Source organism: Drosophila melanogaster, chromosome 3R, assembly GCF_000001215.4.
Source record: "Drosophila melanogaster chromosome 3R".
Lineage (NCBI taxonomy): Eukaryota > Metazoa > Arthropoda > Insecta > Diptera > Drosophilidae > Drosophila > Drosophila melanogaster.
In genome coordinates, this window is record NT_033777.3 from 4,368,047 (window position 1) to 4,641,058 (window position 273,012).

Here is a 273,012-nt window from a genome sequence, read left to right on the forward strand (position 1 = left end):
TAACTCTACCCAGTAACTTTTAGAGTCGACTACTGTTTTATAGATGCAGTTCGCCGCTTTATCTGGCTTTAGAGGCTGAATCTCACATGCATTATCATTCGCTGAATTCCAGGGCCAACTTCCTTTGCATATTCTCTTATTTAGTTGCCATTTCTGACATTGATTTAATGTGGCTTCCGTCATTATGTGATAGGAATCTATCTCAAAATTATAAATTAAATATTCGGACGTTGTATGCACCATTATTATCCGATCTTCATTTCGAATTGGCACCGGAATAAGCCTGAACAATTTGGATGGATGCCTGCTAAACAGAGGCACTTTTGCACTAATGATCAATTTATCGTCGATGAATAAACCCCTGGCTGTTAACAGTGTATACACCTCCTTAAGTTCCGTACCTGACCGTTTTCCTGGAATTACTAGGTTCTCCGAAAGACTCTGCTGAATTTTGGCAATTTCTTTTTTAAGCTGATTTGGCCTGAGAATATTTGTATTTAGCCTACCGTGATTAATATCAATCAACAGGCTTATAATGCCTGCTTGAATTTTTTCGCCTTCTTCAATCAATGAGTGTAGCTGTTTCGTAATCATAAAGAATTTTATTGATTCCTTATAAACATAATAATTTTCTTTAAGAACTTCTGTCATGTTCTCAATTCTTATTTGCATACTTCTAAAATTGGAGTTAACATCTTCTGTTGTTCTCTTAATTTCCTTTTTCCATTTATTCCTTTGCTGGAGCGTATGCAAATATTCACTTTTCCACTTAACCCAGAAATCTTTCTTCATTTTTTGGATAAGTCTCCACCTATCCAAATTTCCGATTTTTTCATCTTCCATTGGTTCGACTATTTCTAAAGGTGGTCTTCCAATTAAAAAATGACCTGGTGTTAAAACTTCTTGTTGGTCCTTCTCACTAACTATAGTGTATAATGGCCTTGAATTTAAGCATGCTTCTATTTGACATAAAAGAGTTGACATTTCTTCGTAAGTCAAAATAGTGTCGCCGATTATACGCTTTAAATGGTATTTCATTGACTTAACTCCAGCTTCCCAAATACCTCCGAAGTGAGGTCCTGCCGGGGGAATAAAATGCCAATCAATCCTGTCCTTTTCAAGCTGCGCTGCAATCGTTATATTTTCTTGTATTGCATTAAATAACTCTTGATCTAATTTTCTTGCAGCTCCTACAAAATTTGTTCCGTTGTCTGAATAGATATTGGAACATTTTCCCCGTCTAGCAATAAATCTTCTGAGTGCTGCTAAAAATGCGTCTGAAGTTAGATCGCTTACCATTTCTAAGTGTATGGCTTTGGTGGCCATGCAAACGAATACAGCAACGTATCCTTTAAATGTTTTTTGGCCACGATTTTTTGAACATTTAACATAATAAGGACCTGCGTAATCTATTCCAGTATTAAGAAACGGGAATGTCATCGTCACTCTATATTTTGGCAAGTTACCCATTATTTGCTGAGCTGTATTTTGTTTATACCTTGCACACGTTACACATTCTCTTAAATACTTTTTCAACGAATTTTTCAACCCGAAAATCCAATACTTTCTTTGGATATAGTTTCGCATTAGGTTTATCCCTCCATGCAATGTTTCCTTATGAGCATTTTTTATTAATAAGCTTGTTAGGTGGCATTTTTCTAAAATGATTGGATGTTTAACATTAAATTCTGCATTGGAATTTTGCAATCTTCCTCCAACTCTTAGAACCCCATCCTTGTCCAAAAATGGATTCAATGACAATATTTTATTATTTGTCTTGATTTCCTTTTTGATTTTAAGGCACTTTATCTCTTGCCTAAACTGGTATTCTTGTTGTTTCTTAATAACAACTGTTTCCGCTATTCTTATCTCCTTTACTGAAATAATTGATGAATAGGCTTTATTTCTTGTTTTCATCTGCACGAATCTATTTATGTATGCTATTATACGTATAAGTTTTTCTATACTGGAATACCTTTCTATTAATTCGTAAATAGGATCATCTATTTTGTCATTTAATACCGTATTTATTAAGACAGGTTCTTCTACAGACTGCTGCCGAGGCCAAAGTTCTTTTGGGTCTGCTAGCCATTTCGGACCTTTCCACCAAAAATCACAGTTGATCAACTGGTTAGAATCCACTCCCCTGGATGCTAAATCTGCTGGATTATCCTCTGACTTAACATGATTCCATTCAGTATTTTTTAATTTCCGAATGTCATCCGTTCTTCTTTTTATAAATTTGATCTTACTTTGACCACTGTTAATCCATGCTAAGGTAATCGTGGCATCACTCCAAGCATAGATCTCCATTATATTGTCAATTGATCCTTTTAGTCTTTGGATTAATTCACTAAGCAGGTGAGCTGCACACAGCTCGAGTTTGGGAATTGTCTTCCTATTTTTTATAGGGTTGACTCTACTTTTGCTAGCTATTATATTAACATGAGGTCCTACTTTAGCATAGACTACTGCAGCATATGCTTTTTCGGAGGCGTCCGCAAATCCGTGAATCTGAATGACTGAAGAACTGTTTGAATTAATCCACCTTGGGATTCGAATATTCTCTAACAATAATAAATTTTCTTTATATTTTTCCCAATAATTTTTATCTTCTATGGATAATTCCTGATCCCATTCACTTTTATTTATCCAAAGTTTTTGAATAAAAAGTTTTCCTGAAACCGTGACTGGTGCCAACCATCCTAACGGATCAAATATTTTTGCTAGCGTTGATAACACAACGCGCTTATTTATATTTTTTGATTCATCATTACAATTTACGCTGAACTTAAATAAATCCTTTTGAGGTTCCCATTTTAGTCCTAAAGTTTTAACACATTCATTTTCGATAATATTGAGAACCTTATTGTCCCCTGTGTCCTCCACAGTGGTTAATATTTTGGAATTGTTGGAAATCCATTTCCTTAAGTTGAATCCAACTTTCTGCAATTCATGGGGAATTAATGTTATTAATTTATTAGCTTCTTCTACCGAATCAGCTCCAGTCATTAGGTCATCCATATAGAAATCATTCCTAATTATTGCACTAATAACTTGGTTTTTACATTTATCTGCAATATCTACCAGAACCCTGGTAGCCAAATATGGTGCAGATGCAGTTCCGTAAGTGACTGTGGTTAATTTATATGTTTTAATTTTTTCTTTTGGAGAATTTCTCCATAAAATATATTGATATTTTTGATCATTATTATCTATTTTAATTTGTCGGTACATCTTTTCAATGTCTGCCGAAACAACAAATTCCCATTTTCTCCATTTAATAATAATGTCAAAAATATCTTTTTGAACTCGTGGCCCAACCCACATTATGTCGTTCAAACTTTTGTTATTCGTAGTTTTTGCTGAAGCATCAAAAACTACTCTCAATTTGGTCGTAAGGCTTGAATCTCTAATCACTGCCTGGTGCGGTAAAAAATATTTGCCTTCATCACTCACTTCAATCATGTGTCCTAAATCCATGTATTCATTCATGAATTTAGTGTAGTCAACCTTAAGTTTTTCATTTCTTTTTAGTTTTTTCTCCAGATTCATGTAACGAGCTATCGCTTGTTTCTTTGAATCTCCTAAGGTGACATCCTCCTTGAATGGAATTGACACAATGTATCGCCCATCTGAATCTTTTTTTGTCGTTTTGATAAATTTATTTTCACAGATTTCAGACTCGATATCATCTTTTTCTTCTTCTTCCACTTCCCAGTAGCGATCTAACTCTTTTATTTCTATTGTTGTGGCTACAATGGTTTCTTTTCCTTTGGATTTTTTACATCCAGAAACTATCCACCCGAAATCAGTTTTTTGCCCAAGGAGACCGTCTATTTTTATAACTCCATTTTGCAGAATGTGAGTATATACGTCTGCTCCAATGATTAAATCAATGCGACCCGGTTTATTAAAATCGGGGTCGGCTAATTTAAAGTTCTTCCATTTTTTCTGATCAACATTAATCGTGTTGACTGGAAGTGCCTTCATAAGTTTTGGGAGAATAATTGCTTCAATTTCTAAATTTTTCGGAGAATTTCTTATCGAAATAACCGCTTTGTGCTTGGAGATGCACGTTCCTGTGGAAGATACTCCACTTATTTCAGTATGAGACCGAAATTTTTTCAATTTTAGAATCTGTGCAGACTCTTCTGAAATAATTGTGCTTTGAGAGCCACTATCAATCAATGCTCTTAATTGTTCAAAGCCTCCATACCTCGACTTTACTTGAATCAAGGCCGTGGCCAACAAGGCTTGACCTGTTGTTCTACACGTATTCACTTTTTCTGGATTATGACCTGCAAAGTGAAGTAACGTGTGGTGAGGTTTACGACAAGTCGAACAAAGCTGCTCGCTTATACATTTTTTACCAAACGGATGCCTCAGACATCTTAGGCAAATCCCATTTTTTCTTACCCAGTCAGACCGTTCTGCTGGATTCATTATTTTAAATTTATGGCATTGAATTAAATAATGCCCTGGTAGTTTGCAATATGCACAATTGTCACTATAATTTTTATTCTTGTTATTATTAATCATTTTCTTTACAGGTTTTACTTCCTGTGAGAATGATGATATAGAATTGAGCCTTTGCTCTAAAAAGTCCATGACATCAGAAAGTGCCTGTATTTCTTTTGTCTTTTTAACATGGCTTTCATATAAATTGAGTGATTCTTTATTGAATTTCCGAAGAATTATGTGAGCGAAAATTGCATCCACATCTTCTGGTAATTGTGCCTTTAATTTTATAATATAAATTGACTCGTTAATCGTGTCAATAAATGTCTTTATTTGCTTATTGGATTCTAAATTTAAATTTGGCATATCCATAAGCCTATTCATATGATCTGAGAATATGTTTCTTTTATTCTCATATCGCTTGGTCAAAAACTCCCAAGTGGCTTCATAATTTTCTCCAGAGCCGAGCAGTAAATGAGTAACCACATTTCTGGCTTCTCCTTTTAATGCTGACTTTAGATAATTAAATTTGAGAGAAGGACTGAGATCCTCTCTCACATGTATGAGCTCTGTAAAGAGTTCATTAAAAAGATCCCATTCTTTGGAATCACCAAAGAAGGTGGGAATCTGTATTTTAGGCAGGGTTGGTAACTCCTCCGCCTTAACAACCGTCGACATTTCAGCTTTATTTATTGTGCCACTGAGTCGACTATTAATGGCTGTAAGAATATTTTGTTTGTCAAATTCAAGTTCGCTAATTTCTTCTTCGAATAGCGAACTCTCAAAATGACTATTCACCTGTTCAATCAGGTTATCTATTTTATGCCATAAAAATTCAATTTTATTTTTCCTTATTTTAAGGAAATCTGGACTACTGTCTATTAGTTTAGACGTATCTTCTAGATATACTCGAAATTGGCCAACATTATTACGAAATGCCTGCTCTACTTTTAAAGCGTTGTTTTGTGCTATACCCTCTTTTTCAGGGTGACCACGCATTTCAAGGTTTAATGTAGGGGGAGGGTTTGATTTAGGGACAGTGTTTGATTTAGGGAAAGTGTTTTCTACCGACTCGCCCTTAATTTTTTCATTTTTATTTTTAATTTTTTCTAACACCATCATTATTAAATCATACTGCTTCGCGTTAAAATATTCATGATCGACAACGCCGATCTTTAACAAATTGCTATGATTAGCAATGAAACATTTTTGAAGCTCATTTAATTTTAGAATTTCTACATCTGTTAATGTTGGTTTTACTTCCAACTTTCTAATTTCCAAAATAATTTCGGACTGCTTCTTAAGGAATTGAATAGTCTTTTCTGACATCATTTTGAAAATTTTTTGTAATTTCTTAATATATATAGTACGTGTATATGTATTTTATATGTATTTATATATATATGTGTGTTTGGATAAACAGAAAATTCTTGTTTTGACTTAGCTGATGTCGTTGTTGTTGCTGCTGCTGTTGCTGCTGTTGTTGCTGCTGTTGCTACTGCTGTTGCTGCTTCTGCTGCTGCTGTTGTTGCTGCTTCTTCTGCTGGTAGAGGCTCCTTTGAATTTGACTTCCTTCTCTTCTTTAAGGCTCCGTCGATGTTTAAAGATGATTTTTTTTTTTTTTTTTTTTTTTTTTTTGGCACGTTTTATTATTTTTGTAGTCCAGTCAGATTTTTTGTTTTTTAGCCATTTATTTCGGCATTTATGCTCTTTCGGCATATACACTGCACTCTATTTATGATCTGATTTAATGCTATTAGAGCATTTATAAGGCACTGTTTTCAGGCACTTTTTATTTAATTTATGCTCCTTTGGCATATACACTGCACTCTCTTTATGAGCTGATTTAATGCTATTAGAGCATTTATAAGGCACTTTTGTTATGCACTTTTTAATTTCACAATTGCTGATGTATGGCCTCAAGCACGCCTTACCACAATTTATGATGGTACACAAAGCAACCTTTAGCTATAGACTATAAGGTGCTTGTTTTAAAACATAAAAGATTCTTTTGTATCTTTTTGCTTTTTATATTTATACTCTGTTCCTTACCTTTGGTAGGGGGAAACAAGAGTCACTTATTTTTGCTACCTTTAGCTGCAAGATTAGCTTAGCAATGCTTAAAGGAGCTGGCCTTTCTCTGAGTCCCTTACCTTTGGTAGGGGGAAACTGCAGAGTCGATTAAAGGCTCGATTGACCAAATGTAAAATCCCAAATAAGAAGACTTTACTCGTTGAGTTTTTGTAAGAAACTGATTTTATTTGGAAATATCTTCGGTTTAAATAGGTGACATGAGAATCGCATCTTAAAGTAAATGGCCTACGCAGAGGCCTAAGTAAATAGTCCCCGCCTTATCGAGGTCCCACGCTCGGGCACATCTGCCTATCTTGAGCGGCGAGGACCTTATCTGTGGTCTCCCACTAAGGGACTATTTTAGGAGGCGGGGAACGATCTCAAGTGACTGACTCATGTAGTGTGCACTTAAATTACATGTTTTTGAGCAATGCACCCATGTCGCCTTAGATAACAAAATCCTAAATATAATTTATCGCTCTCGATTCATTTACATAAGATATGAACGGAGCCCAAAATTGTAAGTCTTTAAATATATTCGTGTTCATGTGTGAACACTTATAATATACCTTAGTCGTGTTATGTTTATCTATATACTTTTGAATCACATCGCTTTCCTATACGTTGATTACTTGTAGACCCTAATTTTCGAAATCTGGAAATTACTCTCCAGCTAGTTTTAAACCAAGAGACGAACATTTGGAAACAGACCATATATGCAGAGCTTAGCGCTGTGGAAAAAGAACAACGAATTTTATTTACATTTTGATTACGATATATGTATGTTACATGTTCTTCAAAGAACTGCAAGCAAATGTTAATTTTTATTTAATTTGCAAACGACCATTTAACGAAACCACATAAAACGTCATAGCTTTTCGATATATAAATTAGCAGTAAAGTGCAAAGACATTAATTACTACGGCAATTATTCGTGTCAATTTATTATTGTAAATAATAACCACATATAAATAATTATTAAACAATGGAACACAAATTAAACAGTTCAGGTCACTTGTTCATTCCATACATTCCATGTTCAAAACCAGCCCCTTTCACAGTTCAGTGTATGTGTTTTTCAAAGGATTCGAAATTTTAATTTTGGAGGTTTCACATACTTATTCTGGGTAATGCCATTGAGAGCACCATCAGTAGCACATTTTACCAGTTCTTATTGGCTGATCACGGGAAAGTTGGAATGTCAACTGAATGTTGGTAATAAGACGTATTCTGAGATTACAATAAATAGCTGAGTTAATCTATATGAAATTATTATTCCGCCAATTCATGGTCCTTGAAGTCTAGTGTAAGGCTAAGCAAGTTTGTTGTTTCAAAAGTTTAATGTGAAGTATCATAGGCATTAAACAGTACGACTTTTTAGGTCACACACCAAGAGTATTTTTTAAGTATGTGTTATTTGTCTATTATAAGACAAGCCAATGCACGCGTTGTATGATGTTAGCCGTTTGGCAATATGTAATTACTTCTTGGCCAACCCAGCTCCTGAATTTGGTCCGACTCCTGCTGCTCATCCTCACATTCATTCTCACAAGATATCATGATCATGATCGTTTAGCTAAAAGCAATGTCAATAAAGTATGTATCCAGTATATGCACCCAGTTATCCACATACAGCAACCGATACTACTCATGCAGTTGGCGCTGGTATGTGGACGAGCTCAAATCATAGTTAAGTAATACATATATAAATACATATTAATTCTACATATTTATACACAGCGAGGACATACATACAGTTACATATACAAATACAAATGGAGGTTAAAGGATAATAATGCTTAAAGGCTTTAGTTCGTGTAAACAATCTTCCAAAACCGATTTAATTCCCAGCTGATCACAGTGAGCTGTGTTCAAAAAAATAATATTCTAACCTTCTTCATTTAACCAATTGTTCCCTAGACCCAGCAGCCATGATAGGGTATCAAAGTTACCTTGCAAGTTTTAAAATGCAGTTGGAATTCAGCGCAAAATTTTCTTGTTCGTTTTCCACTTTTATGTTGATAATGGTAACGTACTCAATTATTGCAAAAAAACCAAAGGATGTTCCACAAGTATATATTTCAGTGTGTCATACTCAAAACAATCGAAATAACTATTCTTCTCTGTGCCACAATTAAAATTCAAGTTTTCCTTGCTTAATATGTAATAGAGTAAAAAAAAATAAATTAAAATATTCTTTAAAATTCTTGTTTTAGGCTATTCAGGAATTGATGAAAATGACTATGTTCTATGTTTAATAATTAAAAATGTTATATTCTGCTATTCAAAAGTGTGTCAGCAAGTCGGATAACCGCACGAGCCTTAATGGTTAAAGGAAATAGACTACGTAGTCATTTTGATCACATGCTCACACACAAAAATCAACGTTACACAAGAAATCGTATGAACAATCCGCAAATTAGATTTTTCCGTTCTTTATTACCTAAAATCGATTGCTTTTCTTGGCCCAAAGCAAGTAATAGTTCTTCCTTCTCTAAAAACACGTCGATCCAAAATCTTGAAGCTGCCATTATCGCTTGTTTTGAATACAGAAGTTTAGTTAAGCAAATTCGATTGAAATTATTTCAATGTGAGAATTATACAAAATATAATAGTTCGTGTTATCTTTAACTGAATCTTATGCAAAAGTGCACCTGTGGAGGAAGCATATAAAAATGTGCAATGTACTTTATTTATTGGCGAGGATCCAGGCTATCTAAGGATTCTGGGCAAAAGTAGACACTCAACCTTAAAAATTCTTTCCTCTAAAAACTTATACAATGTACAATAATTGTTACATAAACTTATACATACTTACAACTATAACATGCTATACCGAAATTACAATAAATGTTTACGTCTGACACTTGTGTTACTTAGTTGTAATTGTTTGCAAGAACAATAACCTTCGAGGAGACAACTTATACCTATTGGTGGGGCTTAACTTGAAACACGAAACTATTACTAATATACAAAACTGTTGTTATGTTTAGTCCAAAAATAAATTCCGAAAATAAATGCATAACTAGAAACAAATGTGCAATTAAATATTCTTCTTGTCCTTTATTCGTGGAGTAAAGTGCTATACTATTTTCGTTACATCGAATGTTTCAATGAAAAGAAAGTATTTGGATTTATGATCTAGCAGAGTCGATCGCTAACTTTTGGCCACGCCTACAGACCGCTCAAAACTGTTACGCCCACGCATTTTAAAAATTTATTTTATATTTAATGTTATTATTTCAAAAGGAACGCCTTTGCCTGGCTTTCAGTCCTATATTTTTATTACTCTACCAGCAACATATATTCGAATATTTTGGGGCTCTAATGAATAAATGATAATTGAATGAAATGAAATCTTTTTAAGAAATCAAGCTCCATCAAGTTTTTAAGTTTAAACATCTGGGACAGCCTAAATAACTGCGTTCGAATAGGACTTTTAAGTTATTAATTATGAATAAATTTGACTTATTAAGAATATGACTCTATTTTTTTGCAAACTCAAAATTTCATCATTCTTCCGGAATATCAATAGATATTGGGAAATAAAATAAGAACAAATTTTAAAATTATTCAAAAGTGTGGGCCTGACAGGTTTGGCGGCTTTAGAACGTTAGAGTGGGCATGGCAAAAAGTTTTTGGCAAATCAATAAAAATTCACAAAAATATGAAAAAATATCAAAACCTTTTGCAAAAGTGTGAGCGAGGCAGTTTTGGGCGACTTGTGGGCGTGGTGACATGGATCTTGCGTCTATGTCGCTAGAATCTGCATGCTTAATCTCATCTTTCTAAATTTTATAGTTCCTGCGATCTAGACGTTCATACGGACGGGCAGACAGACAGGGTCAGATCGACTTGAGTATTGATCCTGGTCAACAATATGTATACCTTATATGGTCGGAAACGCTTTCTTCGACCTGCCACATAGTTTAAAAAAAATCTAGTACACACTTTTACTCTACGAGTAACGAGTATAAAAATTAATTTTAAAAAATTGGTTGATATAAATCACCATTAGTAGGCCGTGTTTCCTTAAAGGTGGCAAAAAAGTAAAAAAAAAATATTTCTGAATCCAAATTTGCAGTTACATATGGGATAAAAAGGCGAAAGCAAAAAGGAGCCGACAAAAGTTATTTAATATTTTAAAGGGTAGTTTCCAAGTCTATACCCGAATCTTCAAATGCTGAACCATCACTAAAGCCCAGCTGTTGAATACCGCGCACGCACCAAAGCTCTCTCCCACTCTCTCGCCCTTTCCAGCCCTCGCATTCCAGCTTTTCCCGCCCCAACAACCGGCTGAAGAGGGGGAAAGCTTTCTAGAGCTCCAACCTGTGTCGGTGTCTTCCGCTCAGTCGTCGGTTGACTTCCAAATTGGTAGCAACGTGTGGGTGAAAGTGCTCCCGCTGGAAAATCCCTTCAAAACCAAACGGTGCGTCGGTGTCTGCTACCTGTTCTTTTGTGTGTGCGCTTCTTACGCAGTCTTCGATAAGACCTACAGATTTGTTAGCCCCTTATCATAATCATTGACGAATTATATAACTTTCGGAACTCTTGAATACATAATGGAACGGGAACGGCTATCGACCACTGCCAATTAAAAATCCTCTCTATATACTTAGTATCGGGCGTGTGTGTACATACATTTAAACCGAGAGTTTTCTTGTGCCTACATATATGCGCAAGAAGCGTTGTCGGGAGAAACTTGTTTACCAGCGATAAGGGGACTCAGTTAGGTTCAAAGCATCGGACTGATAAGAGCTGCTTTCATGGGCGGGACGGAAAACATAGTTTACGAAACGTTTAATTCCGCTTTGAGAACGATTTCTTTTCGCAGATACATATTTTACTGATTACGTACGTTCCTTGCAGGCAATCATGAGCCCTCTCCCACGAGTCAACATCGACGAGCCGAAATATGATCAGAACTCCTACTTGGGCAGAGCCAAGCACTTCTTCCTGCTGACCAACCCGCTTAATGTGCTGGCCTCCGCCTCGAAGTTGGAGGAGGCCCGCCAGATTGTGATAAAGTACCGGGCTGGTAAGAAAGAAGAGTAGGTAACCAAATTAGATCACTAATCTTATTCGCACTTCAAGGCAAGGATGTTCCCGAGTGCAAGACCATCGACGACGTGTGGCGCGCTAAGTACCTGTACGATTCGGCGTTCCATCCAGAGACCGGGGAGAAGCAGATAGTCATCGGGCGCATGGCTGCGCAGATGCCCATGAACACAATCATCACCGGCGGTGCGTATTAGCGACTTTTTCGGTGCTCAATTGACGTCAAATAAACTATGTGCTTCCGCACTGCTGATTAATCGACTACAATAATAGCTAAATCACATTCCAGGCATGATGGCCTTCTACAAAAGCACTCCCGCCGTCGTCTTCTGGCAGTGGTTCAATCAGACATTCAACGCCATTGTTAACTACACGAACCGTTCGGGAACCTCGCCCATCAGCCAGCAGTAGGTACCTCCTTCCAGCCGCAGTCCCCGACACTAACTTCACCGATTTCGTCCCCTGTTCAGGCAACTAGTTACCTCGTACTGTTTGGCCACTAGCGGAGCCCTGGTCACGGCCCTTTCCCTGAACCACGCAGTGAAGAACATGAATCCGCTCTTGGGTCGCCTTGTCCCCCTAGTGGCAGTTGGAGCTGCCAACTGCATCAACATCCCCTGCATGCGAATGCAGTAAGTTAAATTTGTATTAAAGAAGCTCTTTCCTCTATACATTTTGTTTTTAGTAAAATTATGAAATAGGCCTGATTCGATTAGAGCAGCTCTGCTACAATTTTAGAGAGATAATTTTACCAGCATTTTATTAATTTATTCATATTTTATTAAAGCTGTTTACCGAATTTACGCTACTTCGGCCGTTCGTAAAACAGTGAATTAATTATGTATATAATATTCCTCTTTTACAGAGAGCTGCGCAACGGAGTGACGCTTTTCGATGAACACAGCAACGAAATGGGCATCTCAAAGAAGGCGGCCGTTGTTGGGATCTCAACCGTAATCCTAAGTCGAATCGCCATGGCCATACCGGGAATGAGTACGTCTCCTGGACATCCTTGCGCACAAAAGTGTAACAACTTACGATACTTACGCTATTCTCAATTTCAGCACTGACACCGGTGTTGATGAATGTCCTCGAAAAGAGGGGATTCCTGGCTAAATACCCGCGATCCAACGCTCCCATCCAAACGCTCTTCTGCGGCTTCGTGCTGATTTTCGCCACGCCCCTTGGCTGCGCCTTCTTCAAGCAGCGAGCGGACATCAAAGTGGATAGCCTGGAGTCGGAGGTCCGCGACAGCATTAGGAAGAAGCGTCCGGAATTGGAAACTGTCTGGTTCAACAAGGGACTGTGAGGCCCTATGCCATTTACGAGCTTAACGGAGACAATACTGCTCGATTGAGCAACTATTTATTTCCCTTCTTGCATTTATTGGCATTTTGCCTGTTGACTTCTGTTCGAAATACTCCTGATATTAGCCTGACCGCATATGCTTACCGTTCACAGCAAGCGACACGTCAGTGAATCAAATTTACAGTGTATATTATAGTGATTGTGTAAAAGTGAAAATGTATGAAACAAAAATATATCTGTTAACTGTTATCTGAACTCAGTTTCAAATGGCCCGCGCACACTATTTATTCGAATGGCGATTACAGCGGGATATCGACTATGCATATCGATGCCTCTATCGCACCATCGATGGCAGCGTAGCCCACAGTCGTGGCTTGCGCATATCTAATTGCTGGTCGACTCAGCTTCTGGACTGTTTTGTTTTTATTTAATTAAACTATAATTTAAAAAGCTGTAAATTGCCTCTGATACTTATTTTGTCCGGATCCGCACAACTCGTGGTTTTTTTTTTTGTCAGCAGGAACACCTCGCAGTGGTAGCGTTTTCAACCGTTCGTGTGCTGCGTCCTGGAGTCGTAATTAAGGTGTGGTTAAGTGTTTGCCTATGCGACCAATTAGTTTTGCCAGCACGGGCTACTTGGATTGAGCCCCCTTCTTTAGTCAGTTAAAACTGTCCTTGTTCAATAGGAAACACAACTAAAGTGTGCTTGAATAATCTAAAAAGTCAGTTGATCGAAGATCAATCGCGGCTTACGACCACGCCTAATCACATATACACACACACATACACATATGTACATTTGTATATACGCGTGCTGACACATCGTATCACAAATTTGAATGACCTGCGATCGACAAATCTGTTTACATTCAATTTGTTTATGCCATAAGAGGGGCAAAATAAACAAGAACATTCTTTCGTTCTGCTTTCAGAAACTATCGAATTCCAGAGCAAAATGTGCCTTTAGTCTGCTGCGAGACATCTAAACCAGAACCCACGCTATTAAAGCTAAGGACCAACTATGCTAGCAAAAATCGGCCTTCTGGCGAGTATTCTTGTGCTCAACTTAGTTGGCCAGATCACGCCCCAATTTTCCGAAAACCTGCCGGATCCGGATCCGCAGTCGGGACAGCAGCCTCAGAACTATCAGCCTAGCTACAACAAGGATTACTCTCCGCGATACAACCCCCTGTATACTGGACAGCAAAGCGCTGACCCCAACCAGTTCGACAATACGCTGGTCGACGGACAGAGCCCTAATACCTACAAGGGGTACTATGATGGCAGGGCAGGAGGTGGGGGCCTTGGCGGCAATGTAGTCGGGCCTGGAAACAACCTCGGCGGACTCGGCCCACAGTACGACCCCTTTAATCGGAACAGCATAGGTTCAGCAGGTGTCAGCTACCGGGACGCCTATACGGATGAAGATAACTTTTGCCCGGAGCACTGGGTCTCGTTCAGACAGACGTGCTATCGCTTCATCCGCTCGCCCAAGCGCAACTGGGCAGAGGCTAAAAAGATCTGCAAGGCACACAATGCCGACCTGATAAACGTGGATAATGTAGAGAAGCACTCGTTTATACTCAAGAATCTCATCCTGCAGAATCAACGGCAGAACCGATTCTTCATCTCCGCCCGGCAAACGGGCCCGTTGAATTGGGTCAACGATGACAACACCCAGTTAGTCCAGATCGAAGACTCCTTTTCCATGGACGAGCAAGTGCCCTTGGAAAACGAAGATCTGCACGACAATAGATTCCTTGTGCAAAACGACCTCAACAACCAAAATATCAATAATCCAAATCAGTTTTACAACTCTCTTCCGGGGACTGTTAATCAGCGCAATCAAAATAACCTTCGCGGCTTTATAGGCAAGTTTCACTATTTAAAATTGTCGATTTGCTAAACATCGTTTCCTTACAGGTCCCAACCAGCCGTATGGAGACAACCGATATGTGCGCGATCGCGTTGTGTACGCCTTCTCAAAGAAAAGGGATCGGTGGATGTTCATGCCAGCCTATGAAATTGAACTAAATCTCTTTATATGCGAGTCAAAAGTACTATACAGCTCAGACAATGTCAACATAAAGTTAGACGACAAGCGTCCCTACCATTATGGACTCGATATAAACGACATGGAACGGATTCCACGGGGTCCTTATTTCGTAAAGCAGCCAAACGACACGACTTTCGATGTGAACAAGAATCGCCTGATTAATGATGTTACTCTTAGCTGTTTGGCCAACGGGTATCCAACACCTTCATACACATGGTACCGAGAGGTATACGTAGACGACAGACTCGAGTACCAAAAGATTGATCCCCTGGCGCAGGATCGATACACCATATCAGGAGGCAACCTGATTATCTACGAGCCGAAGCAAGCGCTGGACCAGGGCGCGTATCATTGTGTGGCAGAAAACAAATTTGGGCGAATTCGATCCGAAAGCGCGCATTTAAACTTCGGTTTCATTATGGAATTCAATCTAAAACGGTCTGCGGAGACAAGCGAGATGAATTGGGGCAAATCCATATTCTGTGACCCCCCGCAGCACTATCCCGACGTACGCTATTACTGGGCTCGAGACTATTTTCCTAACTTCGTGGAGGAAGATCAACGCGTATTCGTCTCCCGCGATGGTGCCCTATACTTCTCCTTCATAGAAACTGTGGACAGAGCCAACTACTCGTGCACCGTACAGACCCTTGTGTCGGACACCGGTCGCAACGGACCCTTCTTTCCGTTGCGCGTTACCCCCAACAGCAACTATCAAGCACTGATATTTGCCAACACCTTCCCTAAAGTCTTTCCGGAGGCGCCAGTGGCAGGTGACGAGATTCGGCTGGAGTGCATGGCCTTCGGTTACCCCATTCCGTCATACAATTGGACCCGCCAAGGCCTACCTCTCCAACGCAACGCCTACACGATCAACTATGGGCGTGTCTTAATAATCCAAAATGCGACAACGAACGACAACGGCGAGTACTCCTGCACGATTACCAATCCCCGGAAGACACTTATGAAGAGCATATACATCAATATTCAAATGCGCCCACAATTTACCATACCTCTTAAAGACATGATAAAAGACTACAACAGTGACGTGACTTTCATTTGCGAGGCATTTGCAATTCCGGACGCGAATTACACGTGGTACAAAAATGCCGAACGACTCGACCCAGCGAATATTAATCGCGACCGATACATTATCCAAGACAATGTGTTAACCATTAAATTTCTAGAAAAGGATAAAGACGACGCAATGTACCAATGTGGTGCCCAAAACCAACTGAAGACCTCCTTCTCTTCGGCGCAGCTCCGAGTGCTGTCTATGAAACCGTCCTTTAAAAAGCATCCCCTTGAATCTGAAGTCTATGCTGTTTACAACGGCAATACGACAATTGTGTGCGACCCGGAAGCCGCTCCACGCCCTAAGTTTCAATGGAAGAAGGATGGACAGGTGATTGGCTCGGGAGGCCACCGGCGCATTCTGCCCAGTGGTACCCTGACAATATCACCCACGTCGCGGGACGATGAGGGCATTTACACATGTATTGCATCAAACCAAGCCGGCACCGACGAATCGCACGCGCGTGTTATTGTATTGCGTAAGTAGAAAATGTCATTCATATGCAATATACATTTTTTTTAAAAAGTAATTTTATTTTGTCAAAAAACCTACTTGTGTTTCCTCAATTGGATGCAAAATGATTTTATTTAAAAAAGTTAATTTATATATAGTTTATAAATAATATATATTTACTTTGATAAAACGCATTGTTTAGAGAACTTTTTTAAAATTGTTTTTAATGCACCTATCTTTGTTATTGTCTGAGTAGCATAGTAAGAGTAAAATGACTAATACATAATAAACTAATTTAGTATTTAAATACTTGAAATTTTATCAAGACTTATGTAAACCTATTTATTCAAATATTTACAGAGGAAATTCGTTTCATTGAAACGCCTCCACAACGAATCGTTTCTAAGGAACACGACTTAATCTTCTTGCATTGCGAGGCCGCCTTTGATGAACTCCTCGACATTGCTTATGTTTGGAAACACAACGGCGAAGTCCTAAAAAACAATCACGACGGCACCGGACGCATTGTAAGTTAATGTTCTGAAATCTGCACTAAACCTGTCCTTATATTAACCTTTTTGTTATTGCAGATTGTAGATTGGAACAGATTGACAGTGCATAACACGAGCATGCGCGATGCCGGGGACTACGAATGCGTTGTCAAGTCGGCGGTAAACGAAATTAGCAGCAAGACCAGTGTTTCTATTGAGGGAGCTCCTGGCGCTCCTGGTGGTGTTCAAGTCATACAGATAAGTAAAACGAAGGCCATCATTGAGTGGGTGGACGGATCGCACAACGGTCGTGCGATCCGCTACTACAACATCCTAGGCCGTACAAACTGGAATCGCACCTGGGTTAATGTGTCGACCCATGTGCAGGCGCGAGAAGTAGATCGATACACCTCTCGCCAGCAAGCCGAGGTTGTCAATCTGACGCCGTGGTCGGCTTACGAATTTAGTGTTACTGCTGTAAACGATCTGGGAATCGGAACGCCCTCGGCCCCCTCGCCAATTTACAGCACCTATGAGGACAAACCATACATAGCCCCGAGGAACGTGGGTGGTGGAGGTGGAAAGATTGGCGACCTAACTATCACCTGGGATCCGCTTCTACCGCAAGAGCAGCATAGCCACGGCATACACTATAAAGTGTTTTGGAAGCTCAAGGGAGCCATTGAATGGGCATCTGACGAAATAAAAAAACAGGATCACATGGGCGTGGCTGTGGTTAATATTCCTCTTAATAACTACTATACGGAGTACGAAGTCAAAGTCCAAGCCATTAACAGTGTTGGCAAGGGACCGGAGAGTGAAATAGCTGTCATACACTCCGCTGAGGACATGCCACAGGTGGCTCCTCAAAAGCCCATTGCGCTCGCCTACAACTCCACATGCTTTAATGTCACTTGGCAACCTATAGACATGTCCCGTGAAAACATTCGTGGCAAACTCATTGGCCACAGGGTATGGTTACTGCACTTAATTCCATTGCATTGTCAAAAACCCTTATCTTTCACCAGTTGAAGTATTGGAAAACGACGCACCAGGAAGAAGACTCGGTATACTACCTGTCACGTACTACAAGGAATTGGGCGCTTATCGTAGGTCTACAACCAGATACTTACTACTTTGTTAAAGTCATGGCTTACAATGCTGCAGGTGAAGGACCTGAAAGCGAACGCTTTGAAGGTGTGTAACGAACAGTTTAAAAAACCATTTAAAGAAAATGCTTAAACACCATGCTTTTTAGAACGAACATATAGAAAGGCCCCGCAAAAGCCGCCATCTTCGGTTCACGTGTATGGAATAAACCCGTCTACCGTGCGGGTTGTTTGGAGATATGTTTCACCTTCGCAAGACGAGGAACCAGTAGAGGGTTATAAGGTACAACTCCCGGCACCGTGACCAAGAAAATCGATTACAGTTTGAAACTTTCTAGGTTCGCATTTGGGAATCGGACCAGAACATGATTACGGCCAACAATACCATAGTGCCAATCGGACAGAAACTGGAGTCGTACATCAACAATCTGACGCCAGGGAAGAGTTACAACATGCGAGTCCTCGCATACAGCAATGGAGGAGACGGTCGCATGTCCAGTCCAACTTTACACTTCCAGATGGGCAAGACCACGCGCAACGGCGCAAATACCCGACATGGCCACAATATCAATACGGCTCTTATCTTAAGCACATTGCTACTCATTAGCACCTTTCTTTACACAAGCCAATGAATGCAGCACAAATTAAGATCCATAACTTTAGGCAGTAAGAACATACATATACTAAGAAGTGACCTTATATTTGAGTAAGTGAAGTTATAAAAAGAACTACATTCCATCCGTGCTCTCTTGCAAGCCCCTTAATTGATACAAATGCAATTCCGTCCATTTTATAGACTTTTATCAAAAAATAATTTCTAAAATTTTATCAACAAAATAAATATGAATACCATTATATGGTCCAGTATGTTGCTGAACTAAAAATAACAATATCCCTATTTTTTTACTTGGAATAATGAATTATGAATTAATTATGAACGTGTGCCCCGGTTGGCCATATTTATGTCCCTTTTTGTTCACCTGGTAATACTACTCCTGCATTTTATACCCGATACTCGTGAAGTAAAAGGGTATACCAGACTAGTTAAAAAATATGTAGCAGGTAGAAGAGGTCTTGATCAGGATCGATCTGGCCATGTCCGTCCCTATGGACGTCGAGATCTCAGAAACTATCACAAATCAAAATTAATTATTGTCCAAAAATATCAAAAAGAACTAAGAACTAAGTGTTTATTTTTGGTTTTTCGATTATTTATTTTGCTGCTATTTCATCGCCCGCGTAAAACGGGCGGACATGGCTATATCGACTTGTCTGTTTTTACTGATTAAGAATATTTAATACTTATATATATGTATACGTAAATGTCTATTCGAATTTCCTTTCTACCAGGTACCCGGTATTCTTCTACAATTACAAACGAAAGCCATCTATCGGTGGGGTTACATTTATTGCTCACAACGCCGGAATATGTCATTAATGAAAAAAAAAGTTTGGTTTTTTCTTACTTTGCGTTAAAAATTAGTGCAGTATTGCAAATGGCTAGCTATTTTCCGCATACGGAAATACCACACAATACCAATCGGCTTCGGGAATCCCCCTAATATTACATGACGAATCTAATATGGTGCTGCGGTCCTCCTCGGTCACACTGAAATACTGCGAGCAGCGAGCAGTAGCTGTGGGCATTGGCAAAAACATAGAGAGAGAAGATAGATGCAAACATGGTTTTATAGCGGAAATCTCATACAATCGCACTGGACATCTGGGAACTTGAACCATCGACCTGCCACAGGCAAAGGCTTTCCCGTAAGGTTATCCTGGGTAGCTAAGGGAACACCATGGCGTATGGCTGGAACGGATGCGGAATGGGCGTGCAGGTGAACGGAAGCAACGGCGCCATAGGTTTATCCTCGAAGTATTCTCGCAACACGGAGCTGCGACGCGTTGAGGACAATGACATTTACCGGCTTGCCAAAATACTAGATGAGAACTCATGCTGGCGCAAATTGATGTCGATCATACCCAAGGGCATGGATGTGCAGGCCTGCAGCGGAGCCGGATGCTTGAATTTTCCGGCGGAAATCAAAAAGGGATTTAAGTACACTGCGCAGGACGTGTTCCAGATTGACGAGGCTGCAAACCGACTACCGCCGGACCAAAGCAAGTCGCAGATGATGATCGACGAGTGGAAGACCTCTGGCAAGCTCAACGAGCGGCCCACGGTTGGGGTATTGCTCCAACTTCTGGTGCAGGCAGAGCTCTTCAGTGCGGCAGACTTTGTGGCACTAGACTTCCTAAATGGCAAGTATGACTATGTTTGCCTTAAACTGACAAAACTAAAAAAAGTGTATCCACTGACTTCTCTAGAGTCCACCCCTGCCCGGCCTGTTGACGGTCCCGGTGCGCTCATAAGCCTTGAGCTGCTGGAAGAGGAAATGGAAGTGGACAACGAGGGGCTGAGCCTCAAATACCAGTCAAGCACTGCCACTCTTGGGGCAGACGCTCAAGGTAGCGTTGGCCTGAACCTGGACAACTTTGAAAAAGACATTGTGAGGCGGGACAAGAGTGTGCCCCAGCCGTCAGGAAACACCCCTCCCATAGCGCCACCTCGACGACAGCAAAGGAGTACTACTAACTCCAACTTTGCAACATTGACAGGCACCGGAACTACGTCGACGACCATCCCGAATGTGCCCAATCTGACAATTCTCAATCCCAGCGAACAAATTCAGGAGCCAGTGCTGCAGCCACGACCGATGAACATCCCCGATCTGTCTATACTCATTTCGAACTCTGGTGATTTGCGGGCAACTGTGTCGGACAACCCAAGCAACAGAACTAGCTCAACGGATCCGCCTAACATTCCGCGAATCACTCTTTTAATTGATAATTCTGGAGATGTAAACTCTCGACCAAATCACGCTCCAGCGAAAGCTTCAACGGCTACCACATCAACGGCGAGCTCAAACAACTTGCCAATGATAAGCGCCTTGAATATAAGTAAAGGCAGCAGGGAGACCTTGCGTCCTGAGAGCAGAAGCAGCTCCAGCAGCTTGAGCAAAGATGATGACGATGATAACGATGGTGAGGAGGATGGAGAGGAAGAGTACCCAGATGCCTTCTTGCCAAATCTGAGTAACTCAGAGCAGCAGAGCTCAAACAATGACTCCAGCCTGACAACGGTTACTGGCACCAGTGGTGATAACAGCTTTGAGCTAACCAACGACTCCAGCTCCACCTCAAACGACGATTACGCTTGCAACATTCCAGACTTGAGTGAGCTGCAGCAATAGATAAAAGCACCGACCATCGGCGGAGATGACATTCCGTTCGATAACTTATGCAACCCAGATGTATTCATTTGGCAGCTGGGTGTGGACCTTCTTATGTTATGCATGAGGTCCAACTAGAATCTAAGATTCAGTGCACGATTTGTTCATATCACGTCTGTAATCGTGACAGTACATGACAAGTACGGCAATATCAAATATTTCCGTTTCAAGAAAGCCATAACCCAATACCAAAATTTAACAAATTTTGTATACTTACGAAATACTCCTTCATTTTCTAGTATAAATTTCCTTAAACGCATAATGGGTTTCTGTGACAGTTTTGTCTTGGGACAAACTGCGATCTTATGACATTTTTCGTTATTAATTGATTGTTGCCTAAAATATTTCACAAGTACGATATAATGGCTAAATACAAATAAAATATTTTTGAAAACATTGTCTGTTTTTCTCGACGTTCATACTGATAATATACCACATGACCGCTTAAGTCAAAGCCTTTTTCAGGGCTGTAAGTTCAAGAGTTTAAGGCGACTGTTTTTTCTCGGTGAAAAAACTTTAGGTTTTTCAAATGAACGAATGCATTTTGTATGTAATTTTTGTACTATTTTATTTATGTGCACAGGTTAGTTTCGTTTAGTTACTAAATTAATACACTGTTGTCCGTTCCAAAATGTACACTTACCTTTCTCCTCGGATGACATGTCCATTGCCTTTTCCGTATAACTGCAAATTTTTGATTTTAATTGTTTTATTTTTGTTGTTCGAAACAGCAAACAGTATTACTCCACATTTGCTCTAATGCCCCGTGCCCGTGGCACGCAGAATAGTCGATCTTCAAACTGCTGACAATTAAAAATGTCTCGCACCTTGTTTTTATTTAAATTCTCATTTGCTATGGCGGGCGCGGTACGATATTGGTCCCGTGCTATCGCGTACCATTCATAATATCGATATCTTAAGAACAATAATCGGGAATTTGTTGGACACCTCTAGTGTTCGACGAAACCACTGAGCCAAACAAAATCCGAAATTATTCGCAACATGGACGAGTCGGAGCTGCTATTCAATCTGTTTTATATTCTGTTGTGCATGGTGATCATCTACCCGCCAGAGGAGTTCCAACGCCTGGGATTCACCATTGAACAGTTGTTCGCTCGGTTCCTGGGAGAAGAGTACCTGGACTTTGTAGGCTACCACCAGCGCCGTACTTCGCTGAATCTCTTCGTGCACTCCTGTCTGCCCTTCTCCTACTTTCTTATTCATAGGCTCAAGTTCTCCGTCTTCGCCACGCAGGAGCCCTTGGAGGACTTCGACCTGGACCCGGATTTCCCCATGCCCCAGGAAGCGGTAGCGTTTAAAACGCTTACGTGGAAAACCGCCCAGCGGTTCAGTGTGTTGGCCGTTCTGGCGATGCCCGCTCTGATCTTCAACTGGCACCAGGAAAACTGGCGTCGGCACCCGATCAGCAAGGCGCTCTCCAAGTACTCCATCACGCCGGGCAGCTACAGTGCCGTGGCTAGCGAAATTGGTATAGAGTTCCGGCAACCGGAAATATACAAGAAGAAGCTAAATTCCATTAGCTCGGTGATTGCCACGCAGAACTGGATAATAAAAACCACCATGTACAATGTTCACTTCGCCCATCAGAGCAACACGTCGCTTAGCGTAGCTAAGGTCAGTGGTACACGATTCCTTTGTATGTGCGACCCTAATATTTTGTCCGCAGGCAGAAACTTACAACATATCGCATCAAGACCAAAACGACACCTTGCAGATGATAAGCATTATTGTACGGCCAATGAGGCAGGGTGTGAGCGACTTCCACATACGAATTAATGCCCTGGAGTTTAGGAATCTAGAGAACCGAGTCCGACGACCAATCGCAATTCCCTCCAACATTCAGTTACACCGCAATGTTATAGACCGTTTTGTGGACGTCTTCAAGGCGCAAGTCGCCCAAAATCCCATTTTTCCAGATGATGCTACTACGGAAAAGTGTTTTGCCTGCATGCTAAACGAACCAAACACCAAGATCCACAAGCAGTGTGCCGACTTTGATCGCAATGGCGCTCCCTTGGCGAACGGGGCGTGCTGCTCAAACTGCTACTGCCGGCCCATGTGGTGTGTAGAGTGCCTAGCGCGCTGGTTTGCCGCTCGCCAAAGTGACGTGGATCGTGAGGTGTGGCTGGAGCAGAAGTGCACATGCCCAATGTGCCGAGCCAAGTTTTGTGTGCTTGATGTCAGCTACATCACAACCACAGTCGATGCAACTAACAGTACTCAGAGTCAAGGCACCGAAGAAGATACTAATGACACCACGTGATTTATGACTGTTAGAGATTAAAGGACTCTTAAATCGAACCTGGTTCTTTATTGGTCTTATTTAAGTGTAATCATTTTCAATACAGTAAGACGTACAATTATATAGCTATAAACTTATAAATATGCATAGTAATTAGTGCACTTATCACTTTTTAATACTTTAACAATCTAAGCAATCCTAATATTTTTATTTTACTTAAGTACAATTGATCTAAGCATAGACAGAAAGAGTGTTCATATGAGAAATATGCCTTAATATGCTCTGCATAGGAAACCTGTAGTGCAATAAGTCCACTATCTAAATGCGTTTTATTTTCTTTGTCCTCTCAATCTGATAAAAAAGGCGTCATGCTAATTTATATACATGTGCATGATAAGTAATGGAAATACATATTAAAGATCTATAAATTCGTTTCGTAAACACTTTTATAGCTCTCAACCTGGTCACGTTGGCTTCTTGTCTGATTAGCTGCAGGCGTCATCGGTCCTGTCGCAGGGTCGAGGCACTTGGATATTGTGCTTTTCGAAGTGCAATTTGAGACCTTAAATAAAATAGTCATTAGTTAGTCTTTTACAAGAAACTGTTGTGTTTCTATTTCAAGCTTTATAGTAGCTTTCATTTCAAATTTTAATATTTTAATATTGGCGGAAAAATGTGGCATTTGATTTCTTAACGAAGAATAAGATATATTTTAATAGCGCATTTTCAAACCCATTGAAGGTAAATATTTGTATACCTTCTTATAAAACACCAAAGTAAAATTGCATCGCTTTGGAATAAATAAGGTAAAATAAATAACATTTCTAAATATTATGGACATTTTACGATTTGAGATGTGTTTGAGTAAAAAATGGCAAGACAAAAAATATTTATTAAAGTGCCGGCATGACTGTTTTGGTCAGTACATATGCACACTCAACTTTCAAGCATTTGTATTTCCCCTGATGACTAGACACCCATAGGGATAGGGACATGGCCATATCGACTCAGCTTTATTGGGTCGGAAACTTTTCCTTCTACCTGTAACATACTTTTAAACTAATTTGGTATTCCATTCGGATCTGCGAGTATTTGTAATATATATTTTTGTTATTTCACTTGCCAATTTAAAAATGGAAATCAATGTTGAAGGACGTGAACCAAAGGTGATGTAAAATAAAATCCTATACTTTAGTACTCCAAATTCGCCCCCAATGCATTCCAAAACTCCACATTTGAGTTTTAGACAAAGGTGTATTGGAATTGTTGTTGGCATAGACCGCTGTGCTTTCCGTGGATTTCCGAAAGTAGTAGACCTAAAGTTTCCTATATCCAAACAAATGATTGACTCAAACTGGACTGACACCCCGAAAATAAATTTTATGCTATTACACCGCTTTTTTCCTAAACCGTTAATATTTTTTAAACATTAGGAATTCGATACTTCTGATGTTATTTTTTCCTATACACAGTTAACATAGCAGTGCTGTAACATTCCGCTAAGTGTTTTTGATGTGAAAATCTGGATTTCCGTAAATTATTTTAAGTCGAAAAAAACAAATTTCCTTAACAATCTAATCTTATCGTCACTTACTTTTTCTTTACATATAAATCTTTGCAAATTTTCACACCCAGGGGTAAAGTACAAAAATACTAGATTATTGGTTAAAATGTCATGTTAACTCTGCAAAAAGTTTGGGAACATAATTCGTGCGTAAAAAAATCAATATGATTTAAGCTCGACATCTTCAAGCTTGGACCTATACAGGTTTTATCACTACAGGATCGATCTACAAAATCGCTTTCGTATCTCAGATCGAATCGCTTCTCCATCAGCAAATGACTTCAAGGTCCCGAGATTGTTCCTTGCCCCAGAATGGCCGCTTCCGAAGGTTATACGAGCATTTCCGATGAACCACTTAGAAATCCAACTTAACACAGTATTCCTAACTTTGTTGCGACCAATACTAACGAACTGGAAGCGGTGCAGATTGTCAATCGCAGATACACAACTCACACCCGCAAATCACGAACGCCATTGGCAAAACGGGCTGCTCACTAAGTGATTGTTAGATATGGGCTCTATAAGGTGAGTTGTTATGGTTTATAGGTACAATAATGAAATGCGCAAAAGGGCACACCTTCTCGAAGTCCTGCAGAGATCCTGATCCAGATCCTCCGTCAAAGAACTTTCCGTCGACCGCATCCCGCTTCTTGTTCTTCGAACGAAAGCGTCCGGATCGGGAGATGGAGAAGTTGCGCCACTGGTGGCCATAGGCGCACCGCTTCTCCTCATCGCTCAGCACGCTGTCCAGGTAGTGGATCGTCGGCTCGTGGGCGGTTGACTTGGCTTTGCTCATGGTGCCCGGAAGAGGACCAACTGCAAATCAAATTAGTTCGGATTCTTTTTTTTTTTTTTTTGCGATCGGTGGTTCCGATATTGACACTCCAGCTGATAGGACCGAACACTGGGCTACAGTCGAACTCGCACTTCCACCGGTTCGGATGTCTTTTGTTTTGGTGCGTTCGTGTCGGCCAAAGTTGGTCCGAATCCAATGCCGTCGCGCGTGGTTCCCGTGGAGCTTGTGCTCTGCGACTGCCGCTTCTGCCTTCAAAAAAGCCAAATGACAACCACCCGATGGAGTAATGAAGTCGAAGAGAGCAGTCACCAGAAACTCTTTCCACCGCAGCTCCAGAGCATGTGAGTTTGCTCCTGAAGGCCTAAACAGGTGAGCCAGGCCACACAACCGCAACACACACGTACACACACACAATATATGTGAATTTGAATTGTGCCAACAGTGCTGAACGAATCCACCTATTGATATATGTAAGCATTCACCGATGCAATGATTTGTCTTTATGCGATTTTCAGGCTAACAGAATATTTTTTATAATATACATTTTTTTCTATTTTGAAACGTAAATTCACTAACTACTAATATGTACACGAGGTATAGAAAATATGCAGTGGTTGTCCAATCCAAACGGATAATATACAAATAAAATTGTAACTTTTGTGCCGAATAATAATTTGTGCATTTGACTTTAAAGATGCACTACATAAAATTTACTTTTCGGCATTCTTTAATACCAAATTTTGTAGTGGACAAGTAAATATTTACCTGGCGGTGGGTAAATGCATTTTATAAAGTGTATTTATAAAAGTCCTGAAAACAGGTGTTTTGTATATTGAGAGTGTGATTGCCACTTTATTTGGACCCCGTCAGTAAAGGTTTTTCTTTGATTTCCCACATTTAAGAAAGAAAAAATATTCTTAACAGAATAGAACATACATAAAAATAAAAAAAAGCAGGAACAGCCAATTTTACAGTTTTTAAAAATGTTATACCTTTTAGCTAATAAGAGGTAAGTTGGTAAACAAAAATATCGGAATACCATCTGGTTGTAATGAGCTTTATAAAGTCATAGTCTAAAGCTAAACCGGCATCTCAGGTCACCGGTATTATATTTTTGTATGTGTATGACAAAAGTAAGCGATATGTATTGGCTTATGACAAAGTTTTCTAGTAAGCCTTTTCTACACCCTGAGCAAGATCTTCAACTGGCTAAAGAGTAAGACATTTGTCATATAAATCTCGACGGCTTATTCAAACTTTTTCGCTTGGTTGTCAAAATGGAATTTCGGAACATATCCGTATTGGTTAATTCACAAATGCATTCAATTGGTAAATACATGGAAGGGTATCTGACAGTCTTTGTCGCGGAATCGTGATCACTCATCGCACTTCAGCGTATCTACCAAATGCACACACGTATCTTACTTGTGCTCCCGGTGATAAGCGCAAATAGACAAAACAAACAAAAACTTGCTAACAATTATAAATGATTATATCGCTTTTTGGAGCGTTCACTTCGGACAGTTCTTTAACAGTATATATTGTCTTCGCTTTAGCTACTAAACGCATAAGCCAAACTGAACGCTTTTTCCCATATTGATTCGCTCGATCGTTCGAACTTCGCAGCCAAGTTAAAGGAAGGGTACATGTGTTGTATATGATTCAGACAAACTTGACCAGATGTAAGAAATCACATCTTCTACGTATGTAAAAACAAGCTTTGTCAGCCGGGCGGTTACTGTGCGGATTCATTGTCAAGAATCTTAGTGACTCAGCAGCGGCGAGGGCCTAAGGGATTTAGTAAACGCATTAACACATTCATTTGTTCCACCTTCGTAACTAGCACCTGCAATCAAAACTGACACCACCAATTTGGATAGCAATGAATGATCACTACAGCTTTTCTGTACAATATACTAAATAGTTAAACTTCACCCACAGCCGAGGGTATTATTTATTTACAGAGGCAACTTTTTAATTTATAAAAAAGGTAACGTATAAATTCAAAGGTGTGGAAGCATATACATATATAAATCCTTTATCTTCTATATCAATGTTATATCTACGCAAGGACATGGCGGATTTTTCACAAATTATTTTCCAGGGCTAGTCAGCGTCAGCGTTTTAATGTACATTTATTTTCCGGCCATTAAACAGTGTACTTTAACAATAAATTTAGCTTTGTTATCTGCAGACAATTAAAAATTTTTGTCCACCTAAATTAGGTGGTGATGTGAGCGTCTTGAAAGTGCAAGAGGTAAAACAATTAACTTAAAACAAACCATAACTCGTAGAAAATAAGTGGCCCTACAGTTGAATCCAATTACTTCTAGACAACGCTACCACCACTATCGCCGCGTTGACGTGTGATTACAGCGTCCCTTCGCTCCGCTGGTGGCACTGGCCTCTGCTCGGGCAGCCTTTCCTGCCGCGCCGCTGCTGCCGAGTTATTGTTGCGGTGCATGAAGTTCCGAATATTTTCCTCAGTGTAGTCCACAATTCGGCGCTTCTTGCGGCGGCCGTACTGTTTCTGCTTCAAATAAATTTTCAGAATTCCCTTGACCGTTATAAAGGTCAGACCTCCAAGCAGAGTACGATGCAATGTGTTATCAACCGTGTCAAAGAGAATACGTCCCACGATCGACGATATGGTGGGCAGCAAGAGAGCGCCGCAGAAGACCCTCGTGGCTGAGACAGGGTCAGAGAGAGCCGGTGTGGCCGGATTGCTGATGCTTTGCTGTTCCTCTTCCTGGCTGCTGCTTAAATGTAAAGTAATAAAAGTCTGCTAACCCTGACATTGTTGATGCACTTACAGGTTCGGATAAATAAGGCTTACAAAAGGAAACTTCCGCACCACCGTCCCGCGGTTTCGAATAAGACGCAACAATGCATCCTCCCAGCGAATCAATCGACCAAGCACAAGCCCCACTGGAATAGCCGGCAACCCAATAAGGAGAACGAGCGGATCTCCAGACTCCATTATGGACATGCCGTGCTCATGTCCGACAATCTACAGACAATTAATTCTCTTAGCATGACAACTGATTAAAAATGATAGGTTGTACCTGTAAAAATGTGACTGCTCCGTAAGTTACTGCTGTCCAGTAGAGGGAGCCCACGAAGAAACCAGCCGCCAGGAAGGGGCTCAGGCGCTTGATGAGGTTATCTATTGCCTCTAAAGCACCTCCAAGCTTGCCCATCTGCGGGAACACTATGATGTACTCCGTTTGGCACTGCGGACACGATACAGTGCGTAGAGCGTTACCCTTCTGGGTTTTTTCATCGATCCAGCGGTAGAGGCAGCTCTGGTGCACCCACTTGGTGGTGCCGCGGCACTGACAGGGCTTCACCCACGCCGCCAGACGGTTGTCCTCATCGGTGGCGAAGCAGATCCAGCAGCAGCGTTCCGGCTCCCCCCCATCGACGGCCACTTGGACGGCAGTGGAAGTGGAAGCGTCCGTGGCTTTGTTCGCTGAAGCAGGTGGAACGGTCAGCGTGGTGTGATCCTCCACGGCTGGTATTGCAGGCGTCGCACAGTCCACAGATGGCGCCGCACAGTCCACAGAGGGCGCTGCAGCTTTGTCGGCCATTTCGCTGAAAGTATAACACAATGTCCTATGTTTATCGATGCACAGAGGCCCAACCTTAAGGTCCTGCTTACTTTGCTCTCACTCGGCTTTGTTGTGCGGTGATTGGCCTTTTCGGTTAAAGGTTGTGGCTTTAATTCTGAGCGTTTCTCAACTTTACTCTTATTTTGGGTGGTTCAACGAAAATAAAACTAACTAAATAAACCCAATCTGATTTATTCTACCAGGGCACTTTCAATGATTTTTCGGACGGACCAGATCTCAGATTGTATTTTCCAGGTCGACGCTAACTTACCCTTGTGCTGGTCACACTTATATCGCAACATAAATATTTTTTTGGGATTTCGTCGTATTATTTTTAAGCCGTCGATTCCAGAAGGACAAGTTAGATACATTGTATAATTTTTAAAAACGATTGACCTACTTACGAAATATTCACACGTATTCGAATTCTACTACCTAGTCCACTACTGACTTAAAATATACATAATTTAAATTTGGAAAAACAACTTTTCTGAATTCTTCCGCCAATACAGAATAACACAAAAACGGAGGGAAATGAGAACAAATTATACTACACCTAAATAAGGGATTCTGCTTTTATGTTACAAGCCGGGTTGATCCCGCATATTCAATGTCGACTTTCGATGCTGGTTATTTATTTTTGGAAATACAAATGTTATAAAATTATAAAACTTTTCAAATATTTCAATTAATTAATTTTTCTTTACAATTTTTTCCCATTTTAATTGCATCCTCGAAATGTCGACTATGGGATGTATCGCGATGTATTTTCACGTTGTGACGAAGCGCACCCGGATATTGTGCGTAGGAGGCAAGCACTACAAAAGCACAAAAATCCAATTACCAGTTCAAAAGATATTCCCAAAACAAGATTTTTGAGAACTTGTCATAGTGATTTTTGTTTGAATAACTATTTTTTTATAATTTGCATAATCAAGACCATACGCTTATTTAAAATTATTTAGCATACAGCAATTTAAAGTTATAACAAAATAGCCCGATGATTTTGTGGCAAAGAACTTCATTGACTTTGAGCAACCAAAAAGACCAGCAACAAAGGATCCCTCTTCGGTATGCTTCATTAATGCATACATGCTATTCCAGTTCGTTATTCTCGTTTTGCCGCCTCAGGGTCGTGTCATGATCGTCCGCATCATCTTCCTCAAAGCCCGCCATAAGGCGATTGAATATGTCACCAAACATTCCGCCCAACCCGGGCGGGCCAGAATGAGCAGCCTCCGGATGCTCGTCGAAATACAGCACCCCAATCTTGGCTACGTACTTTAGAAAAGACGTGTCGCGCTTTAGGGATGGATCGTAAAGCTTGCGTAAGGCCCGAAACCCAGCCACACGCTTCGCGTCAATAAGACGGAATAGGAAGTACAAGAAGTTGACCAGCGGTTCCTTATAGGGGAACTCATGCTTAAGCAGCTTGGCGTGGTAGCGTGTGTACTCAGTGAACGTGTCCTCTGCAGTTTTCCGATCCTTAAGGGATAGCTGCTGCAGCACAGCTTGTACCAGAAACAAGTCCATCTCGCCCTGGAAGCCCCTGCTCTGGCTGATTTCAATTAGCACTCGCCCACATAGGCTGCCATCCTGGCAGAGTAGATAGTGGTGACGAGCCGACTCAATGTTGCCCTCGGTCCAAAACACGTGCGCAATTAACTTATGGAGCACTGGGTGGCCATACTGGCCATGCAAGGCCGTGCTCCACTTAATGGTCCGTTGCTAAAGGAAAAAAAATTTCATTGCCGGTATAAGTCGCGTTTAATAATGTCAAAGACTCACAATAAGGGTTTCGCGCTCTACAGTCGCGGAGTTAAGGCCGCGGATCAAAGCCCCTAGGCGTGGAACCCACAGGAAGTTGTCGGTATCTTCCGCCTGTGGTCCTCGCTTCTCTAACGTGTCCACCAGAAGGAGACATAGGTCCGCGGCGCTGCTTTCCTGTTCCTTGGCAATAAGCTGCTGTGCTCCATCAAAGAGCAGTTCCAGGCAGTCCTGATAGCGTTTCTGCGCCGTATACCTAAGGAATCGAATTTCTTATTGGATTGCATTTCCTTGCACGGATTATACAAATAGTCTACCGAAAATACAGCGTCCTATACATCATGTGCGCTTCATAGAATTCTCCTCCTGCCAGAGACTGGGACAACTTGGCAAGTACTCGGCTGACACCGCGCTGTCCAGTGGACACCGCACTGCCGCTGGCTATTGGACCTGTCTCGGCGGCAGACATTTGGTTATTTGCGGGGTTTATTCGTACGCTTTCAGCGACCTTCTCAATTATGTGGAAGCCAATTTTTATAATTTATTTTGTATTTACATATACCAGCTTCCCGATGACAAACTATCGGTGTCGATTGCCAACTATAACACTCTTTGCACAGGCGCCCAATGTCAAAACAAAAATTGAGGGTTTACACTTCTAACCAATCAATTGGTAATTTAAAATGCATTCGTAAAACACCTTTTATGGTTTTAATAGTTTTCTGCTTGCAATGTCCAATGTCCACAAATATTTTTATTTTCACATCTGAAAATTGGTTCTTCATAATTCAATTCGCTTGTTATTTTATACCATCTTATATGAATATTAAATCATCGTTATATGAATATTAAATTTCAAATAATAATATGTTTTGTAGCTAATGGACAGTAATAAGATAAGACATATCCAGTTTTCTGATAATTGTTTATTTGAGCTATTTCTTCTCTTCGTTAAATTATTAATTTAAATTATTAGCTAAATTCACCAATATCTCATAATTCACACAACTATTAAATGTAACGCTGCTGCTGTTGCGGCCTCGTGTGAACAGCCCTAATCGACGACTTTAATGGAATGACGGGGGAAGAACGGGAAGATAAAGCAGCTGAGAATTGCCAGGCATTGTGGAAATTTTTTAAACTTCCCAATCAAATGAATAGTGATCTGAAGGAGAGTGGTTCCGGAGCCAGAAAAGACGACGCCGCACCGGCAGCCGGCGATTTCGTCGCCGCTAGCGGATTCGCTCCCAATCGTTGGGTCAAACTGAACGTGGGTGGACAAATCTACGCCACTACCATCGACACTCTGGTGGGCAGAGAACCGGATTCAATGCTTGCTAGGATGTTCCTGCAAAATGGCAGCATGAAGCCCAGCGAGCGTGACGAGCAGGGAGCATACCTGATTGATCGAAGTCCTCGATATTTCGAGCCGATCATCAACTACCTCCGCCACGGACAATTCGTATGCGATTCGAACATCAGTGTGTTGGGTGTTTTGGAGGAGGCGCGGTTCTTCGGAATCTTTTCGCTTGTCACCCATTTGGAGGAACGCCTGGGACAGCAGGAGACGCCGCTGGGGGACAGACCATTGACGCGCAACGACGTCATCAAGGCCATCATTCAGACCTCCGTGATAACGGAGCTGCGCTTTCAAGGCGTTAATCTGTCTGGGGCCGATCTACGAAAGCTAGATTTTCGCAACATTAACTTCAAGGTGTGCGCAAACGAATTTCATTTCAATGCATACATTGTGTAATACAACATTTTAAGTCTTTCCAACGCCGTAACACGACTGCATTTTAATATTATTGTAGTTTGCTACGCAGTAAAGGAGATATTTTCGTCCGGAAAAAAATGGAAAATTATTGGTGGAGATCTATCAAGTTGAAGACAATAATTATACTAAAGACTATCCCTTTTCCTTCACAGTATGCCAACATGTCTCACTGCAATTTGTCCCACACCAATCTTAACTACTGCTGTCTTGAACGGGCGGATCTTCAGTACGCAAACTTGGAATGTGCCCAACTAGTGTCAGTGCGGGGACTTTGCGCCAATATGGTAAGCACAGGTTTAACAGAAAACGCTATTAAATAATCACATCATTTGTGAAACTAGTTGTAACAGATTTACGCCATCCAATTAGCTAAGAAAACTAATCTGCCTAATCTTTCAGGAAGGTGCAAACTTGCGTGGGTGTAATTTTGAAGACCCAACAGGAGTTCGAACTAATCTAGAGGGTGTTAACCTCAAAGGAGCATGTTTGGAAAGCAGCAACATGGCCGGTGTTAACTTACGTGTGGCAAATTTGAAGAACGCCAATATGAAGAACTGTAATTTGCGAGCTGCGGTGTTAGCAGGTGCCGACTTGGAAAAATGCAATCTTTCTGGCAGCGACTTGCAGGAGGCAAATTTGCGTGGGGCAAATTTAAAGGACGCGGAGCTTACCCTAATGGTGACCCCATTGCACATGTCACAGGCCATACGATGATATCTTGGTTGGCACCTATCACTAATATTACTGTTATTGACTGTACATACTTAAAAGTTTAATAGTAGGTTATAAAATAAACAGTATTAGGATTGAATTTCTAAAGTCGTGTGTATTATTCTTATTCCTTACTCGTAGAGTAAAAAAGTATACTAGATTCGTACTAGAAAAGTATGTAACAGGCAGATAGCAGCGTTTCCGACTATATAAGGGATATATATTATATATAATCCGGATCAATAGCCGAGTCTATCCGTCTGTCCGTATAAACGTCGTGATCTCAGGAACTATAAAATCTAGAGGTTGGGATTAAGCATACAGATTTTAGAGACGCGGCTCACGTTTGTTGACCCATGCTGCCATGCCCATTCTAATGCCCACAAACCGCACAAAACTGTGACGCCCACACTTTTAAAAAATGTGTTGATATTGTTTCATAATTTAATTAGTCTTGAAATTTTCTATCGATTTGCCAAGAAACTTTTTACCACACCCATTCTAACGCCCTAAAAACGCATTCCCACTGGCTGAGTAACGGGTATCTGATAGTCGGGGAACTTGACTATAGCGTTCCCTCTTGTTTTTTTTAATGAAATTTCGCGTTCGCATTCACACTAGCTGAGTAACGGGTATCTGATAGTCGGGGATTTCGACTATAGCATTCCATCTTGTTTTTTTTGTTTATTACATAGTCTTAGTCGCATCACTAAAGATTCTTTTATATTTTTATATAAAACATTCCTTAGGGACCTTGCAGAAGAGTTACATTTAGAAAATCCTAAGCCGGGGCAGGAGCCTGTGTTAATTATAGTTTATCCTTCGATTCCTTTATCTACAAGAAACATAAATAAAGAAAATAATATAAAATTTATCTATTTTTAGTTTTTAATACCTTATTCGCAGTGATCACAGCTTACAATTTTACCGAACTATCTGGGTGGTACTCGATGTTTATTAAAATAATATATAACAATTGAAGCGAAAAAAGATGATGGACTTGCATGTAGATCTAATGTATATTGTCGGTGGCGTGTATAAGCTCAGATGTATAACTTTTATTATATTTTTAGCTAGAACCATCGCAAGCAACTCTATACGAAATGTATCGATGTATCGCATCGGCGATGTTTTTTTACGTCACCAGAGAAACGTCAATTTTCAAACGTGGTTTGTTGGAAGCCAGCGGAGAACGGTAGACGTTGCTTGTGAACTGTGAACTGTGTAGCCGTAGCCTGAGCCGGTAAAAAATTGTGAGCAGAACTAAAACACAATTGGCGAGCGATTCGATGGAGGACCAAAGCAACGCAGCCCCCGCTGTCGCCGCGGAGAACGGCGGAAACACCGCGCAGGAGGTGTCTTCGACAAGTAAGTGGCCTGCCCTACTACCCCGCCCGCTCGCCGACGAAAATTGCGTGTAATTCTCGCGAGTGCTGGTGATTCCATAAATGTTTTGCGCCGCGCCGCGCCTTGCTCGCTGGGCATCCAAAGTGAATACCCATGTTCCAGAGGGGCAGGTGCCCGATTCAGCCATTTTCTAGGTGCCAGTGTAGAAGCGGAAGATTGTCGAATTCCGCCATATTTATTTCTAGGAGACCCTAGCTGTAAATAAGAGTTGCCGAAACGCCGAAGTTGCTTGTTGTTGACACTAATTACGTCATCTTTGCGCGCATTCTTCCCACAATTACAAAAAGTGAAATGAATCATTTTCGGTGCTCTTGGCCGATTTCGATTTCGAGATTCTGTGCTCGCAGTGTCAATTCACCCGCTCGCTTGCGCCCCGCGCTGCCCGACACCACTACACGCTCGCGGCACTGCTCATACGAATACATATTAATTGAGAAATTCGCGAGTCGATGCGCTCATCGCCCAGAAATGTGTGCGTGCGAGTGTGTGCGTGTCGAAGCGTTGCCAACTTATTGGTCATGCGTTAATATCGGGATATGGGTTCTTAATTTGTATTTCTCATTGAACCCGCCAAGAAAGACGGCCGAAATAGTTTTAGCGGCCAATTCATACTTCAGTTTCAATTCAACAAGCGCACACACATGCATGTTGACGTGTGTTCTTTAACCAGCACAGGTGGCAACCCTGCCGTCCCGATTTTGCATGCAGATTTTTGTTTTCAATGATACGGGCCGGCGTTTGCTGGTGTATGTTTGGGTCACTTTCACATCTGATTACTGGGCGTGGAAACCGGTATATCAGCCGCGGTATCACTTTTAGTCCAGCGCCAACTAGCGTGATAACACGCGTTCATTACAGACGATAAGGGCAGCGGCTGTGTTGCTATTCAGCACATTTGATTCGCACTTTTACAGTCAACCTCCCCTAACAAAAACTAACATGTCCGAGAAGTTGGGGAATCGCTTGGGTCCGCACGTTATCATACCTACAGATCAGCTCTGGAATGGAATGTGGCTTGATTTAATGAAGGCTAGCTATCACTAACACAAATACAAATGAGCTCACCGCTGCAATAAACTAAAATATGTTTCTTTTAGTCATCTGTTTATGTTATTGGAGCATATTATTGTAACAAACATGTCGTTACAGCTCAGCCCATAGAGCCCACAAAGCGCTCGCTGCGCGTGCAGACCTGGAAAAAGATCCAAGAGGGCAAGGTTGGCATTGGATTCAACAACATATTTAACCGAATTCCTTCGTTCGTGGGTGCCGATAAGGCTGCTGCCTTGTTTGCCAATGAAGAGGAGTTCAAGAAAGCACGTAAGGGAGTACCACAGCCCCGTTTTCAGTGCACCAATTATCACTCTTTCCCGTATTGCAGAGCACATCAAGGTGAACATCGATCGCGTCTTGCATGAGTTTAAGGAACTGGCATTGCTGGCCGACAAGTCCGTATACTTGCCCAGCACCCGCGAATCTTCTGCACTGTGCCTAAAGGTAGATGTGCTGGCCGATGCCACCGAGGAGCAGAAAAAGGAGGCTCTGCGCGTTCAAGATATTCAAAAGTTTCGCTCGGAAATTGGATTGGACAGCGGTCTGAAGCTGGACATCGTGGTTATTGGCTCTGTTGTAGTGTCACGCGAGGGTTACCGCATTGGACGCGGAAATGGTTTCGCTGATCTGGACATCGGCCTCCTTATTGAACTGGGAGCCATTACACCGAAGACAATTATTGTCACAATCGTGCACGACATGCAGGTGGTGGACTCACTGCCCCCGAATCTATTCCAGAAGTACGATACGCCAGTTGATATCATTGCAACACCCACAGAAATAATCAGGGTGCCAAAGCGCTTGTCTTTCCCCAATGGCGTTTACTGGGAGCTGCTGTCCGAGCGCCGTCTAAAAATATTGCCCGTGCTGCAGCAGCTTAAGGAAAGGGAGGAGAAGGCGGGAAAATCCATATCCCTCAAGGAGGAAGACACCGATGTGGAGCAACATCAAAACAACAGACGCCGCCGTGGGCCTGTGCGCCGGCGCATCCAACGAGGAAACCCAGGTCGCACCACTTCGCAGACTGACAACGAACAGCCGCAGGGCGTAAGTCGAATCCACCACACTGTCGGCACTATTGAGTAACTTTTAACTCTGCATTTTTAGGAGACTGCTCAGAAACGCACTCCGCGGCGCAAAGGTCGTTTCGTCAATCGCCGCAGACGTACAACTAAGGTAAGTAGCTTAAATATGACAGCCGAAGCCAGCCTAATCAACGTAATTTTAGTCTGAGGGCGATCAGTCTGGTGTGGAAGCAGGTGCTAAAACTGATGATCGTAAGTTACCAGAGGCTGGCACTGATGAGCGTCGTTCAAAGAAGAACAAGAACAGTGATTTTTGCATTAAGTTGACAAATCTGTCTCGTGATATTCGCGTCAAGGACTTAAAGTCGGAGCTCCGCAAACGCGAATGCACTCCGATGTCAATTTCTTGGAAGGGTATGTCACTTATATTTGGTTTAAAAGCTCTACGCTAACTATACCTTCTCTTTAGGACACTTCGGAAAGTGTTTCCTGCACTTTGGAAACCGCAAGGGGGTTCCCAGTACCCAGGACGACATGGACAAGGTGTTGAAGTCTCTCAACGATCTCTCGCTCACCATTACCACTGGTGGCGAGACAGCCCCAGCTGCCGCCGCAGGGGAGGGCGGTGAGAAAGCAGAGTCAGCTGAGACTGCAACGCCTGTGCAGACCAAGACTATTCTCGTCAACGTAGAACTGATCCAATTTGGCGAGAAGAAAAGTGCTAGCTCCACTGGTGCCAATGCCGGTGCAGGCGAGGATGGAAAAGCAGACGCGCAAAACGGAGGGGAGGCCGTAACTGTGGCAGGAGGCGACGTGGGTGGTGCACGCATCGAAGCTGTCGACACCACCACAGTATAGTATGACTTTGCGCTTGGCGCAGCCAATGAACGGTCGCGGCGGACTTCCGCCGACAGCGCAATGTTTGGAGTTCAACGAAAAAAAGTAACATTTTGTTTAGAAAAAATCGGGAAATACCAAACAAAAAACAAATAGAAAGCGAACTCCGAACAAACACAAAGTACACTCAAAATACACACTCACTAAATACACGCTGGCAATTACACTTGTGCATACACTGAATATCATGTTTTGCAGCTTGTAGTTTCTTCTTCTCCGTCATTATTCTAACCAACAAGAAAATCAAACGCAACTCTTTCTAACGAGAACACAAATCATTGACGCTTTTTCTAAACAATTGCATTTGTTTTTTGCCTAAGAAAATTAAAACGATTGCAGAAATACTCGTTCCACAAATGCAAAGTGGAACACCATTTCTTCTAAATAATCCTTTTACTAACTTCTTGTGACTTGTTACAATTCTGAATTAGAACTTCTGAATATTTGTTAATTTGATTTCACACCTCAGCAATAAGATCGTTTTGCTGTATCTCTGTTAAGCAGTTGAGCTGCTAGTAATAGGGCTTGAAGTTGAGTGCGTTGAAGTTGAAGTAATGTTCTAAAATGTAATACTAATAGGAATGCCCTATAAATGAGAAATACCGCGAGTAAGAAAAAATGAATTAACAAAATATTTACATGTTGCATTTGGTTAGTCTTTTCCAACTTTCACCGCAAACATCAATAAATTTAATAATATTTTTAACAGAAGAACAAGAAATGTGTGAAAGCAAGAATTATACAATGCAGAACATAATTATACAAGGCAGAACATAATTATTTACCCTTTTTTTATACACAAAAGGCATTACAAAAAAAAAATATGAAACATGAATGAAATATAACTTGAAATAAAAATTAAAAAAATCGTAAAAATAAACTTGACCGAAAATTACCCGTTTATTTTGCTTTTAGACTTAAATCTAATATGTACAAAGGTAGCTTAGACCTATTTTATTTAAAAGTTATAAAATGTCATAGTTCTGTATATAATATGCGCATGTACACAAAATGAAGTTTACAGGAGTTCGAAAAATAGGTTCTGGTCTTTATGGATGGATGGCTGACAAGTCATCGTTGCGCAAGTGGGTCTGGTTCTTGTGCAGTTTGAAACCTGTTGCTTATCAACCGCGTCCTAGGTTTTATTTTTGAAACGGACTCTGCGGCATGTCAAGTCTGCTGCCAGCCGATTCTTTAATCTGCGGTGAAGGAGTGCGATCAATGAACTCAATACTCTCGCCCTTTAACTGGGCGACTGCGGATGATGCGGTCGCACAGTCGCCGTCGTGCACAACGCAGGCGGCGGGTTTCTCTTGGATGGGGGCCAAGCTGTTCACGATGGAGTTGGCCATGGCCAGTTCCAGTTCGCGCTGCCAGTCGTTTTCCTTTTGTTCCATGGCTTTGCGCTTCAACTCCTTGTAGCGGTTGTAAACGATGAACTCTTTGACCAGTGCAGTCTCTGGATCGCTGTCGCGTTGTGCTGACCTCTGCTTGGCCAGGCGCTTCTTCTTTTTATGCAAGGGCCGCGATTCTACAATCATTTCCTCCAGTTCTAGGCAAGGATCACAGTTGAGGTGGTCTTCGGGAGGTTTATAGATGGGTTTGATCTTCTTCTCGAGCACCCTCTGGAAGTCAATGTTGCGCAACATGGGCGTTTGATGCAGCTCCTGCCTTGTACTGATCCTAGCACCCGGATAGGTGGAAAGTAACTACAATAGTCATAAAGTGTGTGTTAGTGTGTTAAAACAGTGCGATCCAACCCACCCTCTGCAGCAGATCGACGAAGTTGCTGCTCCAGTAGCGCGGATAGTGCACGGGGGTGTTCAATATATTCTTGATCTCCGCTAGTGGGGTGTTCGAGTGCACAACGAAGGGTCGGATGTTTCCCCGCATTTCGTAGGCGACGACTCCAAGTGACCACCAGTCCACCGGATAGCTATAGCCAGCTGAAATTATATGGAGACAAAAGAGTACTCTATAAGCGATGATAGCCTTGGAATTTGGCCAGGCGATGGTCACTGATGTTGTCTTATTGATGGTAATGAGCAAGAAGTACGATAAAAAGACCAACTCGAAAAGTATTTCTGATCAAAATATATAGAATCAAAATAATAGCATCTTCTCCAATCATCCATCCCAGTCAGCCCATCCGAGCAAAAGACCTTTTTTTATTAATTAATTTAATTAATTTATTTGTGCTTTATCCCTTATATATATATGTACATTTCATTAAAGCTAATGGTATAATTAGGTATTTACAGTGTTTAGCTAAGGCTTTCATCTGAAATATTTATTAATTATGTCTAGTTGACCTGTTTTTAGTTTTTTGTGTAACAATATTTATTATTTATTAAGGAAAACAAGGGAGAAGAAAAACCTTAATTGACTTACAACTAACTTAAAAACTAAGACTTGAAACAAAAGATTGTTAATATTGTATTTTTTGTTGAACTTTTTGTACACCTGCTTTTATATGTAGGTACTTAGTGTTTGTGTAATAAGGTAAGTTCATTATTAATTTTAACAGCTTGTTTTGGCATATTTGAAGTTTTTTGATATGAGTTTGAGCACATCTACCCCAAACAGGTGACCCATACATTAATATTGGATTAAAAATTGTTTTAAAAATTATGATCTTATTGGATATTGATAATTTAGATTTACGATTTATTAGAGGGTACAGTGTGCAAATAATTTTATTAACTTTCATAATTGTGTTGTTGATGTGGTATTTAAATGTTAGTTTTTTATCAAAAATTATACCCAAATATCGAATGTTGTCAACCCATTGTATTGGAGAGTCTAGTATTCGCAACTGTCTATCAGGAAGATAACGAGGTTTCCTTCTTTTTGTAAAAAATATAGCATTCGTTTTATTAGGGTTAATTTTAATTTTCCATTTTTTGTAATATATGTCTAATTCATTTAAGTAACTCTGCATGGATTGATTTATCTCGCTGTACGAGAAACCAGCACTGTAGACAGCGGCGTCGTCAGCAAACAGTGAAAGTACACAGTTTGTAGCTTGTGGAATATCGTGTGTAAAAATATTAAACAATGTAGGCCCTAAGACAGAACCCTGTGGCACACCTGCATTTAAAATTCGTCTAGCAGATTGACTACTGTTCAAATTAACGCTAAAGTATCGATGTGTCAAAAAATTTTGAACTATTTTAATGAGGTATATGGGAGTTCCAATCATCTTTAGTTTGTGCAGCAGTCCGTCATGCCATACAGTATCAAATGCAGCCTCAATATCAAGTGTAACCAGCCCTACAGATTGTTTGGATTGGATACTTTCTTTAATATAATTTCTTAGTTTTAAGGTCGGCAGTATGGTATTTAGACCATTTCTAAAACCATACTGTACCGTTGGTAGTGTGTTGTGTATGTCCAAAAATTTCACCAATCTCAATTTAATTAATTTTTCCAGAATCTTGGACAATCCGCTTAATAGGCTTATTGGTCGGTAGCTTTCAGGGTTATCAGGAGGTTTTCCTGGTTTGAGAATTGGAACTATTTTTGCTATCTTCCAATCCCGTGGGAAATAGCCTGCCTGAAGACAGTGATTGGCAATGTTAACAATATGATTAATGGCGCTTGTAGGAAGGTTTTTCAAGGATATATTAGGTATTCCATCAATTCCAGGAGATTTTCTAGTATGGAGAGCTTTTACAATTGAAAAAACCTCTGGATAAGTGACTCTACAAATTTCTGCGATGTTGTTTGGGGTTTCAGCTATAGATTGTAAAGATATTTTGACTTGGTCAATTGTATTTTGGTTTGAATATGAATGTGTCAGATTATGCTTCAGTTGAAAGACATCAGCAAGAATATTCGCTTTTTCTTTTCCAGAAGCGTATATTTCATCAGCTTTACTTAGACACGGAACAATTTGTTTTCTTTTTTTAATTGCTTTGGTTATATTCCAAAAGGGTTTGCTGCATTTATCCAGCTTTTGAAGTTTATTGTTCCATTTTGCATTATTATATATGAAAAGCTCTTTTCGTATGATGTAATTTAAATGATCACATCTTGATTTTAATAATGGATGACGTGACCTAAACCATTGTCTTTGGATAATATTTCTTGTTTTAAATAATTCAGTTATATGTACAGGGAGTGTAAGCTTGGAGTGATGTATAGGTTTATGAGGGACTGCTTTAAGAAAGGCATAATTGATTACTCTAGTGAAAGAGCCGATTAAATTATCAATATCCAAAGTCGATATCTGTGAGCAGTTGACAACCACCTCTTCAACCATCAGCCTTTCATTTATAATTCTCTTAAAAAGCGCCCAATTTGCCCTTCCCAAAATCGGATATGTTTTTACATTGCGCATAAAATTTGTAGAGTATTTAATAACCACTGGTAGGTGATCAGAGGAAAGCTCTTGCATTACTGCTGGATTAGCCAGCTGGTTAGGGATATTAGTGAGGCATAGGTCCAATGTTGATGCTTTTGCTTTATGGTTATGCGGAATATATGTGGGTTGCGTAGGGTACAAAATACTGAATTTTCCCAGATCTGAAAGTTCATTGAGAATTTTGCCCCAACCATTGGCTCGGGTACACTTCCATGCTCTGTGGCGCGAGTTGAAGTCCCCGCAAATTAGAAAATTTCCATTTATTTGTGAGATCTTAAGGAGATCAGATCTATACAAACTTTTTAAATGATTATGGTCCCAAGATAAATCACATGAACTAGGAATACATTTTGAAGTATTTCCAGCAAAGTAAATAGAGTAAATTTTTAGACTGGAATTAGAGTCAGTGTTGATTTGTATACCTACATTTTCAATAACATGACTTTTAATGCAGGGTATTTGTTCATGTATCAATGTGTTACTAACTGCAATGGCAACGCCGCCTCCCCTACTTTCCTTCCTGTCATTTCTGTATATAGTGTATTCGGGTATATTAAAACGGTCACTATGAGTCAGCCACGTTTCATTTATAAGTGCTATGTGAATGTGATTATTTTCTAAGAACTTGATCAGTTCTATACGTTTGTTTCTAACGGCACGAGCATTCCATGCCATAATATTCAAATTATCAATAAAATTATTTGTTTGTGTAAACATACTTAATCGCTAACTGAGAAATTACTTGAAATTGCTCTCCCTTATTGGAGCATTCATTAAGTCTTGTTATTAATTCAGACAAAAGAGAATTTATCTCTTCACATGAAAAGAGATTAGTTTCATTTGTGATATTTGCTTTGGGATTAGGCAAAGTATGAATATTGGTGAGTGCATTACTATAGCTACCAAAGTTGAGTTGTTGCACTCTCTTAGTTTGAGTAGGCAATGAGATCTGGGGTTGATTTCCAAAGAGAGCAGATGGAGCGATGTGTTGCTTAGAATTCCTCATTCCATGAGCTTCCAAGTTATTTCTTCCAATGCGTTGTGATGAGCGTTTGGAAAGTAAATTGAGATAAGAAATTCGGCATGGGCATGTCAGTTCTGTCGATGGATGGTCGCCTTTACAGTTAGCGCATTTTTTGTTGTTTACGTCCATACATACGGCAGTCTGGTGTGATCCAGCACAATGGGCACATGATGTTTTAACTGAACAATTATTTGATCCATGTCCAAATAGTTGGCAATTGTAGCATTGAGTAATTTTATTCTGCAATTTCACTTTATACTCCCAGCGTACTTTAGTGTGGTTGACATACATAAAGTTTTTGCGCAGTTCCTTTACTGTGATACTTTTGTTTACGAAATAAACAATGTACAGTAATAATTCATGATCAGACTTAGTTTTCTTTTCCACAATTTTGACTTCGGTGCATTGTAATCCTAGGTTTTGTAGCATGGATTTGACAGTTTCAATTGGTAGTTTATCCAGCCCGGATAAAATGGCTTTGTATGGCTTGTTTGATCTAGTATCGTACGTGTAGAACTCACAGTTATGTTCCTTGAGTTGGTTACAAGCTGCATTGAAACAGTCCATATTTGGTAAAAATATTTTAATTCCAATTGAGATGGTTTTAATAAAGTAATCATCAGTTTTAATTTTAGCCATTAGCTCGTGTACAAATTTTGTATTTTGTTTAATTAATGTTATAGGAGGTGGTTTGATTATTATTTCATCAAGTGTGTCCGTTTCAATAGGTTTATCATCATTATCATCGTCTAAAGTTTGTAGTGGACGAAAATAATTTGTAAATTGCTTGGAGCCCCGTTCGTTCTGGCGCTCCACTAGTGGTTTATTCCTTTTAGTACGCATTTTTTCAACGGCAGATGCTTCAGCATCGCCAATTGCATCACTTGAACGTTTGATTGTAGTTTTTTGCGAATATCACAATTAAAGAAGAAAACAGAAAATATTTAATGTACACCAAAATGTTCTCAGAGAGAATAGAAGATTTTACATCCGCGTTCGACAAGAGCTAGTCGAAGACTGACCTTTTTTTTATTATGAATAAGCCGAAATACACAATTATGCCAAAAGGTGTCATACTATGATTGTGCAAAAGTGTAACTATGATGTTCTTTTTTAAAAATGTTCATTGCATTGATACATGTACAATACTCGTCGATCTTATATATGTAATATATAGTAATAGATCAATTTCTCACCCACTTCGTCCAGGGCACACAGAAACACCTCGGGAGCCATGTAGGGCTTGGTCCCCGACATACTGCAGGCCAAGGCATTTTTTTGCAAACGCGTTGCAATATTAAAATCAGTCAAATGAGCATGTCCTATAAATGATGTACATATTAATGTATCTCGGTCGAAAGAGTTTTGTACATTTAAAACTAATATTTGGAAAGGGATTAAGTAGCCATGACAGAATGATCTAATTAATTTCCAAAGGTTACAAATTATTCCGAAAGTAGTTTGTAAATACTAAAATTTGCCCACTTTTCAGGCATCATATCATCTGCTCCAGCGCTTCCAGTTGCCTGGTTTTTGTCCACTCTGCACAGACTTACCCGCATCGTCCAATAAAATGTTGTCGGGCTTGATGTCCCTGTGAACTACTCGATTCGCCTGCAGGTACTCCAATGCACTGCCGAGCTCGCACACTAATAAGGCCACACTTTGCTCGGAGAATTCCACCTAGGAATGGAATGGGGAGTACGTACACAAGGATGTAGAGGTGGGGGAGTTGTCATGGGGAAACTCACTCGGTTCTGTAAATGATATCTTAAGTCCCCTCCAGTCAACAGGTCGCAGACCATAAACAAATCCTCCTCATCTGTAAGAAGCAGGAGGATTGGGGGGTATGAGTGCTCTGTGGCCGGGCTTCAAAAGAAATGCTGTAAGTTAATTTGCATTTTGATTGATTGACAATCAGTAAAAGACAGATAGCAGAATCAGGCGAGAGCGGTGCTTTAAATAAAAGCTAGGAGCCGCTAAGCTGGAGCAGCCTTGGCGAAGGTAGCACCATCTACCTACTTTCATAAATTTGTTCTTGACTTGAATATGGAAATATGTACGTTGGGGGCACGATGTAGAACACAGCTGGCTCCCTAAAGAACAATTATTTTGTTATTTCCTCCTTGGGGTTTCAAAGGAACACAACAATGTTGGCGTTTCTATACCCGTTACACAGAGTATAACGGTTTATTTTCGTTTACAGGTGAAACATTACTGTTTTGAGCGCATACGCTTCGCTATAATCTGAAGCTCTTACAATTCCAATAAATATGTCAATAAGAAATTTTCAAGAATCTATAGTGTAAGAAAACAAGAGAGAATGCTATAGTCGAGTTCCCCGACTATCAGATACCCGTTACTCAGTTCGAAGTGTGAACGAGAAATTTCAATATTTTTTGCAATATATGGGGTAGTTTTGGGCGGTTGATGGCAAATCGATGGAAGTGCACAATACTAATACAAAAATAAAAAAATTTCAAAACATTTTTGAAGAGTGGGCTCGGCAGTTTTGGGCGGTTTGCGATGCGTTTATGTAAGATCTAGGATCTACATATATGCTTAATCTCAATCTTCTGGCTTATATAGTTCCTGGGATCTCGACGTACATACGGACGGACGGGGCCAGGCCGACTCGGCCATTGATTCTGATCAAGAATATATATACTTTATATAGCCGGAAACTCTTTCTTTTGCCTGTTACTTATTTTTCAACGAATCTAGTATACCCTTTTACTCTACGAGTAACTACATCCAACAATGTTGGAATCCTCGCATTCCTTTGGAACGCTTGGATGGATACTCGATCGTGTTCATATGCTCGAGAATTGTGCCTGTGAAGACTTACCCTGAAAAGAGAACCACAAATTGACGAGAAACGGGTGCTCCAACGACGATAGCAGTTCCACCTCCTTGATGACGCCACCAAGAGCTCCGCGCATTTCGCAGGCGGACCGACTTACATATTTCATCGCGTACAGGATGCCGGTATCCCGCTTTTGGACAATGCACACCTGCAAAAATATCTTGTGAAGGCGAGGTTTTTTCTTTAAAATTACCAAAAACTGCTCCTACCTTTCCGAAACTGCCCTTGCCTATGGCGCGGAGTATTTGGAAATGGTCAAAATTGACTGGAACGTAAGATAGGGAAAGTGTATATGAGTATTAAGGCAATAGTGTGTGTTGCCTATTCGTCCACAGTGCATAAATATTCGTAACAAATATATATATGAACTTTTATTTGCACACACCCGATGGCTTCTAACTCGGAATTAGGCTTTGGCATTTTACGCACAGCATGTGGCCCATTGCGAGCGAGTGGTCCTCGGGATGGAATTTCGGGATAATCTGAATCAACTGAAGTCTTTGCCGTGGGCACAGGAAAAACGGGGGTAGAACATCGACTTGCAAAAGCCACAAATTGGGAAAACAATGCATGATGAGCGCCTGGAAGTGCTCCCTGCCTAAGAAGCTGATCCTCAGCTCATGCAGCTGCTGGCAGGCGCTAGCCAAGAGGAACCTGAAGTCATCGCCGAGAAGGGGTATCTCGAGCAGGTTTAGAGAGATCCTGGTCAGTCGGTGACGCCATATACTTCCCAGCAGAGGACGACAGCGCTCGTAGCTCTGCATCATAGCAATCTGATCGGGCAGTTCCAGGAGTCCTAATATCCTCGCCAGGCACAGATCGTCTACAAACTCCATTGCCTCCGGTTCGCCCCGGGTGTATGTGCTCCCCAAACTTAGCGTTAGATGTTTAAGCCCTAAGCCCACTGCGTTTTTCGATCCCATTGTGAAAAACTATTGGACGATTTTAGCGCACATTCTCAGAAAATTTACTTAATTTGTGGGCAATTTTATTTTGACAGCACTTGTTTAAACTATTCAGTTTGAATAAAAATAAATAAAAAATAAAAGTTATGTTGCTCGGCGCGTAGTAGGCATTGTAAAAAATATTATATTTATTGTCAAGGGTCAATAGACCTCCTTTCTGTACTTACCATCGTCATCGGCGAGCAGACTCGCGTCGGATCTGCTCGATGTATTGGCGCCCATGGTGCTACATTAATGTATTCAATTGAAGTCGATTATGGGTTCCAGCCAGCCTCCCTAAGCTCGCTCTTGCTTAAATGGGATCAAGTGGGTTTCTGATGTTGTTGCCGTGTAGGTCCTCCAGTTATTTACTTTGGAGTCGGATTCGAAGACTAGATGAGAGGAAGGAAGGTTAGAAAACACTTGATACTAAATTCAATATCTATGTTTAGATTTCATTGGTAATCAGATTCAAAGCAATAAAAAAACGAAGGATGTAATGTGTAATAAGGTGTAAGAGCGAAAGAAGTAGGCTACATGCCTCAGTTGTCTAGCTCTCATCGTTTCCAAGATCTCTGCGCTCATGCGGACAGATAGACGAACGGACAGATCGGCAGCTAGTGAAGATTTAGTGTGCAACATATCACAAATCTAATATATGCTTAGTGACACAAAATTACTTTTTAAATACACTCCATCACTCGCATGCAGACCAAACCGGTCACGCTATCACTTTTAAGAAATATTTTAATATTTATATAGTTTGGCTATTAACCATTGCCAAAAACATTTTAGACACGCCCACCTACCATATTTCAAGAAAAGACATACGGACATGGTCACATCATCTTAGAGTGCCGTCCACTGATCAACTTTTTGTATTCAAAAGCGAATGTGACATTTCACACAGAATATATTAAATTCTGACTAGCTGTCGACGTATACAAATACTCCCGGTGCGAATGTCATTTTTATTTTATACAAGTCTTACTGTAGAAAACACTCTTGGCTCTGGAGCTATTTACATATCGCCCACAGCGCTAAAGGATGAGCACCAAAGAGTCCATAGACATCTGCGCGAAGGGTAGCGGTCGCGTTGAAACCGTCACCCTGCGCCAGAACGAACTGATCCGGAATCTGCGCGTCCTGGTGGCAGTGCGCTTTGAGCAGGCTATTTCTCGGATCATCCTGGTCTTCGCGGGCCAGGTGCTGAGTGACGAGGGGACCATCGACAGTAGGGGAATCGTCTCCGGCGTCACTGTGCACGTGGTTTGCCGGGCGGAAGCAGCAAACTCTCCATCGCCGACGCCGATCGCGGCTACAAAGCGTTCCAAGCCGAGCGAGCGCCTCATGAGATCGTGGCAGTCGGCCCACATAGCCTTTCTGCAACAAGAGCCCGATGTGCTGAGAAGCCTTCTACAGGCCGATCCGCGAATCCGGAGTCTGCTCGATGAGAATGCGGCCATGCGCCACTACTTGAACAGCGACCAAAACCTACGGGAGATGCTTTCGTTGGCTTTCAGCCCGGCTAAGCAAGAGCTGGGACGCCGCCGCGACCTCCACATATCACGCATGGAGTTTGTGCCTGGCGGGTACAAGGTCTTGAGCCGACTGAACTACTGCATGCTACAGGCCTACGAAGACAACGTGGCCATGGCCTTTCAGCAGGCGTCACAAGGCGCTAAAACGTCCTCGAACCCCCAGCGCGGTCTCGAGGTGAAGGACCCGCTCCCAAACCCATGGCTTCGCATGCCGCGCATCCGAAATCCGAGGACATGCGCTCTGCCAAGACGTGTAAATAAAGGACGATCTTCTGTTAAGCAGAGCGACCCTAATGCCGATTGCAGGCAGAAAAGCTCATCGAAGGTGATGACTTCTACTGCAACACAGACCAAGTGCAAGGACCGTCGATCCGGTGGTGACGGACACTGCCAGCACTGTTACCAGAGCCAGGTGGAGCAGTTGACTCAGATGGGCTACAGCAACCGCAGTCGCAACAAACGCGCTCTGCTCATATCTCTGGGCAATGTTGATTGCGCTGTAAGACTACTGGACCACTGGAATCGGTTTTTGGAGGACTGAACTCCATTTGTACTGCTTTTGATTTGTTTCGTTTTTGGTCGAGGTTATCTGACGCCTATTGATATGCACAATAAATATGAAAAAAAATGATGTAAACTTTTTCATATCCGTTATTCGAGTAGCTGAAGGATACACTGGATTCGACCTGCTCACGTCTGTCCGTATGCACGGGAACTATAAAAGCTAGAATGTTGAGATTAAGCACGCAGCTTCTAAAAACGTAATGTTGCCACAAGACACCCAAAACAGATATTTCGAAAATATGACAATTTCGAAAAAATGGTTTGATGTCTTTTCCCACACGATTAAAAAATATTCTGATCTTTTACTTATGTTTATTAGTCTTGTAAATTTCTATCGATTTGATGAAATAACTTTTAGATATGCCAGAAAAAATATGAAATTCCCGTTGGCGTTTGCACTAGCTGAGAAACAACGAGTATCTGATAGTCGGGGAACTCGACTTAAGCATTCTCTCTTGTTAATATGCAAGTTAAATAAGTTTAATAAAGTAAATATTATTAAAATAAGTTACCATAAGGTATTTATTATTAGGGTTAGTTCGGGAACTTAAACAATTAATGCAAATTTTGTGGCACAAGAAGGAACACGACTATTAGCCGTCCATTACAGATTAATATTTATTGATAACTAGCGCTTTGAAGAAAGTTAAGCTTATTTGAGTTTAAAAAGTTTATTTACGATGCGGATTTCCCCTGGATACGTTGGTACTAACATTTTTTAGCAATTCCTGTTCACGGCATTGAAGTGGTAAATATGCGTGTGCGTGTGCGATTTTTAAAAAGCACGCTGCGTCAATAATGAATTCCTTTTACAAAAAAAAACGTTTTTATCAACATCAATCAAAGAAATCGAACAAAATCAAACCATGCGGAACATGAAAATAATTTCAGTTTTATTATTGGACTATATCCTAGCAAATAGCAGCGCTCCTTTTGATTACATTTTAGAAAGAAACATCCTCCTACCGTTACAGGTTTATGTCATGCATTGCAGACATGAGATTGCAAGCTCCTTGTTTTCAACATTTTCCCGTTTCTCCGCCCAATCAGTTTCTAAAAAAAAACGGATGACATCATATTACGCCCTGACGTGGAGAAAAAATCTATAAGTTGAAGCGACTTGATGGAGCCGCGATTCATATTGCCATGGTGTGTGCGGAACCATCGAATTTGTGTATATCCAGAGATTGTAAGTAAAGGCCGGGTGACGTCTTAATATGCCCAACTGCTTTGCATATTCCAAATCGAAATGTCAGTTGGTGTCGCATTAGCATAGATAACTCATTGTTGAAGTAGCTAGTAGCTTGTAACCGCAAACAGGACGGCAGAAGACACCGCAAAACCCTTGGAAATCAAATTGACGGCCAATCCAATGCGACAAGAATGAAATGGGCATCTAGGGTTCATTGACATTCCCAGTCCGTTCTTTCACTCCAGCTGCTCGATGGGGCAGCAAAATAATAGTGAACAGAAATATATATATCTACATACAAATGCATGTACATACCTACACACCACGACAGAGTAGCCCCGAAATACCTGCTTCTCTGTTGGGAGAACCCTCGCAACGCTTATCTGGAGGACACCAGAGGTTACCACTTCGCTTCCTTTGAATTTATCGATTGGCTTGGCTCGCAGTCGAGATGTTGGTTTTGCTCATACCTGCATGCACGGCTCATTTGAATTGGACTCGCTTTCAGTGGTCCAAAGTGCTGGCACAAACATGCCCCACTCGCCCCACCAAGGCGAAGGCGACTTACTCCGCACAGGTATGTGTGCCTGTTATGAGCCTGTGTTGGTGTAGTGAGATGTTGCTGTTGCTCCTTTGATTCCTGGCAGAATGTACGCACACGTACATGGACAAGGACATTGTCACAACACCCACACAGCGAAATGCAATGCCACTGTAGTCAATTATTCACGTTTTCGGCCCAGCGAGTCCTTCTTATACTGCTTGGCCGTCGAGCCACCGCGTTCAGCCACCGCGTAGTTGGGACTGAAACTGTTTTGTTTATAAAGCGGCGCTCTGCTCTGTCATGCAACAAACATCTCTCTTCCTTTCTCTCCCTCACTTTCCGGAGATCCTGCGCAGGTGCGAGTCGTGCGGAGAGCGATGGAGGCACAGGACGAAAGAAAAATCGGCGAGCCTTATGAATGAACACCAATTAGCCAATTTGGCTGTGTGCACTACCTATATTAATGTGCTTACTTTTGCTCCGATTATGACTATTTACAAAGCCCTCGTTTCGAGGCGTCAAAAGGCGCATCACTTGAGCGTAAAATGATTGCGCACATGTTTCACAATTACCGTGTCCATCCATCTGACTGATAGATGAGCCGACATCCGGTCGTGTGTCCGGATCAGACTGGCAGTATGACGACTTCCCATTCCCTTAAAGGCTCCACTTTGATCCCCTTCGCCTCAAGGGCCCCGAAATGATGTGGATGAAGTGGATTAATTCTTTCAAAATCTCATTGCCCGTCCAATGAGTCCGCCGTATACAGCAAATGTCTTATTAATAATATAAAAATAAATACGAACCATGTAGTTTAAACTAATCACAAAGAAATTAAAATGAAAAAGAAAAGTTGGAAAAAATGATTAATTTGGCAATAAGAAATTGATTATTTCATTTGACGGGACGTTAAGTAAAGAATTATAAATTTTTTGTCAAATTTAACTTTATACCATAAATTTGCACAACTGATGAGATATAACGATCAACTAGTAAATGAAAGTTAAAACAAGAGGAAATCCTATAGTGGAGTTTCCTTTACCCGTTATTTAGCAAATGAAAGTGAATTTTGAGTTTAAAAAACTATTAAGCTAAACTAAACTATAGCGTATTAAGCACAGCTACACGAATATTAATAAGAGAAGAATTTGAACTGCACTGAATCTCAGAAGCAGAACAAAAACATCTTCCTAGAGTCACAATAATTGGGAATATTGTGCCTGGTACGAGGTGCCAAAGCGTATCATAACTTAAACTTAATAATAATCCACCGCCATTTGGGCACGGCATTAAGATTTATAATAAAGCCGAAATTTGATATGTGTTGTTTTGGCGCCTTGTTTCGCTTGGTTTCCTTCAAACGTTTATTGTTTTTCCCAGTTTCATTGCCAGTATATCTACATAAAAACACTTATGCATAGGCATGTTGACTCACTTTCCTTTTGAGAGAGGAGGATTGGCCATTCTTGTGGATTAGGTCACAGGCCTTCCAAGGAGTCGTTTAAGGTGAACTAATGAATGTAGCAACCAAAATAAGTGGGACGAATAGATTATAGACACTTGATTTTCCTTTTGTATTAGAAATTGTGAATTAATTCACAGAAATACACCGATCTAGTACAGTTAATGATAAAAAACTGGCGTACACCGGATTACAAAACTTTGATTTGCCAATGCTGACTCCCTTTCATGTCTTCCATTTCTTCTGCGATATCCTATGGAATAGGAATAGTCCAGCTCGGAGTTGCATACTATCTGCAATGAAATGTTGAGTTTTGGGAAAGTTTCATGCAGATAGCGCTAAAACTGAGAGACTGGATTGCGTAGATATACAGAGAGACATGGCTATTTCGACTTGGCTGTGCAGACTAATCAAAAATATATACTTTGTGTATAGTATATACTTTGTGTCTAAATATGTGTTTAGACATGATAAGTAGGCAAACTATAAATATGTTCTAATTATGGGCTGCAATAAACATGTCACTGGACAGCATAAGTGGCAACAACAGATAAGTACGATTGCAGCGGCCTATTGCCGAAGTGTCAAGAGATATTACATTACCTCGCGGGAGGTGATTAGCGCGGTCATAGTCCTCAAACATAGATTTAAGAATAAAACTCAGCTGCATTTATCAACGCAGACTGCGGCGTCTTACAAGCGCTGCATTATATAATTAGATGATAAGAACCTATTTAAGAATGAATAAAAGGCGAAGCCCTCCCAGCAGCGAGTCGGTTAGATTCAAACACCCGAATTGAACAAAACAACGGTCACGAATCATTACACTAGAACGAGCACAGACTTTGACAAAACACGCTTGGTTCAAGGTACAAGCTCGTTTATCAGTCTATTATTATTATTATTTTTGTATCACTATGTGGTAGTCCACGTAGTGACGAAGCGCTCTTGGATGCTAACACAACAACTAAGATGGTTTAGGAGAAAGAAAGTTAAAGTAAAAGTATTAAATAATTCTTGATAAAAATGCGGATTGATTGCCACCTCAGACTTTTCAAATTGCATATTTTTTCGGTTTGTTCGCCTTATTGTATCTCTGCAGCAAAATTATATTTTACAGTACTGAAATAAATTTGTTAAACAGCTCATTATAGGACTTTGTTTTCACCACTTTTGGCAAAACCTGCTAGTTCAGCAGAGAACAGCTCTAGTTTACACAGTCATAGTCTAACCTGACATGGCTTACTTAAAAAAAATGCGTTTTTGAATTTATTCAATTGGGCATGGGATTTAAGCAATGATTCCCGGATTTTTTATGCCTTTTTCCTAAGCTGCTTAGATATAATCAATGATTTAATATCCACCCAATTTTAAGGACGCTTTTAAAAATTTTAATTTAAATTAAGTACAGAATTTCAAAACACAGAAATAACACAATGAAATGGTCAAAACGATAGCCGTGAAATATGAAAATACCTGGTATTAACAGGCAAACAGGCCAGAGTTATAACTCAAATGGCAAATCTTTTTATTTTAAAAAGGCAGGACACATTTTGAAAAATACCGTTTGGATTAAAATGTATCTGATCGATAGTCTGGAGAATTTCGTATACTCTTGTCTTGCCAGCGTACTTACATTACATCATCTTACTAAATCATTCAATTAATAAAAAATGTTTGATTTTATTTCGGTTTGTTTTCGAACTAAAAATGATTTATTAAATTATCCAAAAGTACAAAAGAATATAAAAAACAAGAGATGGCTGTTCCTAAAAACACAACGTTTCGGCCATAGTTTTTAAACTATTCATTTTCAAAATCTTGTTTGGCAAATTGTTTTCAAAAACTAATTATATTATTTTAAATTTATAATTTTAGCTTAGTCCAAATAAATCGTAACAGTGATACACAGGCTTGTCAGTCAGTGCTTGTTAGAAATTACGGAATAAAATTTGAAAAGAGAAAGAAGCCTAACTAATAATTTCAAAACTATATTTTGATGTATTTATAATAGCTTTAGTGGAGCTTCTGTATTTGATGTAATTGCTATTCAAAAATTACGGAGTAAATTAAAAGTACGTACAAAATATGCTCTTTACAAACTAATATCAAAGTTTAGTTATCAACAGTTTAATTCGTGGCCGACGCATGCTGCATGCGCGTTCCTTGCTCTCTCTCAAAATACAACGTTCTTATACACATTTTATAGTTTTAATGAATTTGAGTTGTTATTATTGTTGTGGCGGCTGGTTGTTTTAAGTCCCATTGGTTTGGTTGTTACATAAATAGATTATTACAAAGCTTTTATGAGTGTGTTTATTTCTATTGATCTTCTTTTAACTTACGTGCTTTAAATGACTTTGTATGCATTACGCGGTTATCACAATTTCATTTTCTTTTCAATTCTTGTTGTTAGGTTTCCTTCACGGTAATTACAATTATCCTAATGTACATTGCAATGTTTTTATTGCTTGCATTGTATAGCTCTGTCAACTATTTTAAGATAAATTAAGAATTGTAATCAGGCTTCTCAGGTTTATAGATAGAGACTTCGGAAATTGGTCTACACTTGTGCAAGGATAGTGGTAGAATGCTTGTAACATACTTCAAATTCTCAAAAAAATTAAAAATTAAAAATACGAAATTAAGCCGGTTTCTGCCAAAATGTCACATCTGACTGTGGCCCTGAAGTACAGTACCGGAAGCTGATGGTGCCTCCAGCGTAGATGAACCTACCGGTGACTTGCCCGCGTTTAACTTTGCTTTTACCTGAAGCAACAAAGCTTCGAAAGAGTCCTCGACTACATTCGGTGCTGGTGCTTCCTTGGGAAACACATACGAGTTGTAATTATTAATGCCAGCATTATCTATAAAAGACAAATTAGATAAAATCGTACATAAAATTATGTAAAAAGTAAAAAAAAACTCACCCAAGTCAGCGTAAGATGAACGACAGAAGGCACGTCTTCCTCCAAAACTTATGTCATACATGCTTATTTGCGAGTCTCTATGACTCGTGTCAATGGCCGTGAATGCGTCCTGCGCTCTTTCGTACGTAACGAACCCATACTTCATTCTAAAATAAAATGCGTTAAATGTCTTTTTTAAATAGTTTTGCGGCCTTTCTTTTCCTACCCATTTTCCTTGTAGTGTATTGTTATTTGTTTAATGCTTCCATAGGGCAGAAATTTACGACGCAGAATTTCCTTGGTGGTTTCTTGCTCAATGCGACCGACGTAGACGATTCGCCGCTCTTCAACGGCCGGTTGCGACACGTTACGATCAAAAAATCCTCGCCGATTGTTGTTATTGGAGGAGGAGTTGTTGTTAGGGTAGCGTGTATCAGATTTTGAGCGCGACCGGGACCGCGAGTGGCGCAATTTTCTGTGTGGGCTGCGGCTACGTTCGCGATCGCTTTTTTCGGAGCCCGAGCATGACGAGGAAGTACTGCCCCGCTTTTGGTTTCTAGATCTACGCTTGTTGTAACTCGTGCGGCGCTGCCTGCGCCTGTACTGTCCATTCTCTGAGTAAGATGAAGAACTCACCGAGCTGCGATGGCGTTGAGTGCTACGAGAAGAATAACCGCCGTTTCCAATACTGCCCCCACACGTGGCTGCTACATCTAAGTTACGCAGCTGATCAATCGAATCGTATTGTGAGCGAGATCTGTGTGACACCAAGCTGCTGCAGTCGGAGGAAAAGTCACTCGAAGAAGTGGACATATTTGAGCCCGAGCCTTGTGTCCGTCGCCTGCGATAATTTCGACGCGTACGCTCTCGAGACTGTCGCTTTGGGGGCAGCGTCAATAGGGGAAATTCGGGTTGCAGATCAGTTTGGGTTGCAATGCTCACAAGAGTTTTTCGCACCCGATCCTTGGGTAAGTGCATGATGACCATGTCCTCGCCATGCTGACAATTCTTATCAGCGGAAGACATAACTTTTGTTGCGTTGGACTGTATCGTCGAGAGAGTAGTGTTACTCGTTTGCCTGGCGACCTCGCTTTGGATGCTGGCTATTAGGGAGTTGCTCATGTTCTTATTGGCATCCTGGCCGTTTGAGATGTTGTACAGCAAAACTGATGACTTTAAGAGAGAGCGAGGGGAGGCCTTGCTTAATTGATTGGGAGGTATTGTTATGTCTGTATTGCAACTAGCTGAAACTATTATAATCTCCTCATAGTCCGGGTGGAGTTTGTTGCTGAGTGGCGCTATCTCTGTGCCAGGATCCTCAGTTTCCATGCAGTAGGTGTCCTTTACAATATCCTTAAGTGGCGGCAGCTTGGTTACGCGTGGCACCTTGGCTGATACGCGGGAATCGATTATTTTTAGCTGTTGGGCACGTTTCATCTCTAGCATACGCAGCACCTTGTTCTTGGCCATGGTAATGGGATCCATGGGCAAAGAAGATTGTTCTGTGCGAGGACATTTAAGGCTGTTTACAATATTGACTATTTCCGCTTTTTTTGGTGAAGGTGTTGGTTTTGAAACCGGGGTAGGAGCAATGCGTTTGGCGGCAACCTCTATTTTCGCCTGCTTGGGCGGAGTTGGTTTAGGATACACAGCCCCCACACCGCCACAACGACGCTGTTTATATTCCTCTAGATTTAGCTTTCGCTTTGCTGGCGGTGTCAAAGTCGGGGTTGTTGTCGAAAGGGTTGGAGGTGCTATAGGTTTTGCAGCACACACCGATAATGCGGCGTCCCTCTCCTGCTTCAGAAGCGAAAGGTTTTTTCCACCCAATCCGAGACCCGTGCATTGAGTATTTTTTACTGACGGCTGCTTGTTGCTCATAGACTCAGTCGCTTTTTTTGTTGTCGCCTTAGTTAGCTTGGACAAGGAGGGACTACCAACCTTACGTTTAAGAAAATCGCACTGTTTTTTATTAGGCACCAGGCAAATATTCTTATGCTTCGGTTTGTTTGATGCTGGGACCGCGAGCTGATGGTTCCCCAGTTGTTCCGGCTTATTCTGTTTTGAGTATGACAGTTACTGTTATAAAGAATTTCTTAACTAGTATGTCGTCATAGGACTTACCTCTTTGATAGTAGGTGTGGTCTTTTTTGCGGATCTCGGACTCCAAGAGGGATCGGCCTTTACATTGTCCACATAGCGTAATTCATCGGGAGTTTGGCCCATTTTTGCCGGCTTATCTATTGACCAGATATTGGCCATATTCATATCGAGTACATCGACAGTTTCAACGTCGATAATCGAGTCAGAGTCATAATCAGAATCGCCAGGTTTAGAGGATGGGACCCCGGGTTTTGCCACAATTGTGGCAACCGGTGGATTAAGAAGTATGGGAACATCTGCTAAAGTATTAGATTTAATTTGCGCCTGTGCTTGCAGAGATTCCTTTTTGCGACAGGCGTTTAAATTCTCAGCAAAATCGTCTTTGGTAATAAAATCAGCTAGGTCAAAGTTATTAACATCAATACTTAGCCCCAATGCGTCTACTTCGGAGATAATAGTGTTAGTACTGAGCGTCCGTCCCTTGCGCTCACAGGAGCTCTGCAAGTTGCCGATATTGTTATGGACAACCTGCAGCCTTGGACTTTTTTCTTCGTTGACAATGTCAAATTCATCATCATAGTCGCTAGAGTGCGATTCATAGTCACCAATCGAAGAGCTGTCTGTGCGGGTGCGAAATGTGGACTGGCTTTGTATGTCCTCCTCCTCCGTAAGGCCGTCGATTTTAATATCTTCTTTGTCGTACTCCACAATGGCGCTGATCTGGCGCTGCTGCTCATAGGCAATCTCGCCCCCGCTGTCGGCGATGGACCGATAGACCTGGGCATTTAGCTCATTGGCATCATGGTTGCTGAGCTCCTGTTTCAGAAAGTCGTTGTAAATCAGCTATTTAAAGAGTTAATCGAATTAATACTGAAATGTGATTCGCTCGTATGCCCCTCGAGCCAAAACCTACCAGATTCTTTCTGTTTTGCAGATCTTCCTCCCGGTTATGGTTGAGCAGTGATTCGTCTGTGGGCGCGATGGGTAGGATGCCGCTCAGTGTATCTGTCAGTTGCAGTCTGAAAGGGTTTGCATTAGTTTTTAGTACATTTTTCTGATGACAATCACTCACTCATCATTAGATGACCAGAATATCGGCTCAGACTCGTATTTGGTATAATTTGCCTCAAAGGTATCTCCTTGGAACACATTTAGCATTCGTGAATCCATTTTGCGTCAAAAGTTAAGTAACTGTAAACAAATAAACTCGGATTAAATAGGGAACTCCTAAAAACGAAACCAATCATAGTTGCCTTTTCGATATCAATCCACAATCGTCATATGATTGTAACATATTGAAAAATCAAGTTTACAAAATCACTTCCCGTTAACCAAATAATAATAAAAAAAAAAAACGAAATGCCAAAAAAAGTGATCACAAGGCGTCAACGCAAAGCTGCAGAGTCCCGGCTAAGGGCCACAAAGGAAGCAAGTCAGAAGAATTGGCCCAGGATAATAGAAGTTATACCGATTCCCCCAATCTCTCGTTCGACTAATTCAACTAGCTCAAAGGAAACATACTCAAAGAAAAAAGATATAGGTATGTCCCAGACGACTTTAGATGGAAAGAATGAGAAGGAAAAAACTCCGTCTTTGGAACAGTCAATCCACGAATCCGAAAAGAAAATTCAGCTGTGTGATGCTCTGCAAAAAATTCGATTAACTAGTCACAAGAAAACCTTCTTGTCGGAAATAAAAAAGAAGGCTTTTGACGCGGAACAATTCCAAAATACCACTTCATCCGGATATGATAAGGACAATAAATTTATTGCACTGGTTCCAAGGAACACCAATAAAGGGGCCAATAAAACTCCAAACTCCAGCGTGCCATTGATGTCCAAATTTTGCGAACAAATTAAGTCGCACTTCCACTCTGTCCTGCCGACACGAAACCTACTCTGTTCAAAATCCCCAATTCCGATGGAAAAGGAACCTGATCACGGTGCAGATTTGCTGTTGCCACGACCAGTTTTCAATAACCTGGAGAATGAAGTTAAAGTCAAATGCTTCAAGCCTTCTGAGCTAGCTAGAAATCCCAAACCGCCTATTAGGATTTTTGGCATAACAGGCTTCTTTGTCCTAACTGGTACCAATGCTCAGTTGTCTTTTCACATCGGCCAACTTGCGATCAGAGGCGTTAGTGTCCAATCATGTATACATCTGCAAACCGAAATGATGGATAAGGTGGAGGAACAACTCGCTAAGCTGACTATGGACCGCAAAAGAATCCTCAACAAAATGCATAACAAGCATGCAACACTTGCACAACGTCGAGCTCCGCCAGAGACACATCATCAGGGTAAAAATTAAACATAGGCATTGACATTAAAATTAAATTACAATGTAAATAAATACCGAAACCGGAATAAAAATGTAGCTTTAGAAAGCCTTAACACGTGTCATAAATGACTTAACTTAATCATTTAAACAAGATTTCTCTAAAACTATGTCATGAATTGCACAATTTAACTTCATGTTTTGCATTACAAAGATTTTTTCTTTGGGCTGGGAAAGGTTGTCGATATATTCAAAATTATGTTTATATTTTCCTGATAGTTGTTGCTTAAAACTATTATAGTTTAGTTGAATAGTTTTAAATTTAAGTTCCATCTACAATATATTGATGTAAATACTGTGGCCGCAATATTGAAAGCCTGCACGAAAGGTGTTTTTTGACACTAGATACCAAGATTTCCTAAATGGTAAAATTAACATTTCGAAAATTGAAGCAGTCACATACCCTCTACTATACGATTGACGGGTGTAAATGATTTTAATCAATCTTCAGCGCCTCTGCATCACCTACACATGGACCTGGAACACAAAACACAATAGTTTTAGCCAACGACAACAATAACAAACATGCCCACACAACGACGATGGCGGAAAGAAGAAGCAGCAGTAGCAGCAACAGCACATGTTTGCCCCAACCACGTGTATGTGTATGTGAGCCACGATGGGCGCGTGTGCGTGTAAATGCCGCCACGCCATGTGCTTTTGATACTGCACTCCTTGGCGAAAAGCAATCGAGTTGAATGAATACGTTTCGCAGGTCTTGCCTATCACCTTGGCACTTTGGTTTCGAAAGCCTTTCTCCCCAAAGCTCAGCGGATTCGCTATCGCATTCGCGATGTCCAATCTGTGGCACGCGCCTAGCAATATTACCTTCTGAGCTTCCGTTGTGGTTCCGGATCACCTATTTCACTCGAAAAAGGGCTTCCCCAGCCGAACGCTTGTTCGTTCGGATTTTTGCCGCCGTCTGCTTTAACCTCACATGTTGAGCGCCGCGTCTGCAGCACTAACACAAGCACACAAGTCCGGTGCCCAAAAGGGCTTTTTCTTGCGGCAGTCAAACTGCGTCTTTCTGTTCCGCCCGAAGATCACGATCACCCGCGGTTTAAGATGGGCCAACGTCACTGCACTCCAAAGCAACCCGCAATCACTTTATCTCATGAGTACCGTATAGCACATTGTCCAAAATTTGTTCACGTGGACCGAGATTCGCGGCAGCGGCACAGACAGTGTGACCAGGGGCGCGCACCGCGGAGGATCCGCGAGGCCATGGCATTAGTGCCAAGTTCGCAAGAAAATACTAGTTGAGTGTGCGAAGAAGGCGCGGGCTCATATTATCGAGGCAAATTTTCAGAGGCAGAATATTTTTGTTTTGCTTGCTATAAAAGCTTTTCTAAATTTACTCGAATTTATTCCCAACGAATATGGTTTTACCTAAGAAAGATGTCACTTTTTTAAAATAAGTCAAGCGTATGTGATAATACAATTTACAATACTTTTGAATGCATTTTTTATTTATGGGCAATTAAAAAACCTAATGTTAAAAAGCCACGCTTCCAAGAACGAACTTTGTAAAACTATAGAAGAACCCGCATTTGTTTAGTTTGCAAACTACATTTTAATGTAGTTTTAGCTCTGTCGAAATATAAATTTAAAGGGACTGGTTTATAAATCACTGTACGTATAAGGGAAGCTTGGTTCATCCTGAAATCTGATAAATAAGAATTAGAATTTTTGAATTAAACCAATAATAACCACTTTTCATTTCTTTGATTCCCAAGGTTCTCATTCGACAATTTCACTTTTCAATTTTTTAGAACATAGTTATTTTATTCGAAAGTACTTTAATTAGTATCGGTCCTACAACCATCTCAATTTTAACTATCTGGCACAAGCTTTGGATAGATAGATATAATATACCGGCCGACTGAGCTCTACACCAATAAAGTACAAGTCGGATGAAATAAAAACTTATTAAGAATATTATGCTGGGTATATACGATGATGAAAATAAAAATTAACGACGCTTAACGCTGGTCCACTCGCCATCATCGCCAGCTTTGTTCTCTGAAAGATGTAACGCATTGATAAGAATGGAAATTAGGTTTGCTGCTGAGATTACTTACCCTTTTCCTGGGCTTGATCGCGCTTAGCTGCTGGTTTTTCCTCACGGGTCGCAGGAGCAGTACGCCAGTTTCCGCCTACTCCGCCACTGGCTGCCTCCTTAGGAGCAGAGCCGCGTTGATCGCCACGAGTCTCGCGCACATCTCGGTCGCGCCTCTCAGCTGGGCGACGGGTTTCCCGATCAGCGTGGCGTGGAGCGTCGCGCCAGTTCCCTCCAGTTTCCCGCTGAGGCTCGTCGGTACGACGCGCCCCGTCGGCGCGGCGGAATCCACCGCGCTCATCGTCACGATCCCGGCGAGGACCATCGTCACGGTCACGCCGAGGCCCATCATCCCTGTCGCGACGAGCCCCATCAATGCGGAAATCGCGGTCACGTTCTCCGCCACGCCGCCACTTGTCATCGCGCGATTGCGGAGCGCCACTGTCTTTGGGAGCAGCTGCACGCTGTGAATCTGGCTCTCGTCGCACACGCCAAGAGGAGTCCGCTCCCTCGTTGTCCTTGCGGTCACGGTCACCGCCTCGTTCAATGCGCTCTCCACCACGCTCGAGGCGTTCTCCACCGCGCTCGATCCGTTCTCCTCCGCGCTCGATACGCTCGCCACCACGGTCGTTGCGTTCACTGGCCGCAGGTGCAGCACGACGCCACTCGCTGGATCCGCCGTTAGATGCGCTTGGACGGTCACCGCCTCGAGGACGCCATGTGTCACGGTCCTTTTCAGTGCGTTCGCGCTCCGAGGCCAACTCCCTGGACAGGCGGTCTCGATCTTCCTTGATTTTACGCTCAGCTTCCTCCTCCTTGGCACGCTGCTTTTCGTATTGGGCACGACGCTTTTCGTCCTCAGCCTCACGCTCCAAACGGCGGGCTTCTGCTGCGGCGCGCTCTTCGGCAGCCTGTGCCAAGCGAATCTCTTCCTCCTTGCGAAGACGCTCCTCCTCTTTCTCGCGAAGGAAGGCCTGTCGGCGCTCCTCGCGGCGTCGAATAATGCGGTCGGCTAAGCGCTTTTTGCGCTCTGCCTCCAGAGCAGCCTCAAACTTTTTGAGCTTTTCGACGTAGAGGGAGGCACGTTCTTTTTTAAGGGCCTCAAGGAATTCATCCCGGTCCGGATACATGCGCTTGAGACGCTCCTGCTGGGCGACGGCATCCTTCCGTTCGGCAATGGCATTCTCGATGCGTGTCTTCTCGGTTGCTTCCCAGAACTCCTTGTCCTTAACCTGCTTTTCGGCCAAGTATTTTTCGAAAAGCGGTATCTCCTCCAGGCGCTTGGCGCGTTCGAAGTAGTCGATTTTCTTCTCTTGCGATTTGAGTTTCGACTGCAGTTCCTTGGCCTCGCGCTGAAGTTCCTCGCTTTCCCGCTTGGCGATCTGCTCGGCGTCCAACTTCTTAATGCCTTCCTCATCCAGCTTGGAAAGCATCTTCTTACCATGAGCCGTCTGCGAGATTTGCTGAACCTTCTCCTTGAGACTCTTCTCCCGGATGGCTTGGATTTCGTTCTGATGGCGCTTGCGCTCTCTTTCTTCTTGCTCCTGCTCGAGGCGCTTCTGTTCGGCCAGTTTGGCCTTCCGCGATTCCTCCTCCTGACGCCGCGCCTCTTCCTCTTCACGAGCATTATTCTGCTTCTCGATGTACTCCTTTCTGTCCTCGATGATCTTCTGTCGCTGAAGAATACGCTGGTGCTCGCGATCCTTGATCTCATGGTAATGGTTTACCATCTGGTTGCGGAGCTTGGCCCGCTGGTCACGTTCACGGTTCGGGTAGACGATTGAAACTGCCCGTGTCAGAACAGTAGACATATTAACCAACTGAGAGCGGATCTGTTCCGAGGGCATCGATTGCAAAGCGGGTCCGTCGGGGCGGTACTCGCGTTGACTCTCGGTCAGATCAGTGCCGAAATAGATACTGTTCTTCTGGTGGTCAATACGAATCTGCATGTCATTGTGACGCACGGACTCGACCAGCAGTTTTTCCAATTCAAAAATGTTGCAAAAACTGGCCAGCTGCAAGAGACGCTGGAACTTAATACTCTCATAAACCTGAGAGATCTGACGAATCAGACGCATTATAGTCACGTCCTTCAGCGATTGAATGTAAGGAGTGAGCAGAGCGTTTTCGGGCCCGTTCTCAATGAAGTCCACGATAGACTGAATGCGCTTGCACAGATTCAGTGGGTTGAAATCCACCTCCAACCAGTTGTATAGATTGCGAAAGTCCTCAGATACGAGTTGAGGAACATTCAAGCGCACCTGTGTTTATGAATTAGTCATAAGTCATTACTATATTGCGTGATACTTACCACTTCACGAATAAGGGAGACGCGAGTAGGTGGCTGGGGCAGGCCCAAAAGCACGGCCAACTTCTGCGCCTTCTCCAGGGGGCTCTTGTCCGCCTCAATAAACCTGTCGAACTCTGGATGGGCCGAAGGCAACGGAATAGAAAGAGTGGCCAGGAGAACGTGGGCAGCCATACGCTGCAAGTCGTCCTTCGTCAGGTTCTTCTTCAGCTCGCGCGTCAGCTGGAAGAGCTTCAGCAGCGCTGCAGCGTGGAACAACTGGTTGCCGGCCTTGCTAAAGACCATGGCTAATTTTTGGTAGTAGTTGGCCATGGTTTTGGGCACGGGTGTCTTCTTGGACAGAGCCATCAGGCCATGGATATCCTCGATTGCCTTGTAGGCCTCTTGCCACAGCTCCATCTGGATGGCCGAGTCAAGAAGGTACAACCTGGTGTCCAAGCAGAGCTGCTGCGTTTCCACCTTGTTGATCGAGACACCGGTGGTCTGGTTGCTGCTCTTGCAAATGTCCTCCAAGTGTTTGCGCAGCTTGTCGCACAAGCGGCGAAACTCGCTCTTGCGGTTGTACTTAAGGCAGAACTGGAAGGCCATGCGAGCGATATCGTGGTACAGCGCCTCGCAATGCGTGTTTACGCGCAGCAGCTCTAGACACTGGCAGTAGGACTCCCACAGGAACTTGACCCACGGGAGCAGAATAGTGCGGTCGGAGCGGTCCTGTGCGTCCTCGCCACACACTGCGCTCATTAGGATGCTCTCTGGCGTGGCAATGTTGTCCAGGTCATCCAGCTCCAGAACAGCAACGGCCGCCGAGGACTGGGCTTGGGCAGCCTCTGTGTGCTCTTCGGCCATTTTCAGGTAGCCGCGGATTACATTTTCCAGAGAGTTCACGTTCACCAGCTGGAACATGTTCCGGTACTGGAATAGTCCCTCCTTGGCGATGTGCGACTTCTTGAGTTCCACGCAGAGGTACAGGTACTTGAACATGAGCGGTTCGATGACCGTCTCCGAGTAGGCATAGTTCCATCGCTTGTTCCGGAAAACTTCCTGCAGCGTGTCCAGCGCCCTAAGCGGCTTTCCCACTTCAATGAACTCTGTGACGAAGAGAGCGGCGTCGAGTTAAGAGAGCACACGATTCGCGAAGACGAAAGTTTCTCTTCAGACACCGCATGGAAAATTTTCAGCACTCACCATTAGCCCTTTTTAGGGCGTTTTCCGGACGTTGCGTATAGCGGGCCATTTCCGATCGCTTTACTTACTTGCGGCGGCACTTCAAGTTGATTTTGATAGCAGGTCTGGAGCGTTTTGAGACCTGGGGCTGCTGAAAATTGTATAAATCTTCGGCTCGCCTACGTGTGGCTGCAATATTAATGCAAAATGGCCGAGTCGACGGCACGCAGGGCTACACCTGGCTGCGTTATCGATAGTTCAGGCCGATAGTTGCCGATGGTCAGCTAATCGCAGTGCAACTCCGCTAGCTCACAGCAATAACACGAGGAGTAATGAAGTCGCTCTAGAATATAAATAAACAATTCATTAATTAAAATAGCGACATGGTCAACTGGAGGAAGTTTATCTTGTGGTTCGCCCAGGAGCATGTCGACTTTCGCGTGCAGGAGTTTGATTCGCTGGTCAAAATGTTTGGACTTCAGGTCCGGCGGCTTACAGAACACACCAGGGTAAAGTGTTTTAGTACCAGAATTTTGAAAACGCAAGATTAACAAATTCCACCTCCCCTATAACTTTTAAAACCTGTGGTTTAATGTTATATCCAAACTTGGAATTTTATTAATATGTTTAATATTTTTAACGTAAAAAAATTTTATATGTATTTGTAAGAGGAAGAAAATAGTAAACTATATTTTCAAAAGTGTTTTCAACAGGTAGAAATTTAGCATTACTAGCTATAAATTATATACGATCGTTGAGATCTCAGGAACTACAAAACCTAAAAGGTTTCGAAAGGATACCTGATACCTGGTATACATACATTACGAATACGATCCGCGTACCTGTTAGATGTTTTTAGTGTAGGATACTTTGATTACATTATTTTTAGAGCTTGCGACACATATATAAATACTTCTGTAGTATAGAAGCATCAGCATATATAGTTATATTTATATTTTTTAATTTCGGTATTACAGAAACCATTTTGGTTGGTCGAATTTCGGGACACGGATACTGCGTTGCTATATGCATCCAGGTCCGTTTCGTTGCGCGCCATGTTCGAGCTCTACGCCCACTCCAACAAATTACCCGAGTTTCACCAGAGGCTACGGAATCATGTTACCGCGAACTGGCATTCGCTTGCGGAATACTTTCGGGTGGATGCCAGTTTTAAGATCGTTGTGGAGACCTACAACAAGCACTTCAGCCAGAGGGAAAAGGTTGAGAAAATCGAGTCCATGGATTACCTGCCAATAGAGGGAACGGTCAATCTGGAGAAACCCGTGGTGGAGTGGTGGTACATCGAGTTTTGGGGCTTGGATCCAACGGCTGTGCCACCTGAGCCGGAGGACATTCTGTTTGGTCGGCTGATGGCCCATGGTCAGCGGCATTTGATCAAGGAGCTTTCGCTGAAGCATCGTAAGTTTATCGGTAACACCAGCATGGACGCCCAGCTGAGCCTGCTAATGGCCAACCAAGCGATGGTACGCAATGGGGATCTGGTATTTGATCCGTTTGTGGGAACGGGCTCGCTTTTGGTAAGCGCCGCCAAGTGGGGCGGGTATGTCCTGGGAGCGGACATAGACTACATGATGGTGCACGCCCGCTGCCGGCCGAGCCGGATAACCCAAAAAGTGCGGGAGAAGGACGAGAGCATTCGGGCCAACTTGAAGCAGTACGGCTGCGCTGATCGCTACATGGATGTGGTGGTGGCCGATTTCTCCAACCCGGTGTGGCATTCCCGCATCTCGTTCGACTGCATAATAACAGATCGTAGGTTTATTCTTTTTTATACCAAACTTAAAATGTTCATTCTTTGGTAATTTAAGCTCCCTATGGAATAAGAGAGGCCACGGAAAAGGTGGAGAAAAAGGCTAGCGTAAAGGCCAACACTAGAAGTGACAGCATGGTGCATTACCCATCAACGTCGCACTATTCCTTGCAGAGTCTCTATGGGGATCTTCTCGAGTTCTCTGCGAGGCACCTAAAACTGGGAGGACGTCTTGTCTGCTGGATACCCTTTCACAGCGAGGACTACGACCCGAAGATGCTGCCACAGCATCAGCATCTGAGCCTGATAGCTAACTCTGAGCAGCAATTGACTGGGAATACAGCTAGGCGGCTACTCACCTATGAAAAGTGTTTCGAGTATAGTCCAACAGAACCCTTATTGTGCAGCATAAAACAGGTGCCAACGCCCTCGCAGGACTTCAGGGATCGGTACTTTAATAATGCTCTGGAGTCACGCAAAGAGCGTCGAATGCGGAAGGCAGAGCTGCGGGAACAGGCTCGTGTGGAGATGAATGCACGGGGAAAGATTCCTACGGATGGGCGCTCCAAAAAGTGTGACCTGAATAAAGCTCGATTTATGTGATCTCCATTGAAGTGTAATTTATAGTAAGATATAACTTCGATTCGGGCCAAATTTTTTGTTGGCTGTGTGTCGCTGAGTTTTCTTGTATGGCATACATTTCGAAGATTTTGATTCAGATTTGGACAAAAAAAAAAATAGATAAATACGATTGACAATGAGTCTATATATGTATATAGTTATAATGTTATTTTAATATTTTATGAAATACATAAATCTAGTTTACAAATTTCCATTTCGTAAAAGTTGAGATAACAGAAGGCCAGGAAATATGTATTGATGCATAATTTAAATTATAAATGTTGAAATAAACTTGGCGGTCCTTTATACATCATATGTATCCAAATAACCATATTATCCGATTTCAGCAGAACTTGCTGGTTTTTTGGCGTGTTCCTGAAGGCGGCATTCGAAAACTTTAGCGAAACTATTGAGGAGTGCGCCACTGGCCTCCTCGACAGGAAAATGTCTGTCCAGCTCTTTGCTGAGCGAGGTGACCCCCTTGCCTTCGATTCCGCAGGGCACAATGTGCTCAAACCACTGCAGATCCGTGCAGCAATTGAGGCCGATTCCATGCGTGGTGACGTAACGCGAGCCGTGGATACCGATGGCACAGATCTTGTTGTCACCCACCCAGATACCGGTGTCCTTGGTCGCCTTGGCACTGGAAATGCCCATCTGGTGGCAGGCCTCGACAACCATCCGCTCCAACGTCGCCACGTACCAGCGGATGCTCGGCACGAACTGACCCAGGTGCAGAATGGGATAGGCCACCAACTGGCCGGGGCCGTGAAATGTGATCAAGCCACCGCGATCTGTGCGATGGAAGTCTGCTCCTAGCCGGCGGAGTCGGTCTTCATCCTGCGCCGTATAGTCCTTTGTCCTTAGTCCGACTGTGTAGACCGGGTCGTGCTCCTGAAGCACCAGGTAGTTTCGGAACTCCGCTGGCGGATTCAGGATCTGGTTGGACCTTGCAAGACGTTGCTGTAGCTGTAATCCTGCTGAATAGCTATGCCGCCCGGCCCGCACCACGGTCACCAGCGGTCGGACAAAAGGCATTTTTTTAATTGTTTAAAAATCATTTGACTGCAACGTTTAAAACAACAAATATTAACCAGGGCTGCACGATCAGCGGGTTCATCAATATATGTATCTTCAAAAACGGCTGATTGGTGGCAATGGAAAAGTTGGCGAAATTTGTTTTTTTATTTGAGGAAACTTCGATTAATAATCCAACAGTTTAACAACAATTCGGAAAATACGTTGGAGGGAAATCTTTCGATAGGTTACTACCAGGGTTGGTCGAGGGCAGTTAGGAAAATGGAATTCCACCCATCTGGCAACACTACATTTGACGTTTGCAATAAAAAGATATAAAACTCTTACACACGGACGCTCTGCGAATTATTTAGAGTTTGGAGTGAAAAAGTGGGCTAGGGCCACAGAAAACCAACTACCTGTCACCTGCGATTGCAGCACATCCGTGACAGACTCGCTGCGGTGAATACATGGAGCACGCTTGAAATTCCAATAGGCGAGCGGAGCTGGTGCGCAAAAAGCATAGGCCCCATCGCAGGACATGGCGACTCGTCAGGACGACGAGATTGGAGGGGGCAGCACTGAGTCTGCACCCTTTCGCGTCCTGCCCCACACTGACGAAGTGGGCAACTACCTGGCCCACCAACAGCAGCAACAGCAACAGCAGCAGCATCAACATCAAACCCAAAACTATCTGATCCACCAGCAGCAGCATGGACAAGCACCTGTCCCGCTGATGTGGCCACCTCCACCACCGCACCTAGCCGGCCCCCCATTTGCGCCCCATCTTCAGCAGCAGCAGCCCCACATGTACAATGAGTATCTCTTCAATCTGTCCTACTCCGGTCAGCCAGGCCAGCCAGAGACCTACTCCGTGCTGCCTGTGGGACCCGGCAACTTTCTCAAAGTGTACCACTGCCCGGACAACCAGGTCAGCGAAGCCGGCACCCCACTCTTCACGCATATCAACATGGCCTCGATTAATCACCATCAGCTGCAGCACCAACACCAGGCCGCTCCGCCGACACCTTCGCAGCCGACTCCACTGTATGAACTGTTTGCCACAAATCCTTTGACTTTACCACATGCACAGCAGCAAGACGCCCAGCATCGACAGCCCCAACAGACGCAGACTCAGGCCCCAACAGTGTCCCAAGTCAATCACTCGTCGAGCAGTGCTAACCTTCTCATTAACAACCTTGTAAACAACTGGTCGCCCAATTTGACTGGTGGAAGCTACATTCAATTTGATGGCGAGGCCAACGAGATGGACGTCGTTCTCGAGACTTCGATAGCCCAACAGCCACAGGTTCCTAATCAGAACCTGCAGCAGCCTGAGCCACTGTCGCAATCCGTCAATACACTGCCAGCGGCTTCCAAGCCAGCCAAGTCTCTGAAAATGCCTTTGGCCACTGCCACCGTTTCACCAACTGCCATCAACAAGTCGAGCGTCGCCGTGCCTGGCCAACCCGAAGGCAAAAAGCGAATCGTGGCCGAGGTGAAGCCCATGCCCATGTCGTACTCCGATGTGCTCAGCAAAGGCACAAAACCGAGTGCTGCAGGGCGAGATATGCGCGCAGACAACGGTGGGGACTACAGTGTACAATCGCAGAGGCGTCCGGAAAAGGAGGATGCATATGGAAATCGCGAGATGCGGACGTCAAAACGTTCACCGCTGCACGATGCCAAGGAGACGGGTTCGTTTGTGCCCGGTGTTGGTCATGCGCATGCCAGCCGAGGCAAGAAGCGAAGTAAAGTCAGCCAGACCGCGCCGCTCAAGGTTCAACAGTCTCAGTCTCTAGCACAGCCAAATCTACAGCCGCAGATTAAATCAAACAAACTAAATAATCCGGAAAAGAAGCGGCCACTGCAACCGAAGAACGTAAATAGCAACGCCCCTAAGTTTTCGGAGCATAAGACCACTCCGGTGTCCGCCAACAGCAGCTTGCAGAACCACAGCAATGTTCTCAATTTTACTCCGGCAACGAATTCTAGCACTTCATCACGTAAATCAGGCAGTAACAAAATCAACTCCAACGCGAGTCACTCGAATCACACTGGCGCAAACACACATGCGGGAAGCAGCAGTAGCAGTAGCAGCGTAAATTACTCCAGCAATAACAATGTTAGTTCCTCTTCGGCCAAACGGTATTCCTCCTCGAATCTTAACCCGAACAACAGTTCTGGCTACTCCTACTCATCGAAGCGCAATCGAAGCAATGCCTATTCGTCGACAAACTCGCCCACCCATGCCAACAGCTTTTCCAGTAACCGCAACTACGAGTTGGCCAAACGTATTATCCACACCTGGTGGATTTACACCCTGAAACTTTTAACGTGGCTGTTTTATTTGGTGTACGATATCGTGGTTCTGGGCTTTAGCATGGGATACGAGCGGATAACGTTGGCCTATGTGGCTGCATTGGCTTATGCGCGGCAGCTGCAAAAGGAACTGAAGCAGAACTCTGGCAAGCCAAGCATATGGTGGCGAAGTTATTGGCGGCGATTCGACGCTCGCTTTGCTAAGAACTCGCGCCTGGCCGTATGGCGACTTTTCTACAAACGCAAACCGCCAGAAACCACTTCCGAGCAATTCAAAACTGGTCGTCTGCCACAAACGGGTGAAGAAGCAATGTACTCTCTGCTTAATTGCAAGGGAAAGGATGCATACAGGTGAGCTCTGCTCAACTATTAATGAACGTGTGCAACAGTTCTTACTTCTTGTTCTAGCATACTTGGTGTTCCCCCAGACAGCTCCCAGGAGCAGATCCGCAAGCACTACAAAAAGATTGCCGTGCTTGTACATCCCGACAAAAACAAACAAGCCGGTGCTGAGGAGGCTTTTAAGGTGCTGCAGCGCGCCTTTGAGTTAATCGGAGAACCGGTAATGCATTGTCACTTTAAATGATCGATGGCTATCTTAAAAGTTTCCTTTTGCAGGAGAATCGACTAATTTACGACCAAAGCATTGCCGAAACTCTGCACACCGAGAAGGCGTGGACGGAGTTGCACGACCTGCTTTCCCAACTTCAAACCAAAATGGCTGAGGCGGCCAATACCATAAGGTGCGTATGTACCAAACGCGTCTCTATAGATAGCAAATTACTAATCGTTCTGGTTACCGCTTAATACAGGTGCAGCACTTGTGCCCAGCGTCATCCTCGCAAGCTAACCGAACGCCCTCACTATGCGGCGCGTGAGTGTGCTTCCTGCAAAATACGGCACTCCGCCAAAGATGTAAGGGTGCAGAAATCCACAGTTGGATATACTCATACTTTGAAAAATGTGTTTTTGTTTTCGCAATAGGGTGACATTTGGGCCGAGACAAGCATGATGGGCTTGCGGTGGAAATACTTGGCGCTAATGGACGGCAAGGTCTATGACATAACCGAGTGGGCTAACTGCCAAAAAGGAGCTCTGTCACATTTGGAACCAAACTCGCACATGGTGCAGTACCGCATCGTGCGCGGTGCTCAGCAGCAGCAGCAACAACAACAGCAGCAGCAGCAGCAGCAACAACAACAACACCACCAGCACCCGCAGCAGCCACATCACGATCGGGGTGTACATCATCCTGGTGGGGGAGTGAGCGGCGTTAGGTAAGGGCGAACTTCTTCGAGCAATCTGCAAAACATAAAATAAAACAATCTCACTTTGCAGCGAGGCTACATTGCATGAGTTCTTGGACAACTTGTACAGCGGACAGCATCCGGGGGCGCACAACGCCTTTGCAGGAAATGCTCGTCGTCGAACGCGACGTAACTAAGCCTCACGGTCATAGTCTTAAGTGTTTTAAAATCTCTAACATACACTTATAATCTACCCAATGTGTCGCCGTCGGCTGATTGGCCTTAACTCACTTCCAAGCAAACCGCGACTGCAGCACCTGTCCATCCACATTTCCTACTCTAACCGTAAGGACCTACAGCGCCCGAAGTTGTATGTTTTTTAGTTCAAAGGCCATATCAACTCTTGGAGCTGGTTTGATTTCATTACGTGACGTTTTTTGACACATTGAATTGTAAAATTGCCTTCCACTACATCTATGTTTTAATATTTTGTTTTTGCTCCCTCTTCGACGGCCAGCTTGTCACACGTAGTTCTTAGCATAAGCTTTAGTTCTAAGTTCTAACTTTACTATTTTCATAAATTTTTAAGCAAATGCGACGGCACACGTTTATAATTTAACACATTCAAATTAAACCAACAATAATGTTAATAAAATTATAATTAACGCAACATATGACCCTTAATCTTGTGAATGGAAAATGCGATTTCTCCGAAATTGAAATGGTTGGCTGGCTAGATAAATTAAGGCTGTAGTAGTTAATTTTAGTGATTTTATTGAAAAAATGCTCCACTCCATTTCCACCTAATTTTCTACATATTTTTGTTTTTGTATTTGTATAATATTAATTACATAGGTAATGTTTGCACAAAAATGGCTATTACGCATACAAAACGTATTGCAATTGCATACCTAGAGTGTGGGACTTACAGTCTATTTTGTTTTTTGATTGCAACAATTTACTAATTTAATGCTCGCTTTGAAGTGGATCGATCTTATGGTTAGTCCCTTTTGTGTTTTTAATCTGTATTTGATGTTGCTGTGTGGTTGTTGGGCATACACCGTTTTCTAAGATCAAAAGATGCAAGTTCATTTCGCGTTTTCGGATTTATGTAGCTTAGCGGCATAATTTATTCGTAATAAATTAATGAAACTTTTTATGGGTAATTAGATAGGCTGTGATTTCTTAATAGTTTCGTACATTACTTTTTATTTTGTATACTGTTAGAAGTTTCACAATCGTAATTGTCGAATACTCGCGTTTGTGGTTCTCTGATTAACGTAAATAGTCGGCTATTTTGAATGACTTTTATTTTTAATAATTATTGTGTCTAATTTTAAATTACACTTGTTTTTGCTCTATACATTTACAAAACTTGCCGTAGGCTGCTGCTGCTGTTTTCAATTACTTCAATAATATATGTATGCAAATATACACATATAAATTAAATTCTAGGCTTAAATAGTTGAATGCTTTGCTCACACACAATCCAAGTGCGTTGGCATTAGTTTTATTTTTAAATTGATTTTGCTGGGCTTCCATTAGCGTTTTCGATTAGTTAAAATCTTGGTTTGCGATATTTGTTCTTGTATTATACAATCCGCTGGGATACTTATGATAAGTAAGCTTTGTACAACTAAAAAAGAAAAAGAAGCAACAAAACGTATTTAAAAAGTAGGCTAGAGAATGGGTGCATATGCATTCGCAATGCCTATACATTTGCATGTGCCTCAATGGGTGCGGTGCACCCATTGGGTATGCTAGCGACCATTCGCATATTTCTATGTTCAGGTGTATGGATTTGGGTCTGTGGGAGAAGCCGCCTCGCAATGCCCTCGGCAGTCAGGATTAACAATGTTTTCACGCGCTTACATAGCATATTTCCCCAGCTACCCATGGACGTCGGTCCCGGCTTGGAATTTCGAAAGTGGATGGTCTGCGATGTGAAGTAGTAGTAGTGAGTTAAATGAAGTTGTGTGTGCCTATGGAAATGACTTTTGGAGCTCCGCTCCTTTTCAGGAAGCTCCTGGCGCTACTGGCCCTCGCCGTGTTCTAAGCTCTGCGCTGGCGCCGCCCCTCCTTGCCCCGATATTATTTCGGCGTCTTCCGCTGTTTCAGCTCCTGGGAGGCGTCGTCCAGCAGCTTGGTGGCATACCCGTTGCTCAGTCCTCCGTTGGACCCCTTGTGCGCGCTGCCGTTGGCCACCTGCTTGTAGACGTTCTCCACCCCATTGGCATGTCCATTGCTCGGCGGGGTGCTGCTCCCGTTGGCCTTGGATGCGGGCGTCGCTGTCGCTGTCGCCTCCGTGGTCTGTGGCATGGCCAGATCGTCATGGGCGTTGATGCTCTTGCAGTAGCCATTGGGCTTGGCGTGTCCGTTGGCCAGGGCTCCGTTCTTTTTCTGGAAGGAGAACAAATAACGCACATCAATTCGATTTCTCATATATTGGTCAGTAAAATGGAGTTCTCGAAAGCCATTGACGCCTCAAAATCCTAATTTATTAATTATCTTCTAAAATAAAATGATGGTTGCACTCATTTTTAGTGTTTCTATAGATTTTGACAAATAACTACATCCTAAAAATTAGCAGACTACCTAAACACTGAACATTGCTTCCTTTGGCTGAGTCATGAGTATTTGATGGCCAAGGAGTTCGACAATTGCGTTCCCTATAGTTTTTATAGTTTTTTCAGAGATTTTCTTAGATTTTTATCGAGCCACAAGCTTGAAACCACTGCAATGATGCAACATTCGAAGTCGTAGGTCCGTAAGTCTGGCTTTGTCTCCCTTTCGGTGTCGCTGAATGCGAAGCTGTGGATGTGGCCTTTCCGCCAAACTTTCACTCGTGCGACGAGTCTCAGCGAATGCTGGGTGCCGAAACGAAGCCGGTTAACGATATGTACCACCGCCCAGTGCTGGAGTCGCTAGAGACCTACTTGACGAAATCTCGTTAATGAATTTGGACCACATCATCTTGCGCATTTGTAATTGGCAGGCCGCAAGGTGCAGTGCAGCCATGATGATATAATCACGTTTGCCTCACAGCTCCGAATCGCGTCGCGTCATTTCGGTTAGGTATTCGTTTTTCATTTTCATTAACACAGACCGAAATCTGGAAACCTCCGCGGCAACGTGGGAATATCAGATTGATAATACTCGAGCGGCCACATAGACGCTATTTGCTGATCTCGGCCAGCTATTTAAGGACTGGCTGTGGCTTAGAGAAGTACTAAGGGGCGAACTCACCATCATGCGGCTCCTGTAGGCTGCCTTGTAGAACTCGTTGAACAGGAAGAAGAACATGACGGCATGCATGCCAATCCACCAGACGAACGCCTTCGGGTAGTTGCAATCGATGAAGAGCAGCTGGAAGGCGTGCACCATGATCAAGATGAACTGGACCTGTGGGAGCAGAGGATTAGGCTAGAAACAGGGTTCACTTCACATGCAGCTTACCATCTGCAGAGTGGTCAGGTACTTCTTCCACCAGAGGTATTTCTGGTACTGCGGACCCATGGCGGAGAACATGTAGTAGGTGTACATCACGATGTGGACGAAGGTGTTGAGCAGGCCGAAGAAGGTGCTGTGACCACCTGTAGAGGTGTAGGGAGAATTCGGATGGTCAGAGGATGGGTTCGTCTCACATATACCCCCACAGCAACTCACCCGGTGTGAACTTGACGCCGAACCAGACCGACATGGGCATGCAGCCGTGATGGATGACGTGCAGTGTGGTAACTTGGCTCGACTTCTTGCGCAACACGAAGAAAATCTGTGGCAAGGCGCAACAGGTTGATAAATGAAACAATTACCGATCGCGGTCTCTTTGATCCGTTGATCTGCAACTCACCGTATCCATGAATTCTGTAAACTTCGAGAAGTAGTACCACCAGCAGGCATGAACCATCTGATTCAGGGAATAGGGAGAGGGAGGTGTTTATATTAGAACTATTATATGTACATATGTGGGACGTGTTTTTAACATCCCCTTGGACTTAGTGCTGCGCATCCCTATTCAATCCAGTGAATGAGCACTGCTAGGTGCAAGTTAAATGCAAGCCAGCAAGAATTTGGGTCTCGCAGTCATAACAGATGGAATAGGGAGTGCAGTCGTGTCGATTCAACCGGCAACAGGTCTCATCATTGACTCTTGCATGAGCACTATTGAAAAATAATAAATTTATTTAAACACATACGCACACGCATTCGAGATTCAGTTGGGTTAATATGGCTTTCCAAGAAGGGTCAATATTCAATTAAAAGTAAAGAAATTTAGATGGAATGCGAATAGATTGGATCGTTAGGGAACAGATAGGCCTCAATCACAGTTGGTACTGTGAATCTCGAGAGTTAAGTTTAGAGATAGTGGAAGAGAAGGCAGTTATGTACGGCTTACACATGCTAAATCTGTGATAGCATCCTATGGGCTTAGGTGCTAGGAGTAGTTTTGTTAAGGACGCAAGCAATGCTGCCCAACCCACAACACCGTAAATTATAGTTTGTGTCACAATGACCCATCTTCTTAGGTACTACCATGGGTATGTGTATATGAGTAAATGTGCGTGTATGATTATCTATAACAACTATTCGTGCACTCACACCAAAACGTAAATAAAACGTAACCAAAATGCTTATCGTTATTCGTTATCTTACTGCGTGTGGCGGTTAACACATACCCTTAACGTTCTAGGATTATTACTATAGTCGACTGGCTGACATCGGAAGCTATAATGTCCAGTTAGCCAACCGGAAATGCCTATCTGGAAATGTAGAGCACAAAAGGTAACTTATATATCTTCGCTTGGCTCTCGATTTCTTGGATGATTCGTGAGAGATATGCTGGTACTGGTGTTGGCATCGTCACCGGATACTGGCTGAAAGACGTCACTTTCAGGTCGCTTGCTCGCTCAGCTGTCAACTATTTGTAGATGTGCAAGTTTGGCGGTGTGGGGGTTAGTGTGAGTATAGAGCACTTAGATGGTATCAACTTAGGCTTAAACGCGATAATTCTATTAATAGAAGCAAATTATCCACCGGTCTTATCTGTAGCACTGGTGTTGGTTTGACTAGCATTTATATACAAAACAGAGCAGCTGGGGGTCAGAACAGGACAAGTGCGTCCTGCACATGAGGTGCGTTAGGGTACACTAGGTCGGTATTAGTCAAAGCCGGGCGCCCGAAGCTGGCGCAGGCATCTTTGGCAGTCGGGGTTTATTTGAGTACAATACGCAGTTAATACAATGAAACGACTACACGGCGAGGCGTGGCTGGTTAGCACTCCAAAAAGCGTTGGCTAGGTCAGTGGCCAGTGGATCAATAACAATATAGTAGGATTAGATTAAGCAGAAGCCGCGCTGGATTGCCTGAACTGCAGATATAGAATGGGGCGCGAATAACTACGGTATTAGCTATTTCTCTGAAGTGGTCGGGGTAAAATCGGTCAAATCGGATCGGATAAGCACACACTTATAGGTACTCTAGCGCAAGGCCGCTTTGCCAGGGACACTTACTCTCCGGGATGTGGGACTATCTGTGTAGTCCACCGGCTGGCACCGGAAGCTGTACGAGCCCCACCAGCCGCCCATCAAGCACTAGAACAGAGACATTAGCAGCAAAAATAGGTTAAATTCGATTGGAAAGCACGGTCCTCCACGGTCCGCAGAAGCGTGGACCTGTCCAGCGACGATGCCACGCGATGAAAAGCTGCTGGGATGATGGGGAAGTGGGGCGGGGTGGGATGGGATGGATGGGTGGTTCGGGAATACCTACCTCATAAAACAGCCATGCGCTAAATACAACCTGTATGGCATTGTACATGACTAGAGTGTTTTGCAGATTCAGAGGCTTTCGGTTCTCCATTAATCGGGGTCCCAGCACCTGTGGACGGCAGTTGGTATCAACATTAATTTTACCCCATTTTATTATCACGAAGTTGATAAGTTTGTTATGTGAAACAGTACAGTACAGTAGTCATAAACCTACCTACAATTGATTTAGTAAGACCACCTTCTTATCGTTTAACTACTAATAAGAAGCCCAAATTGGGCAGCCTGCAAATTGGAATTTTGTGCTCCGTACACTCACCTTGACCAGATAGACATATGTGAGGCAAACGGCCAGTGTGGGGAATGGGGACGACATCATGGGCCAGCCCTTTGTCCTCGAGTCTGTTCGAAGAGAAACCACATAATTATTGGAGTCGTTGTTGATTCGCGGTTGCATTTTACCACTATTACGAACTACGATATATTGTCAACATCGGAAGTTACAAGCATCTTTTAGATAAGCGAATGGCGTGTTCTTATCACCGCCGCACACTGCCATTGACCCTGATCTTGGCAAACATTTATATAGATATAGATAGCAACCACATGTCAGCATAGTCATCCCTGCACTGCACGTCAATTCGCATTTCCATCACAGATTGATTTCTCTATATGTACATTCCCATTTCGGAACAGGGAGCGCCCGTCATTATAATCTCAAATATATAAAATATATGTACCCATAATACCTGATAAAAAGTTATAATTACCAAATTCAAATTTTCAATGCAAATGGAAATGAATGCAAAACACAAATATGAGTAACTGCTTATAACTCTCTCTCGGATTTGGATATGGATAATTAGATTATATGTATCATATATCAATCATATGTATCAAACATATCATATGTTTTGCATTTGTAAAAAAAGTATGTTTCCAGCGGTGTATTAGGAAATAAACATAGTACAATAAATATATTTGCTCGCATATATGCGTTTGTATCCGGTCTCAGTATATAAATGGCAATTCTCGAGAGAAATTGAGGCTGAGAGCTTGGCGACTGGAAGAGCCATTTTTACCAGTTCTACCAACCGCTCTTGCCAATTAGAGAACTGGTGTCAAAATAATTGATCCCCCATGTTTCGGAGAGGAACGTGAGGAAGGGCAGCGACATTGAGTTGTTCCCCAGCGGTAGCTGGTTACACCAAAATCCACCCAAATCAAGGTTAGCCAAATTAGCGAATACTCCGGCAGCACCCGATAGGTCTGGTACTTACCACTATGTGAGTCCATGTATCTGCTTATGCTGTCGATGTATTTCATAATTAAGGCCATTGTGTTGTTGAGTAGTGGTTACTGTTTGTCGCCGACTGCGGAGTCCTACTATTCCTTTGGTTTGTAGTTCGTGTTCCTTGCTGATTTTTGATTGTACAATTGGTTGGTGGTTAAAGTCTTGGTTTTGCTTCTGATCTGGATAATTTTAGTGCTTGGGACTTAGTGCATTTGATGCGGTGCCAAGCGGGTTTTCGAACTGTAAGTATAAATGGTATAATTCGCTATTACACAACAATACTAGTACTAGTACCCACAAATCGCAAAAGTCAACCCACATCAGCCGGCCCTTATCAGACCCATCCAACACAACACCCTGCAGCTTCGTATTTGAGCCCATATGCCCACCCAATAAGAGCGGCCATCGAAATGAGGTCAATAAACTAAATCCAAAAGTAGCTCGGTCAGCACTTGATCGGCACATTTACATCTCGTTTATAATTGAACATTCTCGTTTTGAGCCGCGCCTTTTGTTCTATTTTTCATTTTCGTTTTATGCACATCGCGGAATTTGTACATACACCTTATCTGTATCTGTCACGACCAGTTATCGCAAGTCGATAAATTAAGCAAAGGCAGTGGCCAAAAACAGGGAGCATCAGCACTGGAGTACGTGGCGGGGTACAGTGCTCCTTTATTTATGCATATATGCATATATTTTTGGCCATCGGAAACTACTAAAGCTATATTTCGAGAAGTATGAACATTTCTCATAACCCGTTGACGAAAATTGCCCATATCTGTACCTCACATATTGAGTTCTCAAGGGTTAAGTGTTTAAACTGAAGATTTGCATCGCCTCGGTCTGCATTGTGGTCCTGAAACCGTATCTTTATATATACAATGTTACCCATATCGAGTGTTTAGCTCCATGGGCGCATTACTCATACGCTGCGTGGTACGTCACGCAAGAGTGTCGAAAATGTTTAATAATAATGCTTGTTGGAGTGCGATAACTGGGAATGCTAATAATTTTCTTTTCCATCTGGAAGCGACACCTTCATCAAGGTGGAGACCAATTAACTTCCTAACTCACTAGAAATTGAATTCCAATTAATTATTATATATCTTAGAACTTCGAACTTCGAACTGCAATTAGGGTGGGGTCATCCAAGCAACAAGCGATGCAAACAAAAACCTGTAGCAAAAAAAGGCACTAAAAAAGGCAACAAGAATGTAAATTAAGCCACTGCCACCGAATAGCCAAATTGATACTTATTCAAAGTCAAAACAAGGCAATGCAAAGAGCACACGTTTACGGGCGAAAAGTGCTGTCAGAACAGAAAACATAAGAAACTAAGGGCGGTGGGTGGTGGGTGGTAGTTGGTGTCCAAGGTCTTGCCTTCGCCTGATTTAAAAGGGTTGGAGTGGTCGCCCACCTCTGGAAACTTGCTGAAGAAGCGGCAACTGAAAAGCGATGCCAGCAGCGCAGCAGCAGCAGCAGTGCCGACTTAAAGCCATGCCAAATATTGCTATTTCATTGACCTGGTTTGGTTGCTTTCAGCTGCTTCTCTGCTGCTCATCACAAGCCCACACCAGAGCCGTTCCGGAAAGCATGGGCATGAAGCAATACTGCACACATGGGCATCCAAGGCGACACCCAATGCCCACTCCGCCCGCCGCAGCTGGCCCATTCAACAGCAACACGCCGCTAAACCGGCGTCAGCCAAGGCGCCACGTTGTTCCAATCTCATCACGTGATGCGACTAGGGTTTCTCTTTTCTCTGGCTTTGCCCTTCGCTCGTGCGCAGAGGCGCGCAGTGCCTCGCAGCGCGTTTCTTGAATGAAAAAGGGGCCACGAGAGCAGGCCACCTGATGCCAGGTGGGTGGTTAGAATGGTGCTTTGTGCATGGTGCCTGGTGTCGCGTGACTCACTCGACGCACCTCCGACTTCTCGGCCTGGCCAAGAAAGCCGCCTCTACGCTCGGCCACAAATAAGTCGCCGAGGAAAAGGCGCTTAATGCCTGCCAAACACGCCATGAGTGACGCCGAAAAGGCGCGTGGCGCTCGCTGCTTGCCACAGTTGTTGACACAATAATTGGCAGTCTTGGACGGTGAAAGGGTGGATAGGTGCCCCATCATATCTACCCGCTCGAGCTGCGAAGGTGTCGCGAGGCTCCGGACATCCTCTGGCCCACTCCCATATTCATTGACTATTGATTTTCGTGCTTTGCGCACAGCTCAGTCTCTTGACTTGGCTGAAGTGCTGCAAGACGGGCCCGATTGATTGGCCATTTGGCCAGGAGAGGGCTGGCACATAAGTAATTGATACCATCTGTTAAGTGATTTTGACCCCAGGCTGTTGCAGGAATAACAAGCTTTGACATTTGTTTATCGTTCTTCAGCAGGCACGAGAACTGCTCCTTGAAGTAGTCGCGTGTGATGCACTGCATCGATGCAGACGGTACTGGCAAGCCAACTTGAAGTACATGGCACATCGTCAAATCATCGAAAGACTCATTTGTATGCGCTTCAACAGCCGCCAAAAATTCCATTCCGTTAATCACATTAACGTAAACGAATCGAAACGCGTCGCATATGTGCATATAATTAAAAAGTTATAATTGATACTTATTTGTACACTTCGCCCGATTAGACGTACAGGAGTGGCCAAAGGATAAGGATACTCTGGCGTGGATTGGATGACGGTTAGTCAATCCATTCGAAATGGCGCCCAATCGACAGATCATTACGGTGAATCGATCCGAGAATTTACCTTTTTTTTTTGCTGAACGGCTTTGGGCCGTTCTACCAAAAAGCCAGGGCGTAAACTATAGGTGGTTACCGGGCGATAGTCCGGTAGTTCGGTTTCTATGTAGACCGCATAGGCTGGCGCTCAACAATTATTGCTCTAATTGTTGCAGACCCGCGCCCACTGCTACTCGACCTATTGGGCCTGGCATGCCGTGCTTGAATTAGTGTTTAAAAGGGAGTCCTTGGAAATGCGGCCGTACATCAGATTGGACTTGTTTTCGAGACTCAATACGCGAGACTTCGATATGCGGCGGGAGAGGCGGGAACGGGCGGCGAGCAACACAGAAAACAGCGAACCGTCGACATCGACTAGCGGAGCACGACTAACTGGCTGCCACACTGACTGACGAACTAAGGCCGCTGCAGCTCAGCCGCAGTCGCAGTCGAACCCTACGCCGCAGTCGCAGTCGCTGCCTCGGTTGGAGTTGTTGGAGTCTAAGACGTAGTCCAAGTCCAAGTCGCAGACACCACTCGGCGGCCGGAGCTTGCAAGCGGGCAGAGGCTTTGGCGTTGACGCTGGTGGGCCATAACGAATTAATTCACATTTCTTCGCATAGATTGCCTTTGTGAACGGAACATAGGGATGGCTCTTGCTTGATTGTGCTGTGTGCATATGCAAATGTTTGTACAGGCACGCTTAGATGCCGTCACTTTATGGGCTGCAGGTGAAATTCACAGTGCGTAGACCCAAAATCCGACTCCCAGTCGAACTGCACCCTCTTCCCTTGTAATTGGTTGTGGAATTGGGATGTGCAGTGGGATTGGGATTGGGATTGGGAAAGCCAGCAAGCCTTCCGATCGAAAAGCAGCCAACAGGTGCGCTGTCGCAAGAACGGAGCGGATTTGGATGAGGCAAGGGCCGCCGCTTGATCATGATCGATTTCAGTGGCAGGTGATGGCTTGAATACCAAATCAAAGCTCCGCACTCGTCGATCAATTAATTATTACGGCATTTCACACATACTCGCACCGGGACGGACTGGGTTTTTTATGGCTTTCGGGTTTTCATTTCACGTTTCGCTTTTTTTGTTGGCTCTTAGCTCTTAGCTCTTAGCTTTTGCCTTTTGGCTTTTGGTTTTTTGTTTTTGGGACTTTTGCGCTCAAAATCGAATTCATGGTCAAACTGTTTACGAATGTGTGTCGCCAAAAAGAAGCTACAGCAGCAAGCAGCGAGCAGCGCGGTAACGAAAGGCGGCGAACAACAACAGGTTGACCTGATGAAATGGAAATTGAAACGCGTTTTACGTCTTGACGCAATAATCTATTTCGGCCTTTGTTGCTTATTGGGTCACCCAACGGAGAAAAATGGCATTTTCGTAATCGAAGCCCTCTGCTTTCTAAGGGCGGCCCACACAGCCCGCGCAAATATTCAAACAGTCAGTGGGACCTCCATAACCGAATTTTCCTATTTTCCACCTCCAACAAGAGACGGTTGCCACAGTTAGCCAAGCTTCCAAACTAAATTCAGAAAAACACTCGCCTGAGCCAGATGAATGCAACCTATTATGACTAATTGGATTGATCCATCTCAATATAAGCAACTTGGGCAATAAAATGGCAAGACAAACAATACAAAATATAGCAAATGCAAAGCGGGGAAATATAAACAAATATAACTTGACATCGCACAAAACCATGGTACCTACATACATATGTATCCATGTACATATGATCATACAAAATATTTGTGTACTTTTCGCTATTTTTTTATTGCTAACGTGGTTCCAAAATTCCCTATCAAAACGCCCTTAAAACAAATTTCAAAACAATATGGCTCATCAATTCGAAATGCCTCGAATCCAGTGGGCGTTATGTTAGTTAGTTATGACGGTTCCAACATAGATCGCTTGCACTGCAGATGCTCGTGGGCCGCGCATTTCACGAGGGAGGTGGGAGGTGGGCGATGCTGGCAGTGGGCGGGACGAGTGTATCCGCTTAGCTAATGGATTCGAAGGCGGCCGGACGCCGCGGCGGTGACTTGTTGAGGGGTCACTTTCTCTGCTGCTCTCTCTCTCTCTCTGCACGTTTACAACCGCTCTCTTCCGATTCCTCTCCGAATAAGAAAGAGTGGGAGACAATGCTGTTGGATGCGAGTGCGAGCGGAACGTCTCGGAATTATGTCATATCTTTACACACATGTGTTACAACAACGTGACGAACTCGGCGGCTCGGACTTTCCGTATGTGGTATCTAATAGTTTCTGGTTTCGGTTCTGGCCGGGTGCTTCCTAATCTGGGATGGTCTCTTATCGCTCTTTATTAGTTGATTAGATGGCCGTGCCTGCGGAAAATGCAGACGGGTTCGCAGGTAAAGGTAACTGATAAATGGAAGAGGGGGCAACACGTTGGTATTTTTTTTTTATTTTTTAGTTGAGGCACTCGACACAGTTGGACCCATAGCATTTGAAAATCCGGTCGGCACACCTATTGGGAGCACGGAATACGGGGGGAAGGCTTTAACTGATTCCGCCTGATTCCAAGGCTGATTTATCAAGGCGGGCGGGAACAGGCACGGCCAGCTTTTCGGGGTGGAAGACGCTACTCGGCGACGTTACGTTGGTCCCACAGCGCGATACCGACACAAGGAACTGGGCGCACCAAAAAACACTTCACTAGAAAACCAAAGACAGGCACCCAAATCGAATCGATTCGAATCACAATCTATAACGGAATAACACTTTACTTTGAGTTCGTTTTGCAGTGGTAGTACTCGGCAGCAGACTAGGAATTTTGTGTGGAAATCGCTCTGGCCTGACCCAAAAAGCGAACCAGACGAGGAGGCACAACCCAAAGCGAAATGCGAACTGAGACCCGCTGCTGCTGCCCGCTGGCAAAGAGCGAGAGAACCCCGAAACGGCACGGCAGCCGTGCGAAGAGAGCCAAAGAGAGCGGCACTGAGCACTGAGCACTGAGCACTGAGCGCTGTGTATCTGTATCTGGAGGATGCGGTGTGGCTGGCAAGCGGCAAGAAGCAGACCGCCGGAGAATGGCAAGGCGGGCAAGAAGAAGCACCAGCTGTCGCAGGGGTACTCACGCTCGATGTTGCGTCACGCGCTGTTCGCCAGAAGCAAAAAGCACTGCTTTCCCGCAACCGCTCTCTTTTTTTTATGCGCAAGATACATTGTACTTAATTGCTTGGCGCAAAATACCGGCTGCTGTTGCCCCACACTTTTCTCTTAAACCTCTTCGGCTTCGGCTTCAGCCAGGCGGCCAGGGTTGCCACGGCTAGCTCACGCGAAAGCCAGCTGCCGCCAAATAAGTAAGTCTGCCGTGAATGAGCCACGGCTTGAAAAGAACAACACACAACAAACGTTGTGTACGTGTGTAGGTGACGGCATTATGTCATCGCGAGCGGGAGAGCTCAACTACCACCCCCCTCATCAAACACAACTTAGTTGTCATTGCCTCGGTCTCTCATTTTGTTTTAGTTTTTGGGCTTCACTCGGTCTCGATTTGTTTCGAGCCACCCCTTAACTACGCAACACATTCGCAGAGGACTACCAACACACCTACACAGCGTAGCGAAGGGAACGCGGGTCAAGGTGTTCAGTTCGGTTGGGTCCTTTTATGCAAGGAAATGAACCGGAAATTATGTTGCACACACCGTCGAACGAAAACAACAGTTTTTTGAACTTGGCTCATCGAGCGGCCGACAATCCAATCCATTCGAGGCGAGTTGGATAGGTGTGAATCGGTCTGCAAAATAATTTTTACTATTATTTATTTTTTTGCAGAACAAATGAAGATATTTTCTGTATTAAAAATAAACCAGAAAACCTATGTACACAATGGGCAAATGTTAAACTACATCAACTTATTATTTAACTCTAAGAAAATCATCTGACCAGAACTACAAAAATAGAATCACGTAACTATTTTTCGTTTTATCACACTGTTCGCTTATCTAAATCAGCAGGAAATAATTTATATACCTTTATAATCCTTGTTTAAGGACAGTTTTTATGTTTGTCTTTTGGAAATGGGTCTGCTGTTAACAGCGTTGTACATATGTTGCAAATTTTGTACTTTCACTTTTAAAGGTTTTGGGGAAAGTAAATTTTTTTTTGTTATGTAACAGCATTAGATTTTAATTTTTTGCATCCTAGAATATTTGGTTTTAAGCTGTTCAAGTCAAACGCATAGACATATTGGGAGAAATTAAACCCTTTTGGGTTGGTAATCATTGTTTTTTGGTCCTGATAGCAATGTATGCAATGTATGTATGCAAATACAAATTCCTCGTCCGTAATAAGTATTTATGTTTTTATTGTTTATTGTATAAATGTTTTCGAAACGAAGATTAAGGAATGCATCATTGGGCACTATTCAAATTGGTTAAAAATATTTATTGTTATCGAAATATGGTTTCTGTTTCTTTGCTTCTGGATTCCAATCGGGATGTCGTCAGGTGATAAATCCAGTTTTAGTGGGTTTAGTTATAGGGTATTAATATTTTTGTTACTCCAAAAACTTGTTGGCGCAATACACATCCTAGTATCGCTATTTCCATTTCTTATATCAAGAATGGCAAGGTTTTTGGATTTGCTTTTACGAGAGTTACTGTTTTCAATCCGCGTTGCATTGAACCCAAAAATCGAATAGTTGTTTAAATCATTAGCTAATTTAGGTAATGGGTTAATTGCGGGCCTTTACATATCAAAAGCATATCCCGAATTCTTGGTAAGGATGCAGATCCCTGTGGCAGTTCGAAGTTGTATGTTGTGGGCGTAGGCAAATCATAGCTGTCCGCCCAAAGAAGTCCAAAAAGCTTCTCTACGTGATGGGCCTGCTCAAAACGCACAATGGCCAGCGACGCCTGCGCCCTTGACTCACTTGTGCTGGCCTGGCCAAAACCATGAGCGGAATACATATGGCCATTGAGCAGTCGGTGGCCATTGGGGCTGCGCCATCGCCCACATATCTCTGGTTCAATTCGACATCTAACGGGTCATAAGATAGTTTTAATGGCCGTCTTTGTGCCCCGGATGATGGATATGATGATGATGGCGATGACGGTGATGACGATGCTGGAGCAACCGACGGAGTTGTACAGGCGGCAGCGCAATATCTGGCTGCGATTTCGCCGTCGTCGTTACTACAGTTGCTTTGCTGTGTCAACGCAGTAGCCACCGCTGGCATTTTATTTACGAAACTTATTAATCGATTTATATGCGCCGGCGTGCCAGTAGGCGAAGCGACCCAGGCCAGGCAACGCGAACGGATTGGAATTGGAATTGGGATGGGGATGGCGATTGGGATTCGGTGGTGGATGCGGGCGCCATGTGAGGTGTAGACTTGTCTTGTAGCTTAACTATCGGACTTGCCCTGGCGGTGTCACAAGTAGGGATCAAAATGTATGACACCACCTCAAAAATTCAAAAGGGTATTCAAATCAAGAGCGTACGTATGTGTATGCATGTTTGTATGTCCCAATTTGATCGGAGAATTACATCTGATATATAGGGTTCAGTTTGATTTTGAAAAGGGTAATTGACCCCACCTACAATTAAATTTATGAGAATTAGACTAAGGCGTCATTTCATTTCATTTACTTTGAAATTTAATCAGCTGTGTTGAAATACTAAGGAGATCTTCAATAGACCATAATGGTCCACGCAACCTGCAGGGCAGGGTTAGTTGTCATGAGCTTGACCCATTTACATTCGACATTGCCAAATAGAAGCCCAAAAAATCGTGGCCACTGGCCATTTAAACGTGGGCGTTATTGGAAAAGCTTTTGGGCATGAGAATTCGTAGATTCGGCGATCGGCGGCTTCTGCTGCCACTATTTTTGAAGCTTCAGTCAGTTATGGCCTCAGGTGCTGACTATTTGTTTATCTACTGGCTATTTTAGTAGCGCAAAAATGCAATAACATTTGGGGTTTATTTGGCTTGGTTTGCACTACATCTAGATTCACAGTGTGGAAGCTAATAAAACTGTTGTAACCTATCCGCTTGAAGGAATGATTAAGCCAAGTCAGTAATGTTTGTAAACTATACTTAATTTAATCTAATGAATTGCAGTTTAGATGTGTTCCACAAAAAGACTCTTATTAAATTTTCAAATTTGCTTGATTACGATGCACAAATCGAAGCAAGCATTCCGAGAAATGAGATATCCAATCTAAGCGCCAATATAAGGCAAGATTTTCATTAGCGTTTTTTAATGATAGTGGAATGTGCTTAATTATTAGCTGTAGTTGCACACTCAACGCTGTGTAGAGGTGCATCAATTTAAAAGTTCTAATGACTAAGTGCGCTAGCATTGACTTTATGTATAAAACATTAGAAATGGCTTATTGCAAGCGTTAGCCTTTTCAGATCTAACTGAAATTCACTCAACACTCGAGCCACTTAAATTTCGCATTTTAATAAGGTGTGCTCGAGTTCTCAGCCAAAAGCAATATCAAGCAGAATAGTTAATAAAGATGCAGAGATACCAAAATTACGAGCTGCGACAAACTCAAAGACAATGGTAGAGCCAGCCGGGGAAAAAAGAAATCTATTTAAATTGGACTTAAGTTCGGGCCGAATTTTTGGGGAATGTTGGCGAGGGAAACGATGGGCACTTTACCTTTTGCGCAATAGAAACGTCACCGCAACACTCAAAGCACAAAGCCACCTTTCAAATTGAAGGCTTAGTTAGCTAATGTGTGGTAATGATAATGATTATGGTTGGCAAATACCCCAAACGCCAAATATGAATCGTCAACGGCCTCGTGGCTTCACCATCGCCTCCGAAAGTGACAGTTGGAGACGGAGATGGCCCAAAGAAAACGCCCTTAGATGGCCCTTACAATGACTTTCTCGACGTTCCACGTCGGTAGCAGTTCCGCGGGCCATAAAATCTGCGGCTGCGGTAAACGGTAAGCAATTTTGGACCCTGAGAATGCCATGAAATCGGGCTAAAATCAAGTCAACTGATAATGGCCAGTTCATATAGCCTCCGCCGACATCCGCGAGCACGCCCACCAAGTTGGGGATCGGTGGTGCTGCTTGGCTAATGGCGGATGAGGCAGCTAGTATGATCTGGCTGGAAATAAAACACAGTCAGGCGTTACGCTTTCGCAATCGGCGTGCAAACACAAAAGGTGTATGGAAATCGTCGAAACAGTACTACCACAGTAATGCGAAGTGACAGCCATGTCGGAGGTGGCTTCTTTGCCCTTTTCTCAGGTCCATTGCTGCACACACCCAGGTGGGAGCTCGCACGGGAATCGTGTGTCTCGGCTTGGCTGACATGATCTTCTGCTATTTCCCCAGATCGGGAGCTGTACACCTGTGCTATCACAGCTTCCAAGCCCCATTATTTGCCGCAAACACACCCAGCAAAGCCAATAAGCCCCAACCAGCGTTTCGAGAGGGCTGTTGAGGGCATTCGCCGACTGATTGGGATGAAGTATTTATTTCTGGTTTTGGCCTCTAACTCTGAGAGTGTAAGAATGTAATCGAAAGTTGTTTTCGCCGGTGGCCGCGCTTGGCGCAATTTGTAGCTTGTTTACCTCTGGAAGCCCATAGCGAGCAAGCAAAGTTTACCTTGCTCCAAAGATCAACGGTCCACGTTGGGCCGGACCACTCGAGCCTTCCAAACAAAATATTGGATTAGCGTCCAACATCCGACTTCGAGCGCAAGCCTCCGTAAGTCAAATATTCGATGCTCAACTTGGGGGCGGAGCAAAGGGTCTGGCTGAAGTGCACTTTGGCCCCACTGCGACTGCGGAAGGAGGGCCGAACTGTGAATAATCAGCAGTTAAACATGGGGGCGGGGGCTTTAATTATTCGAGTAGCCGTAAAATGCAGTTTCATGATGGCACTCACCAGGCAATTACCCGATGATGGGCGTGAATTAGGAAGGAACCGCCTGACACCTGCACTCCGCAGGTATATCATCACCAATCGCCAACGGCGACTTTGTCGCCCACAGAGCCTGAGAATCTACTGCTTTATTGGCAATAAAACGGCTTAACATTCGCTACCTGAAGGCCTCCTCTTGGGATCGCATCTAACTTCGTAATTCCATAGTAGCATTCCGCAGCTAATTACCGAGTGCTATTATCGGCATTACTGGGCGGGAATCACCCCATGACACCTGTAAGACCAACCACCAATCGGCTGTCGAAAAGAACCTAATACCCTCTTCCGATGTCCCATAAAACGCGACTAAGCCGGCGCGAGCTCAAGGCCTCCTCTGGGGCACATTTCCCAGCTTGTCCACTCCAAGGTAACTCTGCTAATAGCCACTAATCTCTGTTGAAACTCACACTAGTTTCGGCCCATATAGCCACTTCCACACTTCCACATGTGCGTGTGCTCATCTCGCGGCGCATAAACCGCAAATGAGCGATTACAGGCTCTCGAGATTGGCCGGAATGGAGCTGGCCCTCGGCCAAGACAATGGTCGGAACTGGGAGTGGCGGTATGGGGAGGGGGCACCATTTCGGAGCTGCTCGACAGCTCAATCGGCGCCGCTTGGCGGGGTCTTCAACGCCATCGCCTTTGGCGTCGGCGTCTTCATCTTCAATGTCAAAATCCTCGAGTGAGAAGTCAGTGCTTTGTTGACAGATTTATTGCGAGTAAAGTAACCGCGCTGGCGCGAAAAATGTTCATTAAAACGAGCAGCGCAAATGCGTCGTATCCGAGTACAATTGCCTTTTGTTTTGGACATATTAGTCAGTAATTTGGGCAGGTCTGATCACTCATATTTTCGCCATGTCAAGGCAAAGCCCGATCTCAATGCTACTCGCTGGATCGGCCTTTTCCGCCCTATTGCCTGTTTGCTTCCGGGACAACTTGAATTTCGCCTAATTAATTCATTCCGAATTATTTGCATGCAACGCGACTGCAATTCCACGCGGAAATAATTACCATGTGAAAAGCTGTTGACTCTACTAAGGTAGCTACGGAAAGCCTGAAATCAATCGATTTCAATCAATTCTAGCATTAAGTTCCCAACCTGTTTGCTAAGTGTAACGAGGTGTAAGCACATTCTAAACATTTTCTATTGATCTTGCTTGAATTGCATTTACACGAAGTGTGTTAACTAACTTGTTTCTATTAAACCATATTGGCTGATATTTATTTCCCACAATTTGGCCAAACAAACAATGCTTTCAGCATTTTATAAAAACAAGAGTAATCACTTTCATCGAGTTCCTGACTATCAGATACCTATTACCCAGCTAAAGGAAGTCCAGATGAACTTGGCTAGTTCGACTGCCTAGTCTTTGTTCGAATACACATACATATGTACATATATACGGAGGATTGCGAAGGATACATTTTTAAATTGTCTTCGGCTACCTTAGAAATTATCAAAACATAATAGAATTCCGGAAACAAAAAGAAAATAAAGCGTCGAAGATATGCTTTCTATCAAATACATTTCAAGTTCAGGTCTACCCTACAAGTATTGTGTATAATAATTAATTAGGAATTTATAAGGAATGTACCCTAGTCTCGAAAACCATAAGGAATACTTAACCATGGTATTGGACTTATATTTCTGAAACGGAAGTTTCTTATAACGATCAATTTGTGGTGTTCTTCTAAATGTTAGTCTTATTGGGCATATTGCAGCTCCTTTTCGTTTTGCTGTTCGCGCTTCGGCTCACTAATTAAGTCAATTTACTGACAAGCTATTTAACTAATTTCCCGGGGTTTCAAAGACTGCTGTTGTAAACTCTAGTTAGAGTAGAGTAAGTCTAGTTACGCTAGTTACTCCAGTTTGTCGAATCAAATCGGGGAAGTTGAAACTCAAAGCAGAACTAAGGTAATGCAAACCGAAGTGCAAGCTAGGTGATGTCTCAACTTGTTTTAGTGTCATGAACAAGTTGTGAGTATCTTCTGTCTAAAGTGCGGAGATGTGGCTGATAGTGTTGTTGCTTCTGGAATATTTTTAATGCCGTACACGTCGCAGACATAGGCGGACGAAATTCTGTTAATTGTTTTCATTAGTCACTGCAAAACGCTGTCTTCCAATTGACATTATAAGTAGGTACGTGTGCTTATCCCAAGTAAAGTCCCCTAACATCGCTGTGGATGGCAGTTTACGTAGTGACGATGAGAACCGAGAGTCTGATCAGAGCCATTTATGTATATCGTGATCGAATAATCTTTTGATGATTTAAATCTCTTGTTGAATGATGATTAGCTAGGAAGAAGGGGGAGCAATTCTAGTTATAATTCTTGTATTTATAAAACAAGATTTGAATGACATTTTCCAAAATGTGTTTGTCTGCAAAATTTGTTAAAAAAAAGTTTAACTAATTGCCATTTTAGGACTTGAGAAGTGTCATCGTCACTTTAATCCCACATATTTGGAGGTGTTTTTTATAAAGTTTATATACAAAATGTTCGTATTGTACAAACTGGATTGCTACCAGATTAAGATACGAAATCTTGCTTTAATCCAGGAATTGTACGGGTATTGTTATTGGCGCTTAACTGTAATGTAGTAATTGTTTAAAATATTCGAAAACTGCCCAAGACATTTTGGTATTCAAGCGGCGGCCTATCTATCGGTTAGTGGCTTTTATGGTCGGTAGAAGTATATATATGCATATATATGCATATGCATATATATATATATATAATGGGAGTCAGACAAAAGTGTATGCCCTTCTATTTTGTATTTATCAATACATTTAAACCGTTTGTAATGCATTCAATAGCAAACATAATAGCAAACAATAGTATACATATAAAGGTATACTTTCACGTAAATGTAAACGTTTACGGCTCTTTTCCTAACACTTGGCTTCCGCAAATCGCAGTTGTTAGCACGCCCCATTGCGCTATTCGATGTGGAAGCGAGATCCTCTTCTAGACAAACAAACTTTTGTGTTTAAATTATTTATAAGTAGAGAGTAAGCGGTGTGAGCCAGAGCTGCGGCCACGCCGGCGAGCGTTGAGCGATTTAATGTTTGGGTAAGTTTTGGCTGAGGCTTCTTGAGGCTTCTTGAGAGTCGGGCCTCAGATCTCGGATCTGCGATCTCAGGGGATTGGCGTGTAGCCTGTAAATTCGCTGGAAACGCGGCTACGTGCGTGGCATTTGAAGAACGGTGAGCGCGAAAAAAACCCAAATGGTTTGCATATGTAAATACGGAAAGCGAAATCCCAGCTTACTGTTTGAAAGTATTTGCCACCTTAGTGGCATCCGCCGAGGAGCGCCTGAGTGGCTCCAGTCCGGGTAAGAACAATGAGCAAGCCCTTCTGGGCGGTTCAATTTATGATGTCCAATTACAGCCAACGCGGAAGCGATCGTCGATCTGGAGCCATTCACTACCATTATCCCATTATCGATCAGTAAGTCACAAGACCTCGAAAGTCGGTCCCAGAAGCGGTTTTCGTTCGACCACCTCGCCTGACTGGGAAACACTCAAGGAAACTTTTTGCCACGATCAGGATGCCCTGCGACAAGTCCAAGGCCAAAATCGGGTCATTGCAGATCCGGTTTTGTGCGAATCGTTTCCGCACTTGTTTCGAGTTGCCTTGGATTACCATTTTGTATATTTTTAGTGCAAGAAAAACTCTGGCAATTATTCGCGAAGGGCGCACTAATTGCGCTTCTGCTACTTTGGACCCAATGTCAACGGTGAAAAGCTTTACGATGCTGGCTAATTCTTATGCATTATCTCGAGGGGTCAGCAAAACAAAACCTATCGGTATATTGGGAGTCAACAGTCCAGAAACCAGAACAGCTGCTCAAACAGCATACAAATCCGCCCAGCTGTTCGTGGTCTGCCGCTGCGCTGCCAGTCAGGCCAGGGCTAAATCCCGCCGGAATCCCGCCTGCGACCACACGTCGAGGATTCTCCAGAGGTCCTCAGCATCGGATCCTCGCTGGGAATCAAATGCCCCACGCAAGCTGATTTTGTGCAACCGCCAAATGGCAGGGTTGCCACACCATTGGAAACACCGGATCGAACAGCCCGATTGGCCAGTCAAATCGATTAGCTCGGACGATCTGCGCCTTATAGCCGGGCAGATTGGCCAGAGCGGGGAGGTGTTTTGGCGTGGAGAGCGCCGTCCAAAATGCTTATTGTGAACGGACCAAGCGCCGCGCAGTTGCAAAAGAGCGAAAAACAAAAATCACATGTGCGAACAACTTACAGCTTACCACTTGCAAACAGCTCGAAATCCGCAACGGAAGGCGGCCAGCAGCAGCTCGGTTGGTAAATCGCTGGCAACCGAAATCTGAAAACTAAAAACTGCAAAAACCACAACACACAAATTGCGCGGCCCGAACTATTTCACAAAGTGTTGCCAAAGAACTTTGTAAAATGATTACTTTCGCAATAGCTTTTGGCTCTTGGCTTTCGGCTTTCGCACACGGGATCGGTGACTGCGTCTGCGATTAGCGCGCGCTTGACTTCTGAATGAAAACTGAGCCGCGATCGCGCCGCGCGGCTAATTAAACGCGGATCGCGCGACGCCGACGAAGCGGAGGCGCAGGCGCAACCGCGAGCGCCAGCGCAGGGAAGAACGCCACTGGCAGCGCAGCGGCTGCGGTGGAAACGTTACGGTCAGCGGCAAGCACCGACCGAGTGCAGTGCGAAAACTTTCCGCCGCCGAGCGTCAAGTGCAGTGCACGAAGATGGCAAATGGCCTGATTGGCTCTTGGCTATTCCCGGACACCGGGAATGATGCGACTCGATTCAGATCCGGAGATCCCGAACCCAAGACCCAAATCTGAACCCGAACCTTGTTTTTTTTTGTCTGATGTCAGCGGCGCAGGCAAGGTTCAAGTGTGGCTACCGTCGCAATAGCAATCGCACACTGCCAGCGAGTAAATATTACATGGAGTGAACTTCCGAACAGCCCCGATACCTGGCCTTTCACAGCGTTAAATCATCCATGTTAATTACGAGGCGTACGATTCCTGCCCGTGTAGGTGATCTGGCTTATAATCATGGATACGCACAGATATACGGCCTTATTCGAAACTTTGGGCCAACCGTATGACCAACAATTAAGAATTGCTTGGAACATGATGAAAGAGTTTTCGCAAAATATGGGGTGACTTAAGATTTATTGTCTAATTATCCTACAATTATATGTTCCAAATCGATAGTATTTAAGAAAATAGGGGTTTTATTTTTATAGCGGTCGTTACTCGCAGCTTTTGCCTGAATTAATAGTTTTTTTCCAACAGTTTTTTTAATTCTCCAAAGTTCATTCCTTGTAAACGAAATTCGGATACTTGGTAGTAATAATACAATTGATAATTGGTCAGGGTTCAGTGTTTGGTCACAACGCATCAAAGGGCGCGTGCCAAAGTGAGCTGGGAAATAGTTATTATTATCTAACGCTAACACTAGCCTGAAGTGCCGATAGTCTCCGTCGCAGCTCCAGCTCCAAATACGCCGGTGCATTATGATGCATTAAGTTATGTCAACTTGGCTAACATCGCGCCCTGTCCGGCTGATGCGGCAAGAGTCGAGAGCCGACAAGGTCAAGAGGGGCTTAAATATTAGCCTGTACAGCCCAGCTGTCGCCGCCTGTTAGCGGATTTGTTTGCCAAAAATTAGTACGCGTCTATTAAGTACTGGCCCATTTGTACATTAAGTCAGTGGCAATCTGTATTGTTATTTGATTTTTTCGATTGTTTGGTACGTTTCTGCACTTTTGCACAGCCGAGCGTTCAACGATCATCGTAAAAAAAAAAACAAGAGAGATCTTGACGTTTATACGGTCTATTGGTCCTGATGAAGTAATATGTTCTTTATCGAGTCAGAAAAGAACATAAACTGCCTACCTATAGTCTACCCTTTGACTCTACGGGTAATGGGTATTACATTTTAATCTGTTGTTTGAGACAAAACAATTGTGAAAAGCAAATAATCATTTGCAAACGCGTTTTTAATGACATGTAGCACAAATTATGGGCTTAGGTAAAGTATTTCAAAAAATGCTTTTTAAGGGACGAACAAGACGCCCAAAAGGTTCCAATTTAATTTTAACATATGTTTGGTAGTGGGGCTCAGCCAAATTTTTTTTTACTTTTCTCAAAGTCTTGGTATGTAATCGCTTGATCTTTTACGCTAAGATCGGACTACCATAACCGCTTTAAATTTCTTTCTTTTCAACGAATCTACATATATACCCTTTAATTCTGAAAATGACGTCATAGTACTGCAGACGCAAATAAGCTACAGGTGCAAGGCTAACTTCCTTTCTCGTTGCGGTTTAAGTTATAAACGTCGCAAGGAGTTCTTAAATTAAAGTTAAAACTTAGCAACGACGTAGTTCAAAGGACTTTTCTTGTGGAGGGAGACACTAAATATATCCTATAATATAGTGTTATTGGTTTAATAAATATAATATAGTTTTATTTGGAATATTCATGTAATTCATAAAATATTTATGATTTGGTTCACTACTTGGTCGTATAAAGTGGGAAATGTGAAATTTGATTCATGCTCAGCGTAATTCCTAATGCGATTATTTCAAGAGTTCTTTTTTATTAAAAGTTCAAAAGGCACATCAGGTGTTAGGCCTGGTGTATGCAATATTAATTCGGTAGAATTTGTAAATTAATATGTGACTTGTAAATAAAATATTACACTTGACCCATTCTCGGAAATTTTGTTAAGTAAGCAACAGGCATCTGATAGTAAAGGCATTATTTTAAAGCCTTTATTATTTCTAGATTTTCGTGGCTGGCAAGATGCCTTGTATTTCTCTGAAACAATGTCCAATCTCATTAGGGGATAGGCCACATGGGTCAATTGCCACACCCTCAGAGGCTCTAAAGCCTCTAATTATCAGTTATAAGTGGGAATACACTTAATGTGTTCGTTTATTAACAATTACACTGTACACTGGCCCCAGGGATTCAATCCCGTCATGAAAGTTATACACACGTACAAAATATGCGTTAATACAATTGAAATATTTTCTTGAACAGTTTTAATATAAATTAAAAAGCTTTATTTAGGTTTTCTATAGTTTTTGAACTTGTCAGCTTAAGCCACATAATCTAACAACGAAACCATACGCACGGATTAACAGACAGAATTACACTTACAAATAATTTGTCACCAATACTTCTCACTGCGCTGAAAAACCGTTTAACAACTTCAAACCAAAAATGGAAACAAGCGGATATTGAATAGGTAGTAATAAAGTAATATATATGAGCCACACCAAAAAGAGGTTCAATGCAATGCGAAAATAGTTGAAAACTTTTGTTAAGATTCATTTACATTGGTCGGCAACCAACTAATAAACTGATTGTCTTCGTCCTTAAGCCGGTTTGCACTTACAGTATAAAAGCTTTATCTCCATGATCTTTGTCACTCTTTCTTGTCTGACTATAGTGTGATCTTCGGTCCGGTCGTCCGTTTAGTTGTCACAATTGTCCAGGAAGGCCAAGGGGAGGTCTGGGTCGTGCTGCATTTTGCAATTGGCTAGCTAGCTACAATGTATAAATAAGTTTAACTATTAGACCTTTACAAAGTATTGCAACAAAATGCCGTTCTCTCTCAATATACAAAACAAGCTACAAATAGTATAACGTCTTCTTTGAGTTTAGAGCAGACTGAAGAGAGCATGTATAGCTTTCATATATCATAGGTTCGGCCGCCGTAACATCTCAATTTGTTATCAAAAATGTTCATACAAAATTTTACACCTAAAGTGAGTATGTATGTATGTATGTCTTTGTTGGTGTTTGTATGCGGTAAGCTACACTATAATTGGTATCTGTAGCTGGTTTAAACAGGCTTTATGGCTCTATAAATATCGTTCAAAAAATAACTTTTCTCTGCGCACCAGAGGCGTATTTGTGCTTCAAGCGGGACGTTCATACTGGTGCCGTAGGACATGTTTGTAAAAATGGTTTGATTATATCTTAGTTTGTGCTGCCGCTTCTCTTTCTACTTAGCTTTAGTTAATGACGGTTCGGGTGGGTGGGCATAGGTGGCGTTTGTTCGGTAAGTTTCGGCGCATCCGATTGACTTTTGCCATAACTGATTTTATGTATTGTACGTATTTAAAATATAAATTATCAAAAACAATCCATAAACCGAGCTCTATTAATTTTTCGCTGCTGTCGTGCCAATCGTCTTCTGCTACTTCTGCCAAGTTTCTTGCTCGTCTTGTTCTTCAATCTGGTTCAGTTACACGCTAATCACTTAACATAAACATAATGAATATCATCGTAGTACACCTAATCAGCAGTTATTTGACTTTGCGCTGGTGCAGACTAGAACTACTGCTGTCCGGGTTGAAGATGGCATCGTTGTTGGATAACACGCCCTCCTTGAAGAAGCCCTCCTTGTAGGCACCATTCGATTGCCCCTTGCTTTTGACGTACTCGTCCTCCATCACCGGCTGAAAAGAAAACACAGAGTGCTCAATGAGTTCAATGGGTTCAGACTCCACTGGACGATGGCACGTGTGCTGGCAGCGAACATGCCGCCCATGTGCTTTTCTAATGGGCGGCAGATTGGGCTGGGACTGGGCTTGGGCCTTCGCATCCGGCTTCACATGTGAGCGCTAATTGAAACGTCCCCCGCCTATGCTGAGAGTTCGCAAGTGCTGTTTGCCTAACTCAGCTAGTTAGAATTTTAAGTTGATCAACAAAATTATGATGATATAACAGCCCACGACGGCTCGCCCCTCCCGCACCAGACGCTCACCTTGGTGAGGTCGGGGCGTCAGGGCCTTGAGTATGTAAGGAAAATATGTGTGCTCAGTCTCCACTTTTATCACTCAGGGAATGAATGACCTTGTGTCCCCCAATTAGCCCCAGATTAGGTGTGCGGTGGCACTAAGACCTACCATGCAAGCCCCAGTATTGCAACCGTTTGCAATCAGGGCGTCACCCTCTCCAAGATGCTTGCTGTGCCCATTCGAAGCCGAGCCGTTGGCATAGCCATTGGCCTTGACCGCCTGCCGGCGACGTCGAGCTGCGTTGAGATATTTCGCTTTGTAAAAGTCGGAGAACAGGAACAGGAACATAACGCCGTGCAATCCGATCCAGACCATGAAGCCCTTGGGGTAATCACATTCGCGGAACAAAAGCTGGAACTGGTGGGTGAAAATGGCCACGAATTGAACCTGCAAGTCAGAGGAGATCCTTTAGAAATCTCGCCGACGAAGGCAACATTTTTTACTACCATTTGGAAGGTGGTCAGGTACTTCTTCCACCAGATGTACTTCTGGTACTTTGGACCCATGGCGGCGATCATGTAGTAGAAATACATTACAATGTGCACAAACGAGTTGAGAAGGGCAAAGAAAGTGCTATGACCGCCTGTGAACGAGAGAATTAACGAGCTGTAAATTTTCGATCCTTATAAACGCGATTACTATATGTATATGTATGTACCTGGCGCAAACTTCAGACCCATCCAGACGGAGAACGGCATGCAGCCGTGATGGATGACGTGTAGTGTGGAGACGTGCTCGTTCTTTTTTCGCAGAATGAAGAAGAGTGTGTCGAAGAACTCGGTGAACTTAGATATGTAGTACCACCAGCAAATGTTGACCATCTAGACGGTGGAATAGAGTTTTAGTTTACTTTCGCACGAGTAGCCTTGGGCCAATTTACCCGCATGGCCAAGCCAGTGGTGCTATAGTCAACGGGCTGACACTTTAAGCTGTAGTGGCCCCACCATCCGCTCATTAAGTACTGCAATGGAGGGAAATACGGATTAAGCTGATGGCCAGATAAAGTTGGTCGTTCAGGAGTCATTTACCTCATAAAAGATCCACGCGCTAAATATTGTTTGTATCGCGTTGTATACAACTAAAACAGATCGCAACTCCATCGGTTTCCGTTTGGCCATCAGCCTGGGCCCCAGGGATTTGCTGAAGTAGGCATAGAATATGCACATACAAAGTGTGGGCAGTGGCGAGGATAGCAGAAAGAAGTCGTTAACGCGAGGATCTGCAAATTAAAGACGCACTCAGGGAATGACCAACGAATAACTCCTTTTTCAGACATACCGCTTTTATTGTCCATTAGGTCCCGATACCACTTCTGGGCTTCTTGCAGTATGATTGCCATTTTGTTGTCGCTTCTGTTTGTGGTTTCTGTGTTGCAAGTAATGGGATCGGTCCTGTATTTGGTGTGTTAACCGAGCTGCAATGGAACGGAAAGGTGTTGTTGACTATAGTGTGTACATATTTTAATGGGAATGTAGGGAACTGCCAGACAGAGCTGTATTTAAATCAGAGCCAACTTATGACCCCGCCAGGGGGTTTGGAATTGATATTGACGTGAATTGCCAAACAGCAGACCTACGCATCAATTTTCATGTGCATGCTTATATCTTAGTACGCTTAGCACAGACACTGTAATTGACAATGCATTAGAGGCAAAACACATTTAAAAGCAAGATTCATGCAATTAACAATTCGCCCGTGTATCAACACTTTAGATCAGGAAATTATAGACAGTCCCAGTTGAAGCTGTAATGAGGGGCGTGACTTGGCCACTTGCACAATGCGAGCTGCTATTTTCTGGCCAGAGCAATTAAGATGCCGCTAACTGGACAAAGACTGCACTTTGTACCGGCCGAGCGGAATCCAGGTTCCACATTCCAGCACAGTGGGCTCAGGCCATTCCAATTCTGATCTGATCGCGGACTCAGAAAGTTCAAGCGATACAGCGACGCGGATAATACAGGTTCTCGCCACACCGTCTTATGAATATCAATTGATTGCCGGACGGGGCATCGAACGAAATCCAGCGAAAGCAGATACACTCGCGTCGTCTCGCTTTTTTCATTCAGAGTCAAGCTCATTAATGGGAAAGGATAAGGTTTGTCATTGAATACGTTATGTGCGAGCTTAGAAACGTGGTAGAAAAAGGTTAACACGAAATTCGTTGGTATTCACGAAGAAGGGTAAGCTCTAAAGTATCTTATACATTTTTAACTCCCAGAAAACCGGATGTAAATACAATGATTTTTATTGTGTATGAGTAAATGAGTATGATCGGTAAAAGAATTCACACTTTAGTTGGCTTTTGCTTTCTCTAAAGAATTTGCGCTTATAAAGAGCAAAGGAAGTTCGGGGCAATGTTGCACATTGCTAACCCATGAAGCATTGAAGAGTTCCCATCTATGTGACATGTATCGAATACATAAACAACTTTCAAGATACTTCCCAGCACTAACCAAAGCCATCTGAACAGGTGAGTTACGGCAGTTCAGGTTGCTTTTTGAATGTCATGGGCAATAAACTGGCCATGGCGATGGTGATGGTGATGGCGATGCCGATGGACACGTAAGACTTAGGCAACTGGCTCAATAGCCGTTGACAAAAATGTGCCGCTTTGTGGTCGCTGCCATTGCCTCAGCCAGCGTGAAATTCGGTGCTGTCGCAACCGGTGAGTGGTGCTCGTAGTTCGCTCTGTGTGTCAGTGGCACGCTTTCCGCGTTGGCCTCGCCCGGAGGCACAGCATCCACGAGGTGTGGCGGCCGCGGCCGGGCAGTTGACTTGCGATTTCGCTGTTTGATTTGCATAATATACAAAAAACGCTTGCGACGACGTTTCCGCAGAAGGATGGCCACCAGCCAACACCACCACCTAGCTCGGCATAGGAGACGGATCCCCACTTATGTAAGCGGCTCGACGGGGCAGAGTGCTCGGAAGTAGAGGCAAAATATGGGAAACACAAGCCGGCAAGCAAACGATGTGGCAACTTGTGCTAGAGCAGACGTCCTACCGGAGTGCCGACCAGGTTTGGTGCTGAGCCAACACCGTTGCTCTTGTTGCTCTTCCGGTACCCTGTCCTGCTCTGAAGGCCGTTCTATCAGATTGGGTTCATAATCGCCTCCGTAAGGGGTTCGTGGTGCCTGCACGCTATTGTTTACACGGCTGGGTCAGAACCCGCTGCAGAGCGGCTTGCATTTTTGAAATCAATTAGAGCGGCTACGCCCGCAAGTCAGGCACAAGCGTTCTAGCCAGAGCAGAACCGAATAGCAAAAACGGCGTAAATAGTTTGATGAGCTTGCTGATTTTATCGCACTCACCCCAGGGGCGGGTGTGTATGTAGATTACACGGCGGTGACCGGGTTTTCCGTGGCAATCGCTCGCTTAGAAAACCTAATTAAGTGGAAAATCGATGACAGCAGACCAAGAGCTCCGCGGCGGAAGCGCGCATGACGCATTCTTGGGTGATAAGCGTGTGCCCATGATGATCCAAATATTAAAAGCGACAAGTGAGTCACGGACTTGGGATTTAATCTCCAATGTGGGGCCAATTTTTTTTTTAAATAGGCCCCTTGCAATAGCCAGCAATCAGAGGTTGGTTGAGTTGGCCAGCTGTCTCCTTATTAGCGAATTGTATTCGATGATAAGTCGCCTATCCACCTGTGTCTTTAAACCGGTGGAAGTCCCGTCACGTTTCGGGGCGATTATACAATGCGGTTGGCCAAGAGCTCAGCGCGTTAGCTTGGACCACGCACCACCTGCCTACTTTATGTTTAATATTTAACCGTCTGCCAGCCACTCGTTTATTTACGTATTTTGGTTTTGGTTCGAGTTTCGCCTATGGGGCAGTACTTGCTGTTTGGGTTTCTAATTAGGAGGGTGTTTGCTATCTAATCACAGTCACTCGTCAAGGCCACGCACACACTCGGACACTCACTTGGTCAATCAGCACGGGTCTCGCCTTCTTGGCCCGTCGAATCACTCGAATCGGAATTGAAATCGAATTTGCAGTCGGCTAATCGGTCATTTGGCAACTGCGGCGGACGATCGGTTGTTCCGTTTACGCGATGCTCCACCTCGCACGCTTTTAAGCCAACTGACGACTGGTCGGATGTGCGTCTGAACCTTATCAGGCAGCGGCGGCGACAGCCGTCAACATCGAAACCTCAACCTCGGCGACTCGACGAAGTTGAATCGATCAGTGCGCTCACGAGTACAACGATTATACGGCTTGACTGTGAATCACGCCAAGTACCTACTGGGCGGCTATGGGTATTGGGTATTGGGTGTTGGGTATCGGGTATCCACCATTCACAGGGCTTATCACAGGTAAAAAGTCAAAAGCAGCGCGAGAGTGGTCGAGAGCCCAGAGGCAGACACAAGCCGCTAGTGAACCGTTTTCCAGCGAGCCAGAAATGCAACTGACGCGGCGCTCCACTCCGGCGATCAAAGATGGCCTGGTCCGTCTTCGTACGGCTCATGTTTGTGGCCGAACCGCGCTTACATTGCAAATTATGTATTTATGCACAGCGCCGGTGGAGAAACTAGCACCACGCTGCACCGACATTCAAAGGGAGATGATGTAGGAGCTCAACGGAGCAATAGGCGCAGTATGGCTCAACACAGTTATTGCGGAATATCTCGGAAGTCTTAAGCCCCTAACTATGGAAAATCCGAAAGTGGAGTAATCGAGAGTTCTCGTACCTTGTATAAGCTGAGGACAAAATTAATATATATGTATATAGAATGTTTTATTTTGACTTTAGATTTTATTAAAGGGTTAAATAATAAAAAACTATTTAAAGCCACGAAACGAACTGAAGTAGTACACTTTAGAGAATAAAATGCATATTAATCGGCATTGTCATGTCAAAATCTCGTTGCATGTGTGTAACAAAATATTTTAAATATAAAAAATTCAGCACGAATTGGGAATTATGGTGAGTTGAATAAAAATGAAAACCCCTTTACTTTTTCTTGCTTAAAATCTTAAAAGCCATGTTTTTTTTTGAGGAATGTCGTTACCATGACCTGATTAGGAACACGATAATTTCCTTTTTATACTAAATGGGAGGATCCTATTATTTTCATTTTAGTTAACTATAATATAACCTACATATAAAACCTATTTGGAATGCCATGGTTTCTTGGCCGCTGGTGTATCCCAGTGGAGCCAAGTGAGAAAAAACCACGCAGGGAGCTTAAAGCGGCGTTTTCTGTGTCTGCTCTTCTTCTCTCCGTGGCAAGTCGCCATTTTCTGCGGCACAGTTGGTTTTCTGATGTAACAGCGGTTGACGCGACAACTCGTTGACCAGTTGGCAATTTCCATTTCCATCCATGGCTACGATTTGGCTAGGTGGCTAGCTGGCCAGTTGGCTGTGGGCCACTAGAGCGTCGTCGAAACCACTTTCGCTTTCGGAGCCTCTCTATGCTAGCGGTTTCGTCGATGGCTTCGCTGGCCGTGATGGCCACCCTTGTTTACGGGGCGGACGATTAGCGGCGGCAGACACCTTACCGACCGACGGGTGCATTTGACGCTTGCGAAATGGGACCGCATGCAACAAGTGGAAAGCGGAAATCCCCGGCCAACCGAACGGAAACGAGAAAAACCCCGATCGGTGCAGAGATAGAGAGAGAGAGAGAGAAAGAACGGTAAACCGTTACCTGCATGCTCGAGGCCTAATTATGGACTGGTCAGTCAACCAGCCAGTCTGCCCAAAAACTTGGCCAACTGGAAATACGATTTTATGTTCTCCGCGCTCGCTACTTTCTTTTCGTTCGATTTCTGTTCTACACAGCCAAATGCAAATCTGACCCCTTGTCGGCCATCAGTGCCTCATCAGCTCCCTTTGGGGGCGTGGAGTGGGCGGGGCTGGGTGTTTGCTCTTTCCCGATACGCGGTTTTCGATGGGTTCAATGTCCGGCACGTGTCGGTCGAATGAATCTCTGTTTGAGCAGAGTAATTAGTAACAAAGTCCGTTACAAGGGCCAGGTTTGCTTCACAGTTTGACGCTGTCAAAAAAATTGAAAATTACATATCGAAGATATCAATTATACAATACAATATATTATTATATATACATAATATATTAATATATTATATATTATATATATTCATGTAAACTAAAGGGCACAATACTACAAGAAAGTAGCAGAGTGACAAAAAGGATAACCAGACGATGACATCTGTTTCGAGTTTGGATCAACTCGTTGTCACGCCTTATACATACGTGTTTTCAAAAATGGTAAGTACCTAAAAATATTCAATTCGTAATATAATTAACCCTTTAAAACTTAAAAATGCACATATATATATGGTAAGGAGTCAATTGCATACTGCATTCTAAATAATTAAATTGCTGCTTGAGCTGAGTGAGGTGTATCAAATAGTTGTTGACCTCTCACATCTTCAATTTCTATCATTGCGGTTTCTTTGTTTCAAATGCCTCATCGGACCATTACGAGCGATCGAAGTCTCTAGAATGCACAAACATGTAACTTAAACCTGAATATTTTGGCGCGAAACTGCGTATGCAAATATGCAAATAAAGAGCGGACCGAAAAGCAAACGTATTACCTACTAATCGGGTCAAAGTCAGATACTGGTATCGAGGGTTTTGAAGATTACTTGTATTTGTTACAGCAATCAACGTTCAAAAACAACGCAAATTAACCCGCTTACAAAACGGAAATAGCAACACGTAATCCGAAATGGAATTCATGGTCAAGTTGCGTAGTACCGAAGACCCATATCGTGGATAGATCGGCAGACGAAGTGCATCTCCACAGGTCCACAGGAAATTACAAATTAATTATTCAACGACTGTGGTACCTTTGACTTAATAGTAAGTGAATTATGATTGTATATCGCCACTTAAAACGGTATATTTTGGATATCTAAAATCACAAAGTACACAAGATGCTAAACGCACCAACAATTCGGACTACCAGAAGAAAAAAATAAAATTTTGTTGACTCTTTCACCATAATTTTGATGAAAGAACGGTGAATGTTTAAAGACAAATTTAATTAATTTGAACTGATTAATAAGCTGGGGAGGGCAATACTTCCCACAATAATATTTGGAAAGTTGTACTACATTTTTTTTACTACATTTTTGCCTCTCCGAAACAAAACGTATTTTTATGTGCTGAGCAAGCAGTTTCATGTAGAAACTTTAGTCATTCCACTTAGTAAAAATTAAAAATTTCAAAGGAACTAGATAGATAAATATCCTTCACATATAGCATTTCGAAATTCTATTTTTTCAATAGTTTTGGTCAAAAGATTTTTAATCAACAATACATTTTTTATACTTCTTTAAGACACGCATTGACTCGTTGCAAATTTTTCTACTGTAGCGCATATGGTTTCAAAATTGAAGTGTACTGATGCTCTACAAAAGGTATTGTATTTTTTAAAAATAATTAAATATATAAAATATATACAAATAAAATAACTGCTGACGTTCACACGCTGAACATAAAATCTGATTCTTCTGTGAAGATTTTACCAGTCGACATTATTTAATTAAACAAATAATCTTTAGAAAGGGTAAATTTTGTATAATATACTTTCATTGTCAAATGAAAAATCTTTTTTTTTTGACAATTACTTTCTGCGTAACATTCGTTTAGCAATTTTTCGTAGGTTAAGGGTGGACTATATTTGTATTTATATATTTAGAACGTCGAAGGGATTTCTTCGGTATGCCAAAAACTTTTCAAAACTGAATCATCAAGAATTTTGTGAATGTATTTGAAATCGTTTTATATTATCATTTGTCTTGCTTATTTCTATCTGATAGGCGATTAGCTCCCTTATTATTTTTTTCTGTTCTCGTTAAATTTACCAGCTATATATAAAACCTAATCAAAAATATGGGGTTAAAGGGAGAAATGAAGAAAATCGTAACTATAAGTTAGCTGCCTTATAAGCGGTTGGCTGGAGCCAGAAACAGTGCTATCGGCATTAATTAATTGGGGGTTAAAGTCCTTCCATATTGTGATATTGTGCGGAGATAGATTGCGATATCTGTTTCGTTTTGCGAATTTTATAAGTATTTTCTTAGATACCTTAGATACCTGGGTTTTGTTGTTTTGTTTTCTGTTTGTTTTGTATATCGTAATATTGTATTTGCGAAGGTGTTATTATCTTCCGTCCTCGTTGTTAAAAAATAAATATTAATTTATTTAAATGACGAAATTTCGAAAATCGCGGCGATGCTTTTTGAATTGTGTGAGTGCTCGTCTTGAAAATATCGAGTCAGGCCACACAAGACACTTGGGATTCCGATCTCCTCGCAAGCAAATAAAGGCGGCGGCCCTCGATCACTGGCTTGGATCGCCAGAAGCGTGGTCGGATATATTGAAACGAAAGCGCAAGTGAATCGCGCGGACCGCTCCCACCTGACGACCTCAGGTCGGCTGGCCGATTAATGTGTGTGCACTTGTAATTTGTTTGGCTGCTCGGGAAGGTCAGACCCCACGGAAAACCGACCGAGCTGCTGAAACACACGATGAAAGTTTCCATCGCAGGGCCGCACTGCATTAATGGCATTTAAATACATCGATGTGTAATTATGCACATGCATAGTTCCCAAAGCATAGGTTACGGGTGTCAGGAATGGAGGTTTTGTTTATTGTTTTATTGCGACTCTGCCTCGGGCATTCTAAATTGAGGAGAAGCCGCTGAGATCGAGGGGTCGACTTACATAACACTGGCGTGGTAAGTTTTCCAAAAATACGTAAAACCCGACAAAAACAATGAAAGAAAAAACAAAAAACAAAAAACGCACAAAGAAAGGCTGGGGAAAATGAGAGAGAGACAACAGCAAGCGACAGAGAAAAACTGTCCGAATCTTTGGGTAAATGAAATTAATGTGCGAAATGTATACGAGTAGGTCCCGTCAATGTCGAAAAAAGAAACGGGAAAGAAAGCCGGCTTCGACTAGCCGAAGTTTGTGTACCCTTGCAGACGGTCAATGGGTATCTATCGGTAATATTGTAATATTAATGATGTTATTTGCTGGAAAGGTGAGTACATGGTACTTATAGCTTTTTACTTCTTTTTAAATAACATATATAGTTACATTTACCAAAAGATATCAAAGTGCTCTTTTATTTCGAAAATTCGTATGCATTGCATCTCTTCTACAATATTTTGTTTAACCATGCAGGATAAAGGCGATTTACCATTTTGAGGTAAATTCTTAGAGCACCATTACTCGTAAAGTATAGCCTAGTAGATTCGTTGGGAAGTATGTATGTAACACTTCTATCGATATGCCAAAATAATATTAAAGATTCTCGCTTAAACATCTACTAGCTGACTAACAGGCAAGGAACTCGACCATACAGTTCTCATTTGGTATTTAAATATAATTCATAAGATATCATTATTAGGCAAAGGCTGTATAAACTAATAACTGTAAAAATAATACTTTTAAAATTAAATACTGGCTGCATTGCCAGACATCACAGTCGCTAGTCAACTTTTCCCTTTGGAATTATAATCCTTATATTGGCGTATTATGATCATTATATATTTCAAGATATAGGTTATATCGACCGCTATATCAAATCTTTTGTTACTTAAGGGCTCTGGAGCCTAAGTATGCCAAAAGCATTTAATAAACTTTTATCATAGACTTGCCTCCTAACCGAACGATAGCTGGATTCGCATTACCATCATGAATTGGATCTGTCCATCTCACCGCCGATAACGGCACATTTGTCTTTATAGCACCGCAACAGGTGGTGAGGCTAGTTCTCTTGACTCTGACGATGCTGTCACTGTCCATCGAATGATTATGCCCACGATGTGTTAACCCCGAATGGTACGAAGATCGTGGCCAAGCATCTCAGTCTCAGACGAGAGTCTCAGGGGCCAGAGAACCCGTACGATGTCATTGTTCTTTTCTTTCTCCATAGGACAAACCGGTTAAAAAACTTTCCTCATAATAGCAGAGCCCAAAAGTGCTTATTAAGCATGCGCTGCCAAAACACATATTAGCGAGCACCTATGTACATATAAACCAGAGGACTAATACATGCGATCTCTATAACCAAGATCTCATGGACTTTGGCCGAATTTTTATGTTGGCCCGAATAATTTCAGATTGCTTGTGGGTGTGACTGATACAGCCAGCCGATTGTATAGCTCCTCTCTTCTGAGAAAATCGAAGCCCGGCAATGAGACACAATCTTGAGATTTGCCGTGTAAACGCGAATGAATATTTGGATTTGATGTGTTTTCTGAGCAATCTAAGCAGATAATGTGTTTACTGAGTCTAAGCCAGTCGCGCCAGCCAAATAACTATACGCGAGGGCCAAGGTGCAAAGCGATCAATTAGCACTTTAGCACTGCATTGTTGCAATCTATTTGCGAAAGCCCTTGACTCTACGTAGCTCCAGGTTCGCTTTTCTGACCACCGGCCAGCGGTAATTGATGCCGCACCACATTCTCCAGGTGATACATACATATGCATACATACATACATACATACACACATACACACATACATAAATTTCTGATCGAAGTATTTAGCGCACTCGTTGGCTGACCCTAAAAACCTGAAAAAATGCGAATGCAACTACATTTCTCGACGTTTCCGCATTCGGCGGACAGGTGAAACTTTTTGATTGACTGACATAGGCGGCACACCACTGCACTCCTTACCCAACAAAGGTACACAGTAGACAATGAAGACAGCGAAATGCGTTCGGCTATTTAATACTATTTAAAGTCAGTTCTCAGGATAAGGAATTAGCTGCTATACCTAAGCTGCTGCTAAAATACTTCTCATACGGAAGAAGTTGTACCACTAAAAAGAAGAAATATTCTATGTATTCGAAGTAGCATAGAAGTACCTACTGCTAATACCCGCATTCCTCAAATAATGAATTTTTTTATCTCGATTGGGAAACAATGGTCAACAATATAATTTCCATTGTTATCAACAAAATTTACTTAATATAAAATTGTATTGAATAAGTGATTCATGAATTACAGTTGTAGACCGAAAGGGTCAATTGTTTTTTACACTTCATAGAACCAGATTAATCCAATAAACAATATTTAATTCATTAAAGTACGAATAGGTTACCAGAGAATCTATGAAAACAAGTCTGGGCAATCCTTTGGAATAATAATTCATCCCTCTCACGAAGGGCACCCACGCCCCTGTGCGCTCTCTCTTAGCCACCGACACGTGTGAGCTCTTTTGCTCTTTTAGTTGGCTGTTGCTTCACGGCGACTCTCTTCGGCATCGCCTACTGACGCTGCCGCTGCGAATGGGCGTGGCGGGAAGCAGAGCAAGAAACAGTGGACTACCGCCACTTTTTTAATTAAACCATGAACAAACAGGCAATGGCGGTGATGACTAATATCACCGAATCGCAAGGCGAGGGTGGGGAGCAGCTGGAAAATGCTTTCGCGGCTGTGGCGATACTCACCTGCGAGGTATGGTGTGGAAGGGGGGGGGGGGGGTCGAGCGGCGATTGGAATGGAAGAGGAATCCCGAGTGCACACACACAAATGCACTTGTGCACGGCCACAAATACACACTCGCGAAGGAGAACGAACGCAAGTGTAAAGGGCCCGCGCTTTTGGGAATTGAACAATCGACTAGTTTCAGCTTGGGCTGGCTGCCGATGCTTTTGATACTGAAACTTCGATACCGCGGGCTGCGATGCCGATGGCTATGGCGATGGCTACAAACAACAGCAACGCCAACAAAAGACACACACAAACACCGCGTTGGATCTCACCGCACATAAAATATATCCGACAACATATCGTAACGGACTTCACCATGCAGAAAATGCGATCTAGCCCAATAAAACTATATGCGCTTCCAAAAAAATATATTAATATCGAATTACTTCTTAGTCAACTAGCCATATCTTTCGGATTTCTTGGGAAACGACGACGCGAGTGAAATCGTTCAGCAACAAAGAGAGCGCGTTTTGCCAGTCGCTTAAATATATTTTTGTACAAAACGGTCTCGCAACTTCGAACATGTTAGATTGGGTTGGCAGCAACTAAGCAGAATGTTGGCACGAGTGTTGCCGTTTTAGCATTTTTAAAGCTCGACTTAGGTTATTTGAAGCCCGCAAGGACTGTGATAGGGATTACAGATTAAATAATATTGTGCGTAAAATCTTTGTGATTTGATAACCTGCATAGAAGGTACCAAGGAAACAGAAAAATAATATGGATCGTCGCGACTATACCCGTATACCCTCAGCCAAATGAAATGCAAAAGCATAAATTGACTGCGAGGGGAATACTTTTCACAGGCCGTTAATATTCTTTGAACTTGTAGTTAACTTTAAATAAAGGTTTCTGTGGCAGGATTGTAATTTTTGGCATGTTTAATTCTACACTAAATTAACTATTTGATTTATTTGATTTCTTTACCAAATAATTTGAGCTAGACATAATCTAGTTCTGGCTGTTCCGTTTCTAGATAATCTAGATCTGGCTATGGAAAATCTAAAAAGGCTGAACTGAGACGAGGCAAAATGATCTTTGTGGATTCCGTTCCGGAAAGAGTGACCGAATTTCGAGAATTCGGTACTTATCGATATTATCGGAACCCATTATTTAGCATTGTCATCATAAAAACGATATTTAGAGAATGTAGAATGTTAAATGTTTTTTAATATTTCTTGTAATCAAAACAAGATCGAGTTCCCCTACTTTAAAAGTCCTGTTACTCAAGTCGTATACTAAGTGCGAATGAGAAATTCCAACATTCTTTTAGCAGATCGAAGGAAATTTAAAAAACAAAATAAACTATTTAAAAAATTTTTCAAAAGCGTGGGAGTTTTGGGCGGTTTGTTGGTGTTATAAGGGACGAAAAACAGACAAAAGTCAGAGGGTTCCTCGACTTTGCGAGCGAGATGTTGCAAAATGGTATATCTATAGAAATTCGCATTACTGCGAGCGAGATGTTGCAAAATGGTATATCTATAGAAATTCGCATTACAATCAAATTACTTTGTAATTGTGACAGTGAAAGTCTCGTGAAGTCTTGCGTGTTAGCGTCGTAGTTTGGGGCGGCTTGTTGGCCTGTTCAAGAATATTATATTTTATAGAGTCGGAAATGCTTCTTTTTACCTTTATCGAATTTAGTAAAACCTTTTACGGCAAAAAAAATAATTCTCATAAAAGTGCGCTAAATAATAAAAAATGAATAAACAACAACGGAAGCTTGAAATTGAAATTAAAGATTGTTCAAAATTAAAAAAATGTAGTAAAAAATGTATACCAAATTAAACGACCAAATTTTACATTCGATTGTTCATATGGCTATTTCGACTCGGTTGTTCATACTGATCAAGAAAGTATAAAGTGAGCTTTATATGGTCGCAAATGCCTCATTCACTGCGATGCAAACACCTTACTGAAGTCAATGTATCCTTTTGGAAATAAAATAGTTTACATATAATTTAATAAAAATATTAAATATTGCTGAGACCGCCATATTCACATTAATTTTATAAAATCGAATTTTTTGGTTTAATTTGACTAAACAGCAGTAATTAATGCTCGGGCTTTGTAACAATCAACAAATACACTGCTTTGAAAGGAACGCCACTTTCTCATTTAAATCCACTTTAACAATATATTTCATATGGATCCGGAGAACTTAGAGGTGGGACAAAATTATGAAGGTTCCCAGGAATTCGATGAGAGCAGCACCAGCTCAATTAGCAACAAGGGCCCGGATGACAGTCAATTCAAGCGTGAGGCTGAGAAAGCTATTTGCATCATGCCGCCCCGACCGGGAACGACTATGATGAACTATCAGGAGCTATATATTCCGCGGAATCAGCTTACTGATGTATATTACCCCATTCAGGAGGCCCAACGATGGCTCACTCTGATGGACAAGATGGGCAAGGCACACCGTTTTCCGCTGCCCACGATCCTGCCGAAAGTGATCCAGACCCGCTACGTGCCAAAGCGGCATCTTCCAAAGGACGTCGAAGTGGATCGGAGGCGTCGTCAGTACCAGAAGATTAACTTGGTGAATGAGCTGGCCAAGGCGGGCCTCACTGACGACGTGCTGCAGCCCACCGAGGAGCAGTATAATGTAATGTCCGAGTTCGCCTTCCCACACAAGTTTCCCCTGAGCTACTTCGACGACAGCAACTTTGACATCAACTCTCCGGCGGCCTGGTTTGAGCTGGGAGTTGTCGGAGATGCGCACTACCCGCTTCCGGCGAAGGCGTACCTGCCTTACAACCAAAGCCTGCTGAACTGCCAGTGGGGCATGGCAGCTGTTACCGCGCACCACGAGGACTCCGACCTCTGGACGCTTCTATCGCTGGAGGACGGATGCACCTACACGGTACCCAAGCTTCAGTTCATGTTCATGGCTGAGGACCCGCACAAGTACATCAAGCGGCTGCAGGCCGCTGTTCACGAGCGGCACAAGGGGGAGCAGCTTATGTTGATGGAGCTGATCGTGGATTGTGTCCTGCACGAGGACATTGAGTCCACCGTGTTTTATAGCTTTAAGCCCATCGAATCGGTCCTGCAGGCGGCTAAGGTGTCTGAGCAGTGCAAAAGACGACTACGCTCCGAGGTGAACTTGGTGTTCGAGCGCCTAATGGCCCTATACGAGCTGGAGCAGTTTATCCTTAAGATGCCCAAGGAATTTCCCCAGTTTCGGAACATCAACCTCAAGGAATTTCTGCCCCGGTCTTTCGCCGTGGACGTCTCCGGGAAGGAGCGTCTTGAACTGCAGGCCCTTGGCATAACCATGCAGGAGAAGCGGTACGACTACCTGAAGGCCAGTCTGTTTTATTGCGTCGGTGGCATCGAGGCCATGGCCGGAGTGGCCATCGAGTGCCAGTACATCGAAACACTTTCGATCTTCATCTGCAGCTTTAGCAAGCCCCTGGCGCTAGTGGACTTCCTGCAAGCGCAGGAGGCGCATAGCGACAACGTGGCCACGTTTCTTAAAGTCTATTGGCCGCAACAGCTGACAACGGTCATCACCGTGGTCCTCCGAGCCCTGGGAAAGGGCTGGCTGGACATCTCCCTCAACACCTGGACGGTCTATCTCATGTGCAAGATCTCGCGGTTTATACTGCAGGTCAAGTTCCGTATGCAAGAGTCAATGGAGGTGCTGCTCGAGACGTCGCTGATGAACTTCTCGCATTTCGTTTGCGACCCCTGCCTGCAATTCCTTGAACTGAAGTCCAACTACAAGTGGACCAATAACTACATCGACACCGAGTTCCCCTTTCAAAAACCTGTATTCGCCATGACCCTTGGCATCAGCGAGGATCGCAAGGTGTTTTACTCCACTGACCCGGATGAGTTCCAGCCGGGGCTGGTCGAGATCTTTAAGAAGTGCCTGGAGAAATCGTCTGGAGTAAGATGCATTGATGGGTCTGTCATGAGTTTTTTGAAGTTCGCCCCTAACCTGTATATCCTGACGGTGGAGCTTATCGAGGATAGGTTCCTGAGGGAGAATGAGCTTCTGAAGAACTGCTACGCCAAGGCGGTGCTGCCTCTCAGGGCGTACGCCCGACTCTACGAGAGATTCATCGACTTTTACCTTCTCAATGTAAACACCTATATGCAGGCATATGCTCAAGCCCACAAGCCGTCCTCGGAGGTAAAGCGGGACATTCTGGAAAACAAGCGATTGAAGGAGGAACTGCGCGAAATCCTGCCTGCCTTTATTACTATTGGACCGTTTTACATAAACGTGGATACAATGAAGCAGTTCATGATAAAGAAGCGCATTGAAGTCGTGAGACGGATATTCGAGTACTATGTGGACCGAATGTATGAGACGAATGAGGTTTTGCTGGACCGTTGCCTGGAGATGTTCCGCAGAATCGCCGAGCGTCCGATTAGCATTGAACACCTGTACGAGATTCGCGACTTTGCGCAGACTGTTCCGGATTTAGTGGATGAGCTTAAGGCTGACATTCAGGTCATGTGGCTGGAGTACGACCTGCTGGATAGCTTCTTTTACAACCTGAGTGACCACCAGTTCGCCATGAAGTGGAACGTGTACGCATGGCCGCACCAGATAATGGTGCGATTATCGACATTGAAGGACGAGCAGAAGGTGGACATCGAGGACTTTCTCCGCCTGCACGCCAGCGAGTGCCAAGCGTTCGAGGAGCGTCTGGAGTCCCTCAACGACGAGGTGCAGGCCTACTCACTGGCGTTTAACACGAACCGCGCACAGGAGACGTCAGTGGACATTAAGAAGACGTGGGCTCTGATTAAGGAGCTCGAGAAGGTCAGCCAAACTCTGCAATTTCGGCAGGAGCTATTTGAGCTGGAGCCACTCTCTGTTGAGTTCCTGGAGAGCATAATCGCTAGCTTCACTCCCTACAAGAACCTGTGGTACGGCTGCGCCAACTTTCTGAAGCTCGAGGACGCTACCTTGGGCAACCCGATAGCGCAACTGGACTTGGAAGATGTGTGGAATAACTTGATGAGGCTTCGCGACGAACTCAACGAGTCAATGAAAATATTTCATGAAAAAGTCGAGATCATGGATGTGGCCAAAACGTTCATTGCAAAGATCGACGATTTCGTTCCAGTTTACAACAGCATTAAGGATATCCGAAATGAGAACTGGATGTACATTCACTGGCAAGAACTAAGCGCGATAACTGGCCAGGAGATTAAGTACTCAGTGGCGATGAACTATCAGTACCTCATTCGTAAGGGCATCTTGGACGTCCTGCCCGAAGTCCACATCATCTCGGAGAAGGCCAACAACGAGGCGGAGGAAATTCGGCGAGCCATCGAGGAAGAAGAGAGGCGAAAGCAGGCCGAATTGAATGCTATGTTGTTGCGCAAACAGCTCCGCAAGTGTCGCCGGGATATACTATAGTTTGTTGTTGAAATCGTTCGTTAGTTCCTGCCCGAAACATTTCTGGGCAGGCTCAGGGCGTGGCTCGACCGGGGTCTTGGATAGTGTTCTGTGTTGTCCTTCTTATATCATTTATTCGTAGAGTAAAATGCTATACTAAAGTAGTCATAAAAGGCGGAAGGAAGCATGTATGTACGACCATATAAAGTATATATACTTTTTACCAGGATCAATAGCCGCTATACAGTCATAGCATATTATAGTCACAGTAGGGTTAATGCAAATCATGGTTAGATCTACAATGATTTAAGATTAGGGGTATGTAATTTCAAGTGAATCTGCTTGGAACACAGAAATGTTGTAAATAACAGTGAGAACTAACATTATTAGCAAATATTAAAACATAACCATTAGGAACATTGAATTTTTCCAAATGAATTAAAAAAGAGCCATTTCCTCACAAAAATTATTTGAACACATCTTGTTGAAACAAGAAATTCTTCTGTTCCCGCCCAAGTTTTGAAACACTGGTAATCAAGATTATCTTAAAAATCCATATCCATAGACTTTTTCATTTAATCTTCTATTAAGACCACTACCAACTACATGGCAAACCGTTACAAAATCAAAATCTCCTTTGAATCTATATCTGCGAAGCATATTGGCGAGGAAGGAAGCTACATACATATGTATGTAGTGTAAGTTATACGACGACGCTTACTCCATTTGGCGGGTATCTGAAACGGAAGCCGTTTAACAAAAGTTTTAATATATTGCTCTAAAAACTCCTATATGTGCTATCGTACAAATCTTTAAATACTTCTAAAAAAAAAACCATATTTATTTTTAATTTTTAAGTTGTTTGGACCTTAATAAGAAATATTTATTTATAAGACATAAAAAAATTATTAAAAAAATGATATTTTTATTGAAACAGAACAGTATTATTATAGTATTTATGGAATTTTTTTATGTATCGGAATGGTCACACTGCTGCGTTGTGTTTCTTGTAAAATTTTTGTCCATCGCAATAGCTGCTGCTTATTTCTGCATTTCTGAGAAACTACAATGGCAGATGACACAAATGAGGACAGCTGGCTGTATGGCACCTCGAATCCTGACTCGACGACCGGCGAGCTGGGCAACGGCGGGGATTCTCTGACGGCGGAGCACGAGTCGGCGGCGGCTGAGGCTCAGGCATTGGCCGAATTGGTGGCCGGCGAAAAGCCGGGCGCTTCGGCCGGAACTAACTCCACTGAAGACTCGCCGCGCTGTCCAAAGGAGGAGGTGCCCGAGTACTCGGAGTTCGACGATCCCGCGCAGGAAATGGAGGAGGACGAGGATGCCTTGCCCAACACGGACAGCAGGAGCAGGAGGGAGCGCGACCGAGAACGGGATCGTGGTCGGTGCGCGGACAGGGCCGACGCCCGATCATCGCCAGACCCAGAGGACGACGAGATGAGCGATGGTCCTGCCGCGAGGAGAGAAAGGAACGGCTCAGGGTCCGATGATGATGAAGACGACGACTCTGACGACGATATCAACGTGGTTATCGGAGACATTAAACAGGCCCCCAGCACCTACAACATCAAGCAGCGACCCAACCTGCTGGCTGGAGGCACTGGTGCTGCCGGAGACAAGGCCAAGCCGGCTGGTCAGGCAGGGAAGTTTAGCATCGAGGACTTCGAAGGTGCCGGCACCATCAACGGAGTGGCCGTGCACGAGTTCAGTATCGATTCGCTTGAGGAGAAGCCGTGGCGAAAGCCGGGAGCGGATATTACCGACTACTTCAACTATGGCTTTAACGAAGAGACGTGGCGCGCCTATTGCGAGCGCCAGAAACGCTTCCGCGTGGCGGAGAGTGGTGTCGGACTGGCCAGCCTCACTCAGAATGTGAATCAGAATGCCCCCATTGGAATCCTCACAGATGGCGGTATGGGCATGGGCCCTCCCGGAATGCACAGTATCCAGTCCATGGTGGGAATGGGCGGTGAAAGCGGCATGCAAATGCCCCCGCCGGGAATGCCGCCGCCTATGATGCAACACCAGTCGCGATCCGGGATGGGATTGATGCAGCGCCCGCCAAGACCCATCTCAACCACAGGCGGCGATAGGGGAGGTGACCGGGAGAGAGCCGTTAAGGAGAACGCCATTCAGGTGATGACCGCCGAGTGCCGCGAGTATTCTCGTGGGGGATTGGGACCCATGGCGCCAAACTTCCCGCTACCCGGCGCCTCTGAGGAACCCTTCTTCCACGAGCCAGAACCCTTTGACTACGGCTATGAGCCCACCCAAGAGTCGCAGTGGAACAATGACAATGCCGGATGGGTACCCAGCGGGATTAAAGAGCTTACTCCTGGTCATGCTCATATGCAACAACCTCCGCCTGGCATGCCGCCTCCTGGGATGAGTGTGCCACCGCCGCAGATGGGCGGTCCACCACCCAATTTGCGCGGCATTATGCCACCCAACATGCGCATGCCGCCAAATATGAGTGCGTTCAGCATATTTATATTTATCATGTCCTGGACCCGGCTTATCTATGTTTTCTCTTGCAGACATGGGACCGCCACCAGGAATGATGATGGGAGGAAATGCCCCGCCACAGATGCGAATGGGTATGGCACCGCCACAGAGATTGGCCATGGGCGGTAAGAACACAACTAACATAATTAAGCTACTCTTACGTCATATTCTTGCAATTTGTTTGTTAAGCTAAATGCTAATCTGACGATCCTAACGCAGTCCTTTTTATGAAAATGCCTTTTTCCTATACGTTTCAGATCGTGGCGCCTACGACGACGATCGTGAGCGCAGGAGGCGCGAGAAGGAAAAACTGTTGAAGAAAGATCAGGTATGTTTTATACATAAATATCAAGTCATGGAATTATAATTATCATTTTTGTACAGCTGAGAAAGGACTTCCTTGACATGCTGCGGGAGCGACATGACATCGAAAGGCACACCAGGTGGTACGATATTAAGAAAAAGTTTGAGGCGGATCCAAGGTACCGAGCCCTGGACTCGTCCTATCGTGAGGAGTACTTCGAAGACTATTTGCACCTGCTGAAGGAAGAGAAGCGCAAGGAACGTGACCTAAAGGAACGTGAACGACATCGCGACAAAGAGCGGTCTCGTGACAAGGACAAGGATAAAGATAAAGAAAAGGACAAAGATAAAGATAAGGATAAGGAAAAAGATAAAGAGAAGGATAAGGACAAAGATAAGGAGAAGGAAAAGGATAAAGAGAGCTCCCGTCGGGAGCGCTCTCGATCTCGCGAAAAGTCCAGCCGTCGCAAGTCCAAGTCCCGTGAGAAAGATCGAAGCGAACGAAGCAGCAAGAGTAGCAGCAGCAATACCGGAGGATCCTCCAGTCGTAGCGAAAAGAAAAAATCGCATCGCAAGGACAAAGAAGAGGACGACTAGCATTTGGTTAGGTACTTTATGGAAGTGAAGCAAGAAGAAATCCACTAAGTTGTAGAACATATTAATAAAAACAAAAATCAAACTAAATGTTTTATAACGCCGTTGGTCAGTTTAAATATATGTACGTTAGGTTTTCAATAATTCAATGTGAATAAGCCCTTAAATTTAATAAAGGTGACATGTGCGATCATGTGGTATTCTTGTGGTATTCTTGATCCGTGTCATCAGACGAGTCGATGGATGTTTGTTTTCAAATTAAAACATCCCAACCCTTTTCTTTTTATTTTTGGGATTAAATTGGCCCACTATATAATATAGTTGGCACAGAAAAAATGGAAAAACACCATTAACGAGATCTCGACGTTCATACGAACGAAGAGAGGGACGTGGGATGGATTGACACTTATTTGCATTTTTCAATACTAAAAATGGGTTATTAACATAAATAATGAAATCACGAAGAAACTATAAATTCAATAATATAGTAATCGAATTAGAAAATTACAGCAACCAAAAATAAAAAATAGTACGGTACAGCCAAACAAATAGTAAAGTATTGATGATAAAAAGGAGTGCAATTAAAGTTACACGCGAGAGGTATATTTTGCCGTTTACCTTTTCAATTATCCTTCTGCTGATAAGAAAGCTAGACAGACAACGATTTGGGCGATGGCAAATGTATTTAGACGCATTTAATTAGTTCGCCTTGATCATTGAAATTTTTTTAAAATTTTTTTTAGATCAATTGAACAATAAATAATTAAATAAATAATATTTGTGTATATCTCTTGTGTTTCGGTACAAAATATCATTGATTTATACAAAATTCCACGGGCAACTGTGTATTACTAAAAAATTAAATATAAAAAAACACACACAACCAAAAAAAAAAACTAAAAAGAACGATGGTTATATTTTACGGAAATTCTACATGTTCTACAAACTCCCCGATCGGTGGTCAAAGATCCGTTGTCAGGGAAAGAACGGTTCGAAGACGTCTTAAGGAAGCCGATTTTGGAACATATGTTAGCAAAGTTATACTATTACGAAATAAGTTAAAGTGCCTCGACTTTGCCAAAAAATTTGTTGGTCAGCCTGCATCATTCTGGAACAATGTTTTGTGGAGCGATGAAAGCTCTTTTGAGTTTCATTGCTCAAAAAATATTTTTTTTGTTAGATTACCGAAACAATATCGAAAAAAAGGGGCACCAGTATGTCAAAGAATATGGGGATGCGTAGCCTTCACTGTCTTGGGAGATTTGGTTCCTGTTGATGGAACCATGAATCAAAGAAAATATTTAGATGTCCTTAATAATCATGCATTGCCCTCTGGTGATAAATTGAGTCCTTCATACTCCAGCATACCAAACTTACGCAGTTTCTGAAAGATGTTTGCGTAAAGACATTGGATTGGCCACTTCAAAGTCCAGACCTCGACATAATAGAAAACCTGTGATCATATATAAAAAAATGTATGTACAAACTTATCTAGAAGTCACGTAGAAACGATTATAAAGCCTTATTGAAGGATATTTCAATAAATTATATCCACAGCTTGGTACAGTCTGTACCAAAACGTCTCCAAAATGTGAAAGACGCTAAGGGAGGGTATATAATTTATTAATGTCTTATAATTTTTTAGTTGACTTTTCTGTTTTTAGTTTATGACATTTAAATAATTTTTCTATATACCTATGCCACTGTTCTTGTCTAAATACTTATGCCCACTTGTGTAGGTTGTACAAAGCACAGCGTACACCCACAATAATGCAAATTTATGCTGATATCTTCAAATCCCTGTGCTACTGTAGGGAGTTAAAACGAAGTTCTCTCGCACATATCGTTAGTCCGCCAAAAGAAAATGACCGCTTATGATGGTGGATAAGAATTCTCTTGCACTGGCGTGGTTTCATAAAAAATAATGACCTTAGGAAATTAATAGGTTTTTACGTACCTATGACAGATGTAGAAAAAGGTACAGTTATATCTGTATAACAGACTTACCACGATGGCGTTCCAACTATAATAACCCTTTCAGTTAAAGAAAACAGAGGAATTGTTTGCAGGCTTCTGAATTTTAATCTGAGTTCCATCCAAACAGTTAACTATTTTTGATTGGAGTGACATTTCGACAGAGTAGCCTGTCTAGCAACGGAATAAATATATTCAGAGCCAGGAGATGATGATCTCATAATTGTTATGTAGCTAATTGTTTCTGTATCACTGTTATTTAATTGTTATTTATATCATTGTTATTGTTATAGCTAACCTTGTTAGCCGGCGAGCCCGAAGGGGTGTATTAATAGAGACCAAGGTCACAAAAGGTTTCTTAGCTACCCAGTATACCTTAATAAAATTATACAAACGAAAAAAAGTTTAAATGAAGATCCCTGGCCACTGAAAGCTGATAGCAGCTAGTAGCAGCAGCAACATGGATTGATTGTGTAGTTAGTTACTTGCGAATGTGGCTTGACTGTCTTCAAAACCTTTTTGAAGCTGAAAAATGGGACATACCTTTCGTCAGTTATATTAAAGACAAATGTATTGCATCTTAGGTGCCTAGATTTTCTCAAGCCCAGCAATATCTGCCTTCTCCTGGCTTCAAAACAAGCAATTGCAAATATATGTATGTTTATGTGTGTATTTATTTGTTTGGATATCCATTAATGTGTTGATTTCGGCGAAGACTACAAATCACATTTTTAATACAAATTACCAATGACACTTACATAAACGGTAAAAGTCTCAATAAACTTGAAATGATTGTTGTTGCAAAGATAAACAAGAGAATATTCCGCGACTATCAGTTACCTGTTACTCAGCTAGTACAAGGGCTACGAAAATTTGAAAAGATTTTTTTGCCATACAAAAACAATGATAAAATTAACAAAAGCTCAACAAACTTTACAAAAGTGTGACCGTAACAGTTTTAGACGGTTTGTGGGTGATACGGTGGGCGTGGCAATGTTCTAAAACAACCTTGCGCATCGTGTGCGTCACTAAAAAATGCATGAAGTCTATTAACTGGGCACCATATTCTCTTCCTTATTTGCCTTAATTGACATAATAATTGTCGTAAATTTGAGCAGCCATTTATGACAAAACTAAAATATTCAGAACAAATTATATACAAATTATATATACGGAAAATTAAAATTAAAAAGCGTGTAGACCGCTTTATTATGCGAATAGTGATTGCGAACCCCCGAATCTCGGTCAGATCACTTGCTCTGGATATCAGGCAAGAATGCCACCTAACTGTGTCACACGAAACTGTGCGCCAAGTCATCCTACGCCATAGGTACTCCTCAAGATTTGCAAGGAAAAACCCAATATGGAAAAGCGTCATTAATTCGCTGTGAGCATGATGGATCATGCGGAAGAGTACTGGGATGACGTCATATTTTGTGACGAAACAAAAATGATGCTCTTTTATAACGATGGGCCAAGCAGAGTATGGCGCAAACCGTTGAGTGCGCTAGAAAAACAAAATGTCATTCCAACGATAAAATTTGGAAAAATGACACTGATGGTTTGGGGCTGTATCACCAGCCGTGGAGTGGGAAAACTAGCCTTAATTGAAAGCACAATAAATGCCGTGCAATAACTAGAAATTTTAAAAAACAAATTCGGTCTAGTTAGCAACAACAAGCCAAATTTTAAGTTTTACCAGGACATGAGCAGAAACATAAAGAGTGCAATGTACGCACCTGGCGCCCTTATAACTGTGGTAAAGTGATCGATACGCCCCCTCAGAGTCCTGATCTGAACCCCATTTAAAATTTGTGGACCTACTTAAAGAAGAAGGTGGCAAAAAGGGACCTAAAACACGACAACAGCTTATGACTGTAATAGTCGAAGAGTGTGAAAAGATCCCGTTTGAATATGACCTGCAAAAACTTGTCCATTCCATGAAAAAAGGGCTTCAACTTGTAGCTAAAGCCAATGGGGAACATACTACATACCAAAACTTTGTTTTTTGATTTATAAGTAAAATAAATATTGTTTAATTATATTTTATAAAAAAAATTGCGTTTAATTAAGCAAAAAACCCTCAATTTTTAGCTTTAAAGTCAAAAATTCAACTTATTTCACAGTGTGTAAACAGTTTCTTGACAAACTGTATTTGTTTAAAGCAGTCTGTGTGAGTTGTTTTAGTTGGCTTTTAATTAAACTCTGTTAAAATAACATAGAGACTACAGACCAGGACTGTGAAGGAATTTAGAAAACCACGTTAGTGATTGTCCACTTAATATTCCAGTTTATTTGACCCATAATGAGAATTGCTATCGAATTAATGCTTGCATAAAAAATTGCAACCTGGTTTTAGCATTTTGACGAACCGCTTTGCCAACTGGAACCTTATCAATCGTTCAGGCTCCAACCCCGAAGCGAACCAATGTCAAAATACCAAAGGATATGGGATCACAGCCCTGCTATAGACTATATGTACTAATATGTACCTAGAATAAAAGGGTTAGTATGAGGTCAATTCATCTATGCGAATACTATTATTTATTTTCGACACATACGCATGGGACAGGTGGAGATTACAATACATCTAGGTTACAAAATATAAAATATATTATGACACGGAGACAAACCCTTCTCGATCACATGGGGACTAATAATATTTTTTTACCTTTTGTTTTTTTTTTAAAGTAACAACGATTGTCTTTAGAAAACTAAATTCACGTATGCGACGCTTATTTTATAGATATTTTTTAAAGTCCACTATATTCATTAATATTCCCAAGTAATCTAATTTTTTGTTATTATAAAGGAACTTCATGTACCCATATATATAAGTAGGTATACATATGTATTTATTTGAACATGCACACGAGTGAAACAAAAGAACAGCCAGCATTTTTAGATCCGATATTTAGTATGCAAACATTTTGATTACAATATTATTTGTTAGTTTGGTATGAATTTATGTAGAAAAGCTTACAATGGTTTCTTTTTCTGTTACCTGTCACGCTTCAAATCATACATACATATACGAAGTTTTCAAATGATTACTAAGTTTACATAATAGTTAATTAAATACATTTAATTTGCTATTTAGCTATTGCATTTTTATCATTAAAGTAGTAAATAATAATATTTTATTAAGATCAGCAATCTACCCATGTCGTCAGCCATCTAATATGAGCACTGGGTACAACTAAATGCTCAAGGACCTCTTTTCCTAGAAGTAAATAGATTCCGGTAAGCCTACGTTCTATATTTGAGAAACGCAGATTTTTGCTAATGACAATGGACTGCGGACTAGGTTATTAGTCACACCTTGAACTAAATTGTACTTTCAATTGCAGCTGGATGAAGCTGCCCTGGATCGAGGTACTTTGCTTTCACATCACAACATTTTCAAATTGATATCATTCACATACTCACACCGCACTGTGGGACTGGGAAGATGCGTTGGGGAAATGTAGTCTGTCGATGAGTTTTCACCGAGTTGGCCAAGTCTTTCCCAAGCTTGGAATACATATTTGCAAGTACATTAATTTGCTTCACAGCTAAAAACGATTATTGTGGTTAATAAAGTACATTATGCTAAATATTTCAGAAAATAAAAATATTTTGCGCTTGAAGAATCAATTATTACCTAAGAACGTTTAAATGTAGGCCAAGTGCGTTATTTTACTTTTTAAAAATAAGGGATATAGTTCGGCAAAAGGCTTTATTTTCGCTTGTACTGGTTCATTTATTAATTCCACGGGCACATTCAACTCCACACGAGCCGAAACCCAATTTTCAAGACACCTTTTATGGAAAAATATAAAAAGTGTGTGTCGGTGAAACATGGGTGTTAGACAACATTTCTCCAGCTTGACCTCCCCCCCATCACACACACACTCGCACACTCAATCTCGGTTCGGATGAGACCTAAAGCTTTAAACGGCGCCCCGTGTGGGGGCCTTAGATTGTGCCCTATCTGCTCAGCAGTTGCTCTGCATTAAGGGTCAGCTCTGGGCCGGGATGGGTGCCATTATTGTTGTTGGCTGCACCATGGGAACTGGTACTATTGCTGTTGTGGGCATAGATCCCGTTCAAAGTCCTGGACGGGGCCGGCGATGTGGGGGCGGAAAGCTGGGGCGGACTCATGGGCGGCAGCGGCGGCGACTGCGCCTCCAGCGTTGATGGCGGACTGCGGTTTAGATTGCTGTCCAGGCTACTGTGGTGCTGCGAGGAGGCCGGCGACAGCGGGATCTCCTCGATCTTCTCCAGATCCTGGGTGATCGAGGCAGAGTTCTGCTTGTGGGACCGCGTTAGCGTTCCCTTGGGACTGCGAGTAGTGTCGTGCAAGAGAGGTATGTCCAGCATGGAGCTCTTGACACCCCCACCACAACCGCCCACCAACCCCGAGTAGGTGTTTGCCTGCAGGGAGTGCTGGTGGTGCTGCTGCTCTCCCTTCGCCTGCTGGTCGTCGCGATCCAAGCTGAACTGCCGACGCAGAAGGCGACTGGAGCCGGGCTTGCTGTCGAACCGAGAGGCTCCTCCCCCACACCCACTTCCGCTCAAGGCTATCGAGGCGCAGGCGCCTCCGCCCGCTTGTCCACCACCCGCTCCGCCCGCCACACTGCCGTAGAGGTATTTTCCGTCGTAGAACTGGGTGAGGTTGCTCTCGCTGGGACTGAGGCATTTGTAGTGGTTGTACGGCGAACTGAGGTCCATCATCTCCTCGATCTTTTTGTACAGCCTTGAGCTGGATCCTCCTGTGGAGCTTGGCAGACGGTTAAAGCTGTTCGGGTTGAGTAGATTTTCTGGAGTCAGTTCGGAGAGCTTCCGCGACTGTGGACTGGTACTGCTGGGGGTTGTCTTGCCCGGAAACTCCGGACAAAGGGTGGCGTTGGGGCTAATTGTGTTGGTGGAATTGGAGTCCAGGGAGTATGAGTTGGGGAGATTGGTCCCGGAAGCCAGGTCTGCGTTGGTGGGCGGTGTTATCTCGACCTTCACCTCGACGGATTCCCCAGCCAGCGAGGAGCTCTGCGAAGAGGAGGGATTTGTGCTCGTCCGAGACTTGTTGGCCTGCGCCTTCAACGTTATTGAGTTGCGTATAAGGGACTCATCCAAGCTGCGGAATACCAATAAAAAAAGTTACTAAAAGCAGTCGCGATAAGCGATCTTCAACATACCCGTGAGATTCTCTAGTAGAATTGTAGGAAAGCATATGTCGAAAGGTGGTAAATATTCCATTAATTATACATTATATTGTTTGGTTAAAAATGTGAAATCATAAAAAGAGTATACGAATCAATTCTTGGCCAAATTAAGATGCGGGTAAAACAAATTTAAAAAAAATTCTAAAAAATGGTTCCATTTCATATTTATAAATTATTTTTGTATAAACAGCTTAAGGAAACCGGTTTATTACTGTGATAATAAATGAAAGAGGTTTTATCGAGAATCCTTCGAGTGCCGTTTGATTGCCCAACTGATATTTGTATCGCAATATTCTCACCCAATAGGCGGCGGTGCGGGCAGGGGCTTATCGAATCCTTTTTTTCCCAGCAGCCAGAAGGTGTTCATCATGCCCTTTCCCTTGATGTCGATGAGACCTCTTGGCTCGATGGCATAGCCACCCCGAGCATCCAGTCGATCCCGCGTCTCCTGGGACATATGGATGCGCCAGGAGGATCCTTAAGTGCACATATCGTTAGTTAAATGTGTGGCGACTTAAAAAGCTAAATTTGCGATTACCGGTCGACTCCATTCTCGATGCCGTGTTCACTGTGTCCCCAAAAAGACAGTACCTGGGCATCGTGAGACCCACCACTCCGGCGCAACACGGACCCGTGTGGAGGCCGATTCTCAGTTGGAGTGGAACTCCGGGAAGATGCTTAACATTGAAACGACCACTTTGATGCAGAAGATCCAAGGCCATGGTAGCTATCTGCTCAGCATGGTCGGGTATTTTTACGGGTAGCCCGCTCACCACCATATACGCATCGCCGATTGTCTCCACCTGACCAAAGAAGTGGAAAATTATTCAAAGAACTAACAATTCATTCCTCTACCTTTAACTTGCAAAGCAAAAGATAGTTATTTAGTAAACTAAAACTATCGTGACATTCTCATGCATAACTAAATTTGTGGTTTAAGGAAAAAGGATTTTGGATTTCAGATCTTTATACTAGATAAGTTAAGTGTAACGTTTTATTATACTAAAGTAACGAAAATAATTGAAATCAATCATAAAGGTAATGTATACCTTACCTTGTAAACGTTGTAGGCGTTGATTGTGGCATCGAAGATCGTATAGAGATCGTTGAGCAAATCTACAACTTGAACCGGACTGCAATGGGCGGCGATTGTTGTAAAACCAACAATGTCACTGAAGTATATGGTTACGTCGGAAAATTCTTCCGGGTCGACGGCCAAGCCCATCTTTAGTTTTTCAGCAACCGAGCTTTTAACAAGGGTATAACAGGGTACATAACATATATATTGTTGGACCTATGTGTTGATTGATGGTGTCTTACCTTGGTAACATGCGATTCAGCAGCTGTTCAGTCTTCTTTCGTTCAATGTCCAGTTGTTCAGTGCGCTCCCGAATCAACTCCTCCAAGTTATTCGAGTACTTCTCGAGCATTTGGAACATAGTGTCCACAAAGTTTACCTTGCGTCCATGGTTCAGCATCTTGAAGCGCTCATACACGCTAAGGTATGTAAATAAAGAAGATAAAGCCATGACACATATAGGAAATATAAGGAAGCAACTGAGTCTTATATACCTCTAAAAAGATATTATATAATCAAGAATAACGAAGTTTAACCTATAATTTATAGTTTCGGAAGCGCTTACTGCTAACTTCTAAATTCTTTTCAACCTATCTAGTTTACTCTTTTGTGATTCCTTCTTATTGGAAACGCTGTAAAAGGAAATGTCCTCATAACGAAACATCCAACACTATCTATGTACATTTCCTGTATAACTATTATTAGATTAGGATTGCGTGTGCCTTTCGAACTGTCCAATAAGCTTTTGTGGGTGGTACTTACGAGTTGAAGTCGGGACGCATGTCAGGCTGTTCGGCCCAGCACTGGCGCATGATATTGATGGCCTCCGGGGGAGCGGCTCCCTTGGAAACGGAGGGCCGTATCAGAGGCGGGGGCTTTTTAATTTTCACTATTATTTCCTCCGGCGAGAGGGAGAGCATGCAGTAGGGCTCTCCCCTGACTACCACCTCCTGCATTATGATTCCGAAGGAATATACGTCTCCAAGTTGGGTTCCCAACTGAATGCGGCCGTGCTGATGGTGATGCTGGTGCAGCTTCATGTTTCGAAGGAGCTCAGGAGCTGTCCATAATAGCTCTTTAGCACTTCTGGTTCTTGGCGGAAGTCCCTGCGATTCATAAAAAGAATTCAACCCATAGTCTGTGATTTTCAGGACCCATCGAGCATCCACTACGCAGTTTCTCGAGGTCAAGGCACCATGAACTCTCAAAGGCGAGGTGTGTAGGTAGCGCATGCCCCTGACCAGATCCGTAAGCAAGCTTAGCCGAAACGACCAGTCCAGCTTGATCTCATCCATGATAAGCACATCTTGCAGCGATCCTCTGGAGCAGTAATCAAAGACCATGGCCGTGCGGTTTGGATCTGATAGCCATCCAATTAAGGGGTTTATATTTTCGTGCCTCAGCCCATGGGCCATTACGAGTAGATCCATTGCCTTGGTGCGCAATTCCGCAGATCCGTTTATATTCACCTCCTTAAGCTGCACGAGATCTCCGTTATACCGAGCTCTCATGTCCAGATGGGCGGGGTTGTGCCTGGCTAAGCTGCCAGTGGCGGAAGAGCCGCTTTTCCCGTTCGCCGTGGTTGTGATGGCTCCAGCCGATCCCGGAGCTGCTGCGCCGGGAATCACGAAACCTAGATTCTTAAGGGAGCCAATGGAACCCTTAAGAAGATCCGGTTTGTCTACTTCCGGGCCTCCAAACTCCTGCAGTTGCTGTAGCCAACAGCATAGCATGGCCTCTATACCCTCATCAACCTGAAATCAAATAAAAAAAAAAAAAAAAAAATTGGACGTGTTATTAAAAAAGTGGGGCGATGATATAGAAATTGGGGTCATGGTGCTTACCCTTCGGGAATCCACTGGAAAAACAAAATCGCTGGCAGAAAGGACTATTTTGTTGGGCCCCTTGGAGAGACGCTTACGTAAGAAGTAGTTCCTGTGCGGGATTAAATGAAATTTTAGATTCTTAAGACATCGTATTTTTTCTTATTTTCTCTAGGTTCTGTGCAACAGAGAAGCCTTTAAAAGTGCAACACTTGCATTCCCAAAAAATTGCCACGTGGTAGGAGTCTTGACAAAAATAACTCTTGATCACATGTGTTGTGTTTTTTAATTGGATCGTGAACTTGAAGAAGGAGCATTTAAATTCAGCTCCTTCTGCTCTTACTCATGGTTGTAATATATATATATATTTTTATGCGTTGCTTTGTTTATTGAAGCTTCTCATTATGAGACTAACAATAAGTTTAAAAATCTTAAAAAGTTCTTAACTAACAGTTACTATTGCAACTGATATGAGTTTGTGTGGCCCTAATAGTTATCGTTGGGTTGGCATATCGTTACGACGAAGATTCGGCTAGAAAGCCGTGTTAAGTCTCTCGCATGCCTGTTCGGATGGGCGGGCACGTAGTTTGTTGCGATATTTTTCCATTTGTTTGGCTATTTCATCTCTGACCGGAAGTATGAATAAATCCCTATGTAAGTTATCACTTCGAACGCCGGTGATGGTACTCAGGAATTTCGATTGGGCTCGTTGGATGATTTCTACGTTGCTGTTACTGGCGTTCCCCCATAGCTGGATAGCTGGATAGGTCCAGGTCGGTTTTAGGACGGAGTTGTAGAGTAAGACCTTATATTCTAGTCTCAGAGGAGAGCGTATACTAAGAAGCCAATGTAGACTATTGGCTTTTAGTGTGTTCTTTTTGCCTCGACGTGTCTACGCCAAGTGAGTCGTATGTCAAGATGAATAGCTAGATACGTAACTTCATTTGATTTTGGAATAACAGTGTTCTTTAGTATGAGCATAGGGCAATCTTGCCTGTTGAGGGTAAAAGTTACGTGTTTAGATTTCTGTTCATTGACTTTTATTCGCCAGTCAGAAAACCATTTCTCAATATGTGCCAGGTAGAGAGCTAGTTGTGCAGTAGCTTGCCGTGAACATTTAGAGCGGTTCAGGATTGCAGTGTCATCGGCAAATGTAGATATTGTTAGTTGCCTCGATGTTGGTATATCTGCTGTATATAGTAGATATAGTGTTGGGCAAAGTACGCTGCCTTGAGGAACCCCAGCTTCTATGATGTGGTCCTCAGACGTAACAGTGCCGAATCTAATTGAGAACACTCTATTGTGCAGGTACGACTTTAAAAGCTTATGGGTGCATTCAGGGAGTGTTGACATAATTTTATGCATTAGGCCATCTAACCAGACTCTGTCAAATGCTTGTGCCACGTCGAGAAAAATGACAGTGCAGTACTCTCTCTTTTCGAATGCATTTCGAATTTCAGTTGTGATTCGATTGACTTGTTCGATTGTTCCATGTTTCTCCTGAAAATCGAATTGATGCTCCGGTATTTTGTTAAAAGTTCGCAGATAGGGTATAATAAAGGTCAGGAGACATTTTTCGAAGAGTTTTGACATACATGATAGTAAACTTATAGGTCTGCATGATAATGGAACTGTATCATCCTTTACCGGTTTCCGTATCATAATGATGATCGACTTTTTCCATAACGAAGGGAAGTGACCAATTCTATTTATTGCATTGAAGAGCTGGCAAATAGTTTGGACGGCACAAAATGGAAGTTCGATGATCATCTTAGGGTTTATTAGATCGCTGCCGGGGCTCTTATTAGGCTTTAATTCCTTAATGATTTTAGCAATTTCAGTTGGTCGAAATTCTATTGTATTCTGTGTCGTTTGGCTTACAACTGTTTGCTCGAAATTATTCGTTGCTGGCTTTGGTTGAAATACGTTTTGAAGGTGCTCAGCGAAAGTAGAAGCTCTATGTTTATCGCTGCGGACCCATTCACCTGCAGAATTTCTTATTGGCACAACATTTTCTACCGGTGGGCTTACAGATGGGTGTGGTCTCCATAATGGGTATTTTGTGCTAAAAGGTGATAATTGCTCTATGTAGCGGCGTTGTGCGCATTCCTGCTCGTTGATTACCTCATTTCTTATTGATGATTCTTGGGTTCAGTTCAATGTGCGAACTTACGAATTTCTTGTATTTTAGCCAGTTAGTTCTATTGGATGTCACTCGACAGGGTGAATTTTTCAGATCCGCATATTGAAGATAATTAATGAGCCCGGCCAGTGATCAGAAGATAGGTCTGGGAGAGATTCGGCGTTTATATGATTATGAGAGATGTTTCTTGTAACAGCAAAGTCAATCAAGTCTGGTTACAGGACGAGATCCCCAGTGCGTATGCTTAGCATCGTAGTCACCAGCAGCTATAAAAGCGAAAAAAAATCAAAAATTGGTTTACGGATATCGTAAAGCGAGGTGGGCAGTATACAGCAGCAATTGTTATTTGTCCGTTACCCAGCTGTATATTTAAAGATGTTGCCTGTGAGTAGTTTGTCGAAAAGTCGTTGCGGAAAGTATGTTTTATGCGGTTTCTAATCAGGACTTCAGTGCCTCCATGTGCTTTACCATCAGGGTGGTTGGTGCCGTAGAATATATAACCATTTATTTGATATGTGTACTTGTTTGTAAGATGTGTTTCAGAAAGGAGCATTACATCGATATGTTTGTTTTGGAGAAATTGAGCCATTTCAAGCTTGTGTCGCGAAACGTCGTTTTCATTCCATAGAGTTATACGTAAGGGAGCCATTGATTATTTTGACTGCTGCGGTACCAGCATCTGTATCAATAGATCCTGATTACTCATAAGATTTTCCATGGTTGTTCTCATAAATGTCATGAATTCGGTTATGCTTTGTTGCAAGTTAAGGATCATTGTTTCAATATTGCCTTGTGGTTGTCCTGTTGGCTGATCAGCATTTACCATGTTTTGTTCAGCGAGTGGGAATAGAGTTGTAGGATTTGTAGATGCAAGACCTGATTTAAGCGCACTTGCAAATGTTACGTTACTGTTGGTGAGACTGTTTAAGTGGGCATCAGGTGTATGTTTTGAGGGTATAATTGTGCTCGACGTGCTTTGCCCACGCATCATAGTTACTTTTTGGTGTAGCCGATTTTTTAGATCCTTATATACAGGGCAACCTCTGTAGTTTGCTGTGTGATTACCTCCGCAGTTAATACACTTTTTCATACCGGGGTCAGCTTTGTTTGATGAGCAGTTAACAGAGCTGTGAAGCTCACCACAAGCTACACATACAGTGCGAAGGGTACAATAAGTTTTTGTATGACCATATTTTTGGCCATTTGCACACTGTACAGGTCCTTTGCGCTTATGCGGCTCTTTAACAGAGATTCTACGGTGTAAGAGATATTGCAGTTTATAAATGGGGTGACTCTCGTTTATCTTCAATGCCCAAGAGTCTGGTTCAAGTTCGACGTTGAAAAGAGGTTGTGGCTTTTTATCTTTGTTAAATATGTTGGTAACTGATTTCGGCTTAAAACCTCGTTTTATTAGGGGTTCCTGAAATTTCCTCAGGGGTTATTTCAGGCCTAAGGCCTTTAATAACTAACTTTGTAGTCCCTTGCTGCTTTTTAGCTGGTACGTATAAAAGTTTTTCTTGGCATCGTTGAGGTATTTGGTATTTGACTTCCGTTTTGACTTGCACTTTTGTTTCATGAATGTTGCCCTTGGTCAGGGGAATTATGTGGAAACTGTCTTTCTCAATAAGGACCATTATTTGTTTACGAGGGCGCTGGAACTTTTTTCTCTGATGTAGATTGGAGGCGGCTTAGGGGTCTTCTTAATGTCTTTGTCAGAATTTGGCAGATCGTCTAAATCATCGGGCAAAATGGCAAATCGGTTATAATTGTTGGGCATGTTAGTTTTCTGTCTTCTTATGTCACAATTTATTTTTGATTTATTACCCATTGAATAATTTTGTGGGCTTAGTTTTCGCTTTATTTGTATGTATCGATCTAGTCTGTATGGTCGATAGAGCCATTCACGAGTAACGGGTATGAAAACAGTAGCCTAGTTAGATACACTTTATTTAGAATTTAACTATTTTTGGCACAATGATAGAAATGGGCAGAAAATTAACCAAATATAATAATATTTATAATTAAAATGCTTAATCAAATATAAATAGAAATTAGCACGACATTAAATTTAATAAAATCAAACGGGGTAGAGAATATTAGAATCTAAATTTTAAGTTTCTAGCTTGTACAGTTCACGACAGCACAGTTTTTTTTTACAGACAAACGGATATGGCCAGTTCAACTCTGCTAATGGTGCTGATCAAGAATATATATATACATCATGTCCATCGTTTTACCTGTTAGATACTTTTCTTGGAATCGGGTTTACTCTTTTCTGAAATCTGATGTATAGCAAATAAGGAGGCTTTATTATTTGACCGTGTACGGTGTACCATTTGTCAGAATGGTATACCCACATATGCCTGAAAAATCGCATTCAGTAGTTGCTTTCAGTGTTATTTTGAATTTGTGTACAATTTTGCTAAAATTTTGCACATTTTAAATCAATTTATTTCTTAAAGCTCCCATATCAATTAATAAAGTTTTAGAAATATACACACATTTTTTATTGAATTGTAGAGTGTTAAAGTATAAAGTTTCTTAAATAAAAGAATATGAAATGAAGAAAATGTTATTGCACTTAATACCAATTCGGTCCCTCAATCTATGTAAATACGGTTGAATAAATTTATTTAAGCTTAAGATCCTTTTGAATTAATTTCGATTGCTTATTATAAATTATAACTTAACGGTAACTCTGGGTGCTACGTTAAGTCAAATTTCCCTATAATGACATTATTAACTGGCAGGAAACTTACCTCATGGCGATTCCCCCGGCTACTATGCCCGCTATCATGATGACCAACAGGCAAACACAGATCGCCGCGATGGTCCAGCAGATGGCACCACATTGCCACAGGAGGACACTGCTGACCAGCAACCACTCGTCGTATCCAGGGTGTATGGAGTGGGAGATGTAGGAGCCACCCCCTTCCACCACCGACCCACCTCCTCGACTTCCTGGGTCGCTCTCCAGAATAAGCAGTGGTCTCCACTTGTAAGTGGCGACCGGGGCGTCCCTAACGATGTCCAGCACCACAAAATCAAATTGGGGACTGGTTTCTGAAGTGTCCGATTGGGTAGTGGTGGTCACAATCGTATCGTAGAGCGGGAGGAGATTGCGGTACGGGTACAGCTTGTGCAGGCTGGCATTGCGATGCCCGGAGGGTGGTGGATCCTTGTAGTTGCCGTTGAGGGGCGCGCGAAAATTCTGCATTGTTGCCATCAGTCCGGCCGCATTCAGAAATAGTCGATGTCTGTCGTTTAGCAGAGTCAGCACCAAAAGATTGCTGCTGACCACTTCGGCTGGAGAACCCGTGTTGCGTGCGAAGGCGTCACTCTGTGATCCGCCCATCCGAGACAAATATTTGTAGAACCCATGCTGAGTGTCCAATGAGCTGGCCGCCATGTCGATGAGCAGGATTTTGGTGTGCTGCCTCCCGGGCCTTGAACCCTGACCGTCTTTCCTCGCCTGCTCCGTCCAGTCCAACTCGATGGTGGACAACAGGAGGATGGTGCTCGCATCGTTCAGCGGGGCTGTGATAATAATTGCTGAAAATCGAAACCGAATGCAATGAGTTTTCAGCACGGGAACAACACAAGTATAAATATTGTAACTGCTACGCAGATCCTAATACAATTAGGATCAAAGATTGCTCTTTCAAAGAAATATAACTCGTGTTATCATTATCATTATCATCATTTGTGACTTGGCATCTTTTCAAGTCAATTAATTCATCTAGGAATTTAAAACTAGGACTTCTAAAATGCCATACTATCTTTTATATTGCAAACTTTATCAAGAACATTAAATATGGATATAATTTTCAATAATAGATTTCTGCTCTCAGATGGCAACACTCTTAAGCTCCAATTTTAAGAGTTGCTTGTGGCTCAGTGCAGCAGGCCCAGTGACCAGCACATGCGATACTCACCTTTGCCCGGCTTATCCTGCGAATGCAGGTCACGTATTGTCCTGCCAATTTCGATGCGATACGGCACATGCAAGTTGGCGGCAATGGCCAGTCCCAGGCCCCAATTGTCGTCTGAAAAACATGGAGTGATAGACAGAGGGGTGTGAGACGAATAAAGCAGTGATGTAGAAATTAAATTGCGTTTTTGTGGCACGTAAAGTACTGGTGTCATGTGTATCCTGGCTGCTGCACAAAGCACCCCCTTCGAGCAACCACACCCATCCACTGTGGGGTTCATAATGAGCGCTTTCATTGGGGTCTTGCATGCTGTTATGCGCCTATGCAGTGCTATCCAATAGTCACGGAAAGTGGATTTGCAACCAGCTATAGTCTGAATATACAAATATGACAGCTCTTGGCAATGTTAGTGAGTAATATCATGGGTTTACATACATAATCTTTTATTCGACTGTATTGATGGTGCAAGTACGCGTATATCGTAGTAACTTGTTTCGTATATGATGTCTAAAAACGAACTAAAAAATAAGAGAGATGCTATAGTCGACTTTCCCGACTATCAGATAACCGTTACTCAGCTACTGGGAATGCGATCACGAAATTTCATAATCGCATGAAATGAGACAACATTTCAAATTGTTCGTGTCATTTGGGCGTGTCATTTTTTTGCTGTCTATGGGCGTAAGAGTGGGCGCGGCAAAAAGTTTTTTTACAGATTGATAGAATTTTACATCAAAACAAAATTTCATATAATATAAAAAAAAGTCAAAATATTTTGCAATAGAATGTGCGTTGCAGTTTTGGGCGGTTTGTGGGCGTTCGCCATCTAGCTTATATAGTTCTCGACGTTCATACGGACGGACGGTCAGACTTACTGATCAAGAATATATATGGACGGAAACGCTTCCTTCTACGTGTTACATACTTTTCAACAATCTAGCATACTCTGTATACTCTATATAGCTCTGTTTTAAAATCGAGCTGTAACATATGTTTATTTAACTGAATTATAATTTATTTCAAGTTGCTTGTAAAACAATGCCATCCAAAAAACTAATAGAATTTACAGCGGCAATTTCGAAAGGCGGATTTCTTTTGGGCCGGGTCGATCGAGGCGGCTTCCACACGGTTCTTGGCTCCCTCGGGAGGTACATCCTGCTTACCCAGTATAGCCATGAAGCCGCAATGCTTTCTGGCTTCTCTGGGGCAAGGGCATTTGTCCACACTGGCACAGGCAACTCTGGCATTGAAATCTTGCTCGGTGGCCGGAGGTCTGGGGATGTACTTGTTGGGATTACAGGCCATAACCCGCCAGTTTGGATGCGGAGCGAGGTAATCAACACCATTGTCCAAGATCTCCTTAGCTAATCTTTTGCATAGGACGGGATCATCGACAGCGGCCATAAGGCGACTATCAAATCGTTTCTCTTCCTCTTCCTGGATACGCTTCATCTCCTTTATTTGTGCATCCAGGTCTGCTTTGTGCTGGATCTGGCGGCACGCAATCATTTCATGGGTGACCTCCGGATGAACAAAGCGATTCTCCATCATTTTGTTCTCCCGAAGTTCAGCATCAGACCGGATTTTGCGTTCGTAGTCCTCGCAGATCTGCTTCCGGAGGATCTCGTGGCACTTCTCTGCAGCCTCCCGCTTCACCCGTACCCTTTCTGTAATGTTGACCTTTGTGCACATGTCCAGCTGGTAGAGATCGGCGATGCGCTCGTCCATCATCTTTTCGATTCCCAATTCAAGAGATTGCATACGGCGAAGGTAGGCCAGGTATTCGAGAGTAGCTCTGTTGAGGTCCTTCTTAGACTGGGCGATATTGGCCAGAGCTTCGGCTTCTAACCGTTGCGTTTCCCTGCAGAAGGCCACGTGGTTCGCCTTCTCCGCCTCCCACTCCGCCAGGCGGGCGCATCTCTTTCGCTCAATCTCCTTCAGTAGCTCGTCCTGGTAGGCTAGTTGGTCCACTGGCGCAGCTTGGTGCTCTTTCTCAAACTCCTCCAAGCGAATCTCCTCCAGAAGAGAATTAATTAACCGCTCGTCCTCCATTCTTTCTGCTAGTGCCGCCTTGCGCTTCTCCTCGTGCTCAGCTACTTGGACGGCCAGGACATGATTCACTTGCTGTTGCATCTGGTGGCGCCTCTGATTTTCCTCAGCTTGGTTGCAGTCGAACTGGGCCCACCGACGGCGATTCAGCTCCAGCCAATAGTTATCCTGCTGGCACTCGCGCCGCTTCTTCCGTTGGTTCTCCAGAATTTGCTCCTCTTGGACTATCTTTGTCTCCACAAGGTCCTGATGCCGAAGAGCCTCGCGGATCTCATAACAGTCGAGCATGACCTGCTGAATGTGCTTTTCCTCGAGGAACTTCTTCTGCTGCTTGGCAACCTGCTCCTTGATGGCGTGGAGGTGCTCCTTTCGTTCCTTGATGTCCTGGTCGATCCGGTTCTTCACCGTGTTTGAAAATTCCTCCTCGTACCGCTTGTCCTCCTCATCCAGCATGTTCTTCAGCCTTTTGCTCCGTTCGTGCAGCTCCGCTGCGGTCACTTCCTTCGCCTTGTTCACCAGCAAACCGATTTGGGTATGCAGACTTTTGCGGTCCGTCCGCGTGATGAAGTTAAAGTGGTCTGCACCACGTCCGGAGTTCTGCATTTTGTCGGGATTATTAAAATACACTAACCAAAAATGTGTACAAGTCGGGTAGTGAAAATCTAATAATTTGAAACGCGTAGGTTCCGCTTGAAGGAATTTCGTGACGGGAAAGTCAATCATTGTATTTATTAAAATAAAGTTTGATTTAATTTAAAATTTATAGCTACGAGCGTGTACGAAAAAAAGAAGTGAAAATACATAGTCGATATAATAACAATTGAAATATATAATTTATATATATTCTTGATCAGGAACAATAGTCGAGACGATCTGGCCATGTATGAACGTTGAGATCCAGGAACGAAAAGCTAGAAATTTAAGATTAGGCGTACAGATTCTAGAGACATAGACGCAGCACAAGTTTGCTGACCCGTTTTTCCACGCCCACTCTAACGCCCACATGCCAGCCAAAAGTGCCACGTACCTTTTTTTTTTGTTAACGAAATTATTTTATTTATTTGACTAGCGTACTATTATCCTTCTTGGAAAACTTAATATATAATCGGTATCATTTTAACTATTCTTATTATCTAAGTTGTTATTTACAAAGATTATATGATTAAGAGTATTAAAGAAATGGAATGTTTAGTAATATTTAGAAGATTTGAATTAAGTATGATTTATGTCAAGTTCCGGTCAGACAGGTGGTGTTTTAATCTTCTTCTCGTACTTGTCCGATGGCTTTGGGCTGCGATACTTAGTCGTCTAGCTAGACTATTAGGATGAGATATTAGTCGTTGTATTTTTTCGCTATTTCCTGAATCTTGTCTCCAATTTGTGTCACATTCAGATCGCGTTCGATATCTCTGATCCTCATGTACCACGGAGAGCCTGTAATCTTCCTCAGAGTTTTTGCCTGAAGAACCCGAATTTTATTCAGGTACGTTTTGGGAGCGAATATGCTCTTGTTTAAATTTTAACCTTGTTGGCGAGGCAAAGCTTGTTGCGAGGCAAGACATTTTAGAAACCTTATTTCTAAAAAGGACAGCTGTGTCGCCGTGATATGCTTTTCGAAGGTTAAGCTTATATCAAAAATCACTCCAAGATATTTGTATGATGACTTGTGGTCAAGCACTCTTTCTTTAAGTAAGACAGAGTGGCAACTACCTATGCGCTTTGTGAAGGTGACGTTTGCACATTTGTCGGCATTGATGCAGATGTATCACAACTCTGCCCAATTCTGGAATGCGTCCAAGTACTCTTGCAGTGCGTCTGATGCGTCGATAATGCTGCTGCTTTATGTCAGTACCGCTGTGTGTCAGCATATCTTGCAATCAGCACATCTTTACGATCTAATTCAGTGACTGCTGTCCGCGTGGGCATGTCCGCGGAGAAGATGGAGTATAGAGTAGGGCCTAACATACTTCCTTGAGGTACTCCAGCTTCGATGGCTTTAATAGACGAAGTGCATCCATCGGTCGTCACACAGAAGGTACGTTCTAGCAAATCGCTCTTCACAAGCTGGAATAGCTGGGGTGTTAGAATTTTCTTAGCTTTATGTAGAAGTCCAGGATGCCACGCACACACTTTTGAAAATTGTGTTTCAAATAATTTTGAAAGTTCTACTTCGCACTGTCTCGAGTCTCTAGCTGAGTAATGGGTATGGATCGCCGGGGAACTCGACTCTCTTTTGTTCTTCTCTTTTTTAGCCACGCCCACTTAAACCTCCACTGTGAGCAATCTCGAAATAAGAGTTTTTGCATCACCCTCGCCCTCTCACTAACTGAGTTAAGGGTATCTGATAGTCGAGAAACTTGTCTTTATTTGGTTGTTATGGATTCCTTAATCTTCTGCAAGTGTTGTAAGCAACTTTAGTGCTGAGATGGGATCCCGGCGCGAAGGTCCTTCTCCTGCGATTGGCAAGTTCATGTTTGCCCAAGTGCAAAATTGTACAATTACGCAGCGCAGCAGAAACTGGAAGGACCAAGATAAAGACGGGGTTGGAGGCCGAGGGAAGATTCAGGCTGGAGCGACGCCTCGGCATAAGCCTTAGCCGACTTAGATTTTCTTGTTGTTTCCATACGAATGGAATGCATTCCGACAAAGTTATGTGGTTAAATTTTCAGGCAATTTGCGTTCCCCTAGAACAATAACAAATGACATAACTGCCGGCCCAGGATAATGCGCAAGAGGCAGCGTGATAAGCAACTTGGAAACCCTAGGGAAACCCTTCTTCCTGATATGCGTAATTTTCTTTTAAAAGCAATGGTAGACACGCTGAGTTACACTAAATTAAGTATTAACTGGCGTCTGTCCTCTTGTGTGCTTAATTTCTGCCCATTTTTCTTCCTTTTCAAGCATTAAAACCCACACGCTGTTGGGAAAAGCGGCCACTTATGCCAACTGTCTGCTGCATTCACGTACACATTCTTCTTGCTCGGATTTTCATTTTCATGTTATGTATCTTAATATTTATGCGCTTGACTCAAAATTTAAATTGCTCGGCGTACACTCGTATCTGCAGCACCATCCATGTATGCATCTCTTCTCTTCCACTCACATTCCTTCCGAATAATGGTGGTCACGCTTTCTACAAATCTGATTTCTGTATGGACAAAATATGTAAAAAAAATAGGCCTCTATAAAAATTTTTAGAGACTTAAACAGTAGTTACCAATGCAAAGAAAAGCAACGGAGATAGCTGTATCAGATACCTGTTACTACGCTAGCATGAGGGCATGGAAGGAAATTGAAAATATAGCGCGCTCACGTTTTCAATTCATTTTCGAACTGTCTCAATAGCAGTTCATTTTTTATTAAATTAAAAACGAAATTGTATATTGCTGGATAACTAGAATTATAACATTTTATGCTGAAAAGAAAACTTTCTTGTATACCCGTTACTCGTAGAGTAAAAGCAAAGACACTAGAATAATTCTAGAATTACACTAGAAAATTATTCTAGTGTCTTTGGTAAAATTGTATACAAGATCGCTGAAAAGTATATAACAGGCAGAAGGAATCGTTTCTGCCCATGTTAAGTATATATATTCTTGATCAGGATCAATAGCCGAGTCGATATGGCCCTGTCCGTCTGTCCATTCGTATGAACGTCGAGGTCTCAGGAACTATAATTAATATAATGTTGAGATTAGGAATGCAGATTTCACAGAAATAGCCGCAGGGCGAGTTTGTTTACTGATGCTGCCACGAGTTTCTATTTTTCCAGGAAACTACGGTAAAATTAGAAAAATTAAGGCTAGAGTTTTGATGAGTATATATAGACAAAAATTCAGCGCGATGCTGAAAGTGAACCATTAAAACCATCAAAATAAATGCGGCTTAATGAGTTTTGGTTTTTAATAGGTTAGAAAAGTATTTCCATTACTGGTTTTCCCTTTGTTTCCGGTTAAGCCGTAAATTGTTTTTGAAAATTCGTAGAGCACAAGTATATGGCTGATATACAAATAAATTGATGAGAGCTATAAGGAGTGGGAGAATTAATTTGAGGAGGTTGTGGATACTTACTGGAGCCGCATCCATTTATCTAAGTTTCGCAACGCCCCTTCGTGCGTACACGTGGCGAATACGCTATATCATTTGCATAGACCTACGCAAACTGAGGATGATGTCAACGGTTCAAGAGCTTCACTTATTGCAAACCACGAGCTGGATGGGGGAATGTTTATAGTCCAGTGAAAATGACAGAAAATGGGGTATACATGGCCATCAAGCGGTCCTCAAAGTCAGACCGGCGTAACCAAACCTTTTGGCTTAAATAACTTGAAACATTTCCATATTTACACGCAGAAGAGATGTTAAATATTAAACTATAATTACTCTGTGCACCTGCTCATAATTAATTGGGAAGTTCTGAGTGATATCAGCACAGAGTCAGCTCCCATGAAACACTTCCAGCTTCAGAATTAAGATTTCATACGTGCGCAGATTTGAGGAAAAACCATGGGGTACACTGTGTGCACTCTTGGCAATTTTCATTGTTGACTGCGGTGCCGGGGGGTGGCAATTATAGTTTCTAGTTACAATCATTACACTCTTTGAGGAGAAAAGTATTGGAAGTATTCGGCTCGGTTCTTCGACCATGTTGTCACAGTCTTCAGCACCAGTTTATTTCGCACCAGGAGCACAAAGATCCAAACAAGGATAACTCGAAATGGCAAACATGACAGTCTGGCCGAAGTTACAGTGATAGTGAAGCCAATCAGCGCGTAAGACGGTCCAATAAATCGCCGGCATATGGCCGCGACTCGATCCACCTTTCATGTCTTCGACTCCATTATCTTTTATTTGGGCAAGATAAATTATGAAAAGCCAGATCCCACTAATTAGCTTTTATAAAACCAAATGTTGATGGACACTGCACTAAAATACATGAAGTTAATTGGTTAACGCTTAATATTAATGTCCTTTCAAGTCCAGCAGAATCAAGGCGTTATGTGCCATTTAATGACAAAGATGTTACAGCGTGGTTAATGAAAATGTTTCTTGTGCTAGTAGGACAATTGGAACAAGTGGTCAAGTGCGTGGATATCTTGATCCCGTCGATTTCCCCGTCACTTCCTCACCATAGATCGTTCCTTAATGTGGCCTAATCATGTGCGTTTTCTCCTTATAAATCTGCATGTTCGGACTGCCTGTGTGTGAGCGTGAGTTACAGATTCATTAAAGTTTTAATTTAATTAAAGTAATTTATTAGAGTCTTCTCAGATTATAAAAACAATGCTAACGGGAATCGATTTTCTCGTGCTACCTCCAAGCTCTCTTAAATTTTTGTTGTCAAACGCCAGAGAAAAAGCTCACGAGCCCTCCACAGATTATATAGGGCGTTGGCATCACTGTACACGACAGTCCGTGTAGTGAAGAAGCGCACCTGGAGAATGCGAAGGAAAATTGGCTTTAGAAATCGAAAGTTGGCGCAAAAACGAAATGGACTTCATCCCAAGGCATTAAAGAAATATACGCTTTAGGAAGAAAGGTGTGAAAGCGAAGATTCAAGAAATTTCTTCATATGGAACTTTTTTTGTGGTTTAGGTTACCGCGACATCCGTAAGTGCCGTGGAAGTCCACCCTCGTAGCCTTTTTTATGATTTTAGCTAGAAATAAGGAAGGGTGTGCTGGATTGATGGACGGAAACTGAGCCATGAGTGAAGATTATCTCGAGTTTCCTGCTTCTCAGATTGGACACATTTTACATATAGGTTTTTAGAATGTTACTGTGGTCTATAGAATTTCTGTTTTCGACGGTTCCCTTTAATAAATCTGAGTCTACCTCAATTTTGCTACTACGGATTGGTTCCGGATCACTGACTTTGACTTGGTTTAGTATGAATTTTAGTCGTTGTACGACTTGGAATAACTGGTTGGTAATGCATGGGCAAACACTTTGGTAAGCTCCTTTGCCGTGTGCATTTGTAAGAGTTATACTTATTTTATACTTTTATTTTATTTATGGCTCTTTTGGATAGACCACAGAAGGAGGAACATGCATATTCTAGCTTACTTCTTAGCAATGCCTTGTGAAGAGACACACCTTTCGTGGGATTTGCCGTCAATCGCAGGTGCAGCCACTTAATAATCTCAGATTACTGCAGTATATGCACACGCGTACATAAGTATTTAGACACCATCAGCTTGCAACTGTCGTGCAATGCTTTTCATAGTACAGTCAAATAAATAATAAACTATTGATGCTAACAATATTGAGTGAAATTACACTTAAACGCGAGAGGTATGATTTGCCGTTTACCGTGTCAACGATCTTTTTGCTGATAAGAAAACTAGGCTGACAACGATTTGGGCGATGGAAAAAGTATTTAGACATCACATTTGAATTTAAATTTAATTTATCGCATTGATCTGGTCTTCGACGATTCAAATTTGTAACTACTCCCTAGTAGAGGGCTGCATAAAACCATTCTCTTTGTTTGCAATTCAGATTATCCATTCGTTCGCATTCAGAATACATGCCATTCAGTTGCGTTCACTTCGTATGTGTTCGGACTTTTAGGCGTTCAATCGAAATGAACTCATTGAATGTGTTTAAAGAATGAATGAAACCAAATGAATTTTAAATGGTAATTCAGTGTGTTAGAAAGAATTATATATGTTGTCATTGGGTAAAATGAGTTCGGACAGCGCGGAGGTAAGTCAAAGTTTGTGTTTTATTATGTTTATGTGTGTTATTATGTGCGTGTGCGTCTTATTTAATAATATTGTAGCATTTGTCTCAGAGAAGTATATCAATTATTTAGCGATCTTATCAAATTGTCCATGTGTTGTCAATTATAACGCAGTGATTATCGAGGAGTCGACGACTGTAATAAAACAGAAATTGGAGAGTGGTGTATATTCGTTAAAGGGGAAAATAGGTCGTAGCAAAGTGTGGGACTATTTTTTTAAAGCAGATGAAAGATTTTGTGGCCTGCAAGAGCAAGAGTAAAAGTGTTTAAAAATTTTCCGGCAACACTTCTTATTCAGTTAAACATAAGTGCTATATAATAAACTGCATAAATAACGAAGCTCTAATCAATGTTAATTCTGAAACAAAAAAGGAAGTCACGCTACGAAATGGATTGTAAGGAATTGTCGAACAATTAATGTGATTGGCGACACTGGCCTCAAAGAGGCAAATTCTTTTGCCTCTTGATAAACCTGGGAGCAACGTACATACGTAGATGTCGACAATCTTTTGCCCCATTTGACAACAATTTCAAGGAACATGGCTTCGTTATATCAAGAGCGCTTTGGTCCAGTTAAAGTAGAGATTTTAAAGTTCAAGCTGTTTGGCTATGCAGTCACCAGTGACGTATGGACAGACCATCAATTAAGATTGTCTTATCTGTCCTGTACCATACATTATATAAGAGAGGGCATATTGGTAAACCGACTTTTGGCAATAAAGTGTATGAAAGGAGAATCCTGCACAGGTAATTGAATTTAAATATAAATTGAATGCTTTTCAATCACCAACAAAATGAGTAATGCTAATTATTTCATTATTTTTTTTTTTAGGTGTAAAAATTCGTACCAAACTCATGGATATTTTACAAAATATTGGTTGAGACCTTGATGAAGACCAGCCTGTGATTGTTACGGATAGAGGTTCTAACATAATTGCGGCTTTCCAAGGTTACGACCATATTCACCTCGTCAATCATTTATTTCAGAAAATTATAAAGGCAACGGATTATAGAATTTTCTAAAATGGTTGATACATGCAATAAATTAATTAAGTTTTTAAGAAGTACGGCTCAAATTTTTTTTTTAATGCGACGTTGAAAAGCTTGTGCCCAACACGATGGAACACAGTTTTCTTTTTATTGAAATCTATAGAGGGAAATTGGATTGAGATTTCAAACATTTTGAAAGAAAAAAACCAAACGAGCTTACAGGTATCACACGAGTTCTTGAAACGTTTACCGATATATCAAAAAAATTTGAAAGCAGCCAATTTCCTACGATTCATTTCATAATACCATACAAAAACAAATTAAAAAAGGCCTGACAACCAGACTTGTCGGATAGTGACCTTTTCTCCAATATAAAGTCAAATCTCCTCCAACAGATAACTCAAACCATTCTTTCATGTGTAACAAAATTCCGCAAAATTGCCTTACTTCTATTTCTACCCAAAAATAAGTTTCTTCAATTTTCTACAGCAGAAAAAAAATTTATTGAATTTGAAGATTTCGAAATGAAAAATAAAGAAAATATACCAGTGCATGATGATACATTTTACGATTTCATCGAAAAACGAAATGACATCAATAGCAGTAATCAATTCGATTAAGAAATAAATATGTTTATTAATACACATATTATTTATGTTGATGGATTTAACTGTCTGGCGAGTTGAACAATTTTTTGCTTACCAGCAACTAGCGCTGCCTCTGAAATAGCATTTTAAGACGCTCGAAATTCAATAAGATCTCTGCCATCTCTTTAAATTCAGAGAATATTAATAAAATAATGTTTCTTCATAATAATATTGAAAATTAAATAGTAGTATATTTATAAAATAAGAATATAATGTATAATTGTTTGGAAGAAGAGCTTTGCGCTCAAATTATTTCACTGTATTTTGAAATTTAAGACTTGCTGACTGATGCAGTTTAATTGAAGAGCAAAAGGTTGATTATGTCTTGGTCTCCAAGCGAAGCTGGGTTTACTTTAAGTTTGGTGCAAAGGCAATGACAACAACAAAGACAAAGGAAATGCTGCCGAGATTGGAATTTGAAATTTATTTTTACAATGTTGGATAATTTCACAATTTGTAGGCAATAAACTTATAATTCGATCTAGGTTCCATGCGTATGTTTATGTTGGGGTTTGGTAGATATAGTTCTATATCTAGATCTATTTCACGTCGCAATTTTTTACGTAAATTAGTTTTTGTTTATTTTTCTTTATGACATAAAGAATATTATGTTTTAATCAATATTCACTTTCTATACAAATATTTTACAACACGGTGAGTCCTGGAGTCTCTGCTGAACTACAGCAGGGCCAGAGTGCGCTCTGTGTTCCGTAGCTGGGTTCCTGTTGTCTTCTTTCGGCTAAATGCCTCTCAGCTGCACGCAGCGGCTTCATCGCCACCTCGAGATCATGTGCTATTCAAGGATCGACGGGTCCACTAGGTCCTCCATGAAACCTTTCCTGTCGTGGTCGAGTAGCGGACAATTAAGAATAATATGGTTGAAGGCAGCGTCATCTAAGGGGCTTAGAGCCGCTATGTCTGGTCGGCAATTTTTTGACAACAAGAGGCAACAGAGCTGATTGTGAATTCCAGGAGAGTGGCGGTGGCACTCATAGATACAAGTAGATAGGTTCGACCGGGATCTAAATCCCCAAGATGGTTCTTTTCTATTTCTGGCAGTCCGATGAAGCGGTGTGCAGCTGCTTGGCGCGAAGGATTTTTGGACAGCGTGAAGAATGAAAAAGATTAAGTAAGAATATGGCGAGAAAGATTTTCGGGCCGCGGCCACTAAGAGAGGGCACTGAGGCCTATATACATACAGCTGTGTGTTCATAAAAATAGCAGTGCTTTGGACCTGAGAGTTTAAGATAAAAATTCCTATGATTTACAGTTTAATTTCAAACAATTTAACAAATGTTTCACTTTCATTTCTTGAATAGTTTCGAAAATATAGATTAAAACAACATAACAGGCAGAAATTCTGGTGTTCAATGAAATGCTATGAAAAAATAGTAACAAAATTCAACTTGACCTAGAACTAAGTTAGTTTTTCTTTTTATACCTGCCCATACATCCTCCACAACTTTCCAAATCTGAGCCTTAGACGTCGGGGAGTTATTCGACACATATTGTTTAAGGTACCCCCACAGGTTCGGGTTTAAATTGAAAAATAGTGCCGGCCACGGCATTGCATCTATTGTATTCTATTTCGGGTGAACCTATTCTTAGCCGATTTGCTTCTGCGTTTCGGATCATTATCCTGTTTGAATGTCCATTTTAAGGGCATATTATATTCAAAATATGACAGTAAGACATCAATATGTATATTTACATATGCGTTTTGGTCTATAATTCCGTAAATCATATGTTATGGACTCATACCATTGTAAAAAAAAACAAAAAAAAAACAACAATACCAGGATTTTAGGTCCACCGTGATTGAAAGTCTTCACTGGGTGATTTGGGTGGTACTTCGTGTTTGGAGGTCGTCAGATAAACTGTAGTGAACCAATTCCACCAAATATCACTATTTTTGACCCATCAGTCTAAAGGATATTACGCCATTTTGAGACTGGTCAGTTTAGGTAGGTTTTAGCGAAGGTAAACCCTGCCTGAATAAGTCTTGGACTAAGTAGGGGAGCCTTTCGAGGACTCCTCGCACTGAAATTTTGATTCAGTAGTCGTCTCCGAATAGTAACGTCACTGATTCCCAAGTTCAGCTCAGACTGTATGTCCCTAGAGGATGCACAAAGATAGGCTTTGCTCTAACGAACTATGCGTCGATCCTTTATATCTGTGGTTTTACGTATGGTACCGCGGTTTTCGGGCTTCCATTCATATTTAATGGAATTAGATACCATTTGGGCAGAACATTCAACGATTTTTTAAATGTCCCTGTATGTTTTTCGTTTCTTCTTAGCTTAATAATTAACATTCTTTTCTCCTGGGAGCAGTGCTGTCCTCTACCCACTAAGATATAATTTTTTTATTTCCTTTTTTTAATTTATTGCCCTTTTAAATATACGAATGACCTTACTTTTTAGAAAATATTGACAATTTGGGACTTTACGTTGGTCAAAACCAGACACTTATATTCTTATGAACAGCCTAAAAGTTGTGATTTTGCTTAAGAATGTAAATAAAAAAGGATAATATGAAAAACTAACCGGATTTTCTTTTTTTCCCTATCTACACATTCCATTTAACAAAAATAAGTGGAATAAAAAGTCGATTCCGAAAAGAGACATGGGACATGGAAAAATACCTTTGTATTACTTAGCTTCCCTCGCACTGCTATTTTTCTGAACACATCTGTAAATCAGAGCCTAAATTCTAAGGGGATAAGGAAAATTGGTATGCTTCTGTGGAGTCGGAATTGATTTAAATAAAGTCAGAAATAAAAAGCCATTGAGCCGCCAAGTCTCCAAAGAAAACAAGAGACTATCAGACACCCGTTACTCAGTTCTCGGTTCTAATAACGCCATAAGAGAGCGTGAGAGATTAGATAGAAGAGAGATCAATTAAATTGACGAGCACTTGGTGCCGAGATCTCAAGCGCAACGCATTGCACCGCATATTTCTGTAAACTCATTAATGTTTAAAATCACACACATGTTTTGCTAAAACTTAATAAACAATTATAAAAATAATTTAAATAACGGTTTGATTTTATTTTGTTTTCTTATTTTTCGGACGGATATTAAAATTTCCCCTGGCACTTCCATTAGCTGTGTGACGGGGAAATCTTCTTACTTCTTTTAAATTAGTGTGTGGGAATTCTAATATATGTACACTAAAGTTGACATTTTCTTGACTGCACGTCACTTTCCTCCTTGTTACAATTAACTTAACCTGATGACTTAACTTAACTTAACTTTGATGAGAAAAAGACAGCATCCATTGCCGATTTATCTACAATGTGTTCCTTTTTGTTACTAGTAATATTGATTTTGAATTAAAGTCGTCCCCAAATATGCTATGGTAATTGCGAAAAGTAGTGAAAAAAAAATTTTAGTTGTTCATGTATTTTTGTAATTTTACCCGGTAATACAAAGTGCTTCTGCTTTTCGACAAATGTTTGAATTGAATTTTATAAATTGTTAGTAAAAAAAAACATTTTAATGACCCATTTGAATGACCTTATAGCTATGGCCGAGAAAAAAAGAAGAAACATAATTGGAAACAAGTGCAGCCCACTCCACTTTCGGAAATCTAGGTGCGATTTCCCCGCTCTTAAATTGTTTAGATTTCCTGAAAAGGATCCAACAATGTTAATGAACTGGGCGAATAAGTACCAATTAACATAAGATTTTGTGGCGAGCACTTAATCACTGATTTTATGCCAAGATCATTTCTCCCCAGATGATATTGGAGATAAAAATTTAAAGAAAGGGACAATTCCAGATCGCAATGTTAATAAATATAATAGTGGCCATAAAGACGATATTAATTTAAATCCTGTAGGATCGCCTCCCAAAAAAGACACCGCTCACAGTACCGTGTTGAAGCTTGTTTCGAGTTAAAATGCTGAGGAAAGAAAACTCAAATATAAAACGAAAATTAGTTTGGTTGGAATCTAAGCCCGAAAAAACATACATTCTAAAATTGATAAAATTAATTTAACGGGAAATGAAAAAAATATTGGCGAAAATGATTCTTGAAGAAAAAAGGCACAAATACAAGATGAAATGATTCCGAAAAATGGTTTGCTCAGAGCATATATTATATTACAGGTCCACTTCAACATATAAGTTTTTAAGAGACTCGCCTAAATTTAATTTTCCAGTCCATCACTTTGCAAAAGTGGAACAGCATAAAAAAATTACAGCCGGGAGAAGCCATATGTGCGTAATAATTGTTCGGGGTTTTTTAACCCTTTCGCGTCCAACTTCCAACGTTGCTTGTGAGCAATTTCTATGTATTCAGAACTAATTGTAAGCGTGCCTTTTGCTCTTATCTGCTCATTCTTTATTATAACGGTTCTTTTATGTGTCTACTCTAAATATGAAAAGCAAAAAACGCATTTGGAGATTAGTTGCAGAAAATATTTGCAATAAACAGCACGCGCATCACAATAATTATTGTTTCGATATTCGGTGGAACTTTTGAAATTAGTTACAGTTTGTCAAGAAACTGTTTACACACTGTGGTTTTCGTTCTAAGAAAAAGAACAAAACAAAGTAGGAAAACAAAATGTGTAAAGAGTTTCTTGACAGTCTCAAAAGTGTGTAAACTTGGAATTTGTTGTTTATTTTCTTGTATATTTAATATTTTTAATTTGTTTTTTTGATTTATAAGTAAAATAAATATTGTTTAAATATATTTTATAAAAAAATTGCGTTTAATTAAGCAAAAAACCCCTAATTTTTAACTTTAAAGTCAAAAATTCAACTTATTTCACAGTGTGTAAACAGTTTCTTGACAAACTGTATTTACTTCTATAATACTTTAAAAGGAACCTAAAGTATAAACAAATAATTATTTAGCAAAGAGTAAACTAGACAGTGATATAGTCAAACTTAGTTAATAGTGAATAACAAGTAAGTAAATAATTTTTAAACTTGCTAAGTTGCTTGTGAGCAACCTTGGGCATTCGTAGTAATAATTTTTGTTTGCATTTAGATATGAGACCGAAAGTGAAAGGTTTGTCTAACGAAGAAATTTAACGGGCTTTAAACTTCGGTTGGGATTTTTCTACTGACGAAGAAAGTGGTGATGAGATGGAAGACATTTCTACGATACTGGAGAAGAATTTGGAAGGAATTCTTGAGAGGGGAGAAAGTATCGAGATTGACCTTCTGGAAAATACAGTGATTGAAGGACGTGAACCTGACTCTTGCGTTGTTGTTGACAGTTGCTTGGAGAAAATTGATCCAAAGACGCTTAAGTGGAGAACAAGTCCGTTTGTAGCTCCAGAGAGTATTTGGGAAGATGACAAAACTTTTTATGTCGGGGAGATAAAGACCCCAGTGGAGTTCTTCTACACATTTTTTGATACTCAGCTAATTCATTTAATGGCAAGGCAAACTGATATATATAGTTTGCAGGAGCGCGGTATTGAACTTAAATGTACTGATGAGGAAATCAAACAGTACATTGGCATTTTATTGATGAGCAAATAATTGCATTCAAAGGTACGTTTTTAATTTTCTTTTAAATTTGCTTTATTTTTATTAATTGCTTTTTTTGCAGGTCGATCTACGTTTAAGCAATATAATCCTCTAAATGGGGTCTTAAAATTTTTTAGGCGGGCTGGAATATCTGGATTAGTTTATGATTTTACGCTATATGTTACGCTATTATGGCTTGGGAATATCTTCTGATGTTTATTATCAGATGTCTTATATTATTTCTTGACAGTCTTAAAAGTGTGTAAACTTGGAATTTGTTGTTTATTTTCTTGTATATTTAATATTTTTAATTTGTTTTTTGATTTATAAGTAAAATAAATATTGTTTTGTTATATTTTATAAACAAATTGCGTTTAATTAAGCAAAAAACACTTAATTTTTAGCTTTAAAGTAAAAAATTCAACTTATTTCACAGTGTGTAAACAGTTTCTTGACAAACTGTATGTCGATGCCGGCGGTTTCATAGTTTTAGCTATTGTGCCGCTTAGCTGTAAACTTCTTTCTTTTCCCGGTGGCTTTCCTTTTATATTTAATCACTTTTTATTTATATGTATATTAATTTTCACTATTCTCATTCTATGAAATTGTTGTTTCTTTCTTTTACTGTTCTGAGTTTTTCTTTTCTTTATTGAACGTTTTCCAAGAATTTGCGCGCTTGCTAATTCCGAGAATTTGTTCTATATTTCTCACGATTCCCGGTATTTGCATATTCTTTCTTCCACTATTCTAGAATTTTTTTATTTTTCCTTATTCGCCCATTTTCTTTTCATGTACGCGAAATTTTTGGCTGTCTCACTATTCTGAGAAATTGAAGCTTCTTTTTGTCCGTTTTTCCAAAAGTCTTCTTGATCATTTATTGCTCACTATTAATTATGCCTGAAATTGAGTGAATGACCCATTAACGGAACTTCCTTACAGCTGTGGCCTTTTGCCAATGAGGAAAAAGCTGCACGAAAATTATCAAAAGAATCTCAACTATATTTCTCTACAAAAAAATTTTAAAATGGCTTGTTAATAAATATTAAACATAATTTTGGCGATCCCTTCTAATTTAACATGTCGGTTGGTCGGTTTGTTTGTCTGTATTTTATTTATTTTATTATTATTTTAAAGTCCTTAAAAAGGTTTTTTTTAAGAAACAGCTCGATATTGTAATTTTAGTCATACTACTTTTAATTTGACATCTAACATCTAATTACTACATCTAACAATTTCATTTAAAAAGGTTAAGCTGTGTATCCCTGAAACAGTATTCGATAAATAACGCACTTCTGTAAAACTTTACGTTTTAAAGCTAAAACGCACCAAAACAGCCACTTTCCCCGTTCAGAGCAACTAACCCTGTTTGAGCCTGACTCTTGTATGATCCGAATGTTACACCTTAAATACTATACTATACGTACTATGTATATCCGAAATCGATTTTAGGGTCACGAAATCCCTTAACTTTTCCAAAGGTATAGGCTCGATATAGGAAACTTAAAATATTCGACGTTTGAAAAATAGCAAGAATAAGAATATAAAAATGTTATATTCCGTATTTATAAAGTCAAGATGATATTTATATTTCGTATAAAAATAAAAAAATAAAAACATTTTTATGTTGAAGGTGCGTTACTTGTTTTTACATCACCAAGAGCTGTTTACATTTTATTGTTAGAATAGTAAAACACTATTAAAATTTTGTCAATAACAGGACCAAGAATCGTATTGAACTAATAAATGGGTATCTAAGAGTCGAGAACTCGACTATAGCGTTATATAGCGTTATCTCGTGTTTATTCTTTGTTTCAGAATTCCGCCTTATTTAATGGCTGTCTGCCCGATTTTATTAGCTGGCATTTGATTTTTCTGCTCCATTCTTTTTGGTCGGAATGTCTTTTGGTTTTTTTTTTTTTTAGCAGCGATGACATCTTAATTTGCTTACGCAAATTTTTCGAAATTTTTTCTCTTTGAACTTACAACTTGTCTCATGCCAAAAGCTCTGTGGCATGCGGTGGTTTTTATTTTATAACTTTGTTTTTATGCCATTTCTCAGTTGCTTAGCTGCCTTCACATAATTTTCACTTTTTACTTTCTTTTGATTTCTTTTACTGAGGGTAAGTAGAGGAAATAGATAGGTCAACCAACTTGGCAAGCTAAGAACATCTCGGCACTTGAAGTGGAAGTTTTATAAAACTGCTTAGAAAAACGACTCAACAAATTGTATGTTGAATTTTGTTTGGCTTTAATATAAAATATTGTACATATTGCCTTTTTATGTTGAACTTAGCTACCCTTGGTATATCAACAATCAAAAGTATAATTAAACAAATATTTAATTTATGTTATATATTCCTATTTTTAATAATAGTGAGAAATAATGTTTTTCATAATTATCGATTTTTACTGTAAACTGTAAGCAAGGTAATGTAATTTTCCATTCACATATTGGCAGAGAAATGTTATTGTATGAATTCTTACAAGAATAATGTACTCATCATTAAATTTGGTAAGGAAACTTAAAAACTTTTGCTTTGCAGCTGGTTCGGCTTTCGATTAATCCGAAATTGATGGCCATCGGCTGCGTTTAATTGCCACTTTTGCTAATTAGGTAAAATGACGTCACTGACTGGCGGTTCGGCTGATTAGCGCAGCCACCTAATTAAATTTCATATGCAGATGTGTCAACTTAATGGTGCTCTGTTTGCCCTTCCCAGACCCCTACATATATGTATACCCCCTCATTCCATGGACCTCGCTATCTTTCTGCGCCTGTCAGTGCTTGCGCAAACACTCAGCGAGCAGCGTTAATCATAATAATGTCGCCACTAATTCCATTGCGTATACGCCCACGTGTACTAAGAGTTTGCTACAAGCTGCCACTACCTCCATCCCCTTCTAACTCCATAATTTGGCATTACGTGGGTGCGCCTCCTGCCACAGCCACGGAACCTACTGCCCACAACCATCGCTCTTTGAGCTCTCGACAAATGTGTTTATTTAACATTTAGGCAACCAGCATTCGCTCCAGCCATAAAATGAGGATTAATCAACCTTAGTCTAGTACCACATATGATGAAATGGGATATAAATAGGTAGGGCAGACAGGTCCTCTGTTCAAAGTGGACCTGAGACATTATTTATAGCAGTGGATGCTTATCGGGGTATTATATATTTTCCAGTTATTTTTGATTATTCCTACGGCAGCTGTAGGCCACAGTGGTCCGATTCAGGACGTTTTGACCTCTATACTACCTGGAATAGAAGGAGGTGGTAGCTTTAGGCTGAGAGACTAGTTGCGTAGAAACGGACGGGCATACAGACGGATTCAGCTGTTGATACTGATAAAGAGTATATTGTCTTTATACGTAAGCAAATATCTCCATTAGTGATTCGCTTACTTTTGACTGAAATCATTTCAACCCCGCAAGGGTGCAAAAACGAATAGTACTTACCGCCAATATAGATATCAACTTGCGACCAGTTCAACTTGGTGGAAATGCTTTGTACCGCTAGGGAAATTGCTTCGAATGACGGAAGAAAATTGCTGGAGATCTGTGAAAACGAAATGGTGTAAAGTTAGACTAAAGACTTTCTGCCCAGTCGAAAATGTGGTGCTATAAACTAGGGCCCAAGCCCTGGCCCTATTAACATAACTCTTCAGCGCCCGCAAACCAGATTTCCGTAGATTTTATTCTTTTTTCGGCTCCTTTGCCTCTCTAGTGCTCGCGCTCAGCTGCCTTGTTTGTTAAAGTGAAGCAAATTGAAAGCTCAAGCAATTAAAGAAATGCTAGGAGAGCGTTGTTGAATTGCGTGTGGGCTGCATCCTGTGGATTGAGTGGACTCTGAGACTTAGTTGCTATGTCAAAGTTAGGCATACTTGTGTAATTGAAGATAGGTAAAATTGTAGAATTGGAATTAATAGCATTGATTCTGGCTCATAATATTTGAATGCACTTATATCATTTTGCATTTTTGTTTTTATTTTCAATTTGTCTGCTGACTTCAAAGTGAACAGTCTTGTTTTTTACACGTTCCTAATTATATTTGCTTTTGTCAAAACAAACGGTGGTTTATAATAAGTTCTTTAATAATTATATTGGTAGACATATTTATTAAAACGTCGTTCGCTTTGCGAGTTAAACAAATTTATGTAATCTTTCAGGTTTCTTGGTTTTTTTCTTTGTCTTTGTTGCGTTGATTGGTGTGGTGTTTCTGTGCACACAAACTGCACTGTGCACGCACACGCTCTCTCGCTCTCCCACACAAAATGAAAAGTTTTAAGCGTGCAGACTGCGCTCTATGTTGTCTGCGTCTAAAAAACAAAAAGTAGTCAAAAATGACTTGTTGGCTGTGGGACAAAATGGTGTACGTACAAGTACAAGTACAAGTTGAGCTGATTTCAGTGGCAGAACAAGTGATGTTGCCTAAGGTTCACGAACGAGATGAAATCGGTCTTGCGCCAAACTAAAGGTGACTTACGAAGACTGATCTAGCTAATTAATAGTTTTCGTCGACCTGATTTTCCCGTTTCTGCGCTAGACCCGCATCTTTATAACCGTAAGCAATTAGAGGAGTCTCCAAGGTCACTGCTAATTCTGTGGCTGAATATGCTTGTGAATTTTAAAAAATTGGAAACATGAATTCTAAGGGTCAGACAATTCAATCACGTCTAATCACGGCATTTCAGTGAAGCATTCACAAACAACAGACTTTAATCAATACTCGTGGCCGAATCCCATATTGCCCTCGTCTCCTTTGTGACCCCTCCCTCCGTCATCGTAATCGTCGAGCATAATAGGTCCTTACTCGTTGGGGGTTGAACAAAAAATTCGATTTTCCATTGGCATTGATAAGAGGCACTTCTGCTGGTTTGGGGGTTGAAGATTGCGGCAGGGGCTGCCTTGTGTTGCACCTTTTTCTTGGCCGACAGTTTGTAAGCTTGTTATACCCTAACAGAGGATATATCGTTTCAATGTGAATTTTGTTTGACGGTGGAGTTTGCAAATGTCTCGATCATATATAGAAAGGAAATACAAGCTTCTTCTTTGTGTCGATCATTATACCTTCTTATTAAGTATATAGCAATAAAATAATAGTTTCGCAGCATTATATCATACATATTTTTGTATAAGGTACAACGCTTTTTTTTGTTTAATATATTAGTAATTCAAGGGTATACTATATTCGCCAAAGCTAGCTACTTTTTTTTTGCAGGACAGCTGCCTTTTCGATGGTCGTTTGACTACTTCATTAATAAATTAAAAAAAAAAATTATTTCAGAATATACGTGTAGGCAGCTTGAGCACATTTTTACAAAATACAATTTAAAACAACAAAAGAGAAAAATCATTATGAATATTGGGAATGATCCTAAATTGAAAGTTTGCGCTGTAAACATCTTTATGTCTTATGTCTTATGTCTTTCAGTACTTTAAATTATTTACGGTCGTAAGAATTTACAAGGGGATATTTTATCGATTTTTTTTTACGATTTTTAAGGTATTTAGACCACATTGTTTTAAAATCTTATAAATATTTAAGCCAACAACTACGTTGAAAAGTTTATTTGCTGAGGCAACATGATCATTTAAGAAGTGGAGGTGTCACGTTTCATGTAGAGTACGCTGCATTGGGACCATGTTTTCGACCAGTTCTATTTATGTTAAATGGTACACTAGATTCGTTGAAAAGCATTTAAGAGGTAGAAGAAGGCGTTTCTGACCATGTAAAGTATACATGCTTTTTTTTTTTACATGCAGGATTTTTAGTAGATCTGATACCTACCAGATCCAAGTAGATCTGGTCGTGTGCGCCTGTCCGTATGAACTTCTTGATCTTATGAACTATGTATTAAAGCTAGAGAATTGAAATTAGATTGATTCTTTAAAAAATGTGTTGCCAATTTCTATCGGTATCCCAAATATTTTTTCACGCCAAATTTAACGCCAACAAGCTGACGTGCCCAAAGTTTTGAAAATTTTAAAAATATTTTTTTTTTGGTAATGGGTATCTTATAGTCGAGGCAAACGACCTTATCATTGTCTCTTGTTTTAATATTCAAAATGTCCAAGGTGTACTTTTTAACTAACCTTTACTCAGTTTTGCGCGATGTTTTGTATAAGTCAGCTAATTTGGTTACAATCTCGGCTCTATGCTTAACTCTCGTCTCTTTTGTCATTTCACCAATTAAATTCGTTAACTTACGTTTTTACTTAGCTGTGAACAGTTAGCTTAAGTTCTAATTTGCAAATATATGTAAACTAGATCCTCTCTTTCTTATAACAGACGTGTGTAGGAACTGTTTAATTCTTATCTTTCTAACGCTCTTATGCGCCCAAAACTTCTTATTTCTCTTTTTTTTCTCTTTCAACGAGATATACATAGATCGAAAAGGACTTTGGTTACATAAGGACTTTGGACATAATAATAATTTCGAGGTGGCCAAGGTGTTTGAATAATCACCAAATAAAACATAATTTGAATATTGAATTGAATATTTTTAATATGTATCGATATACCAGAAAAATTATGAAATTTCGGGTTCTCACTTCCACTAGCTAAGTAACGGGTATCTGATAGTTGGGGAACTTTTCTCTCTTACTCTTGTTAGTTTCTAATTTAATTCAAATTATATCAAGGAAAAATTGATTCGCATTTGATAAACAGTTTTACTTCCTATACACAGCACGTTTTTGTGATCTAAGTCGTATAGATCATGATTTTTCAGTCTTTTTCCCTTTAAAAGTTAAAAAACAAAAACGGCGTAGCTTAAGCTGTTTAGAAAACTATGTGATTTCAGGAATCTAAAACGAAGATTTCATATAGAAGAACAGACCGGCATCCAAACAATTGGAATGCGTTCTCTTCTAACAGAAATAAAAAGCTTACCCCTTAAATGATCATCAAAGGGACTATGAGAATAGGATAGTGTTGATAATGTGATAAGGTGTTAGTCGCGTATTCTAGGTGGCCAACCGCATTACATTTTTAAATTGCTTATCATCGGTATCATAATCACTACTTGGACTGCCGTCCTCATAGTTGTGAGTAAACTAAAGCTTTTGCTAAAAACGATTTGAAAGTCTTACTTATTCATAGTCCGCCAGGGAAAATCAACTTTAGTTGAGTACTTTGTAAATGTACTAATATTGATATTATTTATTTTAAACGGAATTATTCCCTGTGGGACAATTGAATAGTGCTTAAATGAGCAGAAAAGTGCTTGCCTTTAAATGGAATTGTTTACAAATGTTGGTTTTGCCCAATCTGCTCTCTTGGCCAACAATAAGCAGTGCCAAAGTTCAAAAAGTTTCTCATTCGGGTCAATGGGTCGTTGTCGGTCTAAGGGGCTCTTGGGGGATGGGTAAATGCACCGAAGTGCTTAAACAATTGCAACAATTTGGCTTCGAAGTGCATTTCGGACTTCTATTGACACAACGTGACCAGCCATCGCACACGGAGCATTGTCTGGTAGTGCGGTAGTACACCCTTTTGCATGGCCCGCTTTGGTATGACCCTGGAGCTACTCCCTCGCAATTTTCCACCCGAAGCCCCTGGCTGCTCAATGTAGTTGAGAAATTAAAGGGAACTGGCGAGATGTGGGACTTCATTATAGTTTCAATGCTCAGGCTTTGTTTTATGGCTTTTATGGCCAAATTGTTAAACAACAAATTGTTGTCCAATCAATTAAATTCATTTTCCAAGCAGAGGGAATATTACTTTTGTCAAGGAGGCGGAAAATTGGTTTTTTGTTGTTGAGATTTTCCCTTTCCCTTTCTTTGATTTATTTTTTCCATGGAATTTATTCACAGGTGAATTGCTGTTAGCCCTCAGTCGAAATGTTATGCAAAGGAGGCAAGAGCCAAAAAAAGAATCAACATTAATCACAGCTCAGCAAATATTTGACATTTGCCAGCCTCTTTTGCAGCTTTTGGAGCAAGAAGAAGGGGTGGCACCTCCACCTCGCCGATGCTTGGGTTATCCCCATTCAACTCAAGCGCCGTCTTTTGTTGTCGTATTTTATATTTTCCAATGTTGCTCTTGCTGCTTTAAAATTCGCTACCTAACACTACGTTGAAACGTATTCACATGTTAATAATTTAGTTAGGGCCGTGTGCATATCAATTGGACTTATGTGGTGACCTCTAGTTGTGCGTCGCGCGCCTGAGATTATTTATGTCGGCTTATTTAAAGTGACCCTGGTTAAGGGTTGATAATGTGATAGAAACGATAAGAGGACATAAGAAAAGGAGAAAAGGTTTTTGGCTGTTTTTCAGCGACAGCTGGCAAGCTCCAGATGTTTATTCATTTCCAATAATAAATATCCGACAGCTGGCCTTGCGAGATAAAAATTAATTGGGGAAATTACATCTTTTTGGAGCCGTCATTATTATCAATATACATACAATAAAAGAAAGGCAAAACTTTGGAGACGGGCATTTAATTTGCTGTCATTTAACCGAGGATAAATGGCCAGGACATGCGGCTGCACCAAACCCATTAAGACGCAGAAGGAGAAGACCAACGATGGAGTTTTGGCCTACATGGGAGAGCTCTTTTTTCAGGCCAGAGTGGTTGCCACATCAGGTGGCGAAGGGGCAACAATCATGAAGGTGCTATAGAGTTACACAACCAAAGTAGCGCCGGTAACCCCGACAGACTGTTCAAAGTGGCTGCCATCTTGGCAGACACACACACTTGCACTGGCACGCACATAAATGCAAATCACACGCGAACGTGATGCCATTGCCAAATTGTTTTCAGCCTCGCCTAAGCACACGCCAAATTTCTGCAGCTTGCCAGTTTTGATCCCTTCAGCTGTCTTGGGACAAATTGAATGCGATTTGAATTGCGGATGCTTGATGAATTTTTTGCCTCGTGATATTTTCGTTTTTTTCATTTCCCTCGCTGCCATTTAATGCCGGCAACTATATTCTCCACATTCACATTCCACATTCTACAGCCTTGCTCACAAAAATAGCTGGAAATGCGTTGTAAAGGTCAATTAATAGTTTCAGTGCTCAGGCTTTGTTGTGTAGTATGGACAAATAGTTTAACAACGAATTGTTGTCCATTCCGGGGCACGGCACCTACATATGTATATTATTTATTTATATTATTGTTGTCAAGGAGGAGGCTTTGTGTGTCCGTCTGCCCGCCTGTTTGTCCTTAATAAGGCCAAAAAGTTGAGATTTAACACGGTGTGCACGGTTGTTTGAGAATTGCCGAGCACACACTTTTGGAAAATATTTTTTAGGCTAAAACAAAAACGTATGGGCCACGCTTAAAATGTTTTGATTAATTGTGTTCTTGCTTAATTCTATACTTCTATACTTCTACAGATATTCTATATTCTTACTTCTATAGATATTTCAAAAGAATTTTAAAATTTAATTCGCTGTCACTACCTGACTAACGGGTATTTGAAAGTCGAGAAAATCGACATCATATACTTGATTTTTTGGTGTATGTACTTATTAAGTGGAACTTTGGCTTTCAAAAGACAGTTCATAATATTTTACGACCATGATGACAGCAAAGACAGATGGCAGATTCTGGAGGGTATTGCTCTACCTGATGGAGTCATATAAAGTGATTTGACGGCTTGTAAAACGATTTAATTTATGATGGTCCTCTGCCCCCCTGAAGCTCTCTTCCTGACCATTAAGCCCTCGCTTTTGGGCCACGTGTGTGCAGTGCTTAGTTGGGCCAACTTTATGAATAATTGAGCAGTGCGTAAGTGGCAACCTCTTTGGGCCGCCAGCCTTTTTATGGGCGCCTCTTTCGTGTGAAGAAAACGAGAGGGTTTCTTGCAAAATAAGCATCATTGAATTTATTATGATTTTTATGCAAATTGCTGCATCCCCTAAGGACGGACGGTAAAAGCAATTAATGTGGAAAGCGGCGCAAAAACGTTTTATGTCCTTGCCACTTAGCCTAACGAAGGGCTGTTACCAGATTGTCTGAAAGGTCACCTTCAGGGCTCCCCGATCTCCCTCTATATAATTCTGACCCACTACTGACCCACAACTGCGACCTCCCTTCGGAAAGATAGTCTACGAATATAATTTAGTCAGCTGCTAAAAGCTGTGGCTTAAAGAAAGGAGCAGCGATTTAAATAAGGGGAAAAAAAATGAGATGCACGAAACTATTATTTATTGAATAGGCATTAAATAATGAATAGCGAATAACGCAGAGGCCAAAATATTTATTTATTAAATAATCCATACCATGCTCGGGCAGGTCTTTGACAAAGATGACAATTAAATTCTTTAAAAAAATGCGATTTCAGGGGATGACTAAAGCAAACAAAATGGACGTAAATACCTATAACTAATAACTAATCAATTTAAAAGTATTATTTAAAAGTACTCCTCTAGCTATTCTGATCAAGAAAATATATCGCAAGTATCGGATTATATGATCGGAAAAGCTACCTTCTAAAAGTTACGTACAGTCCAAGGAGTCCTGTACACCCTTTCAGTCTATGAGTAACGGGTATTAAAAGTGGGACATGGGAAATGGTGCTAAAGAATAGGTTAGGTTTGTAAGGTCCTGCAGCAGAAATTAACATTTTTATAATTTGTAGTATTAATATATTACAGAATGTAATTACGAGCAAGATACTAAAAAACCACTCTTTACCAAATGTATTCAAAAAGTACAGCATAAATTAAATCTATATTTGAAAAAAATAAAGTATATGTATATATATGTACATATACAAAGTTACAATAAAAATTATACAGTCAGGCAATAAAATGTTAAGCTGCTTTCCACTGTGGCGCTTTCCATTTCATAGTCCTGCGAACGGAAACTCCGTCGTGAGTCAACAGTTACAGGCACAATAATTTGCTCCGTCCTGTATCCTTTTTCTTTGTTTGATGTTTTTATGTTCAGCAAAGCTTGCAGAACATCTGTCAGCATGTCCCGAGAAATTCTCCCTCCTGCAACTTGCCAATTCATTGCAGTTTTCTAAAAGTATACGTAATATTTCGCTGCAAATTATAACGAAAATTGAGCTCTGTTTGCCTGCATCATCATCAACAGCAGCTTCATAAGCTCGCTAGATGGAGGACGAGCAGAATTGGCTTTTTATTATGATGTTGCCATGATAAGGTCAATGCTCCGGTTGATGTGCCACGTCCCCTTGTAATTCTCCACATGTGGAGGATAAGAAAAATGTAACAACAAAAACGGAAATATGGGGATAATTGATATATTCCCTATACTTTAAAGTGACATATATTAGGTTATTTTTTTTTTTTAAATGTGTAAATGTGTCTTGTGAAGTATATGTAAATATATATATATATATATATAATAGTAACATACAAATAAAACCGCTTTTTAATATTTTTTGAAATGTCTTTTACGGATTACTTTATTTTTATTGAGCAATCTGTCCACAATTGGATATTCTCATATTTATTTCTTTTTCACAATCATAGACACCCACTCAACGTTCTCAATCCCAGTGGTAGTCAGAACGGATGTCATCGTTATCAGTGATGCAGCTTTCAGCTTGCTTTGCTATTGTTGTCAATTGTCAAGCTGATTGAGTGAAAGGCAAATGCTTTGTGGGATAGCAGAAGTATAGGGTTTGGGTGAATGGAATTCAGAGTGTGGAACTCGGCCTTGATAAACAGCTGACGGTCTGAATGAGTGGAGTGACTCACTGCATGAATGAGTGACTGACTGACGGACTGAGTCGACTGACTGAGATAAATGGTAAAGTCGTCCCAGATTGGCAATGCATCGATGCTGAGAAGGGCTTCTTTTATCGATTAGAGTTGTCTCTCTGGGATTTCAGATGTATCCCATCACCCGCCAACAACCGCATTCAATTGAAATGCAGCATTAATCTTCATTAACTTGTTTTCAAGCTATGTATGGGGGTTTAGAGAATTTGTAAGCTATAAAAATGATACGCAGTGTCAAAGTAGAGATTCTAACAGAGTGCAAAGACGATCGAGAAATTTCAAACTATTTTCAAAAGTCTGGGCGTATTAGTTTTGAGTGACTTATGTAAGCTTTAGAGAGGGCATTGCCAAAGTGTTCTTGGAATACCGATAGAAATGGACAAGAAAAATAATAAAGTGATCAAATATCAAAACCTTTTTCAAACATTTGCAAACAAACTTGCCTTGTCTATAACTCTGGAAATTGTGTGCTTAATATCAACTACCTTGTATTTAACGATCCTGATAGAAAATGGAAACCACTTTTACGGATTTCGACCACAAGTCTCCATTCGCAGGAATAACCTTATAACACTTTTCCGCTAAACTAGCGAGTTTTTTCAAAAGTGTTAGAACTAATGTTTCCCATGGCGCGATGTTTAACAGAGAAAAGTGTATTTTATACTTTAAATTAACGTTTTGATGCTTCTCCACAGTGATACAGAAATCCTAAAGAATGAACAATATGGAGATTATACATTTTTATAAGCTATTTCCATTCCAAACCGTTTCTCCAGAAAAAAACCAAATCGAATATAATAAGACAAACCTTCTTGAATTTTTAATCGCCAGTTGACCTGCCTTAACTTTAATGGGCACCCAAAGCGCATCAATGGCAACTCATTGTGCGACAATTGTATCGCATATTTAAGGGCTACTCCACCGGCGGCAACGTGGGTGGCATTATTTTGTTGCAGTTTCTGCGCATTAATATTGCACACTTAATTGCACGTTTTGAAACTTTGTCGCTATTTTCTTGTCCCTGTTGGATGCTGAGCATGGGGCTGGTCCCCTATCGCTTTAGCGCTATCCCTTATTGCACACAAAAAGAAACTATTGGAATTGTCGAATTGAATCTCCTTCAACCATCAAGGATGAGATCGGGAAATGTTTTTGGGTAAAAATGCTACGCAAGGATATTTTCACATGTAATTACCATAGACCAATCTTTGATTGATAAAAGAAAAGGAAAAGGAGAATTTAGAGAATGTATATGGAGACTTTTAAAATGTTTCGAAATGGGGTTTGTTGAATTCCCTTAAATGGGCGTTGGAGTGGTGACCAATGGGATTTGGACTGACCAATTTAATTACTGAAAAATGAGCGTTTTTAGACGTTAATGCCAAATGCAAAATCTTAACATTCGCAGATGAATGGACAGAATGACATAGACAGATCTCCTGGGCTAGTTATCCTGATTAAGAATACATGTACAGTTTGTCAAGAAACTGATTACACACTGTGACTTAAAAGCTAAAACTTAAGGGTTCTTTGCTTAATTATGTAGTTGTATTTTGACCCAAATGAAAACAAAATTATTATTTGCCAAAAGACTGGTGTACATTAAGTAAAATACTATGGTTCAAAATATGGAAATACATTTTACAAGCGGGCATGGCTGCTGATAGTGATAATGAATGTGGGTATATACGGTATGTACCTGTTACGAAATGTATGAAATGTTGGTCACCAAGAGTATGGAATTATGACTAAGGATGTCGAATACTGAGGCACGTCATTAACACCAATTATTTGCATACCACCTCGCAGATGCTATTTCACAGGGACCCTGGTCCAGTAGACTGCTATTCGGTCATTGCCCTGTGACAGAGAGGAACCACGCTCTTCGTCTTGCCAATCATTTTGCCTCAGTTCATCAGCGCATTTGGGGCACACAGATTTTCATTAAAAAGTTTGCTGACAATCTCAACAAGTTATAACACTTTCGGAAGCACTTCGCTCGAAACTTGTCAATCAATTGTCAACAAAAAATCGTCCGGCACGCTGGCGGGCTTATAAAAATATGCAAAAGTAACGAACAGAACTTTACGTTACACGATTTGTGTGACAGTTGGCCAAGTAGAAGAATGAGGCGTTCCTAGCCAATTAGGCCAGATATTCTTCAGGGCACTTGTTGTGCATCTAAGCCGGCAGGGTAAGCCAAGGGCAACACTTGCCACTAAAAGTAATTTCATGCCAGCGTCGACTTTCATCAGGCAATTTCGCAGCATATTTTGGATAGTTCCCGCCACACCGCCTCACCTAACCACCTCCGAAATGCATCTTCCCTTAGCCTTTGGCACGGTATTCCATTTCCTGTTTGCTGCATCCCCGTGCACACAGTACGGTGCACGTTTGTGGTGCGAGGAGGAGCTGTCTCCTTTTTCTGTTTGGAAATTGTTTTGCAAATTGCAAATTGCTAATGCAAAATGCCTGTGGCTCTTTCGGGCCACGATCGTAGTTATTTTGCCTAAACTTCTCCTTAATTAACACTCCAAATTTGGCTGGCAGCTCTCCATTCACGACGAAAGGCGCAGTGGGTATGTGCTGAATTAAATAACGAGCCGCACAATAAACGATTAACCTTTTAGATTTTAATTCTTAGGTTCTGTAATAATGTACTTTAGTATTTATTTTTCAAAATAAGAAAGCTTATTAAAAATTAAAATTCCGTTGTAGTAAGAACGCATACCCATACCCTAGTGACCCTTTAAAGCAAAGCCAAAGATTGAGCCTAAGTTATCCATGTTCGATTATTTCTCCCACTTAAAGTGCGTCAATTGCAGCTTTCGCCGTACATAGCTCCCGTTTCATGATCCCATCAAAGATATTCCTTTGTGAGTCAGCAATCTTAAACTAAGGACGTACTCACTTTCATTCGCGGACAGGGCCACAGGACGACGGTCTTATTGAAATCGAGGGCCAGTTGCTCCGCCAGCTGATGACAGTGACCCGAGAAGATGCGGGCGTCGTTCCAATGATTTTCCTCGGTCTCGCCCGATGAATGGGATTCCTCCTCGCCCGCTGGAAACTGTTTTGCTTTGGAGTCCTCATGATGATGACGATGGGGCTCCTGCTCCTGCTTTGAATGCAGCCGATGTTGCTGACGTGGCTGGCTGGGCGTGCCAATGTAGATAGTGGAATTTTGGTCCACGTCCACGTGGCTGGCTACCATAATGCCCGCATTTAAAGTCTTTATAACGCTCGTGTACTTGGGCAGCTCGAGTAATTTAATGAAGCCGCTTAAGTCTGGGCGCAGACGTCGACATCGTTGTTTTCATCATCGGACAGGAAAAAGAAAGAGAAACATTTTATGTGGCGTATAAAAAGGTTGTGCATTATTAAGCTTCTTGCAGTACGCTTTTCTGCCAGTGTATATGAGTATGTGCTTAAGCAGTGTAGTTACTGTCACTGCTGATGCTGGCATCCAAGCAAAATCTGTTTGCAACGGCAGCAGTTATAACTTCTTGCAGCTAGCCAGTGATGCCAGTATCAGAGCCTTTTAAAATAAAACGAGTGAATAAATAAATAAGAACTGGAGTATTTTAAACAAATAATTTTATTTAAGCCTTAAAGTATCCATACCGACATGTTATTGGCTTTGTGGTGAGACAGACATGCAGATTCCATGAAAAATGTTGAAAAGAGAAAGTACAATTGCTGTTTTTGCTCATCAAGTGTTCTAGTTCGGCAATAAAATGTTGGTTTTAATTTGATCGAAATCGGATCGTTGTATTTCATGAGTATTATAAATCGGTATACCGCGGTTCCTTTTAAATATGTATATAATTAATGCGAGGCTATATAAGTTTCAAGTCGCCGAAGCTGTTTTGCTTTCTTGTTAAAAAAAAAGGTCTACAAAATAGCTAAGTCGACATCGCTTTTTTGCTGTGTGCCGAGGTCTTCAAGTGGTCTTCTGTGGATTCTTCATGGTCCGCTTGCCAAGTATTCAGAAAGTGGACAGGGTTATGAACGCCAGTGATTTACATGCCTTTGAACCTGAGATTCTGCACTGGGAACAACATTTCGGGAGTTTTTACTAACGCATTGAGTAGCAACTAAAAATGCGTGGGGCTTCCTGTTCATAAGCAGAGTTTTTCTTACCGAGCCTTGCTACTTTTTTGGAGAGTAATGGCTATTGTGAATTGAGATATTTTCTTGGGATATACTCCATATATTTTTCCCGAATTATGTTTCCACAAGTGAAACATGATGTAGCGTTTTACATTGTGTTATCTGCACATAAGCATCTCCTTCAGTAACGTTAGAGCCTATACTTTTGCACCTTTCACCAAAATCGAACTGTACTATAACAACTATATTCGGCAGAGACATTATGAAATTTCCCATATGCTTCAATGATATTTGACTTTTTGATCAAAAGCAAATGTCCTGTGGGATCTATATAAAATCGAAATTAAATATATTGCCAAAAAACTGACGTATACTAAAACGAAACTCTTTAGTATTTATAACAGTAAAGGGAATTAAACGAAAGGATTGCTTGCTTTTTTCGATCCTGTGGCGGATGAAGAGGTATTGAAATATGATATAGAGGTCCGATCGGAATCCGCCTAAACACCACCTCCAATACAAAAAAGAATTTTAGGTAGCGATGAAGTGAAGAACAAATTGAAAATGGTCGCTTTACTGCTGTACTGCGTTGCAAACTTCTGACTAAAATCAATATACCTTCTGAAATGGCTATCATTGAGCTCCCCGACTATCAGTGAAATTGCAAACGAGAATATGGGAAATCTCCAGACGGACAGAAGGACAAATCGACTCTCCCATTGATCCTGATCATGTATATGCATACTTTATATAGGGCCGAAAGATATCTAATATATCTTCTTATTCTACGAGTAACGGGTATACGAATAAAGTATACCTTGCCGATCGAAAAGGAATACCGTACACCTTTTTAATAGCAACTACACCCATTAAAATGAGTTCGGACAAAGATCGCTTTAAGCTTAAACTGAATGCAGACCGTCGATGGCACTTCCATGAAAAAGTTTGCTGCGTCCGGCTATTGGGCCAATTATATAAGTTTTTATTCCTTTTCAGTTATTTTCAGAGTAAACACGAGCGTCGACACATGCCCAACTTTGTCGCTCACTTGTTTGGCGCCAAAGTTTTTGCCGACTGCAGCAATTTCGATGTTGTTCCGAGGGCGAGCAGATCAAGATTGATATATTTAATTTGGGGGGTGCCTCGAAGGTGTCATAAATAACAGGTTAAACTTGCTCGCTCCCACAGCCGTCTAAATTTATTTAAGTGCCCGACAACGGAATTCCATTTGCAAGCCAAACTAACGTAACGATTCCATTCCGTACAAATAAATTCCATTTGCCGCAATTTAAACTGACTGCCTTGCTGCGCTGCAGGTTTTTATGTTTTGCAAAATATTGAAATGGATTCTAGTTGCATGCGGCTCCCTTCAGCCCCAGTTGCAATTTATGTCCGAAGAAATGTCTGCGAGTTTATTTTCTGACCATCGTTGGCAACGGCACAAAAGCGGCTGCAGCGATCCATATACTGCTCTTAACCTCCGTACGAAATGAAAAGGGAAGTTATCCAGGAAAATAGTTGCGCAACCCACCACATATATGTATATTATATAAAGAGCTCACAAAAGGTGTGGATTGATTACTTCACATGTTGCTGTTGTGCAACGCAAACGAATGGACAGACATCCTGCTGCATTTGCCGTTCGCCAGGTTGTCCACTTATTCTACAATTTATATCCCTGCAGAGACAGCTGCTAATCCTAGCTGCTTTATTATGGTTTCGAAACTAACACAAGTCTTGGCATGGTCTTAAAAAATGAATAGCTCTGGACCGGAAATTGTAAGCTGTCACCAGCAGGGAAAACATCCTTCTGATGCGAGTGACCGACCAGAAAAATGACGCATAATTAAAGTATAACTTCTGCTGAAAAATGCCGGGAAGCTGGATGTGGACCTTCGTTCAAACTAAAAGAAAGTCAAAGGCAGGACGTGCTTAAATTAGTTTAAATTCGCTTGCGAAATGAGGGTTATTTACGTGGGCGAAAAAGGCAGAGTAAGAGCGAAAAGAAATCAAGGCGTAATGCATGCAAATTGAGTTCTCAGAGGTCGGAGCCCTCGTCTTCTAAAAAAGACTGCTAATGCTAAGGTATCCCACCTTCAGAGACTTCAATCTGAAGACTAGACTGGAGAGTCAGATAACTTTAACTCCAATTAATGCGCTTGATTTGAACCGCCCCATCCGTTGGCAAGGTTTCCCATAACGTGCACTATGTTGCCTGCCAGCAAACATTTAGGCGCAGCAAACAGACGGCCAATTCATCTTCATAAAGTGCCACCTTCAGCCTATGACTCGTGTGGAAATCTTCGAGCAGGAGTGGAAACTTGAGCATCGGGCGCAAAAAAATTATCAATAAAACACACGCGATGCACGTCGGCAAGGATTTTCAGGGCTGGATGGAACGAGGATGCTTGGCCTGTTCCTGATGGGTTTGTTTTTCGGCTTGTGTGTACTCACCCACATCACGTAGAAAATCGACGGTGACATTAAATAAATGCAGTTGGAAAAAGTCGAGGAAATTCTGAAAGCCCTGTTGCACATGCGTCAAATCAACGTGCAGCGAAGGAGGTATTAAAACGCCCACTCGTTGAGCCTGATGTTGCACTTGCTGCTGCTGCTGCTGCTGCTGCTGTCGCTTTTGCTGCGGGGGATTAATGCGCTGTTGCTGCTGCTGCAGTGGTTGCTGCTGGATTGCGGGCTTTTGCATTTGACGTTTGTGACGTCCAGCTTCACGCGCATTACGTGGACTTTTTGTTTGTATAGCTGTCGGCCAAATTGACTTGCTGCCAAGTGTTGTTTCTGCCGCTGACGCTGGCACAGACCGCGTAGCCGCATCTGCGCTTGTTGCAATGGCCCTGGATGGCTTGGCCGCTCGCAGGACGAGTACATCCGAGTGGAGGGGTTTTTCTGAGTGAAAGTGGGAGGACGAGGACGATGACGAGGACAAGGAGCTGGAGGCGGAGGCGGAGGCGAAGGTGGGACTCAAACCGAAGGATAATGAGGCTGCGCTGGGAGAATTGAGGAAGAAGAAGGCTGTCAACAGCGGAAATACTTTAGCAATTTGACAGGTTGTTAACTTCATTTATGTTGCGTATTTTGTTTGGTGTCCTGATGCTGCTGCTGTCGATTTTTGCGGTTCAGTGGTGTTGCTATTGCTGCTGCCGTTGCCGTTGACCGTTGCCCACTGCCAAGCTGCCACGCCCTGGCCCAATTACATTTTGAGGGGCCTGCGGATGCCGTTGTCGCAGCAGCATTTGTTGTTATTGCATTGATTGTTGATGTTAACGAACTTTCGAATTTGACATAATTGTGTTTCTATTGCTTGCCATTTACAGTGCCTTCCTGCAAAAAAAAGAGAGAGACAAAAGAATGTAATTTATCATTTAAAATTTGTTGAGAAAAGTTTGCAATTGGTTCGAGATATTTATCAATTTTGGAAAACTACCCAACACTTTGGGGTCTTCATTTTTGGCACTGCTTCAAAGAGTTTATTTATATGAAACGCAGTAAAATAGAAATTTACTATCTATTTTAGAATATATATATATATATTTCTAATGAGTTTAAACAGCCGAGACGATTATAGCAAAGACACTAGAATAACAAGATGCGTAACGGCCATACATTGGTTTGGCACTATGCAGCCACTTTTTTGGTGACGGCCAAAATTACTCTCTTTCGGCTCACTCCCGCTGAGAGCGTAAGAAATCTAAAAATATAATTTGCTTGCTTGTGTGAGTAAAAACAAGAGACGAGAACGCGTATAAGTGTGCGTGTTGTGCTAGAAGACGATTTTCGGGCCGAAATCAATTCTGATCGAAGAAACGAATTTACATGGTACATATTAGGGTAGTTTTTGCCAATTTCCTAGCAATATGATAAAATAAAAAAATTTTTAAAAATTCGCGCCCTGAATATTATAATTTTAAAGCTTTTTAAATTTGTTTGTTAAAATCGCCGCTCGAATTAGCTACCGTTTACACATTTATATTTATGTTTAATTCTAATTTGTCTCTCATCTGACAATTTTTTTAAAAGCGAAATATCTTTTTGGAACACTTTTAATGTTAATGTTACATCATATTAAGTCAAATGACTTAATAAATATACTAAATATTTAAAGGAAGTACAAAAAAAAGAAGACATTACGTTGAGAAATAAATATTTCATAAAAATAATACGAAGTAGAAAATATAAATTTATTAAATAAATAAAAATATGATAACTGTTTATTGCAAAAGTCATATCAAAGACACTAGAATTATTCTAGTGTCTTTGCTTTGTTCATATCTTGAGGCACGAAGTGCGGACACAAGCACTCAACAATCATTGCCTTATTAATTTTTCACACGCCGCAACATGAATACTCTAATGACAAATATTCTTATATAAAGTCATTTTTGAAATTTATTTTTGTGATAATATGTACATAGATTTGACTATTTCTAATCTATTTTCAAATAATAATAACGTTAAGGCAATGCAAAACAAGAATTTTTCGCATGGTGCCAATTGATCAAAAATAATATAGATTTAAAGCCAAAGAACTTCTAAGGTGAAGGGCATATTTTGTCAAATTTACAATGCATGTGAATACGTGTGCACACATACAGATGTCTGCTATCACTTTGTGCGTTGAAAAGAGCTGTTCGCTGTAGCGCTCTTCGCTCTCTCGCTCTCTAACAAAAATTCGAGAGAGCCTGGAGCCACCTCTAGAGCCACGGCCAAAAAATCGTGTGCCAAAAAATCGTATGGCGTTACGCATCTTGTTATTCTAGGGTCTTTGATTATAGTATTCCTTTCTCTACGCCAACAAATTGTTAAAATTTCCCTGTGATCTCCCACTAGTGTAGTATAGTCGGTGATAGTCGGGGAACTCGACTATAGCATTCTATGTTGTTTAAACAAGGATTTAATGATAATTAAATATAAAATAAGTCAAGTACCTTCGGCAGTTAAAAAAATGTGACCACGGGAAGTCTAGCTTTCTTAGCCTGACTGTCCAGAAAGTTGTGGTACAACAACTAAAACGATGATTTATTACATGCAGTCAAAGATTATTACTTCATTTCGAGCAATCCAGAAACTATAAAAAAAAGGTAGCATCCAGTTTCCAAAAGCGTCAAAGTGCCTTACACAATGGCTCTGCACGGACTGAACGTAGCAGATTTCCATTTAACGGTTACACTCTGGGTGACCATCGTCACTACAAAGTTACAAAGAGAAATCGGAAATGACAACATAGGCAAACCTAAGGGCTGAATTTTTTACTTTGCCAGCCGCTTTAAAAATGGAAGAGTCAACGAATTGATTTGCCAAAATAAACATTTTGTAGGCTAACATATCGAATCGCCCGTACTCCCTCCCCTAGTTGGGCTTTGTTTGGTTTGATTACTTTATTTGATAAGGCATTCCACCCACATAAATATAACCTCCACCTTGGAGCAATTTAAAACATAAAGTTCAAGCCACGCTCTATTTATTCCTTCCGGCTGAGCCCCGCAAATTTGACGGTTGATTACCTGCGTGACGCATTGGTGCGGTAATATTTTCATTCATCAACATGACAATGAAAACTTTCACTTATGTTGTGCTAAAATCTGCTTTGTTGCCGCGGCCTGAAGGTTCTAAGCATTGTCATCCGATTGCCCGGAAATGATTGATTCTCCTGTCTTGTTGTCGTTAGGCGTAATTAAATAATCTACCCGGGAATCTATAAGAGGGTGTTTCAACTCAAAAAGGCTCAAAATGACATACGATGGGTGTTGGATTTTTCCAATGGAGCTTCAAAACGAAACCGAGGCACACATGTTGGTCACTGAAAGCTTTTTCCTAATGATGGATGGTGTTTGTATATTAAATGTATTTTATATTAAATGTATTTTACATGTGGAGATAGAGAGTAAACTTTATATTCAGACATACAAACACTGTGTCCAAGCGCATTAGTACAAATCCGACCGCGAAATTCAACATATTTAAAAAAATAATAAAAACTAAAATAAAATAAGCCCAATACATTTTAAACTCCAGTACGAGTAATAGATGCGACCACTATGGTATGTGCTGTGCTTTTCTATGGTATGTAAAATCTTGTCGTAGTTTTACGAAGATACTGATTTTTCCAACGCAACGCACAATGGGCTGCTCATCAAGTGCTCGTAGTGTGGGCTCTTCTTTTCACAGCCATGGGACTTCTTGGGGATGTTGAACGAAGACTTAAATACCGTATATTTCATGAATTGGCTGTTCACGCTCATAACAAAAGTGTACACCCGGTTTCGGTTTCCCGATTGGCGGAGGCAAAACGGCGGATTATTGCTGCCGAGAAAGAAACCGAATTGAAGACCATGGAACACATTCAAAAGAACCTCTTGGATATCTGTGACTTGATCAAAGAAGACCCATGCGATCTCAGGAGAGCCGAGACCTGTCCCTCTTGGAGGCCAGGGTGTTACAACCGTCCGACGTCACATTGTCCCCCTTGGAAACCTGGATGCAATGTTCCCATCCCGCCAAAAATGTGCTGGTTCAAGCCAGGACAGCCTTGTCCGCACCCTTTAGGAGCTTATTGCCATGGAGGTGGTTGGTGTAAGCCAGGCAGCAAGTGCCCCGGTGACCCATTACCAGAGGAAAAACCAGAGTCAACACAAACGGATGGAAATTCAGATCTATTAGCAGACAGTCTAAAAACGACTTATCCGATAACAACGTCTCCCAGAATAACAACATCTTCAACTACAACAACACCAACTACAACTAAAACAACACCAACTACAACAACACCAACTACAACAACACAAACTACAAGAACATCAACTACAACAACTCCAACTACAACAACAGCAACTACAACACCAACGACAACAACAACAAAAACTACAACAACTCCAACTACAACTCCAACTTCAACACCAACTACAACAACTACAACAACAACAACACAAACTACAGGAACATCTACTACAACAACTCCAACTACAACAACACCAACTACAACAACTCCAACTATAACAACACCAACAACTACAACACCAACTACAACAACAACAACTACAACAACCACTTCAACGTCAAGAATTCGAAGCACAACTTATAAAATAACAACGTATTCTAGAACATCAACAATTCCGACTTCGATAAGCCCAAGTACAACTTTACAATCAGCAAAAACTTTTACAACATCTTCAACAATTCTAACTTCTTCAATCACGACATCTTCCATGAAAAAAGATATACCAAGCACATCAATGTCAACTCTGAGTTCACATTTTTCTTCGCCAATTCATACAAGTTCATCAACTTCTTCTGGGCTTGGAATATGCGGAAGGCCAGGGGCTCCAGGTGGACCAAATGGTCCAGGAGGTCCCATGGGTCCGGGTGGCCCTGGTGGTCCAGGTGGACCTGGAGGTCCGGGGGGACCTGGCGGACCGGGCGGACCTGGCATGCCTTGGGGTCCCGGAGGACCTGGAGGACCCGGTGGTCCAAATGGACCTGGAGGCCCTGGTGGTCCCGGAGGACCTGGAGGTCCTGGTGGTCCAGGAGGACCTTGCGGCCCGGGATGTGAAAAGGCGAGAAGGACATCTCGGAAGCGAAAATGTTGCTCAAAAGCTAAGCATTGGGCCCCAAAACATACACATCATCCCCATGGAGACCCCATCACCTTACCAATTGGTCCACCTGAAATAAAACAGTTTAGAATGCGGCCAATAGAGGCGGATACATTCAAGCTACGTGATCAATTAAAAATATCGATTATAAGCCCAAGAAGTAATCTCCCAATATTCAGAAGTCAATCCAAAAAAAATTGCATTGTTGCACATATTCTTAACTCTTTCAATGATGAAGAAAATAAAAAGAATGAATAGCATTCGTAAAAGACTATTATAGTTAGATTGATTGCATCAGCGGTAAGCTGATTATTCTTTGGTCGCAAATCCCAATTTTGACCAACCAAGTTTTAAAATGATGCGTGCTTCTATCTGATACTTCTCCCAAAGACTCCTTCTCTTTCAGGTAGTATATAAGAACGGAACTGAATGGTGTGCACCACTATATCATATAGTTGCCAAAGGAAAATTTAATAAAAACGTTTCCTCATTGCTTTTGAACACAAAATGTTCTAATTCGGTGTACATACATAATTAAATGTATAGAACGAAGTATAATTACTGCAAGGGTATATACGCCTAGGGGTGCCTTTCTTGTTAAACCTAAGTTATTAAGCCGATCTTATAAATCTTTTAAAATTGATTTTATTCAAGGCCTGGCTTGCTTAACTAAGCTTTTGCTTGACATCCCCTTTAGTGCATATATACATATATATACATAAAAACTTCCATAAAGTATGTCTTTATACTTACATAAAGCATTAAAATATACATTTATCACAGGCGCTTACAGGTAAATTGATTTTTTGACCTTTCAACGTTTTTTAAATGAAACTTCAGTGAATTTCAACTGTAGTGAAACCCTTTTAACCAAACGAGCGCCGGACGAAAATTAAAAAAATTGCTTTTAATTTTAAAGATTCTATAAGTAATAAAGCTGCAAGCTTGTATAGGAAAACCCGTACTGAGTGTGGGTCGAAAAGCTTTGAGGGACAAGAATGGGAGGAAAAAGCGTAAATAATAAACAACAACAGCAGCAGTAATAAACAACATTTATGATACAAGGGTGGTTCTGCGTTTATATAAATAAATGTATTAAGAACTTTTAAGGATGCATGATATAAAATGAGCGGGCCGATGAGTTGGGTGTGTAAAACAAGCTTTAATTCTGAGTCGGAGTGGGTAGATCTGTGACGGCGATTTTTTTCCACATCGCACGCTTCATTAGTTCCAGATACTGTCATCTCATCTTTCCCATGTTTACGTTTATGTATTTTATTATGCCTGTGCGGTGGGTATATTGATTTCAGTTAGAAGTTTGCAAAGCAGTGAAAAAGACATAGACATGCCGCCATAAAAAGTGTTTATATTCTTAACCGGTATCAACAGCTGCGGCAATTCGTTTCTACGGTCTTAGTTAAGATATCAGTATCTCAAAAGTTGTATTTTTACTGAAGGTTGTGTATGTCGGAACGGCTCGGATTGGAATACGAAATCATAGTGCTGCCACTAAAACCAATGTAAAATTAAACAGAACTGTGTCCTCTATGTTTCATCATATGTGTATCATAGTTAACGCGAACGCTTTCCTTCTTCTTATTGTTTTGTGTTATGCGGTTGTATCGCGACGCGAGAGATATATAATTAGGGTAGACCCACATACAGGCTTCTTGAACATGGGTTTGCGTATGTGTTTTTTTTTGGTTGGCGGCTTTTGTAGTCGATGGTGCAGACAGATACTCAATGTGGTATACTTCTCGCTTATTTACATACATAAATGCACAGACCAAACGGCAGTTAGAGCTGTATCTGTGTGTGGCTGCCTGTTTCCTTAACTGGAGCATCCTTAATACGCTTGCATATATGTATATGCATAGGGTCGTGACTTAAGGTCGTAGTTCAGCGCTAGTTCGTCGAAGTCGTATCCGCCAAACTAACAATGTGCGGAGTGTATTGGGCGAGGAGAAATGTAGCAGGGGGTGGCACACTGAGAATCGACAAACATCATAGGCCCACAGGGTTATTTGAAAAAAATGTATCCTGCCGCCCTTAACAGGTAATGGAATTCCCTTGGTAATCATATAGCCTTTTTATACCCGTTACCTAAAGAGTAAAAGGGTATACTAGATTCGTTGAAAAGTTGTTCGCTATCACTGTCCATATTAACTCCGAGATCTCAGGAACTATGAAAGCTAGAACATTCAAACTAGGCATGCAGATTCCAAAGAAATAGACACCGCCCGAAACTGTCACTCCCACACTTTAGAAAAATTTTAACATTTTCTGTTTGTTTATTTCCATCGATATGATAAAAGAGTTTTTAAATTTCTCGTTTGCACTTTACGGTATCTGATAGTCGGGGAACTCGACTATAGCGTTCTGTCTTGTTAATTTACTTTTAAATTTTTCTAACACTTGGCACGTGTTTTTTAGTCATTAAAATGATTTTAAAGACTTAAAGATCAACGTCTTGAAAACGTGTATTTATTTTATTTGCTTTAAATGTTAACACAACAAATTTCAAATACTGCATACTTGAAAGGAGCATAAAAAAGAAAGCTAGCTTCGGCAAGTCGATGCTTTTATACCCTTGAAGTAATTGTATATTACATATATTGTAATTAATCCGATAATAATAATTATTAACTATTTTTGACCAAAAACAATCAACTTATTTTGTTGGGTTTTTCTATTGTCCCCTTTTTTGGGGTTGCGAAATTCTGAAATCAATATACCCTCTGCCGGATATAAGAAATGTGAGCGCTTCCAGGTTTGGCTCTCAAACAATCTTGAAGAGCATTTTCTCCTTTATTTTGTGCATATCTCCTTTGCACTTCCACCATCTAGGTAACGGGTATCTATTAGTAGAGATACGCAACTACAGGTTTCCCTCTCGTTTTAAGGTTCTGTGCGGCGCAACTTACATAAGAGACCACCCGGAGGGATCCGCGGATCCAACTTCTGTGCGCCGCTCACAAGTCCTGATTTAGCTCTCGCATGGGCTCGCTTATTCGTTGGTTCTTTTTGTTTCTGTAGCGGTGGCAGTCCTTCAAATTTGCCTTCACGGACAGCGGGTTGCGGGAAAGGGGCGGCTTGAGCTGGGTGTGTGACACATGTAACGCTTGCAGCGTCGCGCAAAAATGTGCGACACTAGGGCTCTATTACCACCCACCTTGCGATTTTGTCGTTCATTTTTTTTCGTGTGTATTCCTTTGTGGAATTTTTCACTTGGTTAGAGAATAATACTTTGTTTTATTTGAAACAGGAGAAACAAAATTTATTTCTGGTTATCAAATGTTTTCCCTTTTTTAAGATCAACCAATTTGTTCCGATTTCCTTCATAAATGTTTAAATTTTGTTACATATATGTATGACTAAGTGACTAAGAACATATTTAACTATATATAAATATCGATTTGAACAGTTTTCTAAGCGTATTCTTTTAAGTAAGGATGCTTGTATTCTGAAATAATAACATTTTCTTCAGCAGCTCAACAGTGCGCATATACAATCATCTCCATTTCAATACGAAATATCTATTCCCCTATTAAGCCATACCATATCATACTATACCAAATATCTTAGATATTTTTTTTGTGAGAGTGGGAATGCCTTTCCTTCTCTGTCGCTTGTTTGTGCACAAATTAATCGCAGCGGCAAAGCAAAAACAACCTTGAAAATTCGTAACATGAACGAATGTGTCGCTTCGCATTTATGCCGGAAAAGTTGATTTCCCTGCTTTCTATCGATGTTATTTTTGTTGTTAACTTTGAGTGTCATAATTGTAGGCAACAGGAAAAGTTTTCATGTTGGTCGGTTAGTGCTTTTTTTTTTGCCAATATCGTTGCTTCTGTTGTTGATTGCCTAAATGTCAATTGACATTAATGAGTATTGTTCGCATAACCTTGGCCTAAATTAATTGCCAAAACGTGGATAGTGTCATTGTCAAGTTATAATGTTATTTGGACCACTCGTGAACATACATATATGTATGGTGTGGCTTGGTCTAAAAGGCGACCAAAGTGCGGAAGTTGGAGCGCCCCTGGTATACTCTTAAGGAAGGGAGTGCGATCTGCCTTCACACCGTGATCATCGAAGTCATACCTTGACTAGCAGAGCACACGGAGGTTTTTGTTCTTCCGCGCTGCGGTAGCACCAAGGATAACTGCCTGAAGTCAAATCCCTGCCGGCTCCGATCTCCAGGGCCATGGGACTCGTCACAGGTGAGAGAACTTTTAACGAAACTTTCGCGATCGAGCGAACTGCAGCAAACAAAAAGCATTCCGCAAACGGTCTTTCCTTACCGAAAGAGTGACATGAAGCAGAACCCAAGCAACCCAGGTAGGGGTGGCCTAGTGGAACAAGCCGAGAGAGAAGAGAAGGAGCAAATGACGGAAGAGTACCTAGCCATCAAGCCTAGTCATCTAGTCACCAAGCCAAACAACTTGGAAAGGTTGCTGAGACGGTGGCAATAGTCGACGAAGGAAGGCTAATAACCGGGCATGGGTGCTTTAGGAGCTACCTCACCAGGCGTGGTCTCGACGACAGCCACAACTGCCCATAGTGAAATGTCGGAACACATAATTTTCTGTTGCCGTTGTATCGAGTCGCCAAAAAACTGTTTGCCACGCCCACTCTAACGTCTACTTGCTGAGCAAGGGGCATCTGATAGTCGGAAAACTCGACTATAACGTTCACTCTTGTTAAATTTAATAACGGAATTTTATAGTTGGATGTACGGTAAATCTGGTATTTACTTCCTTCCTTCACTTACCCTCCAAATTTTCATATACAATTTTTTTGAGCGTTAGGTACAAACAAGCCAAGAAAACAAGAGAGAATCAGACACTCGTTGCTCAGCAAGGGTGAGTGCGAACGCGAAATTTAATAATTATATATATATTATAATATAATTATAATATTATAATATAATTATAATATTATAATATATGTTAAGGAATTAATTATTATATTATATTAAGGAATTAAATGAGAACAAAATTAAAAATGGTTCTAAGGTGTGGGCGTGACCGGTTCGGTGACTTTAGAAATTTACTAGACTAATAAAATTATGAAAAATATCAATTTTTTCAAAAATGTGGACGAACAGTTTTTTTTTTTAATCGTGCAAGACTAATAAAAATGTGAAAAAATATCAACACAATTTTCAAAAGTGTGAGCATGACGGTTTTGTGCGGTTTGTGGGCGTTAGAGTGGGCGTGAAAACATGGGTCAACAAACTTGCGCTGCGTCTTTTTCTCAAGAGTCTGTATGCTGAATCGCAACCCTCTACGTTTTATAGTTCCTGATATCTTCAAGTTCATACGGACGGACGGACATGGCTAGATCGAGGCTTCCTTCTGCCTGTTACATACTTTTCAACGAATTTTACTCTTTTCCTATACGAGTAACAGGTATAACGGGTATCTTTTACCGCTTCCACTTAACGGTTTGATTGCAATTCGTTCTTACCCACATTCGCATGTTTCTATAAATTTCCCCGAGGGGCTTCACGTATTAGAATTAAAGAGAATCAAAGTTAGAAGCTATCTGTATTTTGACGAAAATTGCAAAAACGCTTCTCGCTTCCTAACATTTTTATTCGCTTTTTTATTTTGTTTCGTAATCCTCGCTGATTTCGCTCCTTCTATATTAAACAGAAACAGAAGCAGACAACAAAGAGCCCTGCACTTAAGGTGAGCAAAGGTAATAAAAGAGGAAAATCAGGTGGATTCGTTATTCGAGTCGCTTTTACATTTCCACAGATCGACATGTTCATGCCATAATAAATTAAATAAAACTTCATTTCGGGTCCTGGTCCAATTAAATCACATCAAATAAATGTAATCTTATAGCAAAAATGCAGCTCTAAGGAATAATGTGATTATATTCGACTTTGGTATAAAGGTTACTGAATTAATTTAAACGTAAGTAACACATATATAAAAGCGTATCCGACTTTACAAAAGTTTCTGTCTATATATTCTTGATTAGGCGTAATAACCGAGTCCCCTTTTCATAATTCTTACAATGCTAATTGCTTTAATAGACTACTAAAAAGATTCTGAGCAATCCGAATTATCTCCTGTATAGAAACTTGGCAGCTGGAAATTCTGATTTGTAAAGGGCAAAGCAAGGGACGATTTCATTAAGGTATGAACATTTTTACTAAATAACCATTGTTTTATTAAAATATTGTTTGAAACAAGCTATTTTTGAGAAATTTATAAGCGTAAAAGGAGTTCTGATCTGATGGTATGGTCATTTTTCTGGCATTTCCATAGAAATTGGGGAAAAATAATAAATAATAAATAATAAATATAATAAATAATAAAATGAGGAAAAAAAACTTTAAAGGGTGGCAAAAACTTGTTTGGATTAAGCCCTTCATACGGACAAGGGAAGGTCGACTTGCAAGTGATTTGATATGATCCGTAACATATAATCCGTGTGCGTAAAGCCGTTGCTTTACGGTAGGTGTGCATATATGTATAACCGTTTTAAATAGGTTGTCCGCAAAGGATGATTGGCAGTTCTATGCGGATTCAACATAGCTGATTATACGTGTTCTGATAGCCCAGCCCTCTCCCTACAGAACAACCCGACTCTATTGTCGTCTTGGTGCGCATATCGTTGTCGCAACCGTATTCGGTAACGTGACCTGTGCTTCGCATATCATCCTAAAAATGCGTTCCTCTCTACGTTAACACCACTTGCTCAACTCAGAGAATGATCCCATTCTACTTTAAAGATTACTATCAACACAGTTATACGAGATAGGAGAAAACACAGAAAAGTCAACTAAACGTGTACTGGTAAACTAATAAGTTGGCGAACGACTAGAACACAAAATATTGGACGAGTGCCTGATAATTTATGCAGCCAAAATTGTTTGTCTGTCTGTGGAGCACGGCCTGTACAAAAAATTTTCAGCGGATAGAGCTCAGGCTCCATATTCCTTCCTCCGAAAACAGTTTGCTCTTTTATTTCGGCTCCGCAAAATATTCTCGCAATTATGCGCACGCAACAAATTGTTTTTCCTTCTTCAGCTGTTTCCCAATTTCTTCGTTTTTTCTGCTTCCTGTCTCTGTTCCATCTGCTAAAATTTTTCCCTTATTCCATTTTTTCGTTGTTTCATTGCAATTTTGCGTTTTAATCATCACTTTTTGGGTGAGAACGCAACCCTTTTCGGTAGGGTTTTCTAAGGCTTTTTAATAGCTTTGCGTTAAAGTCCTTTTTTTTAGATTTTGTTATGTGTGACGCGGAGGTTTCTTCCCCTCCGCCTTCCGTCAATCTTCATCACTCCGTTCGCTATTCTCAATTTACTGGTCGGGAACTTCTCCGGGTTTTCTTCAGAAATGGCTTACTGGCCAATCTGGCTGTCAACTAATTTCATTTAGCTCTCTTGCGTGTGCGTTTGAGTCCTGGCTGTGAGCCATTACATGCGGATAATGCCACTAGGACATATGGGACAGTTCTCGGTCATGTTTTGAGGTCTTCTGGGCGTGTGTAAATGTTCAGGGATTTTATTAAATAGAGAAAGTATCCTGGTGCCAGAATAATTGGCGTACGTTGCATAACGTTTTGCAGTTTTGAAGCTGACCTCAAGAAATTGTTATCTTTGAAAGAATTTGATGCTAAGAACTTTCAAAAACTAAAACTAAAAAGCCCCATATAAACAGAAATTTGTTCATAAGTATGTTTCGTTGAAATGCTCTGACTTTTTAAATTGTTTAATAAGGGGCTAGATATTTGCTGTATGTTTACGAGTAAAAGAAGAGAAATATGCTGATATTTTCATTAAGTTGTTAGGTCAGTTGTTGTTGCCATGAAACATTCGCCTCGCCGTATAATTGAAATTGCACCAAACTTTTCGAAAAACTCGTTAAGTAATGTTTGTTAAAACCCTAAAAGAAAACAGCACCGGGTAAACTCGAAATGTTTGCCTCTGTAGTTTGCAGTCGCTGCTGCCAACTCACTTAGACCACGTCCAGCTGGCTCATTTGCATCCTGAATGAAAATGGGAAAACTGTCGCACATTTCCGGGCAACGTGTAAAAACTTTAATTCCGGTGCAAGGCATAATCACGTAAAATGTGATTTAATGAATTAATTTGAGGTCGACATTGACAAATTACAGGCGATTATAAATGGTCAAGAGATTGCGGCCGGATAACAACGCCAAGTGTTTTCCCAGTGGCGGGTTCCAATTTGGCAAATGTTTTTTGAGGAAAATCAGCAAGCTCTTGCATGGCAACTGGCCAAATGGTAGGGCTGGGAAATGAGAAGATACTTTACAGATACACAGGGACTAGGCGGATTCCGAGATACTCCACCGACCGCGTTCACAAGTGTGTGACACGTTTATGACTTTCAGTCCACGGCACGGACCTCAGGAGGATCCTCCTCGCTTGCAACTCGTTTGTCATAAGCCGACGCCCTGTAATATTCCTCTGCTCAACATGTCCAATCTTTTTAATGAGTTCATTGAACCCGCGTGCGTGGCTTTAATAGTGCGGCGAATGGTTTACGGTTTGGATATGGTTGGATTTCAAAAACGCAACCGAGGAATCATTTAAGGTAAGTTGATAACTAGTTCGGTTTGTGATTATCGGTGTGCCAGCTGTATACTTTAAAAGAGCGTATCCCCTTGTTCCCAAGCCCGTCGGTTGTTCTTGTTTTGCAGTTAAATAACTTTAGTCAGTGATAACCTCGCTTTTCCCATTCACATCCCCCACATATCACATTCAAATTGGCCCGCCGAAGCCAACCCGACTAGGAAATCCCTATTCGGAACTTCACAGGCCAAAGTGCTACGCTCTCTAGCCAGAAAAGATTCCCATTTAACCCTCTCACTCCCTGGGCTAGTAGGCTTTCTGGGTCTCCCCTTGTCAGCCAAAAATGAATTTTCGCCATCTAGAAAGGGGGCAAAGAACAAAGGAGAAGTGATTTTGGGAAAGGGATGTTGTAAAGACTGATTCTGGTTCTAGCCCACGGCTTGGGGAAAGTAAATAGCTTGGCTTCGTGCTTTTCCTGATCCAAGTCAGCTTGGACTGTTTTGTTTTCAACTGCAATTTTGATTTGGTGAAACATTTAAATTAAAGCCAACGAAAAGTATTGTTTATTTGCTCTGAATTGCAGAGCCATCAGCTAATTAGGCGTATTTAGTGTCATTGTCGGCAGCACGTCCATTTCACTCCGCCGACTCAAAAGGTTTGTCCTGGAAATAGCTGACCACAATTGGTGGGCAGACTAACAAACCTATCTTTACCCAGCTATGTACGGAGGTAGTCAAGTTAATAGGTCCATTCATAACCTTACCAAAATCGCTTCTATGTTGTGGTTTTTCTCCTTGTATGTACAATTATAGAATTATAGGTAATATCTATGGTTTTCGAGCAGTTGAGCACAGACGAGGAAGTAATCAGTATTTCTTGTATTAACTAAACTGTGCTGTGATGTCAGTTTCAAATGTTATCTATAAATACGCCTTTTGCATAACAAGTTCTATTGCACTAACCCTAGCTGTATATACTTATGTACAATTAGATGGCAGCTGGATGCCAGGCACCTGGCGAGACACAGACGGGACTCAATTAATTTATTCTTTGCTTTTACACTAATTTTGCTAAAGGTTGGGAATCGCTTCAGGTTGGAACGAGAAAATTACAGGACGGCGCCTTCTGGCCATTGGCAGTTATATTAATTATCAGTGCTCATTCAATCAAAGCATGGTCACAGCTAATATTCTGGAATTTAAGTTATTCGTCGGCTTGTGCACAGATTTTTTAAATGTATGCAAAATTAAATTGGCCGGTTTTCAGAGCCAACACAATGTTCTATTAAAGAGACCAAATATTTTCGTTTAATTTGAAAACATAACCATCAAGGCCAGACCAATGCATTTTCAATGAAAGCGGTTACCGGACGTAATTAACATTTGAATGCATATTTGACTTAATTACGGCAATTGAATTCAGTGAAATTTAAATGCATAATGGATTAACTTTTCGCTCATCAATTGTGCATAACTTACATACTATACACATGCCACCGGCAGTGAGGTATAGTGCAGTTCCGTTAATTTATTTTCATCAGTGAATCACCACTCAGTATTTATACAGTATACAGATACAAATTGGCAAGACAAACAATAAAACGAAGAAAAATCTAAACACTTTTCAAAAGTGTGGACGTGTCAGTTTAGGGCGTTAGCGTGGGCGTGGCAAAAAGTTTTTTGGCAAATCGATAGATTATGATTATATAAAAATATCCAAAGAAATTTTAAAAATGCGGGCGTGGCAGTTTTTGGTTTATAATACGGTTTATAATACATATATGTATATAATAATTTGTAAATTAATGCATAAAATGCATAATACTTAAATTCAATTCAATTCATCTTTAAAATAAAAAGAAAATAGTATAACAAAGAAAAAACAAAGAAAAATTTAGCAATTAGCGAAATAAAAAAAAAAATTTTTTTTTTTCGAATATACTATTGGGCGATTGTGGCATAAATTACATTGTTTATCATTGCCCATAACCAATCCTAAGTAAATGGGAATATCGAATGAGGAAGTCGCCCTGAAGGGTCCTGTGCAAGTCGGCGTGGCAAGGCATTAAATCATATTTGACATGATAAATAAGCACTGGCACCGAGGAAAAGCAACCGACAACCGACAAACAAGTTTGCCTCCCGGAATTAAAGCACCAAGAAACAGATGTATCTGTCTTCGTATTTATATCCTTTCTGCAACCCCGATTTCCGTTTTTTGAAAGCACTCCATTTGAATTTGAAGCTTATTTTGATTTGTTCTGTCTGCTTACAGTTCTCTCAGTTTTTCGCTCTTCTTCTGCTTATGCTTTCACATCCACATCTCTCTTTTCCCGTTTTCAACCCCATAGCATGCCTTAATATGGCATTTAAACAGATTGCAATTCAAAGTCCTGGCAATACAGTGTGTGCCAGCGAATTAGATGTAGCTTGGTGTTGAATATGAAACCAATATGTTATTGGTTATAGGTCAAATCAGCAAACTCTTTTCGACTTTTGAAGAAAATATCACATGCAGTAGATGGACTTCTAAAAGAAAGACAATAAAATATCTACATTTATGTACGTGCGTATAGGCTAATCAACTGGTTGTTAAAGAATTCACTTATTGTTGGTTCATACCGCCCACAAACCGCTCGAAACTTGTTAGAATATAATACAATTCTAAAAAAGCCCATATACAGCATACAATACATGGCGACCGATTGTTGTGCGTAAAACTCAGTTCCTCTTTTTCAGTTTTTTCTTCTTCAACCACAAGCTTTCTCTAACAACCTCGTTTGTTAACCCATTCATAGTTCCGTTACTATGATGATCTCCATCGTTATGTGTAATAATTACATATAATAAATAAAACTTTTTCCTCACATCATGCTAAGGCATTAGTTACATTTTTATTGTTATTAATACATTTTTAGCTAACTTGACTTATTAATAACTATTAATAATCGATTTAAAAAACAACCAAAATATGTAAAATTTCGTCATTGTTTTTTCTGTAGGATCTCGGAATCTTGTTGCATATTTCGGGAATCAAATATGCGAAATTTGTAATCCAAGCCACAAGGCCGAAGTTGTATGGACTCTGTGAGCACAAACGTCGCACATGGCTTTTGGACCCTGCAGAAATTCCTCAAAACAAACTGTCCTTCCCAAGAACTTTTTGCCTCGGATAGGCCTCGTATACATACTTATAGCTAAGTATTTGTGTATATGCTCGGATTTATGTCGCGTATGCGACAACTTGCTAAGTTTGAAAACAAGTAGACATTCAACGGCAGATTAAGTTTTCCTAAGAACTTGGGCGAACTTGAGAAGAGCCACAGGGCGAAATTAGAATGAATTTGCACCAAGTTGTTGTCCTTGCGAAATGTTGCTGGGCTAATAGATAATGCTTAACTGATTTGTGAAACGAAAGAAACCAAGGAAATGTGGTTCGAGGCTTCTTAAAGGTTATTAAATAGCTAGAAACAATTTAAGCATATGTAAGCATAGATTATGATGTCCTGTCCAGGTTTTTATTTAATTGTAGTATTTTCCTATTATATTCACAGACAACATTATTAACTGCCAAGTGACATGGAAATTTCAGGCATTTTGTCCTCAGAAAGATTTTCCTCTGTTGTCACAAGTCTCTCGCTAAGGTTTGTACTTTTGGAAAAAAGTTTATCGAACTAATCAGGACCGAGGAAATCACATTTGTTATTTCTAACAAATGTGTCTGCCTGACTTTTGTGTGACTTTGACGCTTCAATTTTCGCTCGTAGCCTGGCTTTATCGATTTTTTATTTTTTCATATTTGTCACAGAGCAGCAATCGGTTTACGAACGCGAGTATATGGACATTGAGGATACTGAAAAACATCACCACAGCCAGATTCCTTTGAAGTGTTCGTGAAAAAAACAGGGATAGAAACGCTCTCGTGTGAATACAAATAGCAGAAAGTAAAATAAAAAAATGTTCGTAAATAAATATTTCCTTATTATATAAAAGATCATCTTCTACTCATTTGCATGTCCAAATAAACTTAGTTTAATCTGCCTAACCAAGAACAGAGAAGATCTTTGTAAGACGAAGTGTTATACCCTTGCCGTAATTTATATTACATTAATATTTAATTATAACACTTGAAAAATGTCTCCTGTATACCGAACTAAACTACAACAGATCTTTACAAATTGGAGAAGAAAAACATTATAATGGAGTTCCTCGACTTTAAGATACCGATTACTAAGCTAGTGGAATTGCGAACAAGAAATTTTCCATTTTTTTTTCGCCAAATCGATAGAAATAATTATAATTATAATTCATAATAATGTTGTAAAAGGGTGGACGTTGCATGTATCATAACGCCCACAAGCCACACAAAACGGTTTGTGGGCGTTAGAATGGGAGTGGTTACAAATTGGATACAAATTGGAAGGACTAATAATAAAACAAACAAGTATCAGAACGTTTTTCTTGAGCTACGTCTATTTCTGCAGAATCTGTGTGCGTAATCTCAGCCTTATAGCTTTTAAAGTTCCTGAGATATCGACGTTCATACGGACAGATGGACATGGCCATATCGACTCGGCTATTGATCTTGATAAAGAATATATATATTTTATGTGGTCGGAAACGTTTCGATGTTAGGACACCGAAATTCGGTGTTTTCAAGAAGACCTAGAATTAGGGTTTCTTAAATCAGTTTCCACGAGCCTAAAATAATGTAGCTGATGCAAATTCATTGTTTAGATAGGAACAATTGTTTTAAATTGGGAAGTGATCATTTCTGTTGATAAATAAATTATTGGCGCGCAGTTTTGCCGATTTGTTTTATATATAGCCGTAGGAAATTGAGCTATTTATAACGGGTTTGCCACCAAAAAAGCTTTTACCAATAGCTGTTAGAAACGTAAAAAATTATTTCAGGGCACTTGAATCACGATGTTTTAGTATGCACTACATTCCATTCCATTCGTTATGATTTTTATTCCTTTGTGCATATTTAGCACTTAGCACAGTCTTCTGATACGTTTTGTCACTACCTGGACTGCCGTCCACAGCGATTTGTAAACCCAATGAACCCCTGACTCTGGATATAAGATAAAAGTTAAAAAAGAATCCTTTCTGCGACGTATATGTAGGGCATATATGTATGTACGGAAGCTACAGGCCTACGATTTTAAAGTATACTCACCAACATTGCCCAAATGTACGAAAATGCCTATGCGCTTGGCTTAGACGCCTCGTTCGTCTTACTGTAACTCTAAGCCGCTTTGATGACTGTCGACAACCGAAAAGCCTTGTCTCGGCGAAGATAGTTCTGTTTCAGGTCCTTAGCCCGACTGCGAAAAAAGCGCACTTCGCCCAAACGCACACACACGCACTTTAAAAGAGCGGAAAATGACTTCAACCGGGGGCAATTAAAGCGCTTCGACCACTTGACTTCCTGCGCTTTGGTAATTTTAAGCTACTAGGCTCGTGTATCCCTGGCTGTCACAAGTTTCACTGAAAAATTTAAACGATGTTGTACCTTTCCGGCAAATTTAATGAACGCCTTCACTGCGCCGAAAACAAATATTCGGCAATTAAGCCCAGCGGGTGGAAAAGCCCTTGGTCGGCGCACGGTGCGTATGAGCGATGGCGAGCGAGGGGAATTGATATCGGAATGCCTACAGAGTTCTCGTAATATAAGCAGGCGTCAGCCGGCTGGCATGTGTCATCTTGGATGGCGACCATGGCGACGATAATGTTTAAAAAGCATGGAAAGGTATTTCCCTCCATTTAAGATTCTGGTTGCTGATCAGATCACGTAGAGACACATTCTCAAATAAATATTTCGCTTTTGGGTCTGGAAAGCTTTTATAATCTTTTGTAGTTACTATTAAGCTGATTCAAACAAGTCTATCACGTGAGTTGAATACAAGCATCTTGTGATAGGTATTGTAAGCTAAAACAAGAGGTGTGTGCTTTCTTCAAATTCCACTGAAATAGCTTATCATTTAAGATGGGCGCGGAACGTAATGCTTGTCATGTCCCCTGAGCAGTCCTATCAGCTAAATTCTTTAAATTTACCTTCAGTGGGCTAAAACAACAGAAACAGAGAATTTTCCTTGTAAGAATAAGAATAAATTGTAATCCATTGAGATAGAAGAGTGGTTAGTCCTCCAAGCTTTCCAGACGCGTATATACATATTATATCTGTATTTCCTATCCATTGCCAAGCAGCGATTGTTATGCGTTATTCCAGATGCGCGCTTTGCATTTATTTCGTTGGGTGTGCTCATTAATTCCAATCGAAGGACCATTTTAAGGCCTGGCACGCCCAAACTTCCACATCGCACACTCATCGCCCAAAATTAACACAACCCGCTGCCGACCGAGCGACTCATTCATAAAAAACTTTCGGCCCAGCAATTTAAAGCTTTAACACTGATACCCACGACTTGAGTGGGGACTTCTTGCACAGACCACGTTGCCTTCTTTTTGGGGCAGCAGTAGCCGTAACACAAATCGAAGTCAGCGCGGAATTTTGGATGAACTTTCTGCGGACACACAACCAGACGCCTCTAGATTTGCACGGGGACTGAAACTGAATACGAAAAGGAACGAGTCTGATTGGGTCGCAGCAGCCGCCGAATAAAGGAAGCTGAGCAACTTCGTCGGCAGCGAAAGTGAAACGTAACGCATACGCAGCGTTGACCCGCTTCCCCACATGGCCAGCCAAAAGCTTTAGCCGCTCGCGAGCTTTCAGAGAGCAAGGACACCAAACAGCTGACTTGTGTTATTAAATCCGCCGCCTTGCCGGGCGGCCACAATAATTATTGTTGTCATGGGTCCGCCTTTTCTATCGCCAGGAAGTTTTGTTTATGCAAAGTTTTGCTGAGGGGTTATTAAGTAATTGATTGCATTCGCCAGCGATTTTGACTGCTGTTGACACCGAAGGTCGCGCTAAACCTGTTCGCCAAATAAAAGAAAATCTTATCCGGCAGACATTTGATGTCCTATGTGTTTATTAGCATCTCTCTTGAAAGAGAATATGATAATTACATTCTATAAGAACATCAATTCAATTAAATTAATATAATATACTAGTACAGTTAAAAGTAATTAATAAAAAGAAAGATTACATTTTATCACTAAACAATTGAAAGCACTAAAGCTTTCAGTAAAGTTGCTAATCAAACATATCTATATTTTGTTAACAAAAATTTAAAATGATCAAACTTTTCTATTAAATTTGTCGCAGCTCCCGAATGGTCTTTTGACTCCCAAGCAATAAGTTTTTTTTTACTCTCTTGTGTCACATATATGAACATATGAATGAACCAGCCGTATATGAACGCCTAAATAAGGCTATAAAGCCTTACTGTCTTCCTTCCTGTTCGCTTCCTGTCATTACATTGATAATTTGATTTTCATTGTCACACTCACATCGCATTGCGTGTTTCATTAGCAGCACCCCTAAAATGCCACCCCTAAAACTACACTACTTCGTCTTGTCGAGCCCTTCATTTAATGGGAAATAAAATATGTGTATGTGGCACGAAAATGTTTTGTTTTTCCTGTTTGTGTATATTGTGATTGTGATTTTTTATGAACGACTCTCCAGATTAGGATAGGGTCAAAAAGAAATCAAATCAATCGGACTGTCGCAGCAGATTTTCGATTCTACCCCTCTTCCTATCAAAATCCTTTAACAACACATTTTCGGTGCTTATCGTCACTAGTTGAACTGCCTTTCACTGAGATATTCAAAAACTGAGCTTAATACAAAAGCTTATGAACAGTTATCTAAATTAAAGAGTTCTGCACATAACTTAAACTTTCTAAGGGATAGTGATTAAGTTTTCAGTGGAGACCGAAACCTTTAAAAGGTAAAATGTAAAAGAATTTGCCACTTAAGTAATTTAAAGCGAAATAAACAAAAATGTTTTGAAGCTTTTACAACTGCGTAGCCAATTACTAAATGTGCAATTTGTTTCACTTTTTTATTATCTCCATAATCGTGTAATCGCATTGTGCACCTTTGATCAATTTCTTGTTTGCTTTTTATTCCGAGCAAAATAAACTAACAGTTTCCAGAAGTACACAATTTATCTAAGATGATTTATTTAGGAGGAAAACGCAATATAACGCTATAGATGGATTCATCGCATATCACATATCAGTTACTCATTCCTTACTTATTGATTAGATGTGAAAACACAAGAAGGAGGAATTATGTGAAAAGCTGTTAAATACCTGAAATAAGTTAATAACAGTAAAATAGTGATGGAATAACAAAAACGAATATCTAAAAGTATTGGAGCTACGGAAGTAGGTGCTAAGGAAAATAAAACTAATACATATAGTATACTATATACATTAGGTGGCTGTTATTTCCTCAATAGTTTCGAAAATATACTAAGATTAAAAGAACATGGCAGATATTCTGATGCTTGCTGAAATAGCAGTGCTATGAAAAATATTAACAAAATTCAACATGACTTAGAACTAACATAGTTTTTCTTTTTATTATGTTAATTAGGGCCTAATACTTGGTTGGATAGCCTTTGTTAGCCAGCACAGCCTTACACCCACGCGGCATGGAGTCCACCCCAGGTTTTCAATCGGCTTTAAGTCGGGAAATTGTGCTGGCCACGGCATTACCTCTATTTTATTTTTGGGTGGACCAATTCTTAGCCGATTTGCTTGCGTGTCTCGGATCATTATCGTATAAAACAGTCCACAGTCTTGATCGTCTTTGGGTCAAATAGCACTATATTTTACTCTATCAGTCCAAAGGATATTACGCCATTTGGCCAGTTTAGGTAGGTTTTAGCGAAGTTTAACCTTGCCTTATATGCCTTTGGGTAAGTAGGGGCACCGTTCGTGGACTTCTGGCACTTACACTTTGATTCCGTAATCGTCTCCTAATTGTAACGTAGCTGATTCCAAAATTGATCTCAGACTTCATGTCCCTAGAGGATGCGAACTATGCGTCGATCCTATATATCTGTGGTTTCATATTTAATGGCATTAGATACCATTTTGGCAAAACATTCAATGATTTTTTTTATGTCTTAATATGTTTTTCCGTCCTGTTTTTGCTTAAGAATCAACATTTTTTTCTCATGGCAGCAGTGCTACCCACTAAAAACCAATTTTTTTTTTTAATTTATTGACCTTTTAAATATACGAACTAACTTAACCATCGCACTTTTTAGAAAATATTGATCATTTCGGGACTTTACGTTAGACAAGAACAGACACTGCTATTCTAATGAACAGCCTATAAGCTGTGAATTTCCTCAATAATGTAAAGAAAAAAATGAGAACATGAACAACTAATGGGACTTTCTTTTTTCTATCTACACATGTCACTATGTCCAATAAGTATTGCCATTTGAGCTTTGAAGTCAAGTGTCAGATTGAAGTAGAACACTGAGAGAAATTACATTACGTTCATTCTGCCTAGTTGCATATCTATGAATAATTTCGGCTGGGTCGCCTGTTTTCACGCCAACAATTTAAGTTTATAATTCTTTATTGGGTAGCTATCGATTTTAGCTTCGTATTCGTATAGCTTGTTTCGTTTGTGCAATAGCGGTATAAGTTAAGTGCGAAGACGAGAAATTAAAGGACTTGTGTAAACTAATACTGTAGCGTTGCTGGAAAGGCCACTGTAATTAATCGCCATTCGAAATCTATGTATGGAACTACAAAACTGAGCAAGAAGACAAGATGTGGCAGAACAAATGAGTGGCTTTTTTTAAGTTACCTTTGTAAACGATCGTGTGCAAAAAAACGGCAAGAATAGTCGGCGTGGGAAATTTGCAAGGGCATATATTCCCAACGAATTGCAAATAACGAAAGAGCTCCTTTTTCTAAGTGGCGGATGGATTCTTAGTGGCCAGATCAGGAATCCAAGTAGTTCGGCGTGTGCGCAGTCTGAAAAACCGGCGTATTTTCATTTTAAGTTGTGGGATGGTGAAAACACAAGATATCAGCAACGATCGTAGCCATGATAGAGAGGTTACCAACAACTTTATAAGACAAGCATCGGTCAAGGAGATCGCAAACACTGCCAGATTTTTATCCTACGCCATTATCGTGGAGCAGTTGGCGATCGTGTCAACAAGGTAGTTGATGCATGCCGGTGGGGTGAAAAATTTCTTTTGCTCGCTATATACTCACGGCCTTACGGTCGAGCCAAGATGTGCTGGATTCTTCACCCATTCTTCGCAACACATGGAACGACTTTGCGAATGCTATTCGAGTCGAAATTGGAGCAAACCCTGACGAGGCAGGGGTGCATTTCAACATGGCCAATGCCAATCAAAAGAAACAGTAAAGGAATACTGTTTTGGATGTCTGCCCTGGGTGTACGTTATAGACTAAGTGAAGCAGCAGTTTTTCGATATGGTCGAGCACGTCTGCAGCACCGTGAACTGCAAAACAGCATTGCAGCTATTCACTTCTTCTCATCACTTCGTGATGAGCCGATTCTTACGATGAGAACAGAGGTCGTTTTACCAAGAGGCAGTAACTTTTAGCAATAACAGCTCAACGATATCAAGCCACAAAAGCCAATGGATGAGTGCTAAAAGTGTCGGGGAGATAGGGTGAATTTGCCAATTTGTGCCCTATAGAAATGAAGCAAGAGATAATGCTATAGTCCAGTTGCCCGTATGTGCTATGTGCATGAGAAAAAAAAAATTTTTTTTTAAGTGAGAGCGTTGCAGTTTTGGACGGCTTTAGGGCGTTAGAGTGGGCGTGGCAAAACAAATATCAACACATTTTTCAAAAGTGTGGGAGTGGCAACATGGGTCAACAAACTTGCGCTGCGTTTCGTTGTCTTTGTCTCCAGAATCTGTCAGCACAGTGGTACTTATAAAGAAGCCAAACGGTAGTGATTGAATGTGTGTAGATTACCGCCACCTGTGTAAGGTGATCAAGAAGAAAAATTTCCCAGTACCAGATATTGAGAAGCGTCTCCAGGAGGCAAAACGATTTAAATACTTTTCTTCCCTGGATCTCAACAGTGGTTACTATCAGATTGAGGTAGCACGAAAGTAAAAAGTTCACAGAATTTATCACCACAGATGGATTGTTCGTTTGAAGATCGCTCCTGCTGTCTTTAATCGACCCGACCATGACAGAGTTGAAGAAACGAGTGAGCAAGGGAGACATAATACACTGCGTTATACACTGCGCGTCACCAGGTTAGCGCTCCTTCAGCAAAAATCTTTGATGTGAGATATTTAGAAAACTGTTTAAGAAATTCTTTTCCCTTAAAAGTTAAATAATTCTTTAAATGAAAAGTTTATATGGAAAGCAGTTTGTTGTTTATAGATTTTTACAGAAATACAATACATAAATGGGTAGATCAAAATTGGGTCATCAGGATAGCGCAATCCGCAAATATCCTGAAGAACTGTTGCCAATGAGCTTAAGGAGGAGTGCGATCTGGATGTGTCAAACGAAACAGTGCGCCAAGCCATACACCGGCATAAGTACAACTCACGGGTAGCAAGAAAGAAACCGATGCTGTCGACAATTTACATCGAAAATCGGCTTGCTTTCGCTATCGAAATGCAACATCAGCCAGAAGATTACTGGAATAACGTAATTTTCTGCGACGAAACCAAGATGATGTTGTATTACACCGATGGAGCCAACAGAGTGTGGCGTAAGGCGCTAACTGCGCTGGAGAACCCAAACGTCATACCGACAGTCAAATTTGGCAAACCGTCGGTTATGATTTGGGGATTCATATCTAGTCAAGGAGTTGGAGATTTGGCATTCATAGAGAACACAATGAATGCAGAACAAAGCAATGCAATCTGACATCCAGCGCCAAAAAATTCGGTTTTTATAAGAACAATATTAACCTGAAAAAGTGGCAAAAAGGTCACCAAAAAACCGAGCAGCTGCTTTACTAGAAGAGCGGCATAAGGTCCCACAACAATATGATCTTGAAAAACTTATTTTTCAATAAAAAACGTCTACAATATGTTATAAATGCTAAGGGTATGCTTTATATGCATTATTATTATTATTAGAATTACCTCAAGTTATTATAATTTGTTATAAACTATAAGTCTAAAATAGCCTAAGTACTTTGTGCAAACAATTTCTTGACAGTGTCAAATCTGTACAAACTTGGATTTAGTTTTTTTTCTCGTTCATTGTTAATAGTTTTTTTATTTTTTTACATATGGATAAAAAAAACATATGAATAAATAGATATTCATAAAAAAAATTTATGAATTTTAATAAACGGTCTTTATATTTTTGCATTGAAAGTCAAAAATACAATTTATTTTCATTATGCAAACAATTTCTTGACAAACTGTATGTAAATCATGCAGATGGAAAGCAGCTGAAAGATTTTGTGGCCTGCAAGAGCAAGAGTAAAAGTGTTTAAAAATTTTCCGGCAACACTTCTTATTCAGTTAAACATAAGTGCTATATAATAAACTGCATAAATAACGAAGCTCTAATCAATGTTAATTCTGAAACAAAAAAGGAAGTCACGCTACGAAATGGATTGTAAGGAATTGTCGAACAATTAATGTGATTGGCGATACTGGCCTCAAAGAGGCAAATTCTTTTGCCTCTTGATAAACCTGAGAGCAACGTACATACGTAGATGTCGACAATCTTTTGCCCCATTTGACAACAATTTCAAGGAACATGGCTTCGTTATATCAAGAGCGCTTTGGTCCAGTTAAAGTAGAGATTTTAAAGTTCAAGCTGTTTGGCTATGCAGTCACCAGTGACGTATGGACAGACCATCAATTAAGATTGTCTTATCTGTCCTGTACCATACATTATATAAGAGAGGGCATATTGGTAAACCGACTTTTGGCAATAAAGTGTATGAAAGGAGAATCCTGCACAGGTAATTGAATTTAAATATAAATTGAATGCTTTTCAATCACCAACAAAATGAGTAATGCTAATTATTTCATTATTTTTTTTTTAGGTGTAAAAATTCGTACCAAACTCATGGATATTTTACAAAATATTGGTTGAGACCTTGATGAAGACCAGCCTGTGATTGTTACGGATAGAGGTTCTAACATAATTGCGGCTTTCCAAGGTTACGACCATATTCACCTCGTCAATCATTTATTTCAGAAAATTATAAAGGCAACGGATTATAGAATTTTCTAAAATGGTTGATACATGCAATAAATTAATTAAGTTTTTAAGAAGTACGGCTCAAATTTTTTTTTTAATGCGACGTTGAAAAGCTTGTGCCCAACACGATGGAACACAGTTTTCTTTTTATTGAAATCTATAGAGGGAAATTGGATTGAGGTTTCAAACATTTTGAAAGAAAAAAACCAAACGAGCTTACAGGTATCACACAAGTTCTTGAAACGTTTACCGATATATCAAAAAAATTTGAAAGCAGCCAATTTCCTACGATTCATTTCATAATACCATACAAAAACAAATTAAAAAAGGCCTGACAACCAGACTTGTCGGATAGTGACCTTTTCTCCAATATAAAGTCAAATCTCCTCCAACAGATAACTCAAAGCATTCTTTCATGTGTAACAAAATTCCGCAAAATTGCCTTACTTCTATTTCTACCCAAAAATAAGTTTCTTCAATTTTCTACAGCAGAAAAAAAAAATTTATTGAATTTGAAGATTTCGAAATGAAAAATAAAGAAAATATACCAGTGCATGATGATACAGAGAGAGATTCCCGTTAAGAATGGGACTAGCAAGGAATTTACAAAAATGCGGTAATGTGTGTTGGTATTAGTGTGTGTGTGGAGTGAAGTAAGTCTCCAAAGTGTGTTTGTATTGCGGGTAGACTTGGGTTCTACCAAAGACACTAGAATAACTAGAATAGAATTATTCTAGGGTCTTTGTATGTACCATGTAAATTCGTTTCTTCGATCAGAATTGATTTCGGCCCGAAAATCGTCTTCTAGCACAACACGCACAAATATACGCGTTCTCGTCTCTTGTTTTTACTCACACAAACAAGCAAATTATATTTTTAGGTTTCTTACGCTCTCAGCGGGAGTGAGCGGAAAGAGAGTAATTTTGGCCGTCACCAAAAAAGTGGCTGCATAGTGCCAAACCAATGTATGGCCGTTACGCATCTTGTTATTCTAGTGTCTTTGGTATAGCTCTGGTATTTCCGTTCAAAATATCTTAATTTTTACAAAATTCCCGCTATGGTGATAAATTGTTTGCGGAGCCCTTCATACTTATATATACATATTATAAGGCCAAACTGATTACGCAGTTTCTGAAAGATATTTGCGTAAACACATTGTATTGACCACTGCACACTGGGTCAGATTCCCTTATTTTTGACATAAAGTCAAATAAAATTGTATTTTGAACTTAACTACATATTATGAAAGAGCATCATTAGGGACACCAAAACGATATTTAAAAACATTTAAGTTGCAACACTGCATTTTTTATGCGATGTCAAATTCATATGTTTGATCAGCTGTTTGTTCAAGCAAAATTGGCGCGAATCTTTTAGTCAACTTTGTGATTCTGTTAAAAATACACCACGTGTCCAAATATTTACAAATAAAATGGAACATCAAGGTCAAGGTGATTAATATGGATACTATATAATATATTTAACTTACTGATTTAGAATTATGTGTTCCATGTTGTAATTGTTGTTGTCTTTGTTTAGGTCTTAGTTTAGGCAAAATCTAACCAAAGTGTTCGTCTATTGTGGTGTGAAAAATGATATGTGCCAAAAACTAATAACTGATGCGTTTACTCAAAACTGTAATTAAATTGATGTTAGAAAGGCTTTTGCCCAAATTTGCTTATGCAAATCTTTATATTTTGCCGTTTAAGACAAGTTTGAGATAAGCCGATCGGTTCTGCTGGATGAAAGGATCAAAGGAGATCGAAATGACAAAGCCTTAGTTGACTGGGTTGTTTGGCGAATTTAAATTACATGATATTACTATTGACGAGAAAGCTAAAATCGCTAAGCAAATCACAAGCTTTCACCTACATATAATGAAAAATCTGGCTAAATGAAACCGTACAATTGAAAAAACATTCCAGTTGGCTTTCATCCACGATGTGGTTGTCGTGCACCAAAACAACAACCAAGTCTCTTCAGACGGTGTAATGGGACAACCTCAACTGCGTTACAGTGATGCAGGATCAGGGCTCAAGGACAATAATACAAGTCTTCTTGTCCATACAGCATCAATTTCAGCCAAAAAGGAAAAAATGGGCGATACTGCTTTTGTATTAAAGCAAACCATTCATTTGATCCTTTATTTTCAAGCCTAAATATAAACAAAAAATCGTCTCAAAATAAAAAAATCGCTTTGCCGAAAGAAGTCATCAATCTTTTAGATGCCCCAAATATAAAACATATTAATAATGAACTTTTTTTGGGAAGCGATGATAGCGACTCGGATTCGGATTACGATGATCCATTTTCTATGCATTTGGACGTAGAAAGTTTTGATTAATATAATGGTATAATTATGTATATGTATATTAAAAAGATACATAAGAAAAATTCAGCTTAAATTTATTATATGAATTAATAAAAAGAAATAATCATGCCAAATGTACTCATTAATTTTATATCCTAATATGGGCGGTATGGGTGGGCGTGGTCCGATTTACTTGAAATTTCACGTACGTATTTTAAATAAGATATATATTTAATTTGACTTTATGCTAAAAAAGGGGATCTGGCCCAGTGTGCACTGGTCACATAAGTAAGAATCGGAAACAAGCTCGAAGAAAAAAATAGGCCGAGAGACGCGAAGTTGTCGTCGGTTCTAATAACTCCACAAGAGAGCGTGAGACACTAGAGAGAAGAGAGATCAATCAAATTAACGAGCACTTGGCACGAGCACATTTTTGTAAACTCATTAATGTTTAAAATCACACACACATGTTTTGCTAAATAATACTAAAATAACAAACAATTAAAAAATACATTAACCCACATTAATATACCAAAACCAGTTTGGTTACTCCACAATGCGCGCAAAACCAAACACAATTTAAATAACGGTTTGATTTTCTTTCAAGGGCGTCGCCAGGTCGTCAGCCAGGGGGGGGGGTCAGATAGTAGAATTATAATTTTAAAAATGTGGGAAAGTGGTCCTAGACTACCCAAAGCGGACCCTTCCCTTCCTCCTTTTTAGACAAGTTTCGTTGCCTATATCGAAGTTGGATAACCCGATTTCATGAGACATAATTTGGTTAAGATATTTTCGAATATAACAGCTTTATGGTATATTTGGAATATGTGCAAATAGGTATAAGCAATGTAGGGTCTGCGACGCATCCTAACTAAATATTCACTTTTTGAGTGAGTTTTTTTTTACATACAACTTTTATTTTTAATAAAACAAAGCTTAAGAAAAACATAACTTTCTGGGGATTTTACTAAATTCTTTTAAAACTTTGTTATTGAATTCATCCAAATTGTCCATAATTAGTCGTCGGTAAACACTCATCAAAGCCAGGCCATTAAGAAGACTTTCTACCATTGTACTTCGCAGCCAAGTCTTTATACGTCTTAAGCTGCTAAATGATCGCTCAACTGAACAAGTTGTACACGGTAAAGCGATTAAAATCTTCAGATCTCTTTGAATTTTGGGATAAAATTCATTTGCGTGCTGAATCGTATCAAGAACAGTCATCTCAGATACATTAGTTTCCTTACAGCGCCACATTTGTTACCAAAGCTCAATTTTATTTTTAAGGCTGTGTAAATCGTAAAACTGCGAAATTATTTCGCAACTTGTTATAAGTGAGTCTGTTGACATTATTTGCATTTTTGCCGGATGTAAATAGAACAAGGAAAATGATACATTATTTTCATCGGAAAACCGATTATCGAGTGAGCTCATAATTGAGTCCAAGTAAGGAATAATCAATGACCTCCTCCAATACTGTGAGCTATTTTCAGCTGGATGGGTATTTCTGTGACATTGCTTGCCAAATATACGAGGAAGTGATGTTATATCCTCCTCCAACCCAATTGTCTCTGCAAAAACTGTTGCATCTCTTAATACTTCATCCGTTATACTATCAGGATCATCTCGATGGCTTCTTAACAGTTGTATTATGCGTTTAATGTGCTGAGAGGCCTTGACCGCATCCAAAGTCGTTGATTGGAGCACGTTGACTACCGGCTCCAGCATCGCCGAGTATTTCGCAATTATCGTGAGACACATAATAAATGTTACTCTGGAAGCAGCGCTATAAAGCAAGAAGGCATTATTTCGGGTTGCAGCATTGCCATCACGTGACAACCCTTGCAATGCTTCCATTATATCGCCGAAATTTACCTTAAAACGTTTAATAGCTTTGTGTTTTTCACTCCATCTCGTTTCACAAAGCTTGGATATATTGGGAATTATCTTCCTCCTCATAACAGACTCGCGGAAAAATGTAATAATGTTTTTCGTTGTTCCAATGGTGTTTCGAATATCTGGCAGTGCATTAAGGTCGTTGATGACTAAATTTAGTTTATGCGACGAACAATGAAAATATAAAGCTTTCTTGTATTTCTTGCGTAAGATTGCCTGCACACCGCCCTCCTTTCCAGCCATTGTTGAGCAGCCATCAAATCCCAGTCCAACGCATTTGTCAGGATTGAGATCTGCTTTGTTAAGAAATCTTCAATAGCATTACCTATTGATTTTGCATCCAACGTTTTTATTTCCACAAACCCGACAAACGATTTTTGGACTTCGTTTTTGCCTTCATGGAAATACCTCAACCTTATTGACAAATGCTCTGATCCAGACACATCAGCAGTTTCATCAGCTATAACGCTATATGCGTCTGCATTTTGAACTAATTGTATAATCTGGTTTTTTAGAACTTCACCACAAAGGCTGATGATTTCATTTTGAATTTCAACTGATCGATAGCTTGCATTTCCTTTTCTATACAATATACAATATGCTTTTTTAAAACATTGTCTCCAGCGTCGATTCTAAGTTTGTATAAGTCCTCTACAATTCCTTCACAGTAGTGCTTGCCTCACAACGCCATGTCGTGGGATCCGCAAAACACAATACAGGAAATAATAGATGTTATTATCTTTCTATTTTCCTGAATAACGTTTTGGGAGTATTAATTTATTTGTGCTTCCACAGGCACATTCTCTAGAAATAATCGAGCAGCTTCTTGTGCCGTCTTATGAATGTGGGTTTCCATGTGTTTTTTGCTATGCTCGTGGAAATCTTTAAACTTGCAAAATGGCTTGACGACAAAAGAACCCAATACTCCGTGAAATGAATTTGGATTTGGCGGAAATAAAGCGCAATATTTGCAAAAGGCACCTTTTTTGCAACGTGAATATACCAACCATTTGAGCAGTTCGGTCTTTTTTTCATAGGATAAGAGCGATGAGCGTCCAACATATCGGCCAATATCGTTTTCATTGCAATCATCCTGGGCTAAATCTTCCGATAAGCTTTGTCTTGCCATTTCGGTGGATGTGGCCTCAGGACCTTTAGATATACTAACACCTAAGTCGGGAGCAGGCACAGCTGTCTCAATTTTGTTTTCCACTTTTTCGTCATCGCCATTGTTGTTACTTTTTCCACCTCTTTCTTCACATATTTTGCGATTTTTTTCCTGGAAAGCCAACCAATAAAATATTTAAGAACTTTGTAAAATCAATTCCGCTATAGTAAAATAATAGCGCCAAAACACAAACATTGACTCATACCCACGGCATTAACCATTTACTTATCATAATCGGGGCTGCCTTATTTCAACGCTTTTACACGTTGTTGATGTATTACTATATACATAAGTAAGTATTTACGTACTTCCAAAAAAATTTTCTTATGTCCATGTCCATTGCTTGTATGTGCTGGGCTTATACAACAAAATGTTTTTATTTCCAGAAATCTTGTCACAATTGACTTGATTTGCAAACTTTGTACAGCACTTTAAGGCTAGCTACGCGCGCTGGACCTGTGTAGTTGGATCAAGCTGTTAACGGCACTTTTCCAGTCAACGCGCACAATTCATCTTCCAACACTGGAAACTCTTAGTGAAAGCACCTTAGCAAACAGCTTATGTATGGGAAGCAGATCGATAGAAGTGGTGGCAGGTTGACTAAGAGAATAAGAACAGTCCATAGTGTAAATAAACAACGGGAAGTTACGTGGAAGACAGCAAATTATAAAATTTCTTGAACATTCCTTTAAGGTCCATGGGGGGGGGGGGGGTCAGCTGCTCCCCTGGCGACGCCCTTGCATACCAGCAAGGCTCCAAGCAGTCATTAATGCCAAAGGCGGAGTAACTAGATATTAGATGACTTAACAAATTCACATATTTAAATAATATATAATATTTCGTTTAAATTCAATAAAAAACGCAAAAAACAATTAAAAAAGCTGTGTGTAAATAATTTTGATGCATAAAAATTGTGTGTAAATACTTTTGACAACAGACAAGGATCAGTTCAATGCTTCTATTTTTAGCCCATGAACAGTTATTTTTTCCACTTTTTCTTTCGTTTGCTTCTGTATAGATGTAGAAGCACGACAAATACAGTTAAGCAGCAATAAGCGATCAAAGTTGACAATTGAAAAAAAAGCACGTTGTGTAAATACTTTTGACCACCTCTGTAAAGAGAGAGGAAAAGTAGACCAAGGCAGTGGAGAGAAAAACGGCATCGATGTGCACATCAGAGAACTGCAAAGGTGGCATTTTTTGTCACTCGACTCACACCCGACAATTTTGTGGGCGGGTGCTACCCGCCACGCACATCGCGAGTACTTACAAACACAAAGTATAAATCTGCGCATGCAGACAAGCACCCGGTTGTGCGCGCACTCGAATCAATACGATACTCTGCGTCGCGGGCGAAGGATAAAGAAGGCAAACAGTCAAAATATCGCAAATGCCTCAAAAGGGATAAGTAAAAAAAACACTTATGGCTTTACCGTTAAAGGTGGGTGTCTCGTAGATAGTCGAGTCAAAGACAAGACTTGCACACTATTCTTTCGGCGTGGCTCTAGAGGTCGCACCAGAATGTAAATTTGACAAAATATGCTCATCTTATTATTATATATTTTACATATATTATTATTATATACATATATATGTATATTATATATTATATATGTATATAACTATATAACTAACGTTATTATTATTTAAATATAGCTTACAAATAGTAATAGCCGAATCTATGTACATAATGTTACATAATAAAATTCAAAAATGACTATATATGTATAAAAAATTTGTCATTAGAATTCAGCTTGCGACGTGTGAAAAATTAATAAGGCAATGAATGATTCGAAACGGGTGGCACCCATTGGGTCCATCAAAAAGCAAAGACATGAGCACGACATTTTTCTTGGATGTTCCCTTTTGCCCTTCATTTTCTAGACCATACAAATTTAGGTGTACAAAAAATTACCTGCTGCCGATCGTTGTTTGTTCGTCCACTCACCCTACTATTATTGCGCAGCAGGCACCGAGTGCTTTTTTTAACCGTACGAATAACACCACGTTCGCAAAACACTCGAATATTTTTTATTGACGGAAATAGGGTGTCAAAAAACACACGGGTGCCTAGAGACCCAGTGTTTAGCGGGTAGAAGTAGAGTGAGAGACGGGCTGCAGTTCTTTAGTGCACATGCAAAAGTTCACAGAAAATGCGTGTAAAGTTAAAAGAAATAATATAAGGGATTTGGACTCACGTTACTCCTGCGGGCTCATGATATTAAAATCAAAGGAAACAAAACGCAAAGCTCAACGAATTGATGACGAAACTAGAAAACTAATAAATTGATACTGACGACTACGAAATATTGGATTAAAACGCAAGCACAATTATGCAAGTTCAAATCAACGATTTAAGGGAGATGGGGGTCAACTTGGCAACGATGGTCCAAACGGTATACACGCAGCAACAAGGTCATAGCCAAGGAACTGTGGACCAACGGCACACGTACGGGCAACAGCCGAGACGCTGGATGGAACGAGAGACACACCCACACCAAAAGACACACAAAGGGAAAGTGTGCGCTCATCGCCACAGCTAGAAGCTCAAGGTTAAGGTTTTTCAAGCAATAAAGTTTGATCCAATCAAGGGATATGTTACATCGGATCAGTTCATTGCAAAGGTAGCGAAACAGCATACCGTATATATGTATGTACATACATATGTATGTGGACTAGTGACGGTGTTCTGTTTGCAGTACAACATACGATTCGTGGAATTGCAAAAACATGGCTAGATGCACAGCAGGTATATCGATCATTCAAATCGGTAGTCGAACTTTGATTTCCAAGTGTGGTAAAATACTCCGATGCGCACAAAGAATTGATACGACCCAAGCGACGCAAAAGCGAGACATTAATCGAATACTTTTATGCCATGCTATCTATTGGACGACGTACAAGTATTGATGAGCCATTGATAAATTCAAATATTATTAACGGGCTTTATTCACAAGGTCTCACGAAAGCACTATTAGCAAACGGCAATACAACGGCAACGATGCTGACGGCAAGATGAAAGCAATTAAGTGTTATGTGTGCAATAATTTTGGGGACTTTGCGGAAAATGCCCAGAGCCACTGCGAAAAGAACGGTGTCCTAAATATTCTAGGATTGTGCATTATGAAAAGGATTGCACGGTTGAAACATCGTCAGCAGTTGCACAACTGCTTGAGTCGCAACATAATGAGTAATGAGTATAATAAAAAAAGTTCTGATTGGAGGACATAAGCTTAAAGCGTTCATCGACACGGGCAGCGATAACACACACATTAAATAAGCAGAAGTGCCAGATGGGGCAATACGGCAGCCATGGATAACATGTCTGCAATGGAGGATCTGTGGTAGAATCGAAGGAGTGCATCTTAACAGAGTTTGTCTTGGGCAAACTGAGACTGTTCACACTAATTCAGGTGGTACGAAACACAGACCTACCATACGATATCCTGGTGGGCAGAGATATCATCTGCCACGGTCAGGAAGTGCAGTTTGCCAAAGAATCAGGATTGAAGTTGACGGCCGTGGAGCAGGTCGGATTTAGTGTTACGGACATCGACCCCGACCAGGAACAGATGAGCAATCTGTTAAAATGCTATGAAGAATGTTTTGCCGAAGATTTGTCAAAAATTGGCAGGTGCAAAACGACGACTATGGATATAAAGGTATCCACTACGAATGTCATCTTGGAACGGAGGTATCAAATGAGATGATGAACACGATAATTGAAGCACGGGATACTTGAAAGAAGTCATGCAGCATCAGCAATTTTGGTGCCAAAGGCAAACGGAGAACGGAGGCTATACGTGGACTATCGGGCTCTAAACGCAGGTATTCAGCCAGGAATCGAGGAGAAAGACGGCATCAACGAATACCAAAGGCCATGTAATAAAACAAAAGTACGCAGATTCGTGGAAATTGCAGGATTCTTTAGAAAATTTGTGAAGGAGTACAGGAGTACAAGATCAGGAACAGGCGTCTCAACGACTTAACGATGCCTTAGCATCGAAGCCCTGTGCGACCCAACGAAATAGAACTGGGAATAGAAGGAATAATTTTTCAACGAGAAGAAGACGGAACGAAGCCTGTATTTAGTAGTAGATACTCAAACATTGCGTTAGAAATATTAGCAATTAAGGAAACACTGGATAGATTCCGTATACATATATTAACTGGGATCTCCTTTTAAGGTGGTGACAGATTGCAACGCGGTGGTGACTGTGAAGGAATCAACACAGTTACAGCCCCAATAGCAAGATGGTGGCTCGAATTACAAGAGTTTAATTTCACTTGTAAACATCGACCAGGATCGGATATGCTACACCACACTGGTTGCGTCCATAGGCCAAAAATCAAAAAAATCCATCACAACAAATTTTTGCAAATATTTGCCAACTGTGTCTAAAAAGTCCAAACTACTAAGTGGCAAACCAGTTTTTGCTAGATATGTAACGGGACTTTCAGAAAAATTCCTCAAAGTCGTGAACACGTGTTCATCGGCGCGACGCAGCTGCAGTCCGTCAGCTAATTTCAAAATAAAACTGTACTTTGAAGGTCAAACGTTTGCTATTGTGCTCTGATTAAATTGATGTAAAATGGATTTTAAAGTGGAAGGTATTGTATTTTTTATTTTGTTATTTATAATAAACTTGCATGTCATTTTGTCCTGTGAAAATATTTTGATTGAACTAATTATTTTGTGTATTTTGTGAACGAATTTTCTATGTTTAGCTAAAGTTTTAGTTATGTTTGTAGTATGTTTTAGTATGTTCCCCGCAAAACCCCCCAATGTGAGTATAATCTGTGTTTTTATTGTTTTAAGATAATAAAATCGTTGAGTTGTGCTGCCGTTTTGTGCATTGTCATGAATAAAGGAAACTTATCTTACTTTTTTCAATATAAGATTTTTGACGCTATCACTACTATTCCTTTATGTTTGTGCTGCTGCTGTATTTTGGTCATTTGTGTTTTGTGTTAATTTTGTATATTCATTTTAAAGATTTTTATCTTTTTCGTGCATTTTTTTTCGAATTTGTTTTCATAATCCCTTCTTATAAGTGTGTGTTTTCACGCATTTTTGAGTTCTGGTGCATAGAACAGCGCTCGTATGCAGAAAAAGGTCAGGCTGTGCTGAATTCAGTAATAATTAGCATTCAAAATATGGGCTTTGCATCCGTATTGGTGTACATTATTGGTTACATTTGCAAAAAAATTGCCACTTATTGGGTCAAAAACAATCGAACGAAGAATGCAGTTTTGAAAAATCAATACAAGTGTCTGACCACCATGGAAATAATTACATTGAAGCCTCCTTTTTTTCCTCAACAAATGGCTACAAGTAATAATCGTGGCCGCCCTAAAATTGATTTTGCTGAGTCTTCTAAAAGGACTAAATAGCTCTGCTGGAAGAACATGATGAGTCTGATTATTCAATAAGTGAAGAATCCGTACATCATAATATTGTATCTTAACATCACAGGGTGGAGAAATATTCTTAAGAATTACCAAACACTATAATAAAATAAGTGAAGTAGGAACATGAGTGAAGAGGTTTTACTGTTGCCCGATTGTCATGGCGAAGCCTTGCCGTTTGAGTCGTCTTTGAGGTCGCGCGGGGATAAGACGTCTTGCAAGAAGACTGCTATGGCTCAGTAATCTGACAATATATCGACTTGTATGTCTCTCAATTTGTGTCTCAACTGTGTGAATTGATAATAATAATATTTGAAGTAAAAAAATGTAGCATGCTTTTAGGTACTTTTTGTTCCCATGCATGATGAGGTATGTGAAGTCGTACATATCTTCGTGCCAAAAGTGCTGTATATACAAAGTAAGGAGGCAAGCCTGGAGGGTCACTGCTTGTATACGACACGGTACCTTTACCACTCCGTACAATAAGTATGGATCACATAGGCACAATTTTGGCAATGTTCTCGAGAAATGGAGTCCCGCATCTCTTGCAACTTAATTTTTAAGCAGAAATGTTTGTTTGTGTCTCATTTCGAAGCTTTCTTTTTATTAGCCACCAAATATTTTCTATGGGGCTTAGATCTGGACTATTTGACGGCCAATCTAAAATTTCCATTTGCTTACATTGCAGCTAATTTTTGGTTCTTTTGGCTATGTGCGAGGATGCTCTGTCCTTCTGAAAAGTGAATTCACAACAATCGGCCAGTTTTGGTATTGATGGCAGTAAACTTTCTTCCAAAATATTAATATATTTTTCAGCATTAACCTTTCCTTCAATATTATGTATTTTTCCTAATCCTTTGGCAGACATACATCCCCATACCAAAGACCCTACGATATACGAATCATAAACGACGTTTTTCAGGCTACAGGCTCTGTTAAATTATTGTTCAAAAGCCAGAGAGCTCTGCAACCAGCAGCTGGTTTCTACGCAGGAAAGCTGACAACTGCATGTGTGCAAACGTATGCTCATGCATTGTAAATTTTGAATTCTAATATTCGTATACAGTGCCGCTCAACTGAATAGGTTTAAAAAATCTTTCTCACATTTTGTTCTCTTTCTTTGGTCCAATTGCGTTTTTTTCTATACAATTTTTTTGTTTTGAACCTTCAATTCCTTACTTATTTTGTGCAAGAAAAAAGTAACAAGACAAATGCAACGGTAATTCGCAATTTGGCTTTCATCGTAAAATTCGCTCAATGTGTGCACTATTTTTTGATCATTTGAATAAGTTTTCCATTTTTGATTTCACTTTTTGTTTGACCGCGTGATTGTAAAGAGTTAATTCTTTTGTATTCTAAATTTTCTAAAATGAGCCGCGAAAAACCTTTATCCGATTTTGAAAACGGTCAAATCATAGGCTATATTGAATCTGGCTTAAAACGCTGTGTAATAGCCAAGAAAATCGGTCGAAGTCAAAACGTTGTGAGTAATTTTCTACGTAATGAAGCCGACTATGGAAAAAAATGAAAGGAGGAAAAAAATATTGTATGCAACAACACCATCAGAGAGACGACTTATTCTACGAACTGCCTCAAATTCTCACCTTTCTGCTGGAAAAATTAAGGAAAAATGCGGTGTAAATGCTAGTGTGGCAACGGTAAAAGGAAGGAGGAAGACAATTTAGTGACACTGGGACCCTAGTTGAAGCAATTAAAAAAGCATGGGCAACAATTTCACTAAATTAAATTAAAAAATATTATGATTCCTTACCAAACCGTATGTTTGGAGTAATTAAAAACAATACTAAATAATGCTAAAACAGTGCCTTTTATTATTTAAACTATCCAGTGCCTGGAAATGTTGCTTTATACTAATAAATGTATACTTTATTAAATTGCTTTAGTGGTCAAAGCTATTCAGCCAAAAAAAGTAATGACGATTTTTTGTTATGTTTTTGAAAAAAAAATAAAAATGATATAAAAACAAATTTAAGAGATCAGAAACTTTGCTATTAAACAAATGACTGATCTATTCATACATAAAAATTTATTTCGCTTAAATTGGATTGCATATAACCTAGTTACAACGGTTCAAACCTAAACAAATAGTCAAACCTATTCAGTTGAACGGCACTGTATTTGAATATTCTAATGTCTTTGGTTAAAGGGTATACTAGAAAAGTATGTAAGTGGCATATTTTCACAAGTAATTTCAATTTCTACACCTAAAAATCGACCAAAACTGCCACGCCCACACTTTTGCAGAATATTGATATTTTTCATATTTTTTATTTTGTTTAGATATATTATTAAAGAGTACTTTATACGGATTACAAAATAAAATCGATAGGACAAATGGATGTACTACTGCAGGAAGAGAAAAGAGAGCATCTAAATCGAATGGTTGAATGTAAAAAAATCGCTTTAAAATTATCCACAAACATTTTCTCCTTATGTCGACATTTCTAGCACCGCAATGACAAAAAATAGGATGTAAGGAGGATAAAGCACAAAAGAAACGAAATAAAGGTTTCACCACGTTACATTTAATTAAAAATTCCCAAAACTGAAAATTCTAAAACTCTAAAATTAACTAAGCGTCTTTTATCCTATGGAGTAGGATAAAAGTTTTTGGCTTTTGACCTTAAATGGATTATTAAGATCGTCGATCGCCTATCTTTAAGTACATGTATTGGTTTTCGATAATTCGGCATACTGTTTGGCGAATACGAATCGGTGATACTGTCTGGCCAAATTAGAGCACTGAAGGGGTTCGTTTGGAAACCGTTGATAGCAGTGAACCAGCTCTTCCTCGAATTTTTCGATCTCGCCCTCGCAATCCTTGGCCCATTTTACAGGCGTACCGAATAGTTCTTGAACCAATTTTAAGGATTTTCCGAACTCTTTTTCCTCGACTTCCAAAGAACGCTTCTTCCAGGACTTGGCCACCGGAACTGGATGTAAGGCACTCACATTATGCTGCTTATGTTCCATCGGAGTACGTATATCGGAACACGATTCTTTTATTGGTTTTTGCTTACACGCTTCACAGGTGGTAGATCCGAGTTCAGTACTTATGACGGTGGCCTGCTTTATTCTATCTACCACATCCCGAGTAATCTCAAATGCCGTTGGATTTTCAATCTGCACCGTTTGCGGCTTGCTGTTCCCAGCACCCATGTCTGAGAATATTATTTCCTTATTTTTTTTTTAATTTGTTCTTCGTTTTGGAGTGACGGATAATTTAACATATTTGACCACAAAAGCAAAGATAGCTAAAAAATTACCTTGTAGAAGAAAAGGGTATACTAGATTAGTCATAAAGGAAGTAGTTCCGTGAAAATCTGACAATTTACTTTTGAGCTATAAAACTATAAAAGAAATTTTACATTACATTTCTACGCATTTGGAAAATGTTTTGATTTTTTTTTTGTTGATTACAAATTTGAAATAATTTCCAGGAAAAACTTGGATTTCACCACTTTTTAGAAAATCACCCTAAACTAACTGAAAATCGGTTATAAATAGCTCGATATTATTCTTCCATATATGTTCACTTGAGTTTTAACGGACAGCACTTAGGAAAAAGAAGGACATAGGAAGTTCCTACGCACAGTGCTCGCCGTTGTATGGTGAGCGCGGCCATAAATACTTCCAGTTAAGGTAAATCTAAAATCGTATATAAAAATTAGTCAGATCGGACTACTCCATCATATATTTGCGTTAGAGCGATCGGAAATTTTCTAATATTTCCTTTACTTATATGGGATTTTAAAAAGAATAAAGAAAAGTAGTCTTAGTTGTCTTAAAATATTTATGCCCACATCATACCAATGTATTGCAACATCAAGAAACGTCCCATGAAAACCCATATTTAATCTTTTTTATAGTTTACATCAAACTTAAAAGTTAAATAACATAGTTAATAACAACATTAATAATATAAATGTAAGTGGGTAAAGATATAGTAAATTATTCTAGTAGGCTTATAGTCGATTTTAAGAGTTTTGACTTTTGCTAACATGGAAGTTGTCTTTTGGGGGAGGAGCTTTAAAATATAATATTAAATAGGTCGGTGTTTGTTAAAAAAATTGTACTCGCATTCTTCAGCCTAAACTTTATATATTTTTACTTCTGGATTCTGCAACTTCTTCAGAAAGTTCTCAGATTGAGACTAAACAATTTCTAATAAATAAAGAAGCATGAGTTTATCTAGCACTGAAGGGGAATGGTAGTGTATGGATATATATATTTTTTTTCGCACGGGTCCCACCGCCACACCGCCCAACCGACCGAGGGGCGCTGCCGTGTATCGTACGGCTCGATTCGCGAAAAGATATAGGCACGATATAAAAAAGAGAACAGGAACGAGGAAATGAATATAATGTAAAATAAAAAAAAAGTAAAAATGTAAAAAATAACTATATTAAATATTAGTAGTTATGTTAGTAGTAGTTAGTTAGGTGTTAGTAGGATCTAATTATGTAATAAAAAAGTTAAAATCGATTGCTTTAAGAGCGGAAGAGAGTCAAGATTACAGATAATAGGATAAAGTCTATTATAGCCAGAACATAAAACTCTGTAAGGGTCATGCAACTCATAGTTAAATCTACAATGATTTAAGATAAGGGTATATAGTTTCTAGTGAATCTACTTGGAACCGAGGAGTTAAGCCGACTAATCAAGTCGGGACTCTCAACATCCCCACGAATAAGCTTACAAAGTAGTCTACTGGAATAAGGAGGTAATATACGGTTTGCATCCCAATTTAGGCCCCGCAAGGCAAAAAGTAAGAAGTTTTTTTGGACCGATTCAATGCGGTCCGAGTGGACTGCGTATTGTGGACTCCAAACAAGTGATCCGTACTCGAGAATCGGACGGACTAACAAAATAAATAAGGTTTTAGTCAAGTAGGGATCATCAAATTCTTTAGACCACCTTTTTATAAAACCAAGCACACCCCTGGCCTTATTGACAATATATGAAATATGGTCAGAAAATTTTAGTTAAGGGTCTAGAAGAACACCAAGATCATCAACGTCGTGCGTATTGGGTTGACACGACAAAAGGTCATAACTTTACATTTGGAGCCATTTAAGTCTAATACGTTATCACGGCACTATATTTGAAATCTGTCTCGATCGGATTGTAAGTCCAAACGTCGCGAAGTGTCCTTGTGCTGGAGGCATAATTTAACATCGTCTGCGTACATAAGTACACGCGAATGTTTTATTATTAAGGGGAGGTCGTTAATGAATAAGGTAAAAAGAAGCGGACCAAGGTGGCTCCCTTGTGGGACACCGGATGTGACTCGGAGAATACAAGATAAAGAATTTTTAAAGAGGACTTGTTGTGTCTTGCCATTCAGATAGCTAGAAATCCAATTTAGAAGATCAACAGGGAAACCTAAAAGATCAAGTTTTCTTATTAGAAGGTAATGATTGACAGAGTCAAATGCTTTACTAACATAAGTGTAGAAGATTATTTTTGAACAACTCCTTTTGCCGTTTCCAATGCATAGGCTCTGAATTTTTCCGGATTTTTAAAATATCCTGTTGATCATGGAAATTAATTCTTTATCAAGGCCTGTTAGACTGAATAAATTGTTATTCGTATTACATTTTTGTTTTTTGCTTCCATGGAACGAATTTGAATGAAGTACTCAAAAAAACGTATATATGCATTTAACGTTGAGGGCCCAAATTCAAATCGTTCTTCTATACTTTTCTAAGAAGGCATTTCTCCAAATTATTCATCTGAGTTGGGTTTTTTTCTTATATGTAAAACTTTGCTGATGATGTTTCGGTTTAAGCATTGCATATTTTACCCTCGACAATGGTGAGCTATGACTAATATTGTCTCTCATAGCTGGTAAATTTTAGTTTGGAAATATTCCTTTTCCTTAATCGACAGTTAAGTATTTTCCTTCTTGAATTGAAATCTTATTGGTCTGCAGTAACGGGTGGATGATGGTCGGTGTTTTTTCCAAATAATCTGACGAGTTTTTGACTTTGTAATAAGTCTGAGCGGCACGTACCATGTAACAAAAAGCTATTATTTTCGAAATCTGTATTTGAAACCCTCTGCTTGTATTCAGCAAGGCCAGTGCTACTATTAAAATAACATTGTTTACTGAATCTGCTTCAATGTAATTGATAATTTCCTTCTGAATCTGCAATATTCGTTTTGCAGTGTGACCCAGTACGCTGTGGAGTTCAACTTTAGCCATGGATTCGTTTATTTTAATACCATCTGGATAACTTTTTGATTTGGCTAAAAGAATCTTTTCGTAGTGGAGCCATGTTTTTTAATGTTTTTTAAGGGCTATGCAGCCCTACCACAAAAGGGCTATTTTTTGCAAATATATCTAGCGCGGTTGGGTTTTCTGCAAACTTCTGTCACTTCCTCCATATCTTCAATCAATTTTTGTACGCGATTTGCTACATTTTTTGCTTTGTGTGCATTGACATGACTGACAGTAAAGTAAATAACAGAGTAATATAAATAAGATAACAAAACAACATATTTGAAACCAAATAAAATACAAGCACAATAAAAGGGTCTTAACAAAAAACCAAACGCAGCGCTGTATCTAGAAATTAGACATTGGAATAAGGGAGACGTCGTTAGTATTTTTAATTTTTAAGTACTTTGCCTGTTTGCAATAGTCTTAAGTTTATCTTTTGTCAAACAACATTTACAAATACATTAGTTAGGGTTTCATTAAGATATGCGGTGTTTGAGGGGGGGGGGGTGGGGGGCTGGGTGACACAACTAAATCTTTAACAAAATATAAAAAATACCTTCACAAAAAGCACAAAAAAGGTTACATATATTTAAATGTCACATAAATTTATATGTGATATGGTGATATGTGATATGGTCATATCTGGATGGACGGAAGCTTATGGTCAGGTACACGGATACCTACTCCGCTCCCTGCCAAATGTTAGCTGGAGTTCCGCAGGGCAGCGTCCTTGGCCCGCTGCTCTATTCTTTATATACTGCTGACCTACCTAGACCTACCTACGAGAATGCGCAATACCCCTCTAAGGCTATCATTGCGACTTACGCCGATGATATTGCGGTTCTTTACAGATCCAAATGCCGTATTGAAGCTGCAAATGGGTTGCAAGGATACCTTCAAACTTTATCGGCGTGGAGTAGAAGGTGGAACATGAAGGTCAATCCTTTAAAAACATTCAATCCATGTTTCACACTTTAAAGGCTTGCTACACCAGCAATACAATTTGAAGGTGTGACATTGGAACAGCCATCTTAAGCGAAATACCATAACCTTAGATAAGCGCCTTACTTTTGGGCCACACATAAAAACAATAACCAAACGATGTGGCCAAAGAATGCAGCACCTAAGATGACTGATAAATAAAAGGAGCACAATGTCGCTAAGAGCCAAAAGAGCAGTATACGTGGATTGTATAGCCCCAACTGACTTAAAAGACTGGGATTCAGCAAGACGATTCGTTAATCGTCCAGCCCTCCCAAAACCTGCTAGTAATCCTCGTGAGAGGTTTGGTTCATTAAGATTTGTTTTTATATGTGTTGTTAAGATGCTAATCAGAATGCATGGTTTCAACGCTTAATAAAATAATATATTAAAAAAAAAAAAAAAAAAAAACACAAATTTATTATCAATAGAAAAATATTACAAAAATAATATATTAAAGTAAGTTCCTTAAACATTCAAAACCATTTACAATTTTACAATTTGACAAAATAATAGGGGATTCATACATTGATATTGGTGAATAAAATGATAAAACATTTATAACTTGTTTAACAGTGTTGGAGTGACCGTTTTGTGCGTTTTGTAGAAGAATGGAGGGACGAGGCCAGTTAGAGTGGTCATGGAAACAAGTTTTTTAACAAATTAATAGAAATATAATAAAATTATAAACAAATTCCAAACATTTTTCAAAAATGTGGGCGCGGCACATTTGGCCGCTTTTAGGGCGTCAGAGTTTGCGTGGCAACATGGGTCAACAAACTTGTGCTGCGTCTGTCTTTAGGATCTGTAGGCTTAATCATAACCTTCTATGTATATTATGTAATTTTGCATAATTGCATAATTCTTTTTGAAATATATGTGTATTAGTAAAATGTCCTATAGAGCAAATTGGTTTATATTTATTTATTAATTTAAAAAAAATTATTTATTTATTAAATAATCTATTATCTAAATTTATTTAAATAATCAATTTATCATTTGAATCAGGCGTAGTATTGTAACTCTGGCATCACATTTTACGTAATTATAACGTAATAATAATGTAAAACGTATAACGTAATAAAAAGTAACGTAATAATAACGTAAGACCAGGGATGTTGCTACGAAATTAATAACGAGATCCAATAAGTTGAAAAAATCAAAACTTGTCAGAATTTTCATATCCCAGAAATAAATTATTGAGTGACTGTCACAAAATAAAGGCCGCTTGTCAAATAAAAAATATAATATAATATAATATCAAATATAAAATATAAGGCTTGGTTTATATCATTTAACTTCTAGCCAAAATGAGCCGAGTTTCCATTGGGCTCGGTCGAAATATATGATTTAATGGACTAACATTTCGTCAACGACACTTTGCCTTACACTATCTAGGTAAGAAACAAATGACTCTCACCTTAACGTACTTATTAATACATTATAATTGATTAAATAAATGCACTAAGTAAATTTTACATATTATGAACAAACACTTTCAAATTATACTGAAAACAGAAGATTCAATTAATTGTGCAGAACCTTTAAAAAGTTCAATCAATTCAATTAAGGCAAGCCATTAGGCCCTCAGGAGAGTCCTTTGTCAACCAAAGTAATTGTGTGTCATAATTCCTAACAAACGTGCAACAGCACCACACAGAAATTCTGGCTTTGTTACAGACATGGTGTGGAATTACCTGGACTGAGGTCAATGTGTTCATCTTAGCAAACTGAAAACACTTGAAATTATAGTGTTTGAGGAATTAAGGAATTATAGTAATTAGGAAATTAATGAACCAGATATACTAAGGCAACCAGCGCTTTCTAGGAAGTTAAAGGAAGTCTGGTCAAAAGAATCTCAGTTTTCCTTCGTAATTAGGGCAGACACAATTATCTGGCTTATCTGGCAATTACAAACAAAATTAAAAGTCTTGCCAGTCCAGCGGTGTTTGGCTCCAACCAACTGAAGTTACAGATCGCTGTGCATGATAAACAGGATTCGACTTCCGATCCAATCTCCGGGCCTCGGGGTAACAAGTAGACGCCATAATTGCGGACTATACCAATGAAAGCGATTCAATTACTTGCCGAATTGCAATGTCTTGTGTGTGACGGGGCTTTACTTAATTGCGTTGGTGGACTGACGTTTCACGTAGCGTATGCGTAATAAACCGAATTATCGGTTCGTAGTAGGTCTGTTACGGAGAGGTGGCCGCAGGGCCAGTAGTTATTACGTATCCACAATGTATTGCAGAGAGGATAGTAAGTAGAGATGTGCTTAAAGCATTTGCTTGTGAGTTTGTACTTACGATAATCTCCTTTTCTACCGGTAACCTGTAAATTATGGTAGTCATTATTGTATCCACAAGGTTTCCAGCCAGACGCTTTTATTATTTATTTTCAGATTACAATATTATGCGAAATGATTTTAAAATTTACAACAAATGAAGCTTCGGCAATTAAAAGCTTCTGCACCCCAGCAGTAATTACGAATTACGCTTCGAAGACATCGAAACTGATTTTGCTCTTTTATCGTACCCTTGTAGAGGTTTGAAACACAGTAAAGTAGACACTTGCGCCAATACAGAATATAGAATATGCCCCAATGTGTACATTTTAAATTTACATATACTTCATGAGTTTAATATATCTCTGCTACGATAAATACGGTAAATAATCATTGTCCTCCTAATTCCTGTTTTATTATCCGACGGCAATTCGATGTGCTGTTTCCGACCTTTCAATTTTGTGTTTCCACGAGCCTGAAGTAGATGAGTTGCGAATCCCAAACACCCCAATATAAATACTCTCGTCGTTTCGATTTTTCCTTTCAGAGAATCCTTGCTAAGTTAGTTACGAAAACGTTAATTGTCAAATAAACTAAAATGCTAAATGTAATTAAACGAAATCCTCGACTATCTGAGAAACGTTAGTGAGTTAGTAGGAGTGCAATTGTGAGAGAATGTGTATACCTTTGAAAACACTTCGCCCAACCTGTGACTTACTCTTTAACGATTCCAGTGTATCCTTTTAGTCAACGGGTATTAATACCGACAGCAAATATATGTCCATGCCACAAAAAGGGTTTCGGTTAATTGGTCAACAATAAATATTTACATACTCATTAAACTTTTCACATTAAAGTAATACGGTGACAAGGGAGTGGACACGTGAAAATGTGGACCTCAAACTAAACAAAAAAACTACACCCAAAAAAAAAAGAGAAACTGCAGTAGCACGCTTAAAACTTTTTCTCATCACAAAAGTTTGCCCAGCTGCCTATCTTATAACTTTTTAATGAATGTTCCAATTCGTAAAATTGTCGACAGGTGGATTATGAAAATTATATTTGCACACAAGAGAGAACACTATAGTGAAGTTTTTCGACTATCAGATACCTGTTGCTCAGTTAGTAGGATACAAATAAGAAATTTCAATAATTTTGTTGGCAAATTGGCAAAAAACATGAAGTGAAAAAAAGAAAATGTGGTCGTTGCAGTTTTGGCTAAGAAAATGTTTTTAAGCAATTTGATAAAAAATTTACAAGACTAATAAGATAATACGAAAATTCAAATAATTTTTTAAAAGTGTGGGTTTGGCCGTGGCAACATCATACATATACAACATACATTTACTTTATATGTATGTTCAAATACGATTCCTTCTACCTGTTACATACTTTTCAACGAATCTAGAATACTCTATCAGCGGGTTTTAAAAATTGCTTGACATGTGAAGAGCCTGACAGCTTTTTGCGAGAAGTGCAAGTTTTGCAGATGTTGCATAACATACAATCTAAACCCAAAACTATTTATCGGTCCCACTTTATCAATCCCCCTGCCACTAGCTAAGTAACGGGAATCTGATGGACGAGGAACTCGACTAAAGCATAACCTATTGTTATACCCGTTACTCGTATAGTAAAAGGCTATACTAGATTCGCTGATAAATACATATATAATATATACATATTTTTGATAGGGATCTGGCTGTCCGTATGAACGTCGAGATCTCAGAAACTATAAAAGCTAGAAGGTTGTCACGCAAACTCTGACGCCCTAAAAACGGCCAATAGTGTCTCGCCCACATTTTTGAAAAATGTTTGGAATTTTTTTATAATTTTCTAATATATATTGATATTCTAATGTATATTGATCGATTTAGACAAATGATTTGCATTTAAGTAAATGCCAGTAAAAACTTATAGATTCGCATTCAGAGTGGCCAAAGCGAGGTACACAGAGACCAGGGTGATGTCCTTGTCCTTGTTTTCTGAATTGGGGTTGATCCTTTTAGGATTTGCTTTATCCCAAGTTCATTTTTAATAACGCTTTATATGCGTGCTCTGTTGGAAGAAGCGTCAAACACCACCTTTCCTAGTTCTTTATCTTAGATTTGCTAAAACTGGTATAAGAAAGCATTGTGGACTATATGTCTATATATTTTTGAATGTGATTACTAGCTGACCCTGTCCGTCCGTATGAACGTCAAAATCTCAGAAACTATTGAAGCTAGAAAGTTAAGAGTGCGCAAGATTGTTCACTGGTGTTGCCATGCCCACTGTCTAAACTGTCACGCCCACACACTTAAAACAAGTTTTGAAAGTCGAGAAATTGTGTCTTGTTTTTTTGTCACAATTTTCTTTGAATTAAAATGGAATAGGAATTGGCCAAAGTTAAATGTGAATTGATGCGGCCTGATTTGCAGTCAGGCGCTTTAATAGTTGAAGGTTTGCTGCAGCAAGATTAGAATGGCATCCTTGTCAATATTTAAAACGCTTGTTTGTGTACTTTACTGTGAGGCCTTACCTTTTTCGATGCGTTCGCCTTTCCTTTAATGCATTTTGACTCTCCGGATCAACATAACCTTCCACATCCTGTCTTTGTTTAGCTTTCCCTTCCTCAACCCATGCTGCGTGGTATTGCAATCATACCGCTAATCATTGGCACTAAGCATAAATGCACTATTCCAAATGTCCAAGTCTCCGTTTCGTAGGACCAACAATAGGGTCAGAAATATGACGACTTTGTTCGCAGCATATATCGGGAAGTTGACAAATTAAAGTCTAGGTTGTCATGGCTAACTAAGATAACAAGAAAATTTGAACGCAGTATATAACTACAAATATCGACGTAGTATATAAACAGAAACCATTCCTTCAATTAAAGAAATGAACAAATATTTTACAAACCAAATGTGCAGGCTTTTTTCACGCCGCAGCTTATTTCGTGTAGTTTTTATACCAGTCACTCGTAGAGTAAAAGGCTATACTAGATTCGAGCCTCCTCAAAAGCAAGATCGGCTCTTCCCGATAGCAAAAAGACATTTTTCCAATATTATAATTATAATTATTATTATTATGATTATTACAAAAGGAATAGTCAGTCATTTGCATGATTTGGGAATGATTCAATTTTGATCTGAGTATGCTGAGCTAGATTTTGAGATCGATACTTCTTAAATCGATATCGTTGAATTTAGAAGCGATTGTTAGGCATAACATCTTGTACATTATCGTTTCTTAACTTGTCGCGGTTTTTGGACAAGTTTTGCGCCTTAAGGAGTCCATCGTTGTTGCAGTCCGTATCGTCTTCGTCTAAAAAGAAATGTTATTAAATTCTATATTCAAGAAATGCTTTAGTTTAAATTTGTTCATAAAATTCGTCTTTTTTTTTGCGAATTTCAATAAACAAAAGGGATTCTCTTCAGGCAATGTCGTAAGCAATTATTTTTTCTGGTTATTACTCCTAATTTTCCATCGATAAATCGAAAAGTGTGCAACAGGTAGAAGGAAACAAGATCACCAGCCGAGTCTATCTGGCCTTGCCCGACTGTTCGTATAAGCGCCTCGAGAATAAGCAATTTCTATTGATTAGCCAAAAAATGTTGGATTTTCTCCTTTATACTCAAACAAACTCAAAACTCCTTATTCTCAAAGAAACTCAAAAAAGGTATCTCATGGTCGAGGAGCTACAATGCAAAAACAGTAAATATGATCTCAAAAATTCACTAAAGGCATTCCAAAAACAGGCAATTTCGTGACCGGATTATTTTCCCTTATTAGTACTATGAAATAAAAGTTGAGATAATCCGATGAGTACTTCTGCCTGGCACTGCTTGCTTATTAGAAGAACTTCTAAGCAAACAAACGGGACAAATAATTCATCACCTTTTCTTCGTCGTGAGTCAATAACATTACACGCTGTTTCCCTAAAATTATGTTTTCACCCAGCAGGCGACGTCAACTACAAATTTCTGAGGCTATTTTAGCAGCACTTTTCCTTATTTTGGAATGCTTTTATGGGATTTTATGGGGTACTTTCTGGAACGCTGGCAACTATGTCTGATGCGACACTTGTTCCTTTCTTGCTGCATTCCCCTTTGCTGTTTATACCTTATTCATTGTTCCAAGAACAACAATGTGGCAGTAGCTGAAGTGGGAGGAAAAACATTTTGATGTTTGCGTGATTTTTGTGTACCGCCACGCCACATGACGTATGAGTGATTGATGTCCAAGCCGGCGTACTCACCAGATTACGTATACGTCATATTGTACGAATGTTGTAAATGGTCATTTAATTGCTAGAGCATATCATTGCGGACTTTATTGAAAGAATTTGATACGATGTTCCGATCAAAATTCTCTGTTCTGTTCCGATTTTAATTCTCTTTAAAACTGAATCAAGTGTACTTCGCTATAAGGATATAAAAAATCCATTTTTGGGCTTTTCCTTTATTGTACGGTTTCTTTTTACTTAATAGAAAAAAATATAAACAAGAATGGAAACTATCTTTGAGAAAGCTTTAATAGCTTTAATTTTCGTTATCAGAATCAATAGCCAAGTCGTCCGTCCGTCCGTATGAACGTCGAGATCTCAGGAACTAAAAAAGGTAGAAGGTTGAAATTCAGCATACAGACTCCAGGGACGAAGACGCAGCAGAAGTTTGTTGACCCATGTTTCCAAGACCACTCTAACGCCCACTAACCGCACAAAACTATCATGCTCACACTTTTGAAAAATGTGTTAATATTTTTTCATATTTTTTATAAGTCTTTTACAATTTACGTCCTCATTTTGTTGGATATGTTTTCATAATTTTGTTAATCGTGTAAATTTATATCGATTTGTTAAAAACTCTAACGCCCTAAAGCCGCCAAGCCGGTCACGCACAAACTTTTGAACAATTTTAAAATTTTTTCTCATCTTATTTCCTAATATCGATATCAATATCGATATCCCAGGAAAATGATGAAATTTGAAAATGATGAGTAACGGGTATCTGATAGTCTCGACTATAGCATTCTCTCTAGTTTTTTTTATTTTAATTTGATCTCTGTGACTGAATACATTAAGTTTTTAGTTAGTGCCTATGCATACATTTTTATTATTAATTATTTGAGCGAGTCGGAAAATAAAAACGGGAAAGGAAGCATAAGCAAGAGCCATAGCATATGCAAAATCGTATGGGAGTGAGTAGCATTTCAAACCCTGCTTTATAGGTTTCTTTTGTATCGAAATCTGCATATTTATTGGCTAGTCCAGTACCTATTTGGATAAAATACCTCAGGGTGTTACTGCTCTGGGCGCACCTAAAAAGAAGAGTTGGTTTTAAAACTAACTGGAATTTAAAGGAATTAACACGCGTTAAGTATCTTGAGTCGAAAAGTTAGGCCAGATGCTTTAGAAATGTATAAGTTACTAGTCCAAACGAGTGAAAGCCAATTTTTGTTCCTCCTTTGCCAGCCAGGTCATGGCGTTGAGTATTTCCGTCAAAATGGATGTCAGTCAGCAGCAGTCGCAACCGCAACACAAATACCCTTCTCCGCATTTTCTCCCCACCTTGACGAATAAATGATTTATGTAAATTTCATAGCAATGCACCTTGCCAGCCATTATGGTGATGACATTGTTAAATGATTGAACACATTTTTTGTGGTGCGGCGCACATTTATAAAGAATTAATTTGGTAGATGCACGACACCCTCCACCACTAAGGCTTAAATATTCCGTTTGCAACATGCAAAGCTGCACCGGCTTTTCCCCGAATACTGGGTGGCAGTCTGGCGCCTTCCCACGTTGTTTCTTTGTGTTCCTTTGATGGCACAGTGATGGGACGATTAAGGACGTTTTGTGTGTGTTGCCTTAGAATGATAATGGCTGCGTCCCCAATCCCAAACAGCGGGTATCTGTGCCGGCACTATTTCACTATAATCAATGCAAGAACAAGATATAATCTTGTTAATAAAAGATATAAACAAGATATAGGCGCTCGTCTAGACGTTACCCGATACTAAGCTTATGGTAGTCCGAGATTCTTTTCCATATTTGTCACTTGCCCCACATGTCATTGCTCTTTACTCTCGACGACCATGACCATAACACGCATTTATGTAAGTCTTAATTTATACAAATCCCCAGGTAATGAGTTTTCCCTTAGATGTTGACTATATAATTATTTTCCACCAAGAAAAATTCTGCACCGCCCGTCCAGAGGGTTTTTTAATGTGTGGACGTTTTAGTGTCCGTGGCAAAAATGGCATAGAGAACCAAATTGGCAAGGCACATATTAACCTAGAAATAACAAGAGAGAATGCTATAGCCGATTTCCCGACTATCAGATACCCGTTATTCAGCTAGTCAAAATGCGAACGCGAAATTTCATAATTTTTCTGGGATATCGATACTAATACGATACGAATACTAATTCCTGTTACATACTTTTCAACGAATCTAGTATACCCTTTTAACCAAAGACACTAGAATATTCTAATGTCTTTGGTTTTACTCTCCGAATAACGGGTATAAAAATCATAGATCTCAATGTTCAGACTGTGCATTCTTATCAGCGAATAGGGTACTTTAAATAAAAATAGGTTTATCATAAGCAAAGAGATCTTCCGAAATATTGCTGTAGTGTTTTGTACCGAGTTAGTGCTGGACTCTAATGTAATATTCTATGGTATTGACTTCAGTACCTACCATCTTAGATTGTATATCTTTACATTTTGCCGATTTAATAACGAGCAGGGGCTGATATTATTTTATTTAGGACCTGCATGCAAGACACTTGGACGCAAGGTGTCCTTCTTTGCTTAGAGCCTTGTCCCAGTAAATCTACTTTTCTAATCAGAACGAATGCCGCACAACAATGAGCGACATGACATGAACTGCCGCCGGTTAATGTTATTACCTGGCAGATACTTACACATTCAACCAACATGACTCTTCCTCACAGGTATATACATGTATGTATGCATGCATGTACAAATCGTTTTAAGCTGGAAATAACGCACAGTGATTCAATTTGTGGCATTTTACTTTCATTATCGTTGCCGACAAGCAAATTAACAGTACTCAACTGCGTTAAGCTAATACTAAGCAATTTATTTTTTAAAACTTGTATTTCATTTTCTGCCTTTCAACAATAGGTTTACTTAAGGCTTGATAAATAAGAATGTTTGGCTGCGATAGTAGCCTTGAGAAAGATTGTAAGATTGTAACTGATTATGCCTCGTGGAAATGGCTCATGTCCAATCATGATCTCAGATCACGATTAGATCGATGGTCGTTGGCTCTTCAAAGGTATTAAAATCGAACATCGTAAGGGTGTTCTGAACGCTGTTCCGGACATCGCGTGTAAAAGAAAATGAAATAGGAACTTTTTGTTCGTTGATTTAAATTCTGAAGAACTTAAGTCCCCTGTTTACCAGGATATTAAAGCAAAGGTTATTACGAATAAAAATAACTTTCCGGATCTTAAAACTGAATATGGTTTTGTGTACAGAAAAGCAGAATATCTATCATGCGAAGCATGATGAGTATGCATTTAAGCTTTAAATACCCAACCAATTAGTATCTAAATTGATATTTCAAGGGCACAATAGGCCGTTAGCTTCCCACTGTGGAATACTATACTATACTATACTATAAAGTGATTGCGAAGATATTATTTTTGGCCTCGACTAGTAACTGACATAAAAGTTTGCATTAATGACTGTGAGACGTGTAATCATGTTCTCGGGCCACCATAAAAAACACGCCAGATTGTTATCGATCCCTTATCAAGTTTGCCTTCTTAAAACCAGATAAAAGATAAATGCTACTACCGTAATAAATTATCTCGAAGAAGAGCTGTTTTTGATTTTTGGAGTCCCGAAAACAATGGTCAAATAACGGGTCCCAATTTCGTTTTGAAGCGAATGCTTCAGTACGAAATATCGCAGACTTTAATTGCTTACCATTCGCCTCGTTCGGTTATCGCTGATACAAGGGCGTATCTTCGTCCAGATCAAAAGGACTGAAACGAATACCTCAATAAAATATGTTGTGCCTTAAGGTCCTCAAGAACATATTGCCTTGTATATGGCTATGTTACGAACTGATTTCTTTTCTTAGCAGTGCCGCTAGTGCAACATAAACATCGGTACGATCTCTAACAAGCATATAAAAAGAAAAGAGTAGTCCCGGAGGGAACCGGTATAATTCTAACGGCCAGATCGCCCGACAGGATTCCCAAAGGGGGGCCCTATCACGTTACTTATCGATAAGTCCCTATCATGGACTTCAACTGCAACAGCTATATGGCCTTTGGTCGCTATTAGCAGCGACTGCAAAGCTTGGTTAAAAAATTAGAATGAGTATTATTACATTAGTTCGGTCAGATATGGTCTGTTTGTATTTTATCTAAACATAAACCGATATTGATCAACATATGAATTTTAAACATTGAAAATGGCGTTGTCAGATATACCATGGAATAGTAAGTCCATATCGAGAGGCCATCATTAGAGAGCTTAAAAGCGTTGTCGTACCGATAAGAATATCGATAGCTTTGACAGATGTCATGTATGACCGCTTTGCCATCGCTGATCCACAGGAGTTTCCGGAAGATTCTTTATTCATCTAGCGTCAGCGAAAACAGGTGTGCACAAAAAAAGTGTGAAAAGTGTTATAGGTACGAGAAATTTCATTTCATTTTCATATTCCTTTCCACAATGAGAATCATCAAAACATTCGTCTGCATTTTCAAATTTGCACAACAACAATTCAATGACTTCTCGCGGAAGAGGGAGTCGCCTATGTTTTTTTAGTGCGCCTGCTTAAATTTATAAATTATCTTATGGGGTCCGAAGTTTCCAATACTCGTGAAACTCGTAAAGTTTGAAACTCGACTGTGCTTTCTGGCATGATGAAGTCTGTCGGATTTGTAAATTATATTTCTGGATTCTGCAGCCTCTTCGCCAAAATAACCGACTGGAAGAACTGTGTTTTCAAAAATCTGTTTCGAGTGAACCAAAATCTTGTGAACGGTCCCTGTCATCGGAAGCCAGGGAAGCTGGTCAAAAATAAGTTCCCCGGTCTTATGGCACAGTTGTTCATACTAATCCAGGTAATTGACATGACATGCATACTAAAAATGTCCTCAAAAATGCTGTCGTCGATATGCCCACTAATAAATTTTAATATTGCATTCAGTTTTTCACGAATTAGGAATTGCGTGCGCCACACTTTTAGCAGGACCGCATTGCTGATTGAGAGGTTGCTAACTAAAAATTTAATTTTCGCGAAAAGTCGCAAATAAACCCAATTTGTTCTAAATAGGGAATTAAAAAAAAACTAAAAAAATTCCAACTATTTTTTGAAATTATTTGAATATTGAAATATTGTTTTGAAAGATGGACGAGGACATTGCTTAATCACAAATTCTTAAGTTTTATACTCACAAATTAAGCAACAACATCCACATTGTGGAGGTGTTTAGCCCGTAGGCGTATTTCTCAATATGAATCGGGCATACCTTAAACAACGGCGTTTTAGGTATCTTTAAAAGATTCACCTGGATCGGTTTCGTGACCGAAAAATAGAGTATTTTATTGAATTAAAAAAAAAACAGATAATATATAATATAGTTATTTTAAGTTGTTTTTGAAAACGTCTGCAGAGCCTACAACCAGCACAAAGCTCAGCCAAGTGGTTTTATACCTTGAGGGTAAATGAATTTAAATTGTTTTCATTTTTAAATCAATACCACTTCTATTTAATGGAAGAAGAATTTGCTATGGAAAAAAGTGTGGATGAAAAAGCGATTCCACTGAACGACCAATTGGCCGAGTTAAGCCAACGGGTTCAGGCTATTGAAAGCGCAGTGGAGGCGTACACGAAGCAGCTGGCGGAGATGAAGAGCCAGGTTGCACAGATGACGGCCTTGTTAGAGGGGAAGGCGAAGGATGTGGATGAGAAAGTCTTCGCATCGGTAAGGGCCTTCTAGCTTTACAGCTCAAAATAAGCTTAGAGCCTAGAGAACGCCACGGAACTAAAATATTTATAGTCTAAGTGATCGTAAAACTGATTTTGTGCTTTTGTTGTTTCTTTCAGATTGATGCAATATATGATATTTGACCTTTAAAACGCAACGACTGGCCCAAGGCGATCAAGTGCGTTTTGACGGAACCGCTCATTTGCGCCTACAACATAGACAGCCGTACCGGGAAAAAGTCCTTAAATTCATTTCAGGGAGGTTTCTATGCATTTTAAAAGGTGTCATTTTCCCGAGGGAAAGCGCTGTTTTATTAAAATTCCTTGCCGCTTTAAATTGAGAATACCACGGGATTCCCTATGGAATGGGGAATGGTGGTTTTTGGTTAAATTTGGGTTCATTACTCGAAAGGCTTTAGTCGTTGCGGATGTAGCAGAATGTCGGACCACGCACTTCATTAAAAAATCTTTGACAAACGAGGTGGAACTCAAATTATACAATGTGTAAATCTATTTTTGATAATTGGCCCGAAATTGATATTATATTAACAGAAAACAATGAAAACCATAGACTGCAGCGAATATTTATACGCTTTTACTCTACTAGTAGCAGGTATAATAAATCTTTCGTAATAAATAATTGATGAAATAAGTTAGATGTTTTATTGATGAACGGGTGTTGTAAATATATTAGGAAAACCCGTTAAAACATCGAAGTTTTTCTTGATGACTACAGTTTTCTGGTATCCATATTGGCAACATTTTTCGATAATTTAAGCACCGACTGGACCGCTAGTATTCTCGTCTGTTTGCCAATCTTGGCATATAGTGATATTTGGTGTAGAAAAGAATACCCAAAACAATGGGTAATTTTGCATCTAAATCTTTAATCATTTTCATTTTCTTTTCCAAGTAAGAGCTAGTTGTGTATTTTTTTTAAAGTATTCATTTTCTCCGGAGACTTCTGTTATATGTCTCCCATAAAAACGCTTCTGAAAAATAATTATATCTCAGCTGCTGGCTCTAGACCTCTCCGCTCTCTGGCTTTTGATCAAAAATTCCAGCCCATCTCCAAAAATCGTGCCCAAAAAAATTGAATGGCGATGTCGACTAAAGCATTCTCTCTTATTTATGAGTATCAAGTTATTATTTCCGTGGAGTAGATGAATTTGACCTTAAAAATAAATCAATGGGGCTTAGAAGTAGTGTTGAGATATTTTTACCATTTCTCTACGACACGCAAGATTTTATGTTTAAATCAATATCGACTTTTTACACAATAAATCAATAAAAAAATGGCGCCGCCAAGGTGTTAAAATACTCTTAAATTTTAGTTCTTTTATCAAATTTTATTACATTTTATTAACAATATCCTATAAATTTTAAGTTATAAATTCCGAAATTTATTTCGTGTTTTTAGCCAGTAATAAAACTATTATAATGTTTTAAATGAACAGCTTTGCCGCAGCTAGAATGATTCTGCTTATATTGTTGCCAAATCACAATTATTTATTGTAAGCGCGGTGTCTCGGCTGACTTTGTGCCAAACTACCCCTCATATTTGATAATTTCAAATTCAATTATATATTAGTTCCGCTGAAAGACAAATACTCCTGCGTTCTATTATTATAAATGTTTATCGCAAATTATATTAACGCCCACAAATCCCACAAATATTTTTTAATTTTTGTGTTAGTTTTTAAAAGTTCTATCGATTTGCCAAAAATCTTTTTACCACTCCAACACCCACAAACCGCACAAAATGTTTTGATATTTTTTCTCTTATAAACGTTTTTTAATTTTTTCTCATTATTTTCACCAATATGTATCGATAAGTCAGAAAAATAATGAAATTTCGAGTTGGCATTCCCACTAGCTGAGTATCGGGTATCTGATAGTCGAGGAACTCTACAATGGCTTTCTCACTTGTTTTAAATTGATTTATATTATTCATACTTTGATCGGTTTTAATAGGAGCACAATGACATGGATTTGTTTTCCCAACGACGAAAACAGAAAAATAATATAAAAGAATAATCATAATCAAATCCACTTATTCATCCTTTTCACCTTAAAAACTTTTTGTAACGTATGTATTTTCCATCTCAGCGGCATTGTTTACATTTACACATGTATTGCTCTGCTTTGTTGATATTGTTACAAAGATGAGGAAATGTATCTTTAACAGTCATATAAGGTTCCAGTTTCAGTCACGTGCCCATTCCAGTTTCCCCTTCGGCTCTACCACAAGTAACATTGATTGCTGCTGTCAATAACTAAAAATATTTAAAATAAAATATATTAAATAAATAATTTGCGATGGTCAGACGGAAGCACGGAAAATCGTATTGGGAAATGAATAGGCTAAGTGAGCACAATGAGGATGACAAATCATGTAAAGTTGCTAAGAGGTCACACTAACGGAATAATATTTATTGATTGTTGATACTGATTGCTCGTGAGCAATTTGTACAGCGGCCACTTAAATGATATGTTGATTAGAGGGAGGGAGGGAGTTTTCAAATGCCCGTTTGGCATAAGAATGTTTCAGCAATTGCTCAAAGTCAACGGGCTAAACAATTAATTACAGGCGTCAGCACATCGATCGAATAGATGGATGAGACCCAGCGAACTTATTGTTTTCGGAATCTCTGTCTTAACAAAATATTTACTTTAAACCACTTTGAAGATAACAGGGCGCCGAATTTAGAGATATTTTTGTATTCGATAGCTTGGCTTTTTTAAATTAAAACAGCAAATCTTTGTTAATTTCAGCGTGCCATATTTACGGGCAATATCTCTCCTTATTTAGTATCCTTCCAATAACTTAATTTAAAATTTAATAGGTGAACTGCTTAACAAATGGCAGGACCCTAGATCTTTAACAACGTATTCTGCAGTTAAAGTAAACGAATGCCAAGATAAATTGAAAGCTAATTGAATTCAGAAATTTTAAAATTGTTTTTGCATGAGGAGATCTATTAATCTATAAGTCTGTGGGAGCACATAAATTGAGAATAGTATTAGGTCCGCGGGGGTAAATGATATAGCTTTTTCTGTTTATTTTTATTACTTGCCGCACGCTAGACAAAGATCGAGAGGTCAAAATATTCTAATATTCAAGCCTTTTGATGCCCAAACAAGATATAGATAGTGATGACTGAGTATTTTAATGTATATAGATGCAGATCAATTGCTATATCTCATATTTAGAAAAATCCATCAAAATTAAATTGTGCACATACCTTTCTGTTTTCTCATCGAACTAGAAATTTCACTACACAAGTTATCAAAATAAACTTCATTCAAAGTATCTTTGTTCACAACAAAAACCAAAAATAAGGAAATTGAGAGAAGAAAAAGTATTGTAAATATAACAGGTAGAGTTTTCCCGATTTGTGGTTCGTCACAGGCACTGGCAACGTCCTTGAAATGGATGTCGAAACACCTTACACTTTCCGAGCAATGTTTATGGCCAAAAATTCTTGTCGAAAGAATTCGGCTTAAACCAGCAGGAGTTTAATACCTCGAGGTAATCAGCGTTTGTGTTTGTGTCCTCGGTCCACTTACCTTTAACGGTCTGTCCACTTATTTCGTGAATACGCACCGCACAGACAACGACAGAAATTACTTTATCTTAATGACAGCCGATTCACTTCTATGTCTCATTAAAACTTGGAAATCAACTTCAGTGGTGTCAAAAAAAAAGCTTAATTGTTTATTTCCTTGGTCGGGAGGTAATCCTAAAAAGGTAACCAAAGCACAGAAAAACATTTCGTTTTGTGTTCGTTGGCAATAAATTTTATTTTCTGCTGACATGTGAGTAATCGTGTTGAGATTTGGCAAACTACCAGATACAAAGGCGAGAAACTGGAAAAAATGGGTTGATTTAAGTTTATTTTTTCGCTGTTTCCCAGATTCAAGAGATTTGGACTTTTACATGCCTTTGCAGTGGATAAATTTTCAGCGCATTCTGGAAGTGTAAATTTTAAAATTAACGTGACAAAAATGATACAAAAAAAACAAAAATATATATATATATGTCGTTTTATAGACCTTCGAATTGGCGTGGAAAAATTTGGACCTGCTTCTACGTCCCTGGAATCTGCACGCTTTATTTCTGTCTAGATTTTGTAGCTTTCGAGATATAAGCTTTTATACACAGACTGGCTTGGCCCCATCGACTCGGGTAGGATATCACGGATATATTTATATTGTATATTTCACTCTTTCGGTCAGTGGTATAAAAATGGGAAAAAGGTGTTTTTGACTATATTCAAATTTAGCTTAAATTTGTTTAAAACTAACAAAGAAACAGTGCGAAAAAGAATTTAAAACTAATACCAAATAAAGATCATAAAGAGGCTTTCTTGGGATGCATCACTTCCTTTCAAGTATGCAATTACTGCAAGGGTATAAAATCTTCGGCTTGCCGAAGATAGCTTCCTTTCTTGATTTAATTGCTCCCAACTATGTGTTTTAATAACATGTGTGTACCTCTTTTGATTTTCTGGTCTGCGCAGTACAAAACGTAATTATTGTAGTTTCCTTCCCCATATATTAGCTTTTTTTTATTTCATTTTGCATTTATTCACTGTTTGGGATGAGTAAATATTTCAGACTTTAAACGTCCAATGAGCAGGAACTGCATAAATATAGAACTTTACTGCGTGCCTTGACAAAGGCTCGGGTATTTTTTAATTTTTATACGTTTTTTCTACATCTTATTTATTAGCTTTAATGTCGGTATTGCACTTAACATCTGTTGTTACGAAGTAAACATTACCAAACCAGTCCTTTCCGCAGTATATTTCCATTTATTTCTGGCCTAGAGAAGAGAACGCATCGCGTCGAAATTTCAAAACAAACTGAATAAGAAAAGCAGCAGTCGACAGCAAATCATAGGTCTCTCTCTGAGTTTCACGCTCCGCGATGTAAAACGCTCTCATGTGCGAAATAGTGGGAAATTTTAAGCCTTTGTTTAGGTAATTTTCGTAGAAATGCAGGGTAAGAGAAGTTTTTCCACGTGCTTTGTCATTGTTATGAATAAATGAGTCATTTGAAGGAAGAAAGGGTTCCACCGATCACTGTAGCACCTCTATGATTTACGTAAAAATACATAACTAAAAACTAGTTTTCCATCAATCATAAAGCCATTGTAGGAACGATCTACTGACTTGCGTCCTTTTAATGTTTTTTGAATATACATAAGTAACGCGTCTTATTATTTTAATTTATTTTTTATTTATTAATTTTTAATTTTCAGTTGTGATTTGTACTCCTAAATGTCATTTCCATTTTTTTTTTAATGCTATTCTTAATTCTTAATCGTTTTGACACTTAATTACTAGAAAAACATTAAAAATTTCAACGGTTCAAAAACACAGATACATACAACTATTAAATTATTTATTGAAATGTTTAAAAATGTTGTGGTACCTCAGTCTCAGCTTAACAAAATGTCTATTAAATAATAACAATTTTATTTTATTTTAAGCCATTAAACATATAATAAAAAACTGCGTCACGCAAAAAGAACATTTGATGGCATGTTGTTGTGATGTTGAAATAGACAGCTTCTTTTATCGATTGGTTGATGGTGTACTTAATTAATATACCTAAGAAAAATTATATGACAAGATACATTAAGCAACAATGGCACCAACAACTACAAAAATTATATCAGATTGTTTATATCCGTTACTAGTACTATATAGTACTATATGAAGTATTATTATTTTTGATCGGGATGAAAGTTGAGTCGATCTGGATATGTGCTTTAAATATCAACAGGTTAGTTGTTTTGAGTTGGTTAAATTTATTATTAAAATTATGGTATTTAAAACGGATATACTTAACTCGATGAAAAGTACCTCAATATAAATATTCCTCATCAGGATAACTAGAAATACTACACAAGATCGAACAAAAATGATTTGGGTAGATATATGTACACCACAATACACCAGTGTGTGTATTATATTTAACTTACATTTAACTTCTGATATAATTATTGATACCTAATGGTTGATCACTTAAATTATTTATTTATACCGCGCATCCGTGAGTGTCCTGAACGTGTGTAATTAATCTCATACGTGGATAAAGTATTTCGTTTTGTTGTCGAAAATTTCATAATGAGATTAAATTTCATAAATGAGATAATTGACACATAAGCGAGTCCCGCTTACTCTGTGAATTTAATCGCTTTTTATTAAGAGCTTAAGCGGAATTGTGCTCAAATACAATCTGGGAAAGATTAGGTTTATTTATAAAGTCATTTCAAATTGTATATCAAGCCTTGAGTAAACCTATTGTTGAAAGGCAGAAGATAAAATAAATGTTTCGAAAAATAAAAATCACTGTTAATTTGCTTGTCGGGAACGATAATGAAAGTAAAATGCCACAAACTGAATCACTGTGCGTTATTTTCAGCTTAAAAAGATTTATACATACATGCATACGTATATACCTGTGAGGAAGAGTCATGTTGGTTGAATGTGTAAGTATCTGTCAGGTAATAAAATTAACCGGTGGCAGTACATGTCATGTCGCTCATTGTTGTGCGGCATTCGTTCTGATTTCCCGTGGCGCTAAATTAGATATACTGGGGCAACGCTCTAAGTAAAGAAGGACACCTTGCTTCCCAGTGTCTTGCATGCAGGCCCTGAATGAATTAATATCAGCCCTTGCTCGTTTTTAAATCGGCAAAATGTAAAAATATACATTTATTTGCATAATCGCAAAAACCATGCAGCCTGGCAGGATAATTCCCCTGTCCCATGACTCCACGAAAGCCGCTGACACTGCAGCTCAGCAGTTGCGCGTAAAATTAAAAGCTGATATGAGGCACGAAATCCGCAAACGTGGCAGCCTTATACGGGTCAAAGGACAACGGTAACCAACACAAATACTCACTAGAAACGTTTGGAAACATATATATTGTGTCGCTACAATGTATTGCATGGGATGTCGACGGGGTGAGGAGCTGGAACCAAGAGCCGCTTTTGATTCCCGCCCGCCACTGGATATCAACGGATGTCGGATGATTCGACAGAGACGTACCCTGTATTCCGGAATCGAATATTTGATTTCGCTTTGATTTTTATTCATAAAATACTCGTTTATGTATTTTAGTGTATTACTGAGCGTGTCCCTATAACATGTATTTGTCCGCCTGTTTGTCCGTATGAATGTGGAGATCTCGGGAGCTAGAAACTCTAGAAATGCTTTATCTTTTCGGAACCGACCAGGTATTTGTAAATGATTAAATTTATCTATACATATATCGAGTATCGATAAAGTTATTTAAAAGACCCGCGTTCACCGTGTACACCCGACCAGTAAGGGGTATGGACTCAACGGAGGTGGAAATGCTCTAGCGTGCTGCTGTGTGCTATTATTCCCACGGGTCCTTAGACAATATTTGCCTGGCACACACACCTGGATTTCTCAGCTGCTCCTGGGGCGAATCTCAAAGCGGAGGTAAGGCACATGGCTTCGTATTAAGTATCGGCATGCCGCTCAGCTCTGCGCAGGAAGTCGAGTTATTTAGTTACGGGATTGCAAATGAATGTATTTTTGTTTGTGTTCATATCGATATATCATATATGTATGTATATGAACTCGCTCGTTTGATGACTTTTTGTTGACATCTCACTCACTTATTAAATGGGTATTGACATTGACATTTTTCCGTGGTGAAATAAATTCAATTCGATTGTGGTGCAGGAAACAAGAAAAGCTCAACCGAAAAATTTCCAAAAATATTCATAGCAATCAGGTAAGGCTAGACGACTCTGTGTACATGTAAGAGATCTGGTTTAAATTGAAAAGAGAAATAAAAATGATATGTACGTTAAATTACTGATTATATGACAATTTCGCAAAAGTTATGTTTTCGATAAAAATGTTGAGATTTCCTGGAAATCTGAAAAAATGAATTTATATCCATTTATATCCATATTCTATGATTACTTGTATTAAACTGTTACCATTTTATAAATTAAATTGATTTGTTGGATAGCACGCATATCAAATTATATTATAAACACTCTCTGATATTTATGACTATTACCCGTAGAGTAACAGATGTACTAGATTCGTTAAAAGTACGTAATAGGTAGGGGGAAACGTTCTCGACGATATAAAGTATATTCTTAATCGGGATCAATTCTCGATCTGGCATTGTCCGTCCGTATCGCCTCGATCTCATGAACAATGTATGTATAAAAGCTGGAAAGTGAGATTCAGCATGCTTATTCCAGAGACATAGACATACTCACGCTGCGTGTAAATTAAACTGCAATTATTAATTTTGTATCTGATGGATTTGTCTTCTTCTTTACGTGTAAGATTTAAAACTGCCAATTAAACCGAAACAAATGGGTGCTACGCACTATTAATGACTTGCACCTTTTACTGCTAATATAATTACACTCTTCACCTGTCCCATCGCGGTGTCATCGGTGACTAAAATCTTGCCACAGCTCTGTGTTGGCTTCAACTCAATCACTGTAAATAAGTTGCTAAGGGCTGATGATTGGGGTGCACATGTTGCCGCTGAAGGCAACTGGCTGACAGGCTGAAATTTATTACATGGGTTTTCTGCCTAACTCTAATAGCCCAGGGCTTTGTTATTGTTTTAGATGCTTGTGATAATGCCGGGAAATCCAGCCCGAGTCCTGAGAGGGCAGCAGCTGCTCATCGGAATTTATTCTTTAAACAATGTGCCGACGCACTTGGCCACTTAGCGGTACTGTTCCTAGCTGGGTATTAATTAAATTTGCATTGACTTTAAGACGCCCTTGAGGGTGACGATAAGAGCCGATAAGGAAGCCTCAACTCGCAATTAGGAAAAGGATCCTTTTGCTTGACTGACAACCGGTTTTGTTCATCATCTTGGCATCATCCTGCTATTGTCTGGCTGGCTTTGTCAAAGTTGTTCCCTTCTGGCCGAAATCCAATCACGTTTTGTGTGAGCCGCGAATCAAATTCCATTAACGAAATTTCGTCAAACATTTAAGAACGCATACCAACAATACCCCGCTCAAATGCTGTGTCTGCATCTTTATTTTCATAATTTTGAATGTTGCCACATGTGACGATGGATTCGCACTCGTACTCGTATTGCTGAAAGTTCAATCTATGCAAATTTCTGTAACGGAAAAGATGGCGCCGACATCACAACTGAAATTAAAAATCCAGAGAGAAAAAATCTCTTGAAATATCGATTGATATTGGCAAAAATAAGAACCCAAATTGTATGTATCAACTCTGGACTAGACTGTTTGTGGAGTATCTGATGTGTCTCAGTAACGAGTATCTGATAGTCGATGAAATCGTTCCATCTTGTTCTCTTCTGTTTCTATGTCAGTTTTATTACAAAGCTAATTGTAAATTTTTGATTCGTTTTTGCAAAGCAGCTACTAGATTTAGTGCCTACAAGTTTATTATTACTATTGCATGCCAAAACATTAAATTTCTGTTTGCATATGTGAATCTTTTAAAATTTCCTTTACGCGAGTAGAGGATTTGCTTTAAACGAGGCTATACTAGAATAATTCTAGTGTCTTTGGCTATATATAGACTATAGATTCCCTTGTTTGTCCGACGCTTGAAACATGTGCTGTAAAAATACATGTACACATATACGGATTCCCTTGGAAGGATAATAATAATAAATAATAATCAATAATAAAACAAAAAAATTCGAACATTTTTTAAAAGTGTGGGTAACATCAGGAAACAAACTTGCTCAGTTTCTATGTCTCTGGAATTTGAAAGCTTAATCTCAACTTTATAACTTTTATCCGAATATCTCAAAGTTCATACGTGCGGACAGACTGGCATGTTCCGATCGACACGGCTATCCTGCTCCCGATTAAGTATATACTTTATATGGACCTTAATTTTCGATGTTACATTCTTTTCAGAGTTTCCAAATCAGAGCTAATAGAAATAAATGTTGGTCTTATTTACCCACGTGTCTATTTTTATTCATCGTCCTAATTTAACAATCTCTTTTAATCGCTTTTAAATCATTTGCAGTCAATACTTTTCTTTTTGGCGGCGTATTACTTTTATATGTAGTATATTTTAAACTTTGTATACTTTATTTAAAGCTGGTAAAGCTCAATTTTGACCTGCTCTGAATTATTTTGACCAGTTTGTTTTGGTCTACGTTTGAGAATAGAGAAATGCAGGTAACTGCAACTTTCAATTCCGATATAGAAATGGTATCGGATCTGCATAATCACATCGCACATCGATATTAAAACAAGAGGGACCATAATGGGGGTTGAAATAGTAAGAATTCATTGTTAAAATTTAACAAATTTTAATTTATCAACAAATCGGTCGTTTAAAATATTTTGCTAATGCATTTTTAACTCATCACGATATTTGGTGATATTTTTAAACTCATTGGCTTAAAATCTTTGCCTTAAGAATTTGGAATTTAATTTATAAACAGACCAAGTGGTGTCAATCCTACTTTAAATTTATACATATATTTATGACTTAAATGTCCTATGTTGGCGAATTTGTGGACGAATGTCCTTTGGGGATTCAAGATACTGGGTTTACAGAAAAAACAAGAGAGAACGCTACAGTCGAGTTCCCCGACTATCAGATACCCGTTACTTAGCTAGTGGAAAAAGAAATTTCAAAATTGTGTGGCTTATCAATTATATTGGGGAATAAAATGTTTTAGAGAAAAAAACAACAAAACAAAAATATGTTTTTAATTGTGGGCGTTATTTCGAATTCGGAACATTTACCATAAATATGTTAAAAATCTTCTCCCTCGCACTGTCGTCTTCTTAATAATCTAGTAACAGTCGAGGTACTCGACAATAGCGTCCTCTCTTGCTTTTACTCAGAATAGAGGCGATTTAGCAAACGCCCAGCTTGGAATTGGGGCCGCAGCCATTAGCATTCTTGGGCATCACACATAAAATGCACTTAATTGTCCTTGGCCATCAATGGGCTGGGTGTGTGGCCTTCGTGGAGGGAAAACAATGAATGATGTGGGAAGGCGCCAGATAGCAACACAGCATTCGGGGGACAGCCGGCAAAGCTTTAAATGTTTTAAGCCCCGGAATGGTTTAGCTTTAAAGGTGCAGTGCATCTACCAAATGAAATGATATGTGCCCAAAGCAATAAAAACATTAAAGAAACATGACATGCATTCGACAAAATAAGTATTCCCCAAAATATCCACATTCACATGTTGATCTAGATGGCTTATATCTAATGTACAATTAGATTGTGTATTATTGTGTAATTTAGCCAATAGTCGGTATATATGGGTCGCCTTACATACGATCGAGATCCTTTGCAACCAAATCAAATGTTCCACAATTTTTCGCACTTAAAAGAGGGACCTTCCTGAGAAATGTGTTTTTAAAAATTATGTTAGAAATAACAAAACAAATGTAATATTATAAAAAAAATACTAAATAATAATATTTCCAAACTTGTCTCTACGCCTCTGGAATCTGAATTCTTTTAATCTTAATCTTCTAGCTTTTATAGTTCCTGGGATCTCGACGTTCATACGGATGGACAGACAGACTGACACGGAGGGATCGACTGTAACCTGTAACAATATTTTGTCTGGTAATGAAACAATTTAAATATTGCCAAAGATCTTATCTTATATACTTATATTATATACTATCTGCTTTTGAACCACTGAAGATTTAGACTTGTGGTATATGTATGCCGTTAGATAACATTTTCTAATGTTATCTTTGCGTCTTAATGCCAAAAATAAAAATTGCGTAAAAAACTATTTTGCTACTTTCACGACTGTAAAGATTTCTTTTTAAATTCAATTCTGTAAATTTAAAGTTTCCTATCCATTTCAATTTAAAAAAGTCGAATTTAATGCATAGCTGAGTTCCTGCGAATAGATGCAAATTTTGACCGATGTAAAATTAGGAACCAAGAGTAGGCTTTCTAGAAATCCAATTTTCTATCCATTTTTTTCACTGCATTTGCCGAGCTTCACCATAAGGCAACTTTTTCTTGGAAACAAAATATAATAATGGTACTTTGTCAACTTTGGTGATCGGTTGATCGAAAAGTTTTGAGTTTGCTCCTAAGGCTTTTGTTTACTCGTTTTTACTGAAGATATATCCATCACCCTCTGAAATTGTGATTCAGTTAGTTTCGTGGCGTGTCTGAACTACGTTACGTGTGGTTCTTATGAAAAACTTGTAACCGACTGACCAGAAACAAGACAAACAAGTGCAAACTTTCCGGTAAGTTGAACGTAACAGAATTTACTTGCTCTTTTACGCTGTTAAAAGCCCAATCACACACCCACATTTTGCCGCAATAAACATTGACATGCACTTAAAAACTTTGTCCACAAATGACTGTCTCTTGTTCCTTTGTAACTGACATGCACAAGAAAGCCGCAGTGCTTACGACTATTTGTGTACGGTAATGCAATTCAAAAGTCTTTCGAAAAAGTGGTTGCAGATTACAAATTGCAACTGTTGGCATTGGATACTCAGATACTCAAAAGAAATATGGGGTAATTGTTGTGCTAACATTACTTGGAAATTGAACTATATACAAAACACGAAACCTGTTCATTATGCACAGCAAGTTGGTTGGTTGGTCTTCAATGATTTGTAATGACTTTAAAGTTCCCTGAAAGCCAACTTATCGACTACTTATGATCCTTTTCACGAAGAAAAACGAGTGAACTTACATTCTTTAACTGTGATTTCGCAGGCTAAGTTGGTAACTAACTGGTATTTTAATATCCTTAGTCAATTAATTTTTTGAATTCCCTGCAATACAAGTACATTTACCTTCATATTGTGGTAGGATGAACACTCATAAGGCCCACTGTACCATGTAGTAGCATCAAAGACACTAGAATATTCTAGGGTCTTTGGTAGCATAGTCTTAGGTATGAAGCCCATAGTGGCAGAGAGAAGCATATGATCATATCCCCGTTAGGAATAAGAATATTATTGTTATCTCGCTCTTACTTATAAGCTAGCGTTAAGAGATAAGAATGTACACCTAGCTCACTCACAAACGCATACACACTTCAGAGAGCATAAGAAAAGAGGAATCCGCGAGACGCGGCATTGGGTGGCGTGTGCTTAAAGGGAAAAGTCGAATAAAGGCATTGTGAAATTATTTAAAGGATTGAGTACATATATTCATTTTTCGGCGTCCACAATATTAAACGTTAATCTTATAGTAAATGTTCGGCATAATGTATGTATGTAACCGGTATAAGGAAGCCTTTCCGACTCCATGAAGCATATAAATTAATGAGCAGGTCTAGACGATCTGGCCTTGTCAGACTGTCCATTTAAAGGTCGAGATCTTTGGTACTATGAACGCTAGAAAGTTCAGATTATGTCTGCAGATTATAGAGGTCTACGCCGCGCAAGATTGTTTTGAACTTTACATACCCAGACTAACGACTACCAGCCGCCCAAATCTGTCGCAAACACAACTTTCAAAGCTTACCCTATTTTATTATTTGTTTTGCCATTACCTTAACGGAACAGGATATCAACAGGGATATTAATCGGGCATGAACAGTGACAGGCCCAGTCTGTCAGGATAATAAACCAGGATACGGACTTTCCGCCTCAGCCTACTATGGCCACATATGCCAACACAACGATGTCACAACTGTCCTTTCGAAATCCGTTGAATAGTGGAAAAAATTCATTTCCATTGAGGTACAATTACGAAAATTTTGAAGTGTGCACAGGCAGGATAATAGCTGGCAATGCACTGAATAATGCATGCGTGGGTGGTGCCTGTGCTTTCACTTCCCCAATTTCTGCCACCCCACGTGAACACGCTTTTATGCACAAATTACCTGTCACTTGTGCTTACGTGGGTGTAGTTGTTAGTTGTGTATGCCACGCGAGTCCACACTATCACACTCTCTCACGCGCCCGAAATCCGGCTCGGAGGACCAAAGGGCTCATGGGCTGGAGGAACGGAAGTGGCAATGGGAGGACCAAGGACAGACTTTTGTGACAGCTGCTCGCCCATACATCTGCACTCTCGAAGAGGGAAAAATGTATTTTCCGCATTTGCCTGCTGATGCTCTTTAGCATCCTTTTCCTGTCACACGACAACTCTCTCTTTTCCATTTTCACGAATGTGCAACTGTGCGTGCAATCGTTTAATTAACACCCAATCATCAAAATGCCAGCATCGATGTGGGCAATTGCACTTAGAAAAGTGCACCTACTGAAACAAGAAATAATTTTGGATCAGAGGAGTAGATTCGTGCTGAGAAATTGGTATTACCTCATGAATTTTAAAGAATATCACGCAGAACTTTGTAGTATATATGGAAACACGAGGTATTATAGTTTTGCCATATACATTTCCCCAGTGTGACATAGTTGGGAATGTAGGTAAAAATCCATATAAATATAATCCAATTTGGTTGACAGGAGTGTACGGCAAACAGTTCACCAATCGACCAATCAGTAATGAATGGCAATGACCCCACTTCTTAGGTAGTACTCTCATTAATCGAAATATGACTGTTCGTTTCTGCCATAAATATCCCCTAGGCTGGCTTGTGGCATGGGTTTGCACACCTAATCAAGCACCTGAAAGACCAATTAAAAGTGCTAAGTGCGGATCAATAAATAATGAAAGTCCATAGCTGTTGACCGCTGACTGTGACCTAAGTCTAACCAAAGACCCTAGAATAACAAGATGCGTAACGCCATACGATTTTTTGGCACACGATTTTTTGGCCGTGGCTCTAGAGGTGGCTCAAGGCTCTCTCGAATTTTTGTTAGAGAGCGAGAGAGCGAAGAGCGCTACAGCGAACAGCTCTTTTCAACGCACAAAGTGATAGCAGACATCAGTATGTGTGCACACGTATTCACATGCATTGTAAATTTGACAAAATATGCCCTTCACTTTAGAAGTTCTTTGGCTTTAAATCTATATTATTTTTGATCAATTGGCACCATGCGAAAAATTCTTGTTTTGCATTGCCTTAACGTTATTATTATTTGAAAATAGATTAGAAATAGTCAAATCTATGTACATATTATCACAAAAATAAATTTCAAAAATGACTTTATATAAGAATATTTGTCATTAGAGTATTCATGTTGCGGCGTGTGAAAAATTAATAAGGCAATTGTTGAGTGCTTGTGTCCGCACTTCGTGCCTCAAGGTATGAACAAAGCAAAGACACTAGAATAATTCTATTGTCTTTGATATTACTTTTGCAATTTAATTTAATTGCATATTTAATTATTTAGTATATTTATTAAATCATTTGACTTAATATGATGTAACATTAACATTAAAAGTGTTTCAAAAAAAATATTTCGCTTTTAAAAAATTGTCAGATGAGAGACAAATTAGAATTAAACATAAATATAAATGTGTAAACGGTAGCTAATTCGAGCGGCGATTTTAACAAACAAATTTAAAAAGCTTTAAAATTATAATATTCAGGGCGCGAATTTTTAAAAATTTTTTTATTTTATCATATTGCTAGGAAATTGGCAAAAACTACCCTAATATGTACCATGTAAATTCGTTTCTTCGATCAGAATTGATTTCGGCCCGAAAATCGTCTTCTAGCACAACACGCACACTTATACGCGTTCTCGTCTCTTGTTTTTACTCACACAAACAAGCAAATTATATTTTTAGGTTTCTTACGCTCTCAGCGGGAGTGAGCGGAAAGAGAGTAATTTTGGCCGTCACCAAAAAAGTGGCTGCATAGTGCCAAACCAATGTATGGCCGTTACGCATCTTGTTATTCTAGTGTCTTTGGTCTAACTAACTGCTGTTTTATTAATCCGGCAAATACAAGTTCCTAGGTGGATAATGGTTGGGCATCACACATCCATCTTGTTTGGGTACGATGTAAGGCCTCATTTAACATACATATTAACTCGGTTTGTTTTATAAACTTAAATGCATTTTTAACCGCACAGATGAAGGCCTTCACTCAGACATTTCATCTTGCTTTACCTTAAAATCAATAAATATTCTTCTGCATTTTCCCAGAAACTTTGGCAGCGAGCAGCACTGTAACGTTGAGTTAAATGCAATTATAACTAATTAAATTAATAAAGTTGACAACATTATAGGGTGGCTAGGGTCTGAAAAAGTCAATGAATATTTCAATTAAACAAAATTCACAATAGGATAGCTGAGCAAACAGCAAGGAGAAAAGTGCAGAAAAATGAAAAGTAAGTAAACTATGAAGTCTTGTGTTGGCCCGAATCGAAAACAACATTGATCGCAATTAATAACCAGCAAATAGCCGTAAATTCCTGGGCCGCGGACCTAGTCCTGACACGTACATTTTGCATTATGGTCCACCCGAATTCGATTGAGTTGATAACAAATCATTGCGAGCCTCGATTTGAATGCAAATCCTTTGTATAAATCACTGCCTGAATCGATCCATAAACGTCAACAGTAAATCCGTAAATGGTCCGTAAATGGACCAAAAACAAGGTTGAGGCATGCTGTATGCCGTCATTGTCATCAGCTCGGCTGAGTTCGGCGTGCAGCGATTTCAATTCGCATAAAAGCAAAGCAAATCCCTTTAATAATCACAAGTAGAAGACCGTACTGCTCTTGAACTTTTCTATTTTTTTTCTAGATAACAAGACAAGTTTTTGCCGTTCACTCTTTGTGCCTGCGACTTGGAATTGGCGTAATGAAAGGGTTCTGAAAGGAAAATATGTCCGGCTATTGAAAATAAACCAAAGAAATTTTAATAGCAAAAAACGGGTCAGGAATGCAATCAGTAAACTGACTGTGATAACTTGATGGCCAAATGCTACCACCGTCACTAGAAGTCCTAGAGCTTAGCCTGCACATTCGGTGGCCAAATGTCTTGGCAACACAGACACACGGTGCAATCAAATGCGATGCAGTGGATTTGTTGCGCATTTCTTTCACGGCTTCTATAATCAAAATATATAATCGGTATAGATAAGACTCGACTATCCGATACCGTTACTCAGCTACAGAAAATAGGGTGCTCCGTAAATCACTTCAGACTAAAAAACCGGGAGGTGCTCCTTATACATAACAGATTTGTTTAAGGTTGTTTCATTGAGATACAAAAACAAGCAAATGATCAATGGTGTCACATTGTTTGAATTTTTTTGATTCAAACTTATTCCAAACTTATTGTTTAAATTTATTTACTCATGTCAACATTTGAAATATGCGATGCTACCTCCTATTGTATATACTCGTATCACGGAAAATCGTTGTTCTGTTCAAAATATATTCCCAAAACAAAATATTAGGATCCATTTCAAAATATAGTGTTTCTCAGTACTTTTATCTGAAACCAGACAAGAGACAACAAAAAAAAAGAGAAAGCCCACAAAACGCCCAAAACTGCCACACTGACACTTGTGAAAGATTAAAAATTTGTATATATTTTTTTTTTAAATTTCGTTCGATACACCTACCAGTTTTGAAATTTGTCCTTTGGACTTTCACTAGCTGAGAAACGGGTATCTGATAGTCGCCTATAGCGTACTCTTTTGTTAATTTTTTCTAAATTTATTTTACATATATGCAAATACAATACAGTCTTCCTTATCCTTTTTCAAAGACTTATTATCATTAAGGTAGGCCGATTGGGTTATCAGCGTAAAATATAAAGGTTTTACATTGTTGCAATAAAGGTTCAGTTCCTGAATTAACTACAAGTCACGTAGCGAATGATGAAGTGGGAAAACCTCTCACCCAACAACAAACGCACACACAAGAAAAATAATATAGAGGGGGCAAACAGAAGCTTTTCCACGACGAATTTTCAAAACAAAAGCGTGCAAATTTCCCACTATTTCGCACAAGAGAGAGAAACTCGAAGAGAGAACTGTGTGATGCCGACTACGAAGTCGCTGCTGCTGTTTTCCACTTGCTTTTCTGACTGAATGGACCAGTTTGGAAAATCCACACAATCAGTTTGTTTTGAAATTTCGCCGCGATGCGTTCGCTTTCAGAGCGCTCTCTGCACTCTTACAGAAATAATTATTAAACACGATAAATACTCTAAAAAAAAAAATAATTCAGAAAATGGATACGAAAGTTATTAGTTAAAGATATTACGGAACACCTTAAACCGATTTTAACGACTGAAATGGGTGAAAGGTACTGCAAAAAGTACTGGTTAAATAATGTTGAATACGCAAGAACAGTTGTCAGGTGCAGTAAAAGTGTGAAAAAATAAGGAAAAAAGTTTAAAAGGAAACAATTAAATGTGCAAATAACTAAAATATATATGTGCCGTTGCCAAACGACTGCAAAATGTGGGTCTTAGGATAAAGTTTTTACAAATTCATTTAAAGCCTATTCTAATTTTAAAATGTGTATTAATAAAGAAACAAATCAAAGAAAGGAAAAGTAAGACAGGCAGCTAATTAAGTTTAGTACAAAAAGTAAGTAAATCGAACCTCTTTCTTAGGGAAACAAACTTAAGAAATAGTCACATAGTCATACCTACCTATATTATCCTGTTTCTCGCCTTTGTATCTGGGATCTAACCATTACTATCATGTCAGCAGAAAAATAAGATTTATTACCAACGAACACAATCCCGAATGTGGCCATTTGGTTTTGCCTTGGTTACCTTTTGTTTTACCTTTCTACTAGTAAGGCATCCACCCTTTTTTTAGGGCTTGAGTTTCTGGCCGAGGAATTAAACTGTTTAGCTTTTTTGCCACCGCTGCAGTTGATGTCCGTAAAGTTTTAATGAGGCATATACATAGGTGAAATCGGCATTATGCCAGCCTTAGGCCGAATCCTGCTGTCAGTCCAGCTGTCATTAAGATGAAGTAATTTCTGTCGTTGTCTGTGCGGTGCGTATTCACGAAATAAGTGGACAGACCGTTAAAGATAAGTGGACCGAGGACACAAACACAAACGCTGATTACCTCGAGGTATTAAACTCCTGCTGGTTTAAGCCGCATTCGAGGGTCTGTCTGTCAGCAACAGGCGGAGAAGTTGTGACACTTTCGACAAGAATTTTTGGCCATAAACATTGCTCGGAAAGTGTAAGGTGTTTCGACATCCATTTCAAGGACGTTGCCAGTGCCTGTGACGAACCACAAATCGGGAAAACTCTACCTGTTATATTTACAATACTTTTTCTTCTCTCAATTTCCTTATTTTTGGTTTTTGTTGTGAACAAAGATACTTTGAATGAAGTTTATTTTGATAACTTGTGTAGTGAAATTTCTAGTTCGATGAGAAAACAGAAAGGTATGTGCACAATTTAATTTTGATGGATTTTTCTAAATATGAGATATAGCAATTGATCTGCATCTATATACATTAAAATACTCAGTCATCACTATCTATATCTTGTTTGGGCATCAAAAGGCTTGAATATTAGAATATTTTGACCTCTCGATCTTTGTCTAGCGTGCGGCAAGTAATAAAAATAAACAGAAAAAGCTATATCATTTACCCCCGCGGACCTAATACTATTCTCAATTTATGTGCTCCCACAGACTTATAGATTAATAGATCTCCTCATGCAAAAACAATTTTAAAATTTCTGAATTCAATTAGCTTTCAATTTATCTTGGCATTCGTTTACTTTAACTGCAGAATACGTTGTTAAAGATCTAGGGTCCTGCCATTTGTTAAGCAGTTCACCTATTAAATTTTAAATTAAGTTATTGGAAGGATACTAAATAAGGAGAGATATTGCCCGTAAATATGGCACGCTGAAATTAACAAAGATTTGCTGTTTTAATTTAAAAAAGCCAAGCTATCGAATACAAAAATATCTCTAAATTCGGCGCCCTGTTATCTTCAAAGTGGTTTAAAGTAAATATTTTGTTAAGACAGAGATTCCGAAAACAATAAGTTCGCTGGGTCTCATCCATCTATTCGATCGATGTGCTGACGCCTGTAATTAATTGTTTAGCCCGTTGACTTTGAGCAATTGCTGAAACATTCTTATGCCAAACGGGCATTTGAAAACTCCCTCCCTCCCTCTAATCAACATATCATTTAAGTGGCCGCTGTACAAATTGCTCACGAGCAATCAGTATCAACAATCAATAAATATTATTCCGTTAGTGTGACCTCTTAGCAACTTTACATGATTTGTCATCCTCATTGTGCTCACTTAGCCTATTCATTTCCCAATACGATTTTCCGTGCTTCCGTCTGACCATCGCATATTATTTATTTTATTTGTTTTAAGATATTCGAATTAAGTGTGTTGAATCAGTGTAAATATGCAAATTAATTGACAGCAGCAATCAATGTCACTTACTTGAGGTAAGGTCAAAGGCGGCCATGTAGCTGCAACATCATATAATTGCTAATTATGTTATACAAAGCAATTTGGGAGATACGATTTCTAGATTGTGTTAATGGGCTTTTAATTTTAATATAAATAATTTATGTCTGCGTGTGACGCCTACCCACCCCATTTATTGTGCATTTTTCATTCCCATTTCTGGTATCAAGAGCGATCGATAAAGTAATAAAATGTAAAAAAATAAAAGTGACAGTTTTGAACGGTTTGTGGATGTTAAAAGGGACGTTGCGTGAATGTCTTTGGTATACCGATAGAAATTGGCAAGACTAAAAAAAAAAATATAAAAATATCAAATCATTTTTTTAAATTGTGGGCATGGCCGTTCTGCAGGCGTTGGCAACATCTGGAAACAAACTTGTATTGCATCTCAACTTTCTAGCTTTTATAGTTCCTGAGATCAAGGCATTCATACGGACATGGCCACATCGGCTCGGCTGGTGATCCTGATCAAGAATATTTATACTTTATATAGTCGAGAGCGCTTCCTTGTACCTGTAACATACTTTTTAACTGTAAACCACATTAAGTGTGATCCATGCAGTCAAATCCAATGGACAATTTCTTCAAGGTCGAGAAAAAGGAATTCGAAAAATGCATGCAAAGAATAGGTATATTCGGTAATTGCGGGATTTTAAAGTATTAAATAATTAAGATTAGCCAACCCAACAAATGGAAATAAATTAGTTGGCAAAACGATGCTTTGTTTTGCTGTTTTACTAGAAAGGCTGATGGCCAGAGAAAAAATGTCGCCAAACAATGAACGACAAGTTGTATAACACGAAAGCCAGCAAGTATAATGAATAAAAAATGAATAATATAATGAATAAATAAAAAACAAACACGCTTCAAATGTTTTTCCTATCGTGCACGTGCTCATCCTCCTCGATGTTTGTTTGCGGATAAATAAGTCTCTGTACAACGTGACGTATACGCGATGTGTCTCGCAGTCTTACATAAATACATATATACACTGACCTGGCCTGCCTTCCATTATGAACGCATCGCAGGTGAAAATACTCTGCTAAGTGAGTAGCAAGGGTCGGTGTGAAATGCAGGGTGGTTTTGGGCTGGAAAATCTTTTAAGGTGAAGAAAACCAACACAACACTTACTGGGACCTACGATTGCCTTGAACTACTTCTCACCGCTATGCCTATCTCAATGTGCATTACTGGAACTTATACTAGCCGACCGAAAATGTCGCGGTTAAGGAAACATGAACCTTATCGCTTTTACACACATTGAGGAAAAATATAACTGAGATAGAAAGATTTTTGCCACTCGTTTATTCTTTATCGATATAACCAAGTACTTAAAATATATAAATACTGCAAGGGTATGCACACTTCGGCTTGCCGAAGCTAGCTTCCTTTCTGGTTTTTTAGACTGTCGATGACTATTAGGTGCAGGAGCATTCCATTAGTGAAAAACATTACACATGCAATGGTACGTACTAAACAAAATAGATACGTAGAGTAAAGAGTGCACTAGATTCGTTGAAAAGTATGTAACAGGAAGCGTTTCCGACCATACAAGGTAAATATTTTCTTGATCACGATCACTACCCGACTCGATTTGGTCATGTCCGTAGTCTCTATGAATGAAAAGATCTCAGGAACCATAAAAGCGATAGTTGAGATTTGACATACAGATTTAAGAGACATAGACGCCCACAAAAAGAATGTTGAACTTCCTCGTTCGCACTATAACTAGCAAACTAACCGTTAGGGTATCTGATAGTCGAGGAGCTCGGCTATAACGTTTTCTCTTGTTTTATTTTCAGCTCGCTCATGCGGTAGTGCGGTCTCGCTTATTTAACCATAAATCTAGTACATTTTCCCACAGACCGAGCAATGAAGATAACTTGCCAAATGGCAGAAATGGTTGTTTTCATAGGAAATTGGATTATGAAGATTGAGTTAGTTTCTCACCTAAAGTCACCAGAGAGTTTTCCAATTATTTATGCAAATTCAATTTAAACGAAGAGCAACAACTACAGATGGAAACATCCCAAAGTTTATGTGGTGCAGTAGTTATAACCGGTCAATGTTAAAAGTGTTGGTAAGATCTGACAATAGCTGATTCGTGATTGATTGAGCCGGCTGGTTAAAGAGCTGTCAAAGACAATGCAATTCCCATGTACAGCATAGTCGTACACGTCGACTACGAGACGCACTAATACTCACTGCATTAAATCCATGCAAACGATAGGTGATATATTCGCAGATAGACAACCAACAAGCTATATATCCCGAGATACCTATTGCTCCATTTGTCAATAACATAAGTCCAGAGCCAAATATATGAGTTATTCAAATCAATATGACATAAACATGGTCAACATGGGTTCAATTCGTCAGCATAAAAGCTTTCACCAATCCATATAAATTAAACAATTATTCAGCCTGCAAACATATTCATCAAGCCACAGTTGTGACAAATCGATATGTGACAAATCGATATTGTTTGCTACCCGCATCGCTTTCACCGATAAATGCAATAGTTATGGGAATAATGCATTTGTAAATCAGTTTCATAATGGTGTTCTAAATAAAAGAACCTTTCCGATAAAACTCCGCTAAAATACATTAAATACAAAATTCGTATAGGTTTTATTTTATATCCGAAGGGAAAACAAAACTTACATATATATATTCATCAATTTAGCCATGTCCGTCGGTTTATATCAGTTTCGATGAAACTTTTCAATTTGCTCCCTATTGCAGACAATATATATTACTTAAGGCGATTGGACCACTATATAGTGGAAAAAACTATGTTCCTTCGATGTTTTAATTTGTTTAATTTATCAAGAATAATTATATAAAACAGAACGAAAATTATTTGAAGATAAGAAAAAATAAATCATTTCGTTGTTTGATCAACAAGCATATATCACTGAAACTAGCAGCCGAAATAACATTTATGCATCTCAATTCCCTCAATCTTGATTATATCTGATTTCTGCAAGGGTATAATTAGCTTCGCAATGCCTTTAAGAAAATCAAGTTGCATTATTTCAACATGCAGTTTGGTAGAGACTAAATGGGAAAGACGAATTGAAATTATTTAATTTTTAAATTGAATTGAAAATATTTGTAAAAAATTGTTTAAATATTACTAATATTGCCGGATTTTTTCTGTATTAGACTATTTCTAGAAGATCCTTAGCTATCATTAATCGCCACCCAAGCATGCGAAAAATCCAACGACAATTTGTCATGGACTCCGCGAATTGGACTCCACACAGTTCAATGCACAGTGCACTTTTTACTTGTACATAAATAAATATATATAAACATATATAATCCCGAACTTGTTTGTCTCGGTTTCGCGTTCATTTGTTTCGGCGTGCAACGTGCTTAGAAAGTTTTCTATCTGAAAATAAGGGACTGACGAATTTCTCGAAGCTAGTTCATCTTCAGTTCGTTTACATTTCGGGAAAGTCACTTTTATGACCAGGCATACATCTTCTCCCTATGTTTTTCGTGAGGACCGAAAGGTCGTGTTCTCCATTATTCCATGTCTAATGGCGGACCTTATTGGAAAAATGCGTGAGTGGCGGTGTGGTCACAAAAAATACCACGAAGTCCGAGGAAATATAATAAACGAGTTTCCACAACGGAAGTCTTTTGGCTTTGAACGATTTAATGAACTGCCACGCCCTAACTTAAAAAAAGGTTTCGCTGTTTTTCATTTGTATATTTGTTTTGCCAATTGTTATGGATATGCCAACGCCTACGCGTTCGGTCTTGTTTTAATTTAATAATCCTGCAATAACATTAATGCTGGTATGGTATGCTGCTGATTTTAAAACTAACTGCAAATTACAGATGATAAGGAATAGGAAGTCGGCGACGGCTTATGCAAATTCCAAACTGGCGAACACCAAAATTTTTTTTTTTTACAGTGGCTGCTCATGTAAATAATATTCAAGGATCTTGTTTTGCGAGCGGTATCAGGTTATCTGTTATAAACGCAAAGTGAAATGTGAAATGAAACCTATACGACACGGCTGCATGAATATTGCCGACCAAGTCGAGAACAACTGGTGTAATACGCATCAAATGTTGGCTATAAGCACGAGGAAATTTAAACATGAAAACAGCCTGAGGTATGGCGAATCGCAAAATGAATCGCCTCGCTTATAATCAATTGTACAATGAACCGCAAATTAAGCCACACCCGAGTGAAGACAGCAGCGACCACTGAAACTGACACTGGAAATATAAAAAACATTGTTAACACAGTTGGTTTCCCGGAGAAATAAATAAGATACACACATATATAACTGGAATAAGTTATATCTCACTTTTGATCGTACTTGCTCGCATGACTGATAATCAAGGTATTGAATTTCAATCAAATAATATATTTACTTTTTGTCTATTTGTCTATAGCTTTTAAAGGAAATCATTAGCGCTCTCGATTTAGTGGCTAGTAGAATGGCTACTTAAGAAAGTACAAATTGTAACATAATCAGAACTTTGTTAATTTCCTTAATTTATTTTTTATTAGTTCATTTTAGTTCGACCATTTTGTGAATATGCAAACGACCACAATGGTTCATTACTTGTAAATTTATAATAAATTAAGATTTTAAGGCGAATGACAGAGTCGTAACCAATAAATGAGACTCTCTAAAAATAAATTTATCTCCCTAGCCTCCCCACAGCACTCACTTAGAAACAAAGGCGTTGTGAATGATTTAAGTGAGTCCCCTTCAGGCCTTGACTTTAAATTGCGGGCGCATCTAGCCTCTCGTTACGAGGACATACATACATACATAAATATGTGGATGTTTTAGCCACGTCGCCACTCAAATTAAGTTGGCAATGTGCACTGTCAAAGCGCATTTCATATGCATACCGGGAGCACCCCCCCCCCCCCCCACCCACCACCGTCCCGCATGCATCATCTACCCATCACCTTGCCGTGTTTATCATAGTCCGAGTCCAGTGTGTGGTTAGCCCGCTTCTGGAAACTATGGGGGTTACCTCTGACCAGGCCACTTGCATTTCAGGTTGCACACAACAAAACTCGAAGCATAGAATAGTTTGTAATTTAATAAAAATTCCATAACTCGAACTTTCCCAGCAGTTAGTCTTTTAAGTAAATAAATACAGATTGTAAAGAATGAAATGAAAAAGATATTGAGTGAATGAAGCTGGTGTTATTACGCATGCAGATTCTAGTGGCGTTGGAATGGTTTTTTATTTCGAACCCACTCTACGTCCACAAAACGCGCACACTGTCGCGCCCACCCTTCTGAACAATTTCTTGCTTTTGTATTTTATTATTTGTCTTGACAGTTTCTATCGATTTGGCAAAAATAATTGGCCACACCATCAATTAGCTAATAATTTTACGACTTTTCCTAGACCAACTAAGTGATATAGTCATTGGAAATTTCAAACCCAAATTATATATTGTCGAAAACTGATTTATAACGAATATCTTAACTATGAGATCCAACGAAGATTCCTTGAAATTACATGGAGTGAAATGCTTTGCTATGCTTTAAAACTCCTAAGTGCAATTGTAACATAGAAGCACCTGAATAAATCTAATGACTTGTAGGTCATTTTTAATTAACTATGAATACCTAAATACATATGTATATGTTTGCACTAGACTCGTTATCAGTGTCGACAATTTGTGCAAGTGCCTAATAATAACAAAAAAAAATCCTAATCAAAAAAGGAGAACGCTATAGTCCAATTTCTCGACTATCAGATACTCGTTACTCAGCTAGTGGGATTGCGAACCAGAAATTTCAAACCATTTTTTCAAATCGATAGAAGTTTGTGAGCGTTAAGTAGGCGTGGCAGCATCAGTATACAAACTTGAGATGCGTTTGTTTCTCTGGAGTCTGCATGCTTAATCTTTATCTTAATCTTAATCTCGACGTTCATACGAACGAACACGCAGTTAGAAGGACATGGCCAGGTCGACTCGCCTAGTGATCCTGATTAAGAATTTATACTACTTTATATAGTACGGACATTTCAACAATCGTGTATACCCTTTTACTCTACGAGTAACGGGTATAAAAAGATGAAAATATGAACCACATTTTAAATGCAATGGCTCATGACAGTGCTGTCGTTTTGTCTTTTTTTCAATAAATCTGAAAAATTAAAATTAAATGCACTTTTAAGAAATACCGTACATTTTCATGGTAATCAGTTTCGACTATCGACGGTGTGCGACATGCTGCCACGCAAAAAAATTGCTCCAAAATTTTCGGTAATATCGCACTTTGGATTTCTCAACGGCATCGTTATCCTGTCCGATATTTTGTAAATTTTGATGTGTTTTCTTGGGCCGCTCTGTCCGTTTAACTGGCTGCTTTTAACTGACTGCTGGCAGCACTGGCTGACAGCCGTATTTGGCACTGACCCAAGCACAAAAGCCGCATTCAAGGATTTAGAAGGGGGGGGGGGAATGGGTAAATGTTTGGCAAAGGTCACACGGAGCGTGGGATCCTTTGTTGGCCGCCTCATTTAATTCAAATCGAGTCGCCAGCTCTTGTTGACACTGTCATCGTCATCACGTTATCGACATGAACATCATTATCATCTGATGCATCCCACCGGGCTCAACTCTTCAGCTGTCATTCTTTAAAAGGACCACAAAAACACATATTGGAAATATGGCAGCTATGTAGCAGCTTTTTGCCATGGCCTGTAATGAACAAAGAACGCGAAGACTCCGTTATAAATTCCTTTAATTGGTCTAAAGCAATCTCCAGGTCTTAAATTATCATTACTATCATAGAAAATGTAAGCAAACAGTGGCAACTTTTTATTGGGAAAGTGTTTTTTACTGGGTGCGGCATTGAATAACTTTGAAGAGAAGAGCTGATTTGTATGTATGAGCTTTATTTATGAAATTTTGTATGAACACAATGAATCATGAATGAATCAATGAATGACTGCCTTAATTAGACCAAGCTATATCTTGAAACGTGTCCTTACTGCTCAGGTCACGCTTTTTCTTTGACGGCAATATTAGATATCGGTAAGGATATATATCTTAAGAATTATGGGGCTTCTTCCTGCTTTAAATGAGAAAAGATTCAGATACAAAAATTATGTACTATTTGTATGCATTTTTTTTTTATATAATGTAAATTGATTTTACAAAAACAAGTATTGTTGATGCTGCGTTTGCGGTCAGTTGACATTCGTTTTAAAATGAATATCCTTTATTTATTAAATGGGTAGTAAATAAAATCCAAATGTATGTTTTCTTTTTAGCAAACCTTCTTTGTATTGCTCTGTACAACAGACACATCTGCGAGGAGGAAGCCCCACAGCTTTAGAATGAAATGGAGATGCAAAGCTACTCTGGTCGTGGACCATCGACAGGCACATCAGAAACAGCAACAGCAACAGCAGCAGTTGCATCTGCATCTGCATCAGACACAGCAGCAACATTCACACTGCGACACTTCAATTGTCGGCTGGAAGAGGCGGATTGGCCTGGGCCTCGCCAGCCGTTTATTGACTGCGAAGGCAGCCACACCAACAGCACATCCTACACCCCCAGCAGCCTGCCCACCAGCAAAAACCTCATCGAGGGACCCAACAACACATTCCAGTGTGCACGGCAAGCTATCGACGAAGCGGAGCACAACGCATTCTATAGTTGCGATGGGGAAAGCCCATTGTCTGAAAACTGCACTTTGAGGCTGAAGGCGCGACTGTTGCGATGGCCGTACGAGGCGTATGAGCACATTCGACTGGCAATCAACGGGGCACTCAGTGATTATGCTAGTGATAAACTTAGTGATAGTTCGAGCTGCGATGAAGGAGGCATGGTGTTGCAATGTAAGCTGGGCCAGGCCCATGAACTATTGCTTTGTCATTTGCAACAACTCGAGAGGGAGCCACTGCGGGAGGTGGGAAGCGCGGAGGAGAGCTTCTCCAACGACAGCCTTCTGCAGGCCTTTCAAATCGAACTGGGCGCAGAGCGCGATGGACTCTGGTCCTTCCTTAATCTAAGCGAGCTAATGGAGCCCGATCACGGATTCCTGGGCATCATGAATGTCACCAACACTAGCTTAGACATGTTTTTGCCGAACCTTACAGCCCTGAACACGACCTCCACGGCCTCCACTGCAGACATGGCCACCGAGTTCGCGGTAACAAAGAGCTTTCTGGACTACAGTCCCCACGGCTACGATTTCCTATTCCTGTTCGTGGTGTTCTTTATCTTCGCGGGTGGCCTGGGTAATATCCTTGTGTGCCTAGCCGTTGCCTTGGACCGGAAACTGCAGAATGTGACTAACTACTTCCTGTTTTCCCTGGCTATAGCCGATCTCCTGGTCAGTTTGTTTGTGATGCCCATGGGCGCGATACCAGCTTTTTTGGGTAAGTGCGTGCTCACCTTTGAATACAGATTGGCAAGTAAAATATAGTACATAAAACAATTTGCTTAGATCTGAAAGATAGTTTAAACTAAATGGTTAAATTTAAAAATCAAAAAAGTGTCAATATAAGTGTGCGACACCTTTTATGCATAGCCGGCCTGGTCCATTGTAATGGATAAACTTGTTGGCCTTGTTGGCTGCTTCCTCTTGAGCTCAATTACACTCTTAGCGAAATGCAGCGGAGTTTCACTAAGAAAAATATACCTAAGCATAAATTATGTCAGTGAAAAAAAATTTTAATTGTAAAATTTTTGTATTCGATAATTCATTCATTGGTGTGTTTCTGAGCGTATATATTGTATTTTATTGTATATATACAATAAAAATTATATAACAGGGCGAAACGTTTGCGACCCTATAGAGCAATGATCCCCCAATCTCCCTATGACATGCTGATGTTTTCCTACCCAACGCAACCCAAAAGCCTTCAAAAGAAATTAAGTTAGTTTTATTGTTCGTATTTATAATTTAAAATTGTGCGTTTCCATTATTATCTTTTTTTAAGAAACTTCAAAAAAAATGTAATTTCTCCCAGTGTGGTTATGAATAGTGCAGCATAGTGGCTATTTTTTGCAAAATAGCAACTGATTTCTGCTTTCTGCTGCTGTTTGGCAAAATTGGCAAAAACGAAATGAAGACGGATGCAAATGTACCGAAACTTTAACGCTCTTAGTGTTCCGGCAGAGAAGGGGAGGGCAATTTCAGTGGACTTTTTCGAAAAAAACACACTTTGCCTTCATTGCATTAAACAAAAAGTTCCAAACTTTCACTTGCTTTTTATTTGTTGTAGCTTGTAAGAGGTTTCCATCTATTGCCAAGAACGAACATAATCTCTCAGATGCATACCTAGAGTAAAAGATAAAAGGGATAATTTTCGACCATATAAAGTATATACATTACATGTAGACATATACACTTCGTTCATCCGTAACGTTACAAAGAAACGGTAACTAAAACATAAATATTTTTGATCGCCAAAATATCCAATCCATAGCTAGTGAGAATGCATAAGCCGAATACTGTGGCTATCAAATGCTCGTTAGGCGCACACCCAGCCTGGGATCTTTATCCTTTCTCTTTAGAAAGACCTGTCGTTGGATAGAGAATCATGTCTAATAAAATATACTTACCCATCTAACTCTCATCTAAATCAATACCTTATGAGATGATGATACATGAGATGTAACGCCGTTTCTTGCTGAAATGCCCTAGAACGTTTGTCCGATCCTAACTATCTGGCAGGATAATGATATTGGAGTTTTGCCATTATCATTACCGTTTTGCAAATTTAGCTTCCAAGGGAAGGTCCCATAATGCATCGCGCTCCAGTGATGGACTGTGAAAGAAAAACCGACTACGGCAAAGATCTTACACAAACGTTATCAGAAAACCCCCTTCACATACTTGTGGTCTCTATTATTCCCCATGCAATTCGATCTTATATTGTATACAGCAAGCGGAAAAGACATCCTAGTCATTGGACTCCGACGTTGTCTTCTCTGGCCGTTCATCGTGACTGACATCAAGATAGCCATCATTGGAGCACAATTTTCCCATTATTATCTCCTCGTCGAGGTTAACTCGCCAAAAATTGATCGTTGCCACAATAGGTATGTTTCGACAGGATAGGTCGACACCAGCTTGTTGGTCGAACACTCTGTGTCCACCATTGAATGTTTATACAGATTTTACAAGAATTTCTGGTCGTTACTGTACAAACACTACAGCGAAACAACCGGAAGCCCAATCTCTAATCGCCCGCAACGTTTATCTCGAGACAAACTTTTAACCGCAAAAGCACAAATGACTTTTTGGTCCATTTATGCATATGACTAGTAAAAAGAATGGAGGATGGTGATCCTACTCAGTCTATGCTATAACTACATCCAATTGCCCATATCCACTATTTTTAAAAGCAGCTACACAGATACAATTGCCTAAATGTGATATTCCTACAACCGCTCTTTTTACACCGAATGGACACAATGCACGGAAGCGAAGTGTGGCAGCTGCTATTGGCTCATCCATGTCCTAAGGCACAACTGGCCCTTGAATGTGTTGCATTTGATGAGTTGGCCCATTATGGCAGCCAGTTGGTTTTCTTTGCATTAAGCACGGAGCATAAGTCGCTCGTTTATGATTTTAGACAACGTCCTGAAGAAATCAATAAGGCAACTTGGTCATCTTGGATACATTTCGCAGTTTACGACCGAAGTCGCACATATCAAATTATCTGATAATGTAGTGCAGTACATGCCTTTTCCAGGCAATGTGCAATCACCAACGTCTGTAAGTCTAACGCAAATAAAGGAAGCATATGCAACTGACTACGAGAATTTAAATTAACCGCAAGGAACTACTACAAGTAAACTTCAACGAATCCGCTGCCATGAGAATGAAACTCTACATTGTGACGTTCCAAGGAGGATCTCAAATCATTTTCTGTAGAGATGGTCTACGGAGCAATAATACACTTACCAAACGAATTTTTTGATGAAATTAATACAAACGTAATACGTGCAGTCAAAATCTCTCTCTTATATATGTATTTATACCCGTTAATCGTAGAGTAAAAGGGTATACCAGATTTATTGAAAAGTATGTAACAGGTAAAAGGAAGCTTTTCCGACCAGGGTGTCCGTCCATCCGTATAAACGTCAGGATCTCAGGAAATATAAAAGCTAGATATTTGAGAGGCGTTGGCACAGCGCAAGTTTGTTAGCTGATGTTACCATGCCCACACTAACGTCCACATACTGCGAAAAACTGCCACGCACACACTTTTGAAATCTTGTTTTATTTTCATTATTGTTTATCCCAATTTCTTTTGAAATTTGTTGAAACGAAAAGCAAAGTGCCATATATTCGTTGATTATGTTGGTCCTTGATAAAAGGGTACACTTGATTCGTTAGAAATATGTAACAAGCAAAATACGGTGCTTCCAAGCCTATAAAGTAACTATATTTTGCGTCATGGTCACTAGACGATTCGGCTGTCATTAAGCATAATTTGTACCAATTAACTGAAATCGACTCGCGGCAGGAGTCCTTTCGAGTTATTAGTGTTTTTTCCATTAAGAGCATCCGCTTGATTGAATATCATCTGTATATTGATGTCAAGGTTAAGGGTCTGTCTGTTAAGCAATTGCGCCTAAAAAATTCTTAAAACAACACACGTTTGGTTGGTTAGAAGTTTGCGTGTTCCCAGTATATAACTCGGACTCTCACCAAATAAGATGAAATTTTTTTTGAGATTCACATATAAAACTCATAGATATTTGTTTTTCAGGGTATTGGCCACTTGGCTTTACCTGGTGCAACATTTATGTGACGTGTGACGTACTGGCCTGCTCATCCAGTATATTGCACATGTGCTTCATCAGTTTGGGACGCTATATGGGAATAAGAAATCCATTGGGCTCGAGGCATCGATCTACGAAACGATTGACTGGTATAAAGATAGCCATTGTTTGGGTAATGGCCATGATGGTATCCAGTTCAATAACCGTTCTTGGTAAGATACAGAACGGATGAATTGAAACGTGGCTACAAAAGTCTATTTCCTGTGCATTTAGGTCTGGTCAATGAGAAGAACATAATGCCCGAGCCTAACATATGCGTTATCAACAATCGCGCCTTTTTCGTGTTTGGATCTCTGGTAGCTTTTTATATACCCATGCTGATGATGGTTACCACATACGCATTGACGATTCCCCTCCTCCGGAAGAAAGCGCGATTTGCCGCCGAGCACCCGGAAAGTGAACTTTTTCGCAGGTAATTTCATACTCGTTATATGGCTCCCAGTTAATTTCCAAGAAAAATCGTAATTGTAAACATACTGAAATAATATAAAAAGAGAGTTTCTCGCCTGTCATATACCCATTACTTAGCCAAAAGTAAACTGGCAAGAAAAAAATCTGCACACAATCGTTCTGTAGATGACTACTAAATTTCCGGTTAAGAACTCGCTCTTCCATCATCTCTCGCTTCTTCTTTTAAACACAGCAATTTGTCCCATTGATTGGCCAATCGAAACTCGACCAAGTGAACGAATTAGCCCTTACTCAATCAAGCATCGCCTATCCCGCTATCCCTCATGCTCTAAAAATCTGTACACTAAAGAAAGTCCCCTAATCGTCAAAAGCTTAACTAATAGATTTTTCAGAAGGCATTATACATTTTTCTGAGTGCATCCATGATGCTTTTACGTTCATGTTTCCAGGTTGGGTGGACGCTTCACCCTAAGGCCGCAGCACAGCCAGCAGCAGTTGCAGATGTTCAGTAGCTTTTCTGGCAGCAATAACAAATTCCTATCAATGGGCGACGGCAATCGCAACTTCAACACTGAAGGAGAGATGGAGGAGGGTGGAGCTCCTAGCAGAAGGAGTGGCGTAGAGCCCGCCGAACGACCTTTGATGCAACAGCGAACGGCGAGCAGCAGGAGCATGGGCACGGTTAGTTTCCGTAATGTCGTGAACGGGACTAGCGGAGCCGCAGGAAGTGGGCGCAGGACGACTGGCACTGCCCACAGCAGCTTCCGGTTCTCTGGCGCCGGCATCTTTCGGCACTCGTCGTCGTCTCCCGCCTCGAGCTGCCACTCCACCAGCACGTCGCGTTCGAGCTCCTTCTGGCGCAAACACGGCGGCTATCCAAACCTAATGGACAGGTAATAGGAAAACACCTGAAGACATAATTACGTGGTGGTGACTTACTGCAAATTATGATTAGATAATTCCCAAGGCGAGAGTCCACGATGGCACTGAGGGTGGGCGAAAGGTTTTTAACTCAAATAATAGAAAGCTAAAAAAAAAATCTCTTAAGTTGTTTATCGATAGAAATTCGCTAGACAAGTAATACGAATCTAGCATAATATAATATATAATGTCGGGCAAAGTATATTTTTTAAAAGTTCTGTTCAACTAAACTAAACAAATGTTTTTCATCAAGTAATCTTATCGTTGAAATGCTTCATTATCATCTGTTGTGTAAGATTATGATTATGTAAGCTACTGAGAAATCCTGATTTAGAAATCATAATCATAAAGGAATTCGTAAAGGAAAGGAATCATAAAGGAATTCAGAATTCATGAGCGATTTAGATCATATGCCACGTGAGATAGTAGTTCACAAGCCTGCACGTCTCACAATATTAATAAAATAGAGCGATAAAATCAGTCGACCTAAGGACCAAGGACAAGAGGTAATGAACGAATAAGAGCTTCGCTTTTTTGGCATTTTTTGTATGTCGCAAAAAACTTCATAAAAGTGTATGAATTTCTAATGAGGAAGGGGTCCCCGGCCAAACTACCCATGGGAAATATGACAAGTTTTTCCCCTGTGCTACTCGTACAAAAAATAAAGGTGTTTTCTTTACAAATTATAAGTTGGACATTTCTCATATTTTGTTTCCTACCATTTCTCCAGGCGCCACTCAGAAATTGAAAAACTTTTGGCCATTTCGATTTGAGTTTTTCTTCTAAATAGTTTATCGCTGCTGACCTGTTCCTAAGGGTCAGATGTGGTCGCTTACTTGATGGTTTTGTAGAACCGGGCATTTAAAATATCTTTAACATACTTCGCTAAAAAATCATATAGTAATTCAACTAACTAACGGCTTAAATAGTTGTATATAAAAATATAAAAGTTATTAACTAAGCATGATTATTTTAGAACTTTTTACTCTTTCATCACCTATGTACGTTGGATCGGTGATACGGCCTCTTAGATTGGCAAAGTTCCATATACTAATAAGACCTTTTCTCTGAATTCACTGAATTTCAGATCAGATTTTATTATGGGCAGCTCAGAGGTCCCCCATTGAAGCAACTTTATAGCATTACATTTGGCTCCTGAAGGGCACCGTACCCATCATTACACTAAAAATGTTGTCAACTGCTGTGTTTGGTGGTAGTTTCGTAATAGACACAGAAATCAAGTGCCTTATATCTTATATCTTACATTCGCTCAGTAGTAAAAGAAGTTACTTCTTAAACATAGAAACCAATTTAAAAGATTTGTTTATTTGCCTTTCATCGTCAAATCTGTTGTTAGAATGGGAAGAGCGTTTCAAAAATAATTTTTTCAACTCCTTTAAAAACTTATGTAAAATTATTTAACCTGTACCCCGTAACCTGTACTCTTTCTAATGTTCAATCAACCAAAAACATAGTGAAAACAAGAGATCTTGGATCTATGGTCGGAAAAGCTTCCTTCTGCCTGTTACATACTTTTCAACGAATCTAGTATACCCTTTTACCAAAGACACTAGAATATTCTAGTGTCTTTGCTTTTACTCTACGAGTAACGGGTATAAAAAGGAACTGCCTTGTCGGCTCGTTACCAACGTTCTAATCTTCAAACCATCGACATTGCTTTTTAAGTTGGAAAATTATTCGAAAGTGGCCATTCTGAGTTTAGTAAATTACAATTTGAGTATTGATTTCAGACTGGCCATACATTTAAGACTTTCTTTGGTACCACCCAGTAGCCATCCAAATCGACGGGCATCTGTGCGTGTCACCATCTCCCAGCCACAATTGGGTTACCCGACCAATGTAGGTGGAAATGGAGGTAGAACTGTTGGAGCGACGGAGGTGGGGGCTGGTGGCAATGGCTCATCAGCCGGCAGAACGAGCAACTCATCTCTTGGAGGCACGAGCTTGATGAAAATCGCAACCATCCAGGGACCGATACTGAACCAAAGTCAGGCAGCTGGAGGCAATCACATGGTGCAAAAGGTGAAGCCGACGGCTTTAAAACCGGAAGAACCACAGCGCAACAAAGTGCGGCCCTTTAAATTTGCCTTCAACCGCGTTGCCACGCCCACCCTCAATTTGCGGTAAGTAATGATGGCGACTGAGGATAACGTAGTAATAAGTAAGAGTAAAACTCTAACCATAAATTATTTTGGTGGTCAATCGCTTAACGGTTGATGAGGTTTCCAATAAATAACAATGACCATAATGTCCAATAATAAATAATATTTTCTATCTTATTTTTCGAACGGGAATATTAAGTGGCCATCCATTATTAAGATCGTATACTTATAATTTTTCTTGAATCGATCACGACTTAACTACATAAAGGATCAATGGATTACGAGCTATATTATTAACAAAAAATCCATTATTACATTTTCCAAAACTGTGGTCAAGTGTAACTTTTTATATTGTGTCTTTTTTTATTTGAATCAAAAACCCGTTTTAGGCCATTTTTGACGCAAACGACAGGCAAACGGATTATTTATTGGTCAATTTTTTAACATCTTCTTTTACTATGAGTTATTAAAGTGCCATAAATGTACTTACAATTAAATACAAGATGATTACAAGATGAGGAGTTCAAGAAATGGATTAGCAGGGACTACATACTGTACTAATCAAGTGAAGAAGCTGACAAATTAGATGGTGTTATTGATATAGCTGTTTGATGTGCGACATGTTCCGACCCTTTGAAGTATATATGAATATTCTTGATTTGGATCACTAGGTGATCCAACACTGATATGAATGAATATGATATGAATACTACAATCTCCATCGAGCTTTTGGCATTATTTATTATTATACATTACATTATACATTATTGGTTTCATGGAACTAAACAGCATCTGACTACTTCCATTTAAAGGGATAGTTGTCCTCTAATGGACATATCAATTGCTCAACAACTTTCATACGTGAGTTTTTAAATAACAAATAAATAAATAAAACAGCGACTTTTTATATAATAGATTTCTTGAAAAGTATGTACCAGGTAGGAGAATTCGATCCGACCATACAATTCTTGATCAGCATCAATGGCCGATTCGATCTGTCCATGTCCGTCTGTATGGAAGTGAAAGTATGGAAGTCGATATCTCGGAAACTATAAAAACTAGAAGTTGAGATTAAACATGCAGGGACATAGACTCAGCAGCTCATATGTTGCCTACACTAGCTGAGTAACGGGTATCTGACAGTCGAGGAACTTGACTATAACGTTCTCTCTTGTTTATATAACTATGGGTTTCTGATAGATGTGACTTTCTCGCGCTCTCACTAGATGAGAAAATAATGAAACAATAATCATCATGGCTTAACTTTTTGGTACTACTAATATCTTTTATCCACTTTTGCCTTACAGTTTTCTAAACAATCGCAGTAAACGAAACAGCTTGTCGGCCAATGCCGTTGCTACGGAGCAGAAGGCCACCAAGGTGCTCGGATTGGTGTTTTTCACCTTCGTTCTGTGCTGGTCGCCTTTCTTCATCTTGAACATTATATTTGCCGCATGCCCCGAGTGCCAAGTGCCGGAGCACGTGGTGAATACCTGCCTTTGGCTTGGCTATGTCTCCTCGACGATCAATCCCATCATCTACACCATATTCAATCGCACGTTCCGGGCGGCCTTTATCCGCCTGCTCAAGTGCAACTGCAAACGGTGAGTAGTAGAGCAGTGAGAAGTCACTGCAGCCCAGACGCGGATCCAGTGCCACAGTAAGAAATTGCCTCTCCCAACCGACGAAGGCACCTCGAACTAAAATTCGTCGCTGCAGGTTACAGTGACACAGGGATGCAATTTATTGCTCTAAGAGTGCATTCTGCTGGGAATTAATGTGCAACGTGACGTATGATTGATTTTTGGGGTTTTGATTTACCAGAGGAATCCAGACAAGAGACGAACTCGGGGTGGTTGTGGCAGCGAATGAATAAGCAGCGATAGGAAATCAAACGCTCTCAAAATATATTAAAGGAAGAATAAGTTCGATTGTTTGTATTTAATATGCAGAATGAATGGGAATCTTTGTAATACGACTTTTATCTATTTTAAAGACTTGCTAGAATCGCCACACATTGTAAGACATAAATTTCGTAAGCATTAAAAACAAACTGTGTCGAATGTCAAATTTATTTAAAATGCCTTGTGTTCGAATTAAAAACGTATTGAAAAGTATAGGACATTTACCAAGACGAGAGCACTTTTCTGTCACTGACTTCTGCCTTAAAACCCAATCGACTCGAAATGGCTTAAAATGGCACAGCCAATAACGTAGTTATTGCCATCCCATTGCAGTTCCGGCCGCCCGCTGCGCTATCGGTCTGTGACAGAAGGACGCGGCGCTCTCAGCCTGTGCGCCCCTTCGGCCCTGCCGCTGGCCATATCCTTCCAGGGGGCGCCACTTATGACGCCATCTACGGCTAATGCGACGCCGATGAGCGAGTTCCGCGCCAGCTGCCGCACAGTCACAGACGACGAGTGCTGAACCACGAGGAGCACCATCCAGCGTCTGGGATGCATCAAATTTATATCGACGTATCGGCAGAAACAAAACGGAGTCCACTGTAATTAGCGGCTTTTCCTAGATAACTTCAGGGAGATCAATGCTAACCTTTTCAATCACAATCAATTTGATGAATTTTGTAGATGCTATAGAGAAAATACCTAACTTAAGTCTCATCGCATATCATTAGAAACAAAGGAAGGTTCAAAAATATAGTGAGAGAGTTTGCGGTACAACGCGGACTGTTTTTCACTTTCTCATCAACATTCTAGACTTGGTCATTGCGTTATTTCTAAGTCAAACAAAAAATCATTAACAATAAGTACGATTAGTGCAAAATAAAATAAGAAAAAGAAGGTAAAAGTATTAGTTTTTTTACCCTTTAGTTTATAGTGGGAGTAAGAGTCGTTCGTTATATGCAAATTTATAAACAAATTGTAATCTTTTCTTTTGCAAATAAGCAAAATAAATGATTCCAATAAGCGCCTTTTGCTAGCAGCTGGATCTGGAAAAAATATATTTGTATACACTTTATCAGTAAAAACAGCCAGGTCGATATAGTCCGCCTTATACCTTTTAGTTCGTAGTAGTTTAAATTGGTAGCATACTCGTATAAATCGGAACAGGCAGAATTGGATGCCTACAACATACATATATGCAACTGTTATAGGAACGATCAAAAATCAACTTTAAAGAAATGTATCTTTATAGTACAAAGCTGTCATAGTCTGAGAATTACTACCTAATTAATGGAAAGAAATCTTAGCTTCGCTGTTTTCATAGATAATATATAATTTAGTTTCCCTTTTATTGATAACCAGTTTGTAAGATTCGGCTTTCTTTTTTAATTCTACATAGACATATATTTTACGGCTAGCCTAATGAAAAAAGTTTTGAACCAACAAAAAATCCGCTTAAGGATGTAATCCTTCCGCACCTCCCACATACATAAGTTCCGATATCACCATTGGGTTGACAAATTATTTTTTATTCAACTAAAATATCCTTTGAACAGAGCGCCGGCTTTTATAAAATAAAGTGACACTTGAATAGGGAATATTCATAATATTAATACTCGTAAATAAATCAATACACGTATTACTCGTAATAACTCGTAAGGAAGAAGGGTATACTAAATACTTTGAAATATATTTTACAGGCAGAAGGAAGCGTTTCCGAGTATTTACATTCCTGATCAGGATCACCAGCCGATTCGAACTGTCTGTCTGTCCTCAGAAACTGTAAAGGCTAGAAGGTTGATTTTTAGCAAACAATCATTTGCCATTTGTCAGTTAGATTAGTTAAGTTTGTTATTTTTCATTTTGGTGTACCTCAGTACCATGACCACAAAAAATTGTGGTAGATTGTGCCACAGGAGGCAAGTTCAAAGCCACATTTTATTGGGACGGAGCTGTTACTTAACGTGCACTTCAAAATACGCTAATAATTCGGAAGATGTTGTTTGATAAATGCAACACTAACATAACATTATGTTTTGAGTCCAAAATTTAAGGGCCCTATCATTTAGGAAACCCCTCTCCGGAATATCTAAATTCTAATCAAAACGTCCGTAAGTCATTTAGTAGGTAAACAGATGCGCTCAATGCGGTGGCCAATCCGTCTCTTGTCACCATCGAAAAACACCCAAATAATTAACACAAAGTGTTCTTTATTTTGCCTGCCTCTAGCTCTTCCCAGGTAGGAGAAATAGAGACCTGTTTTCCTCCTGGGATCCGCGTCATTAGCCCCTTGTCGCTTGTCAGCTGGGCGAAATTATTTAACAATTTATAAGCTATTAGAAGAGGTTGCTGTGTCGAAATAAATGCATGTGTCATCACCATGTGAAGCAAAATAATTGAGCTTCTCACCCTTTGGGTTTTCAAGGGTTGACCTATTGTAGTTTTTGGATAGATCCATTTTTGCGTGAAAAAAAAACGTTTTATAACACACGAATCTGATGTGAAAAAAAAACGAAACCACCACGAATAAAATTTAAGGCCCATACAGGAGAGAGTAAAAACTAACCAATGCAAACAGCCTTTGCGAATCCACTACCCTTAATTTCCCCACAATCTAAACCGAAAGTAATTTGGATCAAACTAAGAAAACTGGGTGGCCTCCACAAGACACAACAATGTGACAATAAATAAGTAAATACGTAAATAAGGCCAGAAACCATGTGCGCTACGAATGCAAACAAACCACCACCAATAGCACGGCAAAGGAACTGAATCTCCTAGGACTAACGCTTGACACTCGATTTATAAAAAAAAAATATATATATATTTAAAATCATTGTACAGTACGCTAAACATAATTTGATGCCCAACAAGCGGAAAGTACAATAGCCACACTCGTACCAAGATTAAAATGGTTAAAAGCCAACATCGTACCTACCTACATAATACCAAAGACCCTATTATTCTAGTGTCTTTGATAACACTATGTATGTAGTACATATACACGAAACTAAATCACAATTAGAACCCATTAAATCCTAACTGAACTCAGCCCCTCGGACAGTATTAGGAGCATTTTGCTCGACACCCAAACACAACCTTTATCTATACGCCAATATTAAAACAATAGAAAACAGAAACACCACCCTTCCGCTCGGAACAGATACTTCGCTTAGCCGAATCATACAATGGATATCAATAAAAAAAGGAAGAACGCTGTAGTTGGGTTTCTCGACTAGCTGATACCCGTTACTCAACCGTAAGTTGTTTTGTCATATCGATAAAATTTAGAGAGAGAAAATGAAAACAAATTTTAAAAGTGATGCCGTGGCCAATTTTCCGGTTTGTTCTACATATCTGCTATCCGGAACTCTTCCAAAATATCCCCAAAAATCATACTTAGTTGAGCATATATGAGTACGGCAAAAGTGACCACACTTCGAACATTCTGAGATGAGTCCTTTCCAAAATCACCAGAATTCGCCGGTGAAACACAAGATTGACATTTGAATACAGGTTCTCCCGACCAACAAAGAATCTATACCGATTACTCACCACCGAGGACATATACTCGTAGATTCCTCACAGGAACCAGGGCTGACCGATCTCTTAAGAAACCACAATTATGAAAATTTCCAGAAAATTATTAGTTTCCAATTTAATCTCTTTCTTAATCTATAAGTTGTTTAGTTAATTTTGTAAATTGTTAGATAAAACTGTTTGACCGATTCTTCTCTGTTCCTTAAGTTTGAAACTATCGGCTATAGCGTTGATAATTAAACACGACTCATTAATTCATGTTAAGTGATTCATTCCAATAAACTCTATTTGGGCAATGCACTTTGTATGAGCGTAACGTAACGCTATGTATTTTTACAATATCCAAATTAGAGTTACTGAAATCGGATATATTTTGGAAATCAGACAAATCGTTCAAGCTTATGAAAGCCTACAACGGAAAACGAGGAAAGAGACAAGTGCATAGGGATAAAAAATTTCATTTCTTGGTAATCAAAAATATGCATAGCAAACCTGATTTAAATTTGTGACACAGCTGAAAGTGCAGTTCAAGGAATAAATACACCGCATTAAATTGTCATTGGTTGATTTTGAAGCACATCCAGAAACATTAAAGCTTTATAACGACAAAGATTTCAAGAGCATGCAGACTAATTATTATTCTGGTCACGTCTATACCGAAAAATCCAAACTAAATGCAATCAATTCTATTTAAATTCCCAATATATTGAGACTAGATATTTCATTTGCGAATTTACTTAAATAAATAAATAAATATTAAATATATAAGTGTATTAGATAAATTACATTCACGCTGTTATGTTTAAAATAGAAAACCAAATTTAAAATCCAGTTTTGCTTTTGAAGTTAGATCCATTAGATTCTCTCTACTTACACCCGTTACTCTTAGAGAAAAATATTCGTTGAAAAGTATGTAACGCGGAGGTTTTGTGCGGTTTGTGGGCGTTAGAGTGGCAGTGGCAATATGGGTCAACAAGCTTGCGTTGCGTCTTTGTCTCTAGCATATGTACCTTCTAGCTTTTATAGTTCCTGAAATCTCAACGTTCATACGGACAGACGGATATGGCCATGAAGATTACGGAAATCTCCAATATTAGGTTGTCAGATATTACTGATGAAAAACATTTCTGATGCGATATTGCACAATAATGATTCCCCTTAAGCCCGGATTTGCAGGCCAATTGCAATCAAAAAAATTGCTAAGCTTTTTGAAAGGATGGTTTGCAAAAAAATAATCCTTCCTAATTCGTGCTTATATCGATCCCAATCCGTATGGATTTTTGCATGGAAGCTCAACTTCTACCAACCTAGCCTTCTTATTTCAACACTGACAAAGTTTATCATATTTCTTTGCGGGGCCAGTTTCTTCGAATTCGAAGAGTGAATACTCTTTCTTTTTAAATTGGATAACATCGTGATTCTTGAGATTAATGAAACTGTTTCTCTGGGCCCTTTGCTTTTTAATATCTGTAACAATGATATTTGTTTTGTAATTACCTGCTTTACGCAGATGATCTCAAAATCTATATGACAATTAACACTATTAGTGACAGTTTCTTAATTCACTAAAAAGAATCTGCCCTTAAATATAAATAAATGCTTGTCAACAATTGCTTATTTTTACTCCATAAGTAAAGAACCGCTGTCATTGTTAAATGAGATTTTGAATCTGAGATTCTTTTTTGATAGGGAATTCCAGTTCTTCCATGAAAGTATGCAATCATTGCGCTTTCATTATTTGGAGGCCATTTGCCACCGTGCATATATATCAATAGACATGAACTTCAGTGGAGGTTTGGCGTTCGATAGCTGGGCTTCTCTTGTAATTCTCTTGCTGGGCCTTGCAATTATCTAACTCTCTTCCTGCAAGCATTCGCTTTAGTATATATTTCTAAGTAGCCAGACAAGGATCAATCTATCCTTTGGCGTAAATAATCGCTATTCGCCATCGCATTTTTCACATTCATACCTGCACACAGTCTCCTGGTGTTTCGTGCACTTCAGCTTACAGGGGTAACTCGCTTTTTTAATGGAATAACCAACATCATTAAAAACGAAATTCTTTGAGTTGAGCAATGAATAGTTTGTATTTCGGAATTGCGATTAACAATATCATTCATGAACTATACAATTCTCGACCATATTTACTTATTATATTAGAACTTGCCATATATACACGAGAACATCTCTATGCCTAAGCGCTCTTTTTGGACGCTTTTAACATGGTTTAAAACTTAGAAATATTTTAAAACTAGGCGGTAACTTAGTGCAACGAGAGAAACATCTGCCTATAGCCGGTGGTTGTTACATTCTGTTCATTCAATTGTTTTTAATTCAATAGTTTGTGGTCCAATCTACTTGTGTTTACTTCAGCAAGTAGTCCATCTCCGACTTAGTGGTGGACATATACTGATCCAGTTCCATGTCAAGATCCTCGCGCTTAACCTCTGGACGCTGTGGTTTGCCTATTAAACAGAGAAAACATGTTAATCAAGAGTGTAAGTAGAAAGTAGAGACAAAAATATGTCAATTTTGAGTTTCAAGTGCCTATTTCCAGATCCAGTCCGGTTTGTCTCCTGGCCACTTGTCTCGCTTTTACCTGTAGGCTTACGACTACGACTGCGTCCCCGTCGAACCTGTTGCTGCGGGCCACTTTTGACACCGTTTGTCGCCTTGACCTTCGCGTTTTTGTCAGCTTTACCATTTCTGATGATCTTGCCCTTGGCAGCGCCTGCACTGCGTCCGCGTCTCTGGCGAGGATTAGCCCGGCCCTGAACAGTAGCGGCGATAGCGGCAGCAGCGACGGCGGCAGCACGATTGCGCGAGCGTGAGCGACGAGCAGAAGCAGAATTGTTAACTGCCCCACTGCTAGAAGCAGCGTTTCTTGCAACAGATCTGTAATAAAAATATGTATTCAGTATGTGTCAAATGATCATTGTTTTAAAAATTATGTATGCATTTTATACATATGCAAAATAAAGTAATTGTAAGACTTTACGCAAAGAAAATGTAAGTCTTTGGGTTTAGGCACAGATCAGTTAAATTTGAGCATTTTCTAAGGCACGACACATACCTTCTACGTGGTCGTCCTTGACGTCCGGCAATCGAGGCGGAAACTCCCTTCTTTTGGGAAATCTGAGCACTACGACGCTTCTCGACCCGTCCGCCTGCCACACCTCGAATTTGGCTTGGTGCCCGGCGCTGCGGTGGGATCTTGGCCTGGTTGTTTCTCTGGCCGGTTCGCACGCCAAGGCGGTGCTTGACTGAAAGCCGCTGTTTCACTGGAACTCGGCCCTGGGCGGAGCGATCGCGATTGCGGCTCTGGGAACGCCCAATGCTGCGTCCACGGCTTTGGGAACGTGCTCTGTCCACACGCTGTATTTGCGGGTGGCGCGAACGGGACTGAGAGCGGGAACGTCCTCGTGGGGCTTGCTGCTGCTGTCGCTGACGACGCTCAACGCGCTCGGCGGCACCGCCCACAGAAGGGCGGCGCTGTCCTAGCCGCTGCCGAAGTCCGCCTCCACCACCGTTAGTGGCGGGGACATTGCGCATGCTGCTGCCGCTGCGGCGATTGCGTGCGGCATTGCCGCTTGCCACTAGATCGGCACGCATCCTGAGCGATTAACGAAGAAGTACAGAGATGTTGCAGTGGATTGATAGTTGAGCGCGATTATAGGCAAGATGCTTACGTTGCTACCCTGGTCACGTTGTTGGACCGTATGGGCTTCCCGTTGGGCGCCAGTCGCAGCGACTTGACGCCGGCGACGCGTGGTCCACGACCGCTGACTGCGGTGGTCCGTAAGCTTCTCTGTAAGGAGGCATAAGGTTGTGTGGAAGTTTTGGTGTCAGTACGCTGCTGCAGTGTTGGAGTTCAAGATCAAGGGATAGAGAGAGAGTCTGAGAGTCTGTAGGGTTTTTATGTACCACGCAGAAGGCGCACTTTTCTCGACAGCATAGTCCGACCCCTCTCCTCCGGGTAATCCAAGCCTGTCAGACATAAACCTGTCCTACGGATCAGGTCGCTTTCCGATGCCTGGTTGCATTATTCGGTTTTTAGGAAACACGTACGCGCTTCAGTTTGAGGGCCGTCTGAACGGTGTGGAGCCTCTTGAATTCATTCAGCAGCCTAGAGTTGACCGCGGACATTCCTTGATTTCCGGCTCCGCTGCTCACAATGCGGCGACTCCTGCTCCTGGAGCGGCTGCGACCGCGTCCCTGTGGCGGCTGCTTTGACTGCATCTGCGTAAAGCGCTCGTTTAAGGAGATTCCAGTGTTCATGATTGTTGCGGCTTTGCTTTTATAAATTGATCCTTATAATGTATGTTTTCACTGTTCTCCGCTTGACTCTTGGACGATCGAGTGGGTGTTTCTGCGCCGAAAACCGGTTTGCAACTGTAATGGAAAGCAAAAATGTAATGAGTTTTGTAGGCAGTCAGGTACGCCAGGACGACCCCCGGACAGGTAGTGCCAGCTGACACCCATAAACGCTAAGCTCAGACAGTTCTTTAAAATATACCAATAAATCTGCAGCTGTTCCTATGTGGAAAAGCCAACCGTTGGCTTTACCCCTTATGCACCCCCGTAAATAAAGCCGTGGTCATAGTTACAACACTAAACATTTTAATATTACCTATGAATTTTCCCACTTAAGAACATTGATTCATTTCACATGTATATAGGAAGATGTTTAGGAGTAAAGATCACTTTAGTCAAGAGTCGCGACTATGAGATACCCAGCACTCAGCGAAGACATTTATTTGATACGTTTCTAATAATCCTATTTTAACTATTATGACAATTGTATGGAACTACAGTGTTATATGCCAATTTGGGCGTTGTAGATCGTGGTCAGATCGACCAGGCCATTGGTCCGGATCGAAGAAACATTTACATTATAGGGTCGGAATCACTTTTTATACCAGTTACACACTGTACACTTTTCACTCTATAATACTGTTTTAGGTAATGGTCTATTTATCTCGAATTTAGATGTACGAATTAGTGTGGCAAACCAATCGATCAATTAAAATTGCGACTGTGGCTTGCCTAAGCGGACACAAAAGAGACTTACATTCGTAATTACATTGAAATGATTCAGAAGCCTATCAAGAAAC

The 273,012-nt window shown here is 40.2% G+C and overlaps 27 protein-coding genes, 7 long non-coding RNA genes and 5 other non-coding genes across 81 annotated transcripts in view, besides 92 other annotated features; 21 read left to right on the forward strand and 18 right to left on the reverse strand.

Annotated features, from left to right (window-relative positions):
- Positions 1-7,091: part of a mobile genetic element that runs on past the window's edge.
- lncRNA:CR44922 (long non-coding RNA:CR44922) lies at positions 7,038-9,554 on the forward strand. Its single transcript, NR_125060.1, has one exon. It is a non-coding gene; the product is annotated as a long non-coding RNA:CR44922 (long non-coding RNA).
- Positions 9,555-10,101: 547 nt separating this feature from the next.
- Positions 10,102-10,511: a mobile genetic element.
- A 42-nt stretch (positions 10,512-10,553) lies between these two features.
- On the forward strand, positions 10,554-13,164 carry Sfxn1-3 (Sideroflexin 1/3). 4 transcript variants are annotated; one of them, NM_141203.4, is made up of 7 exons: positions 10,554-10,963; positions 11,404-11,572; positions 11,629-11,778; positions 11,882-11,999; positions 12,063-12,224; positions 12,458-12,585; positions 12,657-13,164. In NM_141203.4, exons 2-7 carry the CDS (start codon positions 11,410-11,412, stop codon positions 12,899-12,901), a joined length of 966 nt encoding a protein of 321 aa, NP_649460.3. In that variant the 5' UTR covers positions 10,554-10,963; positions 11,404-11,409; the 3' UTR covers positions 12,902-13,164. The 4 variants fall into 4 exon arrangements, with proteins under 4 accessions (NP_649460.3, NP_730823.2, NP_730821.2 ...); NM_164347.3 differs by having other exon boundaries at positions 10,554-10,683; NM_164345.3 differs by having other exon boundaries at positions 10,879-10,963.
- Positions 13,165-13,259: 95 nt separating this feature from the next.
- On the forward strand, positions 13,260-18,972 carry Cont (Contactin). Its single transcript, NM_141204.4, has 8 exons — positions 13,260-13,483; positions 13,833-14,771; positions 14,824-16,509; positions 16,845-17,011; positions 17,075-17,947; positions 18,004-18,172; positions 18,234-18,367; positions 18,423-18,972. Exons 2-8 carry the CDS (start codon positions 13,922-13,924, stop codon positions 18,714-18,716), a joined length of 4,173 nt encoding a protein of 1,390 aa, NP_649461.2. The 5' UTR covers positions 13,260-13,483; positions 13,833-13,921; the 3' UTR covers positions 18,717-18,972.
- Positions 18,973-19,156: 184 nt separating this feature from the next.
- Positions 19,157-19,217: a mobile genetic element.
- A 478-nt stretch (positions 19,218-19,695) lies between these two features.
- Positions 19,696-21,767, forward strand: tub (tube). Its single transcript, NM_001202235.2, has 2 exons — positions 19,696-20,346; positions 20,413-21,767. The coding sequence occupies exons 1-2, from the start codon at positions 19,884-19,886 to the stop codon at positions 21,336-21,338; spliced, it is 1,389 nt and encodes a 462-aa protein (NP_001189164.1). The 5' UTR covers positions 19,696-19,883; the 3' UTR covers positions 21,339-21,767.
- A 552-nt stretch (positions 21,768-22,319) lies between these two features.
- CG14646 (uncharacterized protein) lies at positions 22,320-24,065 on the forward strand. 2 transcript variants are annotated; one of them, NM_141205.3, is made up of 2 exons: positions 22,320-23,012; positions 23,065-24,065. In NM_141205.3, the coding sequence occupies exons 1-2, from the start codon at positions 22,380-22,382 to the stop codon at positions 23,659-23,661; spliced, it is 1,230 nt and encodes a 409-aa protein (NP_649462.1). In that variant the 5' UTR covers positions 22,320-22,379; the 3' UTR covers positions 23,662-24,065. The 2 variants fall into 2 exon arrangements, with proteins under 2 accessions (NP_649462.1, NP_001189165.1); NM_001202236.2 differs by having other exon boundaries at positions 23,065-23,953.
- CG34112 (uncharacterized protein) lies at positions 23,665-26,213 on the reverse strand. Of its 4 annotated transcripts, none has more exons than NM_001259973.1 (2): positions 25,782-26,213; positions 23,665-24,202 (listed from the first exon to the last, which is right to left on the reverse strand). In NM_001259973.1, exons 1-2 carry the CDS (start codon positions 25,998-26,000, stop codon positions 24,062-24,064), a joined length of 360 nt encoding a protein of 119 aa, NP_001246902.1. In that variant the 5' UTR covers positions 26,001-26,213; the 3' UTR covers positions 23,665-24,061. The 4 variants fall into 4 exon arrangements, with proteins under 4 accessions (NP_001246902.1, NP_001246903.1, NP_001246904.1 ...); NM_001259974.1 differs by having other exon boundaries at positions 25,658-26,213; NM_001259975.1 differs by having other exon boundaries at positions 25,613-26,213.
- On the forward strand, positions 25,304-26,447 carry asRNA:CR46139 (antisense RNA:CR46139). The gene is made up of 2 exons (NR_133322.1): positions 25,304-25,729; positions 25,792-26,447.
- Positions 26,448-27,502: 1,055 nt separating this feature from the next.
- Positions 27,503-29,502, forward strand: asRNA:CR45999 (antisense RNA:CR45999). Of its 2 annotated transcripts, none has more exons than NR_133323.1 (3): positions 27,503-27,682; positions 27,844-28,257; positions 28,334-29,502. The 2 variants fall into 2 exon arrangements; NR_133324.1 differs by having other exon boundaries at positions 27,503-27,990; positions 28,072-28,257; positions 28,334-29,069.
- CG9855 (uncharacterized protein) lies at positions 27,933-29,829 on the reverse strand. Of its 2 annotated transcripts, none has more exons than NM_001275324.1 (4): positions 29,662-29,829; positions 29,066-29,594; positions 28,814-29,010; positions 27,933-28,756 (listed from the first exon to the last, which is right to left on the reverse strand). In NM_001275324.1, exons 2-4 carry the CDS (start codon positions 29,588-29,590, stop codon positions 28,330-28,332), a joined length of 1,149 nt encoding a protein of 382 aa, NP_001262253.1. In that variant the 5' UTR covers positions 29,591-29,594; positions 29,662-29,829; the 3' UTR covers positions 27,933-28,329. The 2 variants fall into 2 exon arrangements, with proteins under 2 accessions (NP_001262253.1, NP_649463.2); NM_141206.5 differs by having other exon boundaries at positions 28,118-28,756.
- Positions 29,830-30,334: 505 nt separating this feature from the next.
- On the reverse strand, positions 30,335-33,981 carry CG9853 (uncharacterized protein). Of its 3 annotated transcripts, NM_001104210.1 has the most exons (4): positions 33,676-33,981; positions 31,696-32,144; positions 31,400-31,634; positions 30,512-31,339 (listed from the first exon to the last, which is right to left on the reverse strand). In NM_001104210.1, the coding sequence occupies exons 2-4, from the start codon at positions 31,845-31,847 to the stop codon at positions 30,707-30,709; spliced, it is 1,020 nt and encodes a 339-aa protein (NP_001097680.1). In that variant the 5' UTR covers positions 31,848-32,144; positions 33,676-33,981; the 3' UTR covers positions 30,512-30,706. The 3 variants fall into 3 exon arrangements, with proteins under 3 accessions (NP_001287156.1, NP_001097680.1, NP_649464.1); NM_001300227.1 differs by lacking the exon at positions 33,676-33,981 and having other exon boundaries at positions 30,335-31,339; positions 31,696-31,963; NM_141207.5 differs by lacking the exon at positions 33,676-33,981 and having other exon boundaries at positions 31,696-31,963.
- CG14647 (uncharacterized protein) lies at positions 32,464-33,971 on the forward strand. The gene is made up of 3 exons (NM_141208.5): positions 32,464-33,092; positions 33,308-33,439; positions 33,555-33,971. The coding sequence occupies exons 1-3, from the start codon at positions 32,532-32,534 to the stop codon at positions 33,867-33,869; spliced, it is 1,008 nt and encodes a 335-aa protein (NP_649465.6). The 5' UTR covers positions 32,464-32,531; the 3' UTR covers positions 33,870-33,971.
- A 38-nt stretch (positions 33,982-34,019) lies between the features above and the next one.
- Positions 34,020-34,448: a mobile genetic element.
- lncRNA:CR45187 (long non-coding RNA:CR45187) lies at positions 34,383-34,882 on the reverse strand. Its single transcript, NR_125061.1, has 2 exons — positions 34,762-34,882; positions 34,383-34,701 (listed from the first exon to the last, which is right to left on the reverse strand). It is a non-coding gene; the product is annotated as a long non-coding RNA:CR45187 (long non-coding RNA).
- Positions 34,472-34,539: a mobile genetic element.
- Positions 34,883-35,029: 147 nt separating the features above from the next.
- On the forward strand, positions 35,030-39,136 carry lost. Its single transcript, NM_141209.3, has 6 exons — positions 35,030-35,234; positions 36,423-36,593; positions 36,655-37,373; positions 37,434-37,502; positions 37,555-37,765; positions 37,821-39,136. The coding sequence occupies exons 1-6, from the start codon at positions 35,156-35,158 to the stop codon at positions 38,207-38,209; spliced, it is 1,638 nt and encodes a 545-aa protein (NP_649466.1). The 5' UTR covers positions 35,030-35,155; the 3' UTR covers positions 38,210-39,136.
- A 44-nt stretch (positions 39,137-39,180) lies between these two features.
- On the reverse strand, positions 39,181-51,532 carry CG32944 (uncharacterized protein). 3 transcript variants are annotated; one of them, NM_001300228.1, is made up of 10 exons: positions 51,061-51,532; positions 50,520-50,990; positions 47,637-47,840; positions 46,714-46,769; positions 46,487-46,652; positions 45,390-45,460; positions 45,195-45,321; positions 44,835-44,960; positions 40,013-40,194; positions 39,181-39,957 (listed from the first exon to the last, which is right to left on the reverse strand). In NM_001300228.1, the coding sequence occupies exons 3-10, from the start codon at positions 47,689-47,691 to the stop codon at positions 39,391-39,393; spliced, it is 1,350 nt and encodes a 449-aa protein (NP_001287157.1). In that variant the 5' UTR covers positions 47,692-47,840; positions 50,520-50,990; positions 51,061-51,532; the 3' UTR covers positions 39,181-39,390. The 3 variants fall into 3 exon arrangements, with proteins under 3 accessions (NP_001287157.1, NP_001036666.2, NP_788574.3); NM_001043201.5 differs by lacking the exon at positions 50,520-50,990; NM_176397.5 differs by lacking the exons at positions 47,637-47,840; positions 50,520-50,990; positions 51,061-51,532 and adding an exon at positions 46,905-47,427.
- Positions 40,427-44,658: a mobile genetic element.
- Positions 45,954-46,364: a mobile genetic element.
- On the forward strand, positions 48,392-49,619 carry CG31528 (uncharacterized protein). The gene has a single exon (NM_168995.2). It carries the CDS (start codon positions 48,496-48,498, stop codon positions 49,528-49,530), a length of 1,035 nt encoding a protein of 344 aa, NP_730833.1. The 5' UTR covers positions 48,392-48,495; the 3' UTR covers positions 49,531-49,619.
- Positions 49,683-50,015: a mobile genetic element.
- A 1,665-nt stretch (positions 51,533-53,197) lies between the features above and the next one.
- Positions 53,198-53,553: a mobile genetic element.
- Positions 53,554-54,436: 883 nt separating this feature from the next.
- Positions 54,437-61,289, reverse strand: srl (spargel). 3 transcript variants are annotated; one of them, NM_141212.4, is made up of 8 exons: positions 60,929-61,289; positions 60,504-60,577; positions 58,836-58,954; positions 58,677-58,782; positions 57,785-58,606; positions 55,887-57,718; positions 55,682-55,827; positions 54,842-55,618 (listed from the first exon to the last, which is right to left on the reverse strand). In NM_141212.4, the coding sequence occupies exons 3-8, from the start codon at positions 58,931-58,933 to the stop codon at positions 55,419-55,421; spliced, it is 3,204 nt and encodes a 1,067-aa protein (NP_649469.2). In that variant the 5' UTR covers positions 58,934-58,954; positions 60,504-60,577; positions 60,929-61,289; the 3' UTR covers positions 54,842-55,418. The 3 variants fall into 3 exon arrangements, with proteins under 3 accessions (NP_730835.2, NP_649469.2, NP_730836.3); NM_168996.5 differs by lacking the exon at positions 60,504-60,577 and having other exon boundaries at positions 54,437-55,618; NM_168997.5 differs by lacking the exon at positions 60,504-60,577 and having other exon boundaries at positions 57,785-58,579.
- On the forward strand, positions 58,984-60,154 carry CG31525 (uncharacterized protein). Its single transcript, NM_168998.3, has one exon. The coding sequence runs from the start codon at positions 59,123-59,125 to the stop codon at positions 60,071-60,073; it is 951 nt and encodes a 316-aa protein (NP_730837.1). The 5' UTR covers positions 58,984-59,122; the 3' UTR covers positions 60,074-60,154.
- A 462-nt stretch (positions 61,290-61,751) lies between the features above and the next one.
- Positions 61,752-65,849, reverse strand: eIF3a (eukaryotic translation initiation factor 3 subunit a). 2 transcript variants are annotated; one of them, NM_168999.3, is made up of 4 exons: positions 65,653-65,849; positions 64,471-65,555; positions 62,182-64,420; positions 61,752-62,122 (listed from the first exon to the last, which is right to left on the reverse strand). In NM_168999.3, exons 1-4 carry the CDS (start codon positions 65,699-65,701, stop codon positions 62,073-62,075), a joined length of 3,423 nt encoding a protein of 1,140 aa, NP_730838.3. In that variant the 5' UTR covers positions 65,702-65,849; the 3' UTR covers positions 61,752-62,072. The 2 variants fall into 2 exon arrangements, with proteins under 2 accessions (NP_730838.3, NP_649470.2); NM_141213.4 differs by having other exon boundaries at positions 61,871-62,122.
- A 69-nt stretch (positions 65,850-65,918) lies between these two features.
- CG1074 (uncharacterized protein) lies at positions 65,919-68,129 on the forward strand. The gene is made up of 3 exons (NM_141214.5): positions 65,919-66,140; positions 66,609-67,404; positions 67,461-68,129. The coding sequence occupies exons 1-3, from the start codon at positions 66,015-66,017 to the stop codon at positions 68,003-68,005; spliced, it is 1,467 nt and encodes a 488-aa protein (NP_649471.3). The 5' UTR covers positions 65,919-66,014; the 3' UTR covers positions 68,006-68,129.
- Positions 66,378-66,423: a mobile genetic element.
- Positions 66,578-68,055, reverse strand: asRNA:CR46138 (antisense RNA:CR46138). The gene has a single exon (NR_133325.1).
- A 46-nt stretch (positions 68,130-68,175) lies between the features above and the next one.
- On the reverse strand, positions 68,176-69,283 carry Lipt2 (Lipoyl(octanoyl) transferase 2). Of its 2 annotated transcripts, none has more exons than NM_141215.2 (1): positions 68,176-69,283. In NM_141215.2, the coding sequence occupies exon 1, from the start codon at positions 69,059-69,061 to the stop codon at positions 68,357-68,359; it is 705 nt and encodes a 234-aa protein (NP_649472.1). In that variant the 5' UTR covers positions 69,062-69,283; the 3' UTR covers positions 68,176-68,356. The 2 variants fall into 2 exon arrangements, with proteins under 2 accessions (NP_649472.1, NP_001303459.1); NM_001316530.1 differs by having other exon boundaries at positions 68,176-69,118.
- asRNA:CR44134 (antisense RNA:CR44134) lies at positions 68,310-69,184 on the forward strand. The gene has a single exon (NR_073978.2).
- Positions 69,284-69,340: 57 nt separating the features above from the next.
- Positions 69,341-73,282, forward strand: CG14650 (uncharacterized protein). The gene is made up of 6 exons (NM_141216.4): positions 69,341-71,713; positions 71,771-71,924; positions 71,981-72,105; positions 72,175-72,277; positions 72,347-72,639; positions 72,701-73,282. The coding sequence occupies exons 1-6, from the start codon at positions 69,582-69,584 to the stop codon at positions 72,804-72,806; spliced, it is 2,913 nt and encodes a 970-aa protein (NP_649473.1). The 5' UTR covers positions 69,341-69,581; the 3' UTR covers positions 72,807-73,282.
- Positions 73,283-73,368: 86 nt separating this feature from the next.
- On the reverse strand, positions 73,369-94,837 carry CG31522 (uncharacterized protein). 7 transcript variants are annotated; one of them, NM_001275325.1, is made up of 11 exons: positions 94,581-94,837; positions 79,655-79,908; positions 78,694-78,776; positions 78,379-78,486; positions 78,120-78,200; positions 77,286-77,369; positions 76,460-76,516; positions 76,276-76,381; positions 76,066-76,202; positions 75,856-76,011; positions 73,369-75,009 (listed from the first exon to the last, which is right to left on the reverse strand). In NM_001275325.1, the coding sequence occupies exons 2-11, from the start codon at positions 79,710-79,712 to the stop codon at positions 74,701-74,703; spliced, it is 1,179 nt and encodes a 392-aa protein (NP_001262254.1). In that variant the 5' UTR covers positions 79,713-79,908; positions 94,581-94,837; the 3' UTR covers positions 73,369-74,700. The 7 variants fall into 7 exon arrangements, with proteins under 7 accessions (NP_001262254.1, NP_001246906.1, NP_730842.2 ...); NM_001259977.1 differs by lacking the exon at positions 78,120-78,200; NM_169002.4 differs by lacking the exons at positions 78,120-78,200; positions 94,581-94,837 and adding an exon at positions 82,664-82,797.
- asRNA:CR43629 (antisense RNA:CR43629) lies at positions 84,659-86,249 on the forward strand. 3 transcript variants are annotated; one of them, NR_125062.1, is made up of 3 exons: positions 84,659-84,770; positions 84,833-85,503; positions 85,891-86,249. The 3 variants fall into 3 exon arrangements; NR_125063.1 differs by lacking the exon at positions 84,659-84,770 and having other exon boundaries at positions 84,892-85,503; NR_048320.2 differs by lacking the exons at positions 84,659-84,770; positions 84,833-85,503 and adding an exon at positions 85,505-85,721.
- Positions 91,608-91,644: a mobile genetic element.
- A 2,537-nt stretch (positions 94,838-97,374) lies between the features above and the next one.
- On the reverse strand, positions 97,375-111,161 carry CG31523 (uncharacterized protein). 7 transcript variants are annotated; one of them, NM_001275326.2, is made up of 9 exons: positions 110,587-111,060; positions 104,795-105,142; positions 100,418-100,553; positions 100,168-100,358; positions 100,020-100,100; positions 99,798-99,960; positions 99,586-99,722; positions 99,248-99,526; positions 97,375-98,797 (listed from the first exon to the last, which is right to left on the reverse strand). In NM_001275326.2, the coding sequence occupies exons 3-9, from the start codon at positions 100,476-100,478 to the stop codon at positions 98,645-98,647; spliced, it is 1,065 nt and encodes a 354-aa protein (NP_001262255.1). In that variant the 5' UTR covers positions 100,479-100,553; positions 104,795-105,142; positions 110,587-111,060; the 3' UTR covers positions 97,375-98,644. The 7 variants fall into 7 exon arrangements, with proteins under 7 accessions (NP_001262255.1, NP_730846.1, NP_730848.2 ...); NM_169006.2 differs by lacking the exon at positions 104,795-105,142 and having other exon boundaries at positions 111,016-111,161; NM_169008.4 differs by lacking the exon at positions 104,795-105,142 and having other exon boundaries at positions 110,587-110,803.
- A 1,604-nt stretch (positions 111,162-112,765) lies between these two features.
- sac (sterile affecting ciliogenesis) lies at positions 112,766-116,169 on the forward strand. The gene has a single exon (NM_141218.3). The coding sequence runs from the start codon at positions 112,773-112,775 to the stop codon at positions 116,010-116,012; it is 3,240 nt and encodes a 1,079-aa protein (NP_649475.3). The 5' UTR covers positions 112,766-112,772; the 3' UTR covers positions 116,013-116,169.
- Positions 116,170-116,246: 77 nt separating this feature from the next.
- Positions 116,247-116,348: a mobile genetic element.
- Positions 116,349-116,961: 613 nt separating this feature from the next.
- Positions 116,962-119,631, forward strand: Fip1 (Factor interacting with poly(A) polymerase 1). Its single transcript, NM_141219.2, has 4 exons — positions 116,962-118,485; positions 118,550-118,642; positions 118,775-118,845; positions 118,902-119,631. The coding sequence occupies exons 1-4, from the start codon at positions 117,060-117,062 to the stop codon at positions 119,415-119,417; spliced, it is 2,106 nt and encodes a 701-aa protein (NP_649476.1). The 5' UTR covers positions 116,962-117,059; the 3' UTR covers positions 119,418-119,631.
- Positions 119,632-119,948: 317 nt separating this feature from the next.
- Positions 119,949-121,150: a mobile genetic element.
- Positions 121,151-121,585: 435 nt separating this feature from the next.
- Positions 121,586-121,791: a mobile genetic element.
- A 418-nt stretch (positions 121,792-122,209) lies between these two features.
- Positions 122,210-122,380: a mobile genetic element.
- A 183-nt stretch (positions 122,381-122,563) lies between these two features.
- Positions 122,564-123,540: a mobile genetic element.
- A 356-nt stretch (positions 123,541-123,896) lies between these two features.
- CG34357 (uncharacterized protein) lies at positions 123,897-190,021 on the reverse strand. Of its 4 annotated transcripts, none has more exons than NM_001370010.1 (15): positions 189,896-190,021; positions 188,650-188,960; positions 169,759-170,643; positions 166,103-166,479; positions 154,942-155,041; positions 135,569-135,679; positions 134,393-135,185; positions 129,512-129,602; positions 128,430-129,421; positions 127,910-128,086; positions 127,644-127,836; positions 127,128-127,392; positions 126,889-127,066; positions 126,563-126,574; positions 124,480-126,501 (listed from the first exon to the last, which is right to left on the reverse strand). In NM_001370010.1, the coding sequence occupies exons 3-15, from the start codon at positions 170,381-170,383 to the stop codon at positions 125,346-125,348; spliced, it is 5,070 nt and encodes a 1,689-aa protein (NP_001356914.1). In that variant the 5' UTR covers positions 170,384-170,643; positions 188,650-188,960; positions 189,896-190,021; the 3' UTR covers positions 124,480-125,345. The 4 variants fall into 3 exon arrangements, with proteins under 4 accessions (NP_001097681.2, NP_001356914.1, NP_001189166.1 ...); NM_001104211.2 differs by having other exon boundaries at positions 123,897-126,501; NM_001104212.2 differs by lacking the exons at positions 124,480-126,501; positions 126,563-126,574; positions 126,889-127,066; ... (5 more) ...; positions 134,393-135,185; positions 135,569-135,679 and adding an exon at positions 146,586-147,073.
- Positions 129,858-133,526: a mobile genetic element.
- Positions 133,737-133,850: a mobile genetic element.
- Positions 136,093-136,387: a mobile genetic element.
- CG34425 (uncharacterized protein) lies at positions 136,566-138,319 on the reverse strand. Its single transcript, NM_001104213.2, has one exon. It carries the CDS (start codon positions 138,215-138,217, stop codon positions 136,619-136,621), a length of 1,599 nt encoding a protein of 532 aa, NP_001097683.1. The 5' UTR covers positions 138,218-138,319; the 3' UTR covers positions 136,566-136,618.
- Positions 138,439-139,842: a mobile genetic element.
- Positions 138,656-139,735: a mobile genetic element.
- Positions 139,926-139,974: a mobile genetic element.
- Positions 141,142-141,321: a mobile genetic element.
- Positions 143,786-144,063: a mobile genetic element.
- Positions 147,199-148,690: a mobile genetic element.
- Positions 149,886-150,209: a mobile genetic element.
- Positions 150,243-151,700: a mobile genetic element.
- Positions 150,492-150,802: a mobile genetic element.
- Positions 151,723-151,945: a mobile genetic element.
- Positions 153,226-153,263: a mobile genetic element.
- Positions 155,491-156,072: a mobile genetic element.
- Positions 157,045-157,733: a mobile genetic element.
- Positions 157,163-157,350: a mobile genetic element.
- Positions 157,984-158,088: a mobile genetic element.
- Positions 160,849-160,932: a mobile genetic element.
- Positions 164,664-164,732: a mobile genetic element.
- On the forward strand, positions 165,202-165,894 carry lncRNA:CR31526 (long non-coding RNA:CR31526). Its single transcript, NR_144648.1, has 2 exons — positions 165,202-165,385; positions 165,447-165,894. It is a non-coding gene; the product is annotated as a long non-coding RNA:CR31526 (long non-coding RNA).
- Positions 170,888-172,087: a mobile genetic element.
- Positions 172,164-172,194: a mobile genetic element.
- Positions 173,310-175,169, forward strand: Mur82C (Mucin related 82C; the record flags this gene model as incomplete). The annotated part of the gene is made up of 2 exons (NM_141224.2): positions 173,310-173,382; positions 173,458-175,169. Exons 1-2 carry the CDS (start codon positions 173,358-173,360, stop codon positions 175,167-175,169), a joined length of 1,737 nt encoding a protein of 578 aa, NP_649481.2. The 5' UTR covers positions 173,310-173,357.
- Positions 177,065-177,297: a mobile genetic element.
- Positions 178,910-179,047: a mobile genetic element.
- Positions 179,094-179,143: a mobile genetic element.
- Positions 179,557-179,621: a mobile genetic element.
- Positions 180,041-180,266: a mobile genetic element.
- Positions 185,059-185,219: a mobile genetic element.
- Positions 187,663-188,094: a mobile genetic element.
- A 1,806-nt stretch (positions 190,022-191,827) lies between the features above and the next one.
- Positions 191,828-192,813: a mobile genetic element.
- Positions 192,814-194,226: 1,413 nt separating this feature from the next.
- Positions 194,227-194,254: a mobile genetic element.
- Positions 194,255-194,849: 595 nt separating this feature from the next.
- Positions 194,850-195,792: a mobile genetic element.
- A 1,536-nt stretch (positions 195,793-197,328) lies between these two features.
- Positions 197,329-197,586: a mobile genetic element.
- Positions 197,587-197,751: a mobile genetic element.
- Positions 197,752-197,753: 2 nt separating this feature from the next.
- Positions 197,754-199,168: a mobile genetic element.
- Positions 199,169-202,812: 3,644 nt separating this feature from the next.
- Positions 202,813-202,963: a mobile genetic element.
- A 170-nt stretch (positions 202,964-203,133) lies between these two features.
- Positions 203,134-204,083: a mobile genetic element.
- Positions 203,439-203,744: a mobile genetic element.
- A 3,305-nt stretch (positions 204,084-207,388) lies between the features above and the next one.
- Positions 207,389-207,664: a mobile genetic element.
- Positions 207,665-208,288: 624 nt separating this feature from the next.
- Positions 208,289-208,410: a mobile genetic element.
- Positions 208,411-208,430: 20 nt separating this feature from the next.
- Positions 208,431-209,503: a mobile genetic element.
- Positions 209,504-209,892: 389 nt separating this feature from the next.
- Positions 209,893-210,598, reverse strand: CG32945 (uncharacterized protein). The gene has a single exon (NM_176398.2). It carries the CDS (start codon positions 210,545-210,547, stop codon positions 210,047-210,049), a length of 501 nt encoding a protein of 166 aa, NP_788575.1. The 5' UTR covers positions 210,548-210,598; the 3' UTR covers positions 209,893-210,046.
- A 1,020-nt stretch (positions 210,599-211,618) lies between these two features.
- Positions 211,619-212,859: a mobile genetic element.
- Positions 212,860-214,250: 1,391 nt separating this feature from the next.
- Positions 214,251-214,999: a mobile genetic element.
- A 271-nt stretch (positions 215,000-215,270) lies between these two features.
- Positions 215,271-215,369: a mobile genetic element.
- Positions 215,370-217,131: 1,762 nt separating this feature from the next.
- Positions 217,132-221,262, reverse strand: lncRNA:CR45558 (long non-coding RNA:CR45558). Its single transcript, NR_125064.1, has 4 exons — positions 221,126-221,262; positions 219,966-220,191; positions 219,404-219,619; positions 217,132-217,439 (listed from the first exon to the last, which is right to left on the reverse strand). It is a non-coding gene; the product is annotated as a long non-coding RNA:CR45558 (long non-coding RNA).
- Positions 217,953-218,290: a mobile genetic element.
- Positions 218,437-218,486: a mobile genetic element.
- Positions 218,579-218,718: a mobile genetic element.
- Positions 219,064-219,187: a mobile genetic element.
- Positions 220,391-220,449: a mobile genetic element.
- Positions 221,263-221,414: 152 nt separating the features above from the next.
- Positions 221,415-221,905: a mobile genetic element.
- A 1,274-nt stretch (positions 221,906-223,179) lies between these two features.
- Positions 223,180-223,280: a mobile genetic element.
- Positions 223,281-223,345: 65 nt separating this feature from the next.
- Positions 223,346-223,379: a mobile genetic element.
- Positions 223,380-224,047: 668 nt separating this feature from the next.
- Positions 224,048-224,936: a mobile genetic element.
- A 629-nt stretch (positions 224,937-225,565) lies between these two features.
- Positions 225,566-226,028: a mobile genetic element.
- Positions 226,029-226,090: 62 nt separating this feature from the next.
- Positions 226,091-226,183: a mobile genetic element.
- A 2,053-nt stretch (positions 226,184-228,236) lies between these two features.
- lncRNA:CR44317 (long non-coding RNA:CR44317) lies at positions 228,237-231,703 on the reverse strand. 2 transcript variants are annotated; one of them, NR_125066.1, is made up of 3 exons: positions 231,639-231,703; positions 230,423-230,825; positions 228,237-229,128 (listed from the first exon to the last, which is right to left on the reverse strand). It is a non-coding gene; the product is annotated as a long non-coding RNA:CR44317 (long non-coding RNA). The 2 variants fall into 2 exon arrangements; NR_125065.1 differs by lacking the exon at positions 230,423-230,825.
- Positions 228,640-228,791: a mobile genetic element.
- A 2,326-nt stretch (positions 231,704-234,029) lies between the features above and the next one.
- Positions 234,030-234,078: a mobile genetic element.
- An 868-nt stretch (positions 234,079-234,946) lies between these two features.
- Positions 234,947-235,129: a mobile genetic element.
- Positions 235,130-236,637: 1,508 nt separating this feature from the next.
- Positions 236,638-236,786: a mobile genetic element.
- A 662-nt stretch (positions 236,787-237,448) lies between these two features.
- Positions 237,449-238,449: a mobile genetic element.
- Positions 238,450-239,689: 1,240 nt separating this feature from the next.
- Positions 239,690-240,072: a mobile genetic element.
- Positions 239,736-239,791: a mobile genetic element.
- Positions 240,073-240,199: 127 nt separating the features above from the next.
- Positions 240,200-240,244: a mobile genetic element.
- A 1,314-nt stretch (positions 240,245-241,558) lies between these two features.
- Positions 241,559-242,662: a mobile genetic element.
- Positions 242,663-244,357: 1,695 nt separating this feature from the next.
- Positions 244,358-244,411: a mobile genetic element.
- Positions 244,412-244,823: 412 nt separating this feature from the next.
- 5-HT2A (5-hydroxytryptamine (serotonin) receptor 2A) lies at positions 244,824-265,258 on the forward strand. Of its 5 annotated transcripts, none has more exons than NM_169011.3 (8): positions 244,824-245,304; positions 254,463-255,578; positions 258,927-259,151; positions 259,213-259,411; positions 259,860-260,303; positions 262,083-262,475; positions 263,762-264,058; positions 264,692-265,258. In NM_169011.3, the coding sequence occupies exons 2-8, from the start codon at positions 254,534-254,536 to the stop codon at positions 264,879-264,881; spliced, it is 2,793 nt and encodes a 930-aa protein (NP_730859.1). In that variant the 5' UTR covers positions 244,824-245,304; positions 254,463-254,533; the 3' UTR covers positions 264,882-265,258. The 5 variants fall into 5 exon arrangements, with proteins under 5 accessions (NP_730859.1, NP_001097684.2, NP_524223.2 ...); NM_001104214.3 differs by having other exon boundaries at positions 262,122-262,475; NM_001170035.2 differs by lacking the exon at positions 244,824-245,304 and adding an exon at positions 251,207-251,548 and having other exon boundaries at positions 262,125-262,475.
- Positions 247,559-247,713: a mobile genetic element.
- Positions 248,687-248,970: a mobile genetic element.
- Positions 252,424-252,533: a mobile genetic element.
- Positions 252,895-253,186: a mobile genetic element.
- Positions 258,218-258,274: a mobile genetic element.
- Positions 261,829-261,882: a mobile genetic element.
- Positions 261,896-261,927: a mobile genetic element.
- Positions 263,362-263,627: a mobile genetic element.
- Positions 265,259-266,029: 771 nt separating the features above from the next.
- Positions 266,030-266,172: a mobile genetic element.
- Positions 266,173-266,928: 756 nt separating this feature from the next.
- Positions 266,929-267,609, forward strand: lncRNA:CR45673 (long non-coding RNA:CR45673). The gene has a single exon (NR_125067.1). It is a non-coding gene; the product is annotated as a long non-coding RNA:CR45673 (long non-coding RNA).
- Positions 267,561-267,616: a mobile genetic element.
- Positions 267,617-268,800: 1,184 nt separating this feature from the next.
- Positions 268,801-268,965: a mobile genetic element.
- A 998-nt stretch (positions 268,966-269,963) lies between these two features.
- CG9775 (uncharacterized protein) overlaps positions 269,964-273,012 on the reverse strand; it is a 3,829-nt gene continuing 780 nt past the window's right edge. For 2 of the 4 annotated variants that reach the window (NM_001275328.1, NM_141225.5), the window contains 5 exons: positions 271,967-272,290; positions 271,588-271,706; positions 270,972-271,511; positions 270,498-270,793; positions 269,964-270,363 (listed from right to left, as the gene is read on the reverse strand). In NM_001275328.1, the coding sequence (NP_001262257.1) occupies positions 270,263-270,363; positions 270,498-270,793; positions 270,972-271,511; positions 271,588-271,706; positions 271,967-272,176 (1,266 nt within the window). In that variant the 5' untranslated portion in view covers positions 272,177-272,290 and the 3' untranslated portion in view covers positions 269,964-270,262. Of the gene's footprint in view, positions 270,794-270,971; positions 272,291-272,969 lie in introns of all 4 variants that reach the window. The other 2 variants (NM_169012.4, NM_001170036.2) reach the window with 2 other exon arrangements.
- sisRNA:CR46358 (stable intronic sequence RNA CR46358) lies at positions 271,743-271,958 on the reverse strand. Its single transcript, NR_163209.1, has one exon. It is a non-coding gene; the product is annotated as a stable intronic sequence RNA CR46358 (long non-coding RNA).

Excerpts from the sequence above, each read along its gene's own strand:
- CG34112 (NM_001259973.1), bottom strand. The coding sequence starts at position 26,000 with ATGAGCAAAGCCAAGTCAACCGCCCACGAGCCGACGATCCACTACCTG. Across the intron at positions 24,203-25,781 it reads CTCTGCAGGACTTCGAGAAG|GTCTCAAATTGCACTTCGAA; the intron begins GTGTGCCCTTTT and ends ATTTTATTTAAG.
- tub (NM_001202235.2), top strand. The coding sequence starts at position 19,884 with ATGGCGTATGGCTGGAACGGATGCGGAATGGGCGTGCAGGTGAACGGA. Across the intron at positions 20,347-20,412 it reads GGCACTAGACTTCCTAAATG|AGTCCACCCCTGCCCGGCCT; the intron begins GCAAGTATGACT and ends TGACTTCTCTAG.
- CG32945 (NM_176398.2), bottom strand. The coding sequence starts at position 210,547 with ATGGGTGCTGGGAACAGCAAGCCGCAAACGGTGCAGATTGAAAATCCA.
- Fip1 (NM_141219.2), top strand. The coding sequence starts at position 117,060 with ATGGCAGATGACACAAATGAGGACAGCTGGCTGTATGGCACCTCGAAT. Across the intron at positions 118,486-118,549 it reads GCGCATGCCGCCAAATATGA|ACATGGGACCGCCACCAGGA; the intron begins GTGCGTTCAGCA and ends TTTCTCTTGCAG. Across the intron at positions 118,846-118,901 it reads AACTGTTGAAGAAAGATCAG|CTGAGAAAGGACTTCCTTGA; the intron begins GTATGTTTTATA and ends ATTTTTGTACAG.
- CG14647 (NM_141208.5), top strand. The coding sequence starts at position 32,532 with ATGAATAGTGATCTGAAGGAGAGTGGTTCCGGAGCCAGAAAAGACGAC. Across the intron at positions 33,093-33,307 it reads TTCGCAACATTAACTTCAAG|TATGCCAACATGTCTCACTG; the intron begins GTGTGCGCAAAC and ends TTTCCTTCACAG. Across the intron at positions 33,440-33,554 it reads GGGGACTTTGCGCCAATATG|GAAGGTGCAAACTTGCGTGG; the intron begins GTAAGCACAGGT and ends CTAATCTTTCAG.
- CG31522 (NM_001275325.1), bottom strand. The coding sequence starts at position 79,712 with ATGGCCTTAATTATGAAATACATCGACAGCATAAGCAGATACATGGAC. Across the intron at positions 77,370-78,119 it reads ATAGTCCCACATCCCGGAGA|ATAGGCATTTCCGGTTGGCT; the intron begins GTAAGTGTCCCT and ends CTACATTTCCAG. Across the intron at positions 76,203-76,275 it reads CGGCGTCAAGTTCACACCGG|GTGGTCACAGCACCTTCTTC; the intron begins GTGAGTTGCTGT and ends ACACCTCTACAG.
- 5-HT2A (NM_169011.3), top strand. The coding sequence starts at position 254,534 with ATGGAGATGCAAAGCTACTCTGGTCGTGGACCATCGACAGGCACATCA. Across the intron at positions 259,412-259,859 it reads GAAAGTGAACTTTTTCGCAG|GTTGGGTGGACGCTTCACCC; the intron begins GTAATTTCATAC and ends TCATGTTTCCAG. Across the intron at positions 262,476-263,761 it reads ACGCCCACCCTCAATTTGCG|TTTTCTAAACAATCGCAGTA; the intron begins GTAAGTAATGAT and ends TTTGCCTTACAG.
- srl (NM_168996.5), bottom strand. The coding sequence starts at position 58,933 with ATGGATTCACGAATGCTAAATGTGTTCCAAGGAGATACCTTTGAGGCA. Across the intron at positions 58,783-58,835 it reads TTCTGGTCATCTAATGATGA|ACTGCAACTGACAGATACAC; the intron begins GTGAGTGATTGT and ends AAACCCTTTCAG. Across the intron at positions 55,828-55,886 it reads ATACACTACAAGGAAAATGG|AATGAAGTATGGGTTCGTTA; the intron begins GTAGGAAAAGAA and ends ATTTTATTTTAG.
- CG31523 (NM_169006.2), bottom strand. The coding sequence starts at position 100,478 with ATGGCAATCATACTGCAAGAAGCCCAGAAGTGGTATCGGGACCTAATG. Across the intron at positions 99,961-100,019 it reads CCACTGGCTTGGCCATGCGG|ATGGTCAACATTTGCTGGTG; the intron begins GTAAATTGGCCC and ends TCCACCGTCTAG. Across the intron at positions 99,723-99,797 it reads GGGTCTGAAGTTTGCGCCAG|GCGGTCATAGCACTTTCTTT; the intron begins GTACATACATAT and ends TCTCGTTCACAG.
- sac (NM_141218.3), top strand. The coding sequence starts at position 112,773 with ATGGATCCGGAGAACTTAGAGGTGGGACAAAATTATGAAGGTTCCCAG.
- CG9855 (NM_001275324.1), bottom strand. The coding sequence starts at position 29,590 with ATGGCCGACAAAGCTGCAGCGCCCTCTGTGGACTGTGCGGCGCCATCT. Across the intron at positions 29,011-29,065 it reads GAGCAGTCACATTTTTACAG|ATTGTCGGACATGAGCACGG; the intron begins GTACAACCTATC and ends AATTGTCTGTAG. Across the intron at positions 28,757-28,813 it reads AGCCTTATTTATCCGAACCT|CAGCCAGGAAGAGGAACAGC; the intron begins GTAAGTGCATCA and ends ACATTTAAGCAG.
- CG34357 (NM_001104211.2), bottom strand. The coding sequence starts at position 170,383 with ATGAAGTTAACAACCTGTCAAATTGCTAAAGTATTTCCGCTGTTGACA. Across the intron at positions 155,042-166,102 it reads GGCCCTGTCCGCGAATGAAA|ATCTCCAGCAATTTTCTTCC; the intron begins GTGAGTACGTCC and ends TCGTTTTCACAG. Across the intron at positions 135,186-135,568 it reads GCAGGATAAGCCGGGCAAAG|CAATTATTATCACAGCCCCG; the intron begins GTGAGTATCGCA and ends TTCGATTTTCAG.
- CG34425 (NM_001104213.2), bottom strand. The coding sequence starts at position 138,217 with ATGCAGAACTCCGGACGTGGTGCAGACCACTTTAACTTCATCACGCGG.
- Sfxn1-3 (NM_141203.4), top strand. The coding sequence starts at position 11,410 with ATGAGCCCTCTCCCACGAGTCAACATCGACGAGCCGAAATATGATCAG. Across the intron at positions 11,573-11,628 it reads TGTGATAAAGTACCGGGCTG|GCAAGGATGTTCCCGAGTGC; the intron begins GTAAGAAAGAAG and ends TCGCACTTCAAG. Across the intron at positions 11,779-11,881 it reads GAACACAATCATCACCGGCG|GCATGATGGCCTTCTACAAA; the intron begins GTGCGTATTAGC and ends ATCACATTCCAG.
- CG1074 (NM_141214.5), top strand. The coding sequence starts at position 66,015 with ATGGTCAACTGGAGGAAGTTTATCTTGTGGTTCGCCCAGGAGCATGTC. Across the intron at positions 66,141-66,608 it reads GGCTTACAGAACACACCAGG|AAACCATTTTGGTTGGTCGA; the intron begins GTAAAGTGTTTT and ends TCGGTATTACAG. Across the intron at positions 67,405-67,460 it reads CGACTGCATAATAACAGATC|CTCCCTATGGAATAAGAGAG; the intron begins GTAGGTTTATTC and ends TGGTAATTTAAG.
- Cont (NM_141204.4), top strand. The coding sequence starts at position 13,922 with ATGCTAGCAAAAATCGGCCTTCTGGCGAGTATTCTTGTGCTCAACTTA. Across the intron at positions 14,772-14,823 it reads TAACCTTCGCGGCTTTATAG|GTCCCAACCAGCCGTATGGA; the intron begins GCAAGTTTCACT and ends GTTTCCTTACAG. Across the intron at positions 17,948-18,003 it reads GCAAACTCATTGGCCACAGG|TTGAAGTATTGGAAAACGAC; the intron begins GTATGGTTACTG and ends ATCTTTCACCAG.
- CG9853 (NM_001300227.1), bottom strand. The coding sequence starts at position 31,847 with ATGTCTGCCGCCGAGACAGGTCCAATAGCCAGCGGCAGTGCGGTGTCC. Across the intron at positions 31,635-31,695 it reads TATAGGACGCTGTATTTTCG|GTATACGGCGCAGAAACGCT; the intron begins GTAGACTATTTG and ends TCGATTCCTTAG. Across the intron at positions 31,340-31,399 it reads TAGAGCGCGAAACCCTTATT|CAACGGACCATTAAGTGGAG; the intron begins GTGAGTCTTTGA and ends TTTTTCCTTTAG.
- CG14650 (NM_141216.4), top strand. The coding sequence starts at position 69,582 with ATGGCGACTCGTCAGGACGACGAGATTGGAGGGGGCAGCACTGAGTCT. Across the intron at positions 71,925-71,980 it reads TTGAGTTAATCGGAGAACCG|GAGAATCGACTAATTTACGA; the intron begins GTAATGCATTGT and ends TTCCTTTTGCAG. Across the intron at positions 72,106-72,174 it reads GAGGCGGCCAATACCATAAG|GTGCAGCACTTGTGCCCAGC; the intron begins GTGCGTATGTAC and ends CGCTTAATACAG.
- CG31528 (NM_168995.2), top strand. The coding sequence starts at position 48,496 with ATGAGCACCAAAGAGTCCATAGACATCTGCGCGAAGGGTAGCGGTCGC.
- CG31525 (NM_168998.3), top strand. The coding sequence starts at position 59,123 with ATGCCAAAAAAAGTGATCACAAGGCGTCAACGCAAAGCTGCAGAGTCC.
- eIF3a (NM_168999.3), bottom strand. The coding sequence starts at position 65,701 with ATGGCCCGCTATACGCAACGTCCGGAAAACGCCCTAAAAAGGGCTAAT. Across the intron at positions 64,421-64,470 it reads TCTCCCTTATTCGTGAAGTG|GTGCGCTTGAATGTTCCTCA; the intron begins GTAAGTATCACG and ends TCATAAACACAG. Across the intron at positions 62,123-62,181 it reads CGATCAAGCCCAGGAAAAGG|AGAACAAAGCTGGCGATGAT; the intron begins GTAAGTAATCTC and ends TACATCTTTCAG.
- CG14646 (NM_141205.3), top strand. The coding sequence starts at position 22,380 with ATGGACGAGTCGGAGCTGCTATTCAATCTGTTTTATATTCTGTTGTGC. Across the intron at positions 23,013-23,064 it reads CGTCGCTTAGCGTAGCTAAG|GCAGAAACTTACAACATATC; the intron begins GTCAGTGGTACA and ends TTTTGTCCGCAG.
- lost (NM_141209.3), top strand. The coding sequence starts at position 35,156 with ATGGAGGACCAAAGCAACGCAGCCCCCGCTGTCGCCGCGGAGAACGGC. Across the intron at positions 35,235-36,422 it reads GCAGGAGGTGTCTTCGACAA|CTCAGCCCATAGAGCCCACA; the intron begins GTAAGTGGCCTG and ends ATGTCGTTACAG. Across the intron at positions 37,766-37,820 it reads GATGTCAATTTCTTGGAAGG|GACACTTCGGAAAGTGTTTC; the intron begins GTATGTCACTTA and ends CCTTCTCTTTAG.
- Lipt2 (NM_141215.2), bottom strand. The coding sequence starts at position 69,061 with ATGCCTTTTGTCCGACCGCTGGTGACCGTGGTGCGGGCCGGGCGGCAT.
- CG32944 (NM_176397.5), bottom strand. The coding sequence starts at position 47,340 with ATGGAGTTTGTAGACGATCTGTGCCTGGCGAGGATATTAGGACTCCTG. Across the intron at positions 45,461-46,486 it reads TTTGTGGTTCTCTTTTCAGG|ATGAGGAGGATTTGTTTATG; the intron begins GTAAGTCTTCAC and ends TGCTTCTTACAG. Across the intron at positions 39,958-40,012 it reads TCGTCGATCTGCTGCAGAGG|TTACTTTCCACCTATCCGGG; the intron begins GTGGGTTGGATC and ends TGACTATTGTAG.